At 37.3% G+C, this 288,358-nt stretch overlaps 12 protein-coding genes across 18 annotated transcripts; 10 read left to right on the top strand and 2 right to left on the bottom strand.

Annotated features, from left to right (window-relative positions):
* The first annotated feature begins 5,839 nt into the window (after positions 1 to 5,839).
* Positions 5,840 to 18,581, top strand: LOC133528368 (synaptosomal-associated protein 25-like). Of its 2 annotated transcripts, XM_061865736.1 has the most exons (7): positions 5,840 to 9,251; positions 12,901 to 12,942; positions 13,636 to 13,684; positions 14,061 to 14,178; positions 14,742 to 14,876; positions 15,661 to 15,805; positions 17,453 to 18,581. In XM_061865736.1, the coding sequence occupies exons 1-7, from the start codon at positions 9,174 to 9,176 to the stop codon at positions 17,516 to 17,518; spliced, it is 633 nt and encodes a 210-aa protein (XP_061721720.1). In that variant the 5' UTR covers positions 5,840 to 9,173; the 3' UTR covers positions 17,519 to 18,581. The 2 variants fall into 2 exon arrangements, with proteins under 2 accessions (XP_061721720.1, XP_061721719.1); XM_061865735.1 differs by lacking the exon at positions 17,453 to 18,581 and having other exon boundaries at positions 15,661 to 17,163.
* Positions 18,582 to 21,702: 3,121 nt separating this feature from the next.
* On the top strand, positions 21,703 to 32,225 carry LOC133528365 (synaptosomal-associated protein 25-like). Its single transcript, XM_061865732.1, has 8 exons — positions 21,703 to 21,880; positions 22,372 to 22,450; positions 25,281 to 25,322; positions 26,049 to 26,097; positions 28,086 to 28,203; positions 28,793 to 28,927; positions 29,524 to 29,668; positions 30,468 to 32,225. The coding sequence occupies exons 2-8, from the start codon at positions 22,373 to 22,375 to the stop codon at positions 30,531 to 30,533; spliced, it is 633 nt and encodes a 210-aa protein (XP_061721716.1). The 5' UTR covers positions 21,703 to 21,880; position 22,372; the 3' UTR covers positions 30,534 to 32,225.
* A 298-nt stretch (positions 32,226 to 32,523) lies between these two features.
* Positions 32,524 to 98,846, top strand: LOC133528364 (synaptosomal-associated protein 25-like). 4 transcript variants are annotated; one of them, XM_061865731.1, is made up of 10 exons: positions 32,524 to 32,680; positions 32,799 to 32,964; positions 63,977 to 64,070; positions 69,741 to 69,782; positions 74,494 to 74,542; positions 75,305 to 75,422; positions 80,621 to 80,749; positions 85,614 to 85,758; positions 88,903 to 92,277; positions 93,062 to 98,846. In XM_061865731.1, exons 3-9 carry the CDS (start codon positions 63,978 to 63,980, stop codon positions 88,963 to 88,965), a joined length of 639 nt encoding a protein of 212 aa, XP_061721715.1. In that variant the 5' UTR covers positions 32,524 to 32,680; positions 32,799 to 32,964; position 63,977; the 3' UTR covers positions 88,966 to 92,277; positions 93,062 to 98,846. The 4 variants fall into 4 exon arrangements, with proteins under 4 accessions (XP_061721715.1, XP_061721714.1, XP_061721712.1 ...); XM_061865730.1 differs by lacking the exons at positions 32,524 to 32,680; positions 32,799 to 32,964; positions 74,494 to 74,542 and adding exons at positions 34,550 to 34,642; positions 73,463 to 73,511; XM_061865728.1 differs by lacking the exons at positions 32,524 to 32,680; positions 32,799 to 32,964; positions 74,494 to 74,542 and adding exons at positions 34,551 to 34,642; positions 72,567 to 72,615.
* Positions 98,847 to 100,667: 1,821 nt separating this feature from the next.
* LOC133528244 (zinc transporter ZIP1-like) lies at positions 100,668 to 124,462 on the bottom strand. Its single transcript, XM_061865534.1, has 5 exons — positions 123,308 to 124,462; positions 115,341 to 115,710; positions 105,663 to 105,870; positions 102,988 to 103,126; positions 100,668 to 101,401 (listed from the first exon to the last, which is right to left on the bottom strand). Exons 1-5 carry the CDS (start codon positions 123,597 to 123,599, stop codon positions 101,388 to 101,390), a joined length of 1,023 nt encoding a protein of 340 aa, XP_061721518.1. The 5' UTR covers positions 123,600 to 124,462; the 3' UTR covers positions 100,668 to 101,387.
* A 9,235-nt stretch (positions 124,463 to 133,697) lies between these two features.
* LOC133528156 (beta-1,3-galactosyltransferase 5-like) lies at positions 133,698 to 136,724 on the top strand. The gene is made up of 3 exons (XM_061865406.1): positions 133,698 to 134,247; positions 134,871 to 135,018; positions 135,366 to 136,724. The coding sequence occupies exons 1-3, from the start codon at positions 134,079 to 134,081 to the stop codon at positions 136,117 to 136,119; spliced, it is 1,071 nt and encodes a 356-aa protein (XP_061721390.1). The 5' UTR covers positions 133,698 to 134,078; the 3' UTR covers positions 136,120 to 136,724.
* Positions 136,725 to 136,852: 128 nt separating this feature from the next.
* On the top strand, positions 136,853 to 146,735 carry LOC133528157 (beta-1,3-galactosyltransferase 2-like). The gene is made up of 3 exons (XM_061865408.1): positions 136,853 to 138,481; positions 140,157 to 140,307; positions 145,694 to 146,735. Exons 1-3 carry the CDS (start codon positions 138,313 to 138,315, stop codon positions 146,280 to 146,282), a joined length of 909 nt encoding a protein of 302 aa, XP_061721392.1. The 5' UTR covers positions 136,853 to 138,312; the 3' UTR covers positions 146,283 to 146,735.
* Positions 146,736 to 150,004: 3,269 nt separating this feature from the next.
* Positions 150,005 to 156,137, top strand: LOC133528609 (beta-1,3-galactosyltransferase 2-like). Of its 2 annotated transcripts, XM_061866055.1 has the most exons (3): positions 150,005 to 150,963; positions 152,503 to 152,650; positions 155,337 to 156,137. In XM_061866055.1, the coding sequence occupies exons 1-3, from the start codon at positions 150,795 to 150,797 to the stop codon at positions 156,016 to 156,018; spliced, it is 999 nt and encodes a 332-aa protein (XP_061722039.1). In that variant the 5' UTR covers positions 150,005 to 150,794; the 3' UTR covers positions 156,019 to 156,137. The 2 variants fall into 2 exon arrangements, with proteins under 2 accessions (XP_061722039.1, XP_061722040.1); XM_061866056.1 differs by lacking the exon at positions 150,005 to 150,963 and having other exon boundaries at positions 151,807 to 152,650.
* Positions 156,138 to 158,437: 2,300 nt separating this feature from the next.
* Positions 158,438 to 163,753, top strand: LOC133528570 (beta-1,3-galactosyltransferase 2-like). 2 transcript variants are annotated; one of them, XM_061866000.1, is made up of 3 exons: positions 158,438 to 159,153; positions 160,386 to 160,533; positions 162,540 to 163,753. In XM_061866000.1, the coding sequence occupies exons 1-3, from the start codon at positions 158,991 to 158,993 to the stop codon at positions 163,135 to 163,137; spliced, it is 909 nt and encodes a 302-aa protein (XP_061721984.1). In that variant the 5' UTR covers positions 158,438 to 158,990; the 3' UTR covers positions 163,138 to 163,753. The 2 variants fall into 2 exon arrangements, with proteins under 2 accessions (XP_061721984.1, XP_061721986.1); XM_061866002.1 differs by having other exon boundaries at positions 159,067 to 159,153; positions 160,140 to 160,533.
* Positions 163,754 to 167,287: 3,534 nt separating this feature from the next.
* Positions 167,288 to 171,350, top strand: LOC133528174 (beta-1,3-galactosyltransferase 2-like). The gene is made up of 3 exons (XM_061865437.1): positions 167,288 to 167,553; positions 168,090 to 168,237; positions 169,636 to 171,350. The coding sequence occupies exons 1-3, from the start codon at positions 167,391 to 167,393 to the stop codon at positions 170,231 to 170,233; spliced, it is 909 nt and encodes a 302-aa protein (XP_061721421.1). The 5' UTR covers positions 167,288 to 167,390; the 3' UTR covers positions 170,234 to 171,350.
* A 131-nt stretch (positions 171,351 to 171,481) lies between these two features.
* Positions 171,482 to 174,181, bottom strand: LOC133528176 (uncharacterized). The gene is made up of 3 exons (XM_061865438.1): positions 173,827 to 174,181; positions 172,921 to 173,099; positions 171,482 to 172,583 (listed from the first exon to the last, which is right to left on the bottom strand). The coding sequence occupies exons 1-3, from the start codon at positions 174,076 to 174,078 to the stop codon at positions 172,187 to 172,189; spliced, it is 828 nt and encodes a 275-aa protein (XP_061721422.1). The 5' UTR covers positions 174,079 to 174,181; the 3' UTR covers positions 171,482 to 172,186.
* Positions 174,182 to 174,741: 560 nt separating this feature from the next.
* On the top strand, positions 174,742 to 177,444 carry LOC133528173 (63 kDa chaperonin, mitochondrial-like). Its single transcript, XM_061865436.1, has one exon. It carries the CDS (start codon positions 175,041 to 175,043, stop codon positions 176,859 to 176,861), a length of 1,821 nt encoding a protein of 606 aa, XP_061721420.1. The 5' UTR covers positions 174,742 to 175,040; the 3' UTR covers positions 176,862 to 177,444.
* A 4,049-nt stretch (positions 177,445 to 181,493) lies between these two features.
* Positions 181,494 to 220,869, top strand: LOC133528534 (claspin-like). The gene is made up of 21 exons (XM_061865933.1): positions 181,494 to 183,082; positions 184,100 to 184,258; positions 184,865 to 185,070; positions 185,468 to 186,216; positions 186,301 to 186,520; positions 186,601 to 187,208; positions 187,291 to 187,538; positions 187,632 to 188,100; positions 188,458 to 188,577; positions 188,907 to 189,105; positions 189,975 to 190,090; positions 191,030 to 191,151; positions 192,443 to 192,640; positions 194,908 to 195,078; positions 196,227 to 196,313; positions 207,895 to 208,050; positions 208,693 to 208,835; positions 210,036 to 210,295; positions 212,466 to 212,605; positions 217,483 to 219,007; positions 219,443 to 220,869. The coding sequence occupies exons 1-20, from the start codon at positions 182,012 to 182,014 to the stop codon at positions 218,995 to 218,997; spliced, it is 6,957 nt and encodes a 2,318-aa protein (XP_061721917.1). The 5' UTR covers positions 181,494 to 182,011; the 3' UTR covers positions 218,998 to 219,007; positions 219,443 to 220,869.
* The last annotated feature ends 67,489 nt before the right edge of the window (positions 220,870 to 288,358 follow it).

The following is a 288,358-nucleotide window of genomic DNA, read 5'->3' on the forward strand; positions in this document are numbered from 1 at the left end:
TCAATAAGGCTTGTGTTAAGGGTACTTAGACAACGATATATATAATATATAAATATTTATAAATACTTAAATACATAGAAAACACCCATGACTCAGGAACAAATATCCATGCTCATTACACGAATAAATGCCCTTACCAGGATTTGAACCCGGAACCATCAGCTTCGTAGGCAGGGTCACTACCCACTAGGCTAAGCCGGTCGTCATAACAAACAATAATAGTTTTACAGTTAAACCCTAAAAATGCAAGAAATGACTGAAGTGAGGGCTAATACTGTACCTATTTACTCTCCCCGTAATCCAAGTAGGTACTTACTTACAATAAAGGAAAAAAATGATGGTGACTTAAAACTAGTGCCAATTATTAACAATGGAAAGGTATCATAGTTTAACCTCGTTACTGTTATGCATATGTGTGTAGTACGAATAACCTCAATAAAATGTAAGTATCTTGCAAATGGAAAAGATTAGCAATTGTTTCAATTTAGATGATGCGAGTTGTAAAACACAACTTAATATAACTCAACGTAAATTGTAATTGTCTTGTAATTATGGTGAACCTTAGGAGGCTATTTTGATGACATGGTATGTCATATAGGTTTAGCATCTGCACCGTCCCGCGTCCTCAAAAATAACTCCCACTAAATAACTTATCGCCATATCAAAGCAATAACCTTCAAATATAATAGTAGCTAATCTTCAAACTAACCTTTGTTCTAAAGCTAACGGCAGATAATCTGATAAGAGTATTTTGCGATAAACGAAACGCCTAAGTCTGTCAATAACGAAACGATACGATAACAAGCTCGATATCAATCGTTTGGCGAACCAATCACTCGGGCTGACTGCTATATTCGTTTACGCATGGTAGTTACGGATCTCTAGGTCACGTCAAACTGGAAATCAAAGCGCGGTTGTGCACACGCAGGTAGTGAGAACAATTATATGGCAAGGTGACCATGAGAATTCAGACGAATTCGTTACTACAGTCGAATTTGGGTTACTATTTAGTGTCTCCGCCAAGCTCGTAAAGCAATAAAACGCAAGCAATGGGTGAAATTATGATTTTTACGAACCATTCCAGGCAACTTCATATTCCGTCATGAAATTCAAAAAATGGATTAATTTTGAAGAATTCACTGCCTGATTGTTCAATAAAAAGTTCCAGGTGGCTTACCTATAGAAAGTTGAAAATTAATAGAGTCAGACCAAGCTAAGTTGGCAGCGATTTTGATAGCCCAGCCTGTGCAAGTGTTTAGTAAACGACATAATTTCATAGATGTTTGACGTTTAAAATAACACTTGCGCTCTCTGGGCTATCAAAATCGTTGCCAACTTATCCTGGTCTGACTCTAATTAAAGAATGGACACATTTAAAAAAAAGGTCACTTCTTCATACATATCCCGTGTTTCTTATTTGAGTCTCAAGTAAAAAAATATCCCGCTTGTAAAGTGCCGCGTAAAAAATTGCTTTAGGTTCCCGTAACTTTGCGATGTCTATAGGAAAGACACGAACAAGTTTGCTAAAAAATGAGTATGACCCACGACACTTACATAGGTTACACTGCAAAATTGCACCTTTTCAGGAAACACTTATTTAGAGCAAAAAAGATCTTGGCCCATTTTTCACTTACATTTTTTGGGTTAGATATCTGAGGACAAGATACTTAAAATATCAAACACTTAAGGAGACATCTGATACTGATGATACGATGTTGCGTCTTTATTTTTTCTGTGCGTCTAGATAAGAGTTCGCAGAAGAACATTCTAGGTATTAGAAAGGCCTGTCTTTTTAAACATTCGGACTTGCGAGTTGACGTCATTTATTAGTACGTGGGAATAATTTAATGACAGATTTTAGATAGGTATTAGATGTGTTAATTTTTAAATAAACTCCCCGACTGCTAAAACCATCACCGTTATTTACACTCGGAACCGTTTTGTAGTTATTAATTTCCTATTAAAGAAGGCTCCTAAGAGGGTAATTTGTATTATAGTAGGTCACCCCCCACCCTTCCTTTTTAGCAATTTCCCGCATCCTAAAGGGGCCCTAATTGCGATTGTCAGCTTTTATGAATAACTGACAGGCCGATATCGTCCGGCAAACTGGTAATCAGTGGGCCCCTTACGACGATATCAGCCTGGCAGTTATTCGCGATTGTAAAGGGGCCCACTGATTACCAGTTGACCGGACGATATCGCCCTGTCAGTTATTCGCAAAAAATTACGATAGCAAATAACTGACAGACCGATATCGTCCGGCGAACTGGTAATCAGTGGGCCGAATACCCGACCGGCCGATATCGTCCGGCGAACTGGTAATCAGTGGGTCCCTTTAGGTTTGCGAATAACCGACCGGCCGATATCGTCCGGCGAACTGGTAATCAGTGGGCCCCTTTAGGTTTGCGAATAACCGACCGGCCGATATCGTCCGGCGAACTGGTAATCAATGGGCCCGTTAAAAGCCGGAATATAACCGGCGTCTTTAGATTATGCGGCTAACGACCTGAAGGCCTACCACGAACCACGTTTGACGTGTTGGCTATGTCACACTTACGTACGAATTTACAAGTGCGAAAGAGAGGCACCACATTGAACGTGGCTCGCGGGCCTCTGGGCCTCTAGGTTACCCCGTTACTTCACGTAGTAGTGAGACTACTTACAAAAAAACACAATTTTTTTTTTTAAATAATTTAATTTGTTCTCAAGATCATTGATGTATAGAGAGTTTAATTATAATATTATTTATTGTGCATAATAAAAACATGATTAAATACAACAATTTAACATAAAAAACTAAGCAACAACAGGCGGTCTTATCGCACTTTCCATAAATATGAAAACTGAAAAACAAGTTAGTATTCGCTTTGTGTCCTGCAGACATAAATAATCCATATCTAAATATTAGCCACTTCTGTTGTATTACTTTTGTTAGGCTATATAAACCACAAAAACCGTGTTTTATCAGTATAATATTTGACTTCAATCAAGTTCCTAGGCTTTATACCAATGCCATAAAGTTCAGAATGATTTGATCGTCATCCTGCTATCAGTTTCAGTGGGATTAGGACTAATTCCCGTTGATTAGACATCGCCTCAAAAAACCAATATAAGAATGACCTCAAGTCTCATTATAATTAGGCGTACAGGGAGGTCATATGAGACTAGTTGTTCCAAAAATACCAAGTTATCGCTAATATAAGTATGCCTAACGGTTACCGATAGCGATAACGATAACGACGTTACTCGTGTAACGGCCGTTACCCCGTTTATATAACAGCGTGCCTGCTTATCAGCTGCACGATAACAACTATGTATTGTATCAGCTATGTATTATCAAAAATAATATGTGTCTTTATATTATTTGATAGATTTAACGCGACGATAAGATAATTTGCTGTTGGCAAACATATAGTTCGTGTCATCACTGTCATCCACGATGACGCGCAGATTTGTCAAATCTAACCTTTAATAATATGCCAATACGAGTCAAGGCACGCGTCTTTGTGAATGACACGATGTATAAGACTCATTCATATTTTCAACTTTCAAATAAGTAATATGTGCCATAGTCTAAGACGCCACAGTTATGCACACAACTAATATTTGTAAAATACAGAGGAACCTCGGCGAAAAACAAAAATTCAAGTTTCGTTATCTGCCTCTCTATAGCTCGGATATGGAGCATAGCTGCATGTATAGTCTGTTCGGAAAGAGAAGAGTCGTGGAATGTATTGGGCCCCATACATTCCACGACTCTCCTTTTTCCGCACAGACTCTAGTCGATATACAACAAATTGTGTCAAAATATATATTCAATAATGTTATATCCCGAGCGGAAAATGAGGAAATACGTTTGTATGTAACTTAAAGGTGATTGTGTGCGGGCGGGTGGAAGACCCTTTCGTCTTAATAGGGCCCCACGGAAGCTAAGCTAACGCTTGTCTTTATTACTTTGGGAATATACATAGAAAGAAAAAAGCCTTGCAGATGCCACTTCGGCGACGGCTAGATTAGTTCACGCTACTTCACTGTGCTTAAAACTAACCAGGCCGTGTAGCCAACGTGCAAATCGCTTACGCTCCGTAGCGATCGAAACGCCACTGTCACTGTCGCACTAATATGGAAGACGGATAGAGAGACACAAAGCGATTCGTTGTAGAAGCGATAGCGATTGTCACCTTGGCTACGCGGCCAGAGGGCCTACCGCGAACCACGTTCGACGTGTTTGCCGTCACAGTTACGTACGAATTTATAAGTGCGACAGAGAGGCAACACGTTGATCGTGGTTCGCGGTAGCCCTCAGCTGAGCCTCTTCACAGATTTGAAAATTTTAGGCAAATATGTACGTCGCGCTGACGGGGGCGGCTCCTAAAATTAGTGCGATAAGGACAAACTGCAGCTTAGGTGAAAACCCCACTTTGTGTGGTAGGGCACAGCCAGTGGATGTTATTCCAGATCTAGAGCAGAGCCCAACTGGGGAAGTACCTCCACCTTACAGAAAACAGCAGCCAAACAACACTAGACTGTACTCATAGTGTTGTGTTCATGCCGGTGAGTAAGGTTGCCAGAACTCAACGAGGGGGGGGGGGTTAGGGGTCGGCAACGCGCATGTAACTCCTCTGGAGTTGCAGGCGTACATAGGCTACGGATACTGCTTACCATCAAGCGGGTCGTATGCTTGTTTGCCACCGACGTAGTATAAAAAAAAAACAGAGAGGAAAATGTCGAACGGTTGTTTGTATCAAAAACGACCACTAATCTTCCCCCTAGTGTTTGTTGACGATCGATGATCGAAAATGACATTTATATGTCACAGTTTTCAATTGTTTGGTTGAGTTAAATGTGGGTAATATAATAACTAATGTTACAATAACGCTATATGCAACACTTAATACTTTAAAAAAATATTAATAACTATGTCTTTTGGTTTCCTTAAACGTACTTACTTACCCATACCCCGGAGCTAACGGAATTGTATTAAAACACGGTGTATTTCCATTACCTTGACAGTGATTTTTATTAGGTACGTCTGTCTTTGTCTTTGTTATTATGAGACGTACGAGCCCCGGTAGACTTGCGTGACTTTATAAAAAAAATCGCATTCGTATTTGCAACACGTTCCCCAGCGCGGCAGATGTCTAAAAGCAAGAAAAATCATACCACCCACGACAGGTAACTTTTTTCTCACGAGGCACTAAGACATAGGTACTTAATTTCGTTTGACCTTATATTCATAAACTGAATTGTCAATATCACAAAAAAATCAAAATTAAGTTAATGTTATCTATATATAGAAAATTAAAAATAGTCCATAGAAAATTAAAAATAGCACCTAAGTATATAAAAGGTTTCGTCACTACTTAAAAGCAGAAACACACCCCACCCCTATCCAGTCCCTATCCCGTCGTAAAGCAAATTTCTACCAAAAAGTAATTAATACCTAATAATAAGAAAATTAATATATTAATAGCCGATCTGACGGAAAACCATGAGCCAGATGGTCGGACGATATCAGAAAGACGGCAGGGCCGACCTGGCATAGAACCGCCGCATACAGAACAATATGGCAATCCATGTTCAGCAGTGGACGCGAATATGCCGAGAAGAAGAATAGGAAAATTAATAACCATCCGGGTAATTACTTTGTTTTTGACAGCAATGCAATTTATCAACGAAATTCATAGTAAGGGTCATAGCTCACTACACCGCCTCGCTGACCACTCCGGAACGCCTTCCATAGTAACAAACTTTCGTTACCATAGCAACGCCCGCGTTTAGTATGGGAGGCGTTCCGGAATGTTCGGCGAGGCGGTGTAGTGAGCTATGACCCTAACACCAACCCGCAGCAACTTTGTTGCAATTTCAATCTTCAACCGAATGTCACCTTAAGTTATCTGAATCAATTTAAAGCGGTATTGGTAGAACTACAGATACCTCAGTCACGTTTTTTGTTTGATGCAAATTGCAGCAATTCCACGTATCTACTACGGATACTCTCAAGCCAATTCGAACGTACACTCTATATGATATCATTCAGTTACTGTGCATTTCGCTCGTACTTGTCCGTACGTGTATTGGCGCGAGCGAAATTCACGATAACTAACTAACTGGCACCAATATGATTCTGATCTCAGTGTAAGCTCGAATTGTTCTGTGTGGTTGGATTTCCCTAATCGATGGTAGTTATTTATAGAAAATAAAGAGTCATGAGTAGGAAAACCAGCCATGTATTTTTGTTTTTTAATGATTTATTTATTAGGTGTAAACTTAGTGATACTAATATATCGATAACACCATGCGAAAGCTGGTTAAGTATAATTATGTACATATTATAATAAGTACCTAACAGATTATATTTAGTCTTGTAATTTTATGCTACGAGTATTTCACTACCTAATAACTTCCTACGGATACTGAGGCTATAGTGAGTTACCTAAGGAGCTTAGGAATGAACAGTAACTCTCTTAACTTCTGACCATGTGTAGGCTGTATGTCTTTGCAATAAGGTTCAATCAAGTAACAGTGTTGAAGATGGTATAGTCATGTCTGAAAATATGGATACGAAAAAAGTGCCAAAAATATGTATACACGACTTTATTGCCCATTTATTAAGGTAGTGTACTTATACATATTTTTGGCACTACATCGATTTTCTTTTGCATAAACAAATCACACGAACAAAGAACAAGAAAGTTGTCCCCTCTCAGCTCTGTTCCCCGTAACTCTGTCCCGGTTACATCCGGCCCATATCCTCTCGACTACCTAATCCTGTAATATAAGCACTAATCTTATTCGTCATAATTATATTAGACGAGGAAAAACCTTGGATTTACTTAATTTTGATTGATAGGTACTAATCGTGATAATGCGTTAATCGATGTCGCGATAAATCGATAGTCCGTTTAACGACTTAACGATGTAGATAAATCGCTAATCATAATTTATTTTTAGCCGTTATTGCCAATATTAATAATATTACCTATTGGTTTTTAGTTTAAAATATGACTTTGGAATGATTAAACGACGTTCAACTTAAACTCTTCTGCACAACAACGGTGTACATTGGAAGGATCCCCCGCCACGCCAGTTTATATATTATCCGTCTGGCCCTTGTTAGTGCCAAAGTGCCGGCAGTCCTTGAACCCAGCGGTCTAGCCAGGAACGACGGTAAGAGGGAATAACGCTCTGGTGCCTTGGAGCATGGATCGGTCGCTAGTTTGGAACGCTGCAATGCGTTGATACCCTGGCCCATCCCATGTTCCAAGCAACAACGTTGACGCTGGCGCTGCAGCATCCTCGGCCGAAAGCCTCAAACGCCGTATACATATAGGGAGTCGCTACAGGTTTATAGCGTTTGACGTCGAAAATTTAAGGCCATGGAGACCAAGTGCGCGTCGGCAGTATAAAGATTTGTCGGCGCGCCTAATAGAGGCCTCGGGCGACCAGCGGGCTGGTCACTATTTCGCGTATAAGTATCGCCATACAGCGGGGAATTATGTCCAGCCTTCTGGGCACTTTTTACAAAAATAATTCACAGTTGGCATCTATAACGGCCGATATAATGAAATTGGAACAACTTGTTGTAATTTAAATATCTTCATAAAATATCTCCTCGTATAGTCAGTATAACCTGCAATTAGTTCGTATGATTGAGTCCCAGTTTTAAGAATCCATTACTCTCAAGGGAGTAATATCTGCTATTAATTGCCTATTTGCACGCATTATAATATTTGGTTCGTCGTTTGTGAATACCGAGAGCGCTGCTATGGTGACGGACTAGGAGGAATATAAAAATGAGTCATGGTAAACACGTCTAGACTTATGTCTGCGCATTTACTTTCAGGACTTTTCTAGTACGCATGCTCTATTCAGTCCATCTGTAGCACCATAGAATATCGGTGATCCATCTTTACGTCGTCTTTGCCACAAGTTTAAAACAAGTAAGTCATGTAGCATTAACCTCTATATAGTCTGTGTACCAGTGTTGGCCGAACGTAATGAATTGAATCGTAACCGTAACGGACGGTTACAGTTAACGGTTCAATTTATAATGGTTAATGGCCTAAAATTTTTAATTGCATTAACGTTTCGGCCAACACTGCTGTGTACGATAGATCTTAGCCGAATTTTTAGTCAATTATAAGCATTTTTTTTCTGGAACCATTATTTCGGATCCATATAGCACGACCAAGGTTTGAACCCACGATATTTGATCACCATGAGCGGTCTGGCCTAATGAGACCCTCTACCTATACAGCCGATGGTCTCGGGTTCGAATCCCGATAAGGACATTTATTTGTTTGAAAAACACAAATATTTGTTTTTGAGCTATGGGTGTTTTCTATGTATATAAGTATGTATTTATCTATTTACGTATGTATATTGTATATTTATTTCACATTTTTATCCTAAGTCCATCTAGATATTTGTTATCAGCTATCACAAGTATATAGGCAATATTAGATATGATACCTATTATAAATTATTTTTATGAAGCAGAAACGCGAACGATGCTATTAAGCTTGGAATAAATTTAAATGTGGAAAAATTACTGTCTTGGGTGAGACTTGAACTCACGGCTTCTGGTTCGAGTCTCACCCAAGACAGTAATTTTTCCACTTTTAAATGTATGATATTATAAGTTGTAAACAGCAGGCAAAGTCTAAATTTTCATCATAGAAACGGCCATCAGTTAATAATGGCCAGTAAATCAGACAAGTAAGCATTGAAAAACAAAAAAATATTTAGAAAAACCAAGCATTCATAAAATAATGACAAATTCATATCCGCAACGCAGGCTTCGTCAGAACAACAAAGGACAGCAAAGTCAGCATTGAAATAAGTATACTATACTCGTAAATTAGTACGATATTCTATTCGATATATTCGATTTCGTGACATGACGTACGCGTTTGTGTTAAGTCTCATTTAGTATGGGATTTAGAAACAGCGCGCCAACCGGGACGTTTTGGAAACTCAAAATCCCATACAAGATGAGACTTAACGCAAACGCGTACGTCAAGTCACGCCATCGAATAAATTTACACTAGGGGTACTGGCATTCTAGCAATAACTCATTCTTCATAAAGTAAAACATCAAACTCATTTGATTAAGTTTTTTTGTAAGTTACAGACGTTCAAACGTAGCATTATCACGTTTTTTTTTCAGAATGGCTGCCGTGGAAGGCTTAGGGCACGGCACCGAGCTCGAACAAATACAAGCGAGATCGAGAGCTGTTGCCAACAAGGTCAGACAGTTCCTGTAATACCTACCTACCTAATCAATGATTTACTAATCATTGTCGTTCATTCCGAACTGAGAACTCACGTTTCACCAATAACTATATAGAATTATAGAGTAGATTCATAGATATTTGATTTTCGACGCAATGGAATAAAAAATGTGGATAATTCAAGATGGCTGCCGTTTTTTTAACATTTTCGACTACAGATTTATGTTACAGGGCTTTTCAGATCCTTATTCATCAATTTTCATTATGATCGGGGCAAAAACTAAAAAATCAAGATGGCGGCCATTTTTTTTTAAATTTTGACTACGAATTCCTAGGTACTAAGGAACCTTTTGCATCCTCCAATATCGCTTTTCATCATGTGTAAAACAAAAATGAAGCAATTCAAGTTGGAAAAAATGCAATTATGGAATAAAAAATTCATATTGTAACATAATTATCCAAGCTACTCACAAACTTTCATGGGAATTGGTTGAGTGAGAAACCTATATTCTATGTAGAGGAGAAAAGGTGGATATAAGAAAGCAAGGTTCCGGAGAGAAATCATCAACTTCGTGTACTTGCTGAAACATGATAACATTGATAACCTTTGGTTTCAAAAACTATGTATGTACACAAGTTAAATGTACAGATGCTCGCGAATGCAAAATAATGACCAAGAGACCAAAATCTACTACAAATGAACCTAAGTAGTTCTTCTGTATAATTCTACACAGCTGTTCTGGAGACCTTGACTGGGAAGCCTAGGTGACGGAAAACCACGAGGCAGATGGTCGGACGATATCAGAAAGACGGCAGGGCCGACCTGACATAGAACCGCCGCATAGAACAATATGGAAATCCATGAGAGGCATATGTTCAGCACGCGAATATGCCGAGAAGAAGAATTTCTTCTGTAGTACTGAAACCTGTTTGTAGTGGAATTGGTTATCAAGGTATGAAGCCAAATTTGGATGATTTCTCCGAGATAAATTTTTGCTGAATATATATGGGGGTACAATGATTTTCGTTTGATTCGTACTGAACACGACATTCCCGGATAATAATATGAAGAATTGATAAGATTGAGAGGCGGCTCAGGCTTTCGCAAACTTCTTCTCGAGTGTCTTCCTTCCTTGTGTACCATTACTTGACCCCTCTAAAACCATTGAACAAGATCGGTCGAACACTGCTAATTTGATTCATATCGGCACAATATCCCTTCAGGATGTGAAATCTGGCATAGCTTGTCTGAAGCCTCAAAGCTCACTGGGTCCTGATGCTATCCCGGCGTACATTCTAAAGGGTTGCAAAGACTGGCTAGCACAACCTATATGTCACATTTTCAACCTAGCCCTACGTGCTGGGGAGTACCCGAGTCACTGGAAGGTAACACGGGTACGGCCGATTCCGAAGTCAGGCGAAGCAACCAAGGTTGAAAACTATCGTCCCATAGCGATTCTTTCCTCTATTGCAAAGTTGTTTGAATCTATCATAAACAAGCATATAGCCTCCCAAGTGCAGCCCTATCTCTGTGACGCTCAGCATGGTTTTAGGCCCAGGCGTTCTGTCGAGACACACCCTTTTAACCCTAGTAGACTCTATCTCTGAGCATTTGGATAGGGGGATACAGGTAGACGTGCTGTACTTTGATTTAAAAAAAGCCTTTGATCGCGTAGATAACGATATACTACTGAGGAAGCTATGTAACATCGGTTTCTCGCCAAAACTGCTCCGGTTTTTTGCGAGTTATCTACGCGATAGGCAGCAGTACGTGCAGCACGGATGCTTCGTCTCCGATTCCTACCATACTCGCTCTGGAGTAAGCCAGGGTTCAATTCTAGGCCCTTTTCTGTTCGGCGTTATGATCAACGACTTGGCGTCTCTCCCTGGATGTGCGCGATGTCTTCTTTACGCCGACGACCTAAAGCTTGTTTATGGTCTACAACAACTTTCTGACATTGAATCGCTCCAGGAAGATATTAACAGGGTATATGAATGGAGTATCTCAAACAAACTGATTTTTCACCCTGAGAAGTGCTCTGTGATGTCTTTTAGCTGATCTCGTAGTCCGCTAGTTGGTAATTACATGTTAGGAACGAAATTAATTAACCGCGTTGACACTATTAAAGACCTAGGTGTCATATTTGACCCGCATCTTAACTTTCATGCTCATATAAGAGCCCTAGCTACCGAATGCTATCGGAGATTGGGATTTGTCATCCGTAACGTTCGTGATTTTGACAACGCGATTGTTATCAAGATTGTTTATACCTCTCTAGTTAGGAGTAAACTGGAGGCAGCGTCTGTGGTGTGGAACCCCCATGAGGTCACTTACGCTTTGCTTCTGGAGAAAATCCAAAAGACTTTTCTAAGATTTTTATTTAAAAAAGTCTATGGGTATTATCCTTTCCTTTACCCGACAAAATATTTACTTGGAACTCTGGGTTTTAACTCCTTAGAAGTGAGGCGTAATTATGCACTTATGATCGGCGCGTGCAGAATATTACGTGGAGATTCAGACTGCCCTCAGCTGGTCTCACAGCTGGTACGCCTCCTCATCCCTTCTCTGTCCGTCGCAAAGTTCAATTTTAGGCCTCGTAATCGCGACTTACTTGCGGCTCCTAAAGCGCGCACGAAGGCGTACAGGCAATCACCACTGGTTCGTGCTTTGCACTACATCAACGCACTTCTCCAGTCGGCTCCAGACTGCGATCTTTTTGCCAGTAATTGGAGGCAAATTTGTGAGCAATGCAAAAACCATTGTGAGGCAATGGATGACCGTCCGTCCTCAGTTAGTTATTAAGGTTCTCCTGTGTTTTGTAATTCTATTTTTCATGTATAACACAATTTAATGAGTACATTTGTGTACGGATATATAACTTAAAATAATATTGACCTACTTAGTCCCAGATTGTATTCTGTACCTGATGTGTATGCATTAATATACTTTCTGTCCTAAATTTCGCAGTGCATTAGTATATACTGTAATGCTGTGTAATTTTGTTGTTAAAATAAATAAATAAATAAAATAATTATTACCTATATGAAAATTATTTGTAACGATAAATCCTACTTTTGTATAACGATTTGCGAATTCCCAGAGCTTGGAACAGTTGGAACATTTTGGGGGTTTGTCAGGTTTAAAGAACTATACTTTATTTAGTATAAATGTTTCGACTTTCAGTTATGTCGGTTGGCAAGACATTTGGACTGGTATTGCAACAAATTGTCAATTGCATCTATTATTAGTTAATTTTTGAATATTTAAATCCGTCAAACACTATCTTTATATACATGTAAATGTACATATGTACACCTATGGAAGGTGGAGGTAAGGAATACAGTCTCCATAAGCAGAAGTGTACCAATTGTCCAGCTATCAGCTATAAATAAAAGTTCCAAATCTCTCCAGAGTAGCGCTAGAGTAGCTAAGAACCTAGAGGTGTTTATGACAAAGTCAAGTGCGTTGTTTATGATTTGTTTATATTTTTTGTCTTTTCTAGCGCCACCTATTTAAGGTTTTTTAACGGACACTTTTTGGTACATGGAGATTGTATTCCTTACTTGCACTTTACATATGTATACTTACACCTAATTTTTCGTGATATTTTACCAAAATATTGTTTGCAGAACTTCTTCAAATGCAATTTTTTAAATCTTTCAGACGTTGGATGCCACCCGCCACCTATTGGCACTCACCGAAGAGGTAATTCCATAAGTTTGTTTAATCCTTATATGTGACTCTTAGAATATTATGTATTACTTATTCTGTGCTCTTAGTATGGTTTCCAGTCCTACCATATTTTAAAAACATTGTCCCAACCGGCAGAAACGTTCCTTCTCTCCATACAAAACGAAACACAAATGTGCGAGGGGAAGAAACATCTACTTAATGAACCGTTTCCACTTCCTTGTTTTCTTACTTGCAAAAGTAAATTCACAAGGTTCATGCTTTTTTTGAATGGGACCATACGTTTAGCTAGGACGTTTAGAACCTGAGCTTTCTACTCGTACTATGATACCTATGCATTTAATACATATCTAATAAAAAAAACTCTCATTAAATCGCTCTACATGTTATTTTATTTTATCTTTCAAGCAATACGTTATACCTACATTGAGTACAAAATTGTATAAGGTGCAAAAAGGTTACCATAATTTACAAAATCTAAAGCGAAAATTCACTAGTTAGAACAGGGGTCTTAACCGGTGGTCCACAAGCCGCTAGTGGTCCCTGGGAGAGACACAGCAACTCTGTTGCCAATTTGTACTTCTATTTCTATTGCCTTTATTATATTTATTTTTTTCTTTAATCATATCTAGAAATGTGGGATGTTTTGTCTCCTAGAGGTGTAAATCCCTGGCTTACACTTGTTTCTTTTTTTTAAATGCTGCGTAGAGCAAGGAAGCAGGCATACAATGCCTTGTGGCCCTCGACGACCAGGGAGGTAAAAACCACTTTAATCCCTCAATATTTTATGCAATATGCTTGTGGCCAAATGCGAACCTGCCGCGAAATACGAAAATCAAAATTTTGTTATATGCCTCTCTATTGCACTTCAATATTAGTGCGACTGAGAAGCAGATAACGAAATTTTGTTTTTCGTTTTTCGCAGTAGGTCCTCAGATGCCACGCTGGTATCACTTCCTGCTGGCCCCATGGGCCGCTAAATTGCGAATGTCCGGGCATTATGTTCTAAAAAATGGGTATCTAAAATTTAATTCACGTGTTCTCCTCAGAAGCTTATATTATTAAAACTGGCATATAATCTGAGTCTGTACGATAGGAACTGTTGTTAACAAAATTGTAATTATAACTCACAGAAAAGCTAGATAACATCGAAAGGGGGCTGAACGACGTGCATTCCGACATGAACCAAGCTAAACAGAGTCTTAAGGAGATGGAAAAGTGGTGCGGGCTCTGCACACTCCCCTGGAAAAGGTACTTAAGCTTTGGTTTTGCTTCCTTACAAAAAAAAACTTTCGTTTCTGGGCTAACATTTGATATAACAAGACAATACAAGATTAAAAAGTTAAACCCAGTTTCACAAAGAACTTTCCTAATAGTACTAAATAGAAGTAAAATAACCCACGATCCACGTAATCGATACAGGCACTGGTTTTTCCCAATGCTATTGGCATTTTAACTTTCAACTTAAAGGAAAAACTAGGCCTTAAGTATTAGAAGAAGGCCGGTTTCTGCACCATGTTTGTCGACCAAATGTAATACCGGTGAATAACAAATGTTACTACGTATATATATCTAAACTTCGAAATTTAAGCGGACCCTGGGCTCCAAAGCAATAGCGGAGGATGCAACCGGGAAAAACGCTGAGTCGAGAGTCCTAAACTCCAAGAAACTTGTTGGTACGATCAGGGGATTAAATCCACGACCTCCTGGTATGAAACCTGCACGCCGCGAGGCGAACGCTACTATTATCTCTAGTTCCCATATTATCGCAGTAGGAAATACATTTTCTTTCCTTAGAACTATTTTTATTGCAGAGGGCCCCCTAAAACTAAATCGGACGACGATGTTTGGAGCGGGAAGAACGACGGCAAGGTGGTGAGCAGCCAACCGCCGCGAGTGATGACCGACGACCGAAATGGTTGTGGACCTATGACCGGATATATTGGCAGGTCAGTTATTATTAATAGCTTATAGTGATCCACTGCTAGGCCAGGATTTGGCCTAGCAGTGGATCACTATAAGCTCCCTAAGAACCTCGACTTCCACTCCTCCTGACCGCTTAGCATGACTTGCGTTGCGTTGTGATTCCACTTACATGTCAAGCCCAACTTCAAGTTGTCGTCATGGAGTCGCGTGCGACAACGCAAGTCATGCTATAAGAGGTGTGGCCTTGAGCAATCTCCAGATAATTCTCGACATGTCGACAGTCATGTACTATCAGTCGTAAAAGTGACTGATGGTACATGACTGTCGTACATGAGTGGCGACTTTATCAATGAATTCCTTCATAATTTCTCCATGCAATTTTGCAGCTAACTGTACTCATCAAGTCATTCTGCCACCTTCACCTAAGCCTAACAGGACTTTGCCAATTGTCACGCAGTCAGTGGTTTAAAAGTAAAAAAAGTAGTAGTAAGTGGTTAAAAAGTAGGCGACCACATTTAATTTAACTAATTAATAAGCGTCCAAAATTACGCCCATTATTAGGTATATTAAAACGACATACTTAAACTACATGACAATTGATATGAAGTAATATGAACATTTCCGTAACATAGGTGTATCTACATATGTTTGGTACTTAATTGCTTGTATTTAAAACTTTTAGCCTGCGTTCTCTGTCTAAGGGTTTATCCCAGTTGAAACCGGGATAAACTTTGAAGAATGGGTCCTCAGAGTGCCTTGGGAGCCATGGGTCTGATAAACTGTCATCTGATGACACTTATATTTCAGGATAACAAACGACGCAATCGAAGACGAGATGGAAGAGTGTATGGTGCAAGTGAACACCAACATCGGCAATCTGCGGAACATGGCGCTCGATATCAGCTCCGAGCTCGAAAACCAAAACAACCAGCTTAAGCGAATGGAGAATAAGGTAAGGATGGTTCATGTTCGGCATTGGGCATTACCTTGTGAACTCGTAGGGTATGAAATGAGGGTCATCATCATAATATCAGCCATTTATCTCCCACTACTGAGTATATAAATATAGGCCTGTCTTCGAATACGCCACTTGTTCCGGCCCTGAGCTATGCATCTCATCCAAAAGTAATCCGCAATCTTCCGAATGTCGTCCACCCAACGAGCCAACAGACGCCAGGCGCTCCTTTCATCCGAAAACGGCCACCACTGCCTGGCAACATGTCCCACCCAACTCCATTTTCATTTGGTAATGACGTATCCCTCGTCTTGCACCTTAGTGCGGCCCCGGATCTTGACAATTTTCACTCGGTCTTGCAGCTTCATGCCGAGCATGGCGTGCTTTATTTATGCGCGCTATTTCTCGAGTTGAGAAGTGTTATTATCCGATATATATGAGTATCATTACCAAATTAGAATGAAGCTGGGCGGGACATGTTGCCAGGCAGAGTGATGGCAGGTGAGTATTAACAGAGTGGTGGTGGCTTTGAGACGAAAGGAGTGCCTGGCGTCCGTGGGCTCGTTGGGGTTGACGCTGGGTTGACAACATTCTGAAGATTGCGGGTCACTTGACCAGTCATGGTCAGGACCGGGATAAGTTGCGTACTTGAAGAGAGGAGAGGCTATACTCAGCAGTGGGCGATAAAAGGCTGATATGATGATGATGATGACCCTCATATGAGTATATTTAAGGGCAGTTCCTAGTAATAATATATGTATGTTGTAAATCTGCTGTGGTATTCCGCTGACCTGCTGCATTCTAAATTTATTTTTTATGGTACAAGTAAAATAAAAGATTTGAAATAAAAGTAGGAAAGACGCAACAATTCAGTAACACGTTTGGATTTGAATCGTTTACTAGTAATATGGTTCAATGTAGAGTGCAGATAACATGCGGTGTTGCCTGTATTCAGCAATGAAATGACATCTTATGAGGTCTCACTCCTTTTCAATCTATCACGAAGAAGCTAACTAACAATTTTACTTTCGTTTCATTTCGTGTTAGGGAAAATTAGACGTCCTAGTCCTAGCTAGAGAATCGAATGTGGTTAAGGTGGGGTAGGGTAAGAGAATTATAGTTTACATCACACTTGCTCGAAAAAGATCTTATTTCATGCAGCTGTACTGAAGGACAAAGGCCTATTTTGTTCCCGCGGGAGTTATGGATTGTGAAAAAAAAAGCTATAACTCCCTAGGGATAGTTTTTTTTTAATTATGTCACATTCATATAAACTAAGTGGCATAGATGAGTTTTACTTTTAAAATTCTAACGTTTATAATTTAATATATTTGTTTATGTTTAAAGTTATTTAATTTGATTAATTTAACAGCCGTTTAAAATATTTTTACATAATTTTCAATCGTGGCTGAATGCCGAATAGGTCTGTGCCTTCGATGCCTAATCTGTCAAGAAATTACAAAATGGCGGACAAATGATTTATATGTCAGCGAAAAAAAAAAGAAAAAAAAAACATGACACCGTATTTAAGAATTATTGTCCTTAACATTTAGTTTTTTCTTCGCAAGTGTGATGAAAACATTGTGTCCGGGGGTAAGAATATTGCAAACTCGGGTCTTTAAAATAAAGTTTTTCTTTCCGCAGGCGGATTCGAATGTGGATGAATTGAAGATAGCCAACGAGAGAGCGCACAAACTTATGAAGAATTAAATACTGCCTACATACATCTATTTATATACATATAGCTTTACATTAACTAAAAATTATATATATCTTTGTCTAGTAACCACAACACGAGCCTTATTGAGCTTTACTGTGGGACTAAGTCTATTGACAATAACTTCTTAACCAGAATTTGAGATCGTTGTGTTATGGAAAGTGAAATTATAAACAGAATTGGTTTTAAGTTCTAATTATACTGAAATATTTTTGTAACAGCCATTTATTCAAGAATATATACATACGATTTTTAAAGTTTTGAGGCATGCTAATTTAACATAATATGGTGGTGCCACGCATTGCATTTTTTTTTAAGTAAAATGTAAACATAATAGAAACATTTTTTTGAGTAACATATTATTTGCAATAACTATATGTATATATAATGGATATATACATATTACAGAGAGAGAGCTTAAATCTAAAATAAACATTGTACCAAGGATGCTGGTGGCATTTCCTCGATGTATCGCAATGCTCATACGTTGTGCGAGGAAGCCGCCAGCGCGTCGGTCACCAGTTACTGCAAAAAACTTGTGCGCGCTAAAAATAGAAATATTATATTGAGCTAGTAAAATTGTTTATTACTATTTACATTGTTTTAAAGTACTTATTGTTTACATACAATGATTGAAATAAGATAATTACGTCGAAATAAGACTTAATCCGAGTGTGCCAAGTGTATTCAATTATAATACAATTTAAATGTCGTTAAAATAAATAAAATATTTACAAAATGCGTAAAAAAAATGGAAATATATTATTATTTACTTCATCAACAGGTTGCAATGCTTCTATCCCGTTCAGGTTAATTGCTTGTACGGTAGTGGCACCAAAAGATGACCGGCCCCCAAAAGATGAACATTTGGCCTTAAAATCGATATAATTAAATCGTGAATTATTTTACGCACTTGGGAGTATTTTTTCCTAACGCGGCAATACGCGGCGAGGCTGACATTTAAACTCCCAGACAATTGTGCTCTGCGTGTGGCTGAGAGCGGTCGTCAAATGCGCGGTCCAGACCAAAATCGCCATTTGTAGGAGATCTTAATAAGATTAGTGCTTCAAAGTATAAGCTTATAATTGCGTATAAAATTTTAAATATGCATTTACTTACATGATTTTACACAGAAAATATTCTAAACTAATTCCTCTAACCTTTTCGTTATCAAGTATTGCATATTTTACCTTATTTTATTAAAATATTTGCAGTTCAATTTATGATTCCAATATTGTATGCTTAAGCCAATAGATGAACGGCGGTCAACTTTTGGGCAAGGGCTATGTTTTTTCAAATACTTGTATAAAATCTAATAAAAAGGTAGACGAATAATTTGTGATTTAAATTGATAGCTGGCTAGGCCTTGATTTTTTGACCAAAAGATGAGCAAAGCTTTTTTTTATTTAACCCAGTTATTTCAAGTTTTATTTTAGTATGGGCTGTTCAACTAAAACTCTTATCCCTAAAAGATGAACTCTGATAATTTACTAGTTCATCTTTTGGGCTCAATTCCAATAAGTACATGAATTTCGCATTCATTTGTTCAATATCGTATCCAAAACTTGAACGTTTTGGGTAGCAGTTTCAAACCCTGAACAAGTTTAATTGTAAAGATAGTGAATTTTTTATCTTTAAGCGGTAGCTTAATTACTTTTTTATATTATTTACAAATACAAATTTAAAAAGTTTAGAAGGTAATTTATTAAGTCGTTTTAATTTATTTGAGGACCATATTTTCTTCTTGGAGCAAAATTCCATCTTGGGCATTTTATTCTCTCCCTGACAAAAATAATTTAAACTGCGATTTTATAGACCATTTTTTTCGCTACCGATTATAATTTCTCAGTGGTCAGAATTTAAAAAAAGGGGCAAAGTTACACTCTATCTATACTAGTTCATCATTGGCATCATGTCGTTCAATATTAGGGTACTTGATTTTGGTTTTATACTGGTTCATCTTTTGGGGTCAAAACGTTCAGAGATAGGGCACCGTGTTCATTTTCTGGGCATTTTGCCCTATTTCATCATATAATTTTTTTTAATAAAAATACTGAATTACAATATGAGCATTTGGAATAATCAATTCTAATCTAGATTATATGCTGAATATTAAAAATTAATGTTGTTAAAAATAAGTCACAGCATATGTAAAAAAAATCTTAAGATGGGGTAGTCGCTTAACTGGTCATCTTTTGGTGATCTCACCCTAGCAATCCGATACGTCTGACTCGAACTTCTCACAATAAATCATTTCATTTTAAATATCCAAAAAAGATTTAAAGATATCGATGTACCTGGTACCTATACTTGAAGTCACGGTAGATTAACGGCACAAATCATGGGACATTTAAGAGAAAATTTGGAGTATTTTTGATATTTCACGGACAACTGTAAATTTTCTACCGCTTTACGCTTTAAAAGTTGTCCAATTCATCCTTTGTTTTCTATGTATTTAATGAAAGCTACTGCAATTAGTTTCAATATTATTAACCAATGAAAACTGTGGTTTTTTGCTCCAGTCATGGGATGTATGGCGCCATTGATTTTCAAAATAACAAATATCAATGAAAAATTAAACTTAAGCAGCTCTTTGGCTCTTGTTTATGGTAAAATGTTGCCAGCGATTAAAAACTGATGTAAATGCTTATTTTACAGGATTTGTCTATAGGGAGCGTGCATGAACTGTAGGAGGCAGCACAGGAGCTGTCAGATTTTTGGCGCGAAGCGTAAATGTGATGTTTATTGTTCCGATGTAGCCCACAAGATGGCAGAACCTACTATGCACAAGAAAACACTTGACGTGTAAATGTGCCTGTTTATGGTTCCGATTCAGACCACAAGATGGCAGACCCTCCAACGCGCACGGTCCCTATACCATCCCATTACTGGTGCCTGTTCCATTATAGGGGTGTTTACTATATATGTAGTTGCGTGCGAGAACGAAACTCACGCTAGCAGGTCAGCGGGCCTACCGCGAAAACCGAATTTTACACATTGCGGGATCTTTCTCTTTTACTCTAATGAAGACGTAATTAGTGTGTCAGAGAAAGATTCCCGCAATTTACGAACTTCGATTATCGCGGTTATACCGGGTGTTTCCTGTAACAGGAGCAATAAATTAAACTGTAGGCTGTACTCCTCAAACTCACCAACTTTTCTTCAGCAACTTTATAAATAACTTATGTTTTAATTTTTATTACCTACACATTGAAGTTAATTCTAAGACGCGATGTATTGCGAATTTTGTTATGTATGCGTGACAAGCAACGTCAAACACGCTGGTGTCAGCGTACATTGAAAATAATATTAAATTTGTATGAAAAAAAGTAGAAATCTAAAGATTTCATAATTTTTGAAAGTTGTTAATAAAATATTATACCGTTTTAGGAGTACAATATACGGTTTAAGTAATTATTTGCTCGTGTTACAGGAAACACCCACCCTGGCCTGGTACGAGGTACGTACTATATTTTTTTGCGCTTTCGATGATTTTTAGCAGGCAAAAATAAGTCGCAGTTTGACTTTAAAAACTGAAGCTCAGTAAATTACCTAGTACAGTCAGCATCAAAAATAGCATATGAAACAACGCATCAAAAGGATCTAACTCCCCCAAATACTTTTCCAAATAAGTTTATTTTCAAAAGTATCTGCAAAAAATTGATTGTTCTACATATAGATACATATCCCTTTTTGTTAGAGTACGGCGGTCACGTCTGAAAATATCTATACAAAAAGTGCCAAAAATATGTATTGCCCATAATATATTAAGGTAGTGTATACATATTTCTGGCACATTTTTCGTACCGATATTTTCAGACGTGACTGTACAAGAGAATGCGTTACTTTTGATGCTAACTGTACCTGTAATTCAAGTTAAGTCTCAAAAGTCTAATGCCGAATAGACGTCATCACGCCATCTATCGACGAAATAAAATAAGGTAAGTATTCGTTAAAAATTTATAAGAGGCCGTGAGTTAATAAAAAATTGAAAATGCCAGAATATAGAGTATTATAAAATCCTTTGAAAATTCTGCATTGCTAAATTATGTATGACATACAAAATCAGAGTCGCATTTAAATAACTCTTAGAAAATAATTTCCACTGTCCAGTCCAATACATCAAATATATGACCGCGCATATTCTTCAGGGCTCGTTTACACTGCGCATGCTCTGTTCAGTTCCACCCGTAGCAGGTAGCTAGTCGACTGCGCCGTACTGCGGTAAAACGGTCCTGTCACTAAGTTCATTGTTGTTCTGCGTATTAGTGCAACTATTCCTTTACTAAGGATATCTGTGATCTATTTAAGCAACTGACTCTTCACTGTCTACCCCGAACCTACGTTTAAAACAAGTAAGTCATAAAACACTCATTTAAAAGCGTTGCGCAAATAGTTTTATTATAATCATTTGAAACATAATATGCAGTTTCATAAAAAACATTTAATGATCGATTTTTATACATTAATTTATTCATAAGGATTCATAATCGGTATAGAAAAAGTTAGTTCAAGTTAGATCGATACGTGCCCTACTTGAGTTTTCGTGCTATGTCTACCTTGACCTTTTAGGCCCATGGAGCTCATTTACATACTCTACCTATAGCTAGTTCATATAGTTAGTACACCGCTCTTTGTAGTTCGTCCATAGCTAGAACTAACACTACTGAATATTGAACTTTTAAATGGTAAATAAACACCATAGTGTTAATTTGCGTCATAAAAAAATCAGTTATACTGAACACTTGAAGATTTAAAAACTTCATTCATTCAATTTTACCCAACTCATTTGATTTTTTTTTCAATTGACACGTGTGTAGCGCCTTTACATTGTTATTTTTTTCAGAATGGCAGCCGTAGAAGGCGTTGGACAGGGCACCGAGCTCGAACAAATACAAGCCAAATCCAGAGATGTCGCCAACAAGGTCAGACGGTTACTGGAGGTCAATTTGAACTAAAATGTTGATATCTAAATGGTATTATTTAGTTGTTCGCCGGTGCGTCTCGCTCGCGTCAATACATGTACGAGCAAGTACGAGCGAATGATAACAAAATGACATTATATAGGTATCAAAATATGCGTTCGAATTGGCCTCCTGAACGCATGTGCACCGACCTTGCGGCATTGCGCATAACAAACAACGTAAACAAGTGCAATGTTCACTCAAAAATCATTAAAAGATAAAAGACAATTATCTTTCAAATGCAACCATGAAAATTATTTTTGACAGAAGCGTTTGTATCTACGTATCGCAATTTTCCTATGCTTGGGAGGTATTTGGACTATTTGGATGCGCGCCAAGTTAGGAAAGCTTAATGATACTTAGGTATAAATATTTCCACGGCGATGGAAGGTATTTAAACCGGGTTTTGCTTTGATTTTCTACAAGTTACAGGTTGGTTCAAGCTGGCACGAATAGAATCCATAAAACTTTTATTGTGTGACGGACACATAGTATCAGTATTTACCGCCATTTTATTGGTTAAATTTTCATTCACTCATACGTTCCATTCGTGCCAGCTCTTGTGAATTGATCTGTAAATGTTTTTATTCCTTGATTTAGATATCATGTTTAATCTACTTCACCAGGATTTAGCAAGTGGCAATAGAGTTAAATTTTAATTTAAGAAATCGCTTTTTCTGGGGAGTATCTTAGCGTTAACTTCTTGCAAACAGACAATTTCTATATAGCCGTATGTTTTTTTGTTTTTCTTGGACCAATATCAACTACTATAATAAATAATAATATTATTACAGTCGTATAAGCAATTTGAATAAATCTTTTTATACAATTTGGACCAATATCGTTGCTTGTTATGATTATCAATAATATTTCGCACATACTTCAAATATATCGGGATCGCTTATCTGAATCCTGTTGGGTACCGTAAAACCACCAAACGTACAATAACTAAAGATGGGCAGTGAGTAAATACTCAGGAGTAAACACTGAGTAAATACTCAATTTAGCAAGTGCTGAAAAGGGCATATATATTTGAAATGGTTCACTAATGTTTAACTAAAACAATGTTGGCAAATTTTCATTTTACAAAAAACGTTTCACCAAAGTATTATTTGGCAAATATGTTATTCCGCAAATGTATCATTTTACAAAAAGTCACTTGACAAATAATCATTTAGTAAATAATACATTATTACAATATGTCAAAATACAAAGTATCAATTTTATATTTTTCATGTCACCTAGTAATATGTTTAGCAAATTTATACATTCACCAAACTTTGAGGGAATAATTCTGCATGGTTGCAATTTTCATTTGGGCCAGATTATTTTGAGGTAAGTTACTTAGTTGCAAGACAAGCAAGCAATCGTTGCTTACATTTTTCGCGTTGTTAAAAAAAAAATAACCTCGAAGCCTAAGGCGGGAGCAAAGCTCCCACCTTAGGCTTCTAACCTAACCTATCCGAGTCGAATTGCCCCGACAGGTCTGGCTCGCTTACAATTTATTAGTACAGAAACACATGTCAAATAATACATTATAGCAAACATTTTTTGACCAATGATAGATTTATTTGTTAACTTTGTTGTTAAATAATCATTTGTCAAAAAGATCTGTTATGAAATGAAATTTTATTAGTTAATTTTTGGTAATAAGAATAATTTGTCAAAAATATTGTTGTAAAAAAATGATTTGCTAAAATATAATTTTGCCAGTAGTTGGTTGCCAAGTGTCAATTTGCTAAACATCTTTTGGCCAAACGACAGGACACCATTTGAAATATAGGTGTATTTTGTAAGACGCTACTGGATTCAGTACTCAAAATTGTAGGATTTTTTTTGTCTCCTCCATACGTAACTAATTGTCACAAAATAAAAATTCAGAAACCACCAACGTGTTACACCTCATTAAATGGGTCCTTAAATTAAAAATAACTTGAATGTTTCCAAAAAGCTTTTTGGATAAATTGAATACTTTTGAAAAAAACCCATTTCTAAACGCCAAAGTTCAAAAAAAATATCGAAAAATATCGGGAGATTAGCCGTAAAATGGAGTACCTACTAAAAAAAATACTTTGAACATGATCGGTTGAGTCATAGAGTAGGGTTGAGCCATTTTTGAGTTTTCTTTAAAAAAGCCTTAATAAAAGGTCGTAAGTGCAGCGTAAATAGGAACTTTTGTGCGACATGCAGTTATCTAGAACATCGATAAAACTTAAGTCCCATATTTTAAAAGTAAATACCTTCTTATTATAAATAAAATTGTTAACTTCGGCATTATCACAGATTGCCTCTCACTATATACCCTTTCTTTTTTCAAAATTAAGCGTCCTATATGCTTTTTATTACGTAAATATTGGTAATATACGTTAACACTCTTTAATAAAATAAAATATCTCACTTTTTAAATATTTTATTAACAATCGTTTTTACTCACCTAAATGAGTAAATACGGGTATTTATCGGGTATTTTGAGTAAATACTCAGTATTTACTCACCCCTACCCATCTCTATTTAACTACAACTATGGTCTACAACTTCAGTAAGTAACTAAGCATAAATAACAATGTTCTTTTTGGTTTTGCCTGAGTTTTTCTACAATTTATAAAAATATTTTGCTCTAAAACTACAAATTTCAAATAATGGACACACCTTAACGAAAATATCATTAATTTTGGACCATAGTATAGGTGGTTTTAAGGTACTCTAAATTTTCTCATTTACCCCTCACGTTATGTATACCATGATTTTGAGCTTCTTATTTCTTATTTACTAACTCGCTCTATTGTTTCAGTCGTTGGAGACCACCCGCCGCCTGTTGGCGCTCACCGAAGAGGTAACTCTACACACTTTTTCAACCCTCTACTTTGACTCTACATAATAAACAAACATCCCCTCAAGTACGCTCTACATTCTTCGTGGCATTGCGGTGTGAATTGAATGAGGACAGTGATATTTTGTTGTTTTATATTGTACTTAGTTTTGAAATCGACTCTTTTCTACAAAATATTTAAAATAAATAACGAAAAATATATAAAATATACGGGCATAAAACCAAGGTAGATAACTAAATTACATATGTATCGACCTTTGAAACTAGATGAGCAAATATACATATACAAGGTGCCCGCGAGAAACCCGAGATATTTTAACCACGCATTTCTGAGGCCAAAAGAAGGAAAAAATATATATGAGTTTAGGTCTCAATCTCACAAGAAATATTTTTTCGTAAGTGGCCTTAACTCTGTAATTAGGCGAAATCCAAAAAAGTTTATAGGACACTAGTTTTTAATATAATCAGGAATATACTGCTAAAATCTCTCACAATGCTCACGGGCACCGTGTATATTATAGAGTATAGACATGAATGCATCAAAAACCCTAACTAATTACTATTTATTGCCAACTTTAAATTCATGTAGATTATACAGATCGCAGTAAAATATGAACTGTTCTCCTTCAATTAGCCCCGGACCGTCACGGGAATGTAGATCAATTTAACATGACATAAATACCTTACAATTACCAAAACCTAACACGTACCTTCTTTTAACGCTGCTAGAGTAAGGAAGCGGGCATTAAGTGCCTTGTCGCTCTCGACGACCAGGGAGGTAAGAACCATTCATTCATTCATTACTTTTGTAATGTTAATGTTATTAATTTAATAATAAACTTAAATTAACCGCCTGTTAAAACGTCGTAGGGTTAGCTGACAAAGAGGCATGAGGAAGACTAAAAGGGTACTGCATTCTGCATATAAATCCGTTAGTTTGAATCCTTACAAAGATGTTGGCATCCTTGTGTCGCTGGTGCGTTTGCCAATTCTGTTTAGTGTAAATTTGTAGAAAAGTTTTTAGGGAAAATAGATGCAAATAGTCAGACAGATAAAATTGAAAATTAAACAACACTGAAAAAAGCATCTTAATCCATATACTAGGGCCTGTTTCGCAATGTCCTAGTAAACTTCTGAATAAGCTACTTGCCACTTTTATGAGGTATAAAGTCATCGTTGGCATTTCACAATCTTCAAATAAGCTTAACTGGTAGATAAAGTGCCAAGTTTCGCAGGAAACTTATCTGGCAGATAATTTATTTGTTAATTAGCGATCCAATACTTTACTCAGACTTTGTGAAACAGGCGCCCTAAATAACACAACCGCCTAAAATATTTATATATCTATAACTACAAAAGCTTTATGGATTTAAATATTCCAAACTTTTATAATATACTTAATAAACAGTGTGATTTAAACCGAAAACTTTATTTAAAATATTTCATTTATTTATTTTCACTCCACGGTACCATAAACTTAACAAAAACTTCAGCTCTCAAATTATCAATTCCATTTTATAATAGCTAGAGTTTCAGTCAATGCACGTGATTAATTTTGCTAACTATACGGCTTTATTCACAGTCCCCATTTCATGATAATCAAACTTAGCACAAATCAGTTTTGGCAAGCGCACCGACGATATGCTCTTAATTTTCCGATATATGTGTGTCCTTGTATGAATGGCTTACATCTTTGGACAATACCTGAGTTTCTTAGCTTACTATGCAACTGGCACATGATTGGAGTACGTAGAACGTTGGCATGAATCACCCGCTGCCGCTCCTTGAACTGATGTGGCACATAGGGCCGGATTAAGCCAAATTCCTGTAATGCGAGTCTCGAAGGCCCGCTACCGTTAGGTAGTTAGGACTACAGGGCTCCTAGGCAGCGCTGGAGACAACCATAGGCCTCCATTGACTTGATGGATAATCTGGCCCTAGTGACCCGGGGTAACCGTTGGTGAAAATATGGTGCAAGCTCTGATCAAACAAAAACGGTCACTGCAATAAACGCCTGTGACAGACGAACAGACTGACGCCGAGGTGATTTCATTTGTGATCCATTATGACAATTAACATCTGAGTTAACGCAAGATAATGGTACTTATACCCTGTTCCCCATCTAAACTTGGGCTGCCTTATACAGACTCTGTAATTCATCTGGAGTTCAAAATCCAATATAACTCTTGCTTTTTTCTTTTCACGGTTCACGTTCTAAATACGTATTCGAAAGGGAGGACTTGATCGTAGCTTGGATTTCGAACTTCAGATTGAACCTGGTCCTAATTTGACTGCGACATGTATCAGACGTAGCCTTCTTCATCTCTTCTTGTCCCTAGCGCGATTTCCCAGCAGGTGCTAGGGCCGCTTCACTCAATCTTCGCATCTTCCAGAGGGCAAAGAACCAAGACGCCCGTAAAGTCTAATAAAACAGTCCCCAAAAAATGCCTTTATTGACTGTTGCGTCTTGGATTTCTGCACTTGAATGCACTACTAACTGAGCTAGTGCACTTTGTTTTGCTGCCCTGTGCATGCGATGTTACTGTCGATCGATGTGTCGTATCGTATATTTGTTATAAATGTGTACTTGTGTAGATCCGGAATGACTGTAACCAACTTATTTGTCTGTGTCATTTATAGATCTGAATCGGAATTTATTGCGTCGTTTTAAATTTGAATATTTGCCACCGGCAAATAAAATTGGGTCTGGCTGTTTTTTGAAGACTGTTTTTTACTAATTGTTATTATCATGTTTTTGACTCACAGAGCAACTGGATAACATCGAGAAGGGGATGAACACCGTGCATACCGACATGCACCAAGCTGAGAAGAGTCTCAAGGAGATGGAAAAGTGGTGCGGGCTCTGCACACTTCCCTGGAAAAAGTACGTAAGCATAACAAAACTCGTTTGATATTTTAGATATTCAACAATTCACTTAAAAAAAGTTAATAATGTAAAACTTACTCAACACAACGTCACAACAATTTTTTTTTCATCGACGTTTCTACCATGTTCACTTTGATACTCGTACTTTTAGAAATAGTGTGTATATTTTTGTGTTAAGTGTGAAGAAGTAAAAAAATATCCAAGTAAAACTGAATGACAACTGTCAGGAGATAGTATTATTGCCAGATAATAATTGTCGATCGCTAGGTTTATCTAGTTAAATTAAAATGGTTCTGGGAGGCAGCTGGAGGTTATGCGTCAGTATCATGGAAATTATGCTGTTTGTCAAAATAAAATCAGGGCCTCCTCTACTTCATCTTCCTAATGATAAATACCCGATGGAAACCGCAACTAAACATCTAGCTTAATATAAACATATTGGGCTAGGTCACCCATGTTTTTTTAGGTACTAATTTTAGTTTTGTAGGTAGTTTTAATCTTAGATTACATTTTATTCTATGTTTGTTATTATTTAAGTGTGTTTTTGGTTTTAAGAAATCAACTAAACATTTAAATTGTATTACAGAGGTCCTGCTAAAAAGAAGACGGACAACGACGTATGGACCGGCAAAAACGAGAGCAAGGTGGTCAACAACCAACCGCAGCGAGTGATGACCGATGAGCGAAATGGCTGTGGGCCTATGACCGGATACATTGGCAGGTTAGTTATCATCATCACCTATCCACGATACCACGATATCGATACCAACGATAAATCGAAATTGGCACATACTTGAATCATCATGCTACTGTACGCTCGCTAACTTATAAACATACAAGTGGCTCTGTGAGCTGTAGACCTCGGCTCGAATCCCCATGGCTCAACCATTTAAAAAAAACCGACAGAAACAAAATTAATTTTTGAACCCGCTGACAAAATTTCACGAGAATCGGTTGGGAAATGCGACCTGCAGAGGATAACATCCGGATATAAGAAAGCTTTTTGCCCATGCTGAATGGAATTTTCCACTTGTTGCCATAGTCGTTGATCTTTCACATAATAGCTGCTATGATCTTTCACATAAATTGAAAACTTTTGAGCCATGAAGATTAAAAAAAGTAACATTTATCATCGAGTAGTTTTACAAGACAGTGACTTATTTAGGAGTTATTTTTCAATTCATATTGATCCCTAAGAGTATTTCTAATTCCCTTGAAAATTTTGGTCGTACCTCAGTAAATATTTAAGATAGCGCTTTCGCTCTTCACATAGGTATGTAAGATACTCGTAAATGACTTGGTTTATCATTTTTCCAGGATAACAAACGACGCCTTGGAAGACGAGATGGAGGAGTGCATGGTGCAGGTGAACACCAACATCGGCAATCTGAGGAACATGGCTCTTGACATTGGCTCCGAGCTCTCCAACCAGAATAACCAGATTGAGCGCATCCAGCGTAAGGTAAGGCATCATTTTTAAGGGCTATCATCTTATGAGGGTTTCTTTTTTAACGATTATTTTTCTGTTGAGGACAGATAATGATATGTATTGTTTCTTTGTTCCTCTTCTCTCTGTCGCAGCAGCAAGATAGCTGAAATTGGGAATAAAATTAATTATAACGTGACGCTGTACACAGCTTATACACCAATCTCACATCACCTCACATCAACCTGATATGTAGGCCTTAGTGGCAACACGAGCAAAAGAATCATAAAGCCATCCATAGTTCAAAAAGTTGACAAGATTCTTCGTAAAAGTTAGCCACTAATAGAGAAGAAAAGCTCTCTATTGGTGACACTTAGGGAATGCAACCGGTATAATTATTTAGCATGAGAAAAACCAGTTTCCCGGAAATTACTAAACAGTAAACCAGAAGGCCGATCCAAGATGACAATCGTTGACAGAAAACGCTAATCGAGTCATTAATGATGTACGGAAATAGTCGCGTGATATTTCGTAGCATCTATCATTTTGATACACCTTTTTTTCCTTTACGTTTATCCATGTACGAATACAACTGTGATCTTGGCTAGGCCCCTGGCCAATTGGACACTATTCATACAATACATATTAAAGCTTTTTCGTTGATATTGTGTCGGATCTTTATACGTATTAAAACTGTATCTGAGAACAGTGACACTGCAATGTCGAGCAAAAACACAAAAGCCTTCCTTTTTCCGTAGTCATAAACTTTATTTGCAGAACTAAAAATCGATTATGACTAATCAATTAATCATTGATAATATGTTCGTTTTCACAGGCCGATTCGAACGTGGACACTCTGAAGGATGCCAACGAGCGAGCGCACAAACTGATGAAGAGTTAAACACTATATCTATCGACAATAATTTCTTTATAGATAGGGTTGCATATTACCCTATGTGTAGAAAACTAGCTATAATCGGAGTGCTGTGATGCATTATACGAGTCTGGATACATACAACGAAATTGATTCATCCTTTGTTACCGTAAACAAATGAATTATTGAAATACAGAGATGAACAATATAATAAGCAGAATCATTGTCATTCTAGTTAGCCCAAAATGTAAAATAACATGGAGCGTCCATTGACTCTGAACAGACAAAGATTTTTTCGTGGCAAAAACGCTTAATCGACAATATTAAATATCGATATGTGTGTTATCGATGACTTAAACATTATATCATCTTCTATTTATTAATTTATGACTAGACATTGGTATAGATAAACGATTTATCAATATTTCATTTTGTCGAATGCTTTTTTAGCCAGGAAAAATATTATACATAATAATATTGGCTATGAAATATTGTTCAACTGCGTACGTCTATATAGTTGATTTGGCTATGGCGGTACTTACGTTTTGCATCGGCTAAACTACTTGATATTTCAGAATGGCTACCTACTTGGTGCCAGCTGCCCTTGTAGAACTATACTATCCGCAAACCAAAATAACGACCGAGATTATTTTACCATCTCTTTCACTCCTACTACGACTATGCAAGTGTGAATGAAAAGTTTTACGATCGCGGTCGTCACTTTGCTTTGCGGATAGTTTAACGCGCGTTATGAGAAACTACCCTCCTATTTCTAATAAACGAGAGAGTTGCTGCTATAGCGCTTGAATGAGTTGTGGTAGACAAAGACAAAATAACTAGAGTCTAAGCTTCTTCTTCCTTGGTAGTTGTCGTTACTATATTACATATTTTGCCTTGATTGACAGCTAGCTCTTACTTCCATTAAATGCGAGCTCATGTCACCTCTGTTATATTTAATGAAAGCTTGTTGCGCATGTAACAGGCCAGGTATTTATATAAGGCAGCCTCTATGAGCACCCGGCTTAATTAAAATCATATCAGAGGAATACTTTTTGAAGAGACGCTGTTCTCAAAATGCGTTGTTCCAATTTCACAGAATAACTGTTTTTTTCTTCAATACAAATCATTAGAGCCAATTTGGAACTGACGTTCGAAAATCGTATTTTTTTAGGTACTTGATTAATGATTAGCATGAATGAACCATATATGTTTGAAAAAAATGTTGCCTATTATTATAATCATATACAGTGTGTGTATCTAGATTATGAAAGCTCATTTTTATTGAGTCTAGATAATATTTTAGGTACTTAACCCCCTCAAGCTGGTAAAAATGAAAATATGGGGTAATTAACCATCTTGCATGTGGGCGGTGTTACATATAAAAATAATGGAAATGGCTCTAATATAATGGTTGTGGAACGGGCGCAGGACTCGCGGGTACCAACGCATGAGGTACCTGCATTCTATGTATTCCATGTTTATCTATATTCTTAACGAAATTAAATAATTTTTCAATATTTGCCTCAACCAGTTATCTATTTAAAACTTGTTCTTTAAAGTTTTCATAGTTTATAACAAATCTAATAGATTAGCATAGCTAGTTATAGAAGCAATAATTATATATACTGTTTGTGAGTTAATAAATAAAACCGTAATTTAATAATTAAATGAATCGGATAGGTAGGTAGGCTATCATTATAATATACTATTAAACCAAAATATGTATTTTTATTTAACCCTTACAAATATAGAATAGAAACTTTGACTTTAGCGTCATCTAGCGTTGAGTAGCAAAACCACGAGTACAACCACGAAGTGCAAATTAATCAGAAAAATACATTGTTAGATGGCGCTGTTATAAAACTTTTTTTTTATAAGTATATAGCTTAGGTATTTGTAAATGAATCTTAAAGGTAATTTGTTGATATTTTCAAGCAAATGGACATAAACTGTGTCTCTAAGGATATATATATTATTTCTTCTGGCAATATAATATTTTATTTTGACAAGTCGCAGATAATATAGCGGCATCAACTGTCAAATCGTTTTGACAATTGAAGTGACACTTGGTGCACAAATTGCTAATATTTAGCAACAGGAGCTAAGTTCCCAAAACGAAAGAGCGTTAATTCTCACAAGAACTTCACATACTCACCTTTGTTTATTACTTCAAGGTAAAGTTAATGCGCTTTTGCATTCACTTTTGATAATTCCCGCGCATGACAGTTATAATAAAGGTCAATGCGCAGTCGAAAAACATTGCGCATTTCGTTTTCTTGACTAACCTTACAGAGTTGGTTTGAGTGTCGATCGACCACCAGCGAACGCTCGCAGCAGCCGCCAGCCCGTGCTAGAGGGCGAAAGCCTTTCCGACCATCCTTGTGCTGTTTTTGGTGCCTAGTGGGTGTAAAGTGTCAACAACCCCTTTTTGTTGTGCCGTGCTAGAATAAACCCACAAGTAAGTGAATTTATTTTTAGTTTTACTTTTTATTAAGTAGGTAGTATTTTGATAGATACGTTGAGTTGCGAAGTCGGTATTTGCATTCGAGATAAGAGATAACTGTTTTGATTAGTGGAGTTTTAAGATGATTCTAAACATTTTACATGAATGATGTCATGAGCGGGTATTGCCGTGTTCCACGTCGTGGCAATGATAGATCATCAATCTTGTTAGATATGCTAGATCATCCATTAAGAATAGGCTTGGCAACAAGTCAAAGATAAATAATACATTATAGAAAACTTAAAAGCGCTTTGTTAAGTAATTACTTTTAATAATATGTTAGTTTTATATGCAAATTCATGTTCATGCATCTGTTCTAATGGGTTGTAATAAAATTAGTAAACAATTTTTTTGTGGTGACTCACTTCCCGGTTATAGGATGCTATCAGTTCCATTCATGCTTTTATCTCATTTGAAGCCAAATTAAATTCCTTTAACATGTATATTTAAAAGTTTGGTAATGTTGGATTCATATTTAATACATTTAAAAATGTTCTTAAGTTATTTACATTAATTTAAATTGTTAATATTCAAAAAATCTACAACCACCATTATTTTTTTGTGTCATATGTAATTTAATTTGCTAAGGAAATCTTCAGTTTTTATGCTTTTATTATTTATACTATAAATTATAAAAGCATATATGTATACTGTAAATTATTAACAGTGCATTAAGAGAGTTACATAAAAAAATAAAGAAAAAATTTTTTTCAGACAATTTGAGACCTATAGTTGTGTTAGTAAAAAAAATATAGGCTTAAAAATACTAAGTTAGTAATAAATACCTATGCCTAAAGTTAAACACAAAAAGAAATAGACATGTAGGGTCAGCTCCGGCAGAATTAAGCAGTTTTTATTTATAATTTTTTCATTATACTACTTAGCTCTGCCAAGTATTTAGAAAGTGGGCAGTCAAGGCACTCGGCTAACACCTTAAGCATGCTGCTGTGCAGGCGAGAAAACAGTGAGGCAACTCGCTTCCGCATGCTGGCATAAAAGTTGTCTGCTGGCATCTCTGCGAACATACCTCACACACTGCAATGCTTTGCAGCCTCAGCAGCACCCTAAAGATGTTATTATAGTGCACACTTATGGTGTTGTATGCTCTTTGTGTAAAACTTACCCACAGGCTGCTTGCGTAAAACAATGTTGTATCATATTAAATAGTTGAAAAATCCTTAAAAACAAAGAGCATGAGACTTAGTGTACAGTCAAGTTGGCTCCTTTTAAAAAATAATGTTTTACAGGCATATAGGTAAAAGATGATTTCATATTCTTATTCATATTTTGGTGCTTTCAACCTAAACTGATAGAATTAATTTTGCACATATATACTTGCTAACAATCGACGAAAATTAAATCCGATATTAAATATGATATGATATAATTGTATTAAAACATTGATTTGTATATGATACCTCAAATTAAGGAAAACTGATGTTTATAAACCATAGTCAAACTGTATTTTAGTACTGTTTGATGTTATGTTTTTTATCTTATCTTTTCCACTTATCAACTCATTAGTGTTGTTTCAGCCGTGCAATGTGTAATATGTGTTTCAATGAACGGAATAAGTAAATCATTACTAACAATTACAACTTAACTTGATCAATATGAGGGAGCTCGAAAAATTGTAAGTAGTCTTCATTCATGTTTCAAATCAACCAAAGCCAATGCAAACCAATTCCTACTTACTGGGCAATTGAAAAACTTTACTTATTAAATATGAATTATAGTGATAAGGCGCCGCCTCGGCCAAGGCACGTCTACACCACTGGCCCTTTTATGCGCGAGTAAATTGCCTCGCGCGTATGCTCACTCTGTGTGGACCCGCCTTTGTTATTTGCTATACTTTTTATACTGGATATCTTACTATATATACGGGCCTTTTTGGGCCACCGAGTTCGCCTGATCACCATCTATCATACAGAACAGGCTTGTACAATCCTTGCAAGCTGAGAGACAATATGCGTCAGAGAGGAGCAGTCAAAAATTGGTAACTTATGCCTGAATCATCTAAGTATATGAGTACGACCCCTAGTGCATAAGTTCTTGCATAGTCAGGGTATTTGTTTATGTTTTCTCATTTGTCTTCGGGGAAATATATTTAATACTATTATAATAAAAAAATTACCTGATTGGGTTCTTGCACGAGGCTCCTTGTGAAAGCCTTGCTTGCAACACCCTAAGGCCACACAGAACCTATATTTAAGTCACGCGATCATCAGTTTTGATAGTTCATTCGTATTGGACGAACTTCACTGCATCAGCAGGACTCATCTCACATCATCCAATGTAGACCATAAGGGAAAAGTTAACTACTATGAAATTATGTCCATAAAAGCCGTAATTTGGCCATATAATAATAATGGTCACTACATCGAGCATAAATGGGTATCGTAAAACTTTATGCCCATATTGAGTATTTGCCCATAATAGGGAATATAACGGAAACCTCTGCGTAGATGGCGCTGATACTGCTGATAGCTCAAACATTTCGTTATCTGCTTCTCTATCACTCTTGCATATTCGAGCGATAGAGTGGCAGGTAACGAAATTTCGATTTTCAGATTTTGCGGCAGGCCCTCTGTAAACAAACCGCCAGAACCGCCTTGATGCATCAATGTCATATTTATTTGTAACAAATTATTTCTGATTTCTTGTCAAAAAACTGCTTAAGGCACAGTATATAGGTATAAGTTACTCTATGGATTATGATAAGAGCTAGTGCTGCACTCTGGCGGCAGAGCATTACAGTAATACCCCCTATTAGAACACATTTATACATATGCGCTGTCACATTCAGTATGGATAGATCAAACAAATTCAAAGATAGAGAATCATAAAATTACCCCCATGTATGTTCAGCGAAAATTGATGATTTCTCCGAAACTATTCTAGCAATCGACAGCTCTAAACCCTTTGATCTCCAAAGACATCAACTGACGCATGCAGCTACAGGCCAATATCAACCTTCTTGCATTACAACAAGGTTCTCGGTGACGCTCCGCACACGATAGGCGTGGCGCTCAAAGGGTTAAAGTCCCCTATTATCGTTGGCCTTCGTTTGATCAATACTGAACGCGACACCCTGTATTTAACTTGCCCATAATTACCCTAAATGAACCCGTTTGCTCCGGCTTTCAATTAGATATGGTGCAGATATGTTTGACGTCATATCTCCACTTTCCACCTACTCATACAGGGTGGCATTTGAAATACGAATGTGATAATGATAAATGCTTCTCCTCCCACGCCAAGGCTGACATATTGCGCGCGAATCAGATAAATCCATCACATTATATGATATTCGGTCTCAAACTGAGACCTTCAGTAAAGTGTAAAGCAAAGCTTTGTCACTTGAAAATAGGGTGACCTCATGTCCCGTATTTTACGGGCTGTCCCGTATTTCAGGCACAAATTTTTCACTGTCCCGTAAATTATCAAAACCAATACGGGACAGTACATTGTCCCGTGATTTTATGATTCAATTACTGATTAAAATACCTATTGATGGCATTTTAATCAGTAATTGAATCATAAAATAAAAATACCTATTCTGATTATTTCACATTTTCCTTTCCAGAGAATATAAATGTTGTTGTGTTTTATAATATTTAATACCTATAATTTTTAAGTCTTTAATTTTTATTTATTAATTGTATAGGTTATTTAATTGATTATGCCAAATTTTAGTAATAATAAAAATTTGTGTTGTTTTTTTACTATCTATAAAACCGGCCTGATACGTATTTTATCTTTGAATCCCGTATTTTCAATGCAGTTGTCCCGTAAAACCGCAAATCAGATCTGATTTGCGGATCCCTACTTGAAAACCTTTACATTGACATACACTCGTGACAAGTCTGTGTAAGCTGGTGAAGGAAATTAAGATCAGTAGGCTTAGCAACGCAGAAAGGAAGTTCTTGCAAGTCTTAAACTCTTCAAGTATTTATTCACATCATCAAACCAGTTAGTTATACAGGAAGACTTAGCCATACATATTACACCTAAAAGCTTTTAAAGATACATAAAAGAATCCGTAAATGGCCGGTATTGTACCTCAATAATACTACAAAGACGTCTCATCACTCCAATCATCTAATATAAAAGGTCAAAATATCGGACAAATCGAACAATGCCAGGGCCCGGGGTGTGTCAGATCAGATGGCATTCGGCCGGACCTAATTATGTAACGTCAGATAGACGTGTACTACAACACAACACAACTGACTATAGGGCGGATTCAGACGACCTTATGTCTTTGCAGTAAGGTTCACGATTGTCCATTAAGGACGAGGGTACTGTCTAGTCAGCCTGTAGGCTCGATTTATGGGTTGGTCAGCCAGTCGTGACAGTTACAGAGTTGGATCTACACGTACAGTACCTACAATATGTCGCTTGCGTTCGTGTTGTATATTTGCTGAAATGTTTTAATAGTATAAGGTGAACCTAATAAGCTTATCGTTTAACCGCCAAAAATTACGTCTTTAAAAATGGTTTTCTAATTTCTCACAAGTTTTTATATAACTTTTATCTTGTCAGACCTTCTTGGGTAATCATGAACCTTAAAAATTCCAGCTTTCTAGCGTTATTCAAACCCAAACTACGAGGGTTCGAAAATACGGCAAAACGTGCCGAGAAAAGATAGGTACTGCCTTTTGTCTCGTCTTGGCGGGGGCACGGCCGTGCCCCCAGATATATTCTTGCAACGGTCTATTCGGACAACAAAAACGGAGTATCCCCGATATTACAATATCAATTATTTGCAATAGACGAGTGGCCAATGATGGTTGGTAGGCACGCTGCTTTTAATTTGGGGCTCACTTTGAACCCCAGGCTCTATTTAGTGACAAGTGTAAGGTTGGCAAGGAATTTGGGTGCCGGTGGGCTACCCAAATTAGTTATAATTTTTATTTCGAGACATTCTATAAATTACAGCAAAATGATGCCAGTGATTACTTACATGTTAAAACTGTTAATTTATTTGGTTCTCTCAAGAAATAAAATGAAAGCTGTTTAAAACTGTTCCTACACATTCTCTATTATAAGTAATTTTCAATATTGGTGATATTACTATTTAAAATACACGTCCAAAAATCTCTTAGTTTCGCATACCCCTTTTGATCAACTTGAATTGTTTATTCTGTATACTGCTTAGTTAGTCCTTGAAAAAACCTCTGGCGTCAGGCTTCAGTGACATCACCAAGAAGAATGACTCATCTAACTATGGGACTCCGCCGGTTAGCCTTGCTCATAATATTTGAAATCGGATCAAGTCTTTCCGTCTGAGTCAGGGAATTTGGAGTTTTTTATACTTAGTTCCAGTCCTTCGGCTCCTTGCACACGAGGCTTTTTAGAACTCCCCCTCGGCAGCATCAGTCTTTCCCAACCAGACTGATAAAAGTGATAGAAACTCAACTTGAGTTTCTTACTATTTACTTCCCGGGCCATCTTACCCAATCCATCGTACAGGGCATAGGCTAGGTTGTGGTCCCATAGCTCAAAACGATGCCTCCATAAGTCCATACCTTTGGCCTTTGATATTTAACAAATTTAACACATATCAGTGAAAGAATTAGGATCAAAGTGAAATGGCATTCTAAAATTTTGAAACATGGTTCGAAAGATGGCAGTAAATTTACTGTGGCTACAAAGTTTTCTTTGACAAACCACCTCTATTTCAAATTCTCTTTGCGTCGACGTTGTTCAGAAGCAAATCTAACTCCAATCCACTGCTGTTATCATTTAAGTTCTAAATAGAAAGCGTTAGTAAAACTCTTTTATATTAACTATGTATGTAGAAATGGGCCTTCCCATTCCTACTACCCATTACATACTATTATTACTTGTTCAGTGCCATTACATTTAGTTTTTCTCGGGAAATTCCGAAAATCGGCCATTGTCCGACATTCTGAAATATTCGTAATTACATAAATTACACAAAATAAGCTCACATCTCCCAATATGCTTTTCTTAGGGATTCTAAAACCTATCAATCTGTCTGTTGTCGTAAATACTTAGCGTCAGATAGGGGTTTTTATTGCATTACATACTATTATTACTTGTTTAGTGCCATTACATTTAGTTTTTCTCGGGAAATTCCGAAAATCGGCCATTGTCCGACATTCTGAAATATTCGTAATTACATAAATTACACAAAATAAGCTCACATCTCCCAATATGCTTTTCTTAGGGATTCTAAAACCTATCAATCTGTCTGTTGTCGTAAATACTTAGCGTCAGATAGGGGTTTTTATTGCATTACATACTATTATTACTTGTTCAGTGCCATTACATTTAGTTTTTCTCGGGAAATTCCGAAAATCGGCCATTGTCCGACATTCTGAAATATTCGTAATTACATAAATTACACACAATAAGCTCACATCTCCCAATATGCTTTTCTTAGGGATTCTAAAACCTATCAATCTGTCTGGTGTCGTAAATACTTAGCGTCAGATAGGGGTTTTTATTGCTCCATCACGCCTAGACTTTGATGAATGATATCACCAGGCTCTCGAGGTTGACTCATTTGATCTTGAGATGCTGGGGGACGTTTTTTCTTGGTAAATATTGATGAATAGTGCAACGGCTTTTGTTTATTATGTGACGTGTTTCGCAACAGTTGACTAAGAAGCAAAACTTTTCAAAATCTTTATCCCGAGTGCAGTTTTTTTCGTGATCATAACCTCCTCCTCTTGTCGGTTATAATTGTAATCCATGTCAGCTGTGTGGTAAAAACGGATTACACAGCCCATTCACCAAAATCGGCTCAGTAGTTTTGACGCTACGGTGGAACATAGGGTGCAAACATGTATAGATACTTAGGTCTAAAACATGAAAGCATTTTCATGTTACGAGGTTTAGAATAGACTGAGCAGTCGGATTTAAACAGATAAGTCTTATTGAAGTGGGTTTTGTGAAAATGTTACCTACAGAAACTGGAATAAACACTGCTTTTAAATATTTAAATTTGTTAGAACTGTGGTAAAGTTTATCTTGGATTTTTTAATCCAATATTTCACTGAAACCAACACTTACAGTTAAACTCCCTATAGTTAAAATGTTTTGCAAAGTTAAGATGAGGTTTGCCAAAGGCAAGGTATATGTCGATTTATATCAAGCGTTGTTTATTTATTAAAAAAAATATTTATTAAAATTCAAGTTACGTAGTTATGGTGTAATAAAAAATAAAAAAAGGGAAGTGAGCGCTTCGCCTTCGATCTATCTCGACATAACAGGAAATTATAACACGTATCGTAAAAAAAAAAGAAAAGCCATCAATAAAAAAGTATTACTGATGTCATCGGCGTATTGCTCCGGGGAATGAAAATACAGCCAAACATTATGGATTGCCCTTGTCAATGACGAACGCAAAAAATATTATTGCGACGTTAATTTGCTACCATACATGGTAGTAGTGACGGGCTACGGAAACATTCCCGCTACCAGTTTCCATTTGGGAAGGTTACTGTTAAGTTACCAATGTTACCGGTAACATTACCAAAAGATGGTTAGATACGAAACTTATATGAGATAAAATAAAGTTCAGAAGTTATTTTCTTAGTCCAACAAGTTATATACAGTCGCGGATTTAATCGTTGAGCCATTTAGGGTTTACTTTACATTGGAGATGTCATAGCGTTAGTCGTTACTATGATTGCACAGCTTACTTGCAATGTTCCAAATGAATTCGGTCCATCAAGTAAAATATTTGACTATTAGGGAACAAATATGTAGCAGTAGTAGTGAGCTGTACAATACAACAATTGTTTTAAATTAGCAGATTAAAAGAGGTTTGAGTGTCCGCTTAGTAAATTGAATAGGCCTTATTGAAGTTTAGTTGATTGTGATAACTTAAGATTAAACTCATAATACATTTTATTTAACGTATTTTTACTAAAATTGTTTTATTTTGTACCATCTACGCGAATGATAGATATTTCATTGTTCATACGCCTAAAAAGAAAGGTCTAACGGTCCATTGATATTTTACTCCGCAATTTTAATACGTCTATAAAAGTTTCTGTTTCGGCCGAAACTAGAACTAAAACCGAACTTTCGGTTTCGGCAAAAAAACATGTTTTGGTCGGACACTACTATATATGTACCTTTGTTTATATATAAACAAATGTATCAAGCTCATTTTATTTTAACAATTTAATTGATATTTTTTTTAAACTGTGATCATTGTTATACAAAATGTTGATTGTTATATTTTCATACTTAACTATACTGATTTATACGCATATTTTATTTTATTTTATACAGCTAAACCTTATTTTGATAATTACCTCCAGATAGTTCTGTTCCCAGTAACTTTGGAAAAATACCCGGTAGTATTTTTAACTAGCAAGTTGCTTGAGCATCACTTTCTATAGGAGTTAGAAGATTTAGTAACTTTTTAGTACTTTGGAGGACAATTTCTCCCAATAGGTTGAGTTTGGGCAGTTAAAAAAAATACGTGTCCGTTATTTTAGACTACTCTATAAAATATATAAATATAAATCAAATCGGAACCGGACAGTTGGGTACCTTTCCTTGTTAGTTCACCCACAACTTACAATGAAGTAACAACTTGTAAACTATGTCATTTTATCCTCGTCTATCTTTTAACCTTACCTACTTAACAGTAAATTATGACACGTAACGGAAAATAAAGAAAACCGATCAATAAAAAAGTATCACTGATGTCGTTGGCGTATTTCCCCAGGGAATGAAAATACATCCGCATATTATGGATTAACGATATATTATTAAAAATATTATTATATATTAATATTATTACGTTAATATTGCTAGTTAATTTATAGATATGTATGTAACTTTATACAACCGCTTTACTCGTAATTAATGATGATAACAACAAATAAAGAAACAATATCTGGGAGGGAGACCGAGCTTTGCTTGGAAAACATATAAAACCTCACTGCGCGTTTTCCCAGAGATAAGATTTAATTAGATCGATTTTTCGCCCCCGAAAGCCCCCATATAGAAAATTTCATCGAAATCGTTAGAGCCGTTTCCGAGATCCCCGAAATATTATTTTTTATAAAAATATACAAGAACTGCTCATTTTAAGGTATAAGATTTGACCAAAGACCAAACATACATTGTTAAATACATATGATGAGCTGGCGTTATTCATACATAACCGTTTGTCCTTATCCCTCAGTTTTACATTTCTGTTTGTTAGAAAGAGACAAAAGTGAATAGAATTTTGTAAAATGTTGCTAAGTTTTATGAATAAGGGATGTATACCGAAAAAACATCAAATGAAAAAAACTGATTGAACACAAACTAAGGTTTTTAGAGTAATTACAATAAAAAGTGACTTTTAATTTAGACAATTTTTGTAATTATATTTTTTTGACGACCGGTCTGGCCTAGTGGGTAGTGACCCTGCCTTATGAAGCAGATGGTCCCGGGTTCAAATCCTGGTAAGGGCATTTATTCGTGTGATGAACATGGATATTTGTTCCTGAGTCATGGGTGTTTTCTATGTATTTAAGTATTTATAAATATTTATATATTATATATATCGTTGTCTAAGTACCCTCAACACAAGCCTTATTGAGCTTACTGTGGGACTTAGTCAATTTGTGTAATAATGTCCTATAATATTTATTTATTATTAAATTTATTTATTTATATTTATTTCTGTAGGAGTGATAGGCAGCTTCATTCCATAATAATAAGACTTATTTTGAATCTTTATAATGACATATCAAAATTGCATTTGTCTTGGCAAGTTTTGATTCTTGGCAGCGAGAGGGTATGAAATGCTGATTTAAAGTCAAATGGAATAACAAGAATTACCAGAATAAAAAGAAATCAGAAAAGGCTGTAATAACGCAAACGTAGCAATTCCTTTTTCTGGCATTTTGAAGATTCCCGGCCGTCTCAAGTTACGTAATAAATCTGACATCAATGAAATTATCCTGTCAGAGTTTCTTTTACAACCTCGTTATGAAAATGTAACAGCCGATGTCGGAAATTATCAATTGCCCACTTGACCCTTATTAAACTTGATGCTTATTGGTTGGGAGGCATCTCGGTTTGCAATTTGCAAGAATTGAATCACTTTTGCCAAAAAACTGAAGATATGACATCATCCCCAAATACTTGAATCTCTCATCTTAATGAGACTAAAAGCCACACAGATTATATAATAATTCGTACAGTCACGTCTGAAAACATCGACACGATTGAAGTGCCAAAAATATGTATACACGACTTTATGGCCTAATATAAATATATTAGGGTAGTGTATGTCATATTTTTGGCACTTTATCCGTATCGATATTTTCAGACGTGACCGTACCGTAACTTAGAACAACTTAGAGTCGGACCAAGCTTAGTTGGCAGCGATTTTGATAGCCCAGACTGTGCAAGTGGTATTTTAAACGCCAAATTATGACGTTTCAATAACACTTGCAGTCTCAGCTATCAACATCGCTGCCAACTTAACTTGGTCTAACTCTATAAGGAACCCAAAAAACACCTTATTCATAAAATTTAGCAAATCTCTATTGATTTGTGTCTCTTTCTAACAAACAAAAAGTCAAAATATTTCACATTTATATTGTCAGATAGGGACAAAGTATTTCCAACGGCACGTTAGAGCAGACAGACGTTTATGGTTCTTTGGATTTGACATATTGACGTTTGTAAACACTTGCAGCGTCATCTGCGTTAAGCTTTACGCGTTTATCCTCATATTAATACTAATAATAATAATATTATAATAATTGAGCCTATATACGTCCCACTGCTGGGCACAGGCCTTCTCTCATGCGCGCGGGAGGGCTCGGGCTATAGTCCCCACGCTAGCCCAATGTGGTTAGGGGACTTCACATACACCTTTGAACTTCTTCGCAGATGTATGTATTTCACAACCACCCACCCAACTGTGTGGTCTGGGTATTGATTGATGGATTTGAACCCGCGACCTCCGGATTGAAAGTCGGACGTCATATCCACTCGGCCACCACCGCTTTTATCTTATACCTTTAAACGAGCAATTCTTATATAATTATATATATATATATATATATATTTCCGGGATCTCGGAAACGGCTCTAACGATTTTGCTGAAATTTGGTATATGGGGGTTTTTGGGGGTAAACAATCGATCTAGATTAGTCTTATGTTTGGGAAAACGCGTGTTTTCGAGATTTCATGCGTTTTTCTTTCAACGCAGAATATGGTCGCTAATTTTGAATTGCCGGCCACTGTCCGTCTGGTCCAGCGGGTTAAGACGCGGACTGCTAAACGAGTGTTACGGGTTCGAATCTCGACCGGTGACTAACTTTTTTTTTTTTATATGTTCAAGTTTATATATAATTTTTTAATTTTTATTGTTTTAGACAAGTTTAATTTAGTAAAAAAATTTAGGTAAGATTATCACCTATACACCACCATATTACAATAAATAGTCAAAGATAAAAATAAATACGCAGTCGCCTCAAAAAAAAGACTTAACGAGATGATCTCGCTGAATGGATTCTCATGTAATCCCTTTCAAGAGCTCTGTAATTTTAAATCGCTGCCGAAACAATACTCCCTTCGGAAACCGAGATCTGCCTCAGGGGAATTTTGTTATGTGCTCTCGAATATATAAGAGCGATAGAGAGGCAGATAACGATATTTCGATTTCCCTCTAGCTTGTAGTCATTTTGAAGTTTTTGTATGTAGACTTTCTACTCGCTCTAATTTCTTTGTATTACAATTTCTAGCAACGTAAACCAGTACAGTCACCATCAGATATATCGGAGCGGCTGAGGTGCTCTACGCGTAGACTAACATTACAAGGACTGGTTAGAGAACCTTAGGCAGAAAAGACGCCGCGCTGCTAGACCCCTCCCTTGGACTCTCGTCATGCTTGTGATTGCTGTGGCAGAAGATCGCTCCGGTATTGGACTCTTCAGTCATGGCAGACATTGAAATCAACCTCCCCGTAACACTAAATTTTACCCGATGCTGTAACAATCATCTGCTATACACCACGAGGCTAAGATGGTTCTTTTCATTTCGAGGAAACGAGGAGTTCGTTTATAAAATACTCGTTTTACCTTTTATCAAAAAAACTATTATTAAAAAAAAATTAAGTGTCTGTAATTTTTTGGCACTGTTTTGGCCTTTACAATCACAGCACTATTGCAGCAGTACCTGATGTCATGTACATGATAACATGATATTGTGAATCTCACGAAATTACTCTGGTTCTTTTGACACCTACGATCGGTAAGCTACAGCATCAGCAACCCTGTACGTGTAGCTCAACCTTTTCAAAGTGTAAGTGCTTAATTAATCTTCTAGCGCTCAGGACCGCTTCACTTCGAGCAGATTTTAAGCAAAGGGATAATGGGAGGGAGCTCTTAGACCCGGGCCCGGACCAGTTATTTGTATATACCTAATTTACAGAAATCGCAGTTAGTGTTTTGAAGAATTCGATTCGTTTTTACGAGACTACGTTATTAATTCTTCTGAGTCTTAAGTTCCGAGTAAACTCATTTATTGAGTCTTTTTTAACTCGAAAGGACTCGAGCCTCCGAATAAAGACTCCGTCAACAATTTTGTAGGTTTTATCTAAATACTAAAAGCAATAAAGAAAATAAACGTTAGTGTATGGTGTGTTAGATTTAAAAAAATAGTTATCTGAAAAGGTGTAACAAGTTGACAAGAATTCGTCTTATTTATTATTCATTTTATTTTGAACTATATTGCATGTCAAAAAAGGTACAAATTTTATTTATTTCATTTTATTATTTTATTCGATTTTTATTTCAAATTGCAGACTTACTGCCTCATGGCATTCTCTACTAATCATCCATAGGGCCAAACAGAAAAATGTCAAGGTAATTATAAGAGTCTGAAAAACCGAGTCGAGTCTTAAAATGGGGACTTGAAAGGCTAGTCTCAACTGTCAACATCACTAGCCTAATTGAAGACAAGGATAATACATAAAACAATAGCATCATAAATGTGATGACAGTACTAAATACCAAAGACGAAAGAAAATATCATCTTTTATGTAAGTATAATTTGTATTGTAGTATAGCGAAGCAACTAAAAACTGAAATAAGGACATCATTTGAGATCAGACGTCGATTTGGTGGTCGTAGGCTAAAATATTATGTTAGTATTATGTATTATTAGTATTATGTTCGGTTAAATTGACTATTGAGGCGTGTATAATAATACTTTCAGGTTAGGTTATATTTTAAGAATATTATGAATAAATGAGAGTTCATTGAGAAGGTTACTATAGTGCACCACATTCAGTAATTTTTCAAAGTTAGCATTAGCACCCCAAATAAATTCTTTTTTATTTGAGACATGAACATGCTCCAAACAGTAATTTTACCACGATGGTTCTTCGCTAAATTATGTACTTCTGTATATTAAGAAATGTGAAAATAAGGCACATAATATATTTTCATTTAAATAAGTAAATACATAAATAATTATTAAAAAAACTATTTTAAACTAAAATAAGGCAGAGATGTATAATATGTCTAAAATCAGCAGGCATTAACGAAAATTACATGTCTAAAACAAACCTACCCATTAGACTTAAGATAGTCACGTAAACTGGAAGATCGTTTGCTCCTAATGATCCGTTTCAAGTGTTTACATATACATATGTATGTATTGTATGTGCATGTATTGCGCATACAAATGATGACACGTAGTTGATCATTGATATTTTATACCTTATTGCAATGAGCATAAGGTCTTCAAATGGTCATGAGTCCGATTTGCATTTAATTACATATAAATGTGATGGTGGTGTTTATGTTTACTGCGCGTGTTTATGCTATCTATGTAGATTTAAGACCAAGTGTACGCGGAATTATTAAAATTGTCTAAGTGCACACTTAAATTATTTATACCGTGACAATTGCGCTTACATTTTGTAATGTTGCTAGTGATTCACAGTTTTCGGTTGTTACAAAATAAAACATAAAAGTCATGTTTTATTAACTTAACATGAATTTTACATGACGTAACATAACTTATCGGGCTTCACAGAACAAGTAAATATGGAAACAGGAAACAAAGTTATGGGTAGGTTGGTAGGTTAAATTTACATTCAGGATACTTGGTGCTAGCTTTTTTGATATATGTATGAGGTGAACAAGCAGTCGAATCGCCTGATGGTAAGCAATTACCATCGCCCATGGACACCTGCAATACCAGAGGGTATATTTATGAAATCACATTATTATATTAGAATTCAATTGCGAAGTAATTTTTCTTACAAAGAAAAACTTTTTTTACAAGTAAAAGCGTTTGTTAAAGTGTCATGTTTCGACCATTTTCGGTTACAGCAAAAATCATGTATAATTTTGCATCTGCTTAAGTTAGACCCTCTTTACTTTACGGCCTCCGTGTTTTTAAAAGAAGCCTTTTGTTTCTATAGGTTTTAAAAAAGGTCATATCTAAGGTCGTAAAGTTCAAAACGTAAAATCATTAAAATTCATTAGTAATGGTTTTTTATATATTTCTTATATTAAAAGTTATTTACCTACTCGACGATCATAATATAAATTCGTATGGATTAGTTTGTAATAATTTATTTAAATCTAAAATTATGCTAGGCACATGTTTTTCATAGACGAGATGGTCTACAGTTCCCACGTTATTAAGGCCAAGAAATTATATTTCAGTACCATTTTGTACCTTGTCACGGTGACAATAGTACCAAGTCCCTGGCGACTTTCATATTGATAGTCACAGAGGCAAAGTACAAAATGGTACTTAAATTAAATTTTCTAACTGTGCATGTTACAGACAGAATCCCATAGACTTAATTGTGAAGCATCTGAAACTAAACAAGTTAAAGTTTCAACGCGGGCGGGGCCGTGGTGGGGCCCTGCGCGCGCCTATCGATCCCCAGCCCGCCCCGTCAGGGGCAAATCCCGTCGAGATAACTTACCGATGTTTTCACCAAAAACCTAACGACTCTGTTCGTTAACTTGTTGGATTTCGATCTAAAGCCCGATTATAATGTAACTTGATTTATCGTCGCACGTTACACAAATGACTTATAATTTAGGAGCATAACAAAAAGTTACAAGATTTATGAAGAGGCGTTTCATTCAGGGTTTCCATTCATCATGTGTAGGCGTTGAGCGTATGGCACGCTAAAAGCCGTTAACGCCAATAAATTGTTGTGTAACAAACTCGCGCTGTTTTTCTTTCAAATCGTTTTAACCCTCCAATCGTGAATGTTATGAAAGAAAACCGCAAAAGTTCGGAAGTTCAGAGTAATTCGAAACATTTGTTAGAAGATAACAAAATTAAATCTATTCAACCTTGCGGTAAAAAGGAAAAATATTAAAACTGCAAACTTTTAGGCTAGAGAATTCATTTAAATATCCAAAACTTCCTAATTCCTACTTCTAATTTAAAGGAAGCTTTAAATCCCCGACACAGTAAATTACAAACTTATCCCTTATGGCGATAGTTTGCCCACTGAAGGAGTAAATAACTGGTTATTATTTACACACCACTGCTTTAACAAAAATACACTAAACTATTGTAGTGTAGTTTTGAAGAAATTGATTACTAACCCGACTGTCCAAAAACTATTTAGAAGCCCGAAAATTTGTATTTTATTATTTTCAGTAACAATAAAGAAACAGGGTCTCTTATAAAAGAAAACCTGCCAATCGCAGCAAACACAGCAAAATCGAACAAACCTAGAAATCCTCCGTTGAAACCTTTCTCAAACACTTAAGTCTACAGACGTCCACAAAATGGCACTGCACTGAATGTGAAGAATAGCGCTGCCACACGCTGACTAGACTTATTTTACTATCTTAACAACTTTTTTAAAAAACTTATGCCAACAGACCACTTCATACAAAGTATGGCGGACTAACTTTCGCAAAAAGGAAACCAAATTTTCAACTTATAAAACTAACGAGAAAAAGGAAGTAAACTGTATCTATTTCGTTCGTTAAAGTTTGGCGCAGTAAAGTATCTTTATTTTGCTAGTCAGCAGGCCATCTCGGGTTCCCAAACTTTTTAACTACCACTGTTGTTGTTCCTGATACGCTAAGTGCATTTTGATCAACAAAACAGCACACGGCAGCAGTTCCATTGCCATATCGCCAGCATATCTAAATAAATATATATATATGGGGACAATCTTACACAGATCGACCTAGCCCCAAACTAAGCAAAGCTTATACCTACTATGGGTACTAGGCGACGATATACATATTTATACATAGATAAATAAATATAAAATTCCTTTAAAATGTATTTGCAGTTTTACATGTATATGAAATGTATAATTGTTGGTGCAATAAAGAATATTTACTTTCTTAAATACATAGGTACTTATAGCATACATAGAAAATACCCATGACTTAGGAAAAAATATCGGTCTTCATCACACAAATTTATGCCCTTACCGGGATTCGAACCCGGGACCATCGGCTTCATAGGCAGGGTCACAACCCACTAGGCCAGACGGTCGTCGAAATCTCCCATACATTTTAAGCACACTTTTGCGCATTGTTTTTGTTAAAAGACAGAATTCTTAAGATTTTTTCTTTATTTTAAAGACACGACAACCCCAAATTCGACAGGAACAACACTCCTACGGCCGTAGTTTAGAGTCTCCTGTTTGTTACGTAATAGTCATAAATGCTTATTTTTATTTAAGTACCAAAAGTACCAACTCTTCACGTAGCCAATATGTTATCGTATAAATAAAGGCAGCTAACCGCAGTAAATAAAACAGGAAACCTGTAGAGCTTCTCTTGAAGCCTTTATCAAATACTCGAGCCCCAGACGCCAGAAGATGGCACTTCAACTTCACTCAATGGCCGCCGGATAGACTTATTTTGAGGTCTTGGCAACATTTTTAAAGAATTTAAAGTCAACAAACGTTTCTTTACACAATAACGAGCTGTATAAATAACTAACAAAGAATTAAAGTAAACAATATAAATATTATAGGACACTTACACAAATTGACAAAGTCCCACGGTAAGCTCAATAAGCTTGTGTTGCGGGTACTTAGACGATATATATAATATAGGTATACATATTGATAAATACTTAAATACACAGAAAACATCCATGACTCAGGAACAAATATCCATGCTCATCACACGAATAAATGCCCTTACCAGGATATGAACCCGGAACCATCGGCTTCATAGGCAGGGTCACTACCCACTAGGCCAGACAGGTCGTCAAAATGACAAACAAATTCGCAAGTTCGGACATCGTAGCACCAAAGACGTTAGCAGACTCAATTCTTAACACAAATTCAGTCGCGTATAAGTATGTATAATATTGATTAAAATATAGGTATATTTGCTTTATGCATTTCTTGTTTGTAGTAAATATGTATTTACAACTTATTATACAGTGTGTCCCTAGCCATTGGACAAAGCCGAAATGTACATATGCATTAGGGTATTTAGAACCATTGTACAAAGTATCATAACAGCCGGTATAGCGGTTTCGAAGAAATTCACAAATTACGTTTTTTTTTACTTTGGAGCAGCCTGTATGTGTTAGTAGCTCCTAAGGTAATATCCTTAAAGAAAAGTATGGAACCTTGTTCAACCTTTTTGATTATCTTTTTTATTTATGACACTAATAAGCTTCTGACTTTTGAAAAAAGTCATCATTATCAAATATTTCGAACAAATTGTTAAAAACACTGCCAAAGATTAACACAGTATGTTTCTTTTTGTTGTCGATTAATGCAAATAACTTTTAAATTTTTAACGTTAGAAAAAAATGTTTTTTTATCTTTTGTTCTAATTAAAAAATATTAACGTCAGAGCATTCCTGAGAAGTAACGTGGTACGTGGGATTTCAGGGTTTATCCAAAACCTAAGGTCATCCTGTATAAAAAAAAATCTTTTTAATTTTAGCTCACTATATAGGTATAAATGAAAATGTCTTGTTCTCCACCTAAGTTTGAATAACTGTGTGACATACATATTTAAAAAATCTATTACTCCCTGTACCTATGTAAGACACCCTTTACGATCAAATACGAAGAGAAACATATTTACAACAAAATTGCGCTTCAAAAGGCGAGTTGCATGCCGAAACAAAATTTGCAACATCTGCCATAGAATCTGACAAGCTGTAGCATAAATATTCAAAAAGCCGTGCCGTGCGGCCATGGTTACGCATGTTACATCGACTCTGTAAACTGACCATTTTGAAACCGTATTGCAATGATATTAAGAACTACCATTGGTCAATTAAACTTGTGTAATGTCTAACCCTTGTTTTGGTTTTCAATTGTTCTCTTTATTCTCCCTTTCTAAAGCCTTGGCTCGTAGCTCGTAAGGTAATTTTACTTGCTATCATAATAAAATTTTCATATTTGCGATGTTAAAGAGGGCTTGACGAATTGGAATGGAATAACAGTTTAGTTGGATTTCCTTTTTCGTATAAAATACGAAAATGAAGGCTGATACGGGTAATCGGCCTTTGCGAATCTTAGGAATCTCTTATTTCTTATATTTATTTTTACCGTTCACTGAACGTTCTCTTCGTTTGATCTTTTCTAAATCAAAGTCTAATATTAGGGGGGAGCGAGAATAGGAATAAAATACCACTAAACTGTTCACTGTGTTTTTGTTGTAATTTCAAAATCCCTCCAGTAAGCCGGAGTTTTTTTTCATCATATATGATAATACGGGAATAAGGAATTTTAGGATACAGTCTTACATGAGGTCAATGCGGAGAAGACCGTATATCAGGTACGACCGCCTACAAGCTCTTTCGTCGCTTCTAACTCTTGAGTTTTTACACATACTATACTTTCAGAAGGTCGGTAGAGCAGAAGGAACGAAGCTCTTCCTTTCTGGCTGTGTCTGAGCGAACTACGTATACGAGAGTTCTTGCCCTGACGGTCTTCCCCACATTGCCCTTAGATTCATTTACGTATTTGCTTTTATAGATTGCTTAAAATTATAAGAATTATTTAAAGTGGGGTAAAATCAGTCCCCCTAACTGGGTACAGGGTAACAATATTGCAAAGGTTATAAAACCAATTTCATAGCCCAAACGAAGCAAACTACGAGTATATATGTAATAATGGTCGGCTGACGGATGAATATTGTATCATATTAATGTCAAAAACTACTATTATTATCAAATTAAGGCATAGCATATCACAAAGAAACCCCTCGTACTTTCACGCAAAGCAATTTCTTTAACAATTCCCACGTTACCACAAAGAAGTTTATCGGGTTTTATCAACATCGTTATTAATACTTTTTATCGTGTAGCCATTGCGTTTTAAATTATAACAGTGAGGTCGATTCTGATTTAACAATCTGATATGGTTTTCATCTTGGTTTGATACGATCTTGAGTGGTCTTTATAGGCATATGATAGATGATTTAGATTATTTATTTCATAGCATTACGTTATAAATTGTTAAGCTCTGTCTATTTACACGAAAACATATTAATCATACATATTTTGATCGTCAAAAAGAAATAAATAATGAACATCGAAAAAAATTATAATAAGATAATCGTTATACAGTCACGTCTGAAAATATCGAAACGGCCGGCGTCTGAAAAAATCGAAAGTGTCAAAAATATGTATACACTACCTTAATATATGGACAATAAGGTTGTGTATACATGTTTTTGGCACTTTGTCCGTGTCGATATTTGCAGACGTGACTGTACATTGAAAATATGTTAGTAGAAAGAAGAGAAGGTATTATCTAAAACGATATACAAGATAAATAACAAAGTCAATACAGTAGAATAACGAGAAGATAATACCAGTAATAACGATTAACGACGTAATTTGCCAAAATAAGACATTTGTATGCCAAAATAGATGACTTGTGATTGAATTTCGACATTTATTGCTCGCTCGCACATAAGTGCGCGTGCGATGCCAGATGACACGACAAGACTCCAAAGTCGTGTCATAACAAGTTAAAAATCTTATTAAATTCTTAATGCAGAATCAGCCACAGTATGCGAGGCGAGCTGTGGGAACGACTAAAAAAGCCTTCGTGGCAAATAACGCCGTAAATACACGACACGATAGCTTATTTGTAGCGACAACAAAAGGTTTTTCGGTTTCCGATTTAGCGCCAGGGGGTGGATTCGAGGCTATATTTTTCGGGAATGTAGGTAACATGTTTATTAGTGTTGATTATATGAACATTGTATTCATCTTAACATCGTTCCCGTTGATAAACATTATGAAAATTAGGTCGACAATACAAGATATCGTCTAAGAAACATTTGGAACGTTCAAACAAGAAAGTCTACCCCTACTTGACCCTAAACCTATATAAAAACTTTAGTTGTGTGCGGCATGAGCGCAAAAGAATATTCATATCATAATGACTTGCTATTTATTTTTGAATACAGCCCCAACATTCAAGTTCACTTTAACATTCTCCTTTGTTTTAACTTTAACGGCCATGCTCGTTTCCTTTATAGTTGACTAAACAATGTTCACAACGAGGCCCGTTAGCGCTCACGATTACCGAATATGCTTTAATACACTAACACACTTAGCTGACCACTGGTCAACCTTGTGTCCCTACAATAGAGTTCATGATTGTCAATTCATAGTTTTAGCTTGGGGAAAATAGAGGTCTCTGTTTTGTTGTCATTTACGGAAGCGGATTATGTTGGCATGAATACCAGAATGGTCATTAGGTCCCAACGATCTGTTTTAAATGCAGGAACTACTAAAATGTCGTTTAGATGAATGAATGTGGTGTTTATTTTCATGGTCTCAATGGAGCCTGTTTTTTGTGAGGATGTCTTAGCAAGTTCACTGCGGTAGGGGGTCAAAAGCCCCCATGCAAAGTATGGTTATTTACAAGTTACACCAATTGCCACAGCGAAAGCATTAATGGGATAAACTAGACCATTAACAAAATAATGAAAAAGCATTGTCTTGCTTTGGAACGCCCTAAAAGTCTTATGCCGCGGATTCGATCTGGACTGGACTGGACTACCACTGGAATAAATGTAAACCGAGCATTACGCTAGATGGCGACACATTGTGCCGTTATGTCGTGACGGAAGGACACTCTTATGACTCTACAGATAAGATCGTGTCAAATATGTTGTGATTCAACAATTCATTCTACTTATACTGTACCGGCCAATAATATATCACCTCCATGTTTTTACGGTATAACTTTTTGCTTATATTTGTTAGTCACTCACCACTTTAGTAGTCTAGCAGTAGTCCTTTGTGCGAGCGATGAGAAAAAATGGTCTGATGAAATGGTTTTTTCATAGAGCTTTTTGGTTTAATGTATGTCAAGTGTCAACTTAATTTTTTTATTAGAGCTTTTTTAATAATATGCTGAGTCTCTGTAATTCACAGTATTTCATTGCAGTATTCATCATATATTTATATAAAATGACTAGTAAAATATGCAATCTATAAACTAACCTGTATTGTCTATACACGTTCATACAAAAACACACCAAGATGATATATTATTGGCCGGTACTGTATATTATGATTTTTGGGCGATTTAAAATCTTCCTTAATTATTCCCGAGTTGCGAAGTGGCTTTACCTAAATACTTAAACCTCAAAAACCATTTGTATACTATGCCGGCGTTTAGGACGAGACAAACACTGAATTATGCAGAGCGGGCCGCCATCACAACCCGGGTAACTTTAAATAAATTATTAGAACTTCTAAGCGCAACTAGGTCACGCTGACATAGATTGCGCTGTGATTGGGACCTCTGCCGCGCTCCTGAACTATGCTCGCAAAATTTTGACATGAACAAAAATAGAAACGGGAATCAGGATTTATAAAGAAACTTTGGGAAAACTTCGACTACGGTATAATTTTGAAAATCGATAATGCAGCTGTTCCGTCCGCATAAGCAACAAGAGGAATCAGCAGAGAACGTGCTAGCATGACTTTCGTGTGGACAAAAAGGAAACTCTGGAGACGATGAAGCAAGTGCAAGGAAGCAAAAAGTCTCCTCCTGATTTCAGTCACATGGGGTGCCCGGGAAAGAGTCTGATCCATGACAATGCCTAAATTTCTTACGGTGAGTGAGAAAGGAATATGTGTTCCATCGAAGACAATTTCAGACATTGTCATTGTTTAGTAGATATAAGCGATTATCAAAATTAACCCGGTTTCCAAGTTACCCCAAAGCACCTTACCTAATACCTACCGGTTTAAGGATATATTTAGATACTGCTTACATATTATTATTAGTATCGAAACTTCATTTAAAATATCATCATGTGGCAAATAAACTTTTATTACAGTTCCTAGTAGGTAAATACAATTCTGTTTCTCATATGTTTATATCTGCTAGCGAAGTTATGGTTCTCAGTCCCCTCACGCCTATCCTCTCGCACTAAACGAACGTTCCATATTCCCCTCGTTCATACTAATTATAGGAATAACTCATTTCTTCTAAGAGCTGCTGCATTCCTTTAATCAGCTTTGTAAATATCACGATCACATCGATCTGTTCTGTGATAGCTTTAGTTCAATTCGTAAACTAATGAGCCAAGATTTCTCCCACTGTTAACACTTATGCAATTCCATCTTATTTATTTATCTTTTATTCTTCTCGTTAAATGTTTAACTCAGTCTCACTGTCAAGCAACATAATTATAAGCATAATAGCTATTATTAATTCTGCAATTTCGCACGTCATGTACTTTACGCAGTTTCTTTGGTAAAAATATTCTATAGCCATGAGAATATTTTTACAACCTTTACCACCTTGTACCGGACAAATGGCCTTCGAGCCAATATAGCAAGTATGCAGATATTAAGTACATACTAACACTACATATTTATGCCATACATTTTATTCATGAGAAAATAAGTAAGGTCTAGCGGCTCTGGGATCTTGGACTACTAGTCAAGGCACCCAAACTCGCAATCAAACACTGCATTTAAGTTCGAGTCGTAACTTCATATCAATTTCAATCAATCAATCAAATATTTTATTTCTTTGAATGTGGTACATTGTAGGTTGGTATTATATTTTTTGATCAGCACATCCTGCCAGAAGCGGCATAGTCATTGTCAAAATAAATTGATGAATACATAATTAATAATTATACATACCAAAAGTCTAAAAATATATTAATAATACACAACCTGACCCTTGTCCATCCTGATGCATGTCGCACGTATTGCACGTCCTCGTACCCTTTTCTCTTAAAATCTATCTTTGTTTAACCCTCTGCTTCTAAGCGGTAGCAATAGAATATTTGGAATTAACCCTCGAATCTTCGAATAATTTATTAGAACTGTGGAGAGCGTAACTAGGTTACCGGGTAGCACTGTGATTGGGACCTCTGCCAACTTCGTTATCCAAGGTCTTGGATATTTACTACCGAACAAAGGAGCTTGTACAAATTGGTACCAGTAGGTACTAGGGAATCCACGTATTGATTTAATGTTCTTGAGTTTTAAGCAATGCCAATTAAATGAGACAGAGAAAAATATACTTGCACAGTAATCAGGAAACAAAGCATTTTTTGTAATATATTAATTTTAACTAGTAACACTGTGAGCTAAGACGTCGCGAACCCCTCCATGGCTTCGCAATTTAAAAAAAAATCAAAAGCCGAATAAAAATATCACAAAATTTCACCAGCTTCGGTGGAGAAAATTATCTGCGACCTGTTGGGGAGAACATCCGGATATACGAAAGCATTTTTGCCCAAGCTAAAACGGAGATCTTCGCTAACGCTTCGGTTAACAATACAAGTAAAGCAAACCGCCAAATTAATATGATTTAGTATATTGCGTAAAGGAGCAATGGAAAATCATATCTGTTTATACTTAGGTAACGATTCTTACTAACACTTGATTACTAAATTCGAAGTGTATGTTGGTAATTTTTTGCCTTGAACTATTTATCTGTGAAGTTTGGAGTAAAGTTGGTGCAAGCTATTGTCATTAAATCCTGGAGATGTTCATCAAAAAGTCCAAATCTAAATTTATTCTTCGTTGCTGCATCAGGCAGCAGAGAGTAAATGTTCATGAGGATTCCGACTACATTCTCTATTTTCTTGAAATCTGCGAATCTGTTTTCAAATTCCGCTTTAAGATCCTTAATGAACGTCTTGTACTGACCGATGTCAATTTCGTTGTCTCTGCTAATTATTTTGTTTAAATTAGGGAGGTGCAGGCATTTATTACTAAGATTAGTATTGTATCATTATAGAAAATATCGAGTTTTCGCGAAAAGCTTTTCACTTCTGACATGAGTTCCTATGTACGAGTAAGCTTTCCTTTGTCTTGAAGCTTAAGATTCAATTCATTAATATGTTTAAAAATGTCCGTTAAACAGTGGAAGCTACAATTTCTTTTTTGCCCAGAAAACTTAGGTAGGCATTTATTGAAATCTGATCTGATCACCGTAGAAAAGGTAAGTAAATAAATAAATGAATATTATAGGACATTATTACACAAATTATCTAAGTCCCACAGTAAGCTCAATAAGGCTTGTGTTGAGGGTACTTAGACAACAATATATGTAATACCTATATAAATATTTATAAATACTTGAATAAATAGAAAACACCCATGACTCAGGAACAAATATCCATGCTCATCACACGAATAAATGCCCTTACCAGGGTTTGAACCCGGGACCATCGGCTTCGTAGGCAGGGTCAAATTGAAAATTTTGATGCCAAAGCGAGTGAAAATATGCCTGATCTGGCATATTTTATGCCAAGTTGGCAACACTGTGTCTAGGTAATTTTTTATGGGGTCCGTTAATGAGAAACTGAATAAACAATGAGCCGATATTCACATGAGAGTGTTTTCTCAATAGCTTATTAGAGCTACTTTCATAAAATCGGTAACACTTTATTATACACAGTAATCAGTGTAATTTATTTTCTCTAACGTTATGCATATACTGGGCTATTTTATTTAAAGTTATACACTATTTAACTTTGACCTTTTGTGCTTTGGTTTCATTGTACATTAATTTCGTTGTACCCATTTACCTAAATTCCTAGATATCAAATCGGAATTTTGTCAAAATGGCTGAATCCCAGAATGGCTACCTACTTTTTTTTTCAAAACACCACATTCTCAAAAAACCTAAACTTGAAATTAACGTGGTGTCGTAATACCTAAAACTCTAAGTAGCTACATTAATGAATGTTTTGTTATCCTATATTATCGTTTTTAATTCCAGTAGATCATTAAAAAAGAATTGTTAAAACGACCAACGTTATAAAATTGCACATAAGGAATAAACTTCATATATTTAAGGAAGAAGTCCAATCGGAAACTAGGCAGTTGTAGTAATATACTTTTTGACAGTTATTGTGGGACTTACTTATTTTGAAGAAAAAAGTGTCTGTATATATTTATTTCTATTTCGTTATTATTTTTCATAGAATTTGTATGACGGTAACGGAATGGAAGGATCGAAATTTTGTTTCTTTTTTTAGGATCGAAAGAGCTCGCGATTCTGAGTAGAAAAGAAATAACAAAAGCGGCCAAGTGCGAGTCGGACTCGCGCATGAAGGGTTCCGTACCATTTAAGACGTATTAAAAAAAAAATCTACTTGCTAGATCTTGTTCAACATTTTACCACTTTGGACACACATTTTACCACTTTGGGACTGTCTCTCGCGCAAACTATTCAGTTTAGAAAAAAATGATGTTAGAAACCTAAATATCATTTTTGAAGACCTATCCATAGATACCCCACACGTATGGGTTTGATGAAAAAATGTTTTTTTTAATTTATTGACGTATTAAAAAAAAACTATTCACTAGATCTCGTTCAAACCAATTTTCGGTGGAAGTTTGCATGGTAATGTATATCATATATTTTTTTTAGATTTTTCATTCTGTTATTTTAGAAGTTACAGGGGGGGGGACACACATTTTTTCACTTTGGAAGTGTCTCTCGCGCAAACTATTCAGTTTAGAAAAAAATGATATTAGAAACCTAAATATCATTTTTGAAGACCTATCCATAGATACCCCACACGTATGGGTTTGATGAAAAATTTTTTTTTTTTTAATTTTTATGACGTATTAAAAAAAAACTACTTACTAGATCTCGTTCGAACCAATTTTCGGTGGAAGTTTGCATGGCAATGTATATCATATATTTTTTTTAGATTTTTCATTCTGTTATTTTAGAAGTTACAGGGGGGGGGACACACATTTTTTCACTTTGGAAGTGTCTCTCGCGCAAACTATTCAGTTTAGAAAAAAATTATATTAGAAACCTAAATATCATTTTTGAAGACCTATCCATAGATACCCCACACGTATGGGTTTGATGAAAAAAAATTTTTTTTTAAATTTTTATGACGTATTAAAAAAAAACTACTTACTAGATCTCGTTCGAACCAATTTTCGGTGGAATTTTGCATGGCAATGTATATCATATATTTTTTTTAGATTTTTCATTCTGTTATTTTAGAAGTTACGGGGGGGGGGGGACACACTTTTTACCACTTTGGAAGTGTCTCTCGCGCAAACTTTTCAGTTTAGAAAAAAATGATATTAGAAACCTCAATATCATTTTTAAAGACCTATCCATAGATACCCCACACGTATGAGTTTGATGAAAAAAGATTTTTTGAGTTTCAGTTCTAAGTATGGGGAACCCCCAAAATTTATTGTTTTTTTTCTATTTTTGTGTGAACATCATAATGCGGTTCATAGAATACATCTACTTACCAAGTTTGAACAGTATAGCTTTTATAGTTTCGGAAAAAAGTGGCTGTGACAGAATCGGACAGACAGACGGACATGACGAATCTATAAGGGTTCCGTTTTTTGCCATTTGGCTACGGAACCCTAAAAAAGGCCTAGTTTTCATTGCACCTTTTAAATATCATAATGTAATGTCTTTATTTATCCTAAAAATCAAAATAATTTAGTCCCACAATGATTAAATGTCAAAAAGTATGTTACTACAAATGCCTAGTTTCCGATCACACTTTTTAGGGTTCCGTAGTCAACTAGGAACCCTTATAGTTTCGCCATGTCCGTCTGTCTGTCCGTCCGAGGCTTTGCTCCGTGGTCGTTAGTGCTAGAAAGCTGAAATTTGGCATGGATATATAAATCAATAAAGCCGACAAAGTCGTACAATAAAATCTAAAAATTTAATTTTTTTTAGGGTACCTCCCCTACACGTAAAGTGGGGGTGAAATTTTTTTTCGCTTCAACCCTAGAGTGTGGGGTATCGTTGGAAAGGTCTTTCAAAACTAATAGGGGTTTTCAAGAAACATTTTTTGATAAAATAAATATATTCGGAGATAATCGCTCCGAAAGAAAAAAAAATGTGTCCCCCCCCCTCTAACTTTTGAACCATAGGTCCAAAAAATATAAAAAAAAACCGTGGAAGTAGAGCTTAAGAAAGACATTAAATGAAAACTATAGCGGACATGATCACTTTAGCTGTTTTTGAGTTATCGCAAAAAGTTTTCCCTTCATAGTAAAAAGACTTACTTTAATTAGGTACTGATTATGCAAATTTGCCTATTTGTTTAACTCGGGTGAAAGGTACCGTTTCATCCCTTGGTTAACAATTTACTATACTTTAAGCTCCAGTTTAGCTTATTGTGACGGAAGAGTAACTACGGAACCCTACACTGAGCGTGGCCCGACATGCTCTTGGCCGGTTATTTTTAATAAAACGACCCAAGTAATAATGGTTAACTAATAGTCTCATAAAAATAATCAATAAGTTTATTTTTATGAGACTTTCTTTGTTGTGTTGGAGTATAGGAAATTTATATTTACATGAAATCGGGAATTCATTATCGCCCTAATGTTTTATCGAGCTGTTATGGGAACAGGTAATGGAAAACTGAATGAGTAATGAGAAGATATTCATATTATGGGTGTTTCCTTGTCAATGTGGTATCGGATATTGGTGTTTTGGTTTTCATAATATTTCTTATAAATTGATTGATGATTTTATGGGTATTAATCATCACTAAAACATATATGCTAGGGTTATATTATTAAAGTGAGTAACGTATTGACAAGGTACCTCAAATGCATATAGACATTTTAGCCCGTAACAGTTAAAACTACGCAAAGCTTTTTATGTTGAACAAACTATGCCCGCGGATCCGCCTGCCCCCTGGTAGTGCATTGAGTGATTCCACTCCAAACATTTGTATAGCTCACTAACTAAACAATACTTAAAAGGAAAACTACCGATAAGGAAAACCAATGTGTATGTAACAAATAATAATAATAATGTACTAAAAGGGCTTTCACTCAGATGACTCATCAAATTATTATGGACGAGGTAACTGACCTTCTCTCTAAATATACATAATAGGGCGTTAGGCTAAATAAAACGCTACCCCACCGTTAAATGTCGTCAAATTGTCACTTGAAAATTACAGTTGTAAGTTTGTTAAGTCACCCCTACCCGCACGCGATGTAAGTCATACATTAATTACGTGAGGATACTTAGAAAATATTTTATGGATATGTGTTCTTATTGGGTATTTTATTTCTATGCCTATTTTCAAACGTTTCTCAGCATCGAATAATCTTAAAAGTTGATATGCTTCAGAACAAAAATTCTTGACTGTAAAGACGGAATTTTATGAGCCTACATCAGTTCTGCGCGATCATCTGTAAAAAATAATACACAAAGCTCTATGAGGGAAAAGTGGATAGGTTTTCCACATTGTTATATTGCCTAGTTTTTGATATGATACACTTCAAGTTCAACACCAAAAATGCGACTAAATATGATTCTTGGAAAAAATATTAACAAAAATTTTGGATAACATATTCCCAACATTATTTCTTACAATACTCGTATCTGGTCTTAAGCAAAAGGTTGGGTATTTAAAAAATCTCAGCCGTTATAAAATATATTTTCTCGAGCATTTCTCGAGTAAAAAGGTATAATGGGATGAGATTTTCCTACGTCAGTTGTTGTTACCTTACCGCACGCGATGTCTGTCTCTCGTGAATTATACAAGGCTACCTGCATGGGAAGTGATTTCCTATTCTCTTGTACTATTTTTGTTCAAAGTTGGCTTTTTTTCAGTATAGAACAATCTTCTTCTTCGAGTTCTTGAAAATTTACTAGTTGTAGAAAAACTTCTATTATACTCGTATGATCGAAACTATAGATCTACGAGTATATCGACTGGAATATTGATCGTGATTACCTTTTGTATTGATTTAGAGCTCCCGATATTTCGACGCAGTTACATGCATCTTGTTTACGGGTAACTGAAGATAGATGGTGTGGGTCGATGTAAGTCTAGTGAAACTAACCGTAAATAATAATTAATATTAACCATGTTGCTTATTATTTTAATATATTAATAAAATAACCATTACATTTAGTATTTACCATCATCATTTTATTAATTTCATAAACGAACTTGACATTTTATATCTTATATTGCATAAAAGTCGATAAAATATAACGTTATAAATATAGATCTCGTTGCCATAAGTATTAAATACCTAGACTTAAGAAATATTGAGTGCCCTTACAGGGTGTCATGTACCTACCATCTTCAAATTGTAACACCTGATGTATAATGAGCATGACTGCAATACAATAAAGAATAAAGAATAAATTATGAAAACTGTTGAAAAATTATGGGCATTTATCCAAATTTCTTTTTTGTTCAAGACTTTATACATATTGTGATGAGATAAGGCTATTATTATCCTTTACTGCACGCGATGTCTGTCTTATATGAATTACGCAAGGTTGCGTGGAAATTGTCTGCGAGAATATTGGATGGAATAGTTGGAAGGCGAGGACGTCAGCGAACGTTCTTCGACCGAGAAATGAAAAAGGTCAGGTCAAGAGTACTTTTAGCTAAAGATTATGCCTGAAGAATGAAGGCATCGTTGTAATATAAAAAGAATGTAAGGGTAACTCTCGCTCGATGCCTTGCAAGGCATTCGGCGCTTCCCGCCGAATTAAAATTGGCTAATTCCGTAGCTGCTTAAGAGTTTTGTGGAATTAGGAGCACATAACTTTAACCTGACTGAAAATCTAAATGCTTACAACGTAGAGACGTCATCTTAGGTACCTAATGCCAAACTTATTAAATGAAAAAGCTCATTCAAATAATTCCAACCAATCCTTTCCTAACCAATCAGATCGCTAAAAGTTACCTATCTTATTCGACTTCAGATAATAAAACGAAAGATCGTAGTAGGTAATTGAGAATCCGTAATCTCTGAACGAATAAGCGTGATTATTTATATAGAATATGAAAATATTTATGTGCTTCGTGATTGTGAATTGTGAACCAGTTATTACGAAAATTATCAACTGGAGCAGCAAAACATGACATGTGGAAATGAAAAGTATTCTCTGGAAAACTCCGGCATTGTACAGCGTCGTTTTTCTTTTTCTTTTATATTCGCGCGGAAACTGGGTTGCTCGAGGTGTCTCTGTTCTCTTTTTATTTGTATTAATGCTAGCTTTACGAATCTTTAGACGTTTTATCGGTGACTTGTGCTCGGGGAATCGTGTGTAACATTTATGAAAGGTTGTTGATAATTATGACATTTTGTGGCGTAACCTTTTCAAGCCTTTGTACATTATTAATCGTAAATCTCGTGTATGGAAAATATGAAAATAGTAACAATTTTCAAGGAATAAACTAGTAGGTAGTTTTATAAATTATACCTGTTTAAAGGTCAAACAGGGTAGGTCTGAATAACCCGATCATTATTTATTTATCGTATGGCGGCTACACACACATGTAAAGTAATGACGCTTACAAAAATATACAAAATGATCTTTATATAGTTTGGTACAGAAAATAATTTTGCACATTATTGATTAATAAAAAAAAACTACATCGGCTTGTTTTTTTTCCCAAAAATGTGACGGAGTGTAGCTTTATGTATGAGGTGATATTTATTTTTTATTTTTCTTTAATGTAAATTATAATATGATAACATTGACCTTTTCTTGTTTCAGGATGCCTGCCCCCGCGCCGCCCGCCGAGCCGAATGGCGCGCCGCGCAGCGAGCTCGAGCAGCTCCAAATGCGCCAGGGACAAGTCACCGATGATGTCAGTACCTATTTGGTTTCATTGTCTCTTTTAACACGTTCACATTCCGCCAAGAGAGGTAAAAGCAGACCCTCGTGATATGGCATCACGTCTGTAGTCGATAATTTTTACTTTGGCAACACCGCTATCCCGTCCACAGACGCCGAGTTTCCATAGGGTTATAATGAAGTCAAGTATCTTGTGCCGTTTTAGGCACACCACATGGCTCTAGGGTAACATCAAAATCCTCAGAGTGACTTAACAACTTTATGCATTACTAACATGCTGTGACACAACACGGCTGAGGACGTTACGGCTATAGGCGAGATGCCGTATCACGAGCCCCTTAAATTTATGAAGATGTATACAAATTGGGCTGTGAATATTTGGCACAACCTTTATAGAAGGTGCGATGTGGCAGTCCGTCCATAAACGGGAAAACATTTTGTACTTACGGGATTTACCTGTGACACATTAGTATTACGCAGTTTCGAGAATGGTGCTGTTTCCGTGAACGTGTTAATATTCGTGATACTTATATAATTCCTAGATCTCAAGAAATTTGCCCAAGAGTATATTAGCCCAAGAAGGGCTATTAGATTATACAATCCGTAATATATGTAAAATGGTACACAGTCAAAGCTGCCCGATAAGCGATAAATAGCGGGAAGAATAGCGATAGGCGAGTTTTTCCCAGGATTTATATTTTCTCTTAGAAACAGTTGACGCCAACAGAGTGAAACTGTGAATATTCTGCGATCAACGATAAATATCTCTCTTCTAATCACACGAGATTCACATAGAAATTATATTGATCAATGTTCGGTCGCTTTCTCGCCACCGGATTGACTGCAGCCTAAGAACTAAAATGCGCTTATCATTATCACGAACTATCGGCATCAAATCTCTGTGAAGATTGGCTACCAATCTGAAAATATAGCTGCATGCTACGCCGTAATGCCAAAAAATTAGCTTAGAGTTTCCTTTTTCCATTATCAGTGGGTACATATATTTAAGCTTACAACTTTTAAATCTAATAGTACAATTGACTGGTAGAGAATGCCGTGAGGCATTAGTCCGCCATTTATATGTACCTTTTTGATGTGCGATAAAGTTAATAAATAATAAAAATACTGCAAAAGCTACCGTTTTGAGTTTCACTTTAAATCCAGCTCAGAGACTCACAGAAGCTCTGGAAAAAGTAAATATTGCGCTATATTCTATCTATGCGCAATATTTTTTTTGCCGACCATATGTTAGTCGAACTTTATTTCACGGGATATTTTTAAAGTAATTTCATATTACAATATATTGAAAGGTTAGTTATGTATTATAAATTCGGTTTACCAAAATTTCAGGTACGGATCTGTTATTTATTCGAACATTCAATTTGATACCTAATTAGCTTTTCCAATAACAGTGTTTTCGTACGGTCGCAGTTCTAACCTAACCCACTTCACTAGAAACAGTTCTTTTTCAGGGGGGAGTTCGCAGTTCTAACCTAACCTAACCCACAATTCTGGGACAGCTCGATTTCCTGAAGGTATCGTTTTTTAGGGTTTTTGGTAAAGTGGGTTATATTGAAATGAATACTTTATAAAGCTAATATAGTAAAATATAAATATTAGAATTAAATATTCTGTGAGCTATAGTATCGTACAAACAATATTCGACCCATAATAATTCTACGGTCAGTGTATTATTTTCTTTAAAATTCCATAGTATATTTCTTTGAAACAAAATTAATTGTAGTAAAAATGTAGGATTCGATTATTCTAAGAATAATTTTCTGTAAAACAAAAATCGGCAAAAAGCTTGTCAGTAAGATAAGGGTAGGGTCGAGGAGGGAACAGTGGCTCGGTAGAAAAAAGTCGGGTACAGTGGCTCACTCAACCTAATTTCAACACGAGAGAGGCGATATTTGGGCGACTGAGCCACTGTTTCTGCCTTGACCCTACACCATATAAAACAGTCCCATAACATAACTACTGACAGACAATACATGATCTTGACATTCGTAAAATATTTTTCACATGCTGTAGAGAACTTCACAAAAAAAGGGTTATGCAATATTCAACACTTAAGGGAGTGAAAATGGGGTTGAAAGTTTAAACGACTTCTACTCGGATGAAATTGTGGGCGGTGAAGACTAGAATGAGGATAAAATGGAAATATATCTACTTGAAACTACATAACGCAGTTAAATTAATAGCGCTTCAAAAGCTAATTCGATAAACAAGTAAATGTTAATGAACTTTTGTCAATAAATATCCAGAGTTTCCAGCTTACTGAATTAATTCGATCAGATAAATTGACTGCCACTCGTTAAATTGATAATAACTTTAATAAGGTAATTTGGTGTTCGTTGAAAATACCAGCAACTTGCAAGTTTTAAATGATCCACAAGTCACCGTGTTTTATAGAATTTTTTATTTTAATTTTTTTTATAATATATGTTATAAAAAGTAATTAAATGTTGCATATAGCGTTGTTGTTGCACGGGCATTACATTTATCTCAATCAAACAATTGAAAACTGTGACATGTCAATGTCATTTCGAACATCGATCGTCCGAGATAGTACTTACGTTTAGTAGCAAATGTATTAACCCGTACTAAACACTATTCAATATGTGAACGGGTCCTAACGTAAGTGTACACACTCGTAAGGGCTTTATAAGATAAAAATAAAATATTGATTATCTCCGAAATGGAGTTAATTAGAATACCGGTGTCTTTGAGAAAGTTACTTAATTTAAGCTCAGGAATGCACCCTTGAAATTAACGCAAATCAAAAAAAAACACGGTGTATACTCGTATTTCAATGTATTTTCAACCATATTCGGGATAAATTTGAATGATGTTTTAATCGACAACTGAGACGTCAACATTTTTAAAGTGGGCTAAATCGAAAACCATCTCAGTAAATATGCATCATGTATGTAATAAGTATGTTATTTTATTTTATACCCATTAATTTCTTGGAAAATCGCGAAATATTTGCATTTCTATGGCCGTATGTATAAGATGAAATCTTTTATGTAAAAAAATTGAATTGAGTCCGGTTGTCATAGACTGTAATAAATTTCAAATGGCATTGTCAGTTGTCGCGTTTCTGTGTTTTAATTTTCTTCGCGGGCTCTTTCTCTTAGTAAAATATTTTTTTAAATTTTCAGCCGTAGTAATGACGTCAATAGTACCCTTATCAGTCTTACCATCCTTTGGAATTCGCTACTTTTTGATTTGATATTTTTAAATAAAGCGTTGGTGAAATAAAAAAATACCTTAAAATTTAATTGTATTTCGATACATAAACATAACATAAAATAGTCCACTTGAAAAAATGAAATTTAATCAATTATACACGGTGTTTTTTTATACTCCGTTAATTTCGGGGTGTGGCTAACATTTAAGGAAACTCAATGGCATAGTATTTTTTATTATTTTTCATAAGAAGTTATTAAAGCATTGTTGTAACACGGACATTATATTTAAATCCACCAAACAATTGAAAACGATGACATATCAATGACATTTCGAATATAGATCGTCCGAGATAGTACCTACTTACGTTTAGTAGCAAATGTATAAACTTATACTATACACTGACACTAATCAATTTGTAAACAGGCCTAAAGGCAAGTGTACACGCTTGTAGGGGCCTTACCAAACATCAATTATCCATCTAAAAAAATCAGTTATTTGGAATACCGGTTTCTTTGAGGAAGTTACTTAATGGAATAAAGGAATGCACCCTTGAAATTAAACGACCTTAAAAAAAACATCGTGTACATTAAACATAGAACTCGGACCCATTTTTATTTTCAATTACAGGTTTTGTGGTTAAAAAACCAAAACATATATCAATAAAATTTTAAACACAGATTTTTGTCATCCCTCTCACATCATCCACCGACATCGACAAAGTTCAAAGCCCGTCTTAAATCGATCGACGTCGACTAACTGGGGTGTTATCAAACACTTGCCACAAGTTGTCCACAAGGCCCTCGACAATCCCACAGATTTATCACGGTTATACAACCTTTCTATCTTTTCCTTTGGTTTCAATCGGCCGGAAAAAGTTCGACCTTTATCGGAGGTATTGAACCTTGCGACCTGCGCTTCTCTACTGAGCTATTTGACGGTATTTCAATAGAAAACCAATGGACGTGGCAACTGCCAAAGGTTTTTATAGATAAATATGTATCTAAATTAATATCTAGGGAAAATCTTACACAGATCAACCGTTCAGTCAACTTACTATCGTGGTTAGGGATTTTGTCAAATTCCTAAACAAATCTAGTGAAATGAGAAAGCGTGTCGCGTTTATTAGCTGATTTTGTCATTTCACTAAAGAGTCCGTGATTTGGTCAAATGACTGAATTTCTCTAGGGAAATGATGGTATGGATTCGCCATTTTAACATCCTGCGTGATTTGATCATATCCCTTAGAAATTTGTTCAAATATCTATTTTAATCATTTCCCTGCTACATATACTTACAAACAAAAAATCATAACAGTCGAATTTTATGCCTTAAGGCATTCTACCAGTGAACCATTGGTCCGAAGAGAAAACTGTAGACCGCTAAGATGTTCGAGCACACGGCGTGCATAGTACATTAATTACCTATTCGCACATGTATCGTACAATGTTTTACAGTACATATGGCCCTTTAAATGTTCGACACAGTAACGTAATATGCTAATTTTCGCACTAGTGCTACCATATGTACTGTAAATACATGTAATCAATTTTTGTCACTGTATGCATGGAATATATCTATTACGTTTGTTTACCATAACCGTCAATAAAAATTCTCATCGCGCGAGATTACTCATATCTTTATATGCTATTTTACTTTTGAGTCCCCATTGCCCAGTTCTCTTAAGCCGAAAAAAGTGGTCAACCTCGGAATGAGAGATAATAAGCTGGAAATTCGTATACACCTTCATTATGGCGTTCTAAAGATTCTCTTAAAAGTTGACGAAAACCTTGTGTGCGCGGCGGAATTTATTCAAGATCAAATTTAATAAAAAAACAGTTTTTCGCGGATATCAAGGTTTCTATAGCTCCAATGGGCCTTAAATCTAGGTAAGAACTGTAGAGAATAACATTTGCGATATATAAATAAATGCGATATTTAAGTAAAAGGATCCTTTTCGTTAAAATACGTCCATTTATAGATACCAAAATTTACCACAAGCCTCCTCTCTTCGTCCTCAAAAGAGAAGGGTAGGTGTTAAAGTATATCTTAAATTAATTTTGTCCTTATTCGTGTAAACCTGAAATAACGTGAATGAAGCAATGATTAATTGTGGTCTAGACTCACGACACGACGTAAATTACCAATGTTGGAAAATGCACCGACGCTATTTAAATTCGGTTTTATGTTTCGCCAGGATTTAATGTCTATCAAATTGTTCAAATTATTACAAAATGCTTGTTTAAAGTTCCAGACGTAATAAAAAAACCTGTAATTATTTTTGAAAACTTTGAAAATCTTTTGTCTACCAAAATAATCAAGTAAAAAATAATCAATTAACGATTGTTTGAAAATATGTAAGGTCAATATGGGTAAGTGTGCATACGTGCAAACTAGCATACAGCCCGCCTGATGGTAAGGCGTCACCGTAGCCTATGGACGCCTATTTGTAAGTTAATGTTTAATAATAATGATTGATTGATTTCAGTCATTGGAGTCCACCCGGCGTATGATGCAACTATGCGAGGAGGTAAGATATCGCTACCATACTTCACTTAATTAACTATAACGGTACTAAAATACTTGAAACTGCCATAAATAATATTGAACTAAAACCGCATTTAGACGGTTCAAGAACTTGCATGCAATGTTAGATACATTGCTAACTACAGAGTACAATGAATTCAGTCGATCAACCAAATAACGCAATGTAACGAAAAACGCGTGCAAGTTCTTATAACACCGTCTAAATGGGGCTTAAATCTGTAACTCGTGGAAATGTCAGATAAATTCTTTGTACTCGTAGATATTGATCTGGACTATAAATATTCCTCTCCATATAGGTTACTGCATTTGTCGTTGCGACATTAACTGACGTTTGACCTATCAGCTGTATCCATTCCTGTTACTTCGCAAGTGATATTAGCATTTTTAAACTGCGCGTACAAGCTGTACCCATATAAATTAACCTTATTGACGCACGCACACAAACACCACAAAAGTTAGTACTTTTGCCGTGTATCCTGTTAAATAAAAGGTTATTTTAGATGTGTGCGTGAACTGATATTCTCCGAAAGGTCGCGCAGTTAAAAAATAGTTTATTTCTACTTGTTTATGGCAGTTTTAAACAACAAATACAATATTTAGAAATATAATTAAAATTGTACTAATTTGAAAGGGAGAGACATAATTGAAAATGTCGAGAATACCTCCCAAAATCACTTCATCTTAACGTTTGAGTTCTAACGGTGCTCTCTTTCTGTTCCCGTTGATGTGTCTTCACTTGTCAAGAATTTGATATCAAAAACGGACTTGAATATTGAGTTTTCCATCGACGAAGCGAGGATGAAACCGAAATTACGGTCGTTAATGGCCGACCATACGAAAATGTACCTATTTTCGCTTCGCCGATAGAAAAGCATTATGAACTATTATTTAAAAATTATTCGGTGTTCCGTGTTTTTTATATCAATTTCGAGCCAACTAATCTGTGTATCCTATTGACCAATGTGTATTAATATTTTCTAAATTGCAAGCGAGCGTGAACTCAACCAGAGTTCCCAATAGTGTACCGATAGAAACAACGAACTGTGCGGATTTGTATTCTTAGACGCGTTCTTTTTGTTTCCCCTCATCCCATAGTTTTAAGTGTTTAAGTTGAGTTGTTCAGTTCGTTATGTGATTATTTGTGATCATCTGTGAGAGAGGTGTTCTCGATGCGAGGGAGTGAGGGGTATAGCGGAAGTGTCATGGTCAGCCCCAAGCTCGGTTTGGTCTCCGACGCCCGACCCACCCCGTAGGGCGCAGCCTCTGCTATTCCTGGCTGTTGTGTATCGATGTCGCTACATTATGTTATATATTTAATGTATGTGTATATATTTATTGTAGATGTCCGGTTATATATCCTATATTTTTTGTTTATATGTCCTATGCGGAATATATTATGTATATTTATATTGGACAAACATGATTACCATGCATAAATTATTGGGTGTTGCATGTTCCGTGCCTTGATGTGTCCAAAAATGTTAGATACCTCTATAGCCCTTTGTGTTGTTAGTAGTTCTGTATATTTTATGTCAAGTTTTATCCCTATGGGCTCACCGCTCGGTGCTGATAGTTAATAATTAATGAACAAAAAACATTTAGCAAACTTACGCTTTGTAATTTTAATAAATACAAAAAATAAGATGAAATCAGGACAAGGCTTAACCGTCAGCTCCTAACTGTTTAAATCTCGTAACTGCGATGTTGTTCCCAAGCATGAACTCCGCACCCCTTTGATGTCTGAAGCATTCCCCAATTAGATCAAGATACTTCTGAGATGTTAGATCCCCTTTAGTGTAACCCCCATTATGTACGCTTCCCCATCCAAAGAGTACCGGAACGTTGTGCTTGGGCTTGCTTCGACCCCTTGCAAAACTTGGACTGTAACCTGTACCATTTCTCTTGTACCTATCTCTAACAACCTCTATCTTCATTCAAAACTGTTTATATTAACGCGAACATGAGAACACGTTCGCTACTTGCTCCGACTATTACTTCCCAGCACTCACTGCTCTGATCAGGAGGGATCATGCTCAGTGTCTATATTCGTTCTATCCTGTTTTAGTTGAATCTGTATCGTAGGTCTCTGTGTAGTGGCTGTTCTCTGTTGTTGACTGTTAATCTATTATGTTGTTTTCATGCCTTCTCGAACATTCACAATACTACCAATGTGGGCGTGAGCACACCCCCATACCTGCCACTGGACTCCAACAATTATATATCGAGCTACACCTATCCAACTCTCACACCAAATACAGACCAGATTGATATCCGTATTTACATTCTTCAGTTTTGTATTTGTTTATTTTTTATGTATGGCTTAGGAAAATTGCCTCAGTTCAATATTTTTCAAATACTAACCTATTTTTAAGTAAATTTTCAGTATGTTATTTAACATTACCTTTATACGAACAAATCAGGAACTACGCCATGATATTGTCTGTGCCGTTAAATATGTATATTCACGCAATACAGCATCGAAGACACCGTACAGACTCTTCATGACTCTAAACAACACAGTTCAAGACGCTAAGGAGGATCTTCATTCTTACGCTGCTGTGCCATCTTTGGCTCTTTGAACACAAGTATAGATATTGAAGCAAGGGACATCCTCCTTGAGCGGCACTATGTATATAACGCATCTGATACGCTCATGGACTCGGCACACGAACTCACGCGCAGCGCCGAGCGGAGCGGCGCGCACACTCCACTGTACCCCTCACAACTAACAATGCTCTGTGACTTTTTGTTTCTGCGGCTGGTTTAGAGCAAGGAGGCCGGCATTCGAACTCTGGTCGCTCTAGACGACCAGGGAGGTGAGTGATCTGCAACATTTGCAACACTACTTTACAATTATCTATTTTGCCTTTTTCGCTAACCTTGTTCAAGCGTCGTAGGGCTTTCAGCTGACCCGATGGGCTCGTCGTAGAAGACTCGAAGGGGGTATCTCAATGACTAAGTATTTAAAATTTCGCCACTGCTAAATACAAAGGTGCGGGCCTTCTCAATCCTGATTAACATGTATTAATACTACTTCATATCCATACTGACCATGGAATACCCACATCTTTGTATACTTTATTGGTTCCGTAGTTATTTTACACCACTTGCACAACTCGACATCGAGTGCTATCTAACTTCCACGAAAGCTAGCAGATCGAGCTAATTGACATACAAACTATAATCTGATGTTACTTACATCCTGCATTTCAGATGTTCGTACTTGACTCTAAAATTTACAACTGTACCTAAATCACATGCAACGATCGTAATAAACGAGCGAAGTAAATTCGAAACGCTTCTCCTCAACGCACGACTCTTAACATCACACAAAATAATCATGATTCATATGAAACTGAGCACAAATGAAACTTTATCTGGTTTTACTTGCAAGCTTCACTGCATGCATGTCGTTGTTGATCGAGTAGTGTGTGTTAGGCCCGCGGCGACCGGCGGCGTGCCGCGCGTAGCGCCGCCCGCCGCCGCTCGACGCTCGCGCACGCGCCCACGCTCGCTGCCTCGCCACGCTCGCAGCCGCGCACGCTGCCGCCACGCACGGCTCCCGCGCGGGCCACCCCCTTACGGCGCACCGCACCCCGCCACCCACACACCCGATACTCTCTCTCCTACGATATATTATTTTGATTTGTATTTTATGTATAGAGCGAGGACGCCGGGGGGCAAGCGCTTCATATGTTGAGTCACCAGGGCGGTAAGAGTTAAACTGACACGTGGGTAGTCGAACCGTGAGAACGTCTGTGTTGAATGTGCAGTTAAAACAGTAATCTCTTTGTTTTTCTTTGACGTTTCTCTTGACTAACGACTTATCTGAGATCGATGTTGCGTGTGTTTCTTTGTTTCGATGGGGATGATTTTGAAAACATAGTGTAAATAGATAAGCCCGATGGCCGTTCGTTGCTAATTGTCGCCAAAAACTGTAACTCTATTTGCTGAAGATTTAATTTGAATGAGCTGCGCAATCTGTTTAGTTCTTCCGTTGATATGTATCTATCGGAACGCTTTTTATAGGTATATTTATTTCTCTTTCCGAATCTACTGTTTTCTTCTCTGATACTGCGGTAACTGAAATGAATGCGCGTTTACCGAGTGTGTCTGTTCCGTATAGATTAAATGGTATACGCCTCACATCCATGGCTAGCAGCGTACTGTTAATGTTAGCGTGTACAGTAGGTAACTGTTAGCTGGCGACGGGCGGGACCGCAGGCGCCGATCCTCGCCGCTCGCTCTTCGCCACACTACATATTAGATTGTTCATTTCTCTTCTTCAACTAAGTCAATTACTGTTTTGCTAAAATCACTTATCATTTAGGAATGGCTTTATGGACGCTCATTTGCTAAATTGATTTATTTTACCATCATCGCCGAAGGAGCGGCCGCCCAACTCGCCGAGCGCGCCATGTTCGTTCATGTCATGTATTTTCTGTTTTGTTTTTAGTTCTGTTTGATTGTGTTGACTTGAGTTGTCCCGCCGCGTTGCGCCCTCGCACGCGATGCCGCGCCCGCGGCGCCCGCGCACTACGCGTCGCGCGCTGGTCGCTCGGGCGCGCTGCGCTAGCACTGCTAGCATGCTAGCGCGCCCGCCCGACTAGCGCGCGCCAGCGCTCCCGCCGTGCGCGCGCGCCGCTCACTGCATTCGTTTGGCGAGCTATAGTGACATCATTATTGTGTTGTAGAGTCACGAGGTGGGCATGAAAACCCTGGTCATGCTGGATGAACAGGGCGGTAAGCATCCAGTAGTACTATTTTACATCACACTTTAGTCGAGCTTTTGTCTGACATGCCAGTTCAGATTTTAAAAATTTTATTGAATGGCGATGAACTTTTGACTTTAAATAATGATTCAAAATGCTAACGAGTACCAATTTTCTAATGGATAAAAATGAAGGTAAATTTATCATGACCATAAGTAGATTAAATTATTAAAAAAACTCTCCGGTCCCACATTTTTCCTCGTGAACTGGGACGCGGAGTTTAAATAGAAAAAGAGTATGTTAAAAGTGCCGTTTGTTTTCTTTAGTTTTTTTCTCACGCATCTAGCTATGCACGTTCTTCAATCTTGCTGTTAATTGCATGAGTTTTAGTATTTGATAAGATTCTAAATGTTAGACACTAAGAGTATGGTAATTAAATGTTATCACTTAGTCTCAGCACATACATCATGATACTAAAGGTAATGTTCAATTTAGTTATTTCCAGATCGAGTGTAAGACATAAAAGTGAAACAATCCAGGAATAAAAAATACTATAGCTGCTTACACATAGAATTGATAACAGTAGAACAAATTTAATAAACGCTGCATGAAAGTAACTAGTAATAATTAAAATACATGCTACATCTGTCTTACACTTAGTTCTGGATTGTCGAGAGCGTTGAGAATTTACAAAAAAATCGGATTAAAAAACGCGTTAGTTTGGTTAGGCGCTTGACACACTTGCTCGCGGGCTGGCAGGGCGGGTTTATAACATTTGTGTGTGTGTGGACAGAGCAATTGGACAGGATCGAGGAGGGCATGGACCAGATCAACGCGGACATGCGCGAGGCGGAGAAGAATCTATCGGGCATGGAGAAGTGCTGCGGGATCTGCGTGCTGCCCTGCAACAAGTAAGTAGTTACCATTTTATTTTTTATTTTCAACCTTTTTATCGGTCTAGGCCGTCGTACAGCCCAATATCAACCTTCGTGCATTCCGACAAGGTTCATGTCAAGACGCGCCGTGCACGATAGATGTGGCGTTCATAGGGTTAAACAATAAATGTACATACAGCTGCAAAAGTGCACACACTTTATTAATAGAATTCTTTCATAAAGTTGGTATGTACTTTTGCAGCTCGCTGGTAAATACCCCCTTTTATTAGTAATGGTATTCGCATCCCTCTATAACTTAAACGGTTTGTGAGGAAGCGTGGTGGTTTTTCGAGACGGTAACTTGGTTTTGGATTAATTTTAAAGTATTTTATGTACAATTATTGAGCATTAATTACACTAGTCAGTCGTACCCACTCGGCGAAACCTACCACACTGTACAGTCCGCTTTTTAGCTTTAGAAAAAAGGTAAGTGATTATGACATGTGTTTTTATTTAAAAACACTTTGAAAAATAAGTCACGGCAAATATGTAACAATAAATCATATACGATCATTTACATTCTTTTGCTTTCATAAGTAATCGTTACTGATTCCAAAAAAGCGTTTTCAATATAAAGACATGGCAAGATTGTTTAACTTTTTTGTAATGCAAAAAAAAGAACTATTGTTAAACATTAATGCTTTCACACCTACCGTTTGAGATATGCAAGCTATACCTACCTATATGAGCTTTGTTTGCCAATAGTAATAAAAATGGAAAGTATCCAGAACCCAATTTTATATCAAGTGGCAACAATAAGTGTAAAAATAGATTATGAGCCTTAATGACTGTATATTTATTACAACAGGCTAAATAGTAATCAAGCGTCTTGATACAATTTAGGGATCAACTGAAAATATATTAAGATTGAACCCAAATTTCACTGGATTATAGCTATTCAGACTAAGCTACCCTTAATATGATAATTTCTTTTTGAAAAATTTTGCGATGCGACGTAAAAGTTTGCAAGACGCACTTTAAATTCGTATCGGAAGATATTCATTGGTTAAAAGTTCAAATCTGCGAGCGATTACGTTGTTTTCTATACAGTGACTTACAAATGCACCAACTTACCAAGTCTTGAATAAAACATAACCTAAAAATTCAAGCAGCGTTCAGATTTTCTCAGTTATGAATGGCCTGCGAAGTACCATGCCCATGAATGAAGTCAAGGGGCGCTTGGCAGGCTGCCCGCATTCCGTGGGCCGTTGACTTGTTTTTTCAAAGGTCAGCTATGGTTCCGTGCGTACACGAACATACGGACCTGTTGGTTGTAAACACTAAACTGTTGAAACTCTTCTAATAGGCTTAAGCTGTTAAAATGCGCTCAAAAGTAGCGTAAAGCGTTTGAAAATGTACTTTACTGCATGAGAATAATGTCTTATTAAATGAGTTAACATAATTGCATACTTTCAGCAACACTAAAAATATTTTTAACAGGCATATGAATACCTAATTCGTGTATAATTTAATGGTAATAAAAACTCCTGTATTGTTTTTATTTGTATCATAATCGTAATTAAGAAACATCTCATCAGGATATGTAACACCGCTGTGCACGAATGCGAGCCAACCGTGCAGTCCAACGCAACTACGAGTAGTTGCGACCAATCGCGCGCGTGATGCGAACTCATCAACCAATCGCGTTGTAGCATTCTACCGAGACACACCAAACGGGAATGCCCAGTCGAAAGTATATCTTTACTTTTGAAATCTTTGTTCTAGGGTAACAAAGTTTATGATATATTTGGCTCCTTTGACCGTCACTATGTATACATAGTGACGGCCAAAGGAGCTGACGCTGACTGCACGTAATAGGACGAGTGTGAAAACAAAAACAAATTTATAATATAACTTTTTGAATTGGTGCCTCCGTTGCGTTTTTACCACAGCACCTCCCGCCAAAGAAACAAAACTCATCCTCACTTTTTCGACACGCGACAAACCAAGAAAAAGCGGGCATCTCGCTCGTTTTTGCCCAGACGTGCAAGTTGTGGAATGAGCTACCTTATGAGGTATTTCCCTTGCGCTATGTCATGGGGTTCTTCAAGAAGCAGGTATTTAGGGTTTGCAAAGGTTGGCAACGCATAAGTGGCTGCTCTAGTGTTGCACACGTCCATGGGCGGCGATGACTGCTTTTCATCAGGCGTCTCGTCTTCTCGTTTGCTGCCTATTACATAAAACAATTTATATATGATTTATTAGCACGCATATTCGAAAACGTTTTACGGTTTTTTTTTGTCGCGTGACTTGGAATGTTAATTTAATCTAATCTGTTGGCTCGAGATGTTATTATAACCTATTATTATAATAGTAATAGCACACAAAGAAGGCTCGAGTGTACCTGCTTCCGTTAGAGTAGTTACGAGCCTAAACCAACATTGAAAGTCAATATTTCTCTTATCAGCATTCCAAAGGTTACTATTAATGTTATAGAAACGGTGAGCCTATCACTTTATTAGCAAGTGTAAATCGTCAGGTGACAACCAAAACTCACTAATTACCACCACAAGTTCATAGCAATAGTGAACTGTATTAGTACCAAAATAAGGTTGATTTGACATACCTGACGAAATATACAACTTGACTTTACTACCAAAGATAACTTACACACTTACATATCAATGGATTTGAAACAGACCCAGTTGAACAAAGAGACAAACCAGGATCGACCGACCTGACGCTCAAGAACGTGGAGGGCCGACCCCGAATAATAAAATAAAATAAAAATAAATAAAATAAATAAAGTTTTATTTCAGGCAACACGTACAGTTGTACACCCATATCAGAATACATTTACAAATTTACAAATTACAATGCCAAAAGAATACTTAATAATAAAATAAACTAAAAGTTGAACATTTAAAATAGTATCACGCTATTTTTTGTTCCCGTTTTGGTGCACGGAAAGCCAGTGCCTAAACATATTACAGGTAATGTTGCGATACACCGACATGAGGATGGTGTTTTGCGAGCGGCGCATCCCCTCCCAGAAGGAAGCAATGCGCGCGCGTACCACCGCGAAGAAGTCAGGGATTCTGGCTTCTGCGAACATGGTGGAGGCACTGCAGGAACGCGGCAGCCCCATCAGTGTCCGGAATATATTATTATACTGCACACGGATGGCGCTGTACGATTTCCTGCTGTACCTAACCCACAGCTGACAAGTGTAGAAGGAGAGACAATATGCATTAAATAATGTACATTTGACCCCCCTGCTACACCTGGCAAACCTGCGGGCTATCATGTTGCCACGGACAGCCAGAGCCCTTCTCTCTCGTTCCATGTCACTGTCGTCTCTCATGTCATCCGTCATTATATGGCCAAGATATTTGAACCGTTGCACAATACGCAAATTCTCTCCATTCAGTTTGACTTCCGGTATGTTATCCGGACCCCTTCCAGCCCTAAAAACCATCAGTTCTGTCTTAGCTACGTTGTAAATCAGCCCGTGAGAACATACATAATTTTCACAGACTGATACCAGCTTTCTCAGACCCTTGATGGAGGGGCTGAGCAGCACCATGTCGTCAGCGTAGCTGAGACTGTTTACACAGACGTCACCCACGTGACAACCGATCCCAGTGCCCCTCAGCCTCCCCATCAAGTCATTGACGTAAAGGTTGAAGAGGTCCGGAGAAGTAAGTCCACCCTGGCGTACCCCGCATTCTAATATGTAACTATTAGATGTCGCGTCGCCCCATTTCACACAGTTGGATTGGTTTCCGTACCAGTACTCGAAGACGCGTACCAGGTCTTCAGGTACACCCGCGCCGCGCATTTTACCCCACAGAATTTCATAATTCACAAGGTCAAACGCACGGCTAAGGTCGAGAAAGCATGCGTAGACCGATGTATTATTACTCACGTAATGGTCCACAGCATGTTTCAGGCTTACTATAGCGGAATCGGTCGAGAGACCGGGACGGAAACCAAATTGCGCGTCGTCTATTCTTAACGTCTGAAGCAGTCTGGGCTGCAGTAACCGCTCAAATATCTTGCCCACTACGGTTCCAAGGGAGATTGGTCTGTAGTTAGCCGATGATGACAAATCCCCTGTACGGTTCTTGACAATCGGGACGACAATGGTACGTATCATATCAGCGGGAAGATAAGAGTACCGCAAACATAAGTTAAATAAGGCACAGAGTTTCCCATAGATGACGTCACCTGAAAAGAGTATGTGCTCAAGGATAATGGGAAGAGGCACAGAAAGAAGTAAACTACCAAAGAGCATTTAGTATAGAAGCGTATTGTCAAAGTAAATTTTGTAGTCAACTAAATTTACTGCCATTTTTCGACACAGGACTAAAACTCTTAGAATGACATATGGCTATTTGACCAATGTTCTTTCACTGATATGTGTTAAATATCAAACGGTGTCGCCATCTACTCGAGTATACATTTATGTATCTTGATTTTTCGAGGCACGTTTCTTTCTTAGGCTTTATTTATCTTATACGTAGTTATATATATATCTTTGCTACTACAAACAGACTGATACTGTTATAATATAAAAGATATGACATTCTAGTTTACCTTTTTTGTGTTCTTGCCTAAGTATATTCTTTTGTCGAATAGAAAATTTCCAATATAAAATATATCGGTTTTTCGCGTAGGTTTCTTTTGCATACAAATATTCAAAATATTTAAATATAAGTCGCTTAAAACTTTGTAACTCATGTGTTGCCGTTTCACTGCATATAACGCGATGTAGCGACATAGTGCTACGAAGATTTTTCCGCTACAATACTTTAGCGTTTAGCTGCGTAGCAAATAATTCCCATAATTTCTATGCGCTACGGTCGGGTCATATTTCTCTGCTATTCCATCGAAGTATATGGCGCATGGTACACTGCATCCGATTCGCACGTCGCTCCGAAATTTGAGCGAGACAACGCTAAGCGCGTATTGTAACGATATCCCGCTCGCACGTGCGGCTCCGATGCAGTGTGCCGTGCGCCTAAGCCACATTTATACTTAGGACGAACCGGAGATGAGATATATGTTCAGAGCAAGATGCTGTTTACGGATTCATATGTTCGTGCCTACATCTCCATAACTGAATTATAACAATGGTTCTTTTCTTGGATAGTTTTTGACTAGCCAAAAGGCACTGTTACTTACAGTTTTGTGGAGAGTTTTTAAATTTGATCCAAACATAATGTTTGCAGAGGAGCCTCGTTCAAGGAGGACGACGGCACGTGGAAGGGCAACGACGACGGCAAGGTGGTGAACAACCAGCCGCAACGGGTCATGGACGAGCGCAATGGCATAGGTCCGCAGGCCGGCTACATAGGCAGGTCGGTACAAATACTTATTAATACAGGAACTCAGGATTCCATTATAATAACGACATATTAACATAGTCACACATTAGTACCTGGTTTGTACCCTTGTGTACCCTTCAACGGCCAAGTCACACAACATTAACTATAATAATAAAGAAATCGCAGTAAGGATCCTTAGACTTGGCACGACTTTGTCTAGATTTCATTACTTTTTAGAGATAAACAAGCAGCTCCATCGAGACTTGGCTAGTTTTTGGTTAGATTTCACTTCTTTTTGTAGAAACGTGGGCTTATTGATTTATTTTATTTGACACAGTTTTTTTTTCCTTTTAGGAGTAGTTTTTTATTATTATTTTGTTTTCTGATCAGGGTCACCAGGTACTCCAGATATTCGAATATCCTAGTTATTATAGTTTTCCCTTTATGTGGCCATTAAACCCTAACTCTGTACCAAATTTCAGCTCTCTGAGTTTATGGGAAGTACTAGTTCTATTTTGATGATCATGAGTGAGTGAGTGTCATAAATGCGAAACTTTGCTTTCGCTTAACTTCGGAACTAAATGACCTACAGACTTGAAATTGATTTTAAGTATGTGATTATAGCTTACTGGATGACGAAAATTTCTGCGTTCTGGTCTTATCCAGAGGTTCTCAAATAGGGGTCTGAAAATGCGGCGAAATGGTTCCAGTGAAGGATGGTACGGCAGTGTTTGCTTCGCGCTCGACTAAGACTAAGATATAGTTTTCATTTATAAATCCGTTGGAGCAAAATTGCTTAGTTCTTAGTCATAACACTCATATTAACAAACGCCTGTATAAAAAAAATGTGTTTACGATAAAGTTCACGGTTCGTAATAAAACTGGCACAGTCTTATAAAATTCATAGTAACTCCCCTACGGCCACGCCCTCCCATTCGAGTACCATAATACGAGGTCACTACGGGAGAATGCAACCCAGATGTTGCTAACTCATCATTTTCACTGGCATCTCTCCAAAATTTCACTTAGTATAAGTCATTGACTGTCTAGACGCCCAAAAATGCTTGTACGAATGAGTGGGTGAAGCGGGGCTGGAACATACTCGTAAGTTATGTTGGCTGGTATGTTTGCAGTACACATTCGTTTGTATTCCTAGCTTTTGTTGTGCTTCTAGCTCTGTAGTTGTCAAGATTACATTTATTCCTCTTTTGAATTAAAGTGTACATAATGCACGCGACAGCTATTTAAAAAAAACCGGGCAAATGCGAGTCGGAGTCGCGCACGAAGGGTTCCGTACCATTGTTTATAAAAACGGCAAAAAAAATATGTTTGTTGTATGGGAGCTCCCCTTAAATATTTATTTTATTCTATTTTTAGTATTTGTTGTTATAGCGGCAACAGAAATACATCATCTGTGAAAATTTCAACTGTCTAGCTATCACGGATGGATGGACGGACAGCGAAGTCTCAGTAATAGGGGAAAATTTAACCAGTTGGCTGCGTCAAATTCATCGCATTGAGGGGCGCAATCTGGGTCTTGTACCATCCACTCTGTCCTGAACAACAAGCCTCTCCATGGCGTCGTCTTCCTTGCACGTAATATGGCCGAAGTAACTTAGAACGCGAGAGTGAACGATTGCCCAAAGCCTTTGTTAAACCTTCTAAATCGCTTCTAGCTGTGAACACATGTTTCAATGTAATCCGACGCGGGGAACCTCCTTTTTTAAGTCAGTCAAAAATGTAGCCTTTATGTCACCCGGGGCATAATGAGAAATCGATTGACATCTCATTAATCAAGCTCAGTAGCTTTGACGCTGCCGTCAAATACACGCCACAAAACATAGGTAAATAATACTCACATACTTAGACTGCCAAAATCATAAGCCTACCCCATAGCCTAGCCATATATATATGTAGCCTATATAGGTAGTCGGTTTGAAAGGACTTATATAAAAATAAACGGGCAAGAGCATGTCGGGCCACGCTCAGTGTAGGGTTCCGTAGTTACTCTTCCATCACAATAAGCTAAACTGGAGCTTAAAGTATAGTAAATTGTTAACCAAGGGATGAAACGGTACCTTTCACGCGAGTTAAACAAATAGGCAAATTTGCATAATCAGTACCTAATTAAAGTAAGTCTTTTTACTATGAAGGGGAAACTTTTTGCGATAACTCAAAAACAGCTAAACTGATCATGTCCGCTATAGTTTTCATTTAATGTCTTTCTTAAGCTCTACTTCCACGATTATTTTCATATTTTTTGGACCTATGGTTCAAAAGTTAGAGGGGGGGGACACATTTATTTTTTCTTTCGGAGCGATTATCTCCGAATATATTCACTTTATCAAAAAATGTTTGTTGAAGACCCCTATTAGTTTTGAAAGACCTTTCCAACGACCCACACTTTAGGGTTGAAGCGAAAAAAAAATTCACCCCCACTTTACGTGTAGGGGAGGTACCCTAAAAAAATTAAATTTTTAGATTTTATTGTACGACTTTGTCGGCTTTATTGATTTATATATCCATGCCAAATTTCAGCTTTCTAGCACTAACGACCAAGGAGCAAAGCCTCGGACAGACAGACAGACGGACATGGCGAAACTATAAGGGTTCCTAGTTGACTACGGAACCCTAAAAACCATTTGCCAGTTTAGAAATTGTTGTAATATTCAATATACCTACCTAACAAACAATATATATATATACTCGTACACATAAATCCTTTGTTCTCCGTCTACCTAAAACGGATTGTGCCTATGTAGCTCTCAAGTCTAAATCGCACATGACATAAAACGTCATGTTCCTAATTATCAACATGCCATTACAGCTTTTGAACTAAAGGATATTAAGACTAAATGGCTGTTACGCTACATCGCATTACGACTAACACGCATTAGGACAACAGCGGTATTATGACTGAGTTAGGTATGTGCTCGAAACAGGCTGTGCACTGTATAGAAGAACAACGATATAACCTATCGCCCATGAAAATTGAAGTTTAGGCAAAACGCGAGTATGTCACTTAGAGAATCAGGCACGAGCTCTAAACAGGCGGTCCAATATATAGACAAACAGCGAAATGGCCAGCAAGCTATATAGTCTTTATGCCCTTAAGGATTGAAGTTTAGGCATAACGCGACATATAGGCACAATCCGTTTTAGGCAGACTGAGAACAAAGGGCGAAAAAGTGGGACTTTTTGCCGGCCGCATACACAATTGTACTTAATTTTACTAAGTAGTTGTTTTCTTTACAATTTCATTCAAAAGATATTCCCTGGTATAAATGTTATCTTCAACGTAAAAAATCGTATACCTTCCTTCAGACTCAATTCCCGTAATGGGTATTGAAATATCCTTTACGCCAATTTAATCTAAAAGAAGATACCATTTTGTTTGGAGAAACGGCTGCAGGCTTTGAACTGGATCGAAATTTATATTTCTTTTTATCTCTCTAAAACAGAAATCCGATCGTGGGTACAGCAGTTACGAATCTACATAAGGTTCATTCGGCTAATTCTGAATGTCGGGTTATCCCGAAAATGGACTCTGATATGATGTAGTATATAAATTTTTGGAATCACTCGGAAGTTTGGAGGAATAGTGTTGGATAACTTAACATCAAAAATCAAAACCACAAACCAAACACTTATGTTAACAAATTATGTTTCAACTCGTCGACTTTAATGGTTGAATTAAGACTTCGTATGCCAAACTCTTCACTATAGGCTCTTGAATCAATTATAAAGACTTCTTACGAAACTCTTTAGTCAACTGTAATTAATTCGATCAATCACGTGTCGCAAAAGGATATAGAGCAAAATCCCAGAGCCGCCAGACCTTACTTATTTTCTCATGACTAAAATGCATGGGATAATATAGTGTTAGTAGAAACTATTTATGTTTGCATACTTGCTATTTTGGCCTGACGGCCATTTATCCGGTACAAGGTGCTAAAGGTAGATAAAAATATAACTAACTTTTCTTAAATTCTCCCAGACCATTTCCGCTAGCGGTAACATTTACCAGATGCTTTTTCCCTGAGTATCATATATAAAAATCAAGAGTGAGAATATAAGTAAAGTTACAATATCTTTTTGACAGCTTTAAAAGCGTCTGGTAAAAGGTACCGCCGGCGGAAATGGTCTGATAATGTGTTGATAATCAATCAATTTTAAACAATATTATCTAAAATATACATAAAAATCAGCCATTAGTGTATTAAGAAAAGTTAGTATTCTTTTTACCAACCTTTAGCACCTTGTACCGGACAAATGGCCGTCGAGCCAATATAGCAAGTATGCAGATATTAACCCCCTTATTCATAAACGTGTACTAAAGTTACGATGCCGCTGATCATCGTTTGTCCCTTTCCATCATACCAATACGTCGGAAAGGGACAAACGATGATCAGCGGCATCGTACCTTTAGTACACGTTTATGAATAAGGGGGTAAAAGTACATACATTAGTATCCCATACATTTTATTCATGAGAAAATAAGTAAGGTCTGGCGGCTCTGAGATCTTGGCCTAGTAGAAGAATAGACATCAACACGCTACTATTTAATGAATAAGAACTGCGTTGATGTCTTTTGGACTATCTTTTTTTCTACTGAAATACTTACCTAGCTTTGTTAAATGATTAAGGTTTTATAGTAGAATTATTTAATTGACTCGTAGAAAAAATATTACTATAGTGGTATAATAAATTAATAAAGCTTTTTAATTTCCTACCTTACTTAGGCCACTTAGCAAGCTTCGTGGCCTAGGCACCGTACCCGACTGAAAAGTTCGAATTTGAAGTCTTGACGTCCAAAATTCGGTTACAAGTCAGATCCACTCAGTTGATACCATACTATGCTATATTTTAAATTATAACCGAACTTTAAACATTCCAGGATAACAAACGACGCCCGAGAAGACGAGATGGAAGAGAACATGGGCCAGGTGAACACCATGATCGGTAACCTTCGCAACATGGCGCTGGACATGGGCTCCGAGCTGGAGAACCAGAACCGCCAGATCGACCGCATCAACCGCAAGGTACTGGGGGATAGATGGGAGGGATGGTGGACGCGATTTCGAGGAGGTTAAGGTGGGGGAAGGCACTGACAGTCTAATGTTGGTAAAATGTAGCTGGGAGATTAGCAGATGAAATAGGTGTAGGGTATCGGCTCCCCTTTCTAAAAATTATATCCCCTTTAAAGAAAAGAAATTGTGTGGTTCAACTGTTTATAACGTTGATGTGGAAAATTCACACGTTTGAAAAATAAGGAGAGAAGTTTGTTTGTTTATTCGTGTAGTAAAGTGAATTGAGTGTTCTATGTATTGTGAGGAATTTACCTATCCGTCTTCTTATTCCTTATAGAATTCTAGACGCTACGTTAAACATTTCAATTTGTGAACCCTAAGCCAAGAGATTTATAAGAACGTAAAAGTGATAATATTTAATAATGTGTTAATCTAGAAACTAAATGCCTCGGAAGGGAAACTAGAAAGACGAAATCGCGTACACCAAAACTAAAACTAATGTAATTTTAATCTATGTCTCGTGAATTTTATGTTTTCAGTCGGTCTTTTTATTGGGGTGATTTCTATTTCTTTACTCCGCTTTGATGTCTTTGAATTAAAACGTATGCATCAAAGTGTTGTAAATCTTGAAGCTTTTCTTTGAACATCTCCAAATCCTGATATTTGATTGCACTAGTAAAAAGGTCAAAGTTCGTCACTCCTATTATTAATGAATACTTGTAACTAAAATGAAAGTTTTAAAGAAAGCTAAAAACATTACCTACTTTTATCTTTTTACCATGTTACGAAATTTGACCGCAGAGTTACTATCATTGACATTTTCACCATCTGATTGTTGCCTGTCACTAGCAGTGGAAGTGTGAATAGAATCTTTGATTTGCAGTCTACCTGTGGTCTATCTTTAGCTTGACGCCCTTGAAAATTGCAGTTTTGCTTACCCGGCAACCTTCACCGTAAATTTCTCGAGCATGTGTTCATGGCAGCTGACATATTTGGACAGACAAAGTACATAGTTTATAAAGGATTTAGAGCGGTTTCAGATTAGCGTATTTTTACGCGTGTAAACGGTCATTTCAGCAAATACGCTTCAAAACTCCGGACGCTATGCGCTAATGTCCGCTCGAACCGGTGCGTGTCAGCTCGAATGGTACGAGCTTATTAGCGCGATAACGCTCGTAGAAATGCTCCTGGTGGAGAATGGTATATGCTCCTACGCACGCTTTTAAAAAGTATAAAACGCTAATCTGAAACCACCCTAAATGGAGCTTTGTGTGCATCTGTTCACATTATATTGTGACATATACATGCAATCCACATGGCGCGTTATTATAAAGCCCTTACCTGACTTGGCGACAAGGAATCGTACGATAGCAACTATTTTTCGAAATTTCGCCACTAAGGAAGAAACACTGGAGACTATACCGATTCCGCACCGTAAAACCACGCAAGTACAACTATGGTCCACGTTCAACACGTAATTTTAGTCGGTCAAGCCATTTCCTTCAGTAGAAAAAGGTGGCAAATTTAAAAAAAATTGGCGCCGAGGTTTTCGTCCCATTGAAAATTTGAATTTCGCGCCTTTTTCTACTGACAAAGTTGTTTGGCCGGCTATAATTAGATTGGTATCAATACCAATCTTCTTTTTTTGGTATTGTTTTTTTTACATTTTGTGAAAATGTTTTCCCGTCGAACTGCGACATTCAAACAATATTCACACCTGAATGAAGATATATGAATTAGTTTTGGACCATAATTGGGACCTTTTGAACTACATATAGTTGGGTGGTTTGACGTTACCGACAAGTCAAGAAAGGTTCCAAGAAAAAAATGTTTAATATAAATATAAACTTTGTCTGTGTTCATACGTCCGACGCTGTACAAGTAGTGTATGGTAGAAGCCATTGGGTGTTGTAACTGTGTTGTGTCCATACTGTCCACCGACGGAACATAACTACATCTATCCACACTGTCATTGTGTACCGAGTCTTAGAATCACATCCATGACTAACATACCACAAGACTTTCAAATCCCCATAGATGGCACTAGGGTCCACCCTTCAAACTAAATTATGCATTGACCGTAGAGAAAAATCAACTACCGCCATACAATAAAAGTAAATTGCAATAAAATTGTCGCGCAGTTGACTATTGTCCTCAGTAGATAAAATTTGCATTTTGACAGCTGTCATTTCAATATAGTCTGTAATCTATTCATTAAAAAAAAGTGTTATTTCTTTGTGAATTAGAAAAAGTATACAAGTTATAATTGCCACATTCAATTTTTTCTGGTCGTGTTTCTAAGCATAGTCTAAAAAGAGTCATTTTGATCCGATTACACAATAAATTAATTGTGACATTGAGTTATGATTTTTTGTTTAAGGTCATTGCATTTATCATTAACCTACCCTCAATTAGAGTCATTGATAACACTGTCATTCACTAAACATAAAGTAACATAACATGTGTACTTCGTTTCAAAAACAGCGACTGTACACTTACAATGCAAAAAATACATGAATGTGTGTAAGAACAACTTTATAAGTAGTTAGCTTTGGTTCTTTTTCTTAAAGTAAGAGAAACACTTCTAGGGAATCCTCACACTGCTTCTCTTGCCGCGAGCATAAAAAACTATGTCTCTTATGTCACGTGACCTTAAGTTAAAAATCTTTCGCATAGCATAAAAGTAATAGAGTTGTAAAACGAAAATAGTATACAATATATATTTTTTATATTGTATACTTTTTGTTTCTGGCGACTTAGTCCGTGTCAAAGTCTTTGAACTCATAAAAAGCTCTTAGAGTCCAAGATAAGGTGGCTGCGGTTTTGACAGCGCAGACAGTGCAAGTGTTATTTTAAACGTCAAACTTCTATGAAATTATGACGTTTACTTAACACTTGCACAGGCTGAGCTATCAAAACCGTTACCAAGCTTGGTCTGGCTCTATTACATTTTTATGCTGTTTGGTATACGTACACTACAGAACAAATTCGCGTTTCAAATTTACTTTTATGTCACATTCATTTGAGATTTTAAATCAACAAAATGTTGTCAATTAGATAAATAATTTAAAACTAAGTTTTTCTTACACACACTCACTAAATACGCACAGTCGCTGTGCATTGAACAAGAAAACAACCGCGTATTCTGTTACGTAGGGCGAATCGAACGAAACGAGGATAACGCTGGCCAACCAGCGGGCGCACGAGCTCCTCAAGTAGACGGCGGCGGCACACCACACAACACACACGCGTCTCGTGGTCGCGGACTAGTATAAATAGCCAAACGTGTAAACAAACTTAGTCTTAGGTTACTTACACACTTGCGGAGGCAACCGCAGCATGTTTCCACACTGTAACTTGGCGGTTAAAAGCGTACGCGCCATTGCTTAAGTTGACTTTGCGGCCTGCCTCGGTTGCATCCGCGAGTGCTGGATATGTTTCCAGTTCAAATCGTTCTAGGTTAGTTATTCATTTGTATTCGATTTTGATAATGGAAAACTAAATTGACACATACCTAACCCTAAAATAAACCATAACCTTAAAAAACTACAAGAACTGGCGTGAAATGTGTACTAATCTGTCAATGTTTTCGAAGACTACAAGATTTTGAAGAAGAGTTACATCTTTGGCTATTTCTATTGACATAATATTAATATACTTTACGCGAGCTAAGTTCATGTTGCGAATAGGCGTAAACGTTAATTTACAGATATACTACTATTTTCCATCGACTACACTAGTCAAGAAATCGTATCAAAAAATATAAAGTCTAAAACGTTACGATTAGTATTTAAAACGGGGTGATTCGTGTCATATCCCGTTTTAAATAAATCAAGAAAAATATTCCAAAGGGGCATTCCACAAAAGGTCTACTTTTGTCGGAGACGTGACGCGCATGGCAGCTGCCTTTAAAGCTGCTTTATCAAGCAAAGCTTTATCAGAAGTTAGAACTATTATAGTTAATAATAGCGTCACGTACACCCTTTCTGGAATGCCCCAAAACTGCAAATTGCGTGTTTTAAACTACCGCCTTATTCCTACTGATGTAAATTCTAGAAATGGCTTAAATTTGAATTGACGATACGCGTTTCTAACACGGAGCAAAGTATCAGAATCATATGATGAGTACTTTGAACAGCTGTCAGTGAAGGCGATAGAAAGACACTAGAATTAAGTGAAAACCCGCCAATTCGTGACACAAAACGCTCGCTTAGCCGTTGTCACTTTACACAAATCCTCCAGGTTAGATTAGATTTACAAAGCGGCCAATATAAGTCGTATTTAGTTCCACTATTTTGATACATTATTTGGCGGTAGTGTCATTTTGTGAGGCTATTTAAATGTGGATTTGGGACTAAATGTGACTTGATTTGTGTGAGGTGATGATGCGTAGTCGCTTTCTGTCCACCGGTTGCGGGTACTGTAACACTGATATTTGTATTAATAGATATTCTGAAAGCACAAATATGTTCATATTAGTCTTGTAAACGTATACTCCATTATCTACATAGTAATGTTGAATCTTACGCACTTGAGGTTCTAGCAGTGATCACTATGAGGGCCGAATTTTATTTTTTGTAGTTTTTTTTGTAAATAGCTGCTGTCACCATATCAATAACATTATCTCTACTGACAGTAGCGGACTAACTGACAGATACAATATGTAGTAGAGAACCTCCATTGATTTTAATTAGTCTTCTTCGCATTTAAATAAGTGGTGCTTTATTTTATCTGTAGTATAATTTACGGTTTTATCCGACTATGTACTACCGAGCAGTCCCGCAACCGGTCTTAGATATAACTTCGATATTTATAATAGTATCTTTAAATGTGGATACCTAATTACCTACATTTACCCAAATGTAAAATTGTTAAGATCTAATTATGTGTACTACAATGCTTGGGCATTCTACTGTGTTAAGTGAACACTGTATTTTAACTCTCATTTTATACGTTTAGTTTTCTATCGCTGTACTACTATCGCTCAAGAACTATCTTACATATCCTAAAAACTTTCTTTTTTACACTCTGACATGTACTAACTTTTTGAATCTTGATTTTGATACTTCAAAAAAATATACAACATTTGAATCGTATGATAATGATCTTTGGTGCTCATTTTATACAGTAGATCTGTGTGCTGAAAGAGAATTATCATATATTCATAAATATAATCTTAATCTCGTATAACAATTACAACATATAATATACCTACTTAGTAAGAGGCGTTGAAAGTTATTATTTTGAGATAATGCATTTACCTGTTGTTAACAAATATCATAGAGCTAATGTTACTGTTAGGAATATGCTCGACGCTTACAATTGAAGTGTTTCAATCACTACTTATTAAAATGATTTCTGTAATACAGAACTATTGTTACTTTTGACACTGTTTAATGATAACTCGATATATTTTCTTGTTAGAAGAGGACGTGTAAATGGCAATAATGTATGGAAGGCTTGGTTTGATATGTGATAATAGGTTGAATTAAGGAATCAGTATTTAGCCACGTTTCTTATAAACTTTTATGGATCTGATGCGTATCAGATTCTTTTTATAATTTCATAGGAGCATTTATGTAATTTTAAAATATTTTAGATCCATCTATTTTTCGTAGTATCAGTATACACGGAGCCAACTATCAGACGTCAGTAGAAGCTTAATGGACATATCCTTGTGAGATGACATATCTGCTTCTATGGAATTCGGCCAGTCAGTCGATGTACTAAATCTAATATTAGCCAACTATTATAACTACGTAGTAAATTACTCTATTAATTATTTTCTATTTATTTTATGATTAAATAAAAACATTTTAATTTCTAAAATGATTTTGTTATTTTCCTTTACAATTATTCTTTAGTATCTTACTGTCCTATTGGTAGGCGGGATGTTAGAAGTAAAAGGGATGTTGATATCTCAATATACTTTAAGTACCTACTGTCGAATATAATTTATTATTTTTAAGTAGAGCGGCAGAACAATTAAGTTGAATCACGCTCTTAATATTTTTGATGAAATTATTTAGTAATTTTTTAAATCCAAGAATAAGTCAATGTATAAGCACGTTTCGAAGTGCATTCAAAATGCATACATATAAAATGTCGCAGACGTTTTTCTCTCAAAATAATTGTGACTATATATATATATATATATTTCATAAAAGTAAGGACCAACCAAAGTGAATTTTGACAAGACGTGATGCCATGAGTCAGCCCGCTCCTGACTTGGCAGTACGACATCAGTATTCTTACGTGCTTGGCGCGGATGCGTGGGTCCGTTCCGCTTTCGTACATCTGCGCCAATCGGGAAGAAACACTGCGTACATACCGATACCATACCGCCAAAGTCATTAAAGCGCATTATACTATCATACATTTTTCTGCGTCAAGTACTTTTAAATGTTTTTCCGTATACGTCATACCGCGCCTCAAAGTTTACAGACAAACTCTAAATGCGTTCCATAACCACGAGACGCCAACACATGAACACACACATGCAAACACAACATCGACACGTCGGTGCTGACTGTGAGTATATTTTTATAAAATCACCCTTATTAAAAAGCGAAGCACTGCCTAACCTTTGAGGTATTTGACAGCACAATTGATATCTGTGTTTTATTACTACAGATTTTCTATTTGTCAAATCGCTGACTGTTAGTCGGATGCGCTTTCAAAGTTAGGTATTAGCTAAAGCTGCTACAATCCTTTTTGTTTTGACTTCTTCCTGTGTTTCTTCTGTTCTGTTCTTTTTTGGTTTTATCTTTTGTTTTGTTTCCTCTATTATTGTTTCTACTATATCCTTTTATTGGATTATATTTCTGACTTTCCATTAAGGCCTTCTGGCTCGTAGTGCGCACTAATTAAGGCTGCTTTTACGATTTTCCATTTCCTTTTGCAAAAAACCTGTGTACCTATACTAATTACTAAATTAATTGTGTTCAAATATTGTAATTATACAACTAAAATATTATTCATATTGACTGCTAAATTTGAGATCAAATATATTAACATTTACATTATATGTATAACCAGTTATTTTAAAGTGCTATTTTGAATAATAAATATAGGAGTATTTAACAGTCACTATGAACTTTTATATTATTCAAACATGCAGTCTTATAATCCTATTTCAATATGATAAAAAAAGGTGTTTTTATGACGCCCCATTTTTGTGGTCCTCGCTTTTTCGAGGGGAGTTCAACACGTCTCAACGAGACAGATATCCACTAATATTTTCTGAGAAGTAGATTGAAATGGGTAGTTATACGACTGCTACAAAGCCTTTTTGTAAGACTTTTGATCGTTATAGGGCGAGAGCAACGAAACGCGCATAGCGGTCGCGAACCAGCGGGCAAACAAGCTCCTCAAATCTTAAGCGGCGTTAGAATACCCGTAAAATGACGCTTCGACAACTGTAGATGTAAGTATATGTCATTATAAATCCGATACAATGTGCCTGAAGGAATCGTTTGGATAGATGCGTAAATGTTCAGACGGAATGTGTTTGTTCCCAAAGTGTTTACTAGAATTGAACTGCATAAATAAACTTGATGAGTCAGATTTTGTTCTTTTTGGTAGTTTAGTATTTAAGAATCGTATTGCATGTATCGAGCTGGTAAATATTTGGGGAACAAGCAATTTGTGTAAATAACTTGCAACATAAAAGTGAAGATATAGTAATTTTGCATTTTAATTATGAGATAGACAGAACGTAAATAAGTGGTTGAATAGTGGGTTGTGCAAACTGATTTAGTCTTAAATATGCGATAAAATTGTTACAAGGGTATACAACTAATAAAGTAATGTTGCATTGTAATAAGCATATATCGGTTACTAAACGATAATAAAAGGCGTAAAGAAGAATGAAATGCTCGAAGCAAATAATTATTTATTTAATTAGTATTGAAGTATGATCCTGAGTCTGTAATGCGTAGCTGGATTGTAGATATGTATCAGGGGTTTTATCCTCATGCAATAAATAACATTAACACCAATTTCAATATCTTCCTGCAAAGTTGTTCGAAGCGTCATTTTAATGTTCAATACAATTATCTACTTATATTTTATCATTAAACGCGAAGTCGATTCGTATTCGTATAATTACTGCAATGCAATAATTTTTCGTAATAACTTTAAATAGTAGGAAATTTACAGTACAATGCAATTTGACTGCTGGATAATCGTTCCTAGTCTCCGCCTAGTCGGATGTTAGATGTTCCCACTGGCTTACCTAGTGACAATTAATCACCTACTCCAAATCCATACGCAGGTTTTTGGAAGGTGTTCTAATGATTATATCGCCTAAGATAACAGATTTTCAATAAATCAATCTCAGGTTTCCTCTTTGCATAAGGGGAGACACATTCACAAAAGATTGCTACAGGACTTGTAGCAACATTTGTTATTGATAGCTAAGTTTTAAAATTGTAATGTTTTTTATTATAACTTTTATCACTTTTGAACATTTGCCCGACTGTTAAATTAAATGTTCTGTTAAATTAAATCGTATTTCCATTAAATCTCGAGGTTGTTTTATGCGATATATGCACACCCATTTTAAATCAGATAATCTAATGACCGTATATTATTTTACGCGGTAAATCCAGCCCGCGGACATGTCCCCTACATTCCGTGATCGCATGCGTTCAACGCTGCGTCTATCGTAGTGTTGGTTAAGACTCAAGTCCGTTGAGTCCTCTGCTTTAAGACTCGACTCAATTTCAGACTGAGTCCTTATCGAGACCTAAGTCTTTTGTCAAAGAGAATTCCCTAATTATGTACAAAAGTTTTCTAAAAGGCAAGGTCTCCACGTTAAATTCATGGGTGTCGATTTTCCTTTGGTTTATTCGTAGATAAAACATATACAATTATTGACGAAGTCTTTATTCGAAAATTCGAGTCCTTTTAAGTTGCACTTAATAAACACAATAAAGGACACGACTCGGGACTTAAAAACCTCGAAAGTGTTTTAAGCGAAGAGTCGCGTAATAACGACTGGAGTCCTCAAATTTAGACGAGTTTTTACCAACTCTAGTCTATCGCATAAAACAACCGTACTCTTAAAATATAAGGCAGTTCGATTGACGCCATATCATGAATTGGCAGGATTTAACACCTTATAAATACGTCTAAGGTTAGACCGAAGGTGTTTTTTAATATCAATGTTTTGAGCAAACCATACCTTCAGATCATATTTACGCTATATATTTTAATATATAGACCTGTATTATTTGCCATATAATGATATACCTACTACAATAATGTGCCAAAATATCACATGTTTATTTACCTACCAAACTTAAACTTCTGTCAAAAATCAGCAGTGAAAGAGCAATGAAGATTACGACCATAAACAATATTTTTAGAAAGTTATTTTTACGCACTTCACCGTTATGTGTACTTTATATTTAATGGCACAAATGTTTTTCAATCAAATGGTACATCATTCAACGGGTGATTTCATGTATCTTAATTATACGTACTAAATAACACCTAGCTAGACCGAGGCGAATCGGTTCAGACTAAAAACATTGTTAATATTTAAAATATTGATTATGACTCGCACCATAGGCTAACAGAAGACATGTCCAGCGCTATTTTACTGCACTCATATCAATGCAATATTTCAAATATCAACGGATTTTTCATCTTGATCCGATTCGCCTCGGTCTACTCTACATGACCACTTTATGTATGAATTCCACTCATATTGTATGTATGCAATGTTGCAGCTCGCTGTACTTTGGTATCTGTGTAAAATAAAATATTTTTCACCACACCAACTGGTAAAGGCCCTCATGACTCAAAAACTAATGAGAAAGTTGAATTTTGTCCACATGTCCGCCAAGTAATTAAATGCAAATTTTGAGTTGTTTCCTATGTTAGCTAGTAGAATTTACTTTTAAATGATGATTTTGAATATATTTTTTTTACTACGTTCATTTTGATTTGATTTGATAGTTTTCACGCGTTGGTGCTGTGAAAAATTTTGTGTTTCATTCGGAGGCAAAGTTTCTTTAACCCTCGTGCCTTAAAACCCTCGCAACGCTCAAGTTTCCACTTTTTGAATCACTCGCTACGCTCGTGGTTCAATTTTGGCATCTTTCGCTTGCTCGGGTATCAATATTAGCACAAGCGGTTGAACAACAACATTGCCCCCATGTAAAACAATTAACTATGAAAAAATGTGATCGAACTCCCTCTAAGCATCTTTCCATGGGAATTGACGCAATTCTAATTTCGTATTAAACTTACGTGATATATTTAATTAGTATTTCGGTATAGATTTGCTAGCTAGCGCCTGTGCATTTATTAATATGTTTGTTAAATCGATACGCTGCTTTTCCCTCATTAAGGTAACCCAATTATTTAATAGATTAAGATAATGGTGCCTGTATTAATTCTTTATTAATTATTATTGTAGTAATTTGTTTAGATATTATTACGTTTAGTATTTAAAATAAGATCCCATCCCACATCGAAAGTAATTCTTTAGGTATAATTTTGATGCCAGGACCTATATTCTAGAGAACGATGGACGGGTAGATAATCATTGTTGTTCATTGCTTCCTTTACTGATACCTACAGTATTTATCGCACAAACGATCAATAAAGCCTCGAATTCAATAGGGAACAGATGTCCTACGAAAATGAGGAAAGTAGTGCGATATGATCGGTAACGCATTCAGTTCCAAGGAACGATGTATTGTGCAACTTTGCCAGATCATGGCATTTGACTATGGAGGGTAGAGGTAAGGAGAGCAATCTATATGTATGAAAAGTGTCCATCAAAAAACCTTAAATAGGTGGCGCCACAATACATCGACCAATTTGTTTGACTTTGATCAAAAAATTCTTATCACTGACAGCGTACTTCACTCCGTCAATGACGTCTAAGGTCATATCATGTCAGCTAGCTGCCAGCTGGTCACTTTTTCAACAGTTTTCCCATAAGAGATTATTCTCCTTACCCTCCATACTTTTGCTAATTTGACGTCGTGATTTGTCCTCTAAAAAATGTACAGTTTCATAATATCAACAACTATCCGTCACGTTTTAAACTTGTAATGTGATTAAAACATACAAATATTTTACGAATAGTTGAGCATTTAAAACTTTATCAAATTACTTAAAGTATATTGTTATAACTATAACGTGTACCGGCCTTAGGAGATAGTGTATCATAGGTATGTTAAAGGCAAGGCTTGACAAAATATACTCGTGTACCAGATAGCGATAAGAGTTTTCGAAATTTTCTCTATGTCTTTTTCTCTCAATAATGTTAGTTATAAGTGTACTTCGTGCGTCCGGCCGTGTTGCCGTCTTCTATCCGATTACTTATTAATTAATTCAAAATGGCGTCTTAAACTCTTCGCTTATTTCATCTCATAGAGCAGAGGCGTCTAAAGTCCGCGCGGATCCAGGTGCGCATTTCTCGAACGTATTAGTCTAATATTATTAGTGTGTTGCCCTGGTAATTCTATACTTCACAGTTCGTGGACTAATAATGTTAGCCCGAGAAATGGGTGGCCGTGGCCCTGGAGTCAAAAACTTTGGAGACCCCTGTCATAGGGCGTCCGCTAGCTGGCGCGGTTGCACGAAACGGGTGAACGGCGCGACGGATTTTACCTACAAAGTCTCCCGCGCCAGCTAGCGGATGACCGTAGAGTATAAAGCGAACCCCCCTGAAAATAATTACAATAGCAATATATTATAAGAGGGACGCTTGCAACTATAAGGTTATATATAAACGAAGCTTTTGGGACGACATTTGGAATACCAATGTTAAGTAATCGGTTTATAAGTACAGTCAATGTCATTAATATGTGAGCAAATATCGGTGCAAATATATCCAAGCTTATGTTGCTGACAGCAGCAGTACCAATAGCATGATTGCTTTTATGTCTTCCTAATAAAATTCCAGAAATTTTCGTTTTATTTTTAAATTTGGAACCTTGACAAGTAAATTTTATAAGTCTCGGGAGTCGGGAGATTATAATAGCCGACAAATTATTTGTCAATCTCGAACATACCATCCTCGCACTTTTCGGACCTGGGGACGTAGCCAAGATGGCAATCGTTTGCACTATAACAACGAAACGCTATCTGTCTCTCTATCTCACTTATATGAACGAGTGATAGAGATAAATAGCGTGTCGTTGTCGTAGTGTAAACGATTGTCATCTTGGCTAAGCCCTCTGTCCATTCGTAATCCTTATTGCAAAAAAATATGGTCAACTAATGGTCAGCCAAATGTGTTGCTTCACTGCCAACGTTTTCGCAACGCTACGCTCATAGCCGTTCCCAGCGGTTTCCCGCTTTGTAGAGGAAAGCGGATACGAAAAGAGAACCCGCCAAGCGAGTGTCCGGCAATCAAATATACTTGTTAATGTGAAACGAATAATCATTTCAGACTTAAAACCCTTTGTCTCTGTGCTAGTCTGAACTTTTACAGCGTGGCTTACGTGGGCGATGACTTCGCTTCGCGTCCGCGAGTTATTCGCTCAGGTAAGACACTGCCTTATCATCGGGGATAGTGTAATACCGTGTAAGCGCCAAGTAACAAATGCAGTAAGGTCCAATATCCTTGTAAATTGTTTAAATTTCGAACTCTTTCGATTTCTTAGTTGCGCGGTTTGCACTATTTCTGATGTCGTGTCATATAATTGTGACGTACAGGTATCTTATGGCGGTCGGCGCCTACGCTGTTTTTAACGATGCTCCAATACTAATGCGGTGTACGCGACGTAAGCGCCAACCGTCATAAGGTACCTTTTCCCATGAAACGTACGTATTTCGATATTTTTGTACCGATTTTCTCTCTTGTGTAAATAACCTCGACTGCACACATATTTTAATGATAACCTAAATATTTTATGATGTATTTGTCGGCTCAGACCTAGACCTGTGTTTGTAATGGCTACTCGTTTTATCCAATGTGTATACATTTACCGCCTGCATAAACTGTAGGTTTTTAATATGCCTAAAATATCGACTAGGTAACTAGATAAAATATATTTTCTTTAAGAATAGAATAACATAACGGATAGTATAAAAATGTTAATTTCTAATTACATTATTTATTTGTTAAAGTAGTGGAGTGTGTTATTTTGTTCACCCTCCGTTCCCTACGTACCAATCATACCATTGAATTAATGGCGTGCGCGTTTTACACAGTAAGGACGCTAAGCAGAAATAATTTGGGGTCTCTATTTTTTCCCATAAAGTTTAAAGTCATAATGTATTGTTTGTCCGCAGTCATAATTCCACTTTTTTTATAATGGATGGCTCATTTTCTATCCATGTAGCTAAATTTTGTTATAATATTTAACATGATTGAGTACCCAATTATATTGCCGTCCCGCCCATGGTATTGCCGATTGCCGGTCATTGTCGCTATGCGAGCGGGACAGCGATGTAATTATGCGCGTGCGATAGAGATAGGAACAGGCGGGTCAATGTACGAAATTCTTCGTACTAAGCGTCCTTACTTTAGTGGCAATATAATACGACCTCACGAACTCTGCTTTTTTGTATGATATAGGAGGCAAACGAGTAATTATACGAATCGCATAAATCGGTAAGCGATTGCCGTCACCCATGAACACCAGGGGTTGTAAGTGCGTTGCTGGCCTTCAAGATGGGAATACGTTCTTTTTTGAAAGTCTATCGGTCCGGAGAAACCGCAGTCGACAGTTAACTACAATTTAGCTGTGCGAGGTGTGACCTCGAAGTACAGTCAGCAAAACTATTAGCTTAGCACCCCTGCATACAAATATGTAAATAAGGTGTCTCCCAACAAGACCGGTTTTGACGACCGTTTTGGCCTAGTGGGGAGTGACCCTGCCTAGGGTTCAAATCCTGGTAAGGGCATTTATTCGTGTGATGAGCATGGATATTTGTTCCTGAGTCATGGGTGTTTTCTATCTATATTGCTTTTCGTTTGCTGCGGCGCAAACGATTGGCATCTTTGCTAAGCCCCCTATACTAACGACCAGGGGGTGTATTTCCATTGTGCCCGCCCCACGTGACCACCGCCATACAAGAAGCGGGCACAGATGGGATTTGTATGTAACGCCTATTCCCATCTGTGCCCGGCGGGGACACATTGGAATATACCGACCAGGGGCCTATTGCATAATAAAATACAAGCTAATACTATTAGTGATTTTGTATGTAAAAACACTAATAGTAAGTAAATCTAAGCTTTTATTTTAATATGCAATAGGCTCCGAGCGTGAATAAGAATACAATAGAAATATAAGCACAAACAATAGAAGAGAAAATTATCCAAAACAGGTAGGAGGAAGTGCAACGTAATGGTCTCATCTCAGCATGATGCTGGCGACTTCCAGCGCTGATCTTCTGATGAGACCGAATAAAATTACCAAAGTAATTGACATGCCGCTAAGCAGGTTACATTTTCGCATAATATCTTACTGATGAAGGCAAAATTATAAAAGTACTTACTAATCTCCTCATATCGCACACCTGGCATATGCTACCTATAGGTAAAAACTGCCGAAAACCGTGGACCGACAGGACATACTCGGCTGTACTCGCCGATCATCGTCTTCGATCGCCTGCGACCCATGAATCGCCGTGTGGTTGTGTTGAGGTGCCCACGCGATGACGTAACAAGTGGAATGCAATCGTTCGGAAAGGAATTCATGGTGATCACAACTTATAGCAATGAGGAATGGGACTTAAGGCGGAGGAAACAATGAAATACTTAGGATTATTTCGTATATCTGTTGTCGGTGCGTAGCCAACATGGCAATTAATGCTCCGTAGCGGACGAAAGGCAACTGTCAGTTACACTAGGAAGAGTGATAGAGAGAGATGACTACGCTACGCTACGGAGTATTAACCATTGGTACGTTGGCTAAGCACCTTGCAATAAGTATCATTAAAACTGTTGCTTTAATACAAACTTTATTTAACAAACACATGCTTCTGATCAACATGCAACGCATTTTCAACGACTAAAATACTTATTTGTCTAATACTGTACAAACACAATTATAGGTAACTCGACTATACCTACCCTCATAAGTCCATTTATCCATTTATTATAGCAACTAGAATTACATACCTATATATATTAATTACCTAAATTACAATAATAATCTTACTATTGTTAATTAGGTTTGTATTTATAATAATATTCACATTCTTAATACACAATATTACTTACGTACGTAGCCCAATAGAAGCGGCACAGCAATAAAAGTTGAACCGTTTGAGGGTAAATTAGATTTAGATATCCAATCCTAAGAGTCTGAATTCATTTAATACATGAAGCTGGGACCTATTTCTCGGACCATATTAGGCTAATATTATTAGTATGTTGAACCCATACGATTTGACAGTTTGTAGACTAATAATATTAGTCTAATACCGTTTGAGAAATGGGCCCCTGAAGTACCTACTTAATGTTAGTAGTTTATATACGTACACTGAGGTAAGAAGTTGATAATTCGTTAAATTGAACTTCAAATATAGTAGAATTACATAAGGTTCAAATTTCTTCAATTTTATATCTGGAGTTATCAACTTCTTCCCACCGTTATTTGGAAGCACTGGGATTGTGATCAAACACATACATTTTGTGGTAATAGATTCTAATTGTTCTGCTAATCTGGAACGACTGAAACAAAAAATAAAACCGATTTTAAAGTAAATTTTAGATATATCATGATTCTACATACAAAATATAATGAAAATTACACAGCTGAATAAAAAATAGTTATTGGTTTTAAAAGCGGGCAAAGTTGTTGTTTAACCGCTGCTCGTGCTAATTGATACCCGAGCAAGCGAAAGATTCAAAAATATCACGAGCGTAGCGAGTGGTTCAAGAAATGGAATCTTGAGCATTGCGAGGGTTTCAAAGCACGACGGTTGAACAAACTTTGTCTCCGAGTGAAACACAAAATTTTTTCACCACACCAACGCGAGGAAAATACTAACCATGAAATACCAAAAAATCTAATCCAAATGAACGTACCTAATAAAAAAATAATCATTGAAAATCATCATTTAAAAGTCAATTCTACCGGCTAACATAAGGAAGCAACTCGAAATTTGCATCAGATTACTTTGCACCACATGTCATCAAAAGGGCTTTTACCAGTTGGTGTGGTGAAAAATACATTTATACACAATCATTGAATACACAATGCCTCAACTGACCTGGTAGAAAAGATTTATTGATTACAATCAATTAGACTTTGTTAGATAGGTACCAAAAAAAGAAATAAAATATTCCCCTAATTAATTATCAAGTGTAACGACCTTTTTTATCTTTTTCGACACCAGTAGATATTTGGCAATCGCTATCGCTTAAAAATATGTATACTACGCCTAATCTTATCACAAACACTTATATAGATTGTGTGGTGATTTACAAAAAAATATATCATAATTCTTATCAGATTCCTAATTCCTATATGACGTTTCGTAATTATTGGATTAACAGTTAACACACTATAGTTCGTGCCATCCACGATGACGTGCAGATTTGTCAAATCTAACCTTTAATGACATGAAAATACGAGTTAGTCTTAACTCTCGCCGTGTCTACGCGTCGTCGTGAACGACACGATCTATATATAGGTGATAAACGGAGAAGGTACTTGCGCCTTGTCGTGCGTCCTGCACCGAGCGCGTGTGTTGAGTGTGGGAGTTCATGCTCAGAATATAGCATAATAACCCTTACGCCAGTTCCGACGGCACTTGTAAAATCATCCAACTTTTATCTGGGAAGTCGTAACTGGCCTAGCCAAATCATTTTGGCGGCAAAATTATTTGGCCTGACGGGTGGGCGGGCATAGATGGGAATACACCAAATCATTAGGTTTTTCTAGTGCAAGGAATCAAGTGGGGAGTTAAATTAAATAAATATAATCCCCGCGGTAAGCTCAAGAAGGCTTGTAGGTATTGTGGTACTCTGACGACGATATATATAATATATAAATACCTATATACATAGATAAACCCATGACTCAGGACCAAATTGCGTTCATCACACAAATAAATGTCCTTACCGGGATTCGAGCCCAGGACCATCGCAATCAGCTTCACTACCCACTAGGCCGGACCGGTCATCAAATTATGATCACGGTAGATTGCAATTTTGTATTAACGTAGACAAAACAAAGGATTATTTTATATCGATAGGATACACATGACTTTGCAATTCACCTCCGGTAGAAAAGCAATATGAATTAGTTTTACCGAAGAGTTCCACGACCAGCTCCAGCGACACCATGACAACGAATCCTAGCACGGAGCAGACGAACTGGAGTATTCCCGAGCGGTCCTGCCGCCACACTTCGAAGAACACCACGTACATCAGCGTGCCACATGCTAGGCCCTGTTGAAAATAACTAATGTCATAAAAGGTAACTTTCTCTCTAATCTAACAGCGGCCTAACAATAGGACGGCAAAGCGGGCAAAATTTACTGGCCGCTGGCTCTGCCCATATTCGATGCATTTGCCACAGGTCTCTACAGGTACTGTAAATGTAGTTTAACCTTTTGAACTCGATCACTTTGAAATAGAGTTCAAAATCAGGGTGGGAAATATATTCCTTCTGCCTTAAAAGGTTAAGTGATTGATAACGAATAGGTACATAATCGTTATATTGTATGTTATCAAGATGCAATCGAATTCATGAATGACTAACACTGTTGCTAAACACTCGAAAAAATGCCTAATGCCTGAGATGATAAAATGATAATGATATACAAAATATTTGCCACTTATTACTAGTTTCATTTGAATTAGATACATAAAAGACCTAACGATACGTATCTGTCACCACGTCTCATCTTAAATATCAAGTAGGTACTTGATATTAGTATTATTCATTATATTTCTCGATATTAATATTTTACACTAATTAATTTAGTTAGTTTACTGTAATTATATAGTCGCATATTTATAATAATATATAATTATTTATTGTCAGATCTTTCTTAACATTTTTCACTGTGGCTCTTGATACTAGGCTGAGCCTGTCCTGGGGCCGATTTCTCAAACGCTATCAGTCTAATATTACTAGTGTGTTGCCATGGTAACCTAAGAGTTACCACGACTACGACTTGACAGTTCGCGGACTAATAATATTAGTCTAATATTACTAGTGTGTTGCCATGGTAACCTAAGAGTTACCACGACTACGACTTGACAGTTCGCGGACTAATAATATTAGTCTAATATGACTAGTGTGTTGACATGGTAACCTAAGAGTTACCACGACTACGACTTGACAGTTCGCGGACTAATAATATAAGTCTAATATTATTAGTGTGTAGCCACCCATACAACTTGACAATTCGTGGACTAATACTAATAGTCTAATAACGCTCGAGAAATAGGCTCCTGCTGACTCCCTGCTTATGATTCACAAAAAGTAAGATGCATGCGAGAGTAAACATTCATTCTTAGAAACAGTTTATACAAAAACAAATTGTAATAATACCCTCTCCAAAAATTAGTATATAGTACCAAAGCTCCTTCTAAGACTGGTATCCTGTGGATAGGAATTTGCATAGCTTACGGTAACCATCAACCACAGGCGAAGACTTAAGTCCTGATTTGTATATCATATTCATATCCATTTATTCATAAAATTAAAATTTTACATGTCATTGGTGTAATATTAATAAGTATGTCAGTTAAATCACAATTCATTAAAATAATTATCATCAAAAAAAGAGTAAAATAAAAACAATAAATAACACGTAATAAATAATCAATACAATGTACATAGTCAAAATTAAAACATTACATTAAAATTAAATTGAATTATTATTATTATATTCTGACATGTCGTATAAAATGCACTTGTGGTCAACCTTTTTTTTTTAGTTTAGCAATGAATTTCTGTGGTCATTATCAATATTTTTAATGTCGTCGGGTAGTTTATTGTAGATACATGGCCCCGCAATGAATACTGTTTTGTTGGATTTCGCAAGTCGACAACATGTTGCTTTTCACCTTACTTTTGCATTCGTATGTGAAGTTCAATCTCATGCTATTACTGCAGACTGCAGATTCAATCGTCGGCAGAAACAGACAACACAGGACGAGGACTCAAGATAACAGTTCAAACAGATCTCAACTATTATCTTCAGTCCTCGTTAGTAATAACTACATATATATTCATTAACTAATAACTGTACCTATATTAATTACTTCCACTTCACTCAACATCCTATCATACATACAATGTAAGAGTGACATAAGTTTCCTTTACTAATCTTTATACACGTGCAGAGTTGTCACTTGGTAGACAATCAAATTCGTTTCGCTGAGGCGTATGAATAACAGGGGCAGGCATCCGTGAAACATTATAATAATGTACTTATTTTATTATTGCTAGTGTTCTGTAGTTCCGTAGGTAATTGTTAGGTAGGTAAATTACTTGTACCTCTAAAAAATTTAAACTGAGCTTCATACCATACTAATGATAATTATTGCTTACATTAGAAAAGTATGAATTACTTAGTTTACTTGTGTACTTACAAGTACTTTTCCTTATCAGATTAATTATTCTAACTCCTCTAAGTGTGTCCTTTTCATATCAATAGATGTTTTATCGTTTCACTTCTAAACTCCAAGCATTTCTACTGTGTTTCGCACGATCTTAACTGCACCCTTTGTGGGAAATCTATTATCCCTTATGGAGCTTTTGATACAAACCACATACATGCACCACCAATCAACAGTTTCCTAACTTATATATCCAGTCCAGACACGATCTAAAACGTAAAAACTTAACACACACCTATAGTATAAAAGAGTAGAGTTCAGCTTCAGCCGCGCCAGCACCACCGACCAGCAGGATACCAATGCCAGTGCCCAGTCTGGACACGAATGAGACAGAGATGTTGACTAAACACACCTGCAGTATAACTGAGTAGAGTCCAGCCTCAGCCGCGCCAGCACCGCCGACCAGCAGGATCCCGACGCCGATACCCAGCCCGGACACGAACGAGAACGTGAAGATGTAGACCAAAGACAGCCACCGCTTGGTGCCGGCGGCTATGAGCTCCACGCCGATGCAGAAGGCGATGATGTATTTGTGAGCTGAGACTGCACCAAACATGTACCTGAAAAAAAATAGTAGATCAGCGCAAGCATTTGGTATATTGGAGCATTTGCTTTATTATTGTCAATTTTTTCTTGAGAATGCTTTATGTAGAACATTAAGCGATCGTGCTAGCTAAGTTGCTACTTGCTACTGTTGCTATTAGTCAGTTGGAACAAACTAAAACCGTAGAATAAGAAACTTCCTACAAAACCGAAGTTTGTCAGCGATTGAGTGACCAATCATGCTGTCCCTTTCTAATGTATGTCACTATCCCTTTCGTTTATTTAAGGTTGTCAAAATTCAAGTCGTTATATTATCTGTGGTTGTGCACGCAAATTGACGTCAAGTTGTGCCAACCCTAATAATTACTAATTTCCGAGCCGAAAATGCCCGAATGGATCAGTTTCGCCCCTCTGCTATAACTATAATATACTGTGTTAGTTAGGTACGTAATCAGAGGGTTATCAATTGAGCGAAGCGAAGGTCCTATCACATGGTTATGTCATAATCATAAAGGCTTTCTATTGTTTTTTTTTTTGATATTGCGATGTTTCAAACATAAACCGAATCTAAGCACCCTAACACAAACACGGCGAATTTAAAATAACTATTCTGGTTCTTATATTATTGCAAGTAGGTATTCCTACTTATTTAACGCAAAGGTAAGTGGGTGTATAGAATAACAATCTTTTGTTTGAAGTCATGAAAGGTTATAATTTTTATTGTTGCGGTAATGTGTGAACAACTGTTTTTCAGTCAGAAATAAAAACACGTACGTACCTACAGTGGACGCCAAATGGTAGGTATATTTAGGTAGTGATCGTCTTCTCACAATGGAATTGATGGAAACTGCACCATTGACAAGCCGACTGTACAAGTATTTTGTTGATTTTTTCCCTAAATTTAATATATCGTCTTTAAATATTAGTATCTACCTACATAATGAGTAATGAGTGCAAGGCAAGTATACAACCTTCACCGAATGCGCTCATGTGGCGTACCCACGTAACTTGTTCTACAAATAAACAGGACCTCTTATTAACATAGTACAAAGAGTAGGGAAGTAGGTTATCTTCATACAATCGCACCGCGCGCGGCTTGTATGTGTGCGCCATAGTATCTTTACGTCTCCGCACGCACACTCAAAAAAATCTCGACACGTTCCTCAGTGCGCCAGCCGGGGCTTTTGTTTGTGTGGGCGTGCGCACACATACAAGCCGCGCGCGGTGAGTTTGTATGAAGATAACCTACTTGCCCACTCTTTGTAGTATGGTATTAACGTAGGTAGGCTGCACGACAGTGTCCAGTTGTCTATCTACAAGTACATACATACCAACCTATGTATGGTTGTCGATTACATACAATATGTAACATTTGCATTGAATTCGAGGCGTCAAGGACGGATACTACCTACGATACGTGGAATAGCGAAACAAATGAAAGGATTTTGTCCTTATCCATTTTGCTAGGTCTGTAAAAAGATTTTGTTAAATGTAGTATGTTTAGTTTTTATAGTTGCCCAATTTCACAGTAGATGTCGCTGATCTATCGGCTACTTCACGCTATTAAGATTTTTCTACAGCCCCTTATAAGGTAAATTTGGTTTCGGAATAAATGAGTATTAAGTTGTCAAGTGAAGTGTTTCATTACAATAGGTATAGTTAGGGAGGCGAATAGGGGAATTTTCGGTAATACTCGAGCGTGGCAGTTTAAGATATGAGAGATACCTTAGACCTAATAGAACAACCTTGTAAAGTATTTAGCTCTATATGTAGTGACGCGCGCCTAGGATAGACGATCAGATTAGTAAAAAAAAATCGATAGTCTGAAATACTCGAGCGCGTCAGATTAAGATATTGGGGGTTGATTTTAGTGTTTTAAGACTAAATTTAACTAATCTGACGATAAGTCCTTGACGCCGCCGAGTTATAGGGTCGCGAACTTGTAAAAAAAAAAACGTTAATCCGGCATTCTCGAGCGCGATTTTTTTATTTCTTATTTTGAAGAATATAATCTAAAACTTACTAAAAATACAAAATCTGCCGGTTTCCGCATGACCGGAAGTGTGGAGGAGCCATTTCGTCTTCCGAAAAACGCGTTGCGGCATATAAGTCGCGAACGATACATTTTACAAAAAAAAAGTTTAAATAAACAAATAAGGTAATTTTATTTTACACAATAAAGGTCTCTTTACATTTTTGTCCAAAGTTAAAACTTTTTGACTTGAAGCATCATAAAAACTCAAACTCCCGGTTTTTTGAGTATATCTATATTGTCATTCTTAAAATCCCCGTTTTATCAAGGAGAAAGAAAGAAAAAAAAAAAGAAACCAAAAAACCTTTTTCGGTCAGATTAAGTGAACCCACCAATATTTTTGTCAGATTAAGAAAATATGCTTTCAGGATACCGAGATAAACCTCCCCTATGAAAATCTGACGCGCTCGAGTATTTCAAAATAACTTTTTTTTTTTGCATTTTCAAAAATTCATCGTAACTTATCGTCACGCCGAAATCGTCAGTTTTTTTAGAGGGAGCTTCCTTGGGGCCTATTTAACACCCCTTCCAAAAATCTGACGCGCTCGAGTAAATTTTTTTTTTTTTGCATTTTTGACTACTTTATATTCCTACCCCCACCACGCAAACCGGCAGATTAGTATACCGTTGTTATCAGAGGCACTTGGGGCATACGTAGTATGAATATCTGACGCGCTCGAGAATGCCCAAGTAACTGTTTTTTTTAACATTTTTGAAAAACGGTACACGCCAAACCCACCGCTAAAATGGTTTTTACCATACGAGCTTTTCTTTTCGAAATTATTTTATCTTTCGATTTTGATAGGTCTCGACGGCGCCGTTGAATTACGCCATTTAGCTACCTCGCCTCCCTAACTAGTAGGAAGTGCAGTGCAGTGTAGGGAGTGAACATTGGTCCTTCGGAACCTAGGATAATCGTGAGTACAGTGACAGTGGAAATGTGAAGTGTCAAAGACTTAGTCAATTTTCGCGGTAACACACACTTAGAATATTTCGTGTGAAAAAAGACATAGTGCAATTTCGAGTGAATTTAGGACTTAGAAAAAAACCGTCGAAAAAACACTTAGAATAATTTGTTTAAATTTTGGACTTAGTCGATTTTGTGAATTCTTGGACTTAGCGTAATTTCGGTTGAAAAAACACTGAAAAATTGTGTTCAAAAATAAACTTAGAATCAAATAGACTTTGAAATCTGTCATTCACTTAGCAAATTTTAAAACAATAATGGCTAACATAGCATCACAAGAAGAACTTTTTAGTCAGATTAAAAGACTTCACACTAATCACAAGAAAACTTCGTCAACGCGTTATACAGCAAGTTACTTGAAAATACGGATAGAGTCGCTTGAAGAATACTGGAATCAATTCCTTGCTGAACACCGAGAAATTCTTAAGTCTTCAGTAAGCGTTGAAGAGAAAAAGGAACTGAAAGCACTCTATAATGATTTTGAAGATTTCTATATGGAGTTCAAGACTAGTTTATTGGAACTGACGGAATCTGTCACAATACAAGAAGGTGCCTCACCTCAAGTGCCTCATGCATCTCAACCTCAAGTTGTCACAAAGAGTAAACTCCCACCGATAAACCTCCCTTCATTTTCCGGTGATTACCAAGAATGGATGCACTTCAAGGATTTGTTTATCTCTATGGTACACAATGAGCCAGGTCTGAGTGACATACACAAGCATCATTATTTGAGGTCAAGCTTGAAGGGTGAAGCAGAACAAGTAGTCCGTCATTTCGAACTCACAGCCGCAAATTATGGGAAGGCTTGGAACGCCTTAGTCTGCCGCTACAGCAATGATAGAGTGATAGCTAATACCAACTGAATCGCCTGCTCAATCAGAAGAAACTCACGTACGAATGCTCTAAAGGCCTCAAGGATCTTCTTGATACTACAAACCAGTGTCTCAGTAGTCTAGCAAATTTGCAGATTGATACAACTACTTGGGATTCGATAATCGTGCATATTGTGGTATCCAAGTTAGATAGTGAAACTCACAAAGCTTGGGAGCAATCGCTTGGTTCATCTATAGAGTTACCCACGTATAAGAAGCTCACATCATACTTAGAGGGACGATTCAGAGCGATGGAAATGGTACAAGCGACACAGAAGAAAGATAAGAAAGAGACCACATTTCAACTACCAGCTACTGCACCTAAAATAAAGAATGTGAGATCTTTCACCGCTGAAGTTGATACGGAATGCACATATTGTAAGAAAAGTCACTACATCTGCCACTGCACGGAATTTGCACAACTCAACATAGATCAACGCAAAGAATTTGTAAGAAACAACAACTTATGCTTCAATTGCCTTGTCAAAGGACATTCCATACGGAATTGTAGACAAGCCACAACATGTAGAACCTGTAATCGCAAACACCATACGCTTTTACACCACCAGAGTATAACTGCGAATACAGTCACTATGGAGAAACCCACAGAACCTGATGACACACAAACCAAGCAACTCACAAGTCTGAAGGTCTCACAAAGAGGAAAACAAGTGATATTAGCCACAGCACAGATATGCTTGAAAGATAGCAGTGGTTCTCTCGTACAACTCAGAGCCCTTATTGACCAAGGCTCACAAGGAACCTTCATTACGGAGTCTGCAGTGCAACTACTGCGACTAAAGAAGACTTTGCAGCCAGCTAATATCACAGGTCTCGAAGATCAAGCATCATTGCCACGACACGTCGTTAACTTAGATATTTACTCACCGATAGATACTCACTATATAATGCAAGTTAACGCTCACGTACTCTCGAAGATAAATGGTTGGTTACCCTCAAAGGAGTTTGACATCTCACAATGGCCTGCCCTGTCCCAATTGCAACTAGCGGATCCTCACATGCAATCGCCGGGACCTATTGATGTTCTACTGGGCGCCGAGGTCTATGCATTTATTTTGCTAGACGGACTTCACAAATATAACGATGACAAGCTTATAGCACAAAACTCGAAACTCGGATGGTTTGTCTCTGGAGCGTCTAAATCACGAAGTGATCTGCCACCTCACAATATTGTAGCTCACCACGCACTCATCGAGGTAGATCAACTCCTACGCAAATTCTGGGAGACTGAAGAGTACAAGCCACATGAGAAACCGATAACACATCTTGAAAAACAATGTGAAGAGCACTATAAAGAAACCCACTATAGACAAGATGATGGACGATATGTCGTACGATTACCTTTTAAAGATGATCACGAAAATAACTTAGGCGACTCTCGACAGATCGCATTACAGAGACTAATGCACATGGAGAAAAGATTCGCAAACAAGCCTAAATTTCAGAAGGATTATGCGGACTTCATCGATCAATATCAGAAGCTGAATCATCTAGAAGATGTAGACCCACAACATAAGCCAACTCACAAAGTCTATCATCTCCCCCACCACGCTGTGATAAGAGAATCCAGCAGCACAACAAAGCTTCGCGTGGTCTTTGATGGAACTGCACAGCCGTCAAATGGCTCATCTCTGAACGACGAGTTACTTATTGGACCATCACTATTACAAGACTTGCGAGATCTCATTGTTCGTTGGCGTACTCACAAGATTTGTCTGCTTGCTGACGTAAAGCAAATGTATCGCCAGATACTCGTCGCTAAAGAAGATGTTGACTATCAGCGCATACTGTGGCGCTCATCTCCACAAGATGAAATCGTCGAGAAACGTTTGTTAACTGTAACATATGGTACGTCATGTGCTCCGTTCCTCGCTATTCGCACATTGAAGCAGCTTGCACAAGACGAAAAAGAGCAATTCCCAGACTTAGTTGAAATTATAAGTAATGACTTTTATATGGATGACTTACTCACTGGTGCGAATGACGTGGAACAAGCAACTAAGTTACAGAGTCGTATCACACAAGCTATGGCAAAAGGGAAATTTGAAATGCACAAATGGGCATCCAACAGTCCTGACGTGTTGAAAAATATTCCTAGTTCGGAAAAAACTAATCAACCAAGTGTCGAGATTAAGCTTGATGATACCATCAAAGCTTTAGGTATCAAATGGAACTCACATCACGATGTCTTCGAACTTAAGGTAGATATTTCGGAACCCACAGAACGCTTCACCAAAACGTCAGTACTGTCGGACATAGCTAAATCATATGACCCTTTAGGTTTTTTAGAGCCTGTGATTATCACTGCAAAAATGTTTTTGCAAAAACTTTGGTTGAGTGGTATTGGTTGGACAGATGAACTTCCTCTCGAACTTGCCACAGAGTGGTCAAGCTACAGGGACCAGCTCTGTCACATGCCAATCTTGTATTTAGATCGTTGGGTTCACACACAATTTGACGGCAAGGAAAGAGTGGAAATTCACGGGTTCAGTGATGCCTCTTGTTTAGCGTACGCTGCTGTTGTTTACTTACGAGTTATCACGCCCCACGGAATTCACGTGTCACTTGTCATTGCTAAAACAAAAGTGGCACCAGTCAAACAAGTCTCCGTCCCACGATTGGAACTGTGTGGCGCGGTATTGCTCTCGAAGTTACTCAAAGATGTTCAGCACAGTCTTCGTTTGCCCGAAGAATCTGTATTTGCGTGGACAGATTCAATGATTGTCTTAGCGTGGCTTCGAAGAAACCCTAGCACTTGGAAAACGTACGTAGCTAATAGAGTCACTGAGATTGTTAATAATGTAAGTAGTGGCCGGTGGCACCACATAAAATCGGCAGAAAACCCTGCAGACGTTGCGTCGCGTGGCATTCGTCCCGATCTGTTTAAAGACTGCGAGTTGTGGTGGCGCGGACCAACTGTACTTCACCAAAAGAATGATTTTGATAACTGTCGCTCACTTTCTCTCGACATACCAACAACACAACTAGAAGCCAAAGAAAATTCGAAAGGAAATGATAGTAAGATAGTAGCACTTCAAGCTGGTGTATCGAATGAGAGTGATGATCGACTTACATATTTGGCTAGATACTCTACTCTGACAAAATTGATTCGCGTTACAGCATACTTATTGCGATTTGTAAAGCTGTGTAAAGCACATATTGATGTAAAAAATAATCAGATAGTTCCTGAGATTTTTCCTCAGCATCTTACAGTTACCGAATTGAGATATGCCACAAAAGTTTGCATTCGACTCTCTCAGGAGTTTTGGTTTCAGGAAGAGTTACAAATGCTGAGAAAAGGCCAAAGGCTTCCGAAATCTGATGTTTTGACCCCACTTGCCCCGTTTATAGACGAAAATGGCATTATTCGAGTTACTGGTCGCATACGTAATGCAAATGTTAATTTTGATACAAAGTCACCTGTCGTTCTAACCTCGAAATGTCACTTAGCTGTTTTGATTGTGAATGATGCTCATATTCATTGTTTGCACGGAGGTCCTCAACTGACTCTGAATGGAATTCGTTGCAAATACTGGATAATCGGTGCTAAAAATTTAGTTAGGAAAGTTGTTCATAAATGCATCCCTTGTTTCAAACAGTCTGCAACACCGATCAATCAATTGATGGGTCAGTTACCTGCGTGTCGTGTAACGCCAGATAAGCCCTTCCGTAAAAGTGGAGTGGATTTTGCTGGTCCAGTCCAATTGTACCCAGGTAGATGTCAACGTACATGTAAAGCCTACATTGCTTTGTTTGTTTGCACCGTGACCAAGGCCATTCATTTAGAACTTGTGAGTGACTTGTCCACGGCTGCTTTTATTGCCGCCTTTCGTCGTTTCACTTCTAGACGCGGTCATTGTAGTGATCTGTGGAGCGACTGTGGTACCAACTTCATCGGAGCGTCTAAAGAGCTTGACACCATGTTTAGGAATAGGAACTCAGAAGTAGTTGGAGAAATATCTGAGATTTTGGCAAATGACCAAACTACATGGCACTTTATTCCTCCTGGCTCACCACATTTTGGTGGACTCTGGGAAGCCGGCGTGAAGTCGATCAAGTCTCACCTTAAGCGTGTAATCGGACAAACTCTTCTCACGTTCGAAGAGTATTCTACACTGTTGACTCAAGTGGAGTCTTGTGTAAATTCTCGGCCACTAACTTCCATCAGTAATTCTATTGATGATGCTTCTCCAATTACACCGGGACATTTTCTTATAGGCGAAGCTCCTATCACTGTTCCGGAAGAAAGTCTCGCCACTGTGCCAGTATCCCGTTTGGATCGGTGGCAATTGCTCCAAAGGATGTTGCAATCGCTTTGGACTCGTTGGAGTTCTGAGTATTTAACAACACTACAAAACCGGTATAAATGGACCGTTACTAATCCTGATCCTGATATTGGAACAGTAGTTTTGGTCAAGGATGAAAGACTCCCTCCCGGAAAGTGGTTGTTAGGTTGTATAATAGATAAGCATCCTGGTAGAGATGGTTTAACACGAGTGGTTACGTTGAAATTAAAGAATGGTACTTTTCGAAGACCCATTGCTAAAATTTGCCCTCTACCTCTGGATCCTTAACTATCTGTTAAGAAGTTTAATGTGTTTTAGTTTTGAAGAATAGCTCTATTTGAGTTTCACTATGTAATTTAACCTTATTATTATTGATTCATGTTTTCACGTGCTGTTTACTTCACTATTCTTGGTTTGTTTTATTTACATGGATCTTTATGAAGGACAAGTCGTCCTTGGGGGCCGATAATGTTAAATGTAGTATGTTTAGTTTTTATAGTTGCCCAATTTCACAGTAGATGTCGCTGATCTATCGGCTACTTCACGCTATTAAGATTTTTCTACAGCCCCTTATAAGGTAAATTTGGTTTCGGAATAAATGAGTATTAAGTTGTCAAGTGAAGTGTTTCATTACAATAGGTAGGAAGTGCAGTGCAGTGTAGGGAGTGAACAGATTTCCAAATCCATTTTTGACATATCCAAATTGCATGTATTCGCAATCGGCTACAGTTAACACATTAACAGTTTTTGGCGTTCAAGGGGTAAAATGGGAAGACTGGAAGGAGTTAGCTAAGGATGACCATTTTACCGTGTTCTTACCACTAATTGTTTATCTTTGACCTCGCTCTCCACTCAGCTGCCATGCAGCCTTAACCATGATTATATTTTAAGCTAGAAAAACAGACATATATAAGTAACTGCATTTATTTGCCTATCTACAAGTACAAATAGGTATTTTTAGGAATTTACTATTTACATGGTACCAAGGAGCAGTGGTGGCTGAGTGGAAATGACGTTCGACTTTCAATCCGGAGGTCGTGGGTTCAAATCCTGACTCGTATCAATAAGTTTTTCGGAACTTATGTACGGAATATCATTTGATATTTACGACTAGCTTTTCGGTGAAACAAAGCAATGTTCGAAAACCCACATCAGCACCATCAGAGAAGAAATTCAAAGGTGTATGTGAATGTGAAGTCCCCAACCCGTGGGAACTATAGCCTAAGCCCTCTCGCGCATGAGAGGAGGCCGGTGCCCAGCAATGGGGCGTATATGGACTGAATTATATTTATTTATTATTTACACCTACCACACATTCGCTGCAGAAGCCTCCAATCCAACAGCCAACCCTTCAAAAAGCTCATGGATCGACAACGCCAACACAATCAAGAGCCCCCTCAGCGTCTGCGTCACAGGATCGTCTCCAGACACCAAAGGTTGGTGACTATGGCCGTGCCCATGACTCTTCGGGACGTTAACCTCCTTTAAAGGTTCCGGTGTATCAGGCACACTTGTTCTTCTAATACTAAGGACTCTAGTAAAGCTAGTGTTGGCAGTCTTGTTCTCTCTGCTGTTGATGTAAACGTGTACCAACTCCTCGATTAAATACATCATGAAGAAGCCCCCGCACATTATGAGGGCGGCCAGGTACAGCGGTATGTCTGCGAGATCACCAGCCTCTGAAAACAAATGAAGTTTTTAAAGGTATTGTATAAAACCATTGTCTTTCAGGTTTGAATTGGACGAGTATTTGTGTAATAGTGCGTGCTTATCTTATGAATAATTATTATGATTATGAGAAACTGATATAATCAAAGGGGATTCCTATCTTCGGCCATCAACCTCTTGTCTGACATTGTATATCCTTTTATTTATCATTGTTTAATTATTAATCCAGCAATCAAAAAAAAATATATGTATACATACCTACTTACAAACAGAAGCCTTGCCAAACTATATCAATAGTGATTAAGGCAGGTATGAATTGTTGCAGGTAGGCAGTGGCGTAGCGTGCCTTGGCGGGGCCCCGTATAAAAATTCGTTTGGGGGCCCTTAGGAAGGGTAAAGATTTCTCACAAAAACGCACGTTGGGGGCCCCCGTGGCCCGGGGGCCCCGTATAATTGATACGGCAGATACGGCGGTAGCTACGCCCCTGCAGGTAGGTATTGTTACCTTTTTTTTTATTAGCCTATTTGTGTGTCCCACTGCTGGGCAAAGGCCTCCCCTCTAGCTTTCCAATCCTCCCTGTGCTGAGCAAGATCCCGCCAGTCCCGCTGAAACGCATCCAAGTCGTCCCGCCATCTCTTTCTCGCTCTGCCTCTGCCACGACTACACTGGGGATGCCAGCTAGTTGCTATTTTAGCCCATCTGTCATCATTCATCCGGCAGACATGTCCAGCCCAGTCCCACTTTAGCCTGGCGGTCTTCATCCCAATATCGACGACACGGGTTTTGGAGTGAAACACTGTGTTCCTTACCCTGTCAGATCTTCGGATACCCGGGATACTCCGCTCCATTGCCCTTTGGCAAACCTTGAGCCGTGATTTTTGCGCCTCAGTTAATGATGATTGACCTTAGTAAAATATGTTTTATACACCGTAGGCCATACATCTAAAGTAAAGATAAGCCCATGCATACAATTCCGACCGATAATTAAGTGTATATAATATGTTCCTTTTCATTACACTTGCTCGAAAAAGATCTTATTTCATGCAGCTGTACTAAAGGACACAGGTCTATATTGATCCCGAGGGAATTATGGATTGTGAAAATATAAGCTTTTACTCACAAGAGAACAAACGCGTTTCCAATATTTCTCTTACACCCTCGTTGCACTATATACAATACAATACAAATACTCTTTATTGCACACCTCAATACAGAAACAATACAAATAATACAACACATTAAGAAAAGGTAAACAACAGGCGGTCTTATCACTAAAAAGCGATCTCTTCCAGACAACCGTTAGGTAGGGTATATAAAGTACTTATATGTTTTTTATTCTGTGTGTTGTTCAGACTACAAGGATACAAGTTCTCATTATTATTCCAGATAATTCTTATTACGAGTACATCGAGGGGATATCAAACGGTCAATTGCATAGAGATACAGTAATTGGCGACATAAGGAGGATAGCCCATAGGGGAAACAAAATGATATATCCGTGGCGCTGCAATTAGGAAGTATATGATACAAGTATACAGGTACATCTTAGGTAGGTATTCGTGGATTAACAATTTTTTGTTGTTAATCTATCCCGTCATCTAGGGGAATGGTTAATATTATAAAACCTGCAGGCGTATTATGGATGGCTTTATCCACATAATAAATAACTGTCACACTTTAACACAGCGGGATAGAAAGTGACGGACACCGTTTTATCACGCTGTCACACGTAGACAAGAACGACCATAATATCCGTACAGGGCTTTAAGAGTAACCCAGGAGAACATAACCAATAACCATTGCAAAAAATGTTGATTCACTCTTGAATAAGGCGTTTATTTATTTATTTAAATTTTATTGCACAAATTTACTATAAAATAATCGGACAGACAGACGGACATGACGAATCTATAAGGGTTCCGTTTTTTGCCATTTGGCTACCGAACCCTAAAAAGAGTAGAAATGGCGGACTTAACGCCTTAAGGCATTGGGCTAAACAGAGACAGTTTGGTGCAGAACTGCATAAAGTGGGTATGAGAATAGACAGAAGTCGATGTATCTATGATAATTTATATACCTACATATGATGGACACAGCCAGGACGGGCTGTTATAAACTCAAACTTGGACCTTAGATAAATGTCTGGTCAAATAAAATTGAATACAGCGTAGGTACATAAAATTCGCAATTACCTGCGTTAACGTATTGGGAGCCATTGAAGTTTACGGCGAAAAGCGGAGACATGGTCATATTTGCGAAGGTTAAAAATGAATCTGATGTAGTTGTTGAGGAGACGATCAAGTTTGGACAACGAGGCTTGCGTAATGTTTAAATGCGGCTGTGAGACAAAATCAGAAACTGTTGGAAACGGCGCTTTTAAACTCCATCTAAAACCGAGAAGTGGGTTCGATTTAACTTTGCACTGATTAGGTATTCGTGTCACCCAAATTCAGCCTCCTCATTCCTGTTTCCGAAAGCTGGAAACGTTATACACAAATACACAATTTTGATACACCTTAAAACAATTTCGGGACTGGTTTTGGGCGAATGTAAGTCACAGCCTCACAGCTATAACTATAATTTAGGCTCAAACCTACCCTTCAGACACTCAGAGAAGGCATTTTTTGTATTTTAAACGTGAGCGTCAGGATGGCGGGTGGCAGCTCAGCGAATATCATCGAAATATTTATAAATATATTGTTCCTTCTCTGTTTGACCCAATGGTTGACTGGTAGAGAATGCCTTTTGGCATTAAGTTCGCCATTTGTACATTTTTCTTTATGTGTGCAATAAAGTTTAATTAAATAAATACCTTCCCTAACACGAGATATTTAACAAAAAAAACTCCACCCGCCATTCTGACGTCAGGATAGCGGGTGGACCTATGAAATCTTGCATTGTACATGTACCGCACTAAAAGTATGCAGTGATATTGTATACCTTCAGTGTACCTCTGTAAACCTTTAAAAAAATCTATTATTAATATATCTACACTGATTTAAACTTTCACGATTTTTACACATTATTAACTAACCCAAACGGGACGCGATTAAGTCCCGTTTGTGTTAGTTAATAATTAATATATCTATTCCTAAAACGGGCTAGGCTCAAAACAAAGGCTAGTCTTAATAAACAAAACCTATGGCTCACATCGCAGCAGGTGAACTTAAACAAAAGTATGAGCTACCTGATTAGTGATTAGCCACCGTTTTTAAGGATCTAATCAACCGGTATTCAGTATTACAAAATAAGATAGCAATCTGCCTAATTAAATGATTAGATTGTTTATGGTATTGCTGATTCTGAACTCGAATACGATTTGTAAGTTTATCAGCATATTATTGGCAATGATGGAGGTACACCTTCAGATTTTGCAATAATTAATAAAGTATACTGTAGTCGTATTAATAAAAGTTAACAGGCTACTAGGCTTCGGATTTTTGGTAGCATACTGTGGTGCTATAGAATATTTATATGTCAAAATTAAATTAATGTTAGTAAACTAAATAAACGGATAATAATAGATTTTTTTAAAGGCTATTTACATTAAAATTAAATTAATGTTAGTAAACTAAATAAACGGTTGGGGTATGGGGTAGGGTATCGTAAAGAATGTGTTTAAATAAGAGCGTTATGTTATGTTATGTTTACTTCTATTCTCCGATCAATATTTACCAAGATATACTGAAGAACCCCAATATATTATTAAATGTACATCGGAAAAAAAAAAGTATCTGACAAAACATACTTATTTAAACACATTCTTTAAGATGGTAAAAGAAAATAAAACAACAATTTCACGTTCCATAAACGACCCTCCTACCCCATACCCCATAATCGTTTATTATGTTTACTAGCATTTACGGAATCTTTACATATAAATAAACATGTAATATTTACTTTGACTGAAGAAAAAAAAAATTGCGTCTCCATGGATTCTAAAACCGCGGTATGCTACCAAGAGTCCTAAACCTATTTACATTATCTATGATGATTGATAGGCACAAAGCAACGATAAGCTACTCGTTCACTGCTAAGCTACGTTCGTAGCGCTACGTCGTAGCCGATAGCAGAGGTTGTTCCGGTATGTAGCGACAATGCTTCGTAAGGCGTAATGACAATGTGTTGTGATTATTAATAATAATCATAATCATTTAACTATTCGTTACTAAATGGATTAAAGCCTAATTACACATAAGAGTAATAATTTTATTCACATATAGGGGTCAGATTAACTAATAAGGTTTAATTTCACGTACTAACTAACCATCCAATAAAAAAATTGTGAATATTATTGGAATCATTTCCAAAAATATTAACTTAATCAAAACTTTAGATCAATCTTTAATCATGTATAGTCAAGTGTAAAAAAAACCGGCCAAATGCGAGTCGGACTCGCGCACGAAGGGTAAAAAGGTTTATGGATTGAGGTTTAGGGGTCCGGGCACCTACCATAACAATGGTTTACACTAGTTATCGAGGCTGGAGGTGACTTGCCGTCCACTAAATGGGCCCCAACTCACGTCGTGAAGATGACCAGGAGCAAGAGTGGTGTGAGTGGCTTAGGGGCGTCGAGAGGTAGCGTATAGAATTGGGGATAATAGGCTGTGTTTTTCCCACTTTTCTTCCGGATCCAGATCACAATTTAATGTGTGTCCTAAAAATATCGATCATAATAAGTCTCACACATCGGTCTCAAAATACCTATAGATGATTGCACGATGTTTACCTGTGAGCCATGACAGTAGGTACCTGGGTGTTAATAAATGATAAAAACTCACACCTAGGTAGGTACTTCAATCCCAAACAAGCACAGATTGACAAACACTACTTGTCTCATTAGGAGAGTAAACGCGAAAAAACTAACCATATTTACCACATCCTATTAACAAGTTACCTACTGCCTGATTTTTGCATACTGTGTTGACTGTAGGTACATAATCTATTAACGTACAAGTTATTTTGTATGAAAATAATGTATGTGATGTGACAAATTCGAGGTTCTCACACTGTTAATCCCGATTTTAATTTTTGAAAAAATATATGTTAAACATTATTTCATTCTACATGAAATATATAAATTTATAACTGTCGAAATCTCGCACGTAAATTTTTAAATTTTCTGAAAATTTTCAACTCAATTTTCTTACTATTTTTTCAAGAGATGATTCAATCAATATTTTTTTCAGAAATCGAGGTTAATTGTAAGTATACACAACATACCCAAATTACAAAAAAATAGGATTAGGTAGTACTTTGGCTGTAATAAAATACAAATGGTTTTTTTTTTTTAAACCTGAAGCAGCTGAAGCTTATTTTTTGGTGAAAGCACTACATATATATTATATAGGTTACTAATCCAGTAAAAGGAAATCATTTTTTTCGCTAAGGGCAGTTTGGCCATGCTTACCCGGCTATACCCTTTCAACTTATTTGGTCCATAGGTACAGTAGTTTCGGAGCATATAGACTGTAACAGACGGACAATAGTCAGACGCACAAAACAGAACATTTACCTATGGTTGACTGGTAGAGAATGCTATTTAGCATAAAGTCCTCCATTTATACATCCTTGTATATATTTTGTGCAATAGAGTAAACCTTTACAGGATCACTCGATCCTATTTTCTTTTGACTTGAGGGTTCCGTACCCCAAAAAATTGACTAGCGCCAACATGAAATGAATACGATGGGATAAGAATTATAAATACGTACTGCCCGCGTAGCCAACATGCTTATCGTTAACGTTCCGTAGCGAACGAAACGCAACTTTCAATGTCTCTCTAATATGGAAGAGTGATAGGGAGAGATGACTAAGCTACGCTACGGTGCGTTAACAATCGGCACGTTTGACTACGCGGGCTGAATATATTTAGCTAGTTTTGATTGATCGATGCTGTAAAACAATGGTTTTATCAATGTTTGATTGTTTAAATCACAGACATGTTTAAATATGTAATTACATTCTTTTTAACTAAATATGTAATATAACTAACAATAAATAGAATTAAAGCAGGCTGTAAGATTTATAATCCTTTATACTCCCTACCTTTTATGCTACCTGCAATTAACTAGTATACTTACGTAACTTTATGGTTGTACAAATATTTGTTAAGTGCTTTGTTAATTATTTCTGTCGTGCTACCTAATTTCATCAACGAGATAATAGTTCCGTGAAAATCTTTTAAGCCATGCGCGTTTATATAATACACTTACAAATTAACGTCATTTTACGTCCGTTTGTTAAAATCCTTCTGCGTAAAGGTCATTAAACTGCACCCCCCACGCCCCCTCTTTCTTTCATCTCGCTCCTCGTAACACAATGCATTTGGTCCCGTTCGGATCGGGTGAATTCTTTTCAGTAGTTTTCACGTGATTGAGCAACAAATCTCATATCTCAATCAATAGAATACTACTAGATTAAATGATGCTCAGTTTCAATGTAAGTAAGTATACAGATAGTAATGCGGTAGAAGTAATAACACAAAATCACTGTCTACCCTATTTTTTTTTTCATTAATTTGATCAGAATGAGGCGGAATTCAGTGGCATAAAGTTCTTGTTTTTAACTATCTATCAACTTGCACATTTGTATATTTGAGCAACAAGAGGCATTTCTGCAGAAATCCCTTCATTAATTAAAAACCGGCCAAGAGCATGTCGGGCCACGCTCAGTGTAGGGTTCCGTAGTTACTCTTCCGTCACAATAAGCTAAACTGGAGCTTAACGTATAGTAAAATTTTAACCAAGGGATGAAACGCGAGTTAAATAAATAGGCAAATTTGCATAATCAGTACCTAATTAAAGTCTTTTTACTATGAAGGGGAAACTTTTTGCGATAACTCAAAAACAGCTAAAGTGATCATGTCCGCTATAGTTTTCATTTAAAGTCTTTCTTAAGCTCTACTTCCACGATTTTTTTCATATTTTTTGGACCTATAATTCAAAAGTTAGAGGGGGACACATTTTTTTTTCTTTCGGAGCGATTATCTCCGAATATATTCACATAATCAAAAAATGTTTGTTGAAGACCCCTATTAGTTTGAAAGCCCTTTCCAACGATACCCCACACTGTAGGGTTGCAGCAGAAAAAAAAATCACCCCCACTTTACGTGTAGGGGAGGTACATTGATTTATATATCCATGCCGAATTTCAGCTTTCTAGCGCTAACGACCACGGAGCAAAGCCTCGGACAGACAGACAGACAGACAGACAGACGGACATGGCGAAACTATAAGGGTTCCTAGTTGACTACGGAACCCTAAAAAGAGCTTCAGTTAAGAACACTTTGGACCAAGATTCGTTCGAAAGAGCCACCTTTCAAACATAAACTAGATCAAAATCGGTTTATCAGGTTAAAACTTATAACCAGCTTATAACACCTCTCGTTTTCGTGCGAGGGATGCGAACGGAATTATGTGTACAAGTATTTAGAAGAAGATTGCCTAATTTTGTTGTGTACAATTTGGAGACAGCTCAAAACTACTGCAGCGATTTTACCCGTAAATCACCACCTACCAGAAATTAGGCTCCATTCCCTGTATTGTCGGGGACAGAAGAATCAATGTTTCTGCTAGTGCAGAAATGTTTCCACAACCATATCTCACCTTGAAGCAGCTGTATGTTTAAATCCACCTCCGGCAGCAAATGCATAAAAGTGGTGGCAAATAGAACACCTCCACCAAACGCCAGCAGCCCCATCACAAACTGATTGGAAGTCCGCACATCAGTACCGGTGCTTTTCGTAAACCAGTCGAATTTTAGTGAAATGAGCATGGGTAAGCATCCAAATAGCATGGAGACACCGAATAGCGTCACCATGGTTATTATTTTCGCTCGCAATACGCCATCCATGCCTTCGGAAGTCATTATAATGTCAGTGTCCATAGTTACGTTCATTATGCTGTCGGCGCGCGGACGCCTCGTTCCGAACTATTAACACAGCGCGCGCGATGGTCGCGGAGACTCGACTGAGCTGAGCGCGGTGTTATGTAGGCGACCACTTGATAACAGCATCATTATGTATGATAAAAATGTCCCTTGTTTGCTCCATGCGCCGCCTCGGTGCAAGGAATTCGCAATGCACGTGGGATGGGCGCAAAGATTTGATTTGGGACTGAAATAGATCTCGTGCATCCTCTCACTTCCTACGATAAGTTCAGTCATAACTCGTCGAACGCAAACGGGCATAGGGCCCGCTTGATGGTTTGCAGAGACGTTGAGACGAGTTGCACTCCAATGATAATATTGGTGAGAAAAAAAAAAACTTTTTTCAAACGTGGGCTTCTAGATTAATCTAGATATCTTACGGTCGGTCGACGGGTCGGTCTACTAAACACTATCTACTGTGAGGTTACTAACTTGGTAAATAAAAAGTGCTTGAAATTTTAGAGTACCTACACTCTTACCTCATAATTAATTACATCATTTAAATGAAATAACTGTTACCGAAGTACCTACTTTCGGCAGTATAAAAATGTTAATTGGCCATGGTATCTTAATGGTGATTTTAATATTTATATAGCACTGAGTTGGTATTTTAGTAATATACTATGAGCATACAGCGTGATTTCTTTATATCTGACCATACACTGTGGGGAGGATATGTAGGTCATACTGATCAAATGTTACTATGGGACCACCCCGAAACTGCGAACAAAAAATCTGCTGTTCCATAGAAAACGTCGACATGTGACACCGAAATGTAAGGGACGGAAGATTTTTTTTTCGCGATTTTGTGGTTGGTCTTATAATAAAAGTTGTTAAGTATGACCCGCATATTTAATTTACCCCTTAGAGTATGGTCAGACATAACAGCATCATCCTGTGTAACTCTATTATTAGGGTACTTAACATCCCTACTTTATTCCGTTACTAGCCTATCAGGTGACGCATGTATGTAATTTACTTTTCACGTCAGCAACTAAAACAAGGGTAATTTGCTGCTTAAAAACAGTGAGCAAAATCGCATTTTGCTCACCGAGTGAGACAAAATAACATTCAAGTGACCTTTAGATTCGAATGTCATTTCAACGTGCGGGGCCTAATACAAGTTCGAAATATTTGGATTCTATTGTCTTTATCCCTTTCACGTCATTAGCAAAAAGAAAGAGACAAAAAAAGTGCATACGTAATTCAACGGTAGGTATATTGACGGTTTATAATAGACCCCCGAAATAAGTCAGACCGCATCGTTCCAAAACACCCTACGAGTCTTCATTCGTAATAATTAATTCATGAAATAAAAGTTTAAAATTTAATAAAAACACCATATTTTACGTATTTTATTATACAATCAAAACAATGAACTTATACAAATTTACGCAATTGTTACGCAGTAATTAATTCTACTTAACTACTTTTAACGATCTCTACTATAGTTGACAAATAGTAGTATCCGCAATTCGGACCGGATCTTACAAAGTTTTTTTTTACAAAAAAATGGTGGCGATTGAACTGTCAATTGATGTTCGTTAATTCATTATTTTCGTATTATTTTATTGAAATTTCTTTCGTTTTGTTTTATTGCGGTAGGGTAACGGCGGCTATTAACGCGGGTATCAAAATCGACGTCTAACACCGCGGTGTTTACAAATACGCATTTTGCAAGCAAACAGATCTATTCCCTAAGAAATAAAGCATACACAAAACAAGCTCATTCATTGGTCTATCGTGCCCATTAGTGTGCATTTGTGTGAGTGTAACAAAAAACTCGCGATTCGTCAGTTTGTGCGACGGCGGCGCAAGAACCGGTTGTTCCATACAGACGCGTGACACCACAGGTAAGTGCACTCCAATCTTACTTAGTGTTTTACGTAATAGTTATGGCAAATAAACTAGTGCAATGCCTTTTAAGAGGTTGTGTATTGTTTTCTACACGATTTTGAATTACTTTTAACTTAGTTTTTGACCCGGAAATACGTTTAAAATTGAAAATAAAATACAGCGGTGATAGGCGCCAATTACTTCTGTGGTAAGTAATTCCGTGGTATGCCACGGTAATAGAAAAAGTGGTAGTTTTGTTATTTACTCTTTAGTTTTGGTACAAATTATCAATTTTATAATTTCTTTTATTTATTCCAATCTTGATCTATTCACGCTATTAAAGAGCTATTTCCGTGGTATGGAAAGTATTTAACTAACCCTTAATTTTTAACAAAAACTTCAGCACCGATTTCCTTGTTTCTATGGGAACCCTTAATCTGTCAACTTTTTTTTATTTTGAGTTAAAACCTAAAATGTACTTGCCAGTTATGTGATTCTGTCTTTACGAGAAGCTTGTAATATACGTGTTTGATTTGATTTGAAAAACCATCTGTGTTTTATTCTTTTTATGGGTCGGAATTAGGTTTAATTAAACTCCAAATTAAGCCTATTACCGATGGTATGATCAGATTACCCTCGGTAATAGAATGTATAGAAATCTATTACCGACCCAGAGAAATATCGAATGGGTCGGTAATAGGCTCTTAAAGAGTTATCTATTACCGAGTGACTATTTGGTATTGTATTGAAATATCGCATTTAGGGTACCGCAAGTACAGATTTCGTTGATAAAATTTAGACTTCAGTTATCATTATCAGATTTAAATTCTTCTGTTTTCTGATTCAGTTATTACTTTGACAAGGAAGGGTACCCAACTGCCGGACATTTCCGTTTAGATTTTTTTTTTTAAATTTTATTTATACAGTAGTCCAAAATCTCAGACATGATTTTTTTTAGCTATAAGAATCAGCAATAAAAAAAGTACCGTGATTTGGGTAAACGGGTAAATTATAACACATAATATGTGAGAGACTTTATTTAACTTAATTACCTTACCAAAAATATTAGAATTAAAAAATTTCATGTTTTTATATATAGTCGAAATTTTATAAGGTGGACGTTTACCATTTCACTGTGGTAAACTTTCACTCAGGTGGTAAACGTCCAGCTTATAAAATTTCGACTATAATTTACGCTGTGCCTTATGAGTAAATGTTACTTACTTGTTTTTTTTGTGCAGCTAATTATGTCAGTAAGACAAATTCTTATCAATCTTTATAGCATTTAAAAATTACTTTACAGTACATATGGTGCTACCCAACTAGCAAAAGAGTCTCAGGTTGCGCACTTTATAAAACTGATTAGCTTATAGAGCTCTTATTATTGTTTTGGAACATATCATCACTCTTATATTAGTCTTAGACAAGCTAGTACCGGCTTTAGTAAGGTCAGTCTTATTACCTAGTCTTATATATGTATATAAGAGCATTTTATAATACTATTATAAACCTCTTGCTCTTACAAGAACATTTACGAAGTCTCATTGAACTTGAGAGTGCCTGGTCTTATATCCCCTTTCTCTAAGTACATTTGATTTTATATTAGACTTTATAAATGCTATTGTAAGAATGTAAGACTAATATCAACATAGTATAATACTTTTATAAGCCTCTTGGTCCTACAATAACATTTACGAAGTCTCATTGAACTTGAGAGTGCCTGGTCTTATATCCCCTTTCTCTAAGTTCATTTGATTTTATATTAGACTTTATATATGCTATTGTAAGAATGTAAGACTAATATCAACATAGTATTATACTATTATAAGCCTCTTGGTCCTACAATAACATTTACGAAGTCTCATTGAACTTGACTAATGTCAACATAGCATAAGAACACTGTAAGTACGTACTTTTCTGATCTTAATTAAAGCTATAAACAAGCATAATAAGATCAACAGCAGCACTTTAGTAAGATATTAGAGTGATATAGGATAAAGATACTTATATCACAAAAGACAAGATCAATATAAGATCGTTTGATCTTAAATCGATTTTGGGAACACTTGTAAGTATGATATTTAATTATTTAATTAATTTTTTTGTAATTTAAAGTAAGAGTGTAATTTTAAATAGGTATGGATTACGACAACTGGAAAAAACGTTCGAGAAGTGATGGTTATCGGCAGAAAATTCAGAAGTACAAAAAAATCATAAGTAAATCAAATACATACACAGCTCCTGCCAAGACAAGGTAGTGTTGGTGAAAATATTAGTGAGGGTTCTGTAGGTTCTGCTTGCATGAAAGATGTAGAGGTTGAGGACAATGTTTCAGTATGTGAAATTAATGATTTTAGTGAAAAAGAATCTTCGACCGATGACGAAACAGATTATGAGAAAGATTTTGCCTTAAAAAGTGAATTACAAAAATGGGCGTTAAAATTTAATATCCCTCATGCAGCAGTAAATGGATTGCTAATTATTTTAAACAGAAGACTAAATAATATTCTACCAAAGGACGCAAGGACACTGCTTAACACAAACAAAGAGATTGTGCAAATTAATGAGTTGTCTCCTGGAATGTATTGGCATAATAGCTTAATAACAAGACTTGTATATTGTGTTTCTTCCCAAGGCCATGTTAATTGTTTTAACATGCGGAAGTCTTTCTTCATCAAGTAATGGTCTATATCCATAAATACAACCATTTTGCATCACCAATCTTGTCACTTAAATAAAAAAAACATTTAGTTTATTAGTATGTGTCAAGTGATCTAGTAAGGATAAACAAATGTATTTAGGGTTTTAGTAAGTAAACCAAGGAACCCTAATTAATTCAACATGGCCATATCATTTGTATTCTGAATGCAAAATTTAGTGTAAATAATCTTAAAATAGTCTAATAGTGCGCTTTAAAAATACACCTACAGCTATGGCTGACTATCAGTACAAATAAAGAAATAAAATAATTATAAACGGATACAAATACCATATTTGATCAGGCGCATGAAGTTTGAAGTGGAAAACAGGGTCTACTTTACAGTAAATAATATTTTCCCACGTGATTACATACCGTAAAACATAAACACACACGATGATAACGAGCACGTTATTATATTTAAACATAATTCATAAACAGTTAGATAAATACTTACACTAACATATTTATGTCACGCTGCTGCATTTATTTTCACTCGTACACTTATACTTCACAAATAGAATGTTTCAACTCCCTGTGTGACCTTACAAAAAATCTAAATAAGCTTATTTAGGCTCATAAGATTCTAACGTTGGACCAATATAAGCCTATGTAGGCTTACAAGATACTTACGTAAAAGCGATATTAGCCTAAGGTAGCTTAAATAAGTTTTGGAAAGATTACTGTAAATGCAAGCAGCATTCAATTAGACTGATATTAGAACGATATCAAAATAAATACGCTTATAATTTGTGCCCAAATCCGGGCTTATACGATGATATAAGATCAATATAAGAGCGAAAAAATTGTAGTCTTGAGACTATTCTAAGCGTGTTTTTGCTAGTTGGGTACTTTACCGCACTAGTGCGAAAATTAGCATATTACGTTACTGTGTCGAACATATGAAGGGCCATATGTACTGTAAAACGTTGTACGATACATGTGCGAATAGGTAATTCGCAACTCGTGTCGACTTAAAACACTCCCTTCGGTCGTGTTTTAATTTATCGCCACTCGTTTCGAATTTCCTATTTTTCGCACTTGTATCGTAATGTACTATTATTTAATAACAGGCAGGCCTATTTGTCATATACGTCCTTAGTAAAACTTTACTAATAGTAATTTTTGTTGTTTTACATGTAAAACATTCAACTTATAACTTGTTATACAGGTACTCGTGGGTACTTGGTAAGTTAACTATTTAATAGTATTTAATTGTGCCAAAGAGTAATTATAATCTCTTCGAATATATCTCTTATTTTTAAACATACTCCTATAGTTTTATTTTTTATTTTTGTGTCATTATTAAAGTTAATGACACAAAAATAATATACAGAACCCACGTCGTTATTATTGTTTTAACCCTCGGTATTAGGTTTCGAATTTTGAGTTTGATTTCTATTAACGAGTGCAGAAAAATCATGCCAATTGTACCCTCGGTAATGAAAGCTCAATTCGCGATAATAGAATCACAGCCTGTCCCTTGCCACGGTAATAGAAGATTTGGTCATTTTGACTTCAAAAAATATTTTAATACATATAATAACCCAAAATGAATCCAAAAACGTGTGAAACGGAAAGTTCATTAAATGGTCTGATGAAAAAAAAAAATTCCTGGCTGTTAGACAGCATTGATACCCTTAATTTTGGGATTTCTTTTGAAAAGTTCCTTAACTACCACGGTAATAGGTGCCTTTACCCTAATTATAGTTAATTGTTAGAATACCTTCAGAAAACATGAGTGAAATAGTGATCGGTCCGTCTGGATTACATTTTTTCAGGTTGTATTTTTTGATGGCTGACTGACGTGAAAAATTTTGTGTACTACACGAGATCAAAGTTATTTACATCTCGTGCGCTTTTGAGTCCCTTACTACGCTCAAGATTCTAAATTAGATTGTCTATTATAGAATCTTTCGCTTGTACGGGACTCAAAACAAGCACTCGAAGAAATATCGCGACTTTCCTCACACCAGGGAGTGAGACAGAGTAGCTTTTGAATTTAGTGAAGGCCATGAATACAGGAATAAAACTTTACTTGATGTTGATTTTTTTAACCTTTAATATGTTCTCACTACTGAGGTGAAAACTTGTATGTGTCACACCAGAGCAAAGTTATTTTACATGTCGTGTTTTTGCGTCCCTCGCTACGCTCAAGATTCTAACTTAGAATCTTTCGTTTACTCACGACTGAAAATTAACACTCGTCGCAAGAAAAACTAACTTTCCTCTCTTGTTGCACAAATAACTATTGTTTTCCTAAAATATATATGTAGTTAGGGGACACTTAGGTAATAACTTTATTAGTTACATTTGATAAATCGGTATCAATAAAATCTAAGGTATTAATTAGATTGATTGGACAATTAATTGGTCACGTAGAGCAATTGAAAGGCAATACAGATTATTCGTGATATGAAATGGATTAAGTACTATTATTATTTTAGTGAGTACAAAATACCTTCGATATTAGGTAGGTACATATTGTTTCTCAGTGAAGAAAAACATCGTGAGGAAACTGGACTAATCCTAATCAGACCTAGATTCCCTATTGGGATGCAAGTTGAGCTGACAATACCTGACGTAAACACCAGTACTGGTACCAGTAACCGCTCCAGTACTTCGGTATAGCTTGCCAGAAGGGACTGGGCGCCTTTTGGGTGCAACCGAGAAGGGATATTATTAAATTAAGAAACAAAAACCAACGCAATGAATCTATTTTGATAATACATAATAAGAACCACCGCCAGCTTTCAATAGTAGTTTATGTGACTGCTATATAATAAAAGGCATTAAAATATACGAGTGTGGGTGTAAGAAACGAACGAAGTGAGTTTCTTAAAAAGATCACACGAGTGTTTTAATGCCTAATTATGTACAGTTACATACACTATTTTATCTACACACATATTATAAACTTTCTATGAAATATTCACTAACCCAAATTACAGCCACCGTTGGGGCTTCGTGGCCAAATCGTGGCTCTCTTGGCGGAACTCGCGGATATGTGGTGGCGTCACCGAAATATTTTTATCGCTTATTTTACACGAAACTTTTGCTATAGTTACCTTAAAAACAACAAAACATATTCATTTTATACTTAAAAGTAATTAAAGGATAAACTGTACGTCAAATGGCGGTAAGGCGGTGTAACGGACCCTAGTGGAAGTCAGCTGCCGCTGCGTTGGTAGGTTGAGGAATGGCAGCCACCGAAACACGTAAAAAAAATTTTTTCAATCGTCGCCTCCCGGTTGAAACTTTGTCAGATGGTAGTTTAGATGCTACTGTTAGTTTAAAAAATCATCAGCTGGTTATAACGCGGTGGTAAGAACATCAGCAGGTCGCATGAACATTTAAAAAATAAGCGCTATACCTTTTTATGATAGTAATAACAAATCATGAAACTTTGCATGTAGCATTTCATCAGGCGTAACGCCTGAAACGCCATCAACGGATTATACAATTTACACATTACGCATACTTTGCCGCACATAAAGTGGTGAAGCGCATATTTTTTACATGTTCATTTTACAGCTGACGGTCTTTCCACCGCGATATTACCGGCTGACGGTTTTTTTTTTTTAATTTAAAACAGCATCGAAACTATCAGCCGAGAGGCGATGACTGACGAAATATGCTCCTAGCACGCGGTCTATTATACCCCTACCCCTCTTTTTGAGTCGGGGTTAGAAGAAATTAAAAACTGACCTTGTGTTCAATGGCGAAAATACAACATTAAAGGCCAATTACACCAATTACATGTTTTAACAAACACGGTCAAGAGCATATCGGGTCATGCTCAGAGCAGGGTTCCGTAGTAACTTGTGGTTCAAAAGTTAGAGGGAAGGGAACGTATTTTTTTACTTTCGAAGTTATTTTTGAAAATATTTACGTTATGAAAATTGTTGTTGAGGACCTCTATTCGTTTTGAAAGTGCACTGAAAATCAGCGTCGCAACATTACTGATGTGCTGCGACACATGCTGAGTGTTATCCTTTTCTGGAACCACCCGCAGCACTGTAACTTCTAATTTCCTTTGTTCCACCCAGACAACCAAGTTTGATAACTGGTTAACTAGACGCACTATTTCTTCCGCGGAGATAACTAGTTATGTGAGTGGAAGTGTAATTCCATTTTCTTAACCGAATTTAGCTACTAGTTGTCTAGGTAGAAAGTATCTTCCGCGAAGAAAACTAGTTGTCTAAGTCCAATTGTTCTTCCACGTTCGTAACCGAGTGTGATAAGGTAGTTGTCCAGGGGGAACGTACTTTCCGCGTAAAAAACTGGTTAACAACATGGACTAAGATGTCCTTGAACATAACCGAGAACAAACCAAAACCTATACTTGCTTCATACATGTCAAATATTGTAAAACATATGCTGATATTTGGTGAAATGGAAAAATACTCTTGCTTGAGTCCGACGTCGGGCTTGTGGTCGGGAGTGTGGATGTAATAGGGTTGTTTCCATCTACAAATCTTAGGGCAGAATAGTATCCCAATAAATTCTTATAGATTATAAGAACATGTTAAACTACCTTTAGTGGACCTCTAATGAGCATATTTTTATAAATATTGAATTTGAAATATCTTTTAAAACACCTCACGTGACCGAAGTCGAAACGACATTGAAGATTCTGATGACGTCACCACTCACGGTTTGACACTGGGCTATAACCGCGAAAATCGAAGTTCGTCATGGCGGGCATTGTTCTCTGTCATTCTAATTACGTCTTAGTAAGAGTAGGCCCCCCGTTGTCTGTTCCAAAGAGTAAAGTAAGTATATAGGTCTGTTCTCGCACAAAATTTAATACTCAAGCCGTAGCCATTTTGGTGGTGGGCAATTAATTGAAGCTTCGATATCTGCACTAAAAATAAAAATCATAGAAATGCTAATGGACAATAAATACTTTATGAATTATGATATATAAAAACTCATTATTACAGAAAACATATTTTATTAGCTGGTTAAAAACCCACACGCACGCATATACTGCTTGCCCACCACCTAAATGGCTACGGCTTGAGTATCAAATTCTGCACTGAGAATAGCACCTATATAATTACTTTACTTTTTGGTATGTACATAGTTGTGTCACACCGTAAACTGTGACGTCATACAATTTTGAAAGAGCGTTTTGGGCAAAGAATATAATACTCACTAGGGTTTTGGGCGCGAAAGCATGGGTCAAAATATATTTTGTTAATTTAACATATTTAAAGCCGTTTTTAGGGTAAAAGTTAAATTTTAGGGCAACGTTTGGTTAATATAGAACGTATTACAAACGTTTCAAAAAATTGGAAACAACCCTTAATGGTGCATTTACCGTGGTTTACATTCGCGGCTCGTGGCTCGGCTCGCGGCTCGTCTCGTATCTCGGCCACGGAACTTAAGCTCGTCGAGCAAATCGATTTTAAGCATTTAAGGATTGAACAACAGGAGACTCCTTCACTGTAATTTTCTGTACAAAATAGTCTGCCAATTTTTGCGGGGGAGGGGCACGTCAAATGTACGACTATTTGTACGTAACGTAACTTACAAATAGCGATGTCAGATAAACGTCAGTCCATACAATACATGGGGTAAGCTCTTAAAGGCCACTCCAGTTGTTAAATCCTCCAAGCTAGCGGTATGTTCCATGTTCAAATACAATTGATTTACATCATGTAAACAACCCTTAAGTGAAAAAATGATTGGCTTAAAGGACTTGTATCCAGGTCATAACTGTTTAAAAATAATAAAGAAATGTCAAACAGCTGATATCACTGACACTGACAGTGACAGCAACTATTATATGTATTACAAAACATGAACAAAACTATTGAAAATTTGATTACAAATTACAATAAAGTGCATAATTATTTAAAGTAACAAATGCACAGATATTTACCTTGTTCTCGATCCCATATAATAAAATGCAGAAACGATTTGCGACGCTTGCAGTAATATCAATACTAAGTTTAGCACTTTGGATCTATTGGAGTTCAAACTTGGAACTTCATGAAACAATAAGACTTTTAAAAACCAGCCAAAACAGATTTATAAAGGACCTTAAAATATCACCTTTAAACACGTCATGCGGAAGTAAGCCTCAAGCAAAACATTATTTTAACTGTGTGCTCGTAATCCGTAAATATTTACTTACTATAATAAAGTAATGTTGTCCTTCACACCTTCTATCCTTATGGACTTTATTTAAGCATGTTCTACCCATTTTAATACATATAAATATTGTTGTAGCATCTATTTCTATTGAATAATATTCTCTACTCTGGTAGGTACTTAAATAATTAAAATTATGTTTAATTCACCATTATTGCACGATGTTGTTAATCTCTGTGGAAGAGTGGTGGCTCCTGACAGGGATTTTTATGCTTAAAAAGAGGCACCAACCTGTTTTGTTAAATAACTTGTGCTATTGATTTTTTTACATTATTTGGGCTTGTATCCAGCTACCCAATTCATGTTCATAAAGAGTTCGGGTTTTAGCAATAAGACTATATACAGCTTCCTGCTACTCTTAATGCATACACTACCATCAACCTGCCAGGCGGCCCCCAGTCCATAGTCCCTTTTCGCTGTATACGCATTTTCCCATGTTATCGACCACGCTCGTAGTACATAGCACACGCTCGCACTGCATGTGTTAAATGGTTGAGTTGTATATTATACAGATCTGCAAGTGATCATGTATTTTTTTGTTTCAGAAAATCCATTTATAATTATAATAGTGACCTCATATGTTGGTCATGTTGAACTACGGAGTGCACACCGCAGAGCTATGCCACAAGATTATCTAGTGGCTATGAATGCTACAAGAATATTTATGTTGGCAAAAATCCCACCACATGAAAAGTAAGACAGAACTTCTGCTGTTTGATAGAACTAAGACAAGTAATCTTAATAATGATGGTTTAAATCTTAATATAAATTTTTTTTAAGGATCAATACATTTTGTACTGTAAACTATAAAAAAAATAGCATACCTTCAGATCCCTAGTGCTGGCTTCGTCATAATATCAGAAAGCTCATCCACCTTAGATTTTGTCAAAATAAAACATGCATTTACACATGTCATCTACAACATGCATCATCATAATTTATAGCAAATAAGTGATTACAAAAAACCTATATCCTAATGCGGCACAAACATTTGAAATTAAGTTTTAAGTTTTTTTTTATAACAAAAATTTTTTTTTCAGATATATTACTCAGGCGGCTATAGAAGATGAAAGCAATACTTTTGGGGACATCCTCCAAGGCTCATTTCTAGAAAACTACCGCAACTTAACATTCAAGCATTTGATGGGTTTACAATGGGCCTCGAAAAAATGCAGTGATGCCTCCTACATACTCAAAGTAGATGATGACACTGTATTTAATTTAGAAAGAACATACAAACTTTTAACCAGCAAAAGTATTGAAGGAGATTATCTTATTGGTTACATGTTGAACAATACAAAGCCAAGAAGAGATAGACAAAATAAATGGTATGTGACATGGGAAGAATATCCGAGGAATGAGTACCCACCATATATGTCCGGCTGGTATTACATAACAACACCAAATACTGCTGCAAGATTATCAAATGAAGCAATGTACCATCCATACTTCTGGATAGATGATATACTGATCACCGGTCTTATAACTGAAGCTCTTAACATCAAACTTATTCATCTACCTAAAGGGTTTTGGCTTGAATATTATGAGCTCCTTGAATGCTGTTTAAGGGATATGATAAATAAAAATATTATGTGTGATGCTGTTGTAGGTCCAAATGGTGGTAGGAATAATTTAATTTTAGAGTTTAATGATGGCCTAAGTTTGTGTAATAAGTTGAAAAATTGTACTAAAAGAAATGAGGAGCAGTCTCTTGATAAAGTATGTGTGGCTTTTAGAGAGAGAAGTATCTTCAGCGATGGTAAGCCTGAAGTACAATTCATTAAGGTAAGGTGATCTTGGTTGACCTTTGGTGGGTCTTATGACTTTGCAATACAAGAGTGTTGAAAATGTCACATCCCTTCTCATCTTAGGGCTTTTCTGGTGATGCTAGACAAAATGACAATCATAAATCAACAATTGCTAAACTAAATGAAATAATGTTTCAGAATGAGAGATACTATGGTATATAAGTATTGACATCTAAGGACCTTACGGATACCAAGAATGATGATAGTTCAGCGGTGTTGTGGCGTTCGCCCACGCCTAGTAGCTACGCCTCTGCTCCAATGCGCATGGTCTCTATATTATTATCAAACTCTTAATGTTATATGTCATTTACTAACCCTTAACAATGTCATCAATTGTAAAATTATTGAACGCTAAATATTTCTAGTCTATTTTATACAAATGTACGTGAAAAAATTGACCGTCCATTAGCATAGTTAATTAAGTAATTAACAAAGTATAATAGTAAGTAGTAATATAGTGATAAGCTTCAATGAATGCGTTAAACCATTATCAATTGAAACCTGTATTGCAGCAAACTCAAAAAGCTACCTCACAATTATTATTATATTATTAAAAATATAATTTGTGATAAATATGAAATTTACAACACACTCCCTACTTTAATTGACTTGCCCCATTTCAAAGTAAAGATAAGCCCATGCATACAATTCCGACCGAATATTCTCAATGAGCAAAACACAGCACCATCTATTGTATACTGCGTAAACTACGTGGCCGATGGTCAGAACAAATATATACAATCAATTATACGTGTCAATGTTATGTCACGTTATTTTAAACGTCAAAAATCGCTGCCAACTTAGCTTGGTCTGACTAGTACTTTCTCACTTAAATAATAAATAGTTATTAGGGGACATCTCATACATGATCAACCTAGCCAAAAAATATAATACTCACTAGGAACCTAGCCCCCAAACCACACATTGTTTAGGGTGACTCATTGAGGTATAGTACGGTAACTTGCTCAGGGCCGGATTTAGGGGAGCGCAACCGGAGCTACAGCCCCGGGGCCTCCACAAAAGAGGGGCCCCCACAATAGACTTCGGAAATTTTACCATTTCATTTGGCCAGGGGGCCTCAACTCCATTATTGCCCGACGCCTCCAGACCTCTAAATCCGGCATTGGACTTGCTCATCAGTTAACCACCCTTTTTTGGGGTGCCCATATCTTGAAAATTAAAAAAAGGCCGCATCTCGCATCAAGGTCGAACATGTGGGCAAGTTAGATCAATGATAAAGAAACCATGCTTAAAATGCGAAAATAATGCAAATTTATATAAAGATGAAGTGTGCTGTACAATTAATTCTACACGCCTAGACTCCTTAACTCAAAACATCTTTTTAATTTAAGATTAGTAGTTAAGTTTTTTGGTATGAAATAAACAGATTAATATTATTATTTTTTTATCTATCATATGCCCCAATGTATTGCATGCGATTACGAGATGCGACCCTGTAGACCAATTAGGTATAATTATCCTACCGACAACGCCAATTTCCGTTCGAACATAAATAATTATGATGGGGTGATAAAACCAAAACCGCTTGGAGAACATACGCTTTGGGGTTGTCGTTGAGATTCAAGATTGCGAAGACGTCTCGAGAATATTTTTTTGTGTTTTGCTCATTTATGTTGTTCAAAGTGTAGTTGATAGCTTATTATGCAGTGAACTATCGTGGAAGTGTGCAGCTAATGAAAAACTAATCTTGAAACGCGTTTAACCATGTTTTAATCAACATCCGGCAAACCATCGTGGCTTTTAGTAAAGTCCAGCTATCTCTTTACTAAAAAGCAACTACCGAACAACGTCATGCTCTACGAGCACACTTAAAACTTACAACGAAACTTGACATCAACTTGACATTGGCAAAATCATCATAGATTTGATGGAAGCCATATTTTAAAAGAAGAAGAAGAACATACGCTTTTTGATCGTATAACATAGAGACATAGACATGTTTATTTTTCTAGGACCATAGAGCAACTTATGTAGGTGTAGGCACTTCATACTTCATATGACATATCCCACATACATCATTAATATGTAAATAGAGTGCATACATTTTAATTTAATCAATTCAATAATGTAATATTTTAGAGAGTGTCATGTTATTTTAGATATTACATTTTATTTTATAGGTAAATAAAAGTCAACCTTTCCAAATTATTGTTCTAAAATGCTGAGAAAATTAAAGAAAATAGCAATACTTTTAATTATTACAAGTTTTTGGATTGATCCGAGTTTACAAATAAAAAGAATGACAAAAAGAAGAATACTTTACAATCCAATGGAATATCGGTTTATAAAAAAATATATAATATCGCCTTCCGAAAGGTTATGTCAAAGTAAGAATCCAATAATTAATAAAAATGCATTATATTTATAGAATTAAGCTACCTCCTATTGCTATCACCCACCCCTCATGATGCTCCCACATTGGCTGTTATAATTGTATTTTATACAATCGATATATATTAATAGAGAGCTTTTCAGTCGAGTAGCGTGTTTGCAACGAAACTTATTGCTGAGTTGCCTAAGTAAGGTACGAGATTTAAAAGCTTGATTCTATCACTATTCTATACAATACTTTTTCTATGAATCATATAAAATGAAACTTTTTATTTACTTTGAAACCTAAATAATTAATGAAAATTGGTAAGTATCTCAGTAGACATAAACGAGCGACTCCCGCCTCACGCCCGTTTAGTCTTTTCTATGGGAGTGCGGCGGCACGTGATTGGTTTTTTTTTTTACAGTTGACTACAGGGTATCGAAATAAATCTTAGTTGAGTGGGAGCCCATACATGATAAAAACTTTTTACAAAAAAAGTAAACCGACTTCAAAAAGAATGAAATAAATGATCCTTTTTTTAATTAAGTATATGCGTTGCAAACATTTTTGAAGTGGGTGCCAAGCCAAATTTTGAAGCATACCATGGTTTTGGTGCGATTCGATAAGGATGCGGGTATATAAGTATGTACAATACGTTGGATTGCCTTACACGACAGCAATGAACATACTTTCTATAGGTATAATGAAGACACAGTCGAATCTCCTTAGCGCAGTCCGTACCATGTTTGTCGGTATATTAGTATAAATCCAATACGTTTATTTGCCGTCGTAATTTTAAAAGAGCTAATTTTCGAACTGTTCATAGCACACAAGTGTGGAATGGAGAACTTAATTTATAAAACAATTCAACGAACGTCTTCAGGGCTTAAACTTTTTACCTTCATGCCAAATTTCACCTAAATCGGTTCAGATGTTTAGCCGTGCAAAAGTAACAAAGAGACAGACAGAATTAAATCCACGTTTATTACCTATTACTACAGTTGTAATGTGATTCATAGACATAAAGCTGATAATTTTTGACCGGCTTTGTTACTATTTGGCTTGGCACCGACTTCAAACATATCAGTTGGTAACGCATAGACTTAAAAAAGGATCATTTATTTCATTCTTTTTAGAGTCGGTTTACTTTTTTTGTAAAAAGTTTTTATTTTTCCATTTTTAGTTTTAAGGCATTGTTAAGGGCTTTTTAGTGACGCGTGACGCATGAATGAAAAGCACAATCATGTTAATAAATAAATTCAAATCAATAAATCATGTTATAATAAATTATTTAATAAATAATCAGGATTTTCATAGAGTCCGTCTGAGAAATTATTCCTGCCACTATAGGTATTCTAAATCTATCCTCCGCCCCGCCACTGACCCAATCCCTCAACCTTCCGATCACTCAACCTCACATCACATCAACACCTGATCACTGAACCCCTCGACCCTGGACCACTAAACCTTCAACCGTCAATCCCCGGCCCCTACTAATCCTAACCCCAATCCAAAGAAACTCGGCCAAAGAACCTGTCTGCGAATCGTTTTCGGGGAAACGAAACTCGGCGTATTTTTTTTCGGAAAATCAATAGGGCACCCTAGTAAGGACGGCTTTAGGTGTTCTTAGCTTTCAAAAGGTTATTTACCAATGTTTCTATTTATTTATTTAACTGTATATGTTTCAGAAAGCCCATTATTTATAATCATGATAGTGACGTCGTACGTCGGTGATTTTGAGCTACGAGATATGTTCCGCAAAGGTATGCCACGAGAAAAGCTAGAGTCAATGAATACCACGAGAATTTTTTTATTAGCGGAAATTCCACCTGGTGAAAAGTAAGCATATTTGCCGGCTGCATTCACGTATCTAAAAATACACGCACACGCCAACACAATTACAGAACAGCAACATAATCATCAGAGATGTGACTTGTTTGAAATACTTGTATTTAAAATGCAAATACAAAATGCAAAATACCTATTTTGTATTTAAATACCTTTTAAAGAAAACTATTTTGTATTTTATTTCAAATAGTTTTTGGGACCTATTTTCTTTATTCAAAATACAAAATACTTTTTATTAGGTAAAGTAAGTAGGAGTTACAATCTCTTCTGACGTTACAATCCTTGCCACTCTCTCATTCTTTTATGGCCGGTCTGCCCTAGTGGGTAGTGATCCTGCCTATGAAGCCGATGGTCCGGGGTTCAAATCCTGGCAAGAGCATTTATTTGTGCGATGAACACAGATATTTGTTCCTGAGTCATGGGTGTTTTCTATGTTTTTTTTTTAATTTATTTATTCACTATGAATTTTTTGAAACAGGATTAAACACAATAAGCCAATATTGAAAACCTCGGGTTTATTGTATCTGTCGTTTAAATATCGACCTTATGTATATGTATTTAAGTATTTATAAATATTTATATATATCATTGCCTAGTACCCACCACAACACAAGCCTTAATGAGCTTATTACTATAGAACTTAGTCAATTTGTGTAATAATGTCCTATAATATTTATTTATTTATTATTTTAACATGGAACTGGTGAATCTGTTTAGTAACGCCGCAAATGACCACAAGCGTAGCGAGAGATTAAAAATGTGGAATCTTAAGCGTTGCAAGGGTTTCAAGGCACGAGAGGTAAACAAACTTTTCTGCCCTGGTGAAACACAAACGAGACGTTTTCACCAACCAACGAGAGGTATAATATACTAGCTGTGAAACATTACAAATATAAATTAATGCTTTTAATAATTGACCGTTAAAAACCATCACTTAAAAGTCCATTCAACCGGTAAACATGAGGAGACACAAAATTTGCACTCTAAAGGACTGATATACACACTATTTTTAAAGAATAAAGAAAGCCTTTCCTACTTTTCCGATTCCGAGCAATACTAACTTTTTAATTCAGACTAGGTATTCACTATTTAAGAGTACCTTTTATCGCAAAGTATTTGTATTTTATAAAAGCATTTTGAAAATACCTATTTTGTATTTAGTATTTTAAATACAAATTTGAAAACTATTTTATATTTTGCATTTGAACTAGTATATCAAGGAAGTATTTGTATTTTGTATTTAAATACTTTTTATAAAGTATTTTTTACATCTCTGATAATCATTTAACTGAAGGGCTTATTACACGTATCCTGCCTTCGGATTCGGAAAACGAACGATCGGTCGCGACGTCAGCCCTGGGGGCCTGCCGAATTAATCGAAATTCGCAAATTGCAGGGATCATTCTCTTTTACTGTCACTAAGACGTAATTAGAGTGACAGAGAAAAATGCCCGCAATTGACGAACTTCGATTTTCGCGGTTTTAGCCCTGATTCGGACCAAAGGATCGTTGACAGTATTTCTTGATGTTAAAAAAATAGTTCAAATGCAAAAATATCAAATTGACAACATTTTTTGCAATCCGACACTAAGTATTTTTAACCGACTTCAAGATTTCAAAAGAGAGGTTATCAATTCGCTTGTATGTTTTTTTTTGTTAATGTTTGTTACTCCATAACTCCGTCATTTCTGAACCGATTTTGAAAATTATTTTTTTGTTGAATTTATATACAGATTGGTCCCGTTTTTGTCAAAACTCAGTTCTGATGATGGGATTCATGAGGAATCGAGGGAACTCTTCAAATGTGAAAGGCATACATATAGTGATTTTTGTATTTTCTGTAACAAATCAAGCATTTACATTAAAAAAAAGTAACATTTGATGAAGTGGAACTGCTGATGATGATCAGAATGGAACTCTTCAACGACGCATAGTACACGTTAGGCGATTTCTCCCCTTAACTGTGTTTGTTAAGTAAATTAAATTTTCAACACAAATTTTTGTCAAGTTCGAGTTCTGACGATGGGGTCCGTGAGGAATCGAGGGAACTCTTCAAATATGAAAGGCATACATATAGTGATTTTTGTATATTCTTTGACAAATCAAGCATTTTCTTTTAAAAAAGTGACATTTGATGAAGTGGAACTACTGATGATGATCAGAATGGTACTCTTCAACGACTCATAGTACAAGTTTGGCGATTTGTCCTCTTCGCTGTGTTTGTTAAGCAAATTAGATTTTCAAGACAAATTTTTGTCAAGTTCGAGTTCTGACGATGGGGTCCATGAGGAATCGAGGGAATTCCTCAAATGTTAAAGGCATATATATAGTGATCTTAGTATTTTCATGAACAAATCTAGTATTAACATTTGTAGAAGTGGAGCTGCTGATGATGAACAGAACGGAACTCTTCAATGATGAATAGTTCACGTTTGGCAATTTGTTTTCTTTGCCAAGCAGTTAGGTTTTCAAGGCACATTTTTATATTTCTATCCTATTTAGTTTTTTTTTATAATTATCTGGTGCTTTATTTCATGCATTGTGTGAAATAATTTAGGGATCTTAAATACAGTCGAATACCCTATTGCGGGTATCTTACCAGTCAACCATAGGGCAAATCTGGATATATGCGTGTATGGACTCTAAGGAAATATAGCGATGTATAAAAATGTCTACCTGTACAGTAAGCGTCAAATACTTTGTAGCAACCTAAGTAGCCAAATAGTTCGGTACACCATATGGGGGCGTCCATAAATTACGTGAGGTGTTTTTTTCAATTTTCTGACCCTCCCTCCCCCCTTGGTGAGATGTCGTGAGATTTTATTCAACCCCCTCCCCCGTCCCCCAATCTCACGTGAGATTTTTCAGAATGTGGGTTTATTACGTAAACGCGTTGGATTGTTTATTGTAAAAAGAAAAAAAACAATTTGGTTCGTGCTTTTATTTACGACTAGTTAAGACTAATAATCAATATTGCTGAGAGTTATAAATGTAATAAAAATTTAACAATAGAATACTTAAATCATGACTACTGTGATTAAAAAAAAAAGAATATCTACTCTAATTCAGTCCATGGAGAATTATGCGCGGTCTCAAGAGAGATTATTGGAACTAACATGTCCATATGATTTTCAGTAAAATCATCTGCTCCTTCAACTTCGTTCTGATCTACCCACTCCAAGCCGTTGGCGCTTGCACACAGTAACTCATTAAGCCGTTCAATCTCATGTTGAATGTGATGTGTTAACTCTTCTTTCTTCGGGAATTTTTGCTTCGCGGTATTCCATAATTTTATCACATCGTCCTGGCAGGACTTCTTTGTCTTATAGACGTATCTTTTGACGTATGCGTTATAAAAATCTTGATAACTCATTTTAAAATAGTAAGAGCATGCACTGAGTCGAGTAAAACAATTACAAGAATAAACAAAGAAGGTTAGAAGTTAGAACCTGTCAGTGTGTCGCTGCCACTCAGCTCGTACGCTCTCGTTCATCGAGTCGCAAGTTCGGCTGACAGTGGCGCGAAAACAAAGGACAGGCTACACTGTACCGTAAATTCAGACTAAATTGAGCTATTGGGAATAAAATAAATATGGTGGTTTGACATTCAGTAGATGTATAACGTCGAAGTATGAATGAAATTATTTTCTTTCGAACGAATTAGTGAATAATCTTAATCGTATTACGATGGCGCTTAAGATTAAATTTTAAGCATGTACATACAATTTGGATTAAATAGACCAAAATAGTTTAATTTTTTTTTGTTTCAATCAGAGAATAAATTGCGTGATATTTGTCGAGACCCCCCCCTCTCCCCAACGTGAGATTAGATGAGATTTGACTCGACCCCCTCCCCCCTTTAATCATCTCACGTAATTTATGGACGCCCCCTATATTTAGTATGGTGTACCGAACTATTTGGCCACTTTGACTGCTACAAAGAATTTGACGCTGACTGTACAACATAAATTTGTCTGAGTATTAGAAAACGTTTAAGTATTGTCAAGTCGAAATATAAAAATTACTATTATCAAAGTATAAAAATGTCTACAATAAAAAAACTATTTTTTTTAAAAGACAACGTATAAAAATGTCTATTTTCTTTACTTACGAGTAACAGGCTCATAATAATAATTATACAGCCTTGGCCAAAAGTATTAAGCACTCATGCGTTTTTCATATAAAAAAGGTACATTTATATTTTCTACTATAGAAAGTTGCATATCTTTCGGAATAATTAGTGATATTTATTGATGTTAAAGGAAATTAAGCAGAAAAAATACTATTAAGTAGCTGTTTTATATCTCTTAAGAATCTTATCGGTTTATCTGGTTGGTGGTTGGCTGATTTGAGGTGTTGAAATCAATTTGGAATACGCGTCTCATGTATGGCACCGATCACGTGGGGCGGGAACAACTAGGAGGGAAAACACCAATAAAGGGTATCCCCATTTGTCCCCTCCGGGAACATACGGGAAAAGACGCGGCATATAAATCTTTTACATTAGTCCCCGCCTCAGTGGGACGGGATCAAATGGGAACACACCAATATGGATGTATTCCCACTTGTTCCCGCTGGGAACAGGCGCTGTATATAGATCGTTCCCATTTGTGTAAGAATACGCCAATAATGGGTGTAACTTAATTTGGCTTCTTATAGGAAAAGACGTTACATAGATTTTTTTCCATTAATTTAGTTTTACTTTTATTTTAGTTTTAAGCAATTCTTTTTAGTGTGATATGGGTGTACTATAATGTACGTGATGCCTGAAAATAAAACTTTATTTATTTATTTTATTTTATTTTATTAATCCCCACCTCATTGGGACGGGGACATGGAAACACACTAATAATGGTTGTATTCCAATTTGTTCCCGCCGGGATCAGATGGGAATAGGCGCCGGAAAATCATTCCCATTTGTCACGTGGGAGGGAACAATTGGGAATACATAGTACACAAATTACACAATCACAACTGATAAGACAGTAATGTGGTTATCTCGCTCTTTCATTTTTTTTTATATAGTTGGCTACCTGCAAATCCTGCGATGTCAATGTAAAAAATTCCCTTCCGGAACATAATGTTGAATTCTCATAATGTAGAATTCTCGAAATGTTGGATTTTCTAAAATAAGCTGCATACCTATTCAGGTTTACCACCTGAGAATGTACTAAAATATCATCCGTGTAATTTATTCGAATAAAATAACGAAATATTCGAAAATCTAAACTAATAATTCATTCGCGAATAGTCCCACCACGAATTATAATTCAGAAATTATTCGACTAATGTCCAACTCTGGCTGGCAGAGTTGGACATTAGTCGAATAATTTCTGCCACCATATTCTCTAGATAATATCAATAAACCATATTTTCAGGAATATTACCCAGAATCGAATAGAAGAGGAAAACGAAAATTTCCACGACATTCTCCAAGGCGCATTTACAGAAAGCTACCGCAACTTAACGATAAAACATTTAATGGGCTTACAATGGGTCACGACGAAGTGCCCTAACGCGTCCTACATACTCAAAGTTGACGATGACACTGTATTTAATTTCGAAAAAATATTTAACATTTTAACAAAAAATACAATCAAGAAAGATTTTCTTATGGGCTATGTGCTAAAGAATGCACAACCTAGAAGAGACAATACGAATAAATGGTATGTGTCTTTGGAAGAATATCCAAAGAAGAAATATCCGACATATGTGTCAGGCTGGTATTACGTGACTACCCCTGCAGTAGCAGCAAAACTAATAAATGAAGCCAAGTACCATCCATACTTTTGGGTGGACGACGTTCTGGTCACAGGCATTTTAATTGGCGCTCTGAACATCAGAATTATTCAAATGCCCGATGAGTTCTGGTTTGAGTATATGCTAAACTTTATGATTCATACTAACAATAGTATTTTATACAATCGTGATATAATAGAGAGCTTTTTAGTCGAGTATCGGGTTTAGGCAACGAGGCTTACTGAGTTGCCTAAGTAAGGTACGAGATTGAAAAGCTTGATTACTGTATCACTATTGTATACAATACTTTTTCTACGAGTCAACAAAATAATACTTTAAACTAAAAAACTAGAATCATATAGGTAAACAAACTAAAAGTACTATTTAAGATACGCGAGTAGCCGCGATAGCCACTCGTACGCGCCCCGGCCGCCGGGGCCCGGTGGGTTGGTCAGCGACACCTTCTTGTAACTCATGAGGCTCTGGTACTTGCTCCTTGCTAAATTCAAGTTTTAGACTGTTTTTTTCTTGATTTTGGCCACCGTAGCCTATGGATACTAACAAGCTACGCTAAGCGGTTTTCGTATGGATGTTGCTATATTAAGGATGTCACATGTGCGTTTATGACTTATGAAGCAATTGTTTCTATTATACAACCTAAAATAAATAATTAATTTGAGCTATCGTTTTGTTTCATCCTCTTGACCGCGGTGAGCTATGATTGGTCAATTTCATTATACCTAGTTGACTAAACCGTTTCGAAATGAATATTATAGTTAAGTTGGGAGCCTATACATGAAAAGTACCCAATAACATAACAGTTTGGTATACGTAATCTTAATTCAACCATTACTGTCGACGAGTAGAAAAAGACATTTGGAATATTGAAGCATATAATAATTAATGAACAAATAGGTATTCAATATTTACAGAACTTTGACCCTGCTTGAATTATTTACATTTTAGAGAAATTATTCATTCAATCATAAAATACACCCAGGTGACTCCATTGTCCTCTCTGTCCATAATGCCACCACCTGTCTGTACACTAGTAATATTAATATTTTAATAAATCATAAAATTTGCAAATTTGTGTGTATCAACTGGTAATGATTATATTATAAATGCGCTAAATGATCAGTCTTTTTATCAAGACTCGAGCCACATATTGGTGATTGAGCTCCCATGGACAATACAATCTTTAAATCCCTTCATTACATACGAAGACTGGTACCAGGCCATAGTTTCACTGGGCTCGATCTCGCTAAAGTTTCTTCACCCAATTGTAAGTTGACCATGCTATCGCTTATGTCTTCTCCGAATATCTGGAAATCGTTAGAATAGGAAAGGTTATCGTGCTTCTTCGCTCGGAAGTCAACGACTACAATCAAGCCTGCATCCGCGAGCTGGTATAGGTTGGTCAAGGGGACCTGTCTTTGCTTCTTTGTTATGACGATGTGCTTTTTAGTTGAGGTCTTGGGAAAGAAGATCAAATAACTTAATTCCGATGTAACCAATGTTCTGAAATAAAAAATAAAAAAGCGGCCAAGTGCGAGTCGGACTCACCCATGAAGGATTCCGTACCATTTATGACGTATTATAAAACTACTTACTAGATCTTAAGTTACGGGGGGGGGGGGGGACACATTTTACCACTTTGGAAGTGTCTCTCGCGCAAACTATACAGTTTAGAAAAAAATTATATTAGAAACCTCAATATAAAAAGGTTTAATGAAAAAATAAAAAAATATATATTTCATGACGTATTAAAAAAATACTACTCACTAGATCTCGTTCAAACCAATTTTCGGTGGAAGTTTGCATGGTAATGTATGTTATAAACATCATAAACATGTTTTTTTAGAGTTCCGTAGCCAAATGGCAAAAAACGGAACCCTTATAGATTCGTCATGTCCGTCTGTCTGTCCGATTATGTCACCGCCACTTTTTTCCGAAACTATAAGAGCTATACTGTTCAAACTTGGTAAGTAGATGTATTCTATAAACCGCATTAGGATGTTTACACAAAAATAGAAAAAAAAACAATAAATTTTGGGGGTTCCCCATACTTAGAACTGAAACTCAAAAAATCTTTTTTCATCAAACCCATACGTGTGGGGTATCTATGGATAGGTCTTTAAAAATGATATTGAGGTTTCTAATATCATTTTTTTCTAAACTGAATAGTTTGCGCGAGAGACACTTCCAAAGTGAAAAAAATTGTGTCCCCCCCCCCTGTAACTTCTAAAATAACAGAATGAAAAATCTAAAAAAAATATATGATAAACATTACTATGCAAACTTCCACCGAAAATTGGTTTGAACGAGATCTAGTGAGTAGTTTTTTTAATAAGTCATAAAATAATAATATTTCTTTTTTCATGAAACCCATACGTGTGGGGTATCTACGGATAGGTCTTCAAAAATGATATTCAGGTTTCTAATATTTTTTTTTTCTAAACTGAATAGTTTGCGCGAGAGACATTTCCAAAGTGGTAAAATGTGTGTCCAAAGTGGTAAAATGTTGAACAAGATCTAGTAAGTAGATTTTTTTTAATACGTCATAAATGGTACGGAACCCTTCATGCGCGAGTCCGACTCGCACTTGGCCGCTTTTCAAGGGGTGTGTCTTTACCTTTACCCATCACGAAACAATAGTGTTTCATAGTGCTCCGGTCATTTGGGAGGCCAACAGACCTTTTTGACACTTCAATGAAATGTAAGAGGTAGGTACACTGAGAAAATTATTATTATATTTTGTGACAAAAAGACGCTTAATGTATCTAAACCATGTTTATCCGACTCAAAGAAGTTGTTGTGTAGTTCAGTCATGTCCTAGTCTAGCCATAAATAAGAGGGAAGTTTTGCTAATCAATATTAATACCAAATAATTATTTGACCTATTGTGTTTCGACCAATAGTTTCTCGGGTAATTGTGATGCTAAACTGAACTGTCACCCTATTGGGAGCGTGCACGACTGTCACGCAACCTAGTGTCCGCAATTCTAGGGGAAAACGTCAATTCACTACATCTTATAAAACTACTCCAAAACTAAAAACTACTGAACGGATTTTCATACGACTTTCATCTATCAATAGAGTGATTCTTGAGGAAGGCTTAAGTATATAACTTGTTAAGGTTTTGTGTAAATTGTTTGAAATATAACGATGTTGTCGGAAAAAATCACGCTGGCTAAGAGCTTTAATCGAAACGCTGCCTAATCCGTTTGAGCTATAACAACACAATGTATGGTGGGGTTGTTTCTCATTTATAGGTCTACAAAAAAGTCCGCGATGTGAAATGTCTATCTTTTAAGGATAACTTACTATATCCATTCTTAACTTCTAGAAAAAGATCACGTAATATGTGGCATTTGCAAAGCTATTTACATGGATACATTATTAACAATTATCAAAATAAATACGTTAGTTATATTAAGCATTTCATACAGATTACAATGGTCCCTTACACCATACAATTTAAATGAATATTTTAGGAGTAATCGTAAATCAAAGTTTCATTTCGAGCCATATAATCGTACGAAATGTTAAAGATGCTATCCGCAGTTAGTTCAAATTTTTACCACCTTATGCGCTGGGATCGCTTTACTTACCCCCACCACGCACTTCGCACGGTCCCAAGCGCCCTCTTGACAGTGATCATATATTTCTGGTCGCGCTTAAATACTTATGATGGGGTGATAAAACCGATAAAACAAAGAGCATATAATCACTACGTTTTAACTTAACTTTTTTTTATGATAGAGTAGGTAAACGAGCAGACGGATCACCTGATGGTAAGCGATTACCGCCGCCCATGGACACCTGCAACACCAGAGGGGTTGTTAGTGCGTTGCCGGCCTTTGAGATGGGAGTACGCTCTTTTCGTGAAGGTTTGAAGGTCGTATCGGTCGCGTAATGAATTGTCGCCTGCGGTATTTCCGCCGCAGGCGACAATTCATTCCACATTTTAGCTGTGCGAGGCAGAAAGTTTCTGGAGAAACACACAGGTGAGGACTGCCAACCATCTAAGTGGTGAGGATGGAAATGTTGTCGCGTAAGGCGATGGCGAAAAGAAGCGGCAGGGATTAATCCGAATAATTTCTCGGAATAGATCCCCGTTATACATGCGATAGAAAATGCAGAGCAAGGCCACATCTCTACGCAGCGCCAAGGAGTCAAGCCGATTCGAAATACGCCGGCAGTCGACAATTCGAGTCGCTCTTCGTTGGATGCGGTCCAGAGGGAGAAGCTGGTACTGGGGTGCCCCTGCCCATAGATGAAAACAGAATTCCATATGTGGGCGCACCTGCGCCTTATAAAGCTGTAGGCGGTGGGCCGGTGTGAAATACTGTTTCGATCTGTTGAGCAAACCGAGCTTTTTGGAGGCTAATTTGGCTTTACTCTTTAAATGGCCGCGGAACTGGACTTCACTCGAGATGTTCAGATGTCGACGCCAAGAATTCCGATACCGGCTGCTGCTAACTGCTTTTTGATCTTAAAATATAGACATGTTTATTTTTCTAATACCATAGAGCAACTTATATAAGCGTACGCACTTCATACTTCATATGACACATCGTACATACATCATTGGAGTGCATAAATTTTAATCAATAATGTGATATGATTTTAAAATTGTTTTAGAGAGTGTCATATTTTTTAAGATATTAAATTTTTTACATTAAGAGAATAAGTAGGTAAATAAAAGTCAAAGTATTCCCAAATTATTGTTCTAAAATGCAAGGAAAATTAAAGAAAATGGCAATACTTTTAATTACTGCAAGTTTTCGGATTTATCCGAGTTCACAGATAAAAAGAGTGACAAAAAGAAGAATACTTTACAATCCAATGGAATATCGGTTTATGAAAGATTATATAATATCGCCTTCCGAAAGGTTATGTCAAAGTAAGAATCCAATACTTCATTTTGCATTATATTTATAGAATTAAGCTACCTATTGCCATCACCCACCCCTCATGGTGCTCCCACGTCGGCTGTTATAATAGTATTTTATACAATCGTGATATAATAGAGAGCTTTTCAGTCGAGTAGCTAAGTAAGGTACGAGGCTGAAAAGCTTGATTATACAGGGTGGTCAAATAAGAAGTATACATTTTGTTTTTAAATTTTAACTGTATTAAGTTCAAAAATTATTAAGTATTGTTTTAAAAATATATTCTTCAGGGTTGGCAAATTCATGCGAAACATAATGTCTGACATATGTCCACCTCTAACATCAGGCAAATGTAAGCTCTTATCATCCCAATGTTCAGCATCTATTCGCACATTTTTCGCATTATCTTAGTACATTTGTGTCGAATAGTCGGTTTTAACTGTTTAAATTTCATCAGCTCGTTAGCATAGACACGTAATTTTAGATAGCCCCACAGAAATAAGTCAAGAGGTGCAAAATTTGGGGAATTTGGGTGCCAATCACTGTCACTTTTTTTCAAAATTAATCGAGCAAACAACGTGTTTTATACAACAGAAACATTTGAGATAAAATTTGGCAGAAATTTTCCGTATACAATTGCCAACCCTGAATAATATATTTATGAAAAAATATTTAGTAAAATTTCCATTTAATGTAATTAAAATTTAAAAATAAAGTGTATCATTCTTATTTGTCCATCCTGTATCACTATTCGATATAATACTTTTTCTACGAGTCATATAAAATAATATTTTTTTTTACTATAAAACCTATATAATTAATGAAAATTGGTAAATATCTCAGTAGACAAAAGTTAAAAAAATGTTACATAAGTAACATCGTGTGATAGGGAAAACATAATAAATTACTATCAAAATTATCATGATAATCCGTCACACGATGTTGTATAACATTTTGTAACAGCCAATGTGGGGGCACCGTTACATCAACTGTCATGTGGATAACGGTGGATAACGATTGTGGTTTCAAACCTTGGTTGTGCTTTATACAACAGCAGAAAAAAATCGTTCTCCAATAAATGCAAAAAGCTGACTAAATTTCGGCCAAGATTGATAAGGATCAATAACATGCACTAGGGTTAATAGTACGGCAACAGTAAGTACTCGTTTCAAGAATTTTAAGACAAAAAACCAAGCACGAAGAATCTCGTACATTGATCCGCCATGACTTAAGTACGAGTATTTCTATCGCACGCGCGTAATTGATATTGCCGTCCGTGGTCAATGTCACCATGCGAGCGGGACAGCTATATAATATCGCATGTGACATGACATGGCGCGTCAATGTACGAAATTCTTCGCGTTTAGCGTCCTTAATTTAGTGTTATTTTGGGTGCCATCAATACAATAAAGTTATTGTGTTTATCAAGGGATGCTATATCTTTGATAGGTGCGAACGACGCTATTAAAAAATCAACCGATGTGTGAGGCATCGTTAAATTCATTTAAGTAACCAATTTTTTTTTATTTGTTTAAATTTATATGTTTCAGAACGCCCATTTATAATCATAATAGTGACGTCGTATGTGGGTAATTTTGAGCTACGAAATATGTTCCGCAGAGGTATGCCACGAGAAATGCTGGAGTCAATGAATACCACGAGAATTTTTTTATTGGCGGAAATCCCACCTGGTGAAAAGTAAGCATATTTGCCGGCTGCATACCGTGATTGAAAAGTTTTTCGTACAATTTTCATGTATCTAAAAATACATGCACACGCCCACACAATTACAAAACAGCACCACAATCATTTAACTAAAGGGCTTATTTCACTTATCCTGCCTCCGGAGTCTTCGGACGACGAACGATCGGAAGCGACGACGGCCCTGGGGGCCTACCGCGAAAACCGAAATTCGCAAATTGCGGGGATCTTTCTCTTTTACTCTCACTAAGACGTAATTAGAGCGACTAAGAAAAATGCCCGCAATTGACGAACTTCGATTTTCGCGGTTATATAGCCCTGATATCGGACCAAAGGATCGTTTTCCGTTTCATGAAATATACTAGGACCTGGTAACTAGGTCACTAGATATGTTTTACAATAGACAAATATGAAACAAAGAGGTGACCTGTCACATATACCCACTTTTTGAAACAATATTTCCATAGACAATGATTGGCCGGAAAAAATACTTTATTAATAAATTTACTTATTACAAAAATTTAAACTTTGTATAGAATAAAAATGTTGTATAAAGTGTGTCCTTAGCCCGCGTCGACCTTTACATAGATTAAATCTACTTTTTTTTTCATAAGTAAAATTAAAAATAAAGTATATGTTTTCCAGCCAAACATTGTCTATGGAAATATATTAAAAAAATATATATTTAAAATGCAAAACTTATCCAGTAACCGTAATGGCACATCGTTGTCAAGATTTCTTGATGTAAAAAAATAGTTCAACTGCAAAAATATCAAGCATTAAACATATTTGGCAATTCGGACAAAGTACTTTTTATATTTTTGTATTTCGACCATTTTTTTACATTTCAAACATTATTAAACGATGTGCTGATATTCCGTGAAACGGAATATGATTATCAGGCCTGGAGGCCTACCGCGAAAACCGAAATTCGCCAATTGCGGGGATCTTTCTCTTTTACTCTCTCTAAGACATCATTAGAGTGACAGAGAAAAATGCCCGCAATTGACGAACTTCGATTTTCGCGGTAGGCCCCCTGACATCGGAGGGCCTACTGCGAACCACGTTTGACGTTGTGCTTCTCTATCGCACTTGGAAATTCTTACGTAAGTGTGACAAGAAGAGAACACGGCGAACGTGGTTCACAGTAGGCCCTCAGGACTGATATCGTGAAGTCTGGAAGTAATTCGCCCTTTAATGTAATAGGGAAGATTCATAAACTATACGGAGTAGCACGGATCCCAACTGCTTATTGGCGCGAAGTGGAAATATCAAGTTTAAGCTTACAATGTAGAGAATAATCAAATCATTCGTGACGAATGACGAATGTGTTTTTATTGAATGATTATTCGTTCATGGATAAATTAATAGTCCACGAAAAATATTTTGCCAATAATATTCTTCGAATCGTCGATCGGTCGAATAAGCTTACAAAATAACTATTTAACTGTTTCAATAATTTAAAAAAAATCTTATTGGTTTATCTGGCTGGTTGATTTGAGGTGTTGGAATATGCGTCTCATGTATGGCAGCCATCACGTGGGGCGGGAACAACAGGGAGGGAATACACCAATAATCCCCCCCCCCTTTGTCCCCACGGGGAACATACGGGAAAAGACGCGGCATATAAATCTTTTACATTAAGTAGTTCCCGCCTCAGTGGGACGGGATCAAATGGGAACACACCAATGTGGATGTATTCCCACTTGTCCTCGTCTGGAACAGGCGCTGTATATAGATCGTAGATGCTGCATATAGGTAAATCTTTTCCATTAGTCCCTGCCTCAATGGGACGGGGACAAATGGGAACACAAAATATGGATGTATTCCCATTAGTCCCCGCCCGGAACAGATGAGAACAGGCGCTCTATATAATTTGTTCTGATTTGTCTTGGTGTCACTTATAGTGGCGGTCACGTAGAGCGGGGAGAAATGACTTGGGTTTAAACCCATTTCTCCCTAAGTCATGTATGTCGGGTCACGTAGGGCGGCAACAAATAAGAATACGCCAATAATAGGTGTATCCCCATTTGTCTCCACCGGGAACATATGGGAAAAGACGCTGCATAGATTGTATTCTTCTTTGATTTAAATAAATTTCCATTAGTCCCCGACTCATTGTTGGGACGGGGACAAAACGTTTACGCCGGGATCAGATGGGAATAGGGGCTGCATATAAATCATTCCCATTCGTCATGTGGGACAATTGGAAATACACAATACACAATCAAAATACAACAGCCAAGAACGTAAATTTATGTGGTTTTCTCGCTCTTTCATTTGTCATAAGGTGTTTGTCATAGGGGCTGCATATAAATCATTCCCATTCGTCACCACCTTGAGAATATATATGTATCTTTACAGTTTGCCACCTGCGATGTAAATGTAATAAATTCCTTGGCCTTAAAATAAATACGCTTGATTTGCATACCTATTCAGATTTGCCACCTGAGAGTGTACTAAAATATTATTCGTGTAATTTATTGGAATAAAATAACGACTAATTCATTTGGGTAGGTACTACTCGTAAATCTAAAAAACTAATAATTTATTCACGAATAATCCCACCACAAATTCCCGATTCTTTATTCGAATAATTATTAAGATCAAAATTATTCGACTAACGCCCAATTCTGCCAGCCGCAAACCCATTCCCAATAATATCAACATACCATTTTTTCAGGAATATTACCCAGAATTGGATAGAAGAGGAAAACGAAAATTTCCACGACATTCTCCAAGGCGCATTTACAGAAAGCTACCGCAACTTAACGATAAAACATTTAATGGGCTTACAATGGGTCACAACGAAGTGCCCTAACGCGTCCTACATACTCAAAGTTGATGATGACACTGTATTCCGTTTCGAAAAATTATTAAACATTTTAACAAAAAATGCAATCACGGATGATTTTCTTATGGGCTACGTGCTAAAGCATGCACAACCTAGAAGAGATAATACGAGTAAATGGTATGTGTCTTTGGAAGAATATCCAAAGAAGAAATATCCGACATATGTGTCAGGCTGGTATTACGTGACTACCCCTACAGTAGCAGCAAAACTATTAAATGAAGCCATGTACCATCCATACTTTTGGGTAGACGACGTTCTGGTCACAGGTATTTTGATTGGCGCCCTGAACATCAGAATTATTGAAATGCCCGATGAATTCTGGCTTGAGTATAGGCTAAACGTTATGATTCATACTAACAAAGACATTTGGAATATTGAAGCATATAACCACTTTTTTGCAATTGACAATTTAGCTGAAACAAGCTGGTTAGCTCAACAAACGAAGACAAAAACAGCCAAATCGGGGAAACAATTCGTGTATAAACGAAAAGTGTTGAAGATGTTTTTATAGACAATTTTATGTAAATTATTTATGTATCAGTCAGATCTTATTTTGCTATAGGGACCGTGCGCGTTGGAGGATCTGCCATCTTGTAGCCTAAATCGGAACAATAAACATGTACATTCACACGTCACGTGTTTTCTTGTGCATAGTAGGTTCTGCCATCTTGTGGGCTACATCGGAACAGTAAACATCACATTTACGCCTCGCACCAAAAATCTGACGGCTCCTGTGCTGCCTCCTACAGTTCATGCACGCTCCTTATAGGCCACCGTATACGAGTTATTTACGAAAAACTAAGAAGCGACTTTAAAATTTACTTTATTTACTTAATTATAATTTACTTTCCCGCTTTAATATCTTTTTAAATATTAATCCCGGCGAAAAGACTTTGTCGTATTTCTTATAGTAAATTTTATCTAAATTATTTATGTATCATTATTTTACGAAAAACTTTAAAATGGGAACCTTAGAATTGATTATAATTAACTTTCCCTCTTTAATATCTTTTTCCTACTCCTCTACTGTTATCTGTCATTTATGCATTCATTAACACGAATATAAGAACATACATAAAAGATTTCAAGAAAAGTCTATATTGTCTATTCCTCATAAAAGCTCTTGTGCTTTTATACGCTATAACGTTACTGCGATGAATGGCTACCAACCTAACAAAACCAAAACGAATACGGTTTTAAACTAAGTGCATTGCTGCCAACTTACAAAATATTCATTTGGTTGCATAGTAAAAATAATTACTTCATAAGTCTGAAACACGCATGTGACACCCGTAATATAGCAACACCCATAGACTACGAAGACCGCTTAGCGTTACTTGTTAGTCTCCGTAGGCTACGGTGGCCAAAATTCAGAAAAAACTGTCCAAACATTTAATTTAACAAGTAGCAAGTACCCGGGCCCGGGGCGGGCTGGGCTATATACTTTTGCTTTGTTTACTTAAATTAAGATTTATTTTTGTTGACTCGTAGGAAAAATATTGTATGCAACGTTGTATAAGTAGGTCAACAAATGCTCGTGGCGTATTCCTTTACAATGTTCGCCTACACCTTCGGCTCCGGCTCACATTGTAACTCACGCCATTCGCCTTTTTTGACCCTTCTTATACAACTGTTGCATAAAATACTATTAATTCATTGATCCATGCGAAAATTGATGAAAAAAATAAAAAATGTGCAGATTATTTACGTTTAAGTAACAACTTTTTTTGATGTTGGCCACTATTTACGAGTTATTTGCAAAAGTATAGAAAAAATTGCCATAAAATTGAATAAATAACTTTCCCGATTTAATACCTTTTAAAATATTAATCTTAGCGAAAAAGTATATCGAATCTTTCGTGTAGGCAATTTTATATATATTATTTGCGTATAAGAATATTTTTTGCTATGGGCCACCGTTTACGAGTTTTTGAAGAAAATCTAAAAACAGGGACCTTTGTGTACTGGCCAATAAAATAGCATCTATTCTTTCAATTTTACTCTGCTACGTAAGTACGCAATTTAACTGGGCAACCTATTTGCAATGTGTCAATGTGAATAAGGCCTGTATCGGAAAAAACTATAAATTTCAATACATATGCGGCTAGAGTGCAACAAACTACGACGAAAGTCAGTTCATTTTTTCGTACGAAGGTTAGGATAGCTAAAGTAACCGAAAATTTGCGCTATTTAATTCTAGGCCAAGTTAAAAATCGTATAATTTCCTTCGTACAAAAAATGCATATGGTAATAGACGAATAGCAGCTGCAGCAGCAGTAAGAGCACCAAACGTCCCGCAGTGCCGTTCTTTCAACTATTTTTGGGCTCAAATCAAAAGTGTATTAAAAGAGACGAATGAAACAGCCAAACAACTATAACAATTCCAGCAGGTGATAGGCGGGTGCAGGCAAATATGAAAAACGAGTCCGTAAATAGCTGCCACTGGATGCGCTTGCGCTAGTAAGAAGCTGCCTATCACTCCTAGAGAAAAAAATATACCTAAGAACTTAATTAAAAAAACTGTGAAATATCTAAATTAAAAGTCGCTTTTTAGGGTTCCGTAGCCAAATGGCAAAAAACGGAACCCTTATAGATTCGTCATGTCCGTCTTGTCTGTCCGTTTATGTCACAGCCACCTTTTTCCGAAACTATAAGAGCTATACTGTTCAAACTTGGTAAGTAGATGTATTCTATGAACCGCATTAAGATTTTCACACAAAAATAGAAAAACAAACTATAAATTTTAGGGGTTCCCCATACTTAGAACTGAAACTCAAAAAATATTTTTTCATCTAACCCATACGTGTGGGGTATCTATGGATAGGTCTTCAAGAATGATATTGAGGTTTCTCTTATCATTTTTTTCTAAACTGAATAGTTTGCGCAGAGACACTTCCAAAGTGGTAAAATGTGTGTCCCGTCGCCCCCCCTGTAACTTCTAAAATAACAGAATGATAAAACAAAAAAATATATATGATCTACATTACCATGCAAACTTCCACCGAAAATTGGTTTGAATGAGATCTAGTAAGTAGTTTTTTTTTAATACGTCATAAATGGTACGGAATCCTTCATGGGCGAGTCCGACTCGCACTTGGCCGTTTTTTTTATTATAGTTATTCTAAAAACCTTACTTTGTTCTCAATCGCGTCAGTTTCTTTTCATTTGAAGATTACAGTTTTTTTGCTTGTAATGTGCATGATACTCGTTCTTACTAATAGCCCCCGACGCCCCCGTTTAGCCTATTCTGACAGAATGGTAACTATTATGGAACCGAACCCTACACAGCATGGTCCGACATGCTCTTAGCCGATTTTTTTTTTCTAGTACCATAGAGCAACTTATGTAAGCGTAGGCACTTCATACTTCATAAGTCACATTCTACATACATCATTGTAGGGCATATAAATTTGTTGTTATCGACAATGTATAATTTTTAGTGTCATGTTATTTTAGATATCACTTTTTATTAAATTAAGTAAAATGCAGCGGAAGTTAAAGAAAATAGCAATACTTTTAATCATAACTATTACAAGCTTATTGATTTATCTGAGTTTAGAAACAAAAATAAGGATACTTTACAATCCAACTGAATATCGGTTTATAAAAGATTATATATTATCGCCTTCCGCAACGTTATGTCGAGGTAAGAGACGAATAAAACTTAAGAAAATTGCCTTACCTCATGTTTATAGAATTAAGCTACCTATTACCATCACCCCAAAACTCCTTTACCTTTCATATGTGTGTGGTGGTACGATAGTACTATTTATTACTTATTGTGTGGTGGTGGTCCAAAACCGTAGCTTCAAATCTCGAATGAAAAAATGATAAAAGATAAAACAATTCAGTCAGGATCCTTATCGATATCATACAGAGAGGAGTTAATAGCAAGCCAATACTTAGCTTTGCGATCCTAGCCGAACGTACGTACCTACATTTTTGATGAAATTTTAGTATGCTGAAGCAATCGACATCAAAATCACTTTGATTTCAAAATCAAAGTCATTTCAGTTCAAAGTTGAAGTTCAATTGTTCAAATCTAAGTGATATGTTAAGATTTAGAGATTTACTTAGTAAAAACATTGATATATATATATGTCAATGAGTAGAAACCGTTTTCTCCCGAAATGATAATTTCATCAAAAATTTACGTACGTTCGGCTAGGATCGCAAAGCTATTCTTCCCTCTTAGCCCTTCTATGTACGTTAACTAGTGTATTTTGGGTAAGTACCTCTCAATGGACGTTATAAAGGATGGTGTTAAATAAGTTTTTGGCAAAAAAAAAACATTTTGGTACAAGCTTTTATCACTGACCGTTCTTCTTTCTACATCAGATTTCAGATTTTTATTTATAAACATACAATACAGTTTACATGTCAATTGTCTTATAACTAAATAGTTTATTATACATATTTAAAGAACAGAAGACTCACAACAGGTAGATACAATAGGTACATTGGTAGGTAAATAATATTTTCTATCAGTGAATGCAACTCGCAGCATCCCTATGCAGAAACTCGTTTATGTTGTAGTGCTACATGCTACTAATACTACTTATAGCATCGAGACAATTCTAAAAACCCCAATCACAATTAAATACAAGTATAGGTTGCGTTGTTTTATCACAGAGTTCCTATGGCCACCTCCTGTCTCCATCAAGAGATCAGCTTACATACCTAAGGATGCAGAGTTTCAGCTTCATCGGAAACCGAGAAGTCCTTAGATCAAATTTAACTTGCAAGATTTGATTACAGACAACGGGACAGGTAAAACTAAGTAAAAGCTTGTAAGTCAACCGACGTGTAAGGTGTGAGGCATCGTTAGATTCGCTTATTCGGACATTTTTTTTATTTATTTAACTTTGTATGTTTCAGAAAGCCCATTTATAATCATGATAGTGACGTCGTATGTCGGTGATTTTGAGCTACGAAATATGTTCCGCAGAGGTATGCCACGAGAAAAGCTGGAGTCTATGAATACCACGAGAATTTTTTTATTGGCGGAAATTCCACCTGGTGAAAAGTGAGCATATTTGCTGCCTACCGTGATTGAGAAGCTATATATACCATTTCCACGTACTTAAAAAATACACGCACACACCAACACAACTACAGCACAGCGACCATACTGCGACACAATCATATAACTGGCCATTTGTCAAATTTATATTAATGTGAAAATTGTACTTACTGATGCATTATTGATATGCATATAGTGATGATCATTAGGGTGGTCCTTATTTGTCGAAGTTTTATTTTTGTTTGGACGGGGCACCCGCTTAATGTAAAATCTACCACAAAAAGCGGCCAAGTGCGAGTCGGACTCGCCCATCAAGGGTTCCGTACCATTTATGACGTATTAAAAAGAAACTACTTACTAGAACTCTTTCAAACCAATTTTCGGTGGAATAAAAATAAATAAATAAATTTGATGTACATTACCATGCAAACGGTAATGTCCATCAAATTTTTTTATTTATTTTTATCATTCTGTTTACATTTACAGGGGTGGGGGGGGGGGCACAATTTCCACTTTGGAAGTGTTTCTCGCGCAAACTATTCAGTTTAGAAAAAAATGATATTAGAAACCTCAATATCATTTTTGAAGCCCTATCCATAGATACATATGGAAAAAAATTCTAAGTGGTAGTTCTAAGTAAGTATGGGGAACCCCCAAACTTTATTGTTTTTTTTACCTATTTTTGTGTGAAAATCTTAATGCGGTTCACAGAATACATCTACTTACCAAGTTTGAACAGTATAGTTCTTATAGTTTCGGAAAAAAGTGTCTGTGACATACGGACGGACAGACAGACAGACATGACGATTCCATAAGGGTTCCGTTTTTTGCCATTTGGCTACGGAACCCTAAAAAAGAGGGTCCAAATTTTCAAGGTAACATCCCCTTAAATGTATTTACAAATTCTGAAAAAAAAAATACTTTGGTTTTTGTGGTAGATGCCCTGTAGAAAAATATAACTTTAACAAAATAAAGACCACCATTTGGTATTAATTTGTTATTTGACTAGAGAATCAATTTACATAAACGTTGCTTAAAAACTTGACAGCGAACACTGCGTAAATAATTTTCGCTACGTACACCTTCAGGATTTCTTGGCGTTCAAAGGGTTATTCTCCGCATAACCCTTCGGGTGGCAGCGCCAGCGGTATAACGGCAAGAGAAATGGCAAGACCATTTTGGAAAATATACCGCTAAGTGGCAGTGTCCGGGAGCCGGATGGCTCCGAAAGTGGCATGGGTCCGGGAGCCGGACCTGACATAACAAGCCGTTGAGTGGCAGGGACCGGCTCCCGGACCCTGTGCGATACCATATTTCGCACCTAATTTAGAACGGGCAAAACTACTGTTAGCTTGGTCACACTTGCATGATGTATTCGTCAATAGACAAGGATGGCATTCAATAACGGTCGAATTGCCGCGCCGAGTAAAGTTAGCTACAAATTGCGTCATACTCCCGCCCCGCCAAACCTTGTATTGTAAAAATATTGTATTGTGAGGGGTAATAAAAAGGTTTATAAGTGTAAATAATTGTATAGTTTAGTCATTAAATCTGTGTTTTCTACAATTAATTGTTTTATTTTCTAATCATAGTTATTTATATACATGAAAGTAGAAAAAAAAATGATGATCTGAGATTTGATCAAGACTAGCGAAATTCACTTATATGGAATGACATAAATTACTATATAATCAAATAGGGTATTTAATGCTCAATATAAGGATACATGGTCTATATACAGCATCCATACATTTTTTTGAGTAATGGTAAATTTTCTAACACGCGGAATATTCGCTATGATCACCTGTGAGGGGCCCGCCACTTGACGGTATTTTTTCCAAAATGGCCGCGCCACGTCTGCTTCCGTTCAATCTGTGGCGCTGCCATTCCAAAACTGGTTATGTCAGGTCCGGCTCCCGGATCCCTGCCACTTTACGACAGGTCCGGCTCCCGGACTTTGCCACCCGAAGGGATAATGTGTATTTAATGTGAAATAACTCTACTTTCAGGAATATTACCCAGAATCGAATAGAAGAGGAAAACGAAAATTTCCACGACATTCTCCAAGGCGCATTTACAGAAAGCTACCGCAACTTAACGATAAAACATTTAATGGGCTTACAATGGGTCACAACGAAGTGCCCTAACGCGTCCTACATACTCAAAGTTGATGATGATACTGTATTTCATTTCGAAAAAATATCAAACATTTTAACAAAAAATACAATCAAGGAAGATTTTCTTATGGGCTACATGCTGAACAATGTTGAACCTAAACGAGATAATACGAATAAGTGGTATGTGTCTTTAGAAGAATATCCAAAGAAGAAATATCCGACATATGTGTCAGGCTGGTATTACGTGACTACCCCTGCAGTAGCAGCAAAACTAATAAATGAAGCCAAGTACCATCCATACTTTTGGGTGGACGATGTTCTGGTCACAGGCATTTTGATTGGCGCTTTGAACATTAGAATTATTCAAATGCCCGATGAATTCTGGTTTGAGTATATGCTAAACATTGTGATTCATACTAACAAAGACGTTTGGAATACTGAAGCATATAATTACTCTTTTGCAATTGCCAATTTAGCTAAAAGAAGCTGATGAGCCTACGCGGCTACACCAAGAATTGTGTATTGTACCTATTGTAGTTCGGGTGATTTTCCGCAACTCGACTGGCGTGTGGGGTAGGCTAGTCTCTTGGGGATCCGACATGGTTTTGCCCTGTGTGGGACCTTGTTTGGCCTGTCTGCAGCCAGTTTGGTTCAGCCAGTGTTCTGTGTGTAATTTACACAACACTGGCTGAACCCTATACTTTTCTATAGGGTATCGGGAGAATCGGTTCCGGGCCAATCGCCTCTGCATCCCTCGATCCATTGAAGCGTGGATCTTGTTATTACGACATAGTCCTCCGTTATTCGTTCGTGGCATTCGTGTATAAGTTTGGATGTAACTGTAACTATATGTGACCGCGGCCGGCAAAACGTCACACTTTATACGAATAACCTGACAAGGCGTCCTTATGGCAAGCGACAAAGTAGGACATTTTTCCGGCCGCGGTCACAAATGGCTTGTTAGAGTCATTAAGACTGCTCTACTGTCGGAGAGTATGCGAATGGAGGATCCTACTACCTTCCTTGCAGTTAGGGTTGCCATCCGTCCGGGTTTCCCCGGATTTGTCCTAGTTTAGAGGGCGTCCGGGGAGCGCCCGGGGGGGGGGGGGGGGGGGGCTTCCTTTGTAGTGCGGATTTAAAAATTTAAAGTCTTAGGCCGCCCGCGACACACGCACAACCTGTTTAAAAAAACCTGTTGACATGTCCGGGTTCTGGACTCTAAAATCCGGGGTTTTCACGCGTCTTGTCCTGGTTTCCAAATTTTAGAGATGGCAACCCTACTTGCAGTGATGGGTGCGGCCGCATTTATGATAGCAGAAATCAGAATAGGTAGTATAGTTGAATCTTTTCAAGCTGACTGTTAAGCTCTTGAGAGATTATCTTGTGAACAATGATATTGTAAGAGCGATAGTTTTGAAATTATAAGAAATATTAAACTTCGTAACTAAACAAAAAATTTGAAAACAAGAAAAATAGTTTGAGCATTTTTGAATACTCTTCCTTTCTAGAGACACAATATAAGAAATGAAGAAAAGCAATTTCAGCGTTTATGAAAATTTATTCCCTAAGGAGTTAGAAGTTTGTATCTGATATGAATATTTTTTGAGTGTCCCTCTCTCGTGAGACTTCTTAGTTAAATACAATATGAGAAAACAAGACAAGATATATTTCATAGCTTTAAAAGTAACAATTCCTTAATTAATAAAATGGGAATAAAAATATTTTTGTTTTAAATGAGATACCTACTTGTACTTAATAAAATATCATCCCGTTTTATATACGCTAGCAAGTCTAGCAACTGATACGTTTGAAGTCGGTGCCAAGTCAAATCTTAAAAGCGTCAACACGCCGTAAATGCCGTAATCAGAATGCTATATTGGTGTAGTTCGATGAGAAAGAAAGAACCAGTACTGTAACTATTTAGCTTGGCACAGGCAGACTTCAAACGTATCAGTTGCTAGCGCATATAAAACGGGGTGATATGTTATTTTATCTTTTTGGGGTTCCGTACCCAAAGGGTAAAACGGGACCCTATTATTAAGACTCCGCTGTCCGTCCGTCCGTCCGTCCGTCCATCATCGTCCATCTGTCACCAGGCTGTATCTCATGAACCGTGATAGCTAGACAGTTGAAATTTTCACAGATGATGTATTTCTGTTGCCGCTATATTCGCTATAACAACAAATACTAAAAAGTACGGAACCCTCGGTGGCCGAGTCCGACTCGCACTTGTCCGGTTTTTTTGATGTCGGTTTTACCTTTTGTTCTGCCCCTCACGGGAGCACGCGTATGGCCCCTTCTATACATATTTATAAAATACTGTCTATGATGAAAAAATGAGTTACAGGGTTGTAAGGCGATGGTTTCATATGCGAAAACTAGAAATGCAATAACCTCCTATCCTTATAGTAATGTTATCGACCCAAAGAGAATATTACAGTGAGCTGCGAAATTGCATGGAGAAATGGTAAATGAATTCAATGATAAAGTCGCCCTGTACTTTTACGGCTGATGGTACCTACTTAATTGGTTACTTTGCTAAGTAAGAGCAACGAATTTAATCGATCTATCAAATGTGGCAATGTGTTGCATGATTTCGAGATGCGACCCCGTAGACCAATTAGGTATATATGTATAATTATCCTACCGACTGCGCCGATTCCCGTTCAAAAATACACACATAAATATTTATATCGGATCAATAAATACCAAAACCAATCGTGGAAAATTCTCGCTTTTGATCTTAAAATATAGACATATCTTTAGAGTTCCGTAGTCCACTAGGAACCCTTATAGTTTCGCCATATGTCCTTCATGGCTCCTCTACACGATGGCCCAGCGTAGGCCAGTCCAAGGGACGCATTTATGCGTTAGAGGGAGCAAGTGACATTACTATCTCATTCCACTGCATAGGTGCGTCCCTTAGACTGGCGTACGATGGGCCATCGTGTAGAGGAGTCCTCAGTCTGTTCGTCCGCAACTTTGCTCCATGCTAGAGTGCTAGAAAGCTGCAATTTGGCATGGATACATAAATCGTGCATGGCGACAGAACGATAAAATCGAAACTACAAGAAATAACTTCTTTAGGGTACCTCCCATAAAAATGTTTTTTTTTTTACCTTTAACCCAATTGTATGGGGTATCGTTGGATAGGTCAACTTCAAAATGATAGGGGTTTTGATATTTTGATAAAATGTTTTTTTTTTTTGGAAAAAATCTATCTTTTGAACCATGGATCATGGAATTTGAAAAAAGCGTAATACAAAAGCAAAATAAATTCTTTCAATGAAAACTATAGCGAACTGGCACGGACGTGGACCGACTGGGACACCATGGATTATCTTGTCAAAAAAGTGCAGGTCGTTTTTCAAGACATGCGTCGCTTAATGATATAATCCGTCGATCTCTTGCCACCATCAACGTGCCTGCTCTTCTTGAGCCGACTAGCATTATCAGGGATGATGGCAAGAGGCCTGATGGGGTGTCCATGGTTCCTTGGAGCTTGGGACGGATGTTAGTGTGGGATGCTACCTGCATAGACACACTGGTACCGTCCCACCTCCAACGGACTAAAGTGGCTGATAGACGGGCGAGTAAGTGCGCGAACTTATGGCTCGACGACTTTTTTCGCGTGTAAAGTACGCGTACTTAGGCTCACACAAGAGCGAAAAAGGTCGTCGAGCTGTAAGTTAGCGAACTTACTCGCACGTCTATCCGGGACTTAAGGTAAAAGCGTGCGCAGCGGCGGAAAGCGCCGAAATTTTGAAACGTAAGAAATATAAGAGCCTCGGTAGAGTACCATTTTGTACCATTTGGCGTTGAAACTCTAGGTCCATGGGGTCCCAGCGCGCGCAAGTTTTTTGGAGAAATCGCGAAACGTTTGGTTGACGTAACCGGTGACCGAAGAGCTGGCGGCTTCCTTGCACAACGTATCAGTATTGCGATACAACGAGGAAATGCCGCCAGCATCCCTGGTACAATGCCTCAAGGGCCTATTTTAGACATAAGCTAGTTATAGTAATCATCTGTATATATCCATTATGTATATTGTTATTGTAAATAAATTCTTTAAAGTAGCGAACTTGATAGGTCTAGCCATATTTAGCTTATTGCAAAAAGTCTTCTCTTCTTAGTTAAAAAGACATACAAAGCGCTGCGAAGGTACTACCTTATGCCTGTAATGTACCTACATGATACTTAACTAATAGTCTGTTCGGAAAGGGAAGAGTCGTGGTATGTATCAAAGAGCATATAATCACTACGTTTTAGTATGTATTAGGCCCCATACAATCCACGACTCTTCTCTTTCCGAACAGACACTAGCCCCCGTTTAGCCTATTCTGACAGAATGGTAAATGTGGGATTATCTATGAAAAGTGACCTTCTTGTCGATGGCGCTTACGCCGCACTGCGTCGCGCAGCGTTGTATTTGTATGGGAGCATCGTTTATAACGGCGGAAGCGCCATCGATAATAAGGTCCCTTTGCATAGATAACGTCACAAATATGAATCGAACCGAACCCTACACTGGGCCATATGGCGCGACAATCCCGACATGCTCTAAGCGGATTTTTTTTCTAGCACCATAGAGCAACTTATGTAAGCGTAGACACTTCATACTTCATAAGTCACATTCTACATACCTACATCATTGTAGTGCATTTAAATTTGTTGTTATCGACAATGTATAATTTTTAGAGTGTCAGGTTATTTTAGATATCACTTTTTATTAAATTAAGTAAAATGCAGCGGAAGTTAAAGAAAATAGCAATACTTTTAATCATAACTATTACAAGCTTATTGATTTATCTGAGTTTAGAAATAAAAATAAGAATACTTTACAATCCAACTGAATATCGGTTTATAAAAGATTATATATTATCGCCTTCCACAACGTTATGTCGAGGTAAGAGACGAATGCTTAAGAAAATTGCCTTACCCCATGTTTATAGAATTAAGCTACTTATTGCCATCACCCACCCCTAAAGTTAACCTTTCATATGTGTGTGGTGGTACGATAGTACTATTACTTATTCTGTCGTCGTGGTCTAAAACCGTGGCTTCTAACCTCGATTGTGCTGTATAAAAAAATGCAAAAAGAAAAAACAATTCGGTCAGGACTAGCCCGCGCTCAGATGCCAATTAGAATTATACGACCCTTTTTTTTTGCAGGTAGTGGCACGCACGGTTTTAAGTAGTTAACAATAGACAAAAGATTAGCCGCTCCGGGCCAGCTTCAAACCGAACGACTATACATATGTATGCAAAGTTTCAGCTTCATCGGAAACCGGGAATTACTTAGGTCAAATTTAACTTGAAACTAAGTAAAAGCTTGTAAAAAGTCAACCGACGTGTGAGGCATGTGTGAGGTGTGAGGTATCGTTAGATTCGCTTTACCCATGGGACATATTTTTTTTATTTGTATAACTTTATCTGTTTCAGAAAGACCATTTATAATTATGATAGTGACGTCGTATGTCGGTGATTTTGAGCTACGAAATATGTTCCGCAGAGGTATGCCACGAGAAAAGTTGGAGTCAATGAATACCACGAGAATTTTTTTATTGGCGGAAATTCCACCTGGTGAAAAGTAAGCATATTCGCCGGCTCCCTACAGTGTCTATCGTGATTGAGAAGCTATATATACCATTTACAGTAGGTACATATGGTGTTACTTTTCCGCACTAGTGCGTAAATTCGCAAATTATGTAACTATGTCGAAAATGTAAAAATAGTTGCTGTGTTTAATAAATGTAAAGGGTCATATGTAATGCAAGTGCAACACGTTGTACGATACATGTGCGAATAGATATCGCACTTGTATCGTAAATAACTATTCCACGTACCTTAATAATACACGCAGTACGCACACACCAACACAACTACTACAGCACAGCGACACAATCATACGAGGGTGGATTGAAAAATTCGCGGCCTGAATATTAAAAACAAAACAGAGGTTTTTTAATTTATTTTTATTTTTCTACATAGTCCCCGTCGAGTTGAATGCATTTGTTCCATCTGGATTCCAGAGCCATTATACCACTTTTGAAGAAGCTTTCCTCGAGACCTTCAAAATAGGCATCCAGCTCAGCTTGGACCTCGGCGTTGCTTGAAAATTTCATACCACCCATATGTTTTTTTTTTTAATTGGGGAACAGATGAAAGTCCCATGGTGCTAAATCGGGTGAATAGGGTGGGTGGGGCAATAATTCAAACCCACATTTGGCAATCTGCGCCATCGATTTTAGTGACGTGTGAACACGTGCATTGTCCTGGTGGAAGATAACTTTCTTTGTCAACATTCTAGGTCTTTTTATCTTCAGAGCCTCGCGTAATCTGCGTAATAACTCGCAATAATAGTCGGAATTTATAGTTTTACCTCTCTGGAGATAGTCAACCATTATTATTCCGTTTGCATTCCAGAAAACAGATGCCATGACTTTATTGGCCGACAAAATTGCTTTGGCTTTTTTGGGAGCGCCGACACCTTGGAAAAACCTAATTCGTTGACTATAATATTTTGAGTTCTTTCATAAGAGATGCCTACGATGTCAGCTATTTCCCGCACCTTTAATCGCCGGTCTTTCATTATATAGCGCGCGAAAGCGCTACATATATATAGGTTAATAATCCAGTAAAAGGAAATTATTTTTTTCGCTAAGGGCAGTTTGGGCATGCTTACCCGGCTATACCCTTTATATTAATGCGAAAATTGTACTTCTATACCGATGCATTATTGATATGCATATACTGATGATGATTAGGGTGGTCCTTATTTGTTGAAGTTTTATTTTTGTACGGACGGGGCACCCTCTTAATGTAAAATCTACCACTAATTGGTATTAATTTGTTATTTGATAAGAGAACCAATTTACTTAAACCTTGCTTAAAAACATGACAGTGACATGATACCCTAATAACTTTCGCTACGTACACCTACCCTACGTATTGTGTATTTAATATCATTAAATAACTCTATTTTCAGAAATATTACCCAGAATCGAATAGAAGAGGAAAACGAAAATTTCAACGACATTCTCCAAGGCGCATTTACAGAAAGCTACCGCAACTTAACGATAAAACATTTAATGGGCTTACAATGGGTCACAACGAAGTGCCCTAACGCGTCCTACATACTCAAAGTTGATGATGACACTGTATTCCGTTTCGAAAAAATATTAAACATTTTAACAAAAAATACAATCAAGGGAGATTTTCTTATGGGCTACATGCTGAACAATACAGTACCTAAAAGAGATAATACGAATAAGTGGTATGTGTCTTTGGAAGAATATCCAAAGAAGAAATATCCGACATATGTGTCAGGCTGGTATTACGTGACTACCCCTACAGTAGCAGCAAAACTAATAAATGAAGCCAAGTACCATCCATACTTTTGGATAGACGATGTTCTGGTCACAGGCATTTTGATTGGTGCTCTGAACATCAGAATTATTCAAATGCCCGATGAATTCTGGTTTGAGTATCTGCTTAACATTGTGATTCATACTAACAAAGACGTTTGGAATACTGAAGCATATAATTACTCTTTTGCAATTGTCAATTTAGCAAAAAGAAGCTGATGAACCTACGCGGCGATACCAAGAATTGTGTATTGTACCTACCTATCGTAGTTCGGGCGATTTTCCACAACTCGACTGCACCTATATCGCGTGACAGGGATCGGAGATGTTTTGCCCTGTGTGGGACCACTCCGCTGCATTTTCGAAAGAACTTACTACGTGAGAGGCTGTCTCTTCTGCCTCCATGCGTCCTCGGCATAGAGAACTGTCTGTAACACTTGATATAAAAAGATGTTTGTTAAATAATCCATGAGCTGTTATAACAATGGTTACCATTCTCAGTCGGACCTTCCCTAGTTGAAGGAGCGTTTTTCCGTTGATGCCGGGCATGGCTTGCTTGGCCTGTTTAGCCAGTGTTCTGTGTGTAGTCTCCCTGTACCTACGCGCTAGCAGCATTGAGCGTACCTTTCTAAAGAGTAGAGGGGGAATCGCTTCAGGGCCAATCGCCTCTACATCCCTTGATCAATTGAAAGGTGAATCAGAATCAGAATTATTTTATTCGTGATCTTGTTATTACGACATAATCCTCCGTCAGTCGTTTGCGGAATTCGTGTATAAGTTTGGATGTAACTATATGTGACACATAAGGCTTGTTAGAGCCTACTGTCGGAGAGTATGCGGATGGAGGATCCTACTACCTTCCTTGCAGTTATGGGTACCGCCGCATTTATGATAGCAGAAATCAGAGTAGTATAGTTGAATCTTTTCAAGCTGACTGTTAAGATCTTGAGAGATTAGCTTGTGAACAATGACATTGTTCTTTAATGTTTAAGGCTACCGATAATAATAATATCAAGTGCTAAACGGTTAGCTTAAAAAGTTTCAACTATACCTAATAAGGTAAGCTGCCTAAGCTGGGGTAAGACTGACATAATTTATTTTGCTCTGGACAAGACAAACAGTATGGGGATTGCATACAAGTGTTTATGTTGACCCGGTGACAGTCTTATCTCACCTTACCTTAGTACCTTTATGTAGTGAACTGACTGCAGTTTGCAACCAACCATATTGTGGTTCAGTTATGTACCCGCATAAAAAATGCTCATTATTTTCTAGTCGGAATGAAAATAGTATGTCTCTAAAGTACTTTCGGAAGTATAGTCCCATCTAGAAGAAAGCATGAAACGGGGCATTCACGTGACTTATGCAGGTACAAAAAAAAGTGGCAACTTTCAAGTAATTGAGCTATGAACTTGTACCAAATGCAATATTTATATTTTCGTGCGAATCTTGTGTACAAAAAGAAACTGTTTTTCTATGTCTTTACGTCAGTTTATTTCAATGAAGTAACATAAAAAATAACATTGAATACAATAAAGTCAATAAAACAAAATTGTTTTAGTATTAATAGGTACGCACTTAAAACGTATACAGTGGCGTATAACACAATAGGTCACTAACTTAGCAGTGGGGTCACTTACGTAGTCAAATACTTACCTATCTAAAGTCTTATTTATACTAAACCAAACTATGCTATGGTATAATAATTATGCTATGGCAACATGAGAATATTTTGTGCAAATCCTGTGACAATAGTGGAATGTTTTTAATTAATTAAATCATTAAGTACAATTTTACTAATTTCATTTATATAATTTTAAGATTGTAATAGTGAAATCATTTGATATTTACCACCAGCTTTTCGGTGAAGGAAAACATCGTGAGGAAACCTGCATACATCTGCGAAGAAATTCAAAGGTGTATGTGAAGTCCCCAATCCGCATTGGGCTAGCGTGAGGACTATAGCCCGAGCCCTCTCGCGCATGAGAGGAGGCCTGTGCCCAGCAGTGGGACGTATATAGGCTGAATTATTATTATTATTATTAATAGTGAATTTATTGCCTAGTATCAGTACTGGCCAATAATTTATAAACTTTAAAATTTGCAATATGTGTGTATCAATTAGAAATGAATATATTAAAGGCCATTACTATAATAATATCAGTCTATTTATCAAGACTCAAGCCACATATTGGTGATTGAGCTCCCATTGACAATGCAGTCTTTAAATCCCTTCATTACATACGAAGACTGGTACCAGGCCATAGTTTCACTGGACTCAATCTCACTAAAATTAGCTTCTTCACCCAATTGTAAGTTTACCATGCTTTCACTAATAACTTCTCCGAATATCTGGAAATCGTTACAACAGGAGAGATTATCCTGTTTCTCTGTTCTAAAGTCGACAACTACAATCTTGGTGTCCTTCGGGAGCCTGCATCCGCGAGCTGGTATGAAGGTATCGCTGGTCACGGGGACCTTTGTTTGCTTCTTTCTTATGAAGATGTACATGTTAGTTGGGGTCATGGGAGAGAAGATCACTTGACTTAATTCCGATGTCACCAATGTTCTGAAATATAAAATAAAAAATTACATGTGTGCACATATGTACAAATTACTTTTGAGGGTGACATGATATAAGTATGTAAGTTTGTGAGGGAATACAAGTACCCTTCCAGCAGTTGATGAGCAACCATGATTACAAAATGTTACCTTCCAAGATATAAATATGTTTATTCAAGAGGTATGTCTTTACCCATCACGCAACAATAGTGGGCTGGACATTTGGGAGGCCTGCACGGAGCCGAAACTGATATGTAGGCCTTGTTGAGACTTTAATGAAATGAAAAGGGTACACTGAGCAGATTATTATTATAATTTGTGACAAAGCTGCTACATGAACTTACTTAAAGACACTTCTCTGTATTTTCTGGTCTGTTGCAATATGGTTGGAATGACACTGCGACGTGTGGCATACAGTGGGCAGCAATAGTCTATAAACTTCCTTGCAGGTTACAGGGGTGCTCCCGAGGGCAATGCACACTTCCTCTGGGATCATTGAACCATTTATCTCTTGAAGCAGACTCTGAAACATAAATAGGGTGATATATATTTAACTAATACCACTTTTTAAGTTGAGATTGGGCAGCTAAAAAAAAAATATGTGTCTGTTATTTTAGACTACTCTATAAAATATATAAATAGAAATCAAATCGGAACCAGACAGTTGGGTACCTTTCCTTGTTAGTCAATTTGTGTAATAATGTCCGATATAATTTATTTATTATTATTAATTGATGGAGACACTGTTAACTGACATTTTTATAAAGGATTAAACCACAAAACTTAGATTATGATCAAATGCTTACCTTTTCTTAATAAAAAACAAAAATTATGCATGAACAATGACTTGCAAAATTGCATAGACACATCATGAATGGAATTCATTCATGAAGCGGTCATTTACTTCTGCAGTTGTACATGCATACAGAAATGTAAGCAAGGGTGCCAAGCTATTAGCTTTGCTGACTGTACATAGATTTTTGAGTAAATGCAAGTCCCATGCTTGCTAAATAATGTTTCCTTATAATTTACAGAGAAAGCAGTACAAGTAAGCCCTCCCCAGTTGGAATACTACTAAATTAACATAAAATAACACTTTCTTACACAGTATACAAAATATCTCATATGTACATATTTGTTTATGCATGAGATATGTATACCAGACTAATTTAAATGCGATTTATATCCTTACAATCACACTAAGTCACAAGTAACCTTACAGATACCTTAGTCATAAATAACTCCCTTACCTTTAAAATGAAATCTAAGTTTTCTAAAGCACTGGAGACTAAACGAAAATGCATTTCAGATTGCAAACTGTCTTTTTTGTTAACATTTTCATTCATCTTTTTCTTATTAACCACTTGTTTCAACCATTTATAGGTATATGGTATTTGTAGTCTTTGATGAGCAATAAATTTAATTAATTCTGCTACGATATGTCCGCATGATGTAGCTGTCAATTGGTCTCCTATGTTCAAATTAACTAATATAGGTTTCATTGCACTAGTTATAATATAATTGATTACTCGTGAATAACAATTAGTTTTAACAAATTTTTAAATTAAAATAAGTTATAAAATTCAAGCCCCAACGGCCGTTCTATGGCCGTTCGTTAAGTCTAACAGCAAGTCAAACTTGACGTAAGGGGGACGTTCGGCAGCGACGCATTCCAGACACATAAAAAAACATACCTGAATACGCTAGCGAAAGTTCCGTCGTAACGTCGTAATTAATGAATATTCATAATTTTGTATAACTCTCCCTCGACAATATCCCTATTCAAGCGCCAATTACATGTAACAGCGGACTGGAGTTGCAGGCGTCCATAGGCTACGGTGACTGCTTACCATCAGGCGGGCCGTATGCTTGTTTGTCACCGACGTGGTATTAAAATAAAAATCCACACTTTTCGGACTGATAATCATTTTCGTGTCACGGAATATTCAATATCAGCACATCGTATATCAAACTATTATCAAACATTAAACATTTATGGCAATTAGAGACAAAGTATTTTTTACATTTCAAATACTGTGATATGTGCTGATATTTGGTGAAACGGTAAAATATTCTTTCTCGGGCCCGAAATCGGGTCTGATATCAGGCCTTATAAAGTGTGTATGTAATTGGCACTTAATATTATAAACGTAATAGACGTAATAGTATTTCTGGCTGTCTGTCAGTCACCTCTGCTCGCTTAAACCGCTGAACCGATTTAGATGGAATCCAGGACCTGTAGAGATAGTTTGAGGCCCGGGGAAGGACAGAGGATAGTATTTATGAATCATCATCATTATCATTCCACTCAGCAGATGGAGTCGCTGGCAGAAGTTAGTGGCTAATATCTTTAGTTTAAACTCCCGTCCTCGGTCATCGCTGGTCATCCCAAGAATCCTTCAATAATCCCATGATAATACTATTGGTACTGGCTGATTTTAGAACTAGGTGACTGTACTGACAGATGGTGACAGCAGTATACACTTCTAATTTTAAAAATTACTTTTGGTATAATTTTATTCTAACAAATTTGGCTATTGTTGTTAACATTTTAAAATTATTTTCCAAAATGTATCGATTTAAACCTTCAATTTTTTATAGATATTTATACAAATTAGATTTTCACCCTTCATTTCGACGCTATGCAAAGGACGTAAAATTTGGTCCAGATGTACGTGCTTTGATGCTTCAGGGAGTTGATATCTTAGCTGATGCAGTCGCAGTTACGATGGGTCCTAAAGGACGCACTGTGATTTTGGAACAACCGTATGGCCCTCCTAAAATAACTAAAGACGGTGTAACTGTAGCTAAAGGAATAGAACTTTCGAATAAATTTCAAAATGTTGGTGCGAAACTTGTTCAAAATGTAGCACATAAAACCAACGAAGAAGCAGGAGACGGGACAACAGCTGCAACAATTTTAGCGAGAGCTATTGCAAAAGAAGGGTTCCAGAGGATATCTAAAGGAGCCAACCCTATTGAAATCAGGAGAGGGATTATGACAGCGGTTGAAGCTATAAAAGAAAGATTAAAACAAATTTCAAGGCCAGTTGATACTGCCGCTGAAATAGAACAAGTTGCTAAAATATCAGCAAATGGAGATTCTTCCATAGGAAATTTAATTTCAAACGCAATGCAGAAAGTTGGCAAAGATGGTGTGATCACTATTAAAACAGGCAAATCTGTAAACGATAAATTCGAAATGATTGAAGGTATGAAGTTTAATCGTGGTTATATTTCCCCTTACTTTATAAATTCCCACAAAGGACCTAAAGTAGAATATAACGATGCATACGTTCTTTTTTCGGAGAAAAAGATTTTTCACCTTCACCAAATATTGCCCGCCATAGAAATATCCAACTCTAAGAAGAAGCCTTTAATCATCATTGCCGAGGACCTTGATCCTGAACCTCTCTCCGTTTTAGTTGTTAATAAATTAAAAATTGGCTTGCCAGTAGCAGCAGTTAAGGCACCAGGTTTTGGGCAGTTTAGAAAAGATACCTTGTTGGATATGGCTATAGCCACTGGGGGAGTAGTATTTGAGGACGATACTAATTTAATAAGGCTGGAGGATTGCGTACCTGAAAGTCTTGGAGAAGTTGGCGAAGTTATTATTACCAAAGATTCTACACTGCTATTGAAAGGCAAGGGATTGAAACACCAGATCGATCAACGTATTGATGAAATTAATGCTGAACTAGCAGATACGACTAAGGATTTTGAAAAAGATCAACTAATTGAGCGTGTGTCGAGATTAAAGGCTGGTGTTGCTGTATTACATATCGGTGGTTGTAGCGAAGTGGAAGCAAACGAAAAGAAGGATCGTGTAAATGATGCTCTTAATGCCACACGCGCGGCTATTGCCGAAGGTATAGTTGCTGGTGGCGGTATAGCGCTAATACGTTGTATACCAGCATTAGATAAATTAAAGCCTGAAAATAATGATCAAGCTAAGGGGATCGAAATAGTTAGAAAGGCTTTAACTGCGCCTTGTGCTACAATAGCCACCAATGCTGGTTTTAACGGCGATGAAGTAGTAAATAATGTCCTAGGACTTGAACAAGAATTCGGATTTGACGTCTTGAGTAAAGACTATGTTAATATGTTTGCTAAAGGAATCATTGATCCCGCAAAAGTTGTTCGAAGGGCGTTAATGGATGCAAGTGGCGTTGCTTCTCTGTTGACAACGGCAGAAGCAGTGATTTGCGATTTGCCTAAAACCAATTCAGAAGAAACTAACATTGATTTGAATGAGAAATCGGACCTTATGATTAGAAGTATGTAAACTTTTAACCTTGTGGTTGTTTCACAACAAAACGTTATGCTGTTTTACAATTATGTACGTAAGTTTTGTGAAATTTGAGTTAGATGAAATTAGTGGTCAATAAATTAATACTTACATATCGAGGGCTTCATGCTAAAGGGGCGTATAAGCAAGAACCCTACTTTTCAGGAGACACAAAAAACTGAATAACTTTTGTTACAATGTACCGATTGTTCTACAATTTTGCATAGAGTATTTAAATTACAATCTTTTTCATGTGTCATGCCTAGTTTCATTCTACGTATTCTAAAAAGCAGTAATTATGTAGTTACGCCTCTTTACCACGACAGTAATTTCCGACATTTAGGTTGAAATTTTATGAAAAATACTTGAGATTTATGGTCGTATAATTCATTTTTTTTTTTCTATTCGATAATTTAATTATGAAAGGTGGAAATACTGTTAATTATTAGAAATACTTTAATTTTACAGTAATTTAGTCATCCTTGTGTAGTTTCTTCTATTTTTTCTGATTTTTATACGCCCGTCTGGGCTGACGAATCTATCGTGTAAGTATACTTTATTTGTGGTCGTATAATAGGGCGCCAAATTATATTTTGAGTACCTAAATACTCATAAGTTCATCTAGATTTTACCATTGAAATGATTCCTGATGGTTTTGATAGTGTCACAACTGTCCACGAGATTAAGCAATGTCGACTCGAGCTGGTTACCGATTGGGTAAGTAACTGTTTTGAATTGCCACTTTGAGCATTTCAGTGTTTCAATAGCCTCCGTGGTCTAGTGGTTAGAGCGGTTGTCTCTCGATTCGGAGGTTCCAGGTTCGAATCCCGGTGGGGACACTGTCAAGCAAAAGTCGCTTTGTGACTTTGTGAGACTATTCCCGGTTTGGCTAGGACATTGCAGGCTGAATCACCTGATTGTCCGAAAAGTAAAATGATTCTGTGCTTCGGAAGGTACGGTGTAAAGTCGTTGGTCCCGGCTGTAATCTATCCGGTGGTGCTCGTCATGAGACTCATGAGAGCCATGTCAGAGGCCTTTGGCGGCTCAATAACTCTAACACCAGGGTTTTTAAGGTACATCAATCTTACAACCCACACGATAAGAAGAATTGTTTCAAAAGACAATCATGCCATAAGAAATGAAATCGGTAGTAAAGGATGCATGGAAATTGCTAAGACAACACAATGACAGCTTTACTAAAAAAGCAGTCAAGAAACAATCAAACGATTAAACTTAGAGTGCATTAACTAAAATAAAAGGTTAAAACGTATCAAAACTTGTATTCAGACAATAAACATTACTCCTTCTTTAATGGTACCACTGATAACAAAATTATAACTATCTTAAACAATAAAATATTAATCAAAACTTCTAAACAATTAAATACGACATCATTTATCGTCATTTCATAAAAAGAAGCAATATTAAATCTTCTGTACTAATAAACCTAAAAGTAGTTTAGCTAACAACTTAACCCACTTACGTCTCCATCAAATTATAACAGAGGAATGTTACACTTAAGAATTACAACCACCCCGACGGAGGACGAGTGGCCCGCAGCGCACGCAGTGGGCCTTAAACAGCTTTGATTCCTTCAAATCTCTAGGAATGGATGGGATCTTCCCTGCGCTTCTTAAATGGGGCGGGAATCATCTCACTCTGAAGCTGACCATCGTTCTGCGCGCCTGTCTGGCTCACAGGTACGTGCCGAATCAATGGGGGGAGGTCAAAGTTATCTTCATACCGAAACCAGGTAAAAGCGACTACTCGGACCCCAAATCCTTCAGGCCCATCAGCCGACCTCTTTCATGTTGAACACATTAGAGTGGTTGTGTGACAGGTACCTTAGAGAGTGGGTGCTAATTCATGTGCCCTTGCATCCCAACCAACATGCCTACAGCCCTGGCAAATCTACAGAATCGGCACTTCATGCAGTAGTAAATAAAATTGAGGCGGCGATCAAAAACAGATCCATGTGCTTAGGAACCTTCATAGATGTAGAAGGGGCTTTCGACAGGACCAGGTTCAGCAGCACTGGTAAGACATGGCGCGAATGCAGTTATGACAGAATGGATAAACAACATGTTGAGCCAACGAACCATCAAACTCGGGACGGGCGAAACACAGCAGGCATTAATGGCAAAAGGATGCCCCCAAGGAGGAGTCCTATCGCCACTACTATGGAAGCTTGTGGTGAATGACCTGATTACCACACTAAACAATAATCACTATTACACAATCGGCTATGCTGACGACATAGTGATACTGACGAGTGGAAATCATGCAGGTACGGTATGCGATGTTACCCGAACTCTCAGTCAATCCCAACAAAACTGAGCTGGTTATTTTCACTAACAAACGCAACTTGGGAAACTTCCGCCTTCCCAAACTGTCCGACACAGAACTCCAACCATCTGCGGAGGTAAGGTATTTAGGGGTAATACTTGACAGCAAATTGAATTGGAGCAATCACCTAAACGGCAAAATTGAAAAAGCCACAGTCGTATTCTGGCAATGTCGTAGAATGGTGGGTAGAACTTGGGAGCTAACCCCAAAAATAACTCTATGGCTTTACCAGGCAGCCATATGACCAATAATAAGCTAAGGTGCTATAGTTTGGTGGCCACGCACCAAACTATCCATAGTTGAAGCTAAACTACAACGACTCCAGAGGTTGGCCTGTGTGGCGACCACGGGCTGCATGAGGACAATACCAACCGCGGCCCTGGAAGCCTTACTGGGCCTGCCGCCGCTGCACCTCTTTATACAACAGGAAGCGCTAGCTACGGCGGTACGTCTCAAAAAATCTAATCTCTGGAGACCACCTAGGGTACCAAACACCGAGATTCTCTACGAGGCGATAGGTAAGGAACCGCTAATAGAAGCGGTGACTGAAATATAAGATACAGTTACACGAAGAACCTCGTGAAGGACTCAACCCAAGACAGCTGAGAATCTTCACGGATGGATCAAAAACAAGGTCAGGCACTGGCGCTGGAGTATTCTCAGAGGACCTAAAAATACATATCTCAACACCACTAGGTGCCCACAACACAATCATCCAGGCAGAATGTGTGGGCATCATAATGGCAGCACACGCAATCGCCTCAAGGAAAGTATTGGACTACCCCACCCGCATACACTCTGATAGTCGGTCAGTACTACAAGCTCTGCAAAGTTATACTTTGACCTCAGGGCTAATCTACGAATGCCACAAAGCTCAGCCAGGAAAGCACCACCACCAGAGTAACTCTGCAGTGGATCAAGGGACACAGCAACTCGTGAGGGAACGATGCGGCCGACATATTGGCGAGAGGAGATTCGGAACTGAGGGTGGCAGGACTGGAGTCAATTATACCTCTGCCTTATGCCTGGCTCCGGAACATGCTGCGACACAACACCAAGCTAAAACACCAACAGTCCTGGTCTAACCTAGGCACGTGCAGGAAGGCGAAGGAAGCCCTCCCGACAATCGACCCCGGTTTGTTGAGGAGGCTGAGACAGCTGAATAGGCCACAGCTCCGGCTTTTGACTGGGGCCATAACCAGCCACGCCCCGCTAAACAAACACCTACTAACCCTACGTGTTACAGATAGCCCCCTCTGCAGAGCGTACATGGAGGCAGAGGAGACAGCCGCCCACGTCATTCTTGAATGCCCAGGGCAGAGCCATCAGCATCAGAGCGCTCCACTTCATTATTATTCGCACGAGATGCACACCATACTGTAACGCACTAGACACTGACTGAGAGACAGGCGGCCCTAGTGCGCTACCCGCTTGACAGAAAGGGATAGCAATATGCGGCAATCGAGGACGCTGTCTCCGCGCCCCTTTGGCCCGGCATTATTTGAAGGCCAACGTAATTTTTGTACGGTCGTATGTTCATACGCCTCTTTGCCGCGACGCACTTTGAGGATAGTTGGTAAAAGTTTATGGTCGTATGTATGTACGCCTATATAGCGTGACACTATTTCGCGGTTCGCACTGTCACGTGAGAGAAGTATGTACGTACGCCTTTATACTCCGATGCATATTGGGGACTAAATGAAAATATCACTTATACGCCTTCAGTACGGCTTTTTGGAACGACATAAAATTATGACTGTCTGTTATACGCCAAATGATTTTTTAATTATTTAATTAACTAATTGTTATGATAAAATTATGAAAAAAATTGTGCTTACGTATTGTTACAAGACGAATACGATGCCGTTAAAAACGAAAAATGGCATTTTTGCGTATACGCCCCTTTGGCCTGAAGCCCTCGATATGGTTTCAAAATTTGCTTTATTTATACAGATTTATAATACACGACACTTTAGGTACATGTACTTTACTCTTTGCATATAATTATTTCGCGTATAAAAAAACACAAATTGGCTCAGTATCAGTACACCGGACCCCATTGGCATAAAGCAACTTACATGATTTTCCTTGTTTATAGAAATTTCCCACGCGATTTTTTTGTAGAAATAGTCAAAATTAAATGATACATTTTAGAATCCTGAACTTAAAGATCCGTCCTGGGAATTATTCTTTAATTCTCCCAAAAAATATGCTGAAAGTAGAATAGAAGAAACGACTCTTCTCAATCAGCACAAAAAGTCGGTCAAGCCATTTCCGTCAGTAGAAAAAAGCAGCAAATTTAAAACAATGTAGGCGCGAAGAGATATCGTTCTATATAAAATTTGAAATTCGCACCATTTTTTCCTGACAAAGTTGTTTGACAGACTATAATCATAGCCGTAACAGAGCTATAACCACGAAAATCGAAGTTCGTCAACTGCGGGAATTTTCTCTGTAACCCTAATTACGTCTTAGTAAACAAAAAAGATCCCGCAATTTACGAATTTCGGTTTTCGCGGTAGGCCCCCAGACTACCGCACCGGACCTTGGCCCTGGGTGCGATCAAAATTTCTATTTGTTTTTGGAACGATCCCCCTGAAAGGCGCGAAAACGAGGTGTCAACTGTCAAAAATCAACAATCTTCGCCTAGTTCGCTTCAGAATAAAGTGTAAATTCAGCATTGTTATGAAATAAATAATCTGCTTAGAATACTATATGCACTCTGTTCGTTAGGAAATAGTGTGTTTCAGCAATTATGAGTGATTTTAGTAACCCATTTTATTCATATATAAATTAGTTGCATGATTACTACAGTGTTTACTATTACAATGGCTGAACTAAATGACGAAACGATTGCCTCTGTGCTTCAAGACAAGGAAAATTTTGATAGTTTATTAGATAAATCTTCATCATCTTCAAGTTCCTTTGATACTTTATTAGAGAAATCTCCTCGGAAGTCTGGTAATCGGAAGAATAACCCCACTTTGGACGATGGTTCGAGTAGTGACGATGGGGCTGTGAAAAGCGTCAGAAAACGAGTCAAGCGCTTTTCCGACAGCGACAGTGACAGTGAAGTGGAGGCAGATAAAGAAAATATACAATCAAATTTGACACCAACTAAGAAAGCAACTAAACCACATATTCCTTTAGAAGGTGAAGATGATATGTTTCCGCGAAAATCGAGATTGGTTGCTAAAGACTCTAGTGATGAAGATATCACGTCCTCTAAGAATGAAGGTATAAATGTCAAAAGTAAGAAGGGAGATAAAGAAAATACAAAAAATAGGTCTACATCACCAAAGAAAGTTAGTAAATCCAATGGTTCATCAGACAGTGAAAATGATATATTTCCGCGCAAACCTAGATTAGTTTCTAGTGACTCCAGTGATGACAATCTCACTATTAAGAATGAGAGCACCGGAAAAAGTAAAAAATCACCCAGGAAGGTTAGTAAATCAAACAACTTGTCAGATAGGGAAGATGATATATTGCCAAGGAAGTCCAGATTGGTCCCTAATGCTGACTCTAGTGATGATAACTCTAGGAGTTCCAGGAAAAGTAACAATATCAGTAAAATGAAATCACCTGGAAAAACTTGTGAACCTAATATCTCATCAGGTAGTGAGGATGATAAAATTCCACGGAAGTCTAGACTGATTACAAATGAGGACTCTAGTGATGATAACATCTCATCAAAGAATGAGAGTGCCAGGATCAGTGACAAAAGAAGTAAACTGCACAATAAGTTTAAAGGGTTGCTCAATTCTCGGTCCAAAGGGCCAGAGTCTCAGCATAAAAGCCCTTCTAAATCAGAGGAGAATGATGGCAGTAATTCCGATGACTCGGGTTCTGGGATAGAATCCATCAAGCAGGTAAATATACACATGTAAAAAACAAATGGTGAACTTAATGATAAAAGGCATTCTCTACCAGGCAACAATTGGGTCAAACAGAGAGATTTGTGTATGTTGGTGCAGGAGAAGTTAATAACAAATAATAAGGAAAAATTAAAACTTGAAGTTAAAAAATATTAAAAATATATACAGAGTTACATACACTACTTATATTATGTATATAAGTTAAACTAATATATATAATTATGTACATACATATGGTGGTGAACCTTTTTTAAGTTGTTCTGCTAGAAGATGCTTGCAAAGTAGTAATTTGAGCTTGGGGCTTGTCCCTAATTTTCATGAATGTTCTCAATTTTCAACAAATTATTTTGATTTGGCAAATTATAGCTTAAAAATTCAATTAAACAGGAGAGGCTTGTTGGTGTTTCTAAAATCCTAACATAACCGGCCTATATTAAGGGGAATAGTATCACTACACCTTATAAAACAAAGTCCCCCGCTGCATCTGTCTGTATGTATGTATGTTCGTGATAAACTCAAGAGCTACTGAACAAATTTTCATGTGGTTTTCACCTATCAGTAGAGTGATACTTGAGGAAGGTTTAGATGTATATGTTAAATTTTTGTGTAATCCGGGTCTTTAGTCCCTCCCCCAGTAGTAGTTTTGCTGGGCACTTTCCACAAATCAACATCAACAACAACATTATGCCTATTTTTCGTCAAACGAGGTAGCACTACTCTAACCACCCCAGCTCCTCCACAAAATCTAGCAAAGTGTTCAGGTTGCTAACTGCCTCCTTCAGTGTGCATTGATTTCCTAGGTATTTCCTCCTCCATACTTCTACCTGTTTACAGTCTAGGAGTATATGTTTTGTTATCGCTTATTTGAAGAGCAGTTTACCCTACAACTTACTTTCTTTTTTGCAATCAGATTATTCTGGTATTTTTTGTAGACATTATAATTTATAGATGGCTTTAACTTGGCTATTAACTTTTAAATTATGAAACAGGTTGTAACTCGCTAATTTCCAGAAAATCAAGCAGAAGTCTATGCTCTTAAAGTCCGGAATTTGTGATCCTGACACCTCATCGGATGAAGAGAGCAGACAAGTCCAGAAACAAAGGAAAAAAAAGCCAAGCCAAAAGTCTACTATCATGATATCCCCACAAGAAAAGCCAAAACCAGCCAGGGTAAGTTGTTTGACATTTTTGTTATATCAAAAACAACTCTGTGCAAAACAATAGGGATGTTTCCTGTATTTAAAATTTATTATTTCACACCATGCACAAAATAAAGCAGCAGGAAAATATTAGAAAAACCTTGACTGCAGTTATTTTAAGACACAATTTGATTTGACTAAGCAGTCAACTACCCTATTGAAGGTTTTGTTTATTTAAAGTTATTAATTATTACAATTTATTTAATCCTTTGAAAAACACACCCAATATAAAAGTTCCCAATTACCTATAACACAAACATTTTTGGTATAACTTTAAATACAACTTGGCATTGTAAACTGCACAAAGCACAACGCCACAAGCAGCAAAGCTGTATGCACAAAGTTTCATATTAATAAACACTAACCATTCGCATCTGTGGTCTTTGGCGGTTAAAAGGCAATAAAAAGTAGAGTTAGACCAAGCTAATTTGGTTGCAATTTTGATAGCAGACTGTGCAAGTGTTAAGCTTTCTACATGATAAAATTTCGCGAAATTGCTTCTATGGTTTGGCTTTTAAAGGTGACATACAGACAAGATTATTTTAGCAATAAATTACCAAATAATTAATCGTTTAAGATGTCAGCCAAGCAAGCAATGGAGAACATGCAAAAGATAAAGAGTGAATCAAACCGGATGCTAAGAGAAAAAGAAGTGTCTCTCCCGTACCACAGACCTAAAGCATTATCGCTGAAAGACATAATGAATAGGAGGAGGCCTGCTTTGTCAGCTGATGGTAAAGCATTGCCTGTGAAGATGAACAGTGAGCAGTTGAAGCAATATGTGTAAGTAAATATAATATATGTAAAAAATCTCGACAAGTTCTCTGTTTTTCATGTACTAGACTAGGGGCACTGGGAAAAACTAGGACTGGGGAAAAATAACTCCTCCAGTTTGTACAAAAATATACTTCACGAGCTTTACTTAATATTAGTTTTATTGTATTTTAATTTTGCTTTTATTTTAATGTATATAGTATGCCATTGTGTCGTCATGTGTTTGTCTCATTGTGTTATGGGCTAGAAGCCTGAAATAAATGATATTTTTTAATTTTTGACTGCCTTCTTCCATTACTGAAAGGCTAATAATGTATCAAGTATCAGATAAGCATAAAGTAGTAAGTCAGATTAGCAGAGTGATATGATAGCAATAAAATAAAATTAACCCATTGTTTTGTTGCAGTAAATTATTGGAACAACGAAATAAAGAAATGATGGAACTATGTAAGAGTGAATCTGAAGAAGAGGAAGAAACTAATGAAACTCCAACAGAAGATAATAAAGAATCGGATCCTCAAGTAAGTGCTCATGATGGTAAAGTAGTAACTGATGAAAATATTGTACCCCACAAGGATGACAAGCCAGAAGAAAATGTTGGAGAAAATTCTGTGAATGAAACTGTAGAAACTGAAGAAAATGACCTGCCAGAATTGACAGTAGAAATTGTCCAAAATGGACCAGATTTCTCAAATGCTAATATTGTTAATAAAGATTTGTCCAATACTGATGTTGCTGATAAAGATATGCCAAATACTGATGCTGGTAGTAAAAACATGTCCAATAATGATATACCTGAACAAAATGATGATGTTGAAATGAAGGATGCTTCCGAAGAAAACATTGCAGAGTCTGAAGCTAATGCCAAACTGGCAACTGCAATAGAAAGTCAGTTGATGGAATTACGGTACGAAACAGAAAAAATGCAGAATACGGAAGATACGGCACAAGATTTGGAAAAAAAATCAGCAAATGGAGCTGAAAATGCAAATACTTCGAGTGATAGTAATAAGGAAAATGACGTAGAAATAGAGACAAATGCAGCCGCCAACGAAAATGTTAAAGACAATTCACATGCTGGCGACTTTGATGACGATTTCGATGACGTTGATATCAATATGGAAGACTTGGAAAGGATTATTGATACTGCAAAAGGTTAGAGTTGTTGATTTTTAAATGTTGAAATCTTTAAAATGTATCAATTGTAATTTGTTATAATAAAACTGATTAATATTTCAGATAATGCTACTGCAGTAGATTCTCCAATGCTGATTAGAGATCCTTATAATTTAAATAAGAAACCAAAACTCACAGGAGCTCCAGGGATGGTGATTGATTTAGATGGCAGCAATCCCGTAGTGCCAAGAAAACTAACTGGTGTAGAACTATTAAAAGAGAGATTTACATACTTTTCAAAATTAAAAACACCTGAAGAAAAGGAAAGAGAAAGGGAATTAACGTAAGTAATAAACCGATCTCTGTATACTTATCTTAATCTCAATCAAATACCATTACATTACACAAGTTATTTCTGTTCAGGATTAAACCAGGAATGCAACATTTAAAACTAAAGCAAGAATTAGAAGAAAAAATATCTGAACAGAGATCTCTCGAATGGGCAAAGAGGTTGGAAGAGGAAAAACAACAGCATGAAGAAATTAATGCTCTCAGGGGAGATGACTCCGATGGTGATGATTTGGAGAAGATTGAGGCGAAATTGGAAGAAAAAGAAGATCCAGTAAAAGAGTCTTCATCGGATTCTGAAGAAGAAGAGGAGTTGGAAGAAGATGATTGTGATATGAAAGATAAACCAAGAAAAAATAATGCTATGATTGATGATGAAGCTGAAGTTTCCGACGATGAGAACGTAGACGGACCTGATGAACAAGCTAAGGAAGGTGAAGGTAATGTTGATGATACAGAGGGTCCAGATAATGAAGACGAGGATGAAGAAAGTGAAGAATCTAGTGACGAATCTTCAGATGAAGAAGAAAATCAATCAAAGCCAAAAACAGGAAGAATTTTGAAAGCGTTTGAAGATTCTGATGATGAAAGCGCTATCAATAACGAAAATCCCGTTAGTGCTGTTGCTAGCAGTGAAGTCAATCATGTTCCTATAGATAGTCAAATTGTTAAAGATTCCCAAGGTAAATATGTACGTGATATGAATGTTTTTATTGTTTTTAGTGTTAACAGTACAAGTTAAATAAATATTCGTTTCTGTTACAGATGATATAATACCACTAGCCCAAACAAACCAGTCCCTCTCTGAAGACTTATTTGGTAGCCAGACAAGTTGTAATCCAAGTAGTAAAAGCGAAGATATAAAGCAACATTCTGATGAAGACTGTGCTGACATGACCACTCAAACCTTCTCTATTTTGAACACTAATACACAAGACCTAACTACTACTGACAACGTTTTACGTGGTCCCACCAACATTGATGTTATTTGTGAAACACAACCTGTAGATGAGGTAAGTTCCGTTTAAAAAAAACGAGTTAGTGGTATACATTGTTCACCCTTCATCATAAGCTAACCTAAACCTCTTTTTTTATTGAATTCACAGCCAAGTTTAGATGACGTCGTCGGCATGTGTTCTGGAAAATTCACTCAGACGCAAAATGTAATTCCCGCCGAATCCCAACTTACTGAATCGCAATGCACTATCGGCGAAGACATCCTTGAACTGTGCACTGGCAAATTCTATGACAACCAATTTGTATCCCAAGCAGATGAACCAAAAAAAGATGCAAAAACGAATATTGAGAAAGGACCTATTAAAAAACAAGAAGAAATAGATCTGCTTGATTCGATTCTTCAAGAAATGGATGTGCCAGTAGAAGATTCAAATAGAAAGAAAATAATATTTGATAACGCCACTGAAAATGAAGCCGTGTCTTTTGACGCCGTAAATCATATGAGAAAGAAGTTCACCATTGACAGTGATGATGAAAGTAATGCAGATGCAGAGAAACCAGCTAAAAAAAAGAAATTGAAGAAAAGGAAACTTGAGAAGCGGGCTCTTCAAATATCAGGTAAAGTAAAGTATAATTGCGCTAGTTGCTAGCGTCAATCACGTTGGCATATGTTAAGGGGCCCACTGATTACCAGTCATCCGGACGATTTCGGTCTGCACAGGATAGCCATTGGCTCTGAAATAAAATACTTACCATCTGCGCTATTCTTGGTGGCATATCGGAGAACTAGTTAGTAAGTGACTGGAATTACCTACATCACTGTTTACGCCAACTCAGTATGGATAATTGTCATAAAGGCAGTGACAATGCATACATATCCCATAAGAACGTATTGCTTAAAGTAGCACATGGCATGAAACTTAGCGTGGTCGAACTTTCATTAGTCTAAAAGTGTTTGTTATTTTATTGTTATAGATGATGAAGATGAAGAGGAACTCCTGCAATCTGATGAAGGTGAAGATGACATGTCAGAATTTGATGAAGATAATGGCGTGGAGAGAATAGTTGAATACGATTCCGAAGAGAATGAGGCAAGTGTGGCAATTAACAATTTTATTTATTAGACTTTACATTCAGTAAATTCAGATTTCACACCAAGTTGTTATTGGGCCCATCATAAAAAATACGCAGTGACATGTCTTAAATACAGTGTGCTCCGTGTATATACACGCATACCTATGCAAAGGGATGCTGTTTGTTTAAGTATCGCGTTCTAAGCGCATTTTTTCTGCGTAAACTCTATTGCATAGTGATGTACGCTCCACCGATACTTTTACTGCAGTACCAAAGTCCAATCTGAGATTTTCAGTTCATAAAGGTGATACTGATCATGTCATTAAAATAAAAACATCAATAACAGGTAGAAGTGAAGCCTCTAAAACAAAAGAAGAGTCGCAAGATGGCGGAATTCTTCGAGAACGAGGCAGAGCTGACATCTGAAGATGAATGGGTGGGGTCAGGGGACGAGGATGAGAGAGGCCTGGACAGGATGGAGCGTGAGGAGGGCGACGACGACACGTTCCACCAGGGCCAGCTGCAGCGTGAGCTGGGGCAGATACACATGTGAGTAGTGACCTAGTCTCGATGAGAACGAGGCCGAGCTGACGTCTGAAGATGAATGGGTGGGGTCAGGGGACGAGGATGAGAGAGGCCTGGACAGGATGGAGCGTGAGGAGGGCGACGACGACACGTTCCACCAGGGCCAGTTGCAGCGTGAGCTGGGGCAGATACACATGTGAGTAGTGACCTAGTCTCGATGAGAACGAGGCAGAGGTGATCACTGCCAGTGGATGTCATTCCAGATCTAGAGCAGAGCCCAACTGGGGTAGTTCCTCCACCTTACAGAAAACCGCAGCCAAATAACACTAGACCCTACTCATAGTGTTGTGTTCCTGCATGCCGGTGAGTAAGGTTGCCAGAGCTTAACGAGTGGGGGGGGGCGGATTTAGGGTCGACAACGCGCATGTAACACCTCTGGAGTTGCAGGCGTACATAGGCTACGGAGACTGCTTACCATCAGGCGGGCCGTATGCTTGTTTGCCACCGACGTATTATAAAAAAAAAGTTATGGTACCATCACGTTGTATGGCTACAAGAAAGGTAATAAAAGATGTCAACCCCATTTATTTTAGTCTCGTCAGATTCGGTTTGACGAGTAACAGGACCACGGGTAGAGGACTGCGCTAAATACGAGTAAAGTCTGGTTTTTTGACCCTAAAACGTGACGGAGTGTAGCTTTTTGTATGGATGATTTATAGTTTTCAATTTTTCTCAAGTTAAATAAAATCTACATCTATAAAGACATGCATTTATTTATTTAATAGAAGCCACAGATATAAGTGTAAAAGATTGGTCAGAAACAAGACAATGAAAACAATTTTGACCCAGTTAGTGATAAGTTATTTTAGCTCATGTTAACCTCGTTGTTTCAGGCGTGATGTTCTGGACCAAGACAAACGCGAAGTGCGACTGATTCAAGAGCTGCTGTTCGAAGACGGTGATCTGGGTGATGGTGGACGGCAGCGGAAATTCCGGTGGAAGAATCTAGGTATTTCTTAGTTTGTAGTTTTTCAATGAAGGGATTTAATAGAAAAATCTCTTCCTGAACTGGCGGACTTGAGAAACAAGTCCTCTGTGACTGTGTGGTTCGTGGATGTGTGGTACTGAAGAAGCGACTGTTGCTACTATGGTGAACATTTCCATCTTTTCCATTCATCTTCATTGTTATACACGCTTATATATACAGGGTTGTTTTTGAGCAGTTAGCCATACGCTAATATAAGTTACGAAACGTCCCCAAAAAAAAATTTGTGAAATCAAAATATACATTTTTTTTGGTAGACATTTTTGAAATTAGAATATTTAACGCGTGTTTGGTCACCCTAAAGTACGCACTCTGAGGCAAGGCAGGGGGGGATTGCACACTGCGTCCGATTCAGACGTCGCTCCGAAGTTTGAGCGAGACAACGCTATGCGCGTACTAAGCGACGTCCCGTTCGCACGTCGGAGCTCTAATATATCCAGTTGTGTTATTATGTCGGACCCTTTTATTAGGGCAAGCACGAAGCGCGAAGTACATACTTCTATTGTTTATTGATCAGTGTAGTCCACCAAGTATTGCCATAGGCGCCCTATACTACATTTACCTCATATCCTACAGTCAATTGTAAAAATATGGAATATATGTCCCATAGTTCTTAATTCGCCGACATAAGAGCTATGGGACATATTTCTGAGCAATTTGTCATTCAATCTAAAATACCACATCTTTGCGCGTGTTTGTACTCGTACAAATACAAATACAAATACAAATCCTCTTTATTGCACAACCTCTGAAAATAATGTACATGGAAACACATAAAAAACATGAAGATAGAGGTAAACAACAGGCGGCCTTATCGCTACAGAGCGATCTCTTCCAGACAACCTTTAGGTAGTGGAGAACTGAACTCGTATTTGTTTGTCTAACTACATTATGATATTTCAGACGGCGATGATGAGCCTGGTAGCGTGCCCGAGTTGTTTGCTGAAAGTCAGGAGCAGGAATTCGAGTCAGAAGAGCAGTGGAGAAAGCAGAGGCATGAGCGAGAAGTCTTCCTTAGGAACTTGGTGTGTTTTTTATACAAATAGAAATTAATTTTTAACAAGTAGAAACGTCTGCGTACGATGCTATTAAGCTTAGAATAAATTTAAAAGTGGAAAAATGACTGTCTTGGGTGAGACTTGAACTCCAGATCCAGAGGCCGTAAGTTCAAGTCTCACCCAAGACAGTAATTTTTCCATTTTTTTTATTCTAAGAAATAGAAATATTTTTATTTGCCATAATTTTGGTACATAAATTAGACGGTAACATGCATTTTATACCGAATATCACTCGCCGAGAGTGTAGGACGCATGCAAATTTTACTTACAATCTGGCGTAAAAAAAAAACTTATGACGGGCGTAGGCAGGTACACGCGGGGCCTGGAGCTCAAATTTTGTATGCCCCTCTGCGGCCTCTGGGCAGAGCCCCCCCCCCTCCCCTTTCGTACTTTTAATGCTCACTTTATTTAATAATTGTTGTAATTATTTTAAATTTTCATTTATTAATTGTTGCTATCTGGATTATGATGTTATTTTTAGTCATTATTAGAATTTATTTTTGACAATCACAATATAGATTCATATAAATTGACATGAATGTAATTTGTAATGCAATCGTATGTTGTGTAATAAATAAATCTAAATCTAAATCTTAAAAAATAATGATGGATTACATGTGCCCAAACTAGGATTCCCTGTGTTTCAGGCGAGAAATATGGCAAACATTGTTCATGAAAATTAATTTCTATTTACAAAATACAGTGCTCCAGGCTGGAATCGAACGAATGGCTTCTACTTGAAATAAAAACATATTAAAATATTTTCTCAAAATAATTTAATAATATAATAATTCAGCCTATATACGTCCCACTGCTGGGAACAGGCCTCCTCTCATGTGCGAGAGGGCTCGGGCTATAGTCCCCACGCTAGCCCAATGCGGATTGGGGACTTCACATACACCTTTGAATTTCTTCGCAGATGTATGCAGGTTTCCTCACGATGTTTTCCTTCACCGAAAAGCTAGTGGTAAATATCAAATAATATTTCGTACATAAGTTTCGAAAAACTCATTGGTACGAGCCAGGATTTGAACCCGCGACCTCCGGATTGAAAGTCGGACGTCATATCCACTCGGTTACCACCGCTATCAAAATAATTTAATTTCTTCTAAATCTTTTAATAGTATTAGTAGATTCTCTGTGTTTTCGTACGTTATATTTTGAAGGGCTTTTCAATCAATACCAAAACACTTATTTGGACAATGAACATGATTGCGCAGATTGCGCAATAGTTTACTTGTATATTTCACTATTGCAGAAAGAGAAAGAAACAGAAGAGCACAACATCAGCGTAGACCGAAGCACCATAATCAAGGCGAACCTCTGCTCCCGCACCATGTCCAGTTTGCTGATGGAGGCCCACGGGACCAGTGCGAAGGTCGAAGAGACTGTGGTGGTGGAGAAGAAGGTTGTCAGGGAAGAACCGGCTCGAACCTTGCCGTTGCCCGTGTTTCAGGTATGGAAGAGATACAATAAACAGAACGGTACATTACGATACAAGTGAGCAAAGTAGGGAATTCGCAACGAGTGGCGATAAATAAAACAAAACTGAAGGGACTTTTAAATCGACAAAAGTTGCGAATTTCCTACTTTCCGCACTAGTATCGTAATGTACTATTGCATATGGTGAACTAAAGATGAAATAAATGTTTACAGAACCAAAAATGTAACTTAGGGAAAATAGAAGGCACATAAATATATATTTTAAAATAAATAATGAATAAATGTCATACATTATGACACAAATTGACTAAGCCCCACAGTAAGCTCAAGAAGGCTTATGTTGTGGGTACTCAGACAACGATATATATATATAATATACAAATACTTAAATACATAGAAAACACTCATGACTCAGGAACAAATATCTGTGTTCATCACACAAATAAATGCCCTTACCGGGATTCGAACCTGGGACCATAGGCTTCATAGTTAGGGTCACTATCCACTAGGCCAGACCGTTCATCAAAAAAGTTTCATAACATTAAAATATACACCTGTCATATCAGACAGTTTTATCACCGAATAAGTAATAGTACTATCGTACAGAAAATAAACTTCCTACAAAACCGAAGTTTGACAGCAATTCAGGGACGAATCATGCTATCCCTTTCTAATGTATGGCAATATCCCTATCGGCTATTTAGGGTTATCAAAATTCAAGTCATTATCTTATCTCTGGTTGTGCACGTAAAGGGACGTCAAGTTGTGCCAACCCTAATAATTGCTCGGAGCAATGCTGAGCCGAACGGAGCTGAGAATGCCCGAATGCTGCAGTTTCTTCCCCCTGGTTTTATTAATTACTATACTGCCTGTGACTTAGGCGTAGAAGCCGTTATTTATTCATTGAATCATTGCTTTGTGTGTAGAAAAAGATCTTATGATTATTATGTTACGAGTATGTTTCAACACAACCCTGTAAGGGCACTGCAATAAACTTAGAAACTAATCAACTACTTAACCTAATAACACTATTTAATATACATGTAGTGGCCGGCCGTAAGGGTGGCAGAGAGGTCGACACGAATAAATATTAAACATTACCTCCGGAGTCTAAATATTCACTTACAGAGTAGAATACTTTGTCTACGAGGAATGCCTTTGAACTTTTTAGGAATTTGTTATCATTTAGCTCATTTTATATGTGATTGGGTAGTTTATTGTAAATTCTAATTGACATTGGGTAGGGATAATTTTTATGAATAACGAATTCAGACGTGGTTTGGATCAAATTATTTTTGAAACGGGATTATTCTGTCCCTCCTCTTTTCTTTGAACCCCTATTTAATCCCTTTAGTAGATGGTCTCCTGAATAAACAGGTTACTGTTATAGATCTAGTTTATTTAAATTATTAGGTAAAACAGTTCCAAAACCTTTTTTGATGTTATTGAGGAATAAAAATCTATACGGGCATGCTGCTAGTGCTAAGAGACAGGGATGATACTATTCTTGATCGTTTTTCGATGCCCGGGAAAATACAATACCGGCCAATAATATATCACCTCCATGTTTTTTCGGTGTAACTTTTTTTATGAGTGATTCCATTTCACTACTTTAAGTAGTCTTTGTACGAGCGATGAGAAAAATGGGTCTCATGTAATAATTTTTTTAAAGAGATTTTTTATTGTAATGTATGGTCAACTTAATTTTTTTATAATAAGCTTTTTAGTAATCTCCAAGTCTCCTATTGTAATTCACAGTATTTCATTGAATTATTCATCATATATTTGTATAAAATGACTATTAAAATATGCAATCTACAAGGAACCTATATTGTCTACTCTATACAAGTTCGTACAAAAACACACCTTTGAGATATATTAATGGTCGGTGTGCATTGGCTACTTGCTACTTCACTCTTCACTACCACTACGTGGCTGGTGTCCTCGCGTGCCCGCGATGTGCTCGAAGATCGGCTACGTCAGGCATCTGCGGGCGCATTAGCGCCGTGCTAACTAGGAGTCGGAAGTGGTCGCCATGGTCAAAATGGGCTGGAAGGATCATTTTTTTTTTCACTTGCCACTTGACCTTAAAAGGCAAATAAAAATAAACACTAAGAAATGTATAAATAGGCCCAATTTGACGGCTAGACACAATTATCTGTATGCCACATCTACCCGTATTTACCTTATGTTGATTTGGAAATGTTTTTAATTTATATGTATAAGCATAGCTTCAAGTGTTGTTTTAACGTATTTTGCTGTTTACTTGAAATATTTCAGCAAAACTACCACGGTTCCCTACTAACGCGAGGCCGCGGCGCGCTAGCGAGGCTGGCGGCGCTGGCCATGCCGCTGGCCGGCGAGGCCGACGACCAACCCAAGCCGACCGGCCCCAGTAGCAAGCGGAACTTCGTGTTCGCTGCCGTCACTCCACCTGCTAAGGAGGCTAAGGTAAGCTACTCCCGGATGTTGAGGTCAGGCCGCGAGGCCTACGACCAGTCCAAGCCCGCTGGCCCCAGCAGGCCTAGATGTACTACCCGTCTTTTTCTAACTGTATTAATTAAAGATTGAAGGCTCTATCTCTCGGTGAGGAGGAGGAGGCTTATTAATAGGTAAGTCACCACGGGTGTTGACGCGAAGCCGCAGGCCGGTTCGGCTGACGAGGGGGCTCCAGCAAGTTCAGCTTGCATCTTCATGTTTGCTGCCCGACAAGGAAGCTAAACTAGAAAGGTTAAAGTTGTGATACAAACAAGAAAAAAGTATTCACTTCTGTTCCTGATAGTTCCAAATACTGGTTTGTGACTTTAAATTTAGTTTTGGGCTGTATCAAAATTAAAGCCTAAATCTATGTATGAACCAAATTTGTCTTGACCATAATAACTGGCTAGACAACACCAAGACAAGTGAACAAGCTACATTCGCGCATAGGCGTCTGCACTCGATCTCGACAACTTCCCTTGAAATATGTACTTATTCTGGCCATTTACTGATGAAGGTCTATAATATATATCGGACTCACTCTCTCTTTGCAAGTGGAATCGCGCTCCATATACTTGTGTAGTACCCCCACTCTTTATGAATAAATAACAATTTTGAATGATTCACGGTTAGTAGACTCGAATCGTAATCTTAATATAGGGAGCTCAAAAACAATATAAAAGACTCACGGTTTATATCCCAGTCGATTTAAATAAATAAATATTATAGGGACATTTTTACACAAATTGAAATCCCACGGTAAGCTCGAGAAGGCTTGTCTTGTGGGTACTTAGACAACGATATATATAATATACAAATACTTAAAAGAAAACATCCATGACTCAGGAACAAATATCTGTGCTCATCACACAAATAAATGCCCTTACCGGGATTCGAACCCAGGACCATGGTCTTCATATGCAGGGTCACTACCCATTAGGCCAGACCGGTCGTCAAACTGGTTCTTAATTATAATAATACTCTGCAAAACAAATGTATGACGCGGGTCATTTTTATCACTCATTTTCAACAATAAAATGCCTAGAACTAAACATAACATATTTGCATTGTTTAAATTTTAATAAAAAAATAAGTTGATTTACAATTTTTTTTTTCTTTAGGCGCCGAAACGTAAAGCTGACAACGTGAACATTGGAACACCGAGGCTGATCAAGAAATTCAAGACTGACGAAAAGAAATTTCCTAAAGCTAGTTTATTAGACCACTTGAAGGCACTTTAATTCCTATACAATATACCTCTTATTGTTACATTTAGGGCTCACTTAGACACGGGAACTCGCATGCGAGTTTCATTACGTTTATTACGCGGTTTTTTTTATACTACGTGGTGGTAAACAAGCATACGGCCCGCCTGATGGTAAGCAGTCTCCGTAGCCTATCATCATCATATCAGCCTTTTATCGCCCACTGCTGAGCATACGCCTCTCTTCCAGTACACCACTTATACCGGACCTGAGCCAATCTCATCCAGAAGGGACCCGCATTCTTCTGAATGTCGTTTACCCAACGAGCCAACAGACGCCAGGCACAACTTTCGTCTGAAAGCCTATGTACGTCTGCAACTCCTGAGGAGTTACATGCGCGTTGCCGACCCTAACATATCGCACCCTCGTTGATATTTGAATTGAATGTACCCTCAATAGTCTGCAATATAACTGAACTCCCATTCATGTTTTCTCGCCGTCTAATTGAGCCCTTAAGAGTCCCCGGCAAGCTCGACAAATTTCACCTTTCCATACAGTCACGTCAGCAATAAAGTCGTGTGTACATATTTTTGGCACTTTTTTCGTATCGATATTTTCAGAAATGACCGTACAAACGGAGTTTATTTATATTATAGGACATAATTACAGAAATTGACTAAGTCCCACAGTAAGCTCATAAGGCATGTGTTGTGGGTACTTATACAACGATATATATTTATAAATATTTAAATACATAGAAAACACCCATGCCTCATGAACAAATATCCGTGTTCATCACACGAATAAATGCCCTTACCAGGATTTGAACCCGGAATCGGCTTCATAGGCAGGGTCACTACCCACTAGGGCAGATAGGTCGTCAAAACTACGTGTGGTTTTAAAACTACGTATCAGATTGTAATGGAACTTTGCACATACAATGGCATGAGGTATATCTGGCTGAAACTAGTCTATATGTTCCACCTTATAAAACAAACTAACTAAAGCAAAAACAAGTTTTGTATGAAAATCTTAAATTCGCTGTATTTTTTTAACTATGGTATCTGAGGCTACATAAACTAAATACCGCCTTAACTTATTGTAAGTACAAAGTTTCAGAGCATTCTAGCTAGTCATTTTAAAATGAGAACGTAACTAAGTTTGTATGGAGAACCGAGCTTGCTGGGGACCTTTGGGTACGTTTTGTAAATTGCTGGAAGTTATAGAAATTTGTCTAAAACGTATCACGGCAGTTTTGACCCTTGTCGAATAGAAACAATATGAGCAAGTTATTCTGAATGTGGTTCCAGTAAAGGGTTACAAATTTACACATATTAGGTTTGTAATTTATTATTGCTGGCTTTTTAGTTACTCCATGTCATTTTATCATTTATATGGCCTAACTAGAAAACCTATTCTTTAACCCTTTCACGCTAAGAACGCCGTAAGTCGGGAGTAGTGGCCACGCCAATAATGCTTGTAAGCGTTATGACGTACTCTGGCATTGTATACTTGTATATGACGCTTGGTGTTATATGCGTGTCAGTGAATTTTTTAAGTGAAGTATGGCGTTCTAACTGTTCTAAGGTTCTAAGTAAGACTGAAGGGCTAGTGCAAAGGGTCGCTAACTGCTGGTGCAGACGCAGTTTCCTAAATTGCGAAACTTTCCAACTTTCTACTTTTTGGAAACTTTCTGTTATACAGGTGGTAAAAATTAATGGGCCCTGGAGGAAAAACCTTAAAATCTTAAGTTTGGATATTTTACTTAAAGGAAACATTCTTTTATACTTTTTTAAAGTAACAAAACTACATTTAAAAAATTCGCCTGTCTCGTCCGGGAGCGGAATCGAAAAATTAGTACCTACACAAGAATATTTTTAGACATGCGAATTGTAAAAAATCATTGATTGCAGTTTAGATTCTTTTTAAAAATAAAATAATCTGTTCTTTAAGTAAACTGAGCTAACGAAAGGTTTTAAGGTACTTTCCCTCCAGAGTTCATATTTTTGTCCACTCTGTATATTCCTTTCTAAAGTAATATTTGTCGACTACTTGTGCTATCTCTTCTGCTATTTAAAATATGACTAGATATTTTTAATTTGTATTTATGACACAACTGTAAATATTTATGTAGATTTTTTTGTTTAACCCTTGACTATTTGTACAGCAAAGATTTAGTGATAATGTGTTAAAAATAAGGTAATATTTGTTTATTTGTACGAGCCGAAATTTGAAACTGCACCCGAAACTATTAGTGTAACACCTGAGAGAAGCGGAGCGTTCGGCGGAGCGTGCAGCGGAGCGTGTAGCGTGGCGTGGGCTCACGAGTGCTGCGAGCAGCGCGCAGTGAGGCCGCCGCTACACGTAGCATTAGTTGAACATGCACGCCGCGCCCCCGCCCCCGCCCCGCTGCACGCACAACGAGCGTCCACTCAGCCCTTACACTTATGGGACACCTGCACACTGCTTTACCAAAAGCTGCCTTCTCCGATACTTTCATCATATCCTTTATTACGTTACTCGCTTGCCGATACATGGATCCTTGCTATAGTTACCGAATACCGAATAAAGTTCAATATGTAACTAACGTGGATCCACGTTTCGGCATAATTTGAGGAAGTTGAAACTGTTATGAATCCAAGTTATCAGAGTGTTTTTAACCACTGGCCTGACTCAAATGGATGGAATTTCTTCCACTCATTTCTACTAACTTATCCCCTGGTAGGGACATAACATAAGGTCTACATCTTAGTAGAGATGAGATGGTATTAATTTCACCCAAACCTACAACCTGGCCCTGCCTATTCAATAAAGATCTTCCACTTATTCTTACTGGTTTGTGTCTAAGTAGTAGGCATAAATGAAATTTCTTACTTTTCATATTACTACACCTTATACAACAAAGTCCCCCGCCGCGTCTGTCTGTATGATCGCAATAAACTTAAAAACTGCTGAACGGATTTTCATGCGGTTTTCACCTATCGATAGAATGATTCTCGAGGATAGTTTAAGTGTATAATTTGCTAACTGCTAGTAGAATATAAGTTAGAGAATTTATAACTTGATGTAAGACTGTAACATAGAGATTTGTAAGAAAACTTATTCTCAATTTTTAAGAAAATACAATTTAAACTATTATACATTGATGTGTTTTACTTTCCATGGGTTTTCCTCTTTTCAAGCGTGCTAACATCGAACTCAAAGTTTAGCTTACACGTACTAGGTGCTTCATAGTTTATTATCATTTTAACAACCCGTTATAGCCATACGAATCATAACCTGAAGGATCATGTACTTCTTTGATGTAAGTACATTCATATAACCCACCAAACATATTTATTTCACTTATTTCGGAGGTTACAAGAGAGTATATAGTTTACAATACATAGTATCCTGGTAATTAAATGACATCAAAAATATTTTGAAGATTGATTTCATGAAAATATTTTATCTACCCATTTCTAAGGCAATTAAAGGCTAAGTGTGAAAAGTTTGCAGAATTGATTGTAAGATTAAAAGAAAATACTTAGAATCAGACTCTTCTCCTGTAGGAAAATTACGTAAAATAACTTTTTGCGAATGGAGCATGTTTAACAATTTTTCACTCAGTCAATCAAAGTTGGGAGGGTAAAACTGTAAAAAGGGATTTTTTGTTACTCTTTGTGTACGAAAAAAAAAAAATAGTACACAAACTAAAACGTAAAAATAAAAAAACATTCTAATAATTTGCGCGAAAACTCATGTCTACCAATATACAGAAAAGTGAGTGTTGCCCTTTAGTTGATACTACTTTTACCTTTGTTAGGGTAAATTTTAAACAAACAATTCCTAAAATATCATAGAAATACTGCTAGCAGTAATATAAATATTTCCAAGAATGCAGACTATCCAGTTTAACCAGAAAGTTCATAGTTAAAGGTTGATAGGCTAATTTAACGTCATACCTATTCAAGTATTATATTCTCTCTTTTAAAATTATGCTATAAAATGGCTAAATATAGAATGAATTATACAAATTATAGCAAGTTACTGTATTTTTATTATTTCGTATATTTTAAGTAAGGTAAACGCATAATAAAATACGGCAATACTTACGCTTTTTCCCGTCAGTGTTGGCAAATCTGTCCAGGATGCATATCCTTCCGTTTCGTCTTCTCCCTCTCTCTTTCATCTCAGTCGATTCGTTCATCTTACTTCAACCTTCAACTAGGGTAACTTTCATTATTGCCGTTTCTCTCGCGGATTGGCTGTTTGCTTTGTCTCCTTCCTACGTTCAATCTCAATGCTTTTTTGTGTGGTGTGGGGTGCGTAGCGTGGAAGAATTTCTAGTCAAATTTAGATTTTTTTATAAAAGTACACCCAAATAAAGGTTGTGCACTATTTAAACAATGGCAAATGAAACTCAAGAAATCGGGGATATCGTCAAAAAATGCAAAATTCTTCTCCTGGACATCGAAGGTACAACAACATCGATCAGCTTTGTTAAGGTAGGTCCTTTAATAATTGACCGGCCGGTGTTTTCTTGTAACGGATTTGTTTATGACTATGCAAAAAATGTTAAATTGTAATGATTCTTCTAACTACTATTTGCTTATACTAACAGGATAGGGGTGTAAATTTCTCGCGCTTCCAGATTTGCAATATGGAGGATGAAATCAAAATGGTACCCTTTTCACGGCGTTTTCATTGTGCCTCTAACTATTTATTTAACTCATCTTGATGCTAGATTTAAAGTGTAAATGAAAATACGATACTATTTTCTCGTTCCATTATTCAAGAAACAAAAGTTTTTCCGTTGTATTCGCATTATGATGCTTGCTTAGTGCATGCGAAAATGTACTTACTATACGTAGATTGATCTTTAAATTTAATATGCAATCTTACTTAGATACTTGCATTTTCTTCTCTAGCAAGTATCATTTGTTCTAATTGCTCGATCATTCAAAAACGTGGTTGCATGTGTACCGGCGTGAACAGCTGTTCGAGCAGCTGGCTGGTAAAAAAATGTGAAACAGTTAACCGTCCATTTTGAATAGACGTTGGAGCCGTAGGCCGTCCTTGTCGCACATCCGCGTGATTGCATTTATGATAGGGATGGCTGATCCATGGTTTGGGCCCATTGATATGTAGTTATGACAGGCGGGATTATCAAGGTCTTTGTACGATTGTTTCCTGATAAGTTTTTTATGACTAGTTTGATTTCACTGTCTGTATTATGTCGGCATTTACCATTTTTGAGGATGATACCTCCTGCCTGGCAGTAAGGTAGGCTGGAATTCATAAGCTTACTTAATTTTGCTAAAAACAAGGTGTTAAGGATTTAGGATAGATAGCCAGTCTTAATATTAAATGACCAAACTTCTTTAAACCCCTTGTACCATTGCTATTGCTAAAGCAATTTGAAGAAAGATCCCTAGCTATAAGTGTAGCAAGCTAGGATGAACCCCGCTCAAGAAGCTTCCAAGTCTGACATGAATCTTAGTGATTTCTGAGACATCAAATAGACCAACTTAATACCTAATATTACTTTATTTCAAAATGGTTAAACACAGAACAAACTATGGTGTCTAATGACATATTTCCAATATTTGAATCACATTTTTATCAAATATTTCAAGGTCTCCCGGAGCCACTAATTCTAATTACAAAACAAATGTCTCTTTGTGCTAATTGGGCATGTACCACGGACTATGAAAGTTGAATGAAACTTTTTAATAGTGCTTACTGCACATTAAATTGCAAAATAAAAAGATGTTGTTTGAGTGTTATCTGACATTAAGATGGGAGTGCCATTGACAATCAAATAATCTTAAAACTAAAGTAATTTATTACATCATGTATGCTTTTCTGCCTGTCTTTAAATACATACCCAAATAATTCCATATTACAATCATTCTAGTATCCAATAGCAGTAGTTTCTAACCTTTTAAACATTTTTACTCCAGTGTCTTGTTAAAATTTAATTTTTGGTACAAGTTTTTATCTCTGACTACTTTTGATCTCATAGGCAACTAATACTCATCAAGACAGCTCTGAAAACCCAATTAGGTAGCGTTGCTTTATCAGGTTGAGTTTCTATGGCCACCTCCCGTCTCCATCATCAGATTAGCTCAATGGTACTATAATATTGCATTGTCACCCGACTTACACATTTGCTAATTATCAGCTACGTCGGAAATCGGGAAGTGAGTCAAATTCAGCCCAGATATTACTTGTTTACTACAAGTATGGTTATTGAAGTAATCCTTTTAGAACTTGCAGGCAGCTTGCTGTCAGGATTTTTATAAGGGTACTCTACCTACATCTATTTTTACCAGACCATGCCCTCTGAAATATTTTTCCAATCAAATGCAGCAGCAAATTATCCTGAAAAGTTTTTCCCATATAACGTTTGATAGCAATTAAAGTAGGGGTTTAGGAATAAAACCATACCATATTAAACAAATAGGTATGTTTTCCTACAGCTGAAACAATGGTCACATTTAAAATGCTAAACTTTCATATGTGGTGCACTATAAGGTCTAAAAAAGGCCTTATGTTTAGCCTACACATTATTTCTATGTATAATTTAAAGATTCAGAAGAACATTTAAAAATAGGCAGCACATTGTGTGTATACCTGCACTATCAGGGCAGAGATAAAGTATTCCCCCTGCATAGAAATGCAGCTGACATTACTTTACAGGAGAGCCATAGTAGGAATCCTGATATGTCACAGGTCTCTAAGGGTGAATATTAATATAACAATTAAATGATTATAGGATAGTGTAAAACAATGATAAATAAAGAGACATATACTACAGTGATTTAAAATCTAGACGTCATAAATTCCATACACCCTAAGCATTAGGGAAAGATCAAATTTAAAATATAAGACCATACTTTGCAGGGCATAGTAACAATATATCTAAAGCTATCTAATTATGAACGTCGAGTTGACAAACATTTTTACAAGCCAAAGGCAAAGATGTTTGTTAACTCGACCATGCGTACGGAGATACCTCCCAACAGTCCCAACCAATCGTTAGTATGTTTTATTCGGTAAAGACGGTACGGGCCCTACTTTAGCAGGGCACGAGGCACGACGTCTACGCTGGGTGAACGAACTGTGAGTCTTGTCACAAACCGGATAGCGCGCTAGCCCGCCGGGCCGCATAGGTAGCCGAAATATGGACAAAAAGATCTCGAATATATTTACAATCCTTGGTTTTGCTATGGGACTTAATGGGCTACAGAATATTTCAAGATTGTGTTATGAATTTTCGACGTAGTTAATATAAGTTATTTTTTATTGTATACCGATGAAAATTTTGCACAGAGACGGAGCTATACTATTTACTGTCGTACATTTAGTATTACGACTTATGTTCGGTAACAATCAGAATGCTGACGGCAAAGAACACCCGAACTGGTCTCTTTAAATAGGTCTCGATTCGATCGTCCTGGTGTAGATCTGAACACGTACCAATGACAACGAATCAACCTATTATGCAAGTATCGCTATTTCCTAAGCAAAAGTTGGGTAGGCTACATCTTTCTAGGTAGATACTAGACAATTGACGATTAATAATAATAATTCAGCCTATATAAGTCCCACTGCTGGGCACAGGCCTCTCATTCGCGAGATAGCTCGGGCTATCCCACGCTAGCCCAATGCGGATTGGGGTCTTCACGCACAACTTTGAATATCTTCGCAGATGTATGCAGGTTTCCTCACGATGTTTTCCTTCATCGAAAAGCTAGTGGTAAATATCAAATGATATTTCGTATATAAGTTCCAATAAAACTCATTGGTACGAGCCAGGATTTGAGCCCGCGACCTCCGGCTTGAAAGTCGGACGTCATATCCACTCTGCCTCCACCGCTTAAAAACCAAATTATCTAAACATTCTAAATCGTTTGTGCGTTCGTTAAATTCCCAATGCCTAATATGCGCATGTGCAAATTATACGTTAGTAAAGGGAAGTGGTCCGTCTCTTAAATTTCACAAAATATGTACCTATACATATCCTCGCATTTTTTTGTCTGCATTTTTAAGAAATTGGTCAAAATCATAATACTGTTCTGTTTCTCTACAGAATAATGTATTACTAATTACGACTATAACTTTTGATTAACTAGATATTTTTTCTATTTTCTTTGAAGTCGTCTCCGTCATTTGGAGTAGAACATTTATGTAGCTACTGCTGCAGAACGTAGCCTGACCTGAGTTCATTAGATAGCGGCAATATTAAACCGGTATCTAACACGTTCGGCGCCACCCCGTTTCACTATACTTGTGCCAAAATCATCTGTTGTTTGAAGCGCTAGTGTTTCCATGGGATACCTCGCTCCCACTAGTGTCGCCTCCATCGTGCTATTTGGTTTTATTGCTTTAGGTAAATCGCATTGCTCTACGCCGGCCGAAACTCCCGAAATTATCACGACAGTCATTAGTTTCAGTGGGATTTTTTGACGCACGCTGCGGTAGTTATTTTCTATTTGAAACACGTTGTCTGAGAACTGAATCCACGGCAAATTGAAACTTGGATACCTTAACTGTACAGTTATTAAGTATTTGATACTTTACGAATTTACAAAATTTTTTTTTATTAAAACCTTTGTGTTAGTGGATCTTTTTAAGGTGATTTTGGATGAAAATAAAAATAACCCTTGCGTCAGTGGCACAAAGTATTAGAACTGGACGTCGTTAAGATTCCAGTATCTCCAGTGCAATTACTGCAAATGCTACGATGATACTGCGAGATAGGTTAATCTGCATTTTAAAACTGATAAAAAATGAGATCAGTCGGTCCCGGACTGAGCTATACATAAAAGAACTAGACATACCAACTAGTATAACTACATACTATATACTTTGCGATGTCTGGCAGGGGTGGCGGCCGGCGTATGGAGTATTGAAACGTGTTCCTATAGGTATGCAAATGAGATGATTGGGTAATAATGTTAAAAGTTTAGAGAGAATATGTCGACAACACGCTCATATTCTTTTGCAAAAGTAATTGTTTATATTGCTATACGATGTAAAGATTTAGACTTGGTTTTTTTCTCAGTCTAAGCAAATTTCCTTTACCTGAATGCCAGACGTAGACTCGGCGGTCAGGTAAAATTTTTTTCGTCATTTCTATCCGGGCGATAACTTGTAATCTCGTAATTTGCCGCTTCGTTGTTGGGTTGAAGAATAGTAGCTAACCAAATATGTCGTAATATACTTTTTTTTTTTGATAATTTCCTCCCGATTTTTGATCAAATTTACAAATAAGAAGCAATCTTAAAGAAAAAATCGGCTTAGCTGGTAGTGATTATCCGTCAGCTGATGGTGGTATTTTTATAAGCGCCTGAGGTTTTTTAGCGGAACTAGCAATTCACCCAAAAAAATCTCGATTAATTTCGATGGACTCTACAGATATATATAAAGTGGACACAAGCCCTTGGTCTTGATGCCAGCCCTACAAAACACGCTGTCCTTGCCCGGTCCAGTTTTTAATCAACAAAACAACCGTGCGTAATAGCGTTGTTTTTCGTACCGGGCGCATCTCCGTCGCTTACCAAGCCAGAAACTCGCAAACTAGTATAACTGAGGTCTTGAAATCCCTAAGAACTATGAGTAGTTTGAGATCGTACGTAATTAGGTTTTATCTCAGGCGTACGTATGTTAGTGTCCAGGCACTGAGCAATACGCCGTCTAGGCTCTTGCACCTATATGGACTTTCATTTTCATCAGCAGCGCTTGGCGTTCGTTATTACGGTCAATTAAAGTTTTTTTCTTGGAATTCTTATGCTGGAATTCATGATAAATTATACATTTTCAGTCAGTTGACGTTTTTCGTTACTGGTATAGGTCAAAGGCTATCTGTCTGTTTCCGCGAGGTTGAAACTTAGCTGATTGCCGACGGTTAAACTACAGCATAAATATATTACTTGAAGTGCAGAAGGTAGACTAAACAGTAGCAGCAAAAATCGAAATTCAATGAAAGTACAGGTACAGACATATTCGAGTTACAGGGACGCAGATTGTCCATTTTAGAGTTTCAATATCACCGTAGCCCTCTTTACGTTTGGTGAGAAAATTCAAAACATGCTGTGATCGACACAACATTAGAAAATGTAGTCACAGGTTATGATTATGAAGGCGAAAATGTAAGACAGATCTTCATCTATCTCCTATGGTATAACGTATGACTTTCGATTTTCGTGCTCTTAGCTCTAATCTTCTAAGGCTCAAGTATTTTATTGATTTTGTCTTTGTAAGTTAATTTGCTTCTTTATCCAGGCGAGTGCATGATTAAATTTTTATGTTATTTATTAGGAAAATAAAGAGAGTTAATGAATTTACGTAACCGAATTTAACTTCCTGAGCCCCAGAGGCCCTTATTCCAATTTGTAATTTTAACTTCACTACACCATATGAAACAAAGTCCCCCGCCGCGTCTGTCTGTATGTACGTATGTTCGCGATAAACTCAAAAACTACAGAACGGATTTTCATGCGGTTTTTACCTATCCATAGGGTGATTCTTAAGGAAGGTTTAGGTGTATACAATATTAATGTCTTGTGTAAAACCATGTGAAGCAGGGCGGGTCGCTAGTTGGTTAAATTAAGCAAGGTTCCAAATTCAAAAACGAATCTACGATTCTGGGACTTAGGAGTTTAAATAATTGACTTGCTTTTACCTTATCAACAGTCGTAACCGAAATATAGAATTTAGTTTAATCATTCTAATATTATGTATCATAACTTCTTTGTAAATTTACTGGGCAAAATAATAGTCTCTGTTATTTTTTATCGATGTTTACATTTAATATGTTTACTGTAAACGTGATATTTTAGTCCCGAATATAAATATTTGCTTCTGATTATATCACTACTTCGTAATACGTGAGCTACGCTTAGAGTTGCCAGGTTTTAGCAGTGGGTCGAGCACTTGGCGCGTAGAATCGATATGGCCGCTGAGGCAGAACGGGTATTGAGCCTCTCAAGTGTGGCCAAGTCGTCAAATCAATCAATTTAATACATGATAACGAATCGCATAGCCATATCAAGTATAATTGTTTAGGCCTGTAAGATCATTTAACACCCAAATAGCATCTCCGATCCACTCCGATCAGTGACGAATTGATGATACGCCAGGCTAGAAGCAGACGGGTTGTCAATCGCCTGTTGGGTTCATTTAGCCCAATCCCATAGAGCTGCAGCTATAGGTTACTGCCACCACGGGAATCCCACACTATCTTCGAGTACTAATTTCCACGATCTTTAAATTCGACATGTCGGCGTAGGGTACATAATGCATTTTGCTAGTACAGGGGTTGCCAAAATTTTGAAGATGCTCATCATCAGTAGAAATCATCATAATATTATTTAAGAATATCAAAAAGCCACGAAAGTTGATCTAAGTCCCTCTACGTGTTAATTTGGGTGTCTTAAAGAGACATAACTGCAGGTCCAAAAAGCCGCAAGCGGCTCGCGAGCCGCGGTTTGCCGACCCTTGTGTATTCTTGCTAGTTTTCTCCTCCACAGCGTAAACTGGAGGCGTACCAATACCTCATATTATACCTATTCATCATTGTGTCTATTGGTTCTAGGACAAGCTGTTCCCGTACGCCGAGGAGCATGTCCAGAAGTTCCTCGAGACGGAATGGGAGAAGGAAGACGTGAAGGAGGCAGTGGGCGCTCTGCGAAAGCTGGCTCTTGAAGATCAGGAGAACAAAGTCGATGGAGCAGTTGCTATTCCCGGAGAGGTATGTTTTATTCCACTAAAGTTGTTCCCATACAGTGAGGATGCATGTCCAGAAGTTCCTCGAGATTGAACGGGAGAAGGAAGACGTGAGGCAGTGGGCGTGTCTTTGTATACCTGTAATTAGTCTAGTTACTCGGTGTATTGTCATATGCTGTGATGCCGTGTATATATTTAAATAAAATAAATAAATAATAAAAAATAACTCGAGGACAATTATCTACGTTCATCACACAAATAAATGCCCGGGATTTGAACCCGGGACCATTGACGTTATAGGCAGGGTCAGTACCCACTGGGCCAGACCGGTCGTTTAAATCAAATCGTCAAATTGTGCCCCATTTAATATTGGGAAATGAACCAAGTGGTACCATGTAATAATAGTTATTTACGATACAAGTGCAGAAAGTAGGAAATACGCAACGAGTGGTGATAAATTAAAACACGACCGAAGGGATTGTTTTAAATCGACACGACTTGCGAATTACCTATTCGCACGTGTATCGTACAACGTTTTAAAGTAAGTACATATGGCTCTTTAAAGTTTCGACACACGCACGGAAAGTGCTCATTCCCGCATGCGTGCGGAAAGCAGCACAATATGTACTGTAAATATTATTGCTTCATGGTATTTCTGTAAATCCAGGATGCATCAAAGGAGGAGCAGATTGGCGGCCTCGTCGGCAGCGTGAAATGGCAGATGTCGGCAGACCGCAAGGCCGGCCCGCTCAAACAGCTGCAGGGGCTCATCTGGAAGCAGGGCTACGACAACGGGGACATCAAGGGACAGTAAGTGTGACACGACTATTTCATGTTTTGGAATTCTTTATTAGGGTCTAACACTGACCTATCAAACATAGACAGTTAGTCCTCATAATGCTAATCTGCCAAAAGTGAAGCCGAAACACGATCGATGTGTGCTTGCGACGCTCGTGTCTTACGCTCAGCGACACACACATATATACAAAAATGGGTTGCCAGTGTTAATTTATTCCCCTCAAAGTAGAGGGATTTTACCCACATCCATATACTTGGCTATTAATCATTTGGAAGTGTGTATGTAGATATTAAATTTGTAGCAAAAGCGTTCAAGGTTACTTTAGGGACTTTGCATTTCTATAGTAGAGCAGCCCTCAAACTAGCTGAAACTCCATCCATCTCTCAGATAGAAGCGCATCAGTCAGAAATCTAAAACGAATATTACATAAAATAAAAATATGAATTTAAACTGTAATTTTATAAAAGACAAAACATAATTTGAAATAAAAGAATGAAACTAAAAATGTCTATAATTTTCTATAGTCATACAAGGAACTTAAGTAAGCATATTAATTTATCAATGTAATCGTCATGCCTCATTTGGAGGAAAAAAGATTCATATCACCTGGCAACATTTGTAAGTAATGGTGGCTGACGAAAATTTGGATTTTTGTATTTGCAATTACGTAAAAATATCACATTAAACACTATACTTACGCGTGAAATGTTATATCAGGCGGTTTGTTTTTATTCACTGATGTGTTGTGACACCCATTCACCGCATAAACAACCGTCTTTCTTGTATTTTTTTATTTATAATCGGGAGGTGTACACAAACCGACTCGATCTTGAGTACTGCGAGGGCCGTTCGGATACGATGACACGAATGCGACATAATGTCGTACTCGAAATGGCATACATACTAGGGATGTAAGGCATCTATGCTAATTATAAATCTATGGAGTCTAAGTTAAAATGTTTTGCGACTCTGGTCGCGGCAAGACTAAGCCCCCCATAATTGACGTGAATTCTACAACATAATGTGGCATGCTTCCATTCCCTTTCCATATTTACCGGTTTACATCTTTTTTTTTCAGACATCTACTTACTTTGACTTTGCTTAGACGTACATGGCCGTGGGGCATATTTTAAAGAAGATTATTTAAATAGCTTTTTCGTCGATGCCTTACATGAAATATGTTTTTACAATTCGGTTCAAACTCATTCCAGCGTGTACGACGACGTAGCAGCCGCCCTCGAGCAATGGCGCTCCACCGACGGCCAAAAAGTCTACATCTACTCCTCCGGCTCCGTACAGGCGCAGAAACTCCTCTTCGGCCAGTCCCTCGCTGGGGATCTGCTGCCGCGCATTGATGGCCACTTCGACACGGCTGTGGGACATAAGCAGGAGGCAGCTAGTTATACTGCTATTGCTGAGAAGATCGGAGCCAAGCCAGAGGAGATCTTGTTCCTTACTGACATTATTGAAGGTTTGTATTGGTATCTAAAGTTTACTTTGAAAACTTGCTGCTATTGGTGGCCACTTCTGACATCGCTGTGTGATATTGGGAGCGTGCACGACTGTCACGCAACCTAGTGTCCGCAAGTCTAGGGGAAAACGTCAATTCACTACATCTTATAAAACTACTCCAAAACTAAAAACTACTGAACGGATTTTCACACGGCTTTCATCTATCAATAGAGTGATTCTTGAGGAAGGCTTGAGGAAGTATATAACTTGTTAAGGTTTTGTGTAAATTATTTGAAATATAACGATGTTGTCGGAAAAAATCACGCTGGCTAGGAGCTTTCATCGAAAACGCTGCCTAATCCATTTGAGCTATAACAACACAATGTATGGTGGAGTTGTTTCTCATTCATAGGTCTACAAAAAAGTCCGCGATGTTAAATGTCTATCTTTTATGGATAAAATCGAGCAGCTAGAAAAAAATATGCGTTAGAACATTTTTCTTGGACTGCGGAAATGTGAGAAAAGGTAATCTGGAGCGATGAATCCAAATTTTTACTGTTCGGTACAGATGGAATTACCTACGTACGACGTCCCGACAATGCTCGCTATGACCCCAAGTAGTGAGAGTCAGAATGGCGGGTGTACCTAAATAAAATTAAATGAAAACCATACCATATTTTTGTACCTAATTTGTACTATTTAGTACCTCCTTTAAAAAAATTTGTACCTCACGGTACTTAAAGTTATCACCAAAAAACAGGTCACCCGCCATCCTGACAGTCAGAATGGCGGGTGTACTTTATTACGCTATGTTCCCGTGGTTATTGATAAATTCTATAAAAGCCAAATTTTTGTACCTTTTTTTGTACCTTCATATTAAATTATAATACGAGTCATTTTATTTTTGGTTTCCAAGTTTTACTCATTTTATATTTTGCTTGCTATTACAATTTTTATTATATAATTTTATAATTTTTCAAATTATCGATTTCATCTTTAAGAAAAAACGCTAAGGTACAATTATTTGGCGGCGGCGGCTCCCTTATGGTGTGGGGCTGTTTCAGTGCAAGTGGAGTTGGTCCTTTACATCGAATAAACGGTATTATGACGAAGGAAGTTTATGAAGGAATATTACAAGATGTGTTTCTTCCCTGGGCACGCCAAAATTTCGGCAGAGCGTTTATGTTTCAGCAAGATAATGACCCGAAACATTCGTCTAATCTTGTTAAACAATGGTTCATAAAAAGTAGAGTGAGGGTTTTGGAATGGCCCAGCCAAAGTCCGGACTTGAATTCTATAGAAAACCTATGGAAGGGGCTAGTTCGTCGTGTGAGTGCAAGAAATGTCAACGAAAAATTTGAACAATTAAAGGAGTGGGAACGCATTCCAAGTTCTTTCCTCGCGAAGTTGATTGCATCACTGCCCCAAAGATGCCCAGCTGTTCTTGATGCAAAGGGTTTCAGTACCTAGTACTAATCTAATATTTTGATTTTCAGTGCAGAATCTGTAATTTTTGTTGCTTTCTTTATTAATAAACCACTTACCTAAATTTCGAGTATTAGTTATTTTATGCACTTTTTTATAAACTCGTACAAAACGTGTTTCTTATATGGTGTCATACAAATGTAGTATATGATTTTACTCTCCATCTAAAGGACTTTCACATGATAATCATTTAGGCAGCCTTAGTCGTTCTCATAAGAACATACTAAAAAAAACACAAATATGATAGATTATTTTCCGCTACTGTACATCCTCGAAGTAGACCCCAGATGCGTTGGGACGACGACATCAAAAGGACTGCGGAAAAGAAGTGGCTCCAGGTCGCACAGAATCGTGACGAGTTGCAGAAAATGAAAAAGGCCTACACCCAAAGGGTAGAGAAGGGCTACAGAGAGAGAGAGAGAGAGAGAGAGAGAGAGAGGGAGAGGGAGAGGGGGAGAGAGAGAGAGAGAGAGAGAGAGAGAGAGAGAGAGAGAGAGAGAGATACTTAAATATATACAAACATCCATGACTCAGGAACAAATATCTGTGCTCATCACAAAAATCATGTATTTTATCCCTTACCGGGATTCGTCCAGGACCAATGGCTTCATAGGCAGGGTCACTACCCACTAGGCCAGACCGGTCGTCAAATCTGATCCGATGATTGGATTGGAGATAGTGAAGTGTTCCGTTTGTATTTCCAGAGGCCTCGGCCGCGCGCGGCGCCGGGCTGCGGGCCGCGCTGGTGGCCCGCGCCGGCAACGCGGCGCTGCCGGCCGCGCACGGCTTCCCCGTGCTGCACTCGCTGGCGCAGCTCTCCAGCAACAAGCGCAAGCCCCCGCAGGTTGTCTCCGCCCCATCTACCCTCCCCTAGCACGCCTTGCATGCACTTGTAGTTTGTTCACGGCACAGGTGAGTTGTTGCTAGTAGTTCGTTGCCTCGACAGTTGTTGTTACGTTGAGGCGATTAAGAGAAGTGGACCACCACGCGCGACCGATTCTCCATATAAACGTAAAACTCTTATTTTAAGTTCTGTGGATTTTTGACAACTGTCATAATTTGACGTTTCAGGGATAGCAATCATTTTTTAATTGTACACATTACCAAAGAGAATTTTGAAATAGAGGTGGATTGTCAAAGAAAACTTTGTAGCCACAGTAAATTTACTGCCGTTTTTCGACACATTATAAAACTTTTAAAACGCCATTCGACTTTGACCCTTATTCTTTCACTGATATGTGTTCAATTTGCTAAATATCAAAGAGTGGCGCCATCTCACCGGGCCCTACCAAAAGGTTATGGCGCCATCGCTCGAAACGATCTGCTATACCTTTGGCCTTTGATCTATTAGACGGCGCCACTTTTTGATATTTAACAAATTGAACACGTATCACTGAAAAAATAAGGATCAAAGTCAAATGGCGTTCTAAAAGTTTTAATTATGTGTCGAAAAATGGCAGTAAATGTACGTCGCCACAAAATTTTCCTTGACCATGAACATGAACTCTTATTTAACTGATAAACACATTCGCATGTTCAAATTGAAACTGTTGAAAAGCAAATGACATGAGTCATGATGTAAACAATTTTGAAATTTGTTTGGGGGAATATCTGTGTTTCTTTTAAAGCCACGTTTTCACTATTCTGAGCAAAAATTTTGTTTAGAGCATAAGTTTGCTCACCTATTTATTATTTAAGCAACTGTTTCCATTCACCTAACGAACGAACGATTGTTCGCTCTGAACTATCCAGAGCACCAAGTGAAAACGCGGCTTTACGAAACTGCAACACTGGATTTATTTTTCGCTGGACAATATAAGTATACTAGCCATGTGTTTCATAAAGCTGAAATGAGATAGTACAAAATATGTATACTTATTTTAGTCTAAAGGTTTATGATATATGAAAGTCAATGATATTTTCCTGATATTTTTCATGTCTAAATAGTGCACTTTAAATATAAACTCTCTATGTTTCTGCGAATAAAGTATTGAGGTAGTAAGTAAAAATAATTATGTCAAAATGTATTTCCAATATTTTATTTTGGTTCGTTATTCTCACAACAATTATAAGGAGTATCTTTTTGACTGGCAGTACCAGGAAACATCAGAATTCCATGGAACCAAAAACCAAAGTGTAGTCCCTATTTTCCTCTGTGGACATAATTATTCTAGACAACATTTTTACACGATTTGATGTCTTTTAACGACAACAATGGCAACATGGACTTATATATTTTTTTGATATTGTAATTATTATTAAAATTAGAAGCTTCCAAGGATGTATATGGAGTGCGTTTTTCACTCCTAATACATATAATAATTAATAAAATCTAAAATAATACATCCAACGGTGTAAAAATATTTTTCAAGATCCATATAGGAAAACAGGGACTTTATGTTTGTATGGAGAAACAGTCGTCCACTATCCTGACTTAAAAGTTGTGGTCTAGTGGTATAAGTAATAACACTGTCAAAGCTTTTTGCCTAAATATATCGTATACTTCAATATGGTTGTTGGCTTCAGCATCTATTTGTTCCTTGATCAGATATACCCATATCTACTTAGTGGATTTATAATTTTTTTACTATTTACTATTATAGATACCAGTATCTGCTCAAGTTGACATGTAGTGTTGTTGTATATTCATATTATATTTATTGTATTCTATTGTAGATAATATCCGTTCTTAATGTTTATTTAACTCTTTTCGTTCTGGTGGTTATCTGCAATAACCACCTTTTATCGACCAATTTGTTTAGTAACAGAGCCATCTATAGTTAAAGTATCGTATTACGTGGTCAACAAGAAGGCCTAAGTTGGATAACAATGTCATTCGCAGTTCGCTCGACGACTGTTTGTGGAACTAAATTTTTATTCGAAAACCGCCGTTTACGGAAATGTGAAAGTGTGATTTTGCTGGCAAGTAAAAAAATTATAAATAATCGTTTTTTTGCTGTGTTTTGTGATACGTATTATGAAATATACTTATTCATTTATTTTAAGTGAAAAATATTTACAATTTGATTTATAACTTTTGGTAGAAGTGAACTTATTCAAAGTGGTTAACAGCGATAACCACCGTGGCACAATTGTTTTTTTTTACTCGATTTTTTTTTGTAAAAAATAATTTCACATGTAATAAAAAGAGTTAAATATTCAGGTTTTAAAAGGTACCTTTAGGTAAAAGCTGACTTATTCAAGGTGGTTAACAGCGATGACCACCGTGACACAAATATTTAGGTATTAAAAAAGGTTTAGGTAATAATATACTTCAAAACGGTCATAAATATAATAATTATTTCTGTTTTAGATACTAATTTAACGACCAAGAAATCGAAAACGCTTTAATATACCTTTAGACGATGATAGTATTTACAAAAACTCCAAAAAGACCCGAACTGTTGCCCAGATAGACTGTGCCTAAAGGATTTCAGACGTCATGTTTATCAAGACATGCTAGCCCCTGCTTATGTTAATGCCAGCAGCGGGAGAGCAAACAGCAGTTCTAGGAAGAGCAACACTAACTCGCCGACTTATGCATCTATAAAAAAACACAAACCCTTTGTACCAACTTCTATAAGGCATGCAAGTAGCCAATCATCTACCAATAAGAGGTACATCGCGACGATGCACTGTGTGGAGCTGCAAAATATGCAAAGTACCACTTTGCTACCGTAAAGAGGGAAATGCGTGCTTTAATTCACAATTTTGTTTTGTATATAATACAATATTTTGGCAAATAAAACTGTGTACTTGTTTCACGGTGGTTACGCCTACTAACCACCCTGTAAAACACCTCCTTCAAACAGAAAATGAAAAAAAGTCATGGATTTTCATATTAATAGCCCAAAGCAATAAATAAATGCAAAAAATAAGTTTTTATTATAATAAACAAAAATCTGTGACACAAAGAGTTAAGCCATGATATATACATGAAGCGAAAGTATGATTATTAAATATATTCTTTCAAGTACCACTAAATTCGTCGAATCTAGCGCGAATACGATATCTATGCATGTCGAAATAGTAATAATCAATGAAGATACACACTAAACTGTGTAAAAAATTGTTTCCTACTTGTTACCTTACCAATTCGCGCCAGCTTTTATGAATTTACTATTTTTTATTATAGCGCCATCTATTACTATTGCAATGAAGCAACTTGAGTCCTGCTAACTGATAAATATTTCAACAATTATCCGTACCAAAGAGAATTTGAAATATATGTGGATTGTCAACGAAAACTGTAGCCACAGTAAATTTACTGCCAACACATGATTAAAACATTTAGAACGACATTTGACTTTCATCCTTATTCTTTCACTGATATGTGTTAAATTTGTTGAATATCAAATGTGGCGCCATCTTACCAGGCATTGGGCAAAGGTTGTGGCGCCATCGCTCGAAATGATGCCGCCTACCTTTGGCCTTTGATATATTAGATGGTGCCACTTTTTGATATTTGTCAAATTTAACACATGTCAGTGGAAGAATAAGGACCAAGTCAAATGGCGTACTAAAGTTTTAATCATGTGTCGGAAGATTGCAGTAAATTTACTGTGCCTACAAAGTTTTCTTTGACAATCCACTTCTATTTCAAATTCTCTTTGTCCGTACGTCTCGTGAGCGCTGTTGTAAAGCAATTATAGTCTGGCCAACCATTTCAGCCACTAAAAGGAGTAAATTAAAAAAAACAATGAGTCTTTCAAACTAGTAAGTTTATATCGTCGGGTTACAACCAAAACTCACTAATTATCACCACAAGTTTATAGCTGTAGTGAACCTTATTGGTATCGTAATAAGGTTGATATTTGTTTAATTATTGGTGAGTTTTGGTTGTCACCTGACGATATGTAGGATATCGTAATCTGTATCATTGTGGCTTTATGGATATCAGAAATAAAATTGGTTATCACATATTTGGTTGTATTTATTTAATTACATTTTGTTATAAGGTCTGAACTGAAGTAATTATTTATGGTGTGGTGAACGTTGGATACGCATTAATGATGCTATCATTGATCAGGATTTGGTGTTAATTCTCAGAGCCAAAAAGATACAAGTATTAATTACTTAGCATGCCTATAAACCAAAGAAGTGAAAATTTATAGGAAGAATTAAAAACGAGCAATAAGTATGCTATTATCTTAGCTGTATCCAATCATTCATTTAGTAATGGCTAAATAACTGTAAACTTTAAAATTTACTCATTCATATACCCATTGATTAAAAAGAGATAAAAGAATACTTTTAAGAAAGTTTTAAGTGAGTGATAGCTGGCAAGACTTTGGTGTTTGTAGTTTTTAGAATTGAAATTTTGGTGCAATCTCATTGGTGTTGACTTGACAAACATGTGGTGTTGGTAGCTTATATAAAAAAAGTTCAGTACTTTATATCTTTTACCATTTGATGTTGATAATGCCAGTGCAATGGACACATTTTTAGAATATGTAAGTTTGGTATTGCTGAAATTTGTAGTGTTTTGTGTCGCATAAGTAGTATGGTGAATGGTTATCGTCTAATGTTTTTATGGTTACTAATTTGTTTTCTAAGCATGCAAGTACACATTTTCCGTAATAGCTGTATCAAGATAATTTAAGTATGTATTGCACAGAGGTTCCCAGGTTCTTGTATCTGTGGATCCGCGTACGAAGAAATTATTAGTAAGAAATAATCGCGGCACACGAGAGGTTAAATCATAATTACAATTTTTTTCAGGAGGAGGAAGAAAAGATGCCCGCCAAAGTACCCAAGACTGACGCTGAGAAAGACGTAAAGGAGACCGCCGAGGCGGCCACCGCGGCCGTCGCACCCGACGCACCGGACGCCGGAGAGAAGATGGACGTCGAGGCTCCCGCAGCCGACGCACCCGCCACTGACGAGCCCGTCAAGGTGGTCACCGCCATCGAGGAGATCACCGACTCCAGCGAGCCCGTCGACGCCCCCATGCTCGACGTCGAACCCGTGGTGGAGGAGGAGAGCAAGACTGAAGAGAAACAGACTGATGAGGCCGCCAAACCTGAAAATGGCGAAACCGATGCGAAACCAAAGGAAGACGTGGAGATGGACAACGGGGAGGCCGCTCCCGTCGCCGAGGAGACCCCTCCCGCCTCCACGGTTATCGAGGAGGTCCCCCTCGACAAGGAGGTGCTCGCCGACGCGGCCGACGACCTCGTGCCCGTCGTGGAGGAGCCGCCCGCCGCCGAGGACATGGAGGTGCTCCAGAACGTCGGCGAGGTGCTCGACAAGGAGTGCGACGAGATACTCTCCAAGGTGCAGGACGTCACGAACTTAGATAGCATCCCCGTTAAACCCCTCCTGAACCCCATCGCCGAGGAAACTATGGAGACTGAAAATACAGATACGAATGATATTGTCGATAGAATACTAGATACCGAGTTGGAGCTAGAGATGAAACAAAACGAGATTTTGAATACGGCGGCCGGCGAGGATAGTGAGACTAAAGCAGAAAATGGTGTCAAGGATGAGGCAGATGTCAAACAGGCTAATGGAGTCGTGGATAAAACTGCGGACAAAATTGTAGAATCGGACAAGAAAGAGGAGAGTAGTTCGGTGGAAGTCGCGACAGAAGTAAAACCAGACGTGAGATGCGCAGAAACACAGGTAGAACATAAAGAGATCGTGGAATCCGGATCTGCGACAGGAAGCAAAGAGGCAGAGGAGATTGTAAAGGTGACCGAAACGGAGGAATCGCCAGAGAAAACTGTCGAAGAGAGCAAAGTTGAAGAAAACAAAACAGAGCCTGAAACTATCGAAGAGAGTAAGCCCGTCGAGGAAAAACCGGTCGAAAGCTCAGCCGCTGAAGCCCAGCCCGCCGACAGTACGCCAGCCGAACAAAAGGAAAACGAAACGAGCAAACCGGACGAAACGAGCCAACCGGATAAAACTAGCAAACCGGACGAAACTAGCAAACCGGAAGAACCGAGCAAACCGGACGAAACTAGTGAACCACAAATGAACGGCAAAGCGACAAACGGAGACACGCCAAAAGTGAACGGAGACTCCGAAGACGCCAGCTCTAGACTTCCAGTCGTGAATGGTAAAGCGACAGAGAACGGAGAAAGCGAGGCCAACGGCGACTCCATGGACGCCGAGCAGGGGCAGCAGGGGCAGCAGGGGCAGCAGGGGCAGGGCGAGCCCGCCGAGCGCAGGCTCAAGGCCGCGCCGCCCGCCGAGCCCGCCGCCGCCGTCGAACAGCCTACGGAAGCATAAAGCTGACACGGTATGTACACACTATTCTGCTTTTACCTCACTTTTTCGAAAACAACTGATAGTCTATTGCATTTCTTTGTACGCTCGACACGAATGAACGAGCCACACCTGTCTCATTTTAGCGTATGAGTGCGTCCCGGAGGTTTGCTTTAGCTTAGCGAGCGTGGAAACTTTCTGCCGCTTTCATTTATTTGACAGATAAAAATCTACATGAAATAATTTTGTTTCAATCATGTAACCTCTGGAGTTGCAGGCGTCCATAAGCTACGGAGACTGCTTACCATCAGGTTTGCCGAATGCTTGTTTGACAGTTTTACCACTGACAGTATAAAAATGTGATTTATTGTTGTTTCCATCAACCCACGTATCTTGATAATCAATTTTTAATCCCTGCAACAAAATGAAAACTTGTCAAACAATAACTAAGGACATTTTATATTTCCAGAGGATGGAGAGCGTATTTGCAGAACTTCGTAAAGTGTATGGTCCACATCGGAATGACAAGACTGAGGTTGCTTCCACGCTGAACGGCATCACTTCCTAGTTTATACGTGTATTAAAATTTTATGTGTACTAAGCGACGGCGGCCTGTGCCTGTTGCCCGTGGGAACTAATTTAACCAAACTACGCGCACACAATCATTTTAGGCGTTTTTTTAAAGCGACGACACGTTTTTGGTATATGAAAATGTCATTATTGATATAAGAAATACAGAATACTCAGATATGCTTAGCTTACATTTCCTTTTTGACTGAATCTCATTAGAAATTAATTTATATACAACGCACATTTGTGTCCTGGTGGTGCCAAACAAACCCTTAAACCACGACGATGTTTCATTAAGCATGTCCGAGTGTTTCGTTCGCTTGCACATTCCTTCATACGCTGTTTCTAATTGTGATGTGTTGATATCCGAGCAGAAGGCACCGACCGCCTCCGTTTCTCGTATGTGACTAAGGTAACTATTAAATAAGTATTAATTGTATTGTGATTCTTAAGTCATACATATTGAATTTCCTAAATTTCATCCACTGCCAAACTAATTGTATAGTTTCATTTGAAGTTGGATTATAAAATTGTACTGTGATAGATAGAAAGATAGAATGGAGAGTGGTGCTTGTGATTTGGAGGCTGTGTTAGTGTGGTTGGTTTTTGTTTCCTACTTATTTTAAGCTCTAATTTAAATGTTTTATTTCAACGACTTTCTGCCATGGTGCAAACTTATTATTTAAATATAAATTGCTCGTTCGTCGGTCTATAAATAAGTTTTTTTTATGGTTTATTTAGCTTTAAATGGAATTTCTTTAGCTTTAAGGCTGTCTTGTTAGAATGCCGTGCGGAAACAATTTTATAAACCAACTTAAAATGAAAAACGATCCTTTTGGTCTAGACTGATTTTGTAATAATTTAATTAAGTTTATAATACCATTTAGCCATTCTTGAGACAGACGTGGTCTATAGCCTACGCGAGGAGACGCGCCCGGCGAATGTTAGTCTACCTAGGCTTTTGTGGCACTAAGAAGGCGAAAAAGGAAAAACGAAATCAAGGTATAACTACAACTATCACTATCTTTTTTAATTTTGCGCCTTTTTGTTGACACATATATCTAGCCCAGACAATACTTCGCAGTAGTTCTATAGAACTTGCATTTTTCCGACCAGTTGTATAGATAAAGATGGAAACTATCCGCGCGTAGGCTCTAGATCACGTCTGTAAGATAAGCTCCTTACGATTAATAATAAGAAAACATACTATATCTAGTTCATACATTTTCTACGTCGAAAATGGACAGGTTTTGAACGCAATTGAAATAATTTAATTGTCACGATTGCATTATGACGTTGAAATATAATGGAAGTAGAATTTTTAAACGTGTATTTTATTTCACAACTGCCCTTTATTTATTTATAATTTGGGTACAGCTGATGCAAACTGCTAATGCGATATTGTACTACGATATTAATCTGATGAACAGTAAGGTTATTGCATACAAGCAAATATGATAGGGCCGATATGTACAATGTATAAAGGTCCTTAAAAACAATAAAAAAAGGTATGTACAGGTGTACAGCGTATGCTACACTTGTTTTAGGATGGTGTTCCACCTGTCCAATTTCGTTGCATCTCATTAACCTTTTGAACGCAAAGAACGTCTAAAGGCGTCGTTACTAGTCGTGCCCACAGCGCCAAGAACAACTATAGGGACCGTGCGCGTTGGAGGGTCTGCCATCTTTTGGCCTGAATCGGAACAATAAACATGTAAATTTACACGTCACGTGTTTTCTTGTGCATAGTAGGTTCTGCCATCTTGTGGGCTACATTGGAACAATAAACATCACATTTACGCCTCGCGCCAAAAATCTGACGGCTCCTGTGCTGCCTCCTACAGTTCATGCACGCTCCCTATAGGTGTTATGGCGGACGCTGTCAAAGTAACCTTTTCACACTTCACACTTGCTCGGCGTTTGAGTGATGTTTGTGTTTATGATATAAAGCGTTCAAAGGGAAAAATGTGAGATGCAAATAATCATTGGACCAAGAAATCAGACTGGTGAAATACCATCCTAGGCATGTGTTAATGCAGGGGTCTTTATAGTTAAGACAATCTTTTCTGTATCCGAAGTTGATTGTTACAAATGTAAAAGGTCATAATTTTGATATTACGGAAATCTATGTCGGGGTCGGTTTTGGGCGGTGTTAGTCACAAGCAGAAGTTGGGTTAAAATAATTAAAAAATCGTTTAGTTCAGACCAGATAAGTTAATTTTCCATCATTCGGGTACAGCATAAGCATTTTTCGTTTTTCTGTCTGACCTAAACCTCAAGAGCATGAGAGCATTTATGTTATTAATTGTAAATTGAATTAATTGTGACGTTACCTATGAAACCTGGATCTTTTGTCAAGGGCGCTTACGCCGTTCTGCGTAGCGCAGCCTTGTATTTCTATAGGAGCATCGTTGATAATGGCGTAAGTGCCATCAACAATGAAGTCCCTTTCAATAAATAACATCAAAATTATACGAACAAACAAATCAGTCAGAGACCGATTTTTTTAATCACATAAGGCAGGTTACTGAACAGCAATAGACTTGTAATTAAACGAATAACTAATTAACTTGTCATTAATTATTGATTAAAGCACTTTATATCTATACTGTTTTTATTAGTATTGAACGCTAACCAAATTTTGGTGGTAACTAGTGGGATTTTTTTCCCCCAGTAGTTACGTAAACGGTGGGAAAAAATTCCCAGTAGTTACCACTGGTAACAACTTGGTGGTAACTAGTGGGAATAACCCGTTTCGTGTAGTAGAGTATGGCACTTGATGGCACAAAAAAATTCTAACCTAGAGGGTCGTGGTCGGGTAAGAAACTGTTGCAGTTTTTGTTCATTGCAATATTTTTCCTAGGACCCCCTGGCTGCGTAGGCAACGTACAATCGTTAACGCTCCGTAGCGTATCGTAGTCATGTCTCTCTATCACTCTTCTTTATTAGTGCGACTGTGACAGTTGCGTTTCGTTCGCCACGGAGCGTGAACGATTGTACGTTGCTACGTGGGCAGATTAGTAGTTTTTTTGTTTAGTTTCCAAATTGCATGCTAGATGGTACTACCGTGTTCAAAAAATTCTACCGTGCATAGATGATAGATCCTGTAGATGCGCCTTACCGCGTGCGCCCGTGGGGGACAGAACATACCTACGTAATGCGACAAAATTAAAAACACGTAATTTAACGTCTAATTACTGTGAGGAATAAAAAATGTGAGACTGAGACAAGGACAAACAATAAAAACGCTTTCTCTGCTACTCCTACTGAAAGATATATAATATAAGACTATCCCGTTCCGTCAGTTCCCCCCGCCCCTCTCGCCCAATCCATACTTAATACTAGATTAATGGAATCGTGCTAGAGTTAAACCAAGATAAGTTGGCAGTGATTTTGATATCGCAGACGGTGCATGGGTTATTTTAAACGTCAAACTTCTATGAAATTATGACGTTTACTTAACACTCGCACTGTCTATCAAAATCCCTGCCAACTTATCTTGGACTGACTCAACTAAGATTTTTCTTACCTCGTAGTTTTTGTTTACTTTCCAAATTGCATACTAGATGGCGTTATTCTTGTGTTCTGGAAATTCTGAATCGCGCTATTAATTTTTTCTTGGGATAATGATTAATGACTCCTGGCTCGTAGTTTTTAATTAGTTACCACAGTGCGTACTAGATGGCGCTGTTTCGCGTTCTAGAAATCCTGAATCGATTTAAGATTTTTTTCTGGGATAATCACTCCAGAAGCGTAGTTTTTGTTTTGCTAACAGCTTTATGGCGTTAGCGCTTCGTGCTATGTCCTCACATTAGCAAGGACAAAGACCCTCAAGAACCCCCAGATTCTCAAAAATATTGGTTTGTTTTGATTAGCTAACGTTATAAATCGTCTGCCAGATAATGCTGACGGCATAATTACTGGATAGCGTTATTAATATTTTCCCTGGAACGATGACCACAGACTTAAGATATTACTCCATGAGCCTTAACTTCATAGGTTACGTTGGGAACAGTTGACCCGCAATTTCCTACCTCTACCACACACGCATACCTAATTATATAGCTGTCCCGCTTGCACTGGCATTCGCTGACCACCTCCGGCATCATGGTCGAGACAGAAATATAACGCGCGTGTAATAAAGATAGGAAATGGCGCGTCAATGTACGAAATTCTTCGTGCTTAGCGTCCTTACTTTAATGTATACAATATGTTTTTCTATTAGTCCCACTACTGGGCATTACCAATTTAATCTGTACGGCCTATCATCATCATCATCTTCCTCGCATTGTCCCGGTCCCATTTTGCCACGGCTCATGGGAGCCTAGGGTCCGCTTGACAACTAATCCCCAGAATTGGCGTAGGCACTAGTTTTACGAAAGCTACTGCCATCTGACCTTCCAACCCAGAGGGTAAACTAGGCCTTATTGGGATTAGTCCGGTTTCCTCACATTGTTTTCCTTCACCGAAAAGCGACTGGTAAATATCAAACGACATACATGTACGTACGCTATACACAATTGAAAACCAGTATATTACACTTCCCTCTTTGTCAGTCGGATGATTTGTCCTCCTTAACCAACGAAGTAAATTTGGCGACGCAAGTAGGTAGTTTCGTGGAGCGAGGCGAGGCGAGGTGATGTGGAGGTTACGAACAAAAGGTATTCACGTCGCGCATTCGTTATTTCACGACTGCGAGCGAGGCGAGTCGCTAAACCAGTCTAACGAGACCTCCAGATTATTTTGATTTGTTAACCAAAATCAGTCCCGGTGTCGGGAGTGATAATCGTTTTCCGTTTCACGGAATATCCTCACATCGTTAACAATAATTGAAATGTAAAAAATACTTTGTCTCTAATTGCCAAAAATGTTCTGTTCGATATTTTTTTCATAATGGTTCAAGCGTTTCAGCAAGCGTTCTGGGGACGATGCCTCAGGCAACTCTAATGTAATCCAATTTAATCTTGACGTGTAATAAAAACACCATATAATGGTTCATATGATCATATGAAAAAAATATCAAACATATAACATTTTTGGCAATTAGAGACAAAGTATTTTTTACATTTCTAATATTGTTAACGAGGTGCTGATATTTGGTGAAACGGAAAAATACTCTTGTTAGGGCCTGATATCAGGCCTGATAAAATGTTGATGTAATTGGCACTGTTACCTATGTGTGTGGTAGCATAGAGAAATAAGAAGTAAGCATAGAGTGCTCACTCCATACATCAGTTTTGGTACCAAAACGCTTATTATTTTCGTAGTTGACATCTAGCATCGAGTAGCGGAATTATCAATACTGCTACTCTATATTAGTGAGCACACTATGCTTACTTCTTATATTCTATATTTCTCTAGTTCAAATCTCGGTTGTGCTGTATAGGAAGCGTGCTTAAACTGTAGGGGGCAGCACGGAGTCGTCAGATTTTTGGCGCGAGGTGTAAATGTGAAGTTTATGCTTCCAATGTAGCCCACAAGATGGCAGAACCTACTATACACAAGAAAACTTTCGAGAACGGTAAATAACAGCACTTGCTTTGGCGTGAAGTGTCAATGTACATGTTTATGTTTACGATTCAGGCCACAAGATGGCAGACCCTCCAACGCGCACGGTCCCTATAGAGTAAAAAAATGCAAACAACGAATAAATTCGGCCTTATCACAGACAAGAGGTTAATGAATATAAGACAAATTAAAAACACCACTAAGTATGATATTATAGAAAACTCGTCTCCATCACATGTAAGGGGACATAAGAGAAAACAACGAAACGAATGGGGTTGGCAATTGACAAAGGTTTTTTATAAATGGCGCCAGCTCCAGCATAGGATTTACATGGGGTCATCTAAACGGGCTTCGCCATAAAAATGCTGGAAAAAAAAACAACAAGAATAACTTTTCATAGGTTGACAAGTAAAACCTATGCTGGCGCAATCTGTAAAATACTTCACGGGCCTCATAAGGAATTAACGCGTTATTCGAGAGGAACCTCGGCGCTAGCTTCAGCTGTTTGGCTCTATTGGGAAATAAGTTTTACACTGGTTCGGTTGGCCTTGCTGGTGCCTTCGAATTACGAGGTGATTGATAATTGAGGGTGCTGTTCTCCGGCAAGCCAGCTAAAATCCTTCAGTAGGTATAATATATCATTAGCATTGCTGTTGCTAAAACAAGCTACTCGGCCAGCCACTGTATCGTGACCCCGAGATCCGTAATTCTACCTATGTCCTATGTATAGGGTCGCGCACAGCTTCATCTGAATATTCGACTAACGAGGTGACGTCGGTGGAGGTAAAGTCCGCTCCAGACTGGTGCGTGAAACGCAGACGAAAACAAACCACGAACCAATATTCGTCCTATCTATTCGTTGAACAAATCGCTAATGCGAGTGAAAAATGTGCGAGACTTCTCTGCCAAGGTATATTACTTCGCGACTAGCGAGCGAATCACGCACCAAAAGTCTGGAGCCGTCTTAACCAATACACAAAAGGCTGTATTCCCATTGGTAACGCGAGCGGACGTTACCATCAACAATGACCAGTTTAACCCTCGAACTAGAGACCTTACAAATCATAAATAGTTCTCTACATTGGTCCACATAAGCCACTTATGCTTAGCATTTGGAACGCGCCTCGGCTCGACATTGCGGTCGAGGAACGGAACGCACCGGGCGTGAACCAGCGCGCGCTAGTGGGAGCCTATTCTGTACACGAAAGCATCACGAAACACGCAATGTAATAACCGTTTGGTAGCTCGCACGCCTAGAACTTTTTTGGGAATACAATTTACTTATAACCTCTAACACTTATGAAGTGTCTCTGAAGGCAACCGCGAACAACGAAAATCGAAATTTCGTTATTCTGCCTCTCTATCTCGCTTGATTATTCGAGCGTTAAAGAGATAGAACACATAAATTTCGGCCAAGGTCTTAAATTATTATGTATGGTGTACCTTCCACGAACTTGAAATTTCAGAAAATAGTAAATTATTTAAAAGCGCTCTATAGCTAGCGGTATATCACTCAACTGTTCGGGCCGGCACCCAGCAGTAATTATAAGGCAGTCTAGCGAAAGAGACATATCTTCATACCTTTATAACGTGTCATACTTAACCTTAGGGAAGGACAATGTTAAAACATATCTGAATGTGTACCTATTTAACCTATTACATTTTTTGTGCTGAGCAAGCGAACAATTCTACAGGCACTATATTAGTTTCTAATAGTTGCCGCTTGGTGCGCTGCTTATAATTTCTAGACAAGGTAAGACGTTACGCAAGCGCGCTGGTGGTGGAATTTACTGGCTGAGATTCACACTCTGGCTTGCTAACAATTCATAATAAACAATAAACATACACAAACATATAGACTACAGTGACCGCTTACTATTAGGCGGGTCGTATGCTTGTTTACATTTACACAGTGCCAATTTTCTAGTTACAACTACAATACAATCGATATCCTTGAGACAGTCAGACGGGCCTCTCTTCTGCGTCTTGGGTTCCATTCAGTATATTTTAGGGTTTCTGTATTAGAAAAATACCTACTAGGCACAGTACCTATGATAGTTAATTTTTATATAGAGTAGCTAGCATAGAATATCCAGTCACTAATTTTTTTTTAACAGAAAAACAATGAATTACCTAGCTAGAAAAAATAGATATAAGTATAGACACCTTGAACAATAAGAAGCAGTTTTACACCAGATGGCGCTCGGTAGCGGTAAATCATACTTACTACTCAAATATTTATTTAATTGTAATTACTACAAATTTTGAATTTTTAACTTATTATTTTATTTTGACATTATTTTATTTCATTTTTACATTTCACTTATGAAGTAATTGTTTAATTTAATCATAGAAAATTCATTTATTTGCTGACATGTCCACTCACTACTTAGTTTAATTAAATTATAAGTATGTAATTAGTTCGTAAGTTTTCTAACACAATATATTATTGTTAAAGAAATAAATAAATGAAAATGAAATGAAATGAAACTAATATATCCCTTCCTTTATCTATTTAGGTAGTAGTTCCTACTATTATTATAAACTCAAGATTAAACGATGATGATAACCACGCAAAGCTTAACGGATACGATGCCGTAAGGAGTACCTAAAGCGTTTAAAAAAATATGTCTTTAGATACGAGTGTGCCAAATTCAAAGAATTAGGAATAAACAATTTTTTTATTCCAATACAGTTCCTGTTCTGCCTCTTAGGTTGAATCAGCAGATTAATGCGAGCTTACAGTGCTATTTTGTATCAACATCGCCTCCCCCTTGTAGTCTCCCCTTCGTAGTCCTTGCTGCAGGATCAGCTGGCTGGAGTTACCCCAAGTATCAGTATCAGTATCCAAGACAGTTCCTGTTAGTCATTATAGTTAATAAGTTCAAACCGCATTCACTAGATGGCGCTGCCTAGTGTGGCGCGCGGTAAGGTAATTTTTAGATAGATAGGGATGGATTCTTTATCTCCCGATATGAATACTTCTTAACACACCCACTCGCTTATCTATTTATTTAATAATATACAGTATAATCCGGGAATAACCAGCAAATCTCGACGCGTCCGAGTCAACAATTACCTACTCGATATTTTCCGTATAGCGCGCAGGATACGGGCGCTGACGTCAGCGTGAATCACGCGCATGTGTCACCAGCGGGCGCCGACGGTCGTGGACGTGTTGGCGTCGGTAAGCGAGCGTCCGCGTGATAATAACATTAATAACCAGTATTGGCTTTGCAAGTAGCTCTATACCCCGTTTTTTTTCAGATTAGAAATTTTATAACCTCAAAAGTAGTGGCAACTATTTCCTACTAAATTAAATCTGATTATAGGATAACACTGAATTTTAGTGTCGTTTTGTATAGCATTTCGGAAGAAAAAGTTAATTAATTAATTAGGTACTTTTGAAGTTAGAAAAATTCTAATATTAATAAAATTGGGGTATAGTCTGGAAAATAAATATAATAATTACCTATTTGATAGTGACAAATATTATACAAATTTGAGACTACGAAAGTTTTTTCTCGGAAGATATTTATTTAGATTCGTCAACTGGCTTGGTTTATACTGAAATACGAGTACACTGTATTAAGATACCTGTAAAAATAAATAAATTTCAAATAATTAAAGATAAAATTAAAATAATCGGTTTTGGTTCGGCGACCAGCGAGTTGGAATGTTGAATCGAATTGTCAGAGGTAGTGAATTTTTCTTTTCTTTCAGAAACTATAATTTTGTTAGCACTTAGCAGACGTCTTCGCTAAGTCTGGAGATTACATAATTCAGTAAAAATGTAGCCTCAATATTCTGCAATTCGGTTGTTTAATTTTCCATGGAATTTCGATTTTTATTAATTTATGTTTAAACGGAGAGCAGATTGGTTGCCAAACATTTACAATCAAAGCAAGATCAAACTTTATACTAGTTACCGTGAGGCCAACGGTCGCTATCGCTTAGCGAGCGATAAGAATACATGCCTGTTTACGATCGACTCACAATGAAAGATAATAAGTAAGTATAAGCGCTTCGTGGAACGCGGTGTTTTGCTAGCTTTATCATTCAGACGAATGCGGGTAGGCAAACATCGATTATAGGTACTCTCGCGCATACCCTTTGAACGCTACGTCTATAATATATAACGCGCCATTGTAAACCTTATTAAAATGACTGAAGGTTAATATTACAATGTAGGTAACCGTGCTGGTTGTGGCACACAGTACAGGGACAATGATAAGCGCTTATTACGTCTATACGAGTCAATGGAAGCTACCGCGTTAGTTAGCATCGTAACAGCAGTGGAGCGACACTCCTCCTTTCGGGCATTCTCGGCTCCCGTTTGGCTCAGCATTACTCCGAGCAATTATATCTTTTGCGTGCACGACCACATAAGATAATGACTTGAATTTTGACAACCCTAAATAATAGTGCCATACATTAGAAAGGGACAGCTTCGTCCTTAAATCGCTGTCAATCTTAGGTTTTGAAGGAAATGTCATTTTTCTGTACGGTAGTACTATTATTTATTCTGTGGTAACAGCAGTTTTCTATTCCACATAATTGTTATAAGGACGGACACCAGTAGGCGCCATTTATTTATTACGTAAGACGATTTAGGGGGCCGACGCCGACGCAGACGCGGAGACGCCGGCGCAACTACTGATATGATTCTATTCGGGACTCTATTGTTTCCCATAAAGTACGGAAGGTGGAGATAAGGAACGAAATCTCCATGTACCAAAAAGTCTCATCAAAAAACTTTAAATAGGTGGCAGGAAACAAAAAAATCAAATCATAGACAGCGCAATTCACTCCGTCAATAACGCGCTCTAGCGCTACTTTGGAGAGATTTGGAACTATTATTTATAACTGACAGCTGAACACTTTTGCAACAGTTCTATCATAAGAGAAGCCACTTCTCTTAATTCCACACTCCATACCATAAAGTTTTAAGCCATAATGTATTGTTTGTCTGCATTTTTGATAGCCATAATTTGTTTTTTCTCAGAAACGCGTAACTTTTCAGGATTGCCATAAAACAAACCTAACCTAATCTATCTATAGGATAACCTAAGGAAATTCCTGAAAAGTTAACGGTTTCAGAGTTATGACTATGACTCATGATGACTATCATTACATTATGACTTTCAATAATTATGTCAAACAAAGGGATCCATTCGATGTCATTCGAGGTACAATAGTACCTATAGAGATTGGTAGAGCCGGCAGATGACCGAACGAGATGATCTTATGGAACTTTCAGTAGGAGTAGCAGAGAAAGCGTTATTATTGTTTGTCCTTGTCACAGTCTCTTTTTTTTATTCCCTACCGTAAATATTAGTGTGGTTAATGGTGGGCGACAAATAACTCGACCAAATTACGTAGGTTCTGTCTCTCACGGGAGCATTCGTATAGCACATCTATAGGATCATACCATCTATGTTAGATGTACTATACCGTGAGGGCAGAACATACCAAAAACAACTTACTTGATTTAGTCGGGTTCATTGTTACCCACCATAAAAAACGGTGGGCAACAAAAAACGTCTTCGTCACTTAGGAGTAGGACTTTTTAGAAGTAGGCAGAAAGGACAAGTGAGACTTTTACAAGGACAAACAATAATAGCGCTTTCTCTGCTACTCCTACAGAAAGATACATAAGACTATCCCGTTAGCTCAGTTCCCCCCACCACTCATGCCCAATCCATACTAAATAAGTACCTACTAGTTTCATGCATGATTCCAATATCATCCAAAAATCGGTTGTCTCAAGTGCACGTTCGAATTGGCCCGACTAACTAACGGAGCCCTAGTAGCTTAATCAAGGGCCTTACAATTTTGCATCTCTTTCTGCGGAGTGTTTCTCTGAAAAGTATAGCTCGTGTCATCCACGATGACGCGCAGATTTGACAAATCTAACCTTTAATAACATGCCATTACGAATCAAGACACGCGTCTTCGTGAATGACACGATCTATAGCTCAAAGGGATACGATGTTACAGACCACCGTGTAGAAACGAGACAGTACTTAATTCCAACATTACATAACGTCATCCAAGGTCATATTTCTCGCCTCAACGAGATGAGGCGTCCAGTTCTAAAGTAAGGTCCTTGGTACGTACAGGTGTATTGTCACTTTCGCGCGTGACTTACGGGTCTAAAGTCAGATTTCATAGAAGTATGACGTTTAAAATACCACTTTACTCTGGGCTATCAAAATCGCTGCTAACATAGCTAAATCTGACTATAAAAACTCTAAACAGAAATTACTCTAAGAATCATGACCGAATTTTTAGTCATCTCTTCGTAATTTTTACGAGGACGATTTTTTCTGCTTTATGTGACATCGCCAGGAAACTGGACTAATCCCAATTAGGCCTAGTTTATACTCTGGGTTGGAGGTTCAAATGGCAGTAGCTATCGTAAAAACCAGCGCCAACACCAATTCTAGGGATAAGTTGTCAAGCGGACCCCAGGCTCTCAAGAGCCGTAGCAAAATACGAGGAAGAAGAAGATAAGGTATAAGACAAACCCACGATTTATGACCACCACATACATTATGAATGGTTAAAGGATTAACCGTATGTTAACTTGACACAGCGTAAATGCAGTGACGGCCCCTTTGAATAAAAAAACACAAAAACAAACGCAGAAATTAAAACAGTCAGACACAGATATTTTCTCTCTCATTCCGTTCCCATAATTTCCTTAACCATTGGTTAAGGAAATTGTCGAGCACCAAAACTCGATTTCTGAGATTTTTACGCAGAATTTTTCGCCTGAGCTAGTTGTCCTTATCGCACTAATTTTAGGAGCCCTCCCTGTCAACACAGCGGAGATATTTACCTAAAGATCTCACATCAGAGAAGGGTCTCAGTTTATATCCTCTTAAGTAAGGTGTATTAAGTGCTTTAGACAGACAAATCAATCCTAAAATCCCGATAAAAATAAAGAGGCAACAAGAGTGGTCATTTCTCCATACAAACGTACTCGACTGTTTCCTTCGTGGTTTTTGAAGAGCAATGATTTTTTCAACACAAATTATTAAAATATGTGTCCAACTGTTTTGCTTTTTTTGATGTTTTTGTTTCAAACATTCGCAAAAACGGCCTGATTTACTAGGCCGCAAAGAGATGCATGGTATTCAAAACAGAAATAAATTAGCGTAAAAAGCAAAACACTCAGACTCAAAATTTCGTTACATTTGGTTAAGTTTTGGAGGAGGAAACAGTCGAGTACGTAACATCGTTTTTTGAGATTTTTACGCAGGATTTTTCGCCTAATCTGGCGTTGTCCTTATCGCACTAGTTTTAGGAGCCGCTTCCGTTAGCGAGACGGATATATTCACCTAAAATTATTGAATCTCAGGTCCCGTATCCTCTTAAACTATTTTTTACTATATATTTATTGTACGTATAACTATATGCCCTTAATAAAAATAAAAACGTTTAATGCGACTAACCGGTACGGTGTCGACTCGTATTTTTATGTAACTTGCTCTAACAGGTATAGTCCGCTCACTGAGCGAGAGGAACGACGCTCGTAGCGCGCGGTCTCGCTCCCGCAGTAGCTATGTATGTAAGAGTGACGTTGCGCCACGCACGTTGACTGTTCGGCCCAGGTTCGGCCAGTATAACAGGCGAAATAAAAAACCAGTTTGAATTTGGACTTTGTTGCAGTGGAATACGGTACACAATGGAATAAGATTTTCAATGGCTGTTACGACTTTCGAGTCGATTCCAAGTTGCTTTGTGAACGAGTCCAAGAGAACGCTATAGTTGAGTTGAGGAAAATCTGACTGGGGATTTCATATCGGCTAAAGAGCGCGGAATAAGCATTCAAACGAAAATCGAAATTGATGATCGTGTATTTCCATCTCTATCGCTCGTTTCTAAACTGAAGCGACAGTGATAATTGAAATTGAGAATTCTGATATAGCAGCCTAGGGCCCTATTTGACGCGAGAAAGTGATAGAGTTAAACCAAGCTAACTGCAGACAGATTGTGCAAGTGTTATTTTAAGCGTCAAACTTCTATGAAATCTTGACGTTTAAAATAACACTTGCATAGTCTGTGCTAACAAAATCGTTGCCAAGTTAGCTTGGTCTGGCTCTAGAAGGTAACGTGATTTATGGCGATGTTGCAGGCGAACTTTTAAATCTTATACTCCGAAATCGACGCTTCTGTATGGACGTTACAGCTATTTTTGTCACTTTCCTGAGTTAAGAGTCCGCAGCAAGCTCGGTTCTCTATAGGTACTTGTACAAGAATACAATACAAACGTAATTACGCTGTCCTTTTAAAATGAATAGGCTAGATTAGGGCTTCCAATCCCGCATGCCCTTGCGGGATCTCGGTATCGGCGGGACCAAGATTTTTTTCTGGTGCGGGATCCCGGTATAAAGGGATCCCGCGTTTGTTGATAAAAAAAGGTTAAAAGTTAACAAACTAACATTAAATAAGAAATCAATTAAGATAAGTTCTCTTAACAAAAACAATCGAACGATTAACCAGGCGGGCGACCACGCGCAACGCATCTTAGCTGTTAGTTTTCACGCATGCGTAGTCCGTGTGCGTTGCGCGCGCCGCGCCGCCGGCCGCCGTCGTCTCGCTTGTCTTGTCAGTGTCCGAGCGACAGCGCTCGCAAAAGCATGTGTCTCCGTTATACTTTTCAATCCCGCAAATCCCGCGGATCCCGCATGTCTAATCCCGCAGTAAGCGGGAGTGAAAAATCGTGCGGGATCTCGGTATTTCGAGATCTCGGTATACCGAGATTGGAAGCCCTAGGCTAGATTGCTACGAAACTTTGTACTTCTAATAGGATAAGGTATAGGCGTCAGGTACCATAATTTAGAAAATCAGAGCATTTAAGGTATGTATGTTTTTTCTCTATTTCGTTTTTTTTAATAAGCTACTTATAGCGCCATCGCTCGAAAAGATTTCGTAATACGCTTTGGCCTATGCCTAGATGGCGCCACTTTTTGATATCTAACAAATGTAACACATATCAGTGAAAGAATAAGGATCAAAGTCTAATGGCGTTCTACAAGTTTTAATAATGTGTCGAAAGATGGCAGTAAATTGACTGTGGCTAAAAAAATTACTTTGACAATCCACCTCTATTCTCTTTGCTTTTATTGAACAGGTTATTTCATAGTCTGCCAACTTTTAATACTACGTCGGTGGCAAACAAGCATACGGCCCGCCTGATTGTAAGATTAGCTATTTTCTTGGTAAGTGTTAGGTAAATACATAGATATTGATTAGGTGTGCCATGGCACATCATTTTCATAAGGCAAAGATAGAGACAGTTAAATTATATAGATCTGCAACAGGTATAGGTAGGGATAAAAAGTGACCAAGCATCAGTTTTCCTACTAAAACGCATATAATTATCAAGTATCGGATATATCAGTACTGCTACTTGACAATAGATGTCGCGACGAACGAAAAGTCTAATGCTCAACAATTTTCAGCTAATATAATAACCAAATTAACCGGAACTCTATTTTCAACTCCTTTTGCTTGTGATAATAGTTGTAAATTGTAGAGTAATACACTTTTCGTCAGTCGCGACACTCTTGACATCTAGTGTCAAATAGTGGAACTGATAAATCCACGTTCGTAATAATAAGCGTTTTGGTAAGAAAACGGATGAATGGCGTGAACACTATGTGAACTTCTTTTTCTATGCCAAGGTTCCGGACCTTGGGCATTTTTGCTTTCTTATATGACAAACATATTTAATAAAATAATTTGATTTGTTCCCTAATAAAGCCCTTCTTTTAAAGTTGCGTTCCTACTTGTCATTTTAGACGGCGTCATTAGAAGAAAGGTTCCAGTTCTATATCCTCCTACCTAAGGGCCTACCGCGAAACATGAAAATCGAAGTTTCGTTATCTGCCTCTATCGCTTGAACATGGAAGTGATAGATAAGCAGATAACGACACTTCTATTTTCGTGTTTGGACTAGGTAGGCCCTCAGTACCAACACATGGGTTTGCGATCTCGTTAAATGGCAACCGGTGGCGCCATCTATAGTTTAAACGAGGTTGAAGAACCCAATTTTGTATGAAGATCCACTATCTATTATTTACTTTTCTTTGGCAAAGATAATGTTCTGGGGACGGTAGAAAACATATTTTATCGCGCAGCTACGCCAGCGCCCGCGTAAACATGTTTATGTAGAGCTCTGACTCTTTGACACTTGACGGAGAGTAACTTTTGTAAATAAGTGTACTTATTTACCTACCCTTTAAACCGGAATTACATTATTAAAACGTGACGCGACGCCACCCGACATGACACTGCGTTGAGTCGATCAAATCGTATTATTTTCTATGGCCTATAATCACACCATGAACACCAGACGTGACGTCACGTTTTAATAAATGTGATTCTGGCTTTATCTACTATGACATATAGTACGCCATATAATTCAATTTGACGGCTAGTCAGTAGTACCGACTAGTCTAGTCGGTACGGTGACTAGTCTAGGCCGTACGGTGACTAGTCTAGGCGGTACGGTGACTAGTCTAGTCGGTACGGTGACTAGTCTAGTCGGTACAGTGACTAGTTTAGTCGGTAGTGACTCTGCCTACGAAGCACTAAGTCCCGGGTTTGAATTGTCCCGGGACATTTATTTGTATGTTTATCATACTGATATATTTTTGTTCCTGAGTTACGGATATTTTCTATGTATGTATACAAATATAATAAATGATAATACTTGACATGGCAATCGGAAAGCAATTTGTTGTAAATACCTAAGTATACTTTTACCCATCCTTATCTACTATGGCATATTGTGTTCGCACAGTGTGCGACAAATACTGTAGCTTCAATTATTGTGGACTTAATGTTTTTTTTTTATAATATAGGCTATACGTTAATTGAAAAACAGATTTCGAACAGGTATCGTAGCTTCTTTTTATGATTAGTTTTGGCTCTTAATACCTAAATCATATTTATTTTTTATTGAATACGCTCTAAACGGATGAATTTTAGTTAGTAACACAAATAGACTTTGAAATAGAGGTGTATTGTCAAAGAAAACTTTGTAGCCACGTAAATTTACTGCCATCTTTCGAAACAAGATTAAAACTTTTAGAACGCCATTTGACTTTGATCCTTATTCTTTCACTGATATGTGTTAAATTTGTTAAATATCAAAAAGTGGCGCCATCTTACCGGGTACAACCTAAAGGTCATGGCGCCATCGCTCGTAACGATGCTGCCATACCTTTGGCTTTTGATGTATTAGATGGCGCCACTTTTTGATATTTAACAAATTTAACACATATCAGTGAAAGAAAAGGATCAAAGTCAAATGGCGGTCTAAAAGTTTTAATCTTGTGTCGAAAGATGGCAGTAAACTTACTGTGGCTACAAAATTTCTTGGAAAATCCACCTCTATTTCAAATTCTCTTTGGTAACATTCATATAATAGGTTGTTTTAAATTCGACACCAACAAGATACAACTATTTGTATCTCGTACGTTTTGTTCTCTTAATTCAAGTCTATGAATATATCTATGACACAACATAGGTACAAGTTTCTACATAAGTAACTATCAGCCCGATTCGAAGAATGATTAAGACACGTTTCATATCTTGGAAAGATCTTTAAAAGATCGATAACTAAACGACATGTCAAAATTGACGTTTATTTCGATTCCACTGTGATCCCAATAAGATCTATCTACAATATTTCTAACGTCAAAGTGACATTGGTTGCCCGAATCGAGCTACTTCTGTCAATTATACGACATACACACGATATCTAAATGAGAACTTATCTAAACCAGAACTTATTGTTATCGTATCTCATTCTTCGAATCGGGCCGTAAGTTTCTACATAACATAGTCCAAAGAATATTCGCAGACATTCGCGTTTACACGCCAACTAATCTTATCAACGCGATAGCTGCACCATAAGCGATAAACGTGTATCACAAATATCAAAATAAGCGAAGGTGATATCCCAATACTCCGTCCGCCTGGCAGGAGCAATTTAATGAGCATCTTATTACTGCCTACGCGATCTTTTCTTATTGATTAAAGTCTTATTTTGCTTCGAGAGGGAGGTCAATGAGGGCTACCGTTTTTAAGCTCACCAGTTGGCGCCACTTTAGATGGTTGGCCAAAAAACAGCTAACTAACTACACAAAATAAAATCGTTTTAATTTTAATTAAAATCTGTTTAATTTTGCATTTTAGTTGACCCTTTTTTTTAACAGCTAATATATATTGAACTATATATACCTATCTAAAGTCTACCATCTAGAAAAAAAATGTCGCAAATTATGAATAAGGAGTGAAAAATCGCGATAAATAAGCTTGTAAATACTATTTTGACATTTTGAAAGACCTCGTCTGCATATACTTACTTTTACTCTTTGCCTCCGTCTACACTAGCGCCCCTAGCGGCGAAATGTAACACGTTAGCCCTCATTCGTTTGAATTTGGCCCTGTACATATTTTAATGACAAAACGATGTATTTTTTTTCTCATCACATATTCGGAAAAGGGTTTTTTCTTTCCTGCTAGGAGGGATGTGCAAAGTGGAACTTTTCTATTCTAGGATATTTTGTTGCCAATATAAAATATTTACACAATGATATATAAAAATAGACCAAGTTTTTTAAACTGATTACATTACGTTGCATGTTATTTTTTAAGCTAAAATAATATAATATAATGTGTACATGGTAGCAAAATTATTTTCACGTTGGGCGATCACGTGGATCACTCACTATGCTCAGGATTTTATTTTATTTTCCTTCGTGTCATTCAGGATTCAACGTACGTACACGCCGTAAATATGTAATTTTACTCTCTTGTGACACAATCTACTATTTCTATGGCTCGTGCACGCGCAAATGATAACAAAATAACATCATAATATAAATTCAAATTGACCTCCAGGGAATTACAGAATAATGCTTTGTTAAGATGTTGCACAATATCATGAAATACTCAATCATGTGTCAGTGTTATGATACTTATGATACCTAGTCATTTAAATTAAATTATTATTTTAAAGCGACGTAAAAAGTGGGTAGTTGCGGTATTTCTGAAATGCTTAGCAATTTTATTAACACATTTATAATTATCTAAATATCGGTAACGTTATCAAATAATATTTTCTGACTCAATATTTCGACGCAATATGGCTATATGAATGAAATCATAATTTAACAACGCGTAACTAAAATATTAAAGGTATTTTTTTTTCATATAATCATATTCCTGGCGTTTGCCTGCCTTTTCGCAACGGCTTATGAAATTTTTGCTACTAATCACAAAACGACTGCCACCGGACCTTCCACCCCCCTGGTTTCTTTACCCATATACAATGCAAAACATATTTCTAAAAGTCACGTCAACTTCATAATTGTTAGAAGCTGGTTAGACGTTCTTATTTTTATAATAATTAAATAATTTTGTAAATACATTTATATAATTAAACTCGACGACTAGTTTTTTTAGATATCTTCCCCAACACGATTAAAAGGAAAGGGGACGATCGCTTCTTCATAGTCTTCATACAGACGTAGACCTCATTTTCCTCTCTAGAATCTCTAGATATTAACATTACAGAAAAAAATATCACATAATTAGATGTACAGGGAAAATATTTAATTTATGACCTTGTGACAGTGACAAACAACATGAAAGTCGCTACAGACCTCATACTATTGTCACTGTGACAAGGTACTAAATGGGTCACAAATTAAATCTTTTGACTGTATGTATACTCTATGCCCCTTCGTCTGATTCGTTGTTTTAATTATTATAAGAGTTAGGAACTTTTAAAAATATATGGAAATGGTTTTTCGCTCCTAAAAAAAATATCTTATTATAATCAAAAAATACGAAATAGTCAAACGCTTCGCTATGGTTACTTAATACTCATTGAATTTTGTTTTTGTTTTCCATAATTTTTATATCTAGAGGGGAACATACGTTTGTATGGAGAAGCGGTCGTCCATTATCCTCTTAACAGTCGTAAAAGTCATTGAAATACCAATTCGAATTTAGACTTTGTTGCGTTACTATACGGTTGAGAATTGATTGCATTTCCAATGGATTTTACGTATGTTTGCGTCGTAGGAATATAATATAAGGTGCATTTCCAGAAACTCGGCACAAAACTTATATAGTTCTCACTCTACTTGAAACCTTGAACTGTACTGAATAACTAATAAAGTTTGATAATGCTCTTGAGAACTTTGTGGTTTTTGGAAATATTCCGTCTCAATTACCAACTAGAGTTAGTTAGAGACTCAAATGTTATGAATCTGAATTAAAAAACATTGTCTTACGTTACAAGTCTTTGCTTTTCAATTTAATTCGATTCAATTTATTTCAAGCTACAAGCCCATAGATAAAACACAAAAATAACAATATCACATAAAAATAAAAATACTTGACATGTATTTTTATTTTACGACTAAAAATAGAGACAAATAAATTACAATAAAATTAAACACTGTCAAAAACAAGAAAATTATAAAGAAAGACAAAATTAAAAGAAAACCATCAGAACTCAAACTCTTCAGGCTACGTCTGAACAAGTTTGTTTACGTTCGATACACGCTTAGCGACTAATATATGGAAGGCAGAGGTAAGGAATACAATCGCAATGTACCAAAAAGTGCCCGTCAAAAAACCTTAAATAGGTGGCGCTACAATACATAGAACAAAAATAAAATCATAGAACGAAATCTCCATGTACCAAAAAGTCTCATCAAAAAACTTTAAATAGGTGGCGCTACAATACCTAGAGTTGAACAAAAAAATCAAATCATAGACAGCGCAATTCACTCCGTCAATAACGCCTAAGGTTCTTAGCTACTCTAGCGCGACTCTGGAGAGATTTGGAACTATTATTTATAGCTGACAGCTGGACACTTTTGCAACAGTTCTGCCTATGGAGATTGTACTCCTTACCTCCACCTTCCATAGTCAAACTTCTATGAAATTATGACCTTAAAGTGCCAATTACATCCACACTTTATCAGGCATGATATCAGGCCCGACGATGGGCCCGAGCAAGAGTATTTTTCCGTTTCACCAAATATCAGCACATCGTTAATAATATTTGAAACGTAAAAAAACGGTTCATATGCAAAAATATCAAACATAGAACATTTTTGGCAATTAGAGACTAAAGCGCTAATTACATACACACTTCCCGATATCAGACCCGAAATCAGTCCTGATGTATTTCAAATATTGATAACGATGTGCTGATATTCCGTGAAACGGAAAACGATATTATATATTGAATATTTATTTATTTTTATTTATATATATATGTATGCATTATTTTATGGTTATTTTTCTATCTATGTATATTTGTATCAATGTGTATTCAAAACGTGCAGTTCATTAATTTCAGTGATTGTACACTTTTGTTTGTGTTTGTCATTCATTCACCGTTACTTCTGTTTTACTCATTTCCTCAAAGGTTTACTGGAAGAGATCCCATACAGGGATAAGTTCGCCTTTGTTGTATTTAATTTACTCTGTAACTGTGTTTTTCGTGTTTTTATTTCTATGTACAATAAAGTATGTACATACATACATACGATTATCAGGCCCGACATTCGGGACTGATTTGACAATATCTAGAAGTGTGGATATAATTGGCGCTTTACTTGACACTTGCACCGTCTGGGCTATCAAAATCGCTGCCAACTTATCTTGGTTTGATTTGACTTTAGCTAGGCGCCAACGCCAAGCGCACAGTGCGAAAATTCTAGAATGTTCCTTTTACGCTAGGTGACTGTCGTTACTCTCGCCAGGCTCTAGAGTCAAGAAATCTTTGAGTTTAGTTGCGAGTTATTTATTCGACTGATCCCAAATCGTATTATCTACCTAGGCATCGTTTGAAAAAAAAACTGCAGAAGCACTTAAACAATGATGATTTTGATTGGGCACTTAACGCGGTACTTATATTAATGAAATAATATTAAGTAGCGCGATTACTATGACGATGATACTTATTAGAATTGTTACTCATTTATACTAAAAATGTTACCCCCTTATTCATAAACGTGTACTAAAGTTACGATGCCGCAAATCATTGATTGTCCCTTTCCGACGTATTGGTATGATGGAAAGGGACTAACGATGTTTAGCGGCATCGTAACTTTAGTACACTTTATGAATAAGGGGGTCACTGCATAAAGTATGGATAAGAGCTTCATTCTGCTTCTGAGTTCTTTCTAATGCATATTTATAATATCATAGCTACACAGAGGTATTTTAAAATAATCAGTAATCAGATATTAATTGCTTTCATAGGCGTATAAAGTGGTACATACATCATAATATATAATCGGCTGCGAACCCTGCAACTCTTGCAGAAGGGCAGTGCAACTTACGTGTCTCAAGAATTTTCACCACACCAACCGGTAAAGGCTCTCCTGATTATTCAAAAACTGATGAGAAAGTTGCATTTTATCCTCATTGTTTTATTTCACTCGGTGACAAACGCCTTGAACCCTCGCAACGTTCTAGATTCCACTTTTCGAACAACTCGCTACGCTCGTGGTTCAGTTTTGGAATATTTCGCTTGCTCGGGTATCAATATTAGCACGAGCGGTTAAACAACAACTTTGCCCCTTTTAAAACAAATCACTATCACTACCTAACTATAATAAGTAAGTTGGATCATACAGAACAATTGGCTTGATGTCTCTCCTGTAGACATTCCCAAGATAAAGGCATACCTGAAGTATAATTTTCTCATTGTACATTTACTTATTTATTTACACTTTATTGAGCAGTAAAAATATACCTACAGTTACAATAGGCGGACTCAATGTCACACGGCATTATCTAGTCTCTACCAGTCAACATTTCAAAGTCTTTAAAATAAAATGCTCTATAGCACACTACAAAAAAAATGTACATATGAAGGTACAGGCATAAATATGAAGGAAACAACAGGCGGACTTATCGCTAAACAGCGATCTCTTCCTCAACGAGACTCCCTTCTGATACTACATATAAAAGTAGAGGAAACAACGTACACAATATTGACGACCAAATGTTCTATTTGGTTCTGGCTGTGTTATTTCTTCCATTACCTACTAAAAATATTTAGTCATAGAATACATTACATTCAAATAATATTCCCTCCTAAACAAAGATATTCAAGTTAATTTTAGACGACAGTTGGGAGGTACTTACTCATTTTCTACTAACCCGTGGAATTAAATCCTTACCTATTAGGAGTACTAGGGGCTCTGAGAGCTGTAGACCTCGCGATAAGATTCATAACCCTAAAAAAAATAAAAACAAAAAATATTTCGTTGAGTCAGTTTCACAGCGTTCTTACAAATGTCTCAAGTGCCATAAACCCAAACAACCCTTAAGTCCTTCATTTCCACCATTTTTTTTTTCAAAAAAATTACGACAGAAAAGTTCTATCTAACTACTGAACCTGTTCACAAAATATTTCACAAGAATCGATTGTGAATTGCGACCTGTAGAGGAGAACGTCCGGACAAACGAAAGCAGTTTTCCCGAGTCAAAATAGAGACTCGCTGAACACTTCGGTCAATTATACACAAGCTTAACTGTTGTCCACAGGAGTGAAAACTATTGTTTTTAAATCTTTGTACAACTCAGAGACCCTAGTGTAAATTTATTCGATAGCGTGACGTGACGTACGCGTTTGCGTTAAGTTTCTTTTTGTATGGGATTTAGATACAGCGCGCCAAGCGGGACGTTTTGGAAACTGAAAATCCTATACAAAATGAGACTTAACGCAAACGCGCACGCGTCACGCCATCGAATAATGTTTACACTAGGGGGTACAGGTAACGTAATGGTCATAAACATTTTTTTAGTATTAGTTAAGAATGTTTCCTGTGGACATTATATAACAAACGGATTTTAAGACGTAATTTTCTTACTTTATCCTTATATTCTTATATCTTTAGGTATCTACGTTAATATCTTCTATAGATGTGTCATTCACGAAGACGCGTGCCTTGACTCTTAATGTCATGTTATTAAAGGTTACATTTGCCGAATCTGCGCGTCATCGTGGATGACGCGAACTATTTTCAAAAGTCTTAGAAAAATGTATCCAAATAGTTAACTTGTGTAATGTCTACAAAAAAAACGCTGGCTTTCCCTAACGTTTTTGTTCCAAAAGCGTTATAGATTGCACAGAAGATGGCCACAGCGTTCGTCCCGTCCCTGTACCCTTGACAGCGCCCTCGCGACCCGCCGCCCTTGCGCCCTTGTGTACCCTCTGTACCTACTCCTATTGTGAGGATTTACACTCTAATTGCGAACTTTACAATCTCATTCATGTAAACATGATTTTCTTGCATATCCGTTCTTAGTAGTGAAATTGGTTTCGTGATGATGAAAAATAATACTGAAAAATGTGAGTTAAATATTAATGAATAAAATCCAATGGCGTTGTTTATTGACAGAAGTGTTAGCGAAGGTTACCGTTTTGACTCAGGCAGTCTGCTTTCATATATTCTCTACAGGTCGCAATTCTCAACCGATTCTCGTGAAATTTTGTGAGCCTAGGTTTAGTTGGAATTTTTATGTCGTTTCGTTTTTTGGAAAATGTTCAAAATTGTGGTCATTGGCATAAAAGACTTAATAGTCTATGGCAATTAACACCATTGTGAATACGCTATGCTAATGACTCAAGAAAGTTAATATTTTTTTTATTTAGGTACATGTTTTAAACTTATCAATCTTATCGCGAGGTCTGCAGCTCTCAGATCGTTACTAATTTTTTGTCAAGTCGATGATCATTGTTTGTCCTGCCAGTATTTGAGAATAAAACATATCAATAATAGATTTTTAAATTTCGAATGACGCTTGGGCTGGCTTTCAGTTACAGCATTTTCACAGCATCCATCTGCAATAAGTCTTCCCAAATGTCGTAGCACCGTAGCCCGTAGCAATCACAACGTTAGTACTTCAAGTGCGCGTGAGTTACCATTAAAACAATTCATGTATTTTAAACATGGAACGTGCTTCGACGCCCGCTACCACGAGACTTGAATGGCTACAGTTTCTATCACTTGCTGCGTCGAATGCTTTATAAAAACGGTGCGCTATGCTTTGAGAGTGGTTTCGTGGTATAGAGGCAGCTGTTTTTCTGATGCGATCACAAACCGGTTGACCATCGTAATGACGAGCGACCCTGGAGTGGTATTCGAATTTTAAAATGTGTTTTGATATGTTTTTACGCGCAGCGGATTTTACTATTACCAATATAAATACACGTTATATGCACGTAAAAGATAACAAAATGATATAAAGTTGATATAAATTTTAAATTGGTATCTTGGGCTCGGTAAGTGAACCGCTATAAATGTGATCACCGATTACATATAATTATTATGGATCTCGAGGTCAGGCTTACGTAGCTTCGCCTCAGAAATAGGAATGTTAGAATAAAGATCGAGTTCGGCTATGGTATAAGTAATGTCGACTTTTTTGCAGTTGTGAAAATATTATGGTAAGTTTTGGTTTGTTCTTTTCATTATATATATGATATTTTTTTAGTAAGTAATTTTTATTAACAAAAGCATGGAGGCAAAGGGCCTACCGTCAACATCGAAAAATGAAAATCGTTATCTGCCTCTCTGTCGCTCTTTTACGTTTGAGCGATAGGGAGGCAAATATCGAAATTGCAATGCATTGGTGCTATCAAGATGTTCTGATTATCGAGATTGAATGTGGCCTTATGATGAACTCTCTAAAACATAGGCTTACTAGAATCGTTTTTATAACTTGATAAGTAATTGAAGACTGTGCAAGAAAGATAAAATGGGCAATGATATTATATAACTGTAGAGAGGTTATATATAAGTACTCATATATAAGGATCAGAAAAAATACTTCTAATTTATTATATCATATCATTTATTCCATTGAAATTATGTACATTTGTACATTTTGGTCTTACATGTGGTCAAGTAGGTGTACATAAGACCCTAGGGTGTACAATATAGGATTTGAAATTTTAATTATAATTTACATTAATTTCTAGAATATAATTAAAGTTCAAAACAAGTAAATAAGTATTAAATTTATTATAATTCATGCAGGAAAGATATTTACAAAATCATTAGTAATTATCAATCATATAGTCATACGAAAATAAAATTTAACAATAATTAATCATAACAATATCATGCATAAACAATCATCTTATTTATTTCGATACCTACGAAGAAATCTGTTATTTTTGATTACTATTCGCATTCCATGCATCTTTGTTATACTCGTTTGTTAAGCATGAGCTTGTCTCTTTCTCTTTCGTTAGCACGTGCACATCTCACGCTTGCCCAGATGGGACTAAAGGCAACTTGTATAATTAGTCACAAGGTAAGCGCTTATATTTTGGAACGCGTATAAACTATCTTGAGTTATAATAAATGACAGAAAATGATAGAACAAACATAACTGCGTCGATTTTTTTTTACATAAACTTGCTTACCTACCTGTCTATAATTTGATTATTTAAATATTATGTTCTTTACCTTCTATAACGTATGATTTTACATCAGAAAACTTCCATTTAGATATGTCTAGTAGCGTTATTTGGACAGGTGAGCAATTTGGGCTTGATTTTTACCGTTGGTATCTGGATTAAGGCGACTGATAGCTTCAAAAAACCATACATTGGGCACAGGTTCACAATGTATCACGGAGTAATTACGTTTTTTATTTTATTTTTCTATCGGACGCCCAAGGTATCGCTGGAGCGACATGGTGGAGGCGGAGGACCGAGAAAAGTGGCGCTGTCTCGTGTCAGAGGCCAAGTCTCATTTTGGGTCGCTGAGCCAACGTAGTAAGTAAGTAAGTGAGTATGGATTTTATTTTAAATGGACGGAGTAAAAATAATTCAACCAGTTTTGAATATTTTCTTGAATCAGTAGTGTAAATATCAGTTATGGTTTAGGAGTCTTAGGGATTAAATGCAAACAGCCTCGTTAGTAAATAGACACGTGTATATTAATTAAAAATTACAATGCTCTTTATTGAATAACCCATACGATAGACCATCAGAAAAATAAGCAGGTACCAAAAAACTAAAACATGTAAGTACCTACTTTATTTTCTACTTACATGATGCTTTTTGGACTTTAAAGCAGGAGTAAATAAGCAGGTATGTACCTAATTACTTTTTTTATATACTACGTCGGTGGCAAACAAGCATACGGCCCGCCTGATGGTAAGCAGTCTCCGTAGCCTATGTACGCCTGCAACTCCAGAGGAGTTACATGCGCGTTGCCGACCCTAAACCCGCCCCCCTCGTTGAATTACTTTGTCTAGTTTAGGGATATGTATGCTTTATTTTCTGAATTTTTTGTTGGGCTGTTTAGGTAATTTTTTGCTTATTCTCACTTTTAAATTTCAAGTTCCATATGATTTCCAATGTCACGTAGGTTATTTTGCGTGGTCACTATATGCCGGTGACGCAGCCTTGACTTGGAGAATGTAGGGTCCATAGCTAACGGGACCGTGCGAGCGCAGGCTTGAGTCCTGCTTGTTCTAATTTGGAAATATACTTGGCTCATTTTACAAGCATGAGCTCTGTAACGTGACGTGCAAAATTTATTTAATTGTTTACCTATTGTAATCACACCTTATAACTTTCAGTTCAATCTGATTTTCTAATATCACTTATATGTGTAACTATAAAACTCCTGTGAGACTCGAATATATTAAAATTATTTTAAACGGGTCACTTACTATGGGAAACTTCCAAAAACCTAATTGTTTAATATCACTTACATTTTTAACTATAATACTCTCGTGAGACTTGATCATATTAAAATTATTTTAAACAGGTCACTTACAATGGGAAAGTTCCAAGTCAACCTAATTGTCTATTGTCACTTACATTTTTAACTACAAAACTCCTGTGAAATCCGACCATATTAAAATTATTTTAAACGGGTCACTTACAATGTATCACTTACAATGAGAAACTTCCAAGTTCAACCGAATTGTCTAATATACTACACACTACTACTACTACTTACATTTTTAACTATAAAATTCCTGTGAGACTCGAATATATTAAAAATATTTAAACGGGACACTTACAATGTATCACTTACATTCGGAAACTTCCAAGTTCAACCTGATTTTCTAATATCACTTACATGGGAAACTTCCAAGTTCAATCTGATTTTCTAATATCACTTACGTGGGAAACTTCCAAGTTCAACCTAATTTTTCAATGTTTTACGTCTGTCGTGGGACAGACAAGTCGCCTTAAGGTACCTCAAGGCTGCGTCACGTCACCGGCATAAAGAATGTAGGATCCATGGCTAACGGGATCGCGCGCGCGCGCGAGTCCTGTTTGTTCCAATATTGAATTTATACTTGTACTTGGAACATTTTTCGAGCGTGTGTATTAAAAATTCGTGGATACATTTTTATTGACTTATTTAAATTAGCACAATAAAAAAAGAAGTAACTATAAGTTAAGAAATATAACAATAAAGAGAGACTAAAACTAATTTTATACTTTTTTATTCTAGAACACCAGATTTATGAAATCTAGTCTGGCAATTTATAATAGAAAAAGGCGTGAAAATTAAAATGCTTCTATTCCTGAACGATAATCTGTCAGTAAAAACTAAAGCCAGACCAGAAATATATGATCATTGTCAAGAGGGCGCTGTTATTCTCATGTATAGGGTGACAGTTCAGTTTAGTATGAAAAATTTAGTTCCAATGAAATTCCGCAATATGGCGCGTGATCATATATTACTGGTCCCGTTTTAAAAATGTAGGCATATTTTTAGTTTTTACCGACAGATTATTTTGCCAGACTATATGTGTCAAAAGTGTCAAAACCAACAAATATTTTGGCATACAGCCAGACTATGGGTCTATAGTCAAGACAACCAGTCCACCATGACCACCACCACCACATTTACTCATGGTGAATTTTTTATATGATGGGTTCGCCAACCTGACGAAATAACGGTACTTTTTAGAAAACAGTTTCCACTAACAAAATCTTAACAAATCACTTTGATTTTAATGTCGATCGCTTCATTATAATATATTCTAGGTTTATTAGATTTTTTTGATTTGCAAATCTAAAAAACAGGAATACCGTGGTCACATATGTACGTCTCAATTTATGTGATCTAATCTTACCGATGAATACTTCTGTGACATCAAATTTCACGAAATCTTAAATTTATTGATATGTGTCAAAGTCTAGTGAAAAGTCCTACTTTGTCGCTTACCATAAGAACGAGATTTGCTTGTATCTTTATACGAATAACCTGTCAAGGCATCCTTCTGGCAAGCGACAAAGTGGGATCTTTTAAGGAGGAGGACATATATAGAGTTAGACCAAGCTAAGTTGGCAGCGAATTTGATAGCCCAGCCTGTGCAAGTGTTAATACGTCGTCATTTCATAAATGTTTGACGTTTAAAATAACACTTGCACTGTTTGGGCTATCAAAATCGCTTCCCACTTATCTTGATCTGACTTCATGTATTTACCAATACCTATTGCTCGCAATTTAACTCATATCAATCATCCAAAAATATACATCTATTTTAAACATTATTACCTGCAAAGTGGGAAAAGGTATACAAATTAGGGAATTACACGTAGGTCGATACTTGTTGGTTATCTTCCTCCGGCCTACAAGTACGCCGAAGTATTTCTGCTGTCTAGGGCTTAATAAATTTCCAATTGATTTTCTAAGGCTAAGGGTATCTTGGCAGTTAGTTTATTTACTGCTTCTTATAGACTAGGCCCCTAATCACTCCGCTGTCCGAAATAGAGCGGCCGAGGATTATTATGTAGGTATTACAAAATGGCGTTGTATACGAAGCGCTGATGGCCTAGCAGTAAGAGCGTGCGACTTGCAATCCGGAGATCGCGGGTTGAAACCCTGGCTCGTACCAATGATTTTTTCGGAACATTTACGAAATATCATTTGATATTCACCAGTCGCTTTTCGGTGAAGGAAAACATCGTGAGGCAACCGTACTAATCCCAATAAGGCCTAATTTACCTTCTGGGTTGGAAGGTCAGATGGCAGTCGCTTTCGTAAAAGCTAGTGCCTACGCCATGCCTAGGGATTAGTTGCCAAGCGGACTCCAGGCTCTAATGGGCCGTGGTAAAATGCCGGGACAACGCGAAGAAGAAGAAGAATAGGAAATGGTATTGTATATGTATACCCGCCACCAACGGCGTGTATTTCTAATACCGCATTGAATCGAGGCGTAGGTTTCAGCGCCATGAGGGCCTACCGCGACCACCGAAGTTCGCAAATTGCGGGCATCTTTTTCCTTTACTCCAATTAAGACGTAATTAGAGTGACAGAGAAAAATGCCTCTAGTTTGCGAACTTCGGCATTCGTGATAGGCCCTATGAAACGTTTTTAAAATAAAATTCGGATGTAGCCTTAACGGTATAGTTTTTAATTACTTTTGTAAGTTAGCTGGAAAAATCCCTCATGGAGATAAGTACGCCATTGCTTACACCATTTTTTGTAGGAATTGTGGGTATCATCTGCTGTAACCAATATTTTTTCGCACAACAAAGCGTTTATACTTAGTGATTTGTCTGTAATCTGTATTAGTTAGATAAATATAAACTCTAAGCTGGTAAAGTATTTGAATATTGTACACTGTAAATATTATATAAGCATACGCTTCAACTGATCTCTGTTATCAGATACTGACAATGAGAAACTTTTATGAGTTTTTGCCAAAAATTGATTTTTTGGTACATACTTTTATTGCTGATTGTACTTTTTACCACAGGCAACTAATACTCCTCGATACAATTCTAAAAACCCCAAACACAATTAGTTTACATTGTTTCATCACAGAGTTCCTATGGCCACCTTCTGTCTCCATCATCAGATCAGCTTGATGGTACCATAATATTGCATTGTCACTTTGTCACCCGACTTCCATATCTATGCAAATTTTCAGCTCAATCGGAAATCGGGAAGCGCGTCAAATTTAGCTTCCAAGATGTGTTATTAGTATTATTAGTACTAATAACATACATACATACTGACTAACAAGGCAAGTGAAATAAAAACTTGTAAAAACTGAGCACTTTCCCAATAAAATAACAAATACCTAATTAAGAAAAATTCTCGCCGCCATATTTCCGAACGTCCGCAACGCGGGAAAGTTCCCGCCATCGCGGAATATTGCGTTCCATTGTACGCAGCCCGCCATGTGCGGCGCACATCTGCCGTGGCACCCTCGCAAACTATACATAGTCCGCTGATGGGATTCATGGGATCGAGGCGCGTTTTAGGTTATTGCCCGATGGAGAAGGGAGAGTAATGTTTTGAGTGTATAGTCTGGCAAACCCAATTTGTTAGTAAATAAGAAAGAAATATATATATCCGGTCAAACAAGTTGCTGGTCAGTAGGAAAAGCCGCGTATTTCAAATTGTCTATGGGACGATAACCATCAGCAGCAATTTTTTTAAAATTTGCCGCTTTTTTCTGCTGACGGAAATGGCTTGACAGACTTCACCCTCTACCTCATCCCTCTTTTATGGTGCTAGTACTAGCTTAAGACAAATACAGTGTGATTCTCTCTATCTATGTTTGAAATAATATTTAGATCAGTCTCTGGCCCCACTAAATATTTTTAGGTCTTCTAGTTCTTTGACATCACCAAACTCTGCATGGTATGTGCTATAACAAAGTGTGGTTATGTCATTAAAAATGCCAATTCAATGAAAATATGACTTTTATAATGAGAGTATATAACACTACCTCTCACACACTTTTTTCGTTAAATCGGTGCAGGAGTTAAGTAAATTAGACGGACTCTTAAGGAGTGAGGGGTTATCATTAATTTTCTCGTTCGTACCCTATATAATAGAATTTATGAAGAATAGTTTTATTTTATCTATTGTCTATTATACCTACATGTCCAAAATTTATTTTAGGAAGTGGATACCTCTACCGTTACAAAGTAAAAGTATAAACATACTTGAAAATTATATATTTTTTGAGTTTCAATATTTCTACAATTGTCATCGAATCAATACAATTCCATAATCGGTGCAGCAACATTTTAATTTAAACTAAATTAAAATTACATTGCTCCTTATACCAGTAAAACATTCTAATAAAACCGATATCAGTGTCGCCGGGGCGCATGCGCGAGAGGGTGCCCTCCTCCCTTCCTATTACACGTTCTGTATTTAGGGGCTACAAAGAACAACTCCCGGCCTATCTATTTTGGTTCTCCAGAATATTGTCACAAACAAAGTTATTGGATTCAGAACGAACCGCGGCGTGATGAATATTTCAAGCGCGGGAAAATCTGATGCTACATAATGGAATGCGTAATAACCTCATGAAAGTTTTTAAATGTGCGGTCGTTGAACTTTTGAAAGAATTATGCTCCAGGTTGCTAATTCGGTAACACTAGATAGACCAGGTACGACCACGGTAGGACTAATAGAGGGCAGAAGCAGATTCGAGTAGTCTTTCATTAAAATTACAGATACCTACTCAAAAATAATTGAAATATAGGTACATAATTTATTATTGTTTATTTTATTTTATTAGCAGTTACGAGTAGATTAAAAATATTGTGATATCCCACGCTGTCGTAGAAAAAGTTTACATTTGCTTCAAATTGATTATATTTATGTTATTATATCCGATCTCATGACGATAGAAATGATTGTGGTTATATTTATGAAGATTTTAGGATTGGCATAGGGAATAAAACTTAAGAATTTTTTATAGGAATACACTACACTGTTGTACAGATTGGTATTTTCATTTTATTTCTATTCAGAATCTCGACCTCTTTCGATCCTGAGAGGAAGAAAGTTTCATTCCATTACAGTTTTTCATAGACTTTTTATGACGGTTACAGAATGGAAGGAACGAAAAATGTATGGAAATTTTGAGACACTTATCTACTATTAGGATGGGTCTAAATTGGAACGGACAACTTTATCTTGCCTATTTTCACTTCGCATAACAACTTTTGGAATAACAACATTTGGCATAACTATTGATCCAAATAAATTGTTTAGTCTAATATTTATGCGCAGAATAAGCTTGTTTCACCTAAGAGTTATCCGTCCTACGGGTTAAATGTCTTTTTTTTAAATGTCGAAACGCATAATCCATATAGCCTACATATTTGTATGCTAAAACTTATAATACAAATGTGTAAGTCCTAATATTTAATTTTCATTTATTTTTGATTGACAGTGCGAGATATCTGCTGGCAGCAGCAGCAGTTCGGGTCTGTAAGGGGCGCAGTTCTAACCTAACTTAAACCATTTTTATGGTAGCAGTTTGTTTCTGTGAGGGTTACGCAAGGGCGGATCCACCGTTGTGGGTACGATGGGCATGCCCACAACCCTAATGGGGTGCCCTATTGATTCGCCTAGTAAAATTACGCTGATTTTCGTTTCGCAGACGCTTTGGCAGAATTTCATTACGCAGAGTAGTCAGTTGGCAACTTGGCATAACATTGATAAGCAGATTTACTTTTGGTAGAATAATCGTTTAGTAACCGTCACAATTACCCGAGAAACCCTTGGTCGAAAGTGTCGAAACACGATAGTTAGAGTGATTTTTAGTATTAATTAGAAATTCGAGCATGATAATATCAGCTGATACTTATTTACAAGAATAATAATTATTTACTAACATTACAGGGGCCATTGTTTTTAGCTTAAGGAGTCTTAGAAACCTGAAACATTTACAAATATTAGTACAAATTTCTAAAAATAATACCAGCTTTTAATTTTCAGGCGTAGGAGTTTATTAGCGTAGTTATCTGTTTAAACGGCTCCATGGACTGCAATAAATTGCTTGCCATTTCCGATACATTACTTTATACGCCGATAATATGTATGTAGTACCGCAATTGCTAAACTAACTAAACTGTTATAATTTAACTGTCACTTTATTCGAAATTAAATGTAAAAAAACGTTACTCGAGTAAAATTTGTTTAATCAGACAGATTACTCTGCCAAATGAAATTCTTAGGTTACTAATGGATTACTAAGTTTTTTGCTAAATAAGAAAGTAAGGAATAAAGAAAAAAAAGACACCAATTCAAAGACCCAAAAGATTACCAAAAGATTTTTGCTTGATTCTCATTTTCCAAAGAATCTATCGTAAAAACATAAACGCCAAATAATCATTTTTCCACTTAATTTAATACATAGCATACTCGTAAAAATGTATTGCATGAGACTTTTCGAAAAACAATGTTTATACATTTCCGTATTTCAACAATTTTTGTCCCCATTTTTAGGGTCCCGTAGTCAACTATAGTTTTTATAGTTTCGCCATGTCCGTCTGTCTGTCTGTCTGTCCGAGGCATTGCTCAGTGGTCGTTAGTGCTAGAAAGCTGAAATTTGGCATGGATATATACATCAATAAAGCCGACAAAGTCGTACAATAAAATCTAAAAAAAATTTTTTTTTAGGGTACCTCCCCTTTACGTAAAGTGGGGGTGAATTTTTTTTTGCTTCAGCATTACAGTGTGGGGTATCGTTGGAAAGGTCTTTCAAAACTAATAGGGGTCTTCAACAAACATTTTTTTATAATATGAATATGTTCGAAGATAATCGCTCTGAAAAAAAAAATGTGTCCCCCCCCACTAACTTTTGAACCATAGGTCCCAAAAATATGAAAAAAATCGTGGAAGTAGAGCTTAAGAAAGACATTATACGAAAACTATAGCGGACATGATCTGTTTAGCTGTTTTTGAGTTATTACAAAAAGTTTACCCTTCATAGTAAAAAAACGTACATCCACAGTTCATCCCTTGGTTAACAATCTACTATACTTTAAGCTCCATTTTAGCTTATTGTGTTCACATTCTCACATGCATGTTCACATGCATGTCCGACATGCTCTTGGCCGGTTTTTATTCCTCGAATTATTTAGTTGCCGTGGTTTTATAGAAAACCGGCCTTTTCATGAAATGTTTACAGTATTTTTTTTATTAAGAACCCTCATGTTTCAGCTTCCTATCTCTGTTATTCTCTCAGAAATAAATTTATAAAACTTTTTATAAATAATAAAAAAAACCCGCACTGGCTAATGCGATCTACTTAAACTTTTGGTACGGTAATCTCTATGTAGATACCCTAATACCCTTTAAATAATGTTTTATTTTTATTTGAAAAAATAAATAAAAATAGACTAAACATGTTTGCTAAACTAAAAATTGTTAAACATTTTTAAACCTAGAGAAACATTTTGGTGTAATGAATGTTGTTTAATTATTGTTAGGGAAATGGTAATTTGTTAAATTGAAATCTGTCAAATATGTATAGTTGGAAAAAAAATGTTAAGAAATGAAATTAGGTTAAATTTTTTTTACCCGACTGCCAAAGGGAGAATGTATTACGAGTGTATTTTATGTATGTCTGTTTCTTTGTGGCCTCCTGTAGCCTATACGCCTTGATGGATTTTGATGTATGAGGTATCGTTAGATTCGTCTTGATCACGGGAGTGTCATAGGATGTTTTTATGGGGGTAACTGAAAAATTATAAATAAATAAAAAATTATTATAAAAAACAAAAAACCCGACTGCACACTAAAAAAGAGGAAAACGAGCCCCACAAGAATATTGTTGTTGATGGTAAGTACCGCAGGCGGGGACCAACAACCAAAATGACTATAAGTAACCCTCTGTTGGTCCCCGCCTGCGATACTTACCATCTACAACAATATTCTTGTGGGGCTTGTTTTCCTCTTTTTTAGTGTGCAGTTGGGTTTTTTATTTTTTTATAATAATTATTTTTTTTTATTGTAAAATAGCAATATCCCGCAATCCTTCCAATAATTGTAATTGAACGGAATGTGAACCTACACTCTACCAAACGTTAGTCGACTAAAAGTTACATCTAGGTACGAATAAATCCCTTTGCAAAACGATGTTCGGCGAAACGTTGTCTGCGAATCGGTAATCTACAAAAAATAGGTCGGGGAATCATTAGGGAACCCCCTTATTGTCTTGTGACGTAACACTTTCACGGTCTATTGAGATCGATATCTCTGCTGATGATCGATGATTCTTGAACGATGACGATCATGACTCATGAGTCATGATTGTTCATGAGTGAGTTCGTACTCCGACTCGCACTTGGCCGATTTTCGGGTGGCTGTGACCACAACCTTTTTTGAGGGCTGGATCCGCGCCTGGGGTTACGGTTCTAACTTAACCTAGTCTAGACTACTTTTCTGGTATGGTTACCAGAAAAGTAGACTGGGTATGGTGGTGGTGGTTTTCAATACTGTAAGGGTTACTACTTTAGCCTAAAATTACGACATTTATTATTTTAGTCGTTTCAATTATGTTATTTTAATGTACTGCCAAAGAATGTTATGCAAATACTATATTAGGAAAACTGCTTTTCAGGCGAAACGAAATGTTATTATAATGACTTTTATGCGAAGTAGCGTTATGCCAATCGTGTTATGTGATGTGAAATAATAATAATCAATTTTATGCGAATAAGAGGGTTCCCCATTTGTAGGTATGCAGATTTCATTGTACGTAGCTATTAGGGAAGTCCTTTTAAGAATTACCTAAAATCCCTATCTTGGTTGTCTCGAAACAAAAAGAAATACTTACAGAGAATATAAAGCGATCTCCGTGTTAAATTAACTGGCTAATTAATTAGCATAATGAAGCTGGAGTAGATATTCTATTTATATTGGAAAATACGGAAAACGGAGAAAACCAGTGCTTTTAATATTGAACTCAATAATTCATAGGTTCGATTCAAGTAATTAAATAAGCAAACTGAAGGTACCTACCGAAGATGCTCACTCTTAGGTGTAGGTACAGTCACGTCTAAAAATATCGATACGAATAAAGTGCCAAAAATATGTATACACTACCTTAATATATGGGCATTAGAGTCGTGTATACATATTTTTGGCACTTTTTCGTATCGATATTTTCAGACGTGACCGTACCTAAAGGTGAGTATCTTCGGCATACAAAAACGGACGCAGGGGTGCTAAGCTAATAGGTTTGCTGACTGTACCTAAGAATACATAAGATGACAGCTACAGATGTGCCGTCAGAAATGTTTCCAAAATTATTATTTTTTTCCAATAGATAATTATCGGAAACCTCTCATATTTTAGTATAAGAAATTATTTCTGATATGGGGAAGTTTCCATATTACAAATTTACGTTTTTCTGGAACTTTACGCAACTGGTACAATGAGGCTACCGTTTGTACTCACCAGATGGCGCCACTGTAGGTGGTGGTCCATAAAAACAGCACTCACATTTCTGCTATGCTTATTAAAAAAAAAAATAAGACGTTCTAATATGTTACATAAAAATATTATACCATCTAAATTTGCCGAATTTTAAACCTGTTATATTTTTGCATATATTTTAGTTGTCACTTTTTTAAACCACTAACTTTTATTGAACTATATCTAATGTATACATGAATAAACAAAAATAGAAAAAAAATATTTACCGCAATTATTAATAAGGAGTCAAAATTCGCGATAAAAAAGCTCGTAATCCCCAAAAATACTATACATTTGAAATTTTGAAAGACCAGATCTACACCAGCGCCCCTAGCGGCGAAATTAAACGCGTTAGCCATTATTATATTCTAGTACTAACTAGACTGCCAGCTTTTTGGTCTCCTACGGTACGGCGTCTCTGAGTCTCTTCGACAATCCATCGCAGAAATTGTATTTTAACTAAAACTTTGCCCTCTGATTTCGCATAGTTATTATGAATCTAGGGGTCAAATTTAGGTTGGTTTTATCAAAGTAATGCTCGGGTCGATGGGAATGTACAGTTTGGCCCTGCTCGCGCGAGCAGCGTATTCAGGTTAAGCTATTTATACGAAGCCACTATACTATAGTCTGTAGTTTAGGAAATATTTTGCCGATTGTACCAAAATATCAGAATATGTGTTTTACTAGAGCGTAACTGGATGTAATTTATCGAAAATTATCCATCCTCAAAAAGTTGTCATTCATATCCTTTTTGACAGTAAGTTCAACTTTTAGTGACAGATTTTTGTGGGTTTGGATGCTTTTCTCTAAATTAGGGTGACTGCTATAGTTATTTTGCCTCCGTAGTAATTCCAATCTTGCCACTCTTAACAATAAGACTTCTATTGCCTTGTTTCTTTCTGCCTTACTATGCCAATTACTATTTTTTACTATATTTATTTCGTAAAAACTAGTGCCTACGCCAATTCTCGAAATTAGTTGCCAAGTGGACCCCAGGCTCCCATGAGCCGTGGTTATAAGCCGGGACAAACGCTAAGAAGAAGAAGAAGACTGGATTTATATACTGTTGTATGGAGGGTATAGACATATGTATAGTGCATAAGTATATACTCATTTAATCATATAGGGAATATGTACACATCACGAAAGAAAATCTAGATCTTTAGCTATTGTTAATTATTTTGTGTCAGTAATTATTGGATATCCTAGCGAGGTTTCCCGGAAGTGGCCAGGCGGCGGCAACCGGAAGTGCGCGGGCGGGGGCGCGCCAAGGCTACGGTGGAAGTCATTTTCTGGGCACATTGTGCCTGAAAAACTCATTGATATTAGGACCGTTGTTTTTGGCTATAAAACAATATAATAGGGGTAAAATTATGATATTTCTAGGTTTTTGTTTTAAGTATTTAATATTAAAAATGGCGGATTTGAACCCTGGCACGAACTGATGAGTTTATTAGAGCTTATGTGTTCGAAGTAAACGTCATCATGATATGAGAAAAGGTACAATAAAATTTGCTATTTCAAGCTATTTCGTAAATATAGCTATAACGTAAATTACCATATACTCGCGCGCGAGAGCGCAATTGTCTGGTGTGTTTGATAGTTGATGGAACAGTGGTTGTAGTCCTTAAAAGTTATATTGCTTGCTTCCATCTTATACAATATTTCGTATTTTCTCGTAGGTCAACTGGCAAAACTCCACCTTACAGAAAACCGCAGCCAAATATCACTAGACCCTACTCATATTTAGTGTGGTTCCTGCCGGTGAGTAAGGTTGCCACAGCTCAGCGAGGGTGCGGAGTGTTAGGGTCGGCAACGCGGATGCGTTGTTCTGGAGTTTCAGGCGTCCATATGCTACAGAGACTGCTTACCATCAGGCGGGTCGTATGCTTCTTTGCCACCGACATAGTATAAGTGCGACGTAGATAATTCTTTTCGCTGTAATAGGCCCAAGCGATATTCATAATTTAATGGAGTTTAAAATTGTATAGCGAGCTGCAAAAGTGCATGGCCACTTTTATGAATGAATTCCATTCATAATGTGTCTATGCAATTTTCAATACGTGCTGAATAATGTTCATCAGGTTTTTGTAGTGTAAATTTCGAATCCTTAAAGCTCTCTTACTTCCTAAACTCTTTGCTTTAATTTGCTTGCTTGTTATTTCTTAGGTAATGAAAATACTCTAGATTTCCGCATTCCGTTGAGCCGCCTTTTATTGCCGCTGTAGTTTTTATGCTCACTAGTTTTAATTAGCTTTTCTAATTATATCAGCATTGATTTATCGCTATCTATTAAAGCCTTTAAAATGCATTAACTTGAAGCGTGTTTTATGTTTTTCAGGACTAGGTAGGTAATAAGTAATAATACAATACATGTCTCTATTTTCTGGAAGAATATTGATAAGATGGGCACACTACTGGGGTGTTACATGCGCGTTACCTTTAAAAACCTGTATACTCATTTTTTGACGAACCTCATTCTTTAGCCCTTCGGGAAATCCACAGTCGGAGCGTCCGCGGGAGGAAGTTCCTCTTAAACAGCACAGTATGCGACACTAAGAAAACAACACTACCACCACCAATAATAAGTACAGGAAAAAAAAAACCATCCTCATATTATAGTACTCGCCCACACTGGAAACATCACCCACGTCAATCTGCCAATAACACACAAAGCCTTCCGCCCAAGGTCCTAGGTTCTCTAACATTGTAATTAAAAGCACTCATCGTTTACCTAAAATTAAGTTTATATAGCGTCATAGTTTATTGCTAACTAAAAATTATAAACTTCTCTCCTCTATTCTCCCATCTGTTATCTAAAACTTCTATCTCTCTTTCTCCTTGTAGATGTAGTGCAGGGATGCCCGGCCGGAAGCAGGCGGGCTGTCGATCGCATGTTGCGTCCTCTTTCTCCTTACTTTCTTCCTTCTTGGCAGTGACACTGGGGTCAGTCTCACACCACAAGCTGTTACCGGCCACAGAAACAGTATAGCCACGTTAACAAAAAACATTATATTCTAGGGTGTGAGGATGAACACCCTGCCGACGGCGAGCGGTGCGGTGTTAGAAAGCGGCATCATGTCAAACAATTCTTCAGAGCACATCACATGGTACAATACACACATGGAGGAAACGTATCCTATATCTCCTGACTTATTTATTAATTAGTTTAATTATTAATAAGGGTTCAATGTCGCTTGTGAATTTGGCATCTTCGACAATCGTCGTATAAGCGTGGCTTTGGACTGAATCGAAGTCCATATGGCGTCTGGCTTGCGATTTATATACTTAGCAGCAGTCTCTGCCCCGGAGTAAAGTATCGCCTTGCTTTATTGAGCACACCGAGGTTCTTGGATGCCAGCGCAACCTTCCCTTCCAGGCGGCCACGGAATTTGGCGACACCGAGGATCCCAATACTCCGTGATAGTGTAAGCGCTATTCCTAGAAACGATTTTTTAAATACCACGTGGGTGGAAATAAGGCATACGGCCCACCTGATACACACATAAGCGGTCACCGTAGCCTGCAACTCCATTTATTTCGGCATACTAACACGAACTATGTTAAAAATTCATTGTCATCAATTTCTGATTTGAAGTAAGTACGTAAGTAGTAAGGTAAGATAGTAAGTAATTTAGATTTTTTTACCACACTAGCACATAAAGGCTCTCTTTATTCTTAAAATAATGATGAGAAAAAATACATTTTATCTATAAGAGTGGCAAAGTAAATTGATGCCAATTGTGAGTTGTTTGAGTTGTTTCCTCGTGATGGCTGGTGGAATTAAGTTTTAAGTGATTATTTAATTTCAATGATAAACATTTATTCGTTCATTTTGGTTTGATTTGTAATGCAAATAGTATTTCCCTCACGTTGGTGTGGTAAAAAAAAAAAAAATTACTCGGTGGCACAGTTTGTTTAACCCTTATGCCTTGAAAACCTCGCACCGCTCAAGATTCCATTTTTCAAACCACTTGTTACGCTCGTGTCGTACAACAGCCTACATAGCTAGAGATCTTATTTATACTGATACGGTCCGTAATCATTTGAAACATTAGCTCTGGGGGCCTACCGCGAAAACCAAAATTCGCAAATTGCGGGATCTCCCTCTTTTACTCTCACTAAGACGTAATTAGAGTAACAGAGAAAAATGCCCGCAAATGACAAACTTCGATTTTCGCGGCCCCCTGTACCGAGTGACCGCCCGATGATGTCATTCTTGGTCGTGTAGGTTACTTGCTGCATTGTGTACAGACGGTATTGAACCGACTGACAATTAAACTGCAATGTCACTTGAAAGATACATGCATGACTAAATTCATGTTAAGGTGTAGTAGGCTCAAAAAATGCAGTTTTTGTAAAGTCGTAGGGCTTTTTAGGGTTCCGTAGCCAAATGGCAAAAAACATGTCCGTCTGTCTGTCCGATTATGTCAGAGCCACTTTTTTCAGAAACTATAAGAGCTATACTGTTCAAACTTGGTAAGTGTATTTTGTGTATAGTGATGTATTCTATGAACCGCATTAAGATGTTTACACAAATAGAAAAAAAAAAACAATACATTTTGGGGGTTCCCCATACTTAGAACTGAAACTCAAAAAATCTTTTTTCATCAAACCCATACGTGTGGGATGTCTATGGATAGGTCTTTAAAAATGATATTGAGGTTTCTAATATCTTTTTTTTCTAAACTGAATAGTTTGCGCGAGAGACACTTCCAAAGTGGAAAAATGTGTGTCCCCCCCCCCCCGTAACTTCTAAATATTAAATAAATAAATAAATATTATAGGACATTATTACACAAATTGACTAAGTCCCACAGTAAGCTCAATAAGGCTTGTGTTGAGGGTACTTAGGCAACGATATATATAATATATAAATATTTATAAATACTTAAATACATAGAAAACACCCATGACTCAGGAACAAATATCTGTTTTTCATCACACAAATAAATGCCCTTGCCAGGATTTGAACCCGGGACCATCGGCTTCATTGGTAGGGTCACTACTCACTAGGCCAGATCAGTCGTTAAACATTAAATTCGAAAAAATATGATATCCCTGATTTCGAGCACGCAAATGAATCTCGCTTACGATCAGTGAGAGTGACAGAAGAACACGAACCTGCTGGGCCTTATGTACATTTGAGACCGAAGATTGTGTAACACATATTAGGTATGTTGTATTGCGCATTTTGAACTTACTTTTAAATAATTAAATCTGTTTTAAAAATCTCCTCAAAGTTCTAAGAAATAAGACTCATCAAAAAGATGAAACTTCAAATCATAGGTAGCAATACTACCAAATATAACAACAGTAAGTAATAAAGTAATTAATTTATTGATATCAATATTGAACTCTACACTGAGCAATCTGAGCATGTCAGCGGACTTTCCTCTCTGTGAGTCATGAAGGAAAATACGAGTCCAGCCGAAGTTCAACCTCATAGTGGTGTTATCCATTGACGCATCTACGAATTGGAGCTACAGACCGGCAATATATGCTTGATATTTATCGAGGGCGCCACTGAGCTTCAACGAGTGATCACAGAATAAATAATAGTACTGCCGTACAGAAAATAAACTTCATACAAAACCGAATATGACAGCGATTCAGGGACAAATTATGCTGCCCATTTTTAACGTATGGCACTATCTCTTTTGGCTATGTAAGGTTGTTAAAATTCAAGGCATTATCTTATCTGTCGTTGTACACGCAACGTCAAGTTGTGCCAACCGTTAGTAATTGCTAGAAAGCAATGCTGAGCCAAATGGAGACGAGAATGCCCGAAAGGATCAATTTCGCCCCACTGAAGTGATCAAATATCTATACATCCAGCTCCTCCTGCCTCATAAGTTCGTCCTTTACGTTTGTTGTTTGACATATGACGTTTTGGACTAAAATACTACATATTTCATCAATAATTAATTATATATCAATATTCAATCTTTTGCTTTGGTTTATGAATGTAAAGTTATGTTTACCTTACTCGTCAATTTATGATCTGCATTCATAAACATCTATAAAACAGATCACAATCCGTCAGCTTGAAATTATGGTCAACCGCCTTATTAAAACACGTTTAATATTATTTCCGCCTTTAGTTCCATTTAATTTAATTTCTAGTTTTTTTTAAATTACTATAGGGATCGTGCATGAACTATTTTCGCTTCGCATTCAAGTTACGAAGTTACGAGATGGCAGACCCACACGGTCTCTATTATGTGGTGTACCTGATCTAAAAATACCACTGTGGTATATATGACACCTATCTAGCTAGAATTCAAAAAAATTGAAAATGATGAATTTTGTATCACTGCTGGTAATTAAAGGAAATGTGTTGGTGCATCATCAGCAGAGGCTACGTGGCTAAGGTACCTCAGTACTGCAAGACATAAAAGGCTAATTATTAGCTCGACAACAATGTGAGATAGCGCTTCAAAATTTCTTGGCATTTACTTCTTAAGTATTTTACTCGCATCCAAATTACGTTAGGTCCATTCACAAAATATTTTAATAGAAAATTAACTGTATCTTAACCGTAACCCCAAAAAGAGGTTATACCTGTCACTTTCGCACTTAGATACTTGTTAGAACGTGACAGGCATAGTGACAAATGATAAAAATACGACCGTGCTACAGCCGCAGGGCTAAGATGGTCGGCTCTTTATCATTTATCACCATGCCTGTCACGTTCTAACTAATATGTAAGTGCGAAAGCGACGCATGACATGACAGGTGACAAGAATGCGACCATGATACCGCTGCAGCTATCATTTCCATCATATTATTGTCAACGACGCATAAGCAAAAGACGCAAACGCAAGTGTATGCTGAGATCGTCGTGTGTCGTAGTTTCTCGTTCATAGTGTGGACTTTCTCTGCGCTCTCTAGGAAAATGCAAGATTTATTGGCAAGCGGGAGGAGCTAGGTTATATCAGAGGCAAGTAAAAATAATAAATAGTATTTCCATACGAAATAGCGTTCTTCGTGTTGTTCGTCTATTACCCAGGGCAATCGCACAGCCGTGCGCCATCATTGATTGGGCACCGAAATATGATCACCGTGCACTGGGCACAAAATTGTTGTTGTAAAGTAGAGGCTAAATCTTGCACCACCTACATTTTTGGCTAACGATCAGGTAGGGTTATTAGCGCTTGCCTACACAGCATATAACTCATGCGACATAACTGTTTTGTCGTTCCCCTCACAGCCATGAGGAAGGGGTCTTAAGGAAAGGAACAGTTAGTTTTTGGTCCTATTAGTGTTCATAGGCAGTAGGCACGTCACACCCTCGCAACTCGCAATACATGGTAGCTGAAGGTAGATGAAGAAATATTCCCGTCTTATTCAGACTAACTTAGCAACCTTTTTAATAAACAGACATGTTAAAATGACGGATAGGTACAAACGATTATCAACGGTTTGTTAGATTTGACAGACGTTTATGAATAATGCCATGCTAATAATCTGTCACCATGAGAAGGTCATTCTCAAAAAAAGGGATAAATATTGAAATAAATGCAAGTTTCAATGGACGACCATACAAGTATAATATTCGTGCCATTAGAATACAGCTCCCGGCAACGTACGCAACGCAGCTCGCAGCTATTCTATCCCCTCACAGCATGTATGAGTCATGAGGAAGGGGTCTTAAGGATCAGCTAGGGTGCGTTCGCTGCGTTTACCGATGGAGTGCTGTGCATGCGTCAGATATAAGTACGTAGTAGAACCGAAATCGAAGATTGGAGACGAGATAGTCACTTTATTACGATACGACTAGCTAGATTGCTCTGAAACTTGTAAGTTTGTAAGTAATAAAACAATAGAATAAGGTATGCATATCTAGGGCTGTAATTAGTTTATGTAGCCTTAGATGCCATAGTTAAATAACCGGCCAAGAGCATGTCGGGCCACGCTCAGTGTAGGGTTCCGTAGTTACTCTTCCGTCACAATAAGCTAAACTGGAGCTTAAAGTGTAGTAAATGGTACCTTTCACCCGAGTTAAACAAATAGGCAAATTTGCATAATCAGTACCTAATTAAAGTAAGTCTTTTTACTATGAAGGGAAAACTTTTTGCGATACCTCAAAAACAGCTAAACTGATCATGTCCGCTATAGTTTTCATTTAATGTCTTTCTTAAGCTCTACTTCCACGATTTTTTTCATATTTTTTGGACCTATGGTTCAAAAGTTAGAGGGGGGGGGGACACATTTTTTTTTTCTTTCGGAGCGATTATCTCCGAATATATTCACTTTATCAACAAATGTTTCTTGAAAACCCCTATTAGTTTTGAAAGACCTTTCCAACGATACCCCACACTCCAGTGTTGAAGCGAAAAAAAAAATTCACCCCCAATTTACGTGTAGGGGAGGTACCCTAAAAAAAATTAAATTTTTAGATTTTATTGTACGACTTTGTCGGCTTTATTGATTTATATATCCATGCCAAATTTCAGCTTTCTAGCACTAACGACCACGGAGCAAAGCCTCGGACAGACAGACAGACAGACAGACAGACAGACAGACAGACAGACAGACAGACAGACGGACATGGCGAAACTATAAGGGTTCCGTTTTATGCCATTTGGCTACGGAACCCTAAAAAACACATAGTTATAAGGTTGAGCGCATAGATGAGTATATATTATTACTGGTTGAGCGATATCAACTAATTACAGCCCTAGATATACCTCATATCATTGTTTGTGCATAGTTTCATTAAAATCCAACTCGAAGTTTTCGAATGAGAAGTTATAAAACGAAACTCCATTTGTATGGGAAGGTGAAATTCGGCCGAGCTTTCCGGGAACTCTTAAGACTATATTTGTATGAAGAATCGGTTGTCCCTGTTATTTTTTGATATACATGTATTTTCAGCTTTGATATACATGTATTTTCAGCTTTGATATACATGTATTTTCAGGTTTCGGAGAAATCTGCGCTAGAAAAGACTTATTTTTATTCTCGCTTGTTCAGGAGTACCAGCAAGGTATATACATATAAGTTAAGGTTCAAGAATCCCGAGCATTGTAAGGACTGACACTTTGATCTACTTTTCGTCGCCGCCAATTGTACACGAGTTTTTATGGAACCTTACAAGTCTATATATAGAACCACGAGGCACGTGTATATAAATAATTAAATAAATAAAACATAACCTATCGCTTCCATTGCTTGTTAATTGACAAACATGAGGTTTTAATTACGCTACATGAGGCTGGTGTCCACAAAAAGACAATACTTTATATACAGGAACCGGAATATTCCCCGGCAGAGTTTTAATTGGGATAATGCTGCACTATTTCTGGGAATAGACGTTCTATTCTGAATCCGTGCGCGAGATACCTACGCCACAGATATTCACTTATAGTCGCATTTAAGGATGACACTGTTTATTTGTTTAACTTGATAATAATTAGGTACATAGGAATAGATAAATTAAACTAGGGAATAAATCAAATTATTTTATGAAATATTTTTTGATTTGTGTTTTTCAAGTAGTCACACTGCTATATGTATGTATAAATTATAAACTGAAATAGACATCCATACACTAAAAAAAAGTGATCAAGTCCATCGGTGGTCGAGGCGGGAATCGAACTGCGTCTTCAGGTTACGCGGCTAACGTCCTGACCACTAGACCACCCGGCCCCGGTGGCACCCGTCTCCAATCCTCTGTATACTATCTTTGAAAGGTTAGGCCCCTTTTGACCAACTCTAGAGCACCGAGCAGTGTGTGCTTGCGCCTTCTATCCTTTACTGGATTACGTAACGTAATAGCGAGAGAGATGGTTAAAGAGTTAAAAAAGTATTAGGCATTGTATTATCATGTTAAAACATTTAAAAAATAGAGTTTAACAACTAGAAAGTTATGAATAGACGTCTATACCGATACTGTTTTATTGTAAATGAACTGGATAAATAGTAAAACATATTTAATTGTTTTTTTAACCCGTACCTACCCTTCGATATGTTGCAGTAACCCTAATAACTCGCGCTTAAAATATACATTGCAGCAGGCTAACCACGGTCGCATTTTTATCACTTGTCACTAAGCTTATCACGTTCTAACAAGTATGTAAGTGCGAAAATGACAGGCATAGTGACAGGTGATATGAATGCAACTGTGCTGCCACTACAGCAGGGCTAAGAAAGATGGACGCCTGTCTATCATTTGTCACCATACCTGTCACGCTCTAACAAATCCGTAAGTGCGAAAGTAACGCATGATATGACAAGTGACAAAAACACGACCATGATACCGCTGCAAGTCTTTCGTATTTCTAAAAACTGAGGTTTTTATACTCGAAAAGTTATTCTGCCTGTATTCGCCTATGGCTCATAAAATACATTTCGGGACTCAATACATAATGAGTAATGACACAATTAGCACACATGCAATAAAATGTAGTAAGTATTTACTACTTAAAATATAACCCATTAGCCGACCTATTTTGAAAACTAAAATTTGATTGCGCGGCGAATGCGAATGTCCACTATTAGATCTAGTTCCCATTTTCCGTCATAATGAGCTCGAAATTAACTGCAAATTTTAATATCGCCGGCCACATTCACTCGTCCACGCCATCCAGCCCCACATAACAGCCATAACAGCCATCGATAAACCAGTTTGATTATGGACTCAATTGCAAGGAAATAAGGTAAACAATTGACTGAAATTTCTAATGGTTGTTATGACTGTTTTGTGTGATAGGGCAGCATTCTGCCTGTATGCAGCTGCGATTGCTTTGCTTAATTGAAAAATGATAGACTGAAACATCAAAATAATTAAAGTAAGTGGGGTTTCAGCACAGATAGGTTTCTTAGAAGAATAGCTTGAATTTTGTTTGGAAAAAGCACAACATTTGGTGATATATTTTTATTAACAAAAACATTTAGAATAAAATAATATGTCAGCAGCCGTATTTACGGGGTGTACCATTTTGACTGTAATGAAGTAATGATAGACGGAAGCACAGGAGTAAATATGGGGGTTTCCGCACAAAAAGGGGTTTTCTTAGAAGAAATAACTATCTGAAAATATTTTTCAATAGTAGTATAGGTAAAAAAAACTTAAGTAAGTCACCTTTTGTATGTAGTTGTGACGTGTTCGAATAGACATTTGTTTTGGTTGTGTGTGTATTTTAAACATGTATTGTCTATTCGAACACGTCACAACTACATACAACAGGTGACTTACTTAAGTTTTTTTACCTATAGCGCATTTCTTAGCGATTATCATAAAAATATCACACGAGTGTTTTAATGTCTACTTACATAAACTGCTTTATCTACACACATATTATAAGGATTCATTATATGTGTAGACGAAATACCTAAACGACTAAACGTTCTGTTTGTCCGTCTAAATCTAATAACTGTCAGCCCGTTTGTCAACTCCATTGCTTGGAATTAAAATTGAAGGTGGCAACTATTAGGATAGCGTCCAGCACGCGGATATATATTTTTATACTACGTTGGTGGCAATCAAACATACAGCCCGCCTGATGGTAAGCAGTAACTCCAGAGGTGTTACATGCGTTGCCGACCCTAACACCCCGCATTCTCTGGCAGCCTTACTCACACCGGCAGTAACACAACACTATGAATAGGATCTAGTGTTATTTGGCTGCGGTTTTCTATAAGGTACTTCCCCAGTTGGGCTCTGCTCTAGATCTGGATTGACATCCGCTGTGCTGTGCTCTACCACACAAAGTGAGATGACATATTTATTAAATAAACAATAAATAAACAATATTTACGTTAGTAGGTGCGGTTAACTTGAGGACCACCTTATTTTTGACATTCGTTTTAATATTCCTGTTATAGCTTGACATAATATGGTTATTTTATTATAATGAATTGCCGCTGTGTTTAATAACATACCTAACTCGCCTAGCCTAAATGGTCGCGCACTGTGCGGTTTAAGAGGAATTTCCTCCTGCGGAAGCTCCGACTGTGGAATACCGAGGTTTTCTCGAGGGCATACAGTATGGAGTTCTTCAAAAAAGGAGTGTACAGGTTTTTAAAGGGTTGGCAACGCGCATGTAACATCTCTGGAGTTGCAGGCGTTCATAGGCTACGGTGACTGCTTACCATCAGGCGGGCCGTATGCTTGTTTGCCACCGAGGTGGTATTAAAAAAAAAACTCTGTATAAAAAGGTTCAATAATTTCCAATTAAATCCCAATTTCCACATTTTGCAAAAAAATTAAAAACTGGATCGAAATAAAAATCTATTTCGGTTTAAAGAAATTTATTTTTCTCATAAGAATAATAGAATTTAATCATAGAATAGAATCTGGTCACAAAATTTCACGAGACTGTTAAGAATTGCGACCTGTAGAGGAGAACATCCGGACATGAAGCAAAATGCCCGAGTTAAAACGGAGGCCTTCGCTAACGCTTCGGTCAACAATATTACACGACATAGATATAAAGGACAGACAGATTTGACAGATTAAAAATTATTAAAATTTGATTTTTTTATGTATTAACTAAAAAAATATAATACAAATATAATATAGTCGTTTATGTATGTTTAATAAACTAGTTTAAAAATTAGTAAAGTAGTTCCGAAACACGCACCGAATACAATTTCACCTCTACTGAGCGGTCGTTTATTGTCTTTCTAATATAATTGTCGGCTAGTACGTATATATACTCATGTACTTAGGCACAAGAGTCCGGCGCCCAAAGACCAATTCTGATAATGGACGCGACTGATTCCTTTCATTTCAGTGAGTGTGCCTAAAAAGTATGAGATGTGACTTATATTATATTTATTACTTATAGGTACTTACGAACAAAAGAAGTGAAGGAAAACATCGTGAGGAAACCGGACTAATTCCAACAAGGCCTAGTTTACCATCTGGGTTGGAAGGTCAGATGGCAATCGCTTTCGTAAAAACTAGTGCTTACGCCAAATCTTGGGATTAGTTGTCGAGCGGACCTCAGGCTCCCATGAGCCGAGGCAAAATGCCGGGACAACGCGAGGAAGAATAAGAGGTACTTACGCAGCTATCTAGTAAAATAACAGCAAGAGTAAATAGGTATCTTGGAGGTAAGCGTGCTCCACCGTAGACCGCATTATCACTTACCATCAGGTGAGATCGTGGTCAAACGTCTGCCTATCCTTCACAAAAAAAGAAAAAAAAATGTTTGATACCAATATTAGAGCACAAAAATTCAAGAAGACGTTAGTTACTACTGATGTGGTGTTCCGACGGAAATTATACAAAACTGCAAAAATGTCCACCTAATGTCGTGCCTACCCGTTTTTGGGAAACGAAATTTTCCATTCTCAGAATGGACCTTCCTGTATATTAGAGAAATATTGCCAGATATTTTATATATTTAATAAAATATTTGAAAACTTTATCCAACATTAGAGGATTGCGTTGGTATCACACCACCGATGTTTCACAGCTAAATATCAGGCGTTTTTGCCGTTGTCTATCCGATAATTCTGGTGACCCTGGTGTACCCTTGCCAAATGAAAAATAATTATAAGTATGTATATATCTTCAATTTATAATTTACTATAATTTCCGGGTAAGATTTGACCAGCAAGTGTTATTCTAGCAAGCTTGAGGTCTTTCTTTAGTAACACGATAGAAAAAAAATTACGAGCATAGTTCTAAAACGCACCTTCATTTATTTTTATTAAAAGCTGGAAATATGAAAATTGCTTCTACAAATACATATATTTATTTTAGATCGAATTCATCAATTACTTTAAAATAAAAAATGTACTATAATAATATTTAAAAATATGATATTTGCGATCCCGTGTACGCAAAGCCCTCTCGCTCACACTTACGCCAAGGGACCTTACCAAACACTGTGAGTAAAACAAATGCCGGCAAATAAACATTCGCGGCGCGCGACCTGCATATCCCAGTAATAATATTTCCGAACTAATTAATTTTCAGTAAGTAATCATTTGTTTCATGTGTGAGTGGTTAAATTAGCTGTCATTGCGTCGACTGATTGATGCTCCAGCACTGTAATAAAATCAATGTAGTGAAAAACCCGTGCTGCAAAAAGTTTAATTTCCTCTCAAAAAAGCACGGACGAGTGTAATTGCAAGTCCTGTGTGCCGAATATTTGCTTTATATACGCTATTCGTGGGCGTTTTACTGGCAGGTATAACCTGGAATATAAATGCATACATGTAAATACTCTGCATATTCTATCACATGTATAAAATAGGGAGTGCCCCGTGGAATTGTTCAAAGCCGCTTTTCTCCGCCATAGTTCTACGCGACATTTCCATCTACACCACTTACAGATGGTTGGCAGCAGAGGTGTATTTTATTTGGCGGCCTGGGCCGTCCCATATAATAAGCTGAAATGCATTTTTTTTCGGCGTCTTCTGGAAACGTGGGGCCTAAGCCGCCCTTCGCAGCCTGCCGCCCCGCGCCATAGGCCCCTTGGACTTGGCAGTCTTCAACTGCGCGTTTCTCCAGAAACTTCATATACTTTTACTTCATGTTTAAGAGCTGAATTCAATGCTGGACATAGAATTGCCATAAGGTCAATGTGTGGAAGACCGTCTACCTGGCAAGGACATCTATGTACAAGCTTATTCGTCGCTTTTAATTATTTCGTCAGTAGATACACATATGTACATATGTACATTAGTGCACATATGTGTACTTATGTACATATGTGTTCCTTCTACAGTCACCATCCGATATATCGGAGCGGCCAAGGTGCTCTAAAATATCTGAACATGCACTCTAATGCCATGACAATAGAGGCGTGTTCAGATATTTATGAGCGCCTTGGCGGCTCTGCTATATCTGATGGCGACTGTACTCCACTTACGGTCAGTAGAGCAGAAGGACCGAAGCTCTTCCTTTCTGATTGTGTCTGAGCGAAGTACGTATACAAATACTAAGTACGTATACACATGCCGGATTTTTCCACATTGCCCCTTCAAGCATAACAGCCGTAACAGCCATTGAAAACACCATTTAATATTATTTTTATAAAATACTATTATACAGTCGTGACATAAAACATGATCTACCCAGAAGATGACTAAATAAGAAACTGGAAAAGTCAGGATTGAACCTATTTCGAATTGGGCAACCTCCGTCCAAACCCCTAAAACCAGTATTCTTAGGAATATTATACAACTGTTGTTCTTTTTTTAATTCAGACTAATATTTATTATGATTTTATTTATAATTTTGGGTATTTGCTGTCTTAGAAAAATATTGTGTGCAACGGTAGGTTACATAATTAGGTCTTAATATTCTCGGGCCTGTATTTAAAAAACTCAACTTTGTTTCGTTTTGTAACTTCGGTCCTTGAATTTTAAGAACCCTTATTAGGTAACACTTATTTATTGTAACCGCAGACCGTCACACAACAAATTCCATATTCAAACTGGTTTTCTCCTGGCTCTTGCGGCTGTTATGCGTGAGAAGGAAAGAGTTTCTAATTAATTATGTTTTTGGCAAGGAGAGTAAATAAACAGAGGTAAGGTAGGACGGCGGTCGATTGTGCGGCACAAATAGAGTTGTGCCGATCCCATATACGTTGACAAAGCGGGAAATTCCCTATACCTGTAACATTCCTAGTCTAAAACACTGGACGTAACTTTGACACTCGTTCGTTCGTTTGGATTCTAACCAATCCTTACAACTTTCTGAACTCACCACCAGTGTTTTGAGTCGATTAAATAAGGAATAATGTCGATCCAATTGTCCATACGTGGTATAAATACCATGTATGGATGTTAAAACAATAGATTATTTGAATTTCGATTGACGTTTTCTATCAAAGATTTACACCTTGGAAAAGCCCTCCGATTTACTACACGTACTATATTGTGCACGAATTAACGTGTAAATTGTACTGCGCGTGTAAACGTGCATTTTATACAAGCCTTGCATGAGTTGTGCTTATTAGGGCGCAATCTGCGGGGGCAGCATGGTTCCATTTTTATCACTTTTCACTATTATGCCCGTCACTTTCGCACTTATTTACTTGTTAGAACGTGACAGGCATGGTGACAAATGATAAAGAGCCGACCATCTTAGCCCTACTGAAGCAAACATGCGAAAGCACTCGCGTCGCATTCGCCATATGTGACCCTTAGGATGTAACAGAGAAAGAGCTAAGAAGAGAAGACGAAGAGAACATTGTTTTTTTGCACTGCACCCGTCTATCAAACTTCTGTTTGGCTTGGCTTAAGTATTGACCGGTAGATAATGCTTTAAGGATAAAATTTGCCTGATTTGAAGAGCTCCTCATTCCGGGCGGTAAGTACGAAATTAAAACCTATCCTGAAAAAATTTATGTGTGACTCAGAGGGAGATTAGAATCTATCTCAGGGGCGGATTAAGAAGGCGCGGGGCCCTTAGCACAATAGCTCGCGGGGCCCCCTGGTTTGAAAAAAAAAAGATTAAGTGCGAGTCGGACTCGCACCCCGAGGATTCAGTACCATCACATTTTTTTTACGATGTCTTAATTTTTTTCGAGTCGTTCTCGATTAGTTTTTAACATGTTATGCAGTGTATATTTTAGGGTTTCGTAGTCACCTAGAAACTTTTATATAAGTAGTTTCGCCATGTCCGTCTGTCCGAGGGTTTGCTCCGTTATGTTTAGTGCTAGATAGCTGTAATTTGGCATGGATACATAAATCATGCATTGCAACAGAACGGGTAAAATAAAAACTATAAAAAAAAATTAGGGTACCTCCCATACAAAATGTTTTTACTTTGATTTTTTTTTGCTTTGATGATAGTGTGGCGTATGGATGGATAAGGTCTTTCAAAACGAATAACGGTCTCCAAAAACCCTTTTTTTTAAGTTATTATTTTCGGAAATAATCGCTCCGAAAGAAAAAAAAAAGTGAACCATGGGCCCAAAAAATATAAAAAAATCGTGAAACAAAATCTTAATAAATACTTTCAATGAGAAATATAGCGAAAATGATCGGTTTAGTCGCTTGTGGGTTATTGCAAAAAATCTTCTCTTCTTACTAAAAAGACGTACAAAGAGAGCGCTGCAAAGGTTACTCCCTTATGCTTGTAATGTAATGTAAATGATACTTACTAATAGCCTCCGTTTGGCCTTTTTTGACTGAACGCTAACAATAATAAATAATAATTAATAAATAAATCATCCTTCATTGCTTTTCACTAATGTTTTTAAACACAGTATCTTCTTTTGTTCGTTTCCGAGCTCTGTTTCCTGCAGCTTAGCCATGCACAAAAGTTTTGAGGCACTCTTCACCTTCGGTTTTCTGCTAAACTCTGCTCTTGGTCTTTGCGTAAGCCTAAAAATTCTTTAAATTTGGTATTGTCATAAAGAAAAATAAACAGGATAATAAAAGAGCAAGGCCTACTATAAGGTATCATATGATGTTCTGTTGAAGAAATTGTACGGTATTGGGGTAAGAGGGTTTGTACATAAATGGTTTGACTCTTACCTCAAAAATCGAGTGCAATTTGTAGAAATAGAGCACCATAACAACCACACAGGAATAATTTCACGCATACATTCAAATAGAGTAAATGTTACTCAGTCCATTCCACAAGGTAGTGTATTAGGTTGCTTACTGTTCCTTATATACATCAACGATTTGCCCTACTCCATCAATACACCTAGTATTTTATTTTCAGATGATATCTCAGTAGTATTTCCGTGCATAAATAATAATAATCTTAATTCTAGCCTCACCCATATCCTGACTGAAATAGATTCTTGGCTAACCGAACATAACCTACAATTGAATTTCAGCAAAACAAAATTAATGCAATTCAGACCACACCAAAGACAACCGTTAAATATAGATTTCTCATACAACAACATTAAACTGGAACAAACCGATACATTTCCCTTGTTAGGATTAACCATCGACACAAACATTAATTGGAAAGACCACATACAGAAAGTAAGCAATAAACTATCCAGATTTTCATATGCCTTATTAGAATTAAAAAAAACAACAGACTTAAAAACTGCCACTTCCGCCTATTATGCCTACGCCCATTCCATACTCCGCTATGGCATACTCCTTTGGGGTAATAGTACGAATGCCAATAACTTATTTATTCTACAAAAAAAATGCATACGAATTTTAGCGAACATAAAACCAAGGGAAAGTTGTCGGCCACATTTTAAAAACCTGAAAATATTAACACTTACCTCCTTATATATTTTTGAAGTTTGCACTTTTGTCAAATTACACAGCTCTTTCTTCCTACAAGCAAAAGACCGACATGCAAAACCATTAAATCTCCGCCAAAATAACTTCCTTTCCTTGCCCACTTCTACCTTAAAAATATTTCACTCCGGACCACACATGATGTGCATAAAAATCTTTAATAAACTTCCGCAGACAATAAAAGAAATAGAAAATTCAAAATTATTCAATAAAGCACTTAACACACATCTAAAAGACAAATCTTTCTATACGCTGCAGGAGTTTTTTGATAATGGAACGTTAAATTAATACCTATGCTATGAGTAAGTAACTTAGCTCTTAAGTACTGCCTGTGATCTCAAATAATTGTCTGTAAATCTTTGTACTAGATTGTTATTTAGTTATAAGACTGCTGCGCCCTTGCAGGGTACATATTATGTAATTTTGTGTACTTAATATGATTGCAATAAATGCTTTGTCTTGTCTTGTCTTGTCATAATAATAATTGATCAATATTGTTACTAACTTACGAAAAAAAATACATTGTAAATAAAATGTGGTAGTACAGGATCCGCGGAGTGCGAGTTCTACTTGAATTTGGCCGGTTGCGCGTGCCGAAATCGCATGGTCAGGGTCGGAGCGCGGGGCCCCCCTAGGCGCGGGGCCCTTAGCATATGCTTTTTCTGCTGTTCGGTTAATCCGCCACTGATCTATCTCTACTATTGATCTAAGGACGGGTCTTACGGGCACTAAGAATGGTGCTAGTTCAGTGGTGTCACTCACGAATTCGAGCCAATCGTGCGGTCTAACGTAACTATTGGTGACCAATCGCGCGCGTGATGCGAACTCATCACCCAATCACGTTTTGGCGTTAGACTGCACGATTTGCTCGAATTCGTGTGCGTGACACAGCTGTACTAGCCCCATTCTTATTGCCCGTAACCCGTCCTTAGATATATGTCAATGATCTATACCAACATTTAGGGAAATCTGTCGAAAAAAATCGACAAAAAGTTATAGTCAGTCCTTAAGACCTTAAGTTCGCTTTTTGTACTTTTTGTCCAATAAAATTTAAAATAAATAAAGTATTTCTTTAACGGGTACATTTCCCGCGGCACATCACTACGCAAACACGGGGCTTCCCTGGTACCGGACCTTTTCTATGTTCTAATTGCCATAATTCTATATTGTGTTCAGCGCTCAAATTAGTGGCAAATTCGTCGCCGCTGGGGGATGTGGTGGGGCAGTGCGCTTACCTACCTATACCTAGAGGGGCATTCAGGACCATTCAAAGTGTATTCATCCCTATCAAATCAAGATCTGATTCAGATACATTCAGATTAAAACAAGGATTAGACTTGTTTTACTAGTGGCTAAAGTTGTTGTTTTACCTCGAACCTTCGCAAATTAATACTCAAGATTCAACTTTTCTACAACCGAAAAGTGGAATCTTGAGTATTGCGAAGGTTCAAAAGAACGAGGGTTACACAAACTTTGTTAACGAGTAAAACACAAAATTTTACACCACACCAAAGCGACCAAAATACTAACTATAAAACATAACAAATCAAATCTAAGTAAACTTTTTTTTAATTGAATCTAATTACTTTGTCCGTTATATATTAAGTGGAACTTTCTCATCAGGTTTTGAACATTAGATTTACGAGCTGGTGTGGTGAAATACTACAAAAACCGGACAAGTGCGAGTCGGACTCGCCCACCGAGGGTTCCGCACTTTTTAGTATTTGTTGTTATAGCGGCAACAGAAATATATCATCTGTGAAAATTTCTATTGTCTAGCTATCACGGTTCATGAGATACAGCCTGGTGACAGACGGACAGACGGACAGACGGACGGACGGACAGCAGAGTTTTAGTAATAGGGTCCCGTTTTACCCTTTGGGTACGGAACCCTAAATTACGATACAAGCGTGAAAAGTAGGAAATTCGCAACGAGTGGCGATAAATCAAAACACGACTGAGATACAGCCTGGTGACAGACGGACAGACGGACAGACGGACGGACGGACGGACGGACAGCAGAGACTTAGTAATAGAGGGTCCCGTTTTACCCTTTGGGTACGGAACCCTAAATTACGATACAAGCGTGAAAAGTAGGAAATTCGCAACGAGTGGCGATAAATCAAAACACGACCGAAGGGAGTGTTTTAAATCGACACGAGTGCAAATTACCTTTTCGCACGTGTATTGTAGTACTTACAATGTTCTACAGTACATAATGGCCCTTTACATTTTGGACATACGCACATAGTGCTAGTTACCACACTAGGGCGGTAAATTAGCGCCTTATGTACTGTAATAGTACATTACGATACAAGTGCGAAAAATAGGAAATTCGAAACGAGTGGCGATAATTTAAAACACGACCGAAGGGGGTGCAAATTACCTATTCGCACATGTATCGTACAACGTTTTACAGTACGAATACATATGGCCCTTTAAATGTTCGACACAGTAACGTAATATGCTAATTTTCGCACTAGTGCGGTAAAGTAGCACCATATGTACTGTAAAAATATATACATATTTGGTGTCAGTCGCAGTGCATCTCGGTCACACTTATAATACAGGTGTGTCAATTCCACAATATGACGCGGATTCGATTTCAATTCAATATGTGGGCGTCCCGCTCGGTTACCCGTAATCGAATTGTGCTCTAGAGAGAGCAGGTACGCGACTCGCCTCCAATTTGATTTCAATGTGTTATATTACGCAATATTGTATGTACAATATTGTATTTAAGCTTGCAGCCTAATGATTAGAGCTAGGTCTTTCGTAGAGTTGTAGCTGTGCTGAAAATTTGCTTAGTACATACTTAAATCTAAGGTAATATTTTATTTTATTTTAGTATATGGGAAACCAACAGCGCTATATATATCTAGAACTTCCAAAAGAATTACAGAGCCAATTACAGGTTCTCACTTATAGAAATATAATAAATTATAAAAAGTTTTTGCCCAACTTAATTTACACATACAAGTTCCTACAGCATAATAACAGATCTATATATATATGATTCATTTTTACAAAAATAAATTAAAAAAAAGAAAAAAGTAGTTGAAGCCTGTAAGTACATATTCAATAATGCACCGAGCCCTGTCCTGCTCCAGAATTATTGTCGCCCATGTAGTGTCTAATTTATTTATTTTTTATTACTGCTATGCTATCATTATATATGTCGATATCACAATTTATAGGAACTTTATTTAAACTCATGCCTGCCCTGCATATGAAACTGTCCTATACCTAGTAGTAGCTTGGTAATTAATTACTAATGGGACGAAAATGCCTTAGCCTCCTTGACGGAATGTTAAAAGAGAATTATGTCTATGGCTTGTTATCTTTCATTGAACTATATGGATTAAGTAGGTAATAATTCATTACTAATAAAGATGACAGACTGTAACTATGTACATATTCACTTTGTACAGGTATCAATAGCAAAAAGGGATTCAAGTATTATTATTATTTATTAATAACACTTGAATCCAATGGGTGTTGCGGGCCTTTGAATGTAATATTTTTTTTGTTAAAGGCTAACTGTGTTATAATTATAATTTTGCAAATTTAAATGCATTGCAGACGGGGCAGGTGCGTCCAGTCCGTATGTTCTCTTTGCTCACCGAGTTCGCCTAGCCGGACCAGTGTAACTATCAGTGGCGGATCTGGCGGAGCCTACGAACTCGGCTCCCACCGGCGTTCCTAGTTTTCAGAGAGTAGATATACTGCAGCTGATGAAGAAAGGATTTGTTCCCTAGTGGAATTGGAAAACTAGTTCAAATTTGATATTTATTGCTCTAAACTACGATGGAGTTTGCCGGTCGAAGTTTTTATAGATGGCGCCAGCATAGGTTTCATTCCTACGTATAGTGTTAAATTTCTGTTTATTATTGGAATTTTGTGACTAGATATATACAGAACAAAAATATGCTGTAAAAACCTTTACAGTACATATTGTGCTACTTTACCGCCCTAGTGCGGTAACGCGTGTATGTCGAAAATTTAAAGGGCCATGTAAAACGTTGTACAATACATGTGCGAAAAGGTAATTCGTGTCGTTCGGTCGTGTTTTAATTTATCGTCACGTTGGGAATTTCCTACTTTTCGCACTTGTATAGTAATGTCCTATTGAGAGTTGCCAATGCTATTGAATGTTTTTCCTACGATTTCCGGTTTAGCTCCAAAATGGCGAAGTCATCTTGAGATTTTTTGTTTTTTGTTTATTAACGTTATTTAAAGTGTAGTATTGGTAGCTTAGTATACATTGAACTAACATGGAAAGTGAGCAGCTAATGAAGAATTAGTCTTGAAACGCGTTCAACCATTCTTTGATCAACACCAGGTAATCCATGTTGGCTACTTGTAAAGTTGAAATTGGCGAAATCCACATAAATTTGTTGGAATGTAGAAGAGTTTTCCGATGGCGTTTGCGGCTGTTATACGTGGTGGGGTACAGACGGCAGAGTAGGCAGTGGAGTGTGGCGGCGACGGCCGGTCGGGTCGGCGAAAGCAGCAGGCCGCTACGCCCGCCGACCTTCGCCCGACTTTTTGTTCGGACTACAGCCGCCATGGGTTTGGCAGGCGCGAGACTTACCCGATTCATTCTTTTAGTATCAGACTGTCAGTGAAATATTTATATTTGACTATCATCCAGATACGGGATATTTGTTTATGTAGGTGGGGCAGAGTATCGGAGTGTGGCGACGGCCGGTCGGGTTGGCGAAAACAGCAGGCCGCTACGCCCGCTGACCTTCGTCCGACTTTTTGTTCGGACTACGGCCGCCATGTGTTTGGCAGTCGCAAACCTGACCCGATTCATTCTTGTCAGACTATGTCAGTGAGATAAGGTCTAATTTGACTTTCATCCTAAAGTTACAGGGATTTGTTTCTATAGGTATACATGGTGGGGCAGAGTATCGGAGTGTGGCGACGGCTTGGCAGGCCGGCGAAAGCGCCAGGTTGCCGACCTTCGCCAGACTATTTGTTCGGAGTATGACCGCCACGCCAGCTATCCTTCTTGATCAGGATGGGAAGAATTATAGTTGACCGATTGAAGCAAAGGTCTCCATTTCAGTTGAGCAGAAATGGTTTCGCATTATGTCTGTCAGTATGTCTACAAGATCGCATTCTTCAGCCGGTTTTCGCGAAATGTTGTTAGTAGGTTTATTTAAGTATTTAAACTTTATTGTACAATAAAAATAAGTACAAATGGCGGACTTTATGCCTTAAGGCATTCTCTACCAGGTTTGATAATTATATCCAATTTGTTGGTCCATTCAGTTTGTTTTTCAAAATGACAGACCCCTGGCAACTCTACAGCTCACGTAGTCACTAGCAAGTCACTAGTTACAAAATTATTCTTAAGATTGGACGCGATCTGTGTGGATGTGGATGAGGAGGACACATACTTCAAACTTAGAAATGTAATGATTGTTACATGTAAAATATAGATTTTGTCACACATAGACAAAAACGTTTCAGAATAGTACCTAATTGGGACGTGTTCTATCTCGCAGTAGTGTCAACGATTATTAATTGCACATAAAACAAAAAGAAATTCTAATCTAAAGTCTCGTAAGAAATGGTCACTGGTGTACAGTGTGCAGTGCAGTGGGCAGTGCAGTGTGCAATGTGCAGCGCAGTGTGCAGCGCAGTGTGCAGCGCAGTGTAGTGCAGTATTTTGCCATTTTTCCAAAAAAAAATCTACAGTTTCTACATAACATACTTCTTCTTTCAATATAATATAGTATTAGTTAAAATAAAAATACAAGGAATAACTATAACTACAATAGATTCTAATAAACGATGTAATGTCCGCTATTTCTCAACGGAGCAAGGTGTCATTAGCGTGAGAGCGACGCGTAGTCAGTGCTGTAATTCCCGCGCCTTACCTAGCTTTCACCTCAAATGGCCCAATCCAAGTACGATCTCTATTAACGAACTTGTTGTTTTTCTACGCATTCCGGTCATACTTATACCGTTGCGCTCAAGACTCTTAAAGCTATTGAAATAACTTGAGCCTCGGTACCGTTTTACTCGATAAAGTCGTACCTACTTTGGTACTTCGACCGCGCGTATGACCTTTTTCGTACTAACGAGGTCCTGAGTACTGTTCGGAACGTGGTTTATGGTACTCCGGGCCTGAAAAGTTTACGTCTTTTGGTAGCTGAAAATATATTCATGCAAACCAATTTTGTCTGTCAGTCAAAATTATTTACCTATAGAATGAAGTGCCACGCGTTAGTTGATTTTTTTTTCTCACCTCAATTTGGTTACAGATAAATTACCACAGTAGGCCTAAGATGGTCGGCTCTTTATCATTTGTCACCATGCCTGTCACGTTCTAACAAGTATGTAAGTGCGAAAGTGACAAGCATAGTGACAGGTGATAAAAATTGAACCATGCTGCTACCGCAGGTTTTGAGTTTTTGACATAATGGTTAAGAAACTAAAAAAATAGGCACATAATTTTAATTAGAACCTGGTTTCTTACTACAATTAGGTACCAGTACATAAAGCCTTGGAGCCGCGAGACGATCGAGGCTTAACTCACAACACTATCACTGCCAGGGTAAGATCGACATTCACCAACATCATATGGCTCGCAGTGGGTAGATATCTAATATTTTCATTAAAAGGTCAACTACAAATTTATTTTAGTTACAGAGACTAAGTTTTTGGCAAAATAATCATTTTTGGTCCATTAAGCCTTCATCGCGGACTGTACTTTTCTTTCCACAGGCAACTAATACTCATCGAGACAATTCCAAAATCCCCGACCCGAACATAATAAGGTTGCGTTGTGTTACCATTATCACAGAGATCCTATGGTCTATGGCCACCTCCTGTCTCCATCATCAGATCAGTTCGATGGTATCATAATAATTGAATTGTCACCCGACATATGTATGAAAATTTGCAGCTTCATTCCGATGAAGATTTCACCGGGAAGTGGGTAAAATGTAACTTGCAAGATTTGACCCGTACAAACAGATACATTAAATTAAATAAAAGCCTGAAAAATTAGATCAAGCATGTTTTTGCGCTTTCAATTGTTTTAAAATAAAACAAACTGTCATTAAGAGGATTCATTGTGACGTCACGGTATGCGTTCTCACAATAACATATCGTTTTAGGGCCGGTTACACCAACCACAATTGACGGACTGATCAACGGCTATCAGCGGCAGTGGTAACGTTGACAGATGGTTTGGTTCAACCGAATCAACGTTTCATAAAGAGTAGCTTATTTAACTACATCGGTCTATTCAACGAACTCAAATAAATTCCTCCCGCGGACGCCCCGGCTGTGGAATGAGCTACCAGCCGAGGTTTCCCGAGGGTCTACAGTATGAGGTTCTTAAAAAAAGGAGTGTACAGATTTTTAAAGGATCTGGAACGCGCATGTAACACCTTTGGAGTTGCAGGCGTCCAAAGGCTACGGCGACTGCTTACCATCCGGTGGGCCGTATTCTTGTTTGCCCCTGTCGTGATATAAAAAAAAATATGTGGGTCATACTGAATAACTGTTACAACCTACGATATCGCGAAAAATCAGCTGTTCAACATGTATGTCCATCAACAATGGAACAGTTGATATTTTTCTACGGAATTTAATACTAAAATATAATAATTAAATTTTAATAAATTAGTTAAGATTAGTTTTAAGTCTTTTGTTAGGGACTGAAAATCAGCGGTCTCGCTGAGTGCAGACTTTGCAGCAGTATGTTTTTGACAAGTCGTAGGGCCGGCAGCTTCCATGGCACGATAAAAGAACGCAGTGGCATTCAAAGGGAGGAAAAACAAATCAGACAAATCTGATCCAAAGTCCTGCTATTAGGCTTACAAGTTACATACAACATAGAATTGTGACACGAGCACACAATCCACCACCGAGCGTGTTGCCGGCGGTGTGTAACACTCGCAAGTGATGTCATTGCTAAAATTCCAGAAGCGTGTACCGACTGTACAGCAGTAACGTCACAACAAAGTCATATAGACGGAAGTTTGGAAGGGACTAAAAAAGGACGACAAAACCTTAAAAGTGGACGTTAAACTGTCGCGTTTGAGTCGTTCTGGCAACACCTGAGTATTAACTACTAATACTATTTATTTTTGAATACCTCAATTGGTTACACGAATGCACAATCCAACAGCAAGCGTGTTGCCGGCGGGTGTGTGTAACACTCGCGAGTGGTGTCATTGCCAATGTTGCGGAAGGCACCGCCACCGACTGTGGCGTAAAGCGTTGCGTAATTACGCGTAACTACTAATCACTGCAGCTTTATCTTCGGTTAGCTTCGAGTCGAGCTTGCTGTTTCTCGACTTTCATCTTTTTCATCTTATTATATTACTCCCCCAGCAGGCATAAGGGCGAACACACATACCCACGATACGACGCCGTAACGTGGGAATGTGTGTTGGCCCCACGATACAACGGCGTAACGTTGCACGACGCTGCAGCCTGAGACGACGTCGTTTCGTTGGTATGTGTGTTTGCCCTAACAGCCGTACTTAACAACCAATGAAAATCTAGTTTGAACTTAAAATTTGTTTCGATAGAATTCTCAGAGATTTCTAATGGCTACTACACAGCTCTCTTGGTGGGGCAGGATATATGTCAGACAGAGACGTATGCATGGTATATCATGACACATTATGCGGGATAAACTTAACCACAATATCCGCAGCCGTGTCCATGCGACTTTTAAATTGAAGGCCGTTTGGTTCGAATTCTGGCAAATTTCTCGGAACTCGAACTCATGTACGAATTGTCGACCGGGCACCACTAGCTTTTCGGTTACTTTGTACAGAAACATGATATCAGATAGGTACGTAATAGTTTTTTATAAACCAGATCCTCCGAAAATGTTCGGGATTGTAGCTAACCGAATCTTGGGTTTCTGTGAAATGCAACCAGAGAGTGAGGAAGATGATGAGAAAAGCTGGATGAACTGCTGAGTGAACGTTTCGCAAAATTTATTCGTATCGTGTTCGTACCACGATATGTTGTGACGATGTAGGCTTCACATTTCCTATTTAAGCGTGTAAAGCTATATCAACTACAATATGATGAAATCATGAGAACGCTTAGTCGGATTTTTTGCCGTAAACCGGTTTTTCTTTATTTTAGTCCGAAACCGTACATTCGGTCGAAACATGGTTTTTATGCCGAAACCGAAACTTCGGCCGGATACTACCGGAAATACAGTTTCAGTGCGGCCAAAAAGTTCGGCAGTTTTTTGGGCGAAACACGGTCGGACACTAGCGAAAATCGTTCCGCTTAGTACCTATGTATGGACGGCGATTCCCATGGGCTTGCCTAATATAATGTATATAATAAAATTATGGAACACTTACGACTTGCGTAAAATATTTATCGAAAATTTCCTGTTTCATTATCGTCAAATATTCATGAGATCCTATCTAGACACATTTTGGCGAAGCTAGACATTATCCCATAGTCTAAATTATAAACATTATCAGCGCTTTTCCACCAGAGCACGCTCCAGTCTTGAATACAAAATAAAATCTAATCCAGTAATGTACAAAGACCCGCGCAGGCGCGGTGCGCACTTTTTGTTTTTGTTTTCCTCCCCGTGGAACTCTATTCAGACTTGGGTTCAATTTTAGTTAATGACCTATGAATAAAAGTGATTTTTTGCTTAACTAAATTCCGAAAATGCACAATCGTTTAAAGTTTCCAAATTGCATTTTTAAAGCAGTGCAGCTTTGGCAATTAATTATTGCTTATAGACTGGCATACTGTTCGTGCAATATCTTTGTTATTATTGAGGTTCTGTTCTCGACTGAATTCACATTTGAAACTGGTTCCATTTTATACAACATTTTTAGAATTTTTACTTATCACTTAAATCAAGCTTCTTTCGTTTCACACACTTTTTTTGGAAATGCTGATCTCCATGTTTGGACAAATATCAAATGAAAAAAAAAAAAACAAAATAGAAAAAAACATTAAAAATGTGTAACATAAATTGGCATATAAGTACACTTTTGCAAGCCCACTTTGTCAGTAGAAAAAGGGTCGAAATTTAAATTTAAACTAGGGCTTGTGCACAAATCACGCGAGGGTTTTTTCTGCTAATTTTTGACTACTCATGTGGTAGATATTTTTTCTTAGTTTCGTTCACTGTAGAAAAATACACGTGAGGTCTCCTTATACCCCTCTCCCCCAACGTGATCTGTCGTGATTTGTTCCCCCCTATCAAACCTCGCGTGATGTGTGCACAAGCCCTTATAAGAAGGACAATCTTTCGCGCATACATTTCTTAAATTTGCCGTCTTTTCCTACTGATGGAAATGGCTTGCCAAACTATAGGCATATATAGGTACCTATAGGTACTTAAAAAGTTAAGAAGATAACACAAGGAAACATTCACGATACAGATTTCTAGTAGACGGCCAAACCAACTCGCTGGAAGATCAGCGTTGACTCTCGGGTCAGCAATCAGCATTATGCTCATGCGAGCAAATTACGTAAAAGTAAATATGTACGTGTAAGTAAATAAATATGTTTTAAATGACCCTATAATATTACTTTTTTATGTATGTTAGTTTATCACGAAATAAATGATTTATGACTAAAAGCACGCCATCTAGCGAATCCCATTATAACACTTTGCCGTCTGATTTCTGCAAAATCTTGTAATCAATGCCTGAAAGTTACACAGCAGGGGTCGACGTTCGTTCGGAGTTCATTTTCGTGGGCCGAATTTTATGGAATAAGGGGGCTTCCATCAATTGAGGATTTGAGAATTGAGAATTTCTGATAATTTTTTTCCACAAAAAATTACATGATATTTACCGAGACCACTCTCTCCCCCAAGTGATATTTGGCTTGACCCCCTACCCCCTGAACACCTCTCGTAATTAATGGACGCCTCCTAAGGCTATTTTCGCGGTCCGAATTGGCACCGGCAGGCTTGCGGTCCGGATTCGGTCGTGGAGAACTATTCTACACAGCGTCAATATCTATACATGTCAAAAGTATTGTTTATATATGCATGTAAAGCCCGACCAGAAATATATGATCAATCTCAAGAGGTCGCTGTTATTCTCATGTATAGGGTGACAGTTCAGTTTAGTATGAAAAATTTAGTTTCAATAAAATTCCGCAATATGGCACGTGATCATATATTACTGGTCAGACTTTAAAATACAAAAGCTGACATATAAAGATTATAAAGCTAACTCATATGTAAAACACGCAAACCTGCGCTTCAGTCAGCCACTATGTCCGCTGAAATGAAATGAACTTAATCCACCACATATAATTAAACGAATAGCACGTATGGGACATTGTGTCCGAAACGTATAACTGTCTACATATTACAAAGATTTAGAGCCTTATTTCTTTTGAATTAAAGTTGAAATTGCATGTGCGATAAATCTGAGATACGACAGTGCGGAAGTTGGTATTGTATTCGCTGGACTCAGGTTGGTTCCAGGTAATGCCAGCAGCGAATCGATACCTACCTAGATTTTCCGCATAATGGAAACTATGGTTTGTACAGCGAAATATTATATTGACCTTGACCTAATATGAATATGTATGTACTTTAACAGATGTGCAATTGTATACAAGATAACCAGATAAACATAGGATACCTAGGTATTCGCTACGTGCACGACTGTCACGTCACGCCACCTAGCATCGCAAATCACTACATCTTTTAAAACGTTCAAAAACTACTGAACAGATTTTCATACGATTTTCACCTGTCCATAGAACGACCCTTGAGGAAGGTTTAAGTATATAATTTATTAAGGTTTTTTTTTTAATTGTTTGAAATATGATGATTGCTAACGTCGGAAAAAATCACGCTATCTAGGAGCTTTAATCGAAAACGCTGCCTAATCCGTTTGAGCTACGAGTATAACAACACAATGTATGGTAGGGCTATCTCACTTTCATTGGTCTACTAAAAAGTCCTTCTATTCTTATATCTTTTAAGGAAAACTTACTATACCCATTCTTAACATCTAGAAAAAGATCACATAATACGAGTTATTTGCAAAGCTATTTACATGGATTCTATGTAAATAGCTTCGGTATAAATCATTATCAGATTAAAGACGCTAACCTTTGTTAGTGCCAAATTTTACCACCGCATGCGCTGCGATAACTATCCTATACCCCCTCCCCCCTCCCCATGCACATTGCACGTCGTCAAATAGTAAATATAGTGAATAAGAATTAGATATCTACTCTTAATTAAAAAATATAAATGGTGTTAATTGATCCCATGGACTTTCCTATAAAGATATGCCATAAACATCAAAAATATGAATATTTTTTATTTACTATTAACAATATAATATATAATGGATATAAATATACAGAGGATTACTATAACTAGCTTAAATATAAATAAAAGAGGCCCTTGAGGGACTGCTGGAAGAGAGGGGCCCTACCAAGAATTCTGGCGGCATTTCCTCGTTGTATCGCAATACTGAACGCAATACATTGTGCGAGGAAGCCGCCAGCTCTTCGGTCACCACTTAGTTAGGTCATAAGTTCTGTCACAAAGGTTTTGACTCATAAAATAGGTACAATTGTTTATTTGTATGAACCTACTTTCTTACCTACCTGTACTTCAGCTATTACCCTTAAAACTTAGGGTATATTTCAGTGACACGCTAATATTTGACTGCTATCCAACGAGTAGGTTTAGTAAAACACGTAGAGTTGCAATGTTCACAATCCAATACACCTGAATTATATATTTTTAGAAAGATTAAAGATTCAGCTTTTGTTTTATGTAAGATATAACCATGTAAAATAGAAAAATAAATAAATAGGGATCAAAATCACCTTGAACGGGTCGCGTATTTTTTTCATGTTTTTTTATAACATTTTTCCGAATATTACATAGAATTATGCAAAACTGAGACAGCAAATTATGTTAAATTATATTGTAAGTAATTCAGCATTAACGAAGCTTTCAACCCATGTCTATGAATAGTAAGGGATCTGTACCTGTAATTTTTTTTTTAGTCAAAACCTTTGTGACAGAACTTATGACTTGACTAAGCAGTTACGTCAATCAGACGCTTCGCGATTTCTGCAAAAAAACTTGTTCGCGCTGGGACCCCATGGAGTTTCAACGCCAAATGGTACAAAAATGGCCGAGGCTCTTATATTTATTACGTTTCAGAATGTCGGTGCTTTCCGCCGCTGCGCCCGATTTTACATTAGTCCGTTGGAGGTGGGACGGTGCCAGTGTGTCTACGCAGAAATATTAAAGACGTTAAAAATATAAAATCAAAAATATTAAAATCACTGTTGTCAAAATTACAAGTTATTTATACATAAGTTATATTTTTAGGCGGCATTTACCTAAAAGGGCAAAGATGAGAAAAGAGTACCTAAATGACTCGGATTCGTATACAAATATGTGTCAAAGTTGCCGTCCGATGAAATTATTGCTTCAGTACCTAGGCAGTACTCTCAAAAACTAAAATGGGCCGGTCATATAGCACGCATGGACAAAGAAAAATGGACAAAGCGAATAACTACTTGGCAAGGACCAACAAATAAAAGGAAAAGAGGTAAACCGAGGGAAAAATGGATCGACGATATTATAAGAAAAGCCGGCAAAGACTGGATCACACAAGCACAGGATAGACAGACGTGGAGCAAAATGGAGGAGGCCTTTACCCGTTGAGGGGGTCCATATTGAAAAAAAAAGATCAGTAAATATTTTAATTTTTTAATTTCGAAGTTTTGATCATATCTGCTTTGACATAATTATTATAGTGATAGAAAAAAATAATTTATATAAGATTAGACTATATTTTATTTTAATAATC

This window comes from Cydia pomonella, chromosome 19 (genome assembly GCF_033807575.1).
Source record: "Cydia pomonella isolate Wapato2018A chromosome 19, ilCydPomo1, whole genome shotgun sequence".
NCBI classification, from domain to species: Eukaryota; Metazoa; Arthropoda; class Insecta; order Lepidoptera; family Tortricidae; genus Cydia; species Cydia pomonella.

Coding starts and splice junctions, on each gene's coding strand:
- LOC133528157 (XM_061865408.1), top strand. CDS start 138,313: ATGCTGAGAAAATTAAAGAAAATAGCAATACTTTTAATTATTACAAGT. Junction 138,482..140,156: donor TTCCGAAAGGTTATGTCAAA/GTAAGAATCCAA, acceptor TATATGTTTCAG/AAAGCCCATTATTTATAATC. Junction 140,308..145,693: donor GAAATTCCACCTGGTGAAAA/GTAAGCATATTT, acceptor CCATATTTTCAG/GAATATTACCCAGAATCGAA.
- LOC133528609 (XM_061866055.1), top strand. CDS start 150,795: ATGCAAGGAAAATTAAAGAAAATGGCAATACTTTTAATTACTGCAAGT. Junction 150,964..152,502: donor TTCCGAAAGGTTATGTCAAA/GTAAGAATCCAA, acceptor TATATGTTTCAG/AACGCCCATTTATAATCATA. Junction 152,651..155,336: donor GAAATCCCACCTGGTGAAAA/GTAAGCATATTT, acceptor CCATTTTTTCAG/GAATATTACCCAGAATTGGA.
- LOC133528156 (XM_061865406.1), top strand. CDS start 134,079: ATGCAGAAACGATTTGCGACGCTTGCAGTAATATCAATACTAAGTTTA. Junction 134,248..134,870: donor TTTAAACACGTCATGCGGAA/GTAAGCCTCAAG, acceptor TTTTTGTTTCAG/AAAATCCATTTATAATTATA. Junction 135,019..135,365: donor AAAATCCCACCACATGAAAA/GTAAGACAGAAC, acceptor TTTTTTTTTCAG/ATATATTACTCAGGCGGCTA.
- LOC133528174 (XM_061865437.1), top strand. CDS start 167,391: ATGCAGCGGAAGTTAAAGAAAATAGCAATACTTTTAATCATAACTATT. Junction 167,554..168,089: donor TTCCACAACGTTATGTCGAG/GTAAGAGACGAA, acceptor TATCTGTTTCAG/AAAGACCATTTATAATTATG. Junction 168,238..169,635: donor GAAATTCCACCTGGTGAAAA/GTAAGCATATTC, acceptor CTCTATTTTCAG/AAATATTACCCAGAATCGAA.
- LOC133528244 (XM_061865534.1), bottom strand. CDS start 123,599: ATGAACGTAACTATGGACACTGACATTATAATGACTTCCGAAGGCATG. Junction 105,871..115,340: donor GCTTCTGCAGCGAATGTGTG/GTAGGTGTAAAT, acceptor ATTTTTTTTCAG/GTACATGTTTGGTGCAGTCT. Junction 103,127..105,662: donor TCTACTCAGTTATACTGCAG/GTGTGTTTAGTC, acceptor TATTTTCAACAG/GGCCTAGCATGTGGCACGCT.
- LOC133528364 (XM_061865730.1), top strand. CDS start 34,623: ATGAGGGAGCTCGAAAAATT. Junction 64,071..69,740: donor AGGGACAAGTCACCGATGAT/GTCAGTACCTAT, acceptor GATTGATTTCAG/TCATTGGAGTCCACCCGGCG. Junction 73,512..75,304: donor TATGTTGAGTCACCAGGGCG/GTAAGAGTTAAA, acceptor GTGTGTGGACAG/AGCAATTGGACAGGATCGAG.
- LOC133528368 (XM_061865735.1), top strand. CDS start 9,174: ATGGCTGCCGTGGAAGGCTTAGGGCACGGCACCGAGCTCGAACAAATA. Junction 14,179..14,741: donor TGCACACTCCCCTGGAAAAG/GTACTTAAGCTT, acceptor TTTTTATTGCAG/AGGGCCCCCTAAAACTAAAT. Junction 14,877..15,660: donor ATGACCGGATATATTGGCAG/GTCAGTTATTAT, acceptor CTTATATTTCAG/GATAACAAACGACGCAATCG.
- LOC133528534 (XM_061865933.1), top strand. CDS start 182,012: ATGATTACTACAGTGTTTACTATTACAATGGCTGAACTAAATGACGAA. Junction 187,209..187,290: donor AATTGTTAAAGATTCCCAAG/GTAAATATGTAC, acceptor TTTCTGTTACAG/ATGATATAATACCACTAGCC. Junction 192,641..194,907: donor TGCCGTTGCCCGTGTTTCAG/GTATGGAAGAGA, acceptor GAAATATTTCAG/CAAAACTACCACGGTTCCCT.
- LOC133528570 (XM_061866000.1), top strand. CDS start 158,991: ATGCAGCGGAAGTTAAAGAAAATAGCAATACTTTTAATCATAACTATT. Junction 159,154..160,385: donor TTCCGCAACGTTATGTCGAG/GTAAGAGACGAA, acceptor TGTATGTTTCAG/AAAGCCCATTTATAATCATG. Junction 160,534..162,539: donor GAAATTCCACCTGGTGAAAA/GTGAGCATATTT, acceptor CTCTACTTTCAG/GAATATTACCCAGAATCGAA.
- LOC133528173 (XM_061865436.1), top strand. CDS start 175,041: ATGGTGACAGCAGTATACACTTCTAATTTTAAAAATTACTTTTGGTAT.
- LOC133528365 (XM_061865732.1), top strand. CDS start 22,373: ATGGCAGCCGTAGAAGGCGTTGGACAGGGCACCGAGCTCGAACAAATA. Junction 25,323..26,048: donor TGTTGGCGCTCACCGAAGAG/GTAACTCTACAC, acceptor TAACGCTGCTAG/AGTAAGGAAGCGGGCATTAA. Junction 26,098..28,085: donor CGCTCTCGACGACCAGGGAG/GTAAGAACCATT, acceptor TTTGACTCACAG/AGCAACTGGATAACATCGAG.
- LOC133528176 (XM_061865438.1), bottom strand. CDS start 174,078: ATGAAACCTATATTAGTTAATTTGAACATAGGAGACCAATTGACAGCT. Junction 173,100..173,826: donor ACTTAGATTTCATTTTAAAG/GTAAGGGAGTTA, acceptor TTTATGTTTCAG/AGTCTGCTTCAAGAGATAAA. Junction 172,584..172,920: donor ATACAGAGAAGTGTCTTTAA/GTAAGTTCATGT, acceptor TTTATATTTCAG/AACATTGGTGACATCGGAAT.